The sequence below is a fragment of the Enoplosus armatus genome, chromosome 13 (assembly GCF_043641665.1).
Source record: "Enoplosus armatus isolate fEnoArm2 chromosome 13, fEnoArm2.hap1, whole genome shotgun sequence".
NCBI classification, from domain to species: domain Eukaryota; kingdom Metazoa; phylum Chordata; class Actinopteri; order Centrarchiformes; family Enoplosidae; genus Enoplosus; species Enoplosus armatus.
This window is the reverse complement of record NC_092192.1, coordinates 18,578,641-18,786,906: the sequence shown is the minus strand read 5'-3', so window position 1 is coordinate 18,786,906 and position 208,266 is coordinate 18,578,641. Positions and strand designations below refer to the sequence as shown.

The following is a 208,266-nucleotide window of genomic DNA, read 5'->3' as shown; positions in this document are numbered from 1 at the left end:
GTGATCTTTTACCACACCGTCCTGCGCTTCTGACATCTTCCACTTCCTTTTCTTCTTCTTCTTCAGCCCATCATTAGATTCCACAAAACCTCCAGCGATTTCTGCTGACTCTGTCTCAAAATCACGAGCGTTGACAACAGGTTTTTCTGCACCCCAGACATGAGCAGCCTGAGACGGAGAGTTTTGTTCCTCGTGTGTCTGAGCATCGTTTTCTTCTGCATCAGCAACGAGGAAGGATGAGATCCTCTTCTTTTCCTTTTTGCGCACAGACACTGAATCATCGCTTTGTGCCACATTGTCTTCGGAGATATTCCTGCAAGACGTTTCACCCATTTTCTTCTTCTTCTTCTTTTTCTTAGTCACCACTTCAGCATTTTGGTCTTCAAGGCCCTCCGTTGTTATCTGGGTATCTTCTACATTTTCAACCTTTTCATTTTCTTCAGGAGTGTGAGAGACATCGGAGTTAGTTTTCTTCTTCGTCTTCTTTTTCAGTGGTATCCCTGTACTTTTAGCCAAGGTTACAGCATCATCAGAAAAGCTCACATTTTCACCCTCTTCTCCATCTCGTGTGGCCTCATTGGAGGATGACTCTTGCTTCTTTTTATGCTTTTTTCTTTTGACATAACTGGATTCAAATGTTTCTTGAGAAGCTGCAGTGTTTTCTAAACAACTCTCTGATTTCTCTAACAGTCCCGTTGACAATGGTGGCAAATCTGAAGTCCGATTCGATGCTTCCTCTTCTTCACATTCCTGTGTAATTACAACCCGCTCCTTTTTCCTCTTTTTCTTTTTCTTCTGCACCTCAGCATCATCAATTAGAGGTTCAGCAACTGCGCTGGACTGTAACTCCTCACCGTCCTCAACACTTCTTTTCCTCTTTTTCTTCCTCTGCTTGCCACAAGTTCCCACATCACAGCTCACTGAGAAAACAGAATCCGATTCTAGGTTTCCATCCACTTCCTGGCTAACATTTTCTGCTGCAGACGTATCCTTTTTCTTCTGTTTTGACTCGGGAATGTCTCTCTGCTCCTGTCTCAGTGCGTTATCATCATGAGAGTTCTCCATCTCCATCCAATTCTTTTCATTAAATTCCAGCACATCACTAACCTGGGATGCTGGAGGCTCTGCACTATTATCCTCAGACAGGCTGGGAGTCTCTTCTACCTCCACATTCACAGATGTTGCAGCATCCAGACCCGTGGGCTCTTCCTGACTCTGGCCCTTTTCTTCTTCTACAATTTCATGATCTCCTTTGCCTTTTTTCTTCTTTTTCGTCTCACTGCATACCCTGTTATCATTAGTGTCACTTATATGGTCTGCGAGACTGTGGTGGAGATTTTGGCTCTCAGGTTCGTCCTCTGCCTGTCCTGTCTGAGGTAGATCGTCTGTGTGGAAAACATCAGTTTGAGGCTCTGTTATAGTTGTGGATGCTTGCCTGTCCCTGTGTGTGTGTAGCCTTAGACCTCTCCGTAGCGTATGTGGTTCATCATCCCTCTCCCTCTCCGCCAGAGCGCTACAAGACAACTCTCCATCATCAGAGCTGTCTGTATCCAAACATGATGCTCTAACCCTTGATATGGATGCCTTCGCTGGTAATTTATGTGAAGTCTTCCATTGTCTTCCTCCTCTTTCTTGTCTGGCATTGCTAGCTTTCTTCCCCCTCTGTTGTTTTGACTGGCTGCACCAGGTTTGTCGGCTCTTTGCTTTTGAAGGCACCACAAAACATTTCCTTTCCTGTAAGATGACACACAGATTACAGCCAAGTTCAAAAACAAAAAAGGTGCTATGAGATGCAAGAGTCCTTGTTGAAACAGCCTGCTTACCACCACTCTGATGTCCTCATCTTCTGACCTTCCTTCTTCTTCCTCTCTATAACAGAATAGATGTGTTTTATTACCAATCAATCAACCAAACTTTATTTGTACAGCACCTTTCGTACAGGTTAGTACGACTCAAAGTGCTTTACAGGTGATGACAACCTGATAATAAGACAGTACAAATGTAAACAGTAAAACCAGAGAGAAACTAAATTATTTCTAAAGTATTTCTAAACTGTTTAATTGTATGTAGACCAGTTTCTCTAAAACTATTCTTGCAAATGGAAGATGAGAGATTAGCTTATGGCTACTGCTTGTGGATGGATCTAGGCTACTTTTCTTTTTCTTATACATGTAACTTGAAATAAACTTACTCTGACAGTGGAGATATGCAATCCCCATCCATGTCAACTGTTGGTAAAGACGACTCCTGATCGTCTCCTCTGCGATAGCTCTGCCACAGCTCCGCGACACATTTAAAGAAGCCTCCCATCGCAACACTCTGTTAAAAAGAGAGACTTTGGCGCTAAATAACATGTGCAAGCATTTGTAAAAGTTAGACAACAGCAGCCAGCAAACGAATATGTATTTAAGTACTGGTTATACTTACATGAAGGCTTGTGTTCTGGTGGGCAGATAACTGCGTGCTTCTTGGCTTCGAGCTCCTCTCTGGAAGGAAAGGGAAACTGTATTTGGGCAGTCTGAATTCCTTCCTTCTCCTCTCTTTGTCAGTTTTGGATTTTCCATGGGAAGAGGACAATGAGCCGTCATCGTCAGTTTCTTCCAGGTCTCTGGGAGATGTGGGGTCTGACTGCAAGCTGAAGCGATGTCTTCTTGCTGATCTCACAGGCTCGGGTCCCGGCTTCTGAGTTATGAACAGGCTGTCTCCTGAATCACTGCACAGACACAACTACACGTTTAGAACCTTTCCAGGCTGCTGTATCATCACTGTGATGTGCGAGAGACATCCTTACCTTTCTGCTTCGTAAGGTTCATCAGACACTTTACCCTGTCTGCTCTGTCTCTCAAGATACCGCGATATTTTCTCCACATAGTCTGGAGGGGACGTTGCCAGGACAATGTGGCACGACTCCGCCGCTACAACTTCAGCAAGGGCATCAGATTGAGTCCAAGATAGAGAATCCTGCACTCCTGCCATTGTGCGTCTTAGCAAAAGATAGCGAGCAAACTAGTGCGGCCAAGAAATAGTACGAGATTAGATCCCCTCCAAAGATGCTCGAAACGTGTCAGCTGTGCTCGATTAGAGTTTCCGCTGTGGCTGCATAATGATGATTGTTAACTAAACATCTCGCTAAAGTCGGACAGCAACGCGTGGCTGCACCAAAAACAAGTAAAAACAGAGCTGGCGCGACACAACACGTGTGTCCGGGTCAAACAGGAAGTATCTACGGGTCTTCAACGTGACGAGTAATCATCTGACCAATCACCAAAGAGGAGGTGAAAGTCACAATGACACAAGAGGTTTCACTCTTTCTACTTCCGTTTTCGGCTGCACCGATTCTCTCTCTCTCTCTCTCTCTCTCTCTCTCTCTCTCTCTCTCTCTCTCTCTCTCTCTCTCTCTCTCTCTCACACACACACACACACACACACACACATTTGAGTTGTTCTTCACCAATTTTTCCACCTAAACCAGTGAACGCGACATAAGTATACACAGAAACCAGCACTGCTCATGAAGACCGTGAGATGAAGTTGATAGCTCCAGTATACGCTAGTAAGTCGACAGCGAGTTCGTTTTTTTTTTTCTTGACAAACATTGGAATCATGTTTTCAACTAAATATTTTCATATGAACCGAAAATAACCTGTCCATTAATACACAACACAGCAGGTGAATATTGTGGAAGTTGAAACAACTGTGTAAATCATTTAGTTGAATTTAATATGAATATAATTCCTTACCCTCCCATACCACACGACGCGTGATTTTCAATTATTTATTATTCACATAGAGTTTAATCAACCCAGCAACTCAACACGTTTTACGTTTCTAGGTCTGTCTACTTTACGTCCTAAAAACTGATTCATTACAATGAAGGAAACCTATTTATTTCAATGCAGGCAGTTATACTAATGCACTGGGTGCACAGGCGAGGAAAGACTATCTAGGAAACGAACTATCTTGTTAGAATATACTCTTTGGTTGTACTTCACCCGTATAGCGCCGTTTCAACAATCGACTTTCCCTGCGAACAAACAAACAAACACACTGTGTGCTGGTACATTTCCCTTCAAGCAGCCTGCAGTCATGGCCGACATCAGCAGAACTGAGAAGGTCCAGCTGCACGCGCCAGATTTAGAGGAACTGCGTGATGGTAAGGACGTCATCTTTGACAAACAGGCAAAGTGGCACAGACATGCTCATGAAATATGACGTTCACACGGAGAGAGTAATAAAGACATTGTTGCTGGTTCAGTGTTGCAAGCAGGGCTGCAAGACAACTTTGCTGAAGTCCAGGTGAGTGTTGTGGAGTGCCCAGATCTCACCAAAGAGCCCTTCCAGTTTCCTGTCAAAGGTAAGAGCCTGCACATTCCACAGTTTCCACAGGTCTAAAAAAAACTACACACAGTATACATCTAGAAGGCTGAATCTCATTACAGGCGTGAACATCAACTCTCTCATGCACGATTTGACACTTGGTTAACCCTTTACAGTCCCAGGCCAAAAACTTCTTTGATGTTGCATTTTATGTTAAGTTTAATGATGGATTATACGCACAATACACGTAGAATTTAGTTTAGCCTAGAAAAGGCATTCAAACATTCTTCAAAAACTTTGGGATATATTACAGAAAGACGAATGGATAAAAACAATCATTACACGGAAAAGCCAAGAGTAATATTCAAAAGAGGAAATAATGTCAGGGACAAGTTGCTACATTCTGAATACGCCCCCCCCCCCAACAAAAACAAAATTCTTTACACACTGTAATCACAGCAATCCCTGATGGAAACAATGTAACAACACAGCTAGTCAAACCTGGTTCAGCCGCCCACATACAGGTAAAAAAGTATAAATCAGAGGAGCAATACACCTGTCCTCGTGGAAGAGGATATGTAGGAAAAACATCAAGACAACTAAAACAAAGAATAGTGACACATCAGAGTACCATAATATGCAAAAACGAGATCTGTCCAGTTGGAGCACTTTTCATGGAAATGAATGAAGTTGTCAAATATGATCGCTCATGACAGAGCAGCAATCCAACTAATCAGTGAAATCTGTGAGGTAAAACTGACAGCGCACTTACTGCAGCTTCCTAAAGTTAAAGGATTTGTTAGATTTTACTCAGGTTTTTACTTAAATCAAACCATGACACTAACCTTTCTGATGTCATAGGGGTCAGGGGTAACAGAGGCAACTATTCAGCAAGCTCTTAACAGCGTCTTCCCCCATTAAGCAGAGTGGAGCACAACCTAACTTTGATGCTCACATGTCGATTGGATAACACGCAAGGAAGCAAGCATGTTCGCTCATTTGGCTTATCAGGACCAGGCCTATTGATATGTTGATTGGCAGTGAGATAGACCAATCGGTTAGTTTGCAAGCATCACTTAAACAGTGGGCGCGGCACTGGTATTCCACTGGGACTGATATGGGACCTGTATTTGAAGTGTAGTTGAACTTACTTATGGTCTGAAACATTGAACCTGATTTGTGTCGTGTTTCTCTTAATGTCACCTCTGTCCTCATACTGTAGGCTTGTGTGGAAGCCCTCGCATCACTGATGTTGGTGGTGTACCCTACCTCGTCCCCTTGGTTCAGAAGCACAAGGTAGTTTTTTTTATGAAAATATTACATGGGCAATGACCTGTGGTGAATGGGAGCATTATATATTTCTCTCCTCCTCCCAGGAATACAACATGAACACCATATCGAAGGAGCTGGAGCTGCCAGGAGCCTTCATCCTCGGTGCAGCAGGGGCTCCCTCCAGAATAGTTGGAATGAATGCAGAGGTGAATCATTTCTCCCCCCCCATCACGCCATAGATCCTGACTAAAATATCTCCACTCAGGGCACTTTAGAGCTGCTTATGTCTTGCTTTCTGAAGGGGCAGCTCTCCAACATGCAAAGCAGTGATCTGTTAAAGCAGTAGCCTGTCAGATGGTTTCCTCTTACCAGCATGTCAGACTACAGAGTAAATATTGGATTGAAAAAGACAAACTTTGGGTGCGGTTGTTTTCTGGAGTTTGGACTGAAAGCTGCTCATCTGGCAAGCAAGGGACAAGTTGCTCTGCAGTGAAGCAACTGACTTCATTCACTTGAGTCACTGGCTGCGTTAAATGGTGGAGAGTAAAAAGTGGATTTCCCCACAGTAAAGTATCATGTTGTCATTACAAACCTGGAGAGCTGTTTTGTAACACAGAAGCTGATGGACCAGATGTTCTCGTCCACAGCTGATGCCTCTGGTTCTGACCGAAGTGGAGGGAAGACCTGCCGTGAACAGCAGCTACTTCTCCTCCATCAATCCAGCCGATGGCCAGTGTCTGCAAGAAAAATACAGTGACAAATTCTCTGACTGCAACTTCGGACTGCTGGGCAACCTGTATGCTTGTGAAGGGAAGTCTGGCAAGGTATCAGTCTTATCAGTCTAATCTGATCACACAAGATCTGCAGCTTTTTGCCTCTGAGAATGACTGATGGTGCATGCACCGGAATTCCTTCAAAGCTGCATTTCCATTTTTGCTGTTGGCAAATAATGAACATCTCTGGTTATATATGAACTTCAACACAAGTATCTGCAAGTTAATAAGCCTGCTAATGCTGTTTTGCGTGAACTTCAGCCCCATCATGTGTTTTTTCAACATTTGAAAGGATAAACATTAACAAAAGGAAAGTGACTGTTGGAGCTGAGTTGTTATGCCCTCCTGACCCGTGTGCCTCTCCAGGTCATAGAGGTGCGGGCCAAGAGGAGAACAGGAGGCCACAGTCTTGTGACGGCCTTGAGGAGCACCCTTGAAGGTCACTATCCTGATAAAAGCCTGGCTCTGGGAGGCACGTTCATCATCCAGAAAGGGAAAGCTAAAATCCACATCATGGTAACTAAATATTGGACGTGACACAGAAGGCATGATTGATAGTTACTCTCAGTTACATGCATTGATTTATTTCCTTGTGTCTGCTCATCGATAGCCAAGAGAGTTCTCAGTCTGCCCCCTCAACACCAATGATGACGTCAACAACTGGCTCAAGCACTTTGAGGTCAGCGCCCCACTCATCTGCCAGTCGGTGCTGGTTTCCAGAGACCCTGTAAGTAAAGCAAACACGCTCTCATCTCAATGACACAAGGGAGAGAAGAGGAGTTTGTGGTTTTAGCACCTATCAGCAGTAATTTGTTTGTTGTATCCAGGGGTTGGACCTGCGTGTGGAGCACACCCACTGCTTCAGCCATCACGGAGAGGGTGGCCACTACTACATAGACACCACACCTGACAGTGTGGAGTACCTGGGCTACTTCATGCCTGCAGAGTTTGTCTACCGCATCGACAGGCCCCAAGAGACCCACGGAGTTGGACGAGATTGAAAAATTAATAAATTAGTCAATCACATTTGCAGCACAGCATCTCTTGGTAATCTAAATGAATCAAGCAGTATGCAATTATGTCCGAGTGTATTATAAAACCTCATAGAAACTTACATTTTACAATGAAAATGATTAGTTTGCACCATTTCTATGAATCTTAAATCACTTTTATTCTACATTTCATGTAATAAAAACGATGTTGAATTTCTCTGAAGTGATTTGTATTGTATTGTCTGTTTATTTACTTAATGCAGGAATAGCTGGCAACATTCATTACCTCTAAAAGAATAGTACATTTGGAACCTTGAAATACATCGGTGCCTGCCAACTCCATCATGATAAAAAAAATTTATCAGTTGGAGTAATGTCCACAAACTAACCATAACCCAGAGGGGAAATATGGTTTGTTGAAGCAGCATTATGAAGCAAAGCATTATAATAAGAGGTATCAAAAACTAAAGCAAAAATAGAAACTATATGAGAGCAAATTAAATACAAAATTCTAAGGCAAAAGTGACAGTGATGTGAAGTAATTAGTTAACAGCAAAGTTTTAGTGTTTGTGTAAACAGGTACACCTGAATCATATATAGTATGATTAAGTAATAATATGTAATGTAATTTGTCTGTATTAATATAGAAATATGATATAGTATGTAATGTAATAAAGCAGTATAATATTAACATAATATAGTACAATTTAGTATAGTATGGCTATAAGACATAGTATAAGGAAAAAAGTTGTATAGTACAGCAATATAACATGGAATGGAGTATCAAATATAATATCAGATATTATTACTATAATATACTATATGATAAAAAATACATATATTATCATATATTACAGAAATACTAGATATAATTGGGTTAGCAGCGGTAATATTACATTTTGTTGTACTGTTATGATGATTTGTCGATTTAGATTTGTGAGCATGGTAATTTGCCAATATAATGATAAAATCAATTAAATAAATGTATTCTTTAACCTGTTAATTAAATTGCAGAAACCACATTATATTACAAAATGATTTGACTGTAAATCTCTAGCCTTTTCCGTATAGAAACACCGCCCTCTTCTGACCAGTGCAGGTAACACATCATTTCCCACAATGCTGCTGCCGCACCAGCCCGGAAGTAAGACGTTTATTGACAATATGGCCGCGGAACTGGGTTTGGATTTGGAGAAAATTGTAATTTGACAGCGCTCACCGGGGCTGCGATAGTAACCCGTTTCCACCTCAGGAGTGTACAGAACCGATGCATTTGAATGAAGGGACCCGCGAATCCACGGGATGGTGTCACTGAGCTGAGGAAACGTTCAGAGTGTGAAACCCGTCATGTCGTTTTTCAAGAGGAAAGGTGAGGAAGCTCCCTCTGAGGGCTGCAACGTCAAAGGTGGCTAGCAAAGAAAGTCCGGCTGAGGAGAGAGTCTTCCCCGATAAGTTGTAGCTAATGTAGTCGAGACTGCGGCCGCATGGAAATTAGCCAAGGACACCGGGGTGTTTGTGGATATGAGTTTTCCTGCTGCCGCTGCTCACTGCAGCAACACGGTTAGCTTAGCGATGGCCTCTCTCTCCTCCCTGCCTTATCTAACCCAATATTAGCCAGGGTGGCGATAAATCCACCGCAGAGTCCTGTCCGCAGTATGACACCTAGACACGTCAGTATGATAATGTATTCATAAAGTAGTGCTTGCAAATGTTAAAACCTCTCAATGAGCTCTATGATGTGTGACAGCCATCACTTGACACAAGTGTCGAGCTGTGCTATGGCAGCTAGCTAGCTCTATCAGGGCATTTCCATACTGCTTTAACCAGCAAGAATTATGAAAGAAAATAGGTAGTAATAGCCCGTTGTAGCTGAATCATTGTTGTTAGTTGTCATAACAAAAATGTGTGTAATTAGTGACATTGAGAAACGATTGACCGCAAGGGTAGCTAACGTTAGCATCATCCAGCGTTAAGTAGAAGGGACTGATTGAATTGGACCTGACTTTAAGCTTATTTTAAGAGTTGCTTATAAACCACAACATGAGCAGACATCGTTTCAGGCTAATCCCTCATAGTTAAGGCTACCAAGTAAAAAAAAATCACTGCATGACATAAAAAGCGTGTCTTTTACAAAGGAAATTGTTTACCAGCTTAATATTATATGTCCTAAGCTGATCAGTACTGAACTGCTGCAACTCAGGTGGGCTGGTGGTGCAAAATACATACTGGTTAAAATGTACTGTTACACTTCTTTGTTAGTTTATTAGTTGCACCAAGTTACAACTAATGCAGTCTAATATCTCAGCCGTGTAATAACTCCTATCTTCATGATGTTCCATTTTTGTTGAAACTGCTTTAAAGACATTGATTTACCTTCATGGTTGTTTTGAAGGCTGCAGTGTTATTTATTGACAGGCGCATCTTATATTTGGTCCACGCCATTTATATCAAGTTGAATAGGATAAATACGAGAAAGACACCTCTCAGTGTAACGCAGGTTAACGGCAACACAGCCGAATCTGAGTATTATAACTTTCATGAAGGTAGGATTCTCATAAAAAGTGTATCTCGTGGCTTCGATAGAAAGTACACAATGTGATGAGTGGAGAGGCAGTGATTGTGAAATGGATTTCAACTGAAGTCTTCTTGTGTTTACTCTGGAAATCAGCACAGTAGCTTCACTGTCTCAACTGGCCCACAGTTGCTCATCTTCAAGAGTGAGATTAGTGGTTTTTCCTCATAGGCTACCATGGTCAAAGCAGCTGACACGGCAGGTCTCCAAAATGAGGAAATATTAGAGAGAGTGCACTTACAATGGCGCTTCACTGACAGGAAATAAGTTAGTTCCTTGGTATCGGCGTGGTGAAAATGTACAGGCAAAGTTTTTACTGAAGTGGAGGTTCTCCAAAGAAATTGTAGCGCTAATGTTCAATTATAATGAGCTGTGTGGAACAGTAGAGCAGTCCAATCCATTTGCCTCTATTAAACATAATAACACAATGTTCTCAGTATTGATATCTTTATGTTGTTGCACTTTGTTCATTCAGGGGTCATTGTTGTTTCCTTTTCATTATTTATCACACAAGTTTCATTTTTTTCAGTTTTGTTCACTTGTGTGTTAAGTTTGTTAAGTTCATATCGAGCACACACAACATTTCTCCCCATCTGTCCTTAACATTTCATAACATTTCCAATACTATCTTCGCAGCATGCGTGCACTCATTCACTTGGACAAATCTTTATACTTTGCTGTCACCAGCGCACCTTTAGAGGCCATCTTAAGAGGGTCTTTATGGTGCTGTTTTAACTTTTTTTGAAATACATTTTCATGTCCAAAAGTGTAGTATGTGCTGCTAATGATACGTTTTGTGTTTTTTTATTTATTTATTTATTTAAAGCTGCTGTTGGTTTGTCTATGTTTTTTTTTAACCAGGACATCCATCACGCTCCTGTGAATACTTATTTAGTGCAAAGACATCTGGTGTTATTTGTACCGCGTTTCAGTTCAGTACAGCAAAGGTTGTTGGAGCTCAGACTTTTTAAAAGTCTCGGCTCTTAGCTGCGTCAGACATCCTGTCAGTGCCAACGACAGGGTCTTGGCCGACTCATGCATTCAGAAAACAGTTCTGTCCAAAGTGTCTCGCTGAAAGAGCATCTTCTGTACCATTTGGCCTCTCAGTCCATTTTATATTGTCAGTGCTTGAAATTGATACTTAGCCGGACCGCTCTTTGCAGCAACAGCCTAATCTGAAGATATGACTGGTGAGTCACTCTGATGAGTGCTTGCCGCCTTGTCTGCCACTGTGCACTCATTCCACTGCATTCCACTTTTTTATTTGACAGCTGCAGAGCTCAGGAGTGGCGTCAGATATGTGTAGTGTTAATAGTTTTGCATTAGGCCGTGTAAATTAATTTTAGCTCATCCACCAAGTTGTCTTTTTTTTTTATGGACGATCAGCAACTCTTACAGGGCTTCAGGTGTAAGCTCAGCTGTCCACTCCAAATCAGTCCAGAACCTGCTGGGACCCAACAGAGCTGATAGACTCAAGGTCACAAATATTAGGAAGGACTCTTCATGCTGACATCCAGAATGAATGCCCTCTCAGTCCTGCTTACTATATAATGAGCAGGACTGAGAGGGCTTTCATATATCAGGACACAGCTTCCCTATTATCTCCTCATCTGTCAGCAGCAGCAAAGGAAGCCGGTCTGCAGTAAATCATTTGTTGTTGTTGTTGTGGCGTAATGTAGTTATTCACAGTTGCTTTTCTACTGTATCATTTTCCTCACTATGTAATTATGGGACTAGATAGTGTGTTCCAGTCTTTCCGGTGACACCACACCAACCCCTTTACCTAACCTCAATGAATCTCATGTATGATTTCTTTGCTGGCTGGCCTCGCCCTGTATTGTGAATGAAACGCTTCTTTAGTTACAACCCCGCTCTCATCTTTCTCCCCACAGCCAAAAGCAAAGAACCTGAGAGAGTGACAGACGCTAAAGTCAATAGAGGTGAGTTCATCATCACCTCTGCGGGGGTTATGAGATTGTCACACAATTGAAAATGTTTTTATGGTGTCATTTAAAATGACATGAAAACACTACAGACAAGGGTGTTTTTAATATTGATTGTTGTGGATATTTGTGATGCATTTGTTGACCCTTGGCCACTTTTAAGATGTATTATATATGTTTTTGCATATGTGTACTCTTAGAACAGATTTTTAAGGAACTGATTCAAACAGCTCTTGGCTTAAGTTGGCTCTTCCTATGTTTAATCGTTGCCGTTGGTATTGTCACAAGGACCAACATTTTGACCTCGAGCTACTAAGTGAAACACATACAGCTCACAGTCAAACAAACACTGAGCAGTCTGTCTCCTCAAACATCTCTCACACCCTGAGGCCTCTGTACACAAACTGTGAGCTCTTTCAATAACCTTCACTAAAAAGACCTTTTCATGCAAGTCACACTGACGTCATACATGCAGGCCACTCAGAACTTTGATATAATTAAACTCTCTTATTTATTTATTTATTTAGTTATTTTTTGCCTAATGCCTATTTTCTGTCCTCCATCCTCCACTCACAGCTCCTGTAAGTCCTCACTCTCCATCACTAGGACTGAGGAACCACCATGCCATCCAGGAAGCTGCGGGGCCCAGCCATGTGGCCATCAATGCCATCTCTGCCAACATGGACTCCTTTGCCCGCGGTCGCACCGCCATCCTCAAGAAGCAGCCAAGCCACATGGAGGCTGCACACTTTGGAGATCTTGGTACAGAGCCTGCATTCATGTGTCTGTGTATTGTTTTTATGACATATGAAGTCCCGACCAAACATTTGTTTTACCTCGATGGTTACAATTGTTTGTATTTACTATCAAAAATTATTAAGTATATAAGTAACATTATTCACTTAGATTTATTTGTTGTCTGATGTTGGTCTGTGACCTGTCAACCAATTTGGTTGTGATAGCAGGTTACTGTCTTGTTTTATGAATTAAAACCTTTCATTTACAGTAATGTGACTTAGATTTGGTTAAAATGAAAGTATGTTGTTGCAGTAGCAAATGTAAACAATACACAGAAAAGGAGTAGGGCTGCAAGTAACAATCATTTTCATTATAGATTAAGTTGCCGATTATTTTCTTTTTTCGTTTAGTCCAAGGTGACGTATTTAAATTCCTTGTTTTATCCCATCAACTGTCCAAAACCCAAAGATATGTGTGTTACTATCGTACAGTATGACAAAGAAAAGCAGCACAACCTGCTGATTAATTGTTTGCAGACTGATTCATTCATTGTCATGTCAGATTCACTGAAACCAAATATTTTAACAGGAAAAGGAGAGTAATATGAACGCAAAGTAAGTAAATATTTTAATTACAGCATGTTGGCAGGGTCACTAAATATCAAAAGTGCAACAAACTGACGCAAAAAAAGGAATAAAATGTGAACACGCAATAATATGAAAATGAACAAAAATATTAGGAATTATAAAGTTGCTTCATAAGCTCCTGTTTAACGTTATGGGGATAATTAGGTTTCTCGTAGTAATGTGCTGTAGCTACAGCATGCCTGAGTGTGACTCTTGCATCACAAAGATGGCTTAAAGAGCACACTGTCTTGTGCAAGTGGCAAACACTCCATCATTAATCCAGTGTGAGGCTGTCACATGACTTCATGCATCAGTTTTGACAAGCACCCAAACATTCCACAGCCTGTCCGTCTTCTCTGAGGTCACAGCTACTCTCTTTTTATCAGAAGTGCTCTAAAATTAGTGTGCACGCTAGATGCCATTTTGTGAGTAGGTGAACATGTAGTGTGACTGACATGTTGTTGATGGGAACTGCACGAGCAAGTCGTCCAGAGAATAGCTGGGATGAGTCAGACGGAGGAAGGTGGAGGAACCTGTGCCGCAGCCCGGACAACAAAATATGAATGAAACACAACCGCGCGCCAACGATTTGTGGGCTGCGGTTTTAGCAGAAAGGAAGAGAAAGGAAGGAAGTGAGGAAGGAGGATTCAAAGAGGCAAGATGAGTTCGTTTCAACGACAGCTTGTAGGCAGCCATGGCAGTTCAGCCTAGAGCTGGCAGGAGTTAGAAAGGGGTCTTTACAGGTCGGTGGCCTGCAGGAGTTGATTGGCTGTGAGAACCATAATGTTGAACATGATCGTACGATTTCCCCACTCTCTTTTGATAGCGGTCGAAAGAGTTTAGAGCAGGTGTAGCACATGTGAGCGGTCATGTGCCATTGGAACAGACTTTGACTGGCTCTGAAAGGATATGTAAATGAGGCAGCCGCTGTTTGATGATCAGGTGCCGACACAGATGCTGCACTGATTGTTGTGATTTTAAAAGCTCTCAGTATTAAGGTGGCCTTGACTGTGTGATCTTAAGGAATCTGAGGAGGCTGATTGACAAGCACCGCACACTGGGTGACACCTCTTGAAGCACTATGTTGTTTTCAAAGGGCGCAATACCACAAAGCCTCCGCCCACGCTTAAGTCTAACTACAGCTGATGTGCTCTGATTCGTAATCATAATTCATAAGCTCCCCTGTTTATTTTGTTTTCTGAGAGTGTGTGTGTGTGTTTGTGCTTGCAGTCCCCCAGGATGGTGGATGTTATTCAAACATTCTCTATTCAAGACATTGTAAAGTCAAATAATATGGCATCCCTACAGCCTCAGCTGAAGTTTGGAGACTGTCAAAGGTTGCTATGAGTGCCACAGTGGTCGCTGACCACTTCATACACGCATGAATGACAGGACGGACAGGACACACAGATGCTGTTGACGTTGTGATTCTGAAAAGTTTGTCTGGGTTAAATCATCTGTGAAATTGCATAGTCTAAGGCCACCTTGTGACAGACAGAGAGCTGGAAATTCACAAGGCTTCAAAACAAATATCCAGGAGTTTAAATTCAGCTCATGCCAGCCTTCAGCCTGGACCACATTTCAGTCGAAATGGGAGAGCTGAACTCAGAAAATCCACTTTTTATCTTTCACTTCATGTTGCAGCTCCCATCAATATATTGCACATTTTATCTTCCATCTCGTTTGAAGGTTGAAAGCTGTAAATAATAGAAAGTGTACTGCTGAGTGTGTCGAACACTTCAGGTTCTAATGTGCGCTTAAAGGCAGTGTAAATCATATTGTCATGTGAATGCAGGGAGTAGTGTCTGTAACACTGGTAGATCTGTTATTATGGACACTTTCATTACACGTAAGATGCAAGTAAATTTGTGTTTTGAAGTGCTTCAGCGGTCTCGGCCTTGCAAACATAAATTCCCACCAATCTAACCTTTTAAAAATACATAAAATATCTTGTAGAATTGAACATAAAGTCTGAAAAGTAAGTAAAATAATTTGTGTTTATTCCCAAGCTACCTTTTACTCAATTCAGAATTTTCCTGTTGACACAGTTGTTAATGTATTTGGTTAAAAAGTTGTACTTGAATGGAAGAAAATACTCTTCAAGTCTAAAGTGTGTCTTTTGAAGCTTATAGTTACCTCAGCTAAGTCAAGTCTGAATGGCGTGTACGCTTGTATGTTCCAGGTCATTCCAGTGTGAACTATCAGCCCCAAGAGACCCGCTCTCGGCTGTCCAAGACGGTTGACCATGTCCTTCGGGACAACGTGGCGATACCCCACTACATGCACTTCATGGAACTACGGGGCGCCGACCACCTGGTGCGGTTCTGGTTGGAGGCTGAGAGTTTCCGCTCCACCAGCTGGTCGCGGGTCCGAGCGCACAGCCTGAACTCTGTCAAACACAGCACGTTGGCCGAGCCCGTCCCCGCCTCCGCAGACGGCTCGGAGCTCCGGGAGCTCGCCCAACACACTCCCAATGCCCTCGCCCAGGACGGTAGCAGCGAAGGCCCTGCAGTGCAGTCAGAGCAGTGGGACTCCTCCGGCACAGACGCAGGCCTGAGACCCGGCACTCCTCGGGCAGACACCCCCAGCAAGCAGGCACCCTCCAGGACAGGGACTCCATACAAGGTGCAGCCAAACAGCACCCTGCGAGACCTCTCTGAGAAACTCATGAAAAGTGAGTCACCTTTAAACAACCTTTCCCTTTATTTTACATACTCAGTGGGCTACTGCTGCTGAATTCATTCAGCATGGTTAGAGAAGTGAAGGTTTTATTACACTGATGGTCAACACATCACCTTAGTTAATATACTGGAAAATGATTATGAAACATTGATAAATGCCATGTTTTCATCATGTTTTCGACTGTTTGAGGTTTGACTGGCGCTCTTTTGATGATGTAATCTCGTTGCGCCCTCTTGCAGTGGTTGTATGGCATCAGAGAGGAGAATTAGCGCCACCAACTGTTTGTCTCGATGCGCCCAATTCCTTGTTTGTTAATATTGTTTTAAGATGGCCTTGAAGAAATGTGAATCTGTCATCGCTATGTATCTCGTAGCATCACTGGATGATCAGCCATTTGTCTCTGTGTTTTTCAGGTATAGAGAAAGATGCAGTGACCATCTTCACAAAGTATATCTCTCCAGACGCTGTGAGGCCCATCCCCATCACAGAACAGATCAGAAACGACATAGTTGGTAAGATACAGACGTCGCAGATAGGAATTTAAAACCAAACAGTTTATTTTATGTGCTCTGGTTTCAGTCAAATGGTATTCTCTAGTGCAGTAATATTTCTGTCATACATTTCTGTCAGTAATATTATGTCTTTCCGCTGTGTAGCTAAGATATGTGGAGAGGATGGCATGGTGGACCCAAACTGCTTTGTCATAGCACAGTCGGTAGCCTTCACCATCTTGGAGCAACAGTGAGTTTCTGTCTATTCATTTTCTAGAGGAGTTAATACTCACTCGGGGAGGTTTCCCCATCGCTGTGTTTTGACATTAAGATTAAAGTGCAACTAGCGTCCTTTCCCACCTTGACATTGGCAGGGTAGCGGCTGTATTCATCTCCCACTTGCTGTTTCATTTCCAGGCACTTTATCGAATTCCTACGGAGCCATCATTTCTGTAAATACCAGATTGAAGTGTTGACGAGTGGCTCTGTGTTCCTGGCTGACATCTTGTTCTGTGAGTCCGCTCTCTTCTACTTCTCTGAGGTGAGTGGGCTCAGTGGTTCCCCAAACATGATTTATTTGTATTATATAATTACTAACACATTTTGACACCAATGCTATTAAGCCTTTTTTTGTTTGTTTCACACACAATCCGTGCCTCCTCTTGACTCCTAATTATACACTTATCCCCTCTTGCCACTACTGCAAAATAGGCTCTGTTAGTTTGTTTATTTATCTATTCTAGAGGGAAATTGTAGTGTCACAGCAGCCATAAACTGAGGACACAGTAAACATAAAAACCCTAGGGATGCTCCCTTTACAATCTCCCAACCTATTGATATGAGAAGTGACGATTAACACCAGAAAGTCAAAGTTTGTCAGAGGCAGCATATACAGAGGACATACAGTAAATCCTGAAACAAAGATATTGCAGAAACCCACAGTGACTTTCCGTTGAATCATTCTGCACTTTATGTCTCCTTCCCCGCAGTACATGGAAAAGGAGGAGGCGATGAATGTACTGCAGTTCTGGCTGGCGGCAGACAACTTCCAGAACCAGCTAGCAGCTAAGAAGGGCCAGTATGATGGCCAGGAGGCTCAGAATGATGCCATGATCCTCTACGACAAGTAGGTGTTCAGTCCGCTACGTTGCAATCCTCTTGTGCTCTGTGAAATTCCCACGACACTCTGAAACACCCAGTTATTTTTGTTAAAGGAATGGGTTTGACTTGATACTTGGAAGTCACCATTATGTTCAAAAGTGTAGTGAAAAGATTTATTTTGCCTCTGTGAAAATGTTGCCCCTTTCTGTTTTCAGTAGGCCCAGTTTCCTAATTTTACTAGTTTCAAATCATTAATTTCAGCCCACTGTTTCCGTTAATGCATTCATTTATCAGCCAGGTTACACAAATAACAACATAAGCTTGTAAGAAGTTTGTGCTTGACAAAGTGATGTTCTGTTGAAGGGCTTCAGCTCTGGTGTCTGTTCCACGAAGCGAGAATAGTGGGTTATCTAGCCATCTTTGGGCTTAATCATGGATCTGGCTCACTTTTCACATCAAAACCTGTAAACAGCCCGACCACTGACCAATCAGATCACTGAAAAAACAGAGTCATTGTTCCTACAGGATCCCGACATGGACAAAAGAGTGAAGTGATAAAGAGTGATCAATATTTTTATAGGTCAGTCAAATCACTTCTGCCGCTCCAGACTTTCCCTCTCCACTCTGCTTTTAAAACAGCACATGAAGGATAGTTCACTACACACTAAATACATAATGACGATTATAGCTGCATTTTAATTGCACAAAGATGATTTTATTCCCGACAGGATTCCTGAAAGTGTCTTTTACACTCTTGTTCCATCACTGCAGCTCAGAATAACTCGACGAAATAAAAACTAAACCCTCTGTTGTCTTTTATGGGAAAAGCAATCCACACGCTGTTAATTAGCTCCCATGATTATAAATGCAACATTTCAATCCGGTAGACCCCATCAGGCATTAACTTCTTTCCCTCTCCTCTCTGCTTTGGCAAAATGTGCGTCACATATTCTGATAGTCATCAGACAGAAAAAGGCAATAAATACTCACTTTATACAAAAGACATGCAGTAGTTATATAATAATTCCCACACATATTTACAGCCTTAGCCTTACTTTGAATATTTGGAAGTCACTTCTATTGTTTCTTCTTATGTTAGCTTCTCATTTTATTCTGGCTATGTGATTATATTGTTTATATTTCACCTTGTTGAACATCAGTTTTTGCCGTCACTACAGCCGAATCATCCCCCGGGTAACACCGTTTCATCTCATATCATATGAAGTACTTCACTCATGGTACTGATGTTGTTTCTTATAAATAACAACTCTGCCTCTTTCACATGAACACGCTCATAGCCGAGGCTTCATGATACCGGTTATCCAGGATCACTGATGTTAGGCTCAGTAAAGTCAGGTAACCCAAGGAGAGCCACACTAAGCTGGACTAAGCTGGCCCCTGCTGTGATACTGCATTTTTTGTGCCTTTTGTGACAGGAGGGCTTCTGCTTTATCAGTGATAGTGAAGACAGGTGTGGATCATTAGGTCCTCTTCAGCAGTGAGTGACTGGACAGAGTAGAACTGTTCTATAGTAAATGACATGTAGTCCATTTTATTCCCTGTATTTTACATATCGATCACATCGTAAACATAAAGTGAAGGTCGATTTCCGCATATGGTTTATTTCATTGACAATTGCAGTCCAGTTGTCCTTTGTGGGAGGATTTGTCTGCATCCATTGAGAAATCTTATTTTAACAAGTGTGTTTGTTATTCTGTTTTAAAGCTTTGTGTAAGTGTACCTGACCCTATGGTAACCTGAGCAGATGCTAGGTTTCAGATAGGTGAGGCCGAGAAGCTAAAGGCCAGTCACGGGTCTATAGTAATAGGGGAGTAGGTGGCAGCTTGTTTTGTGGCTACACCTCTTCTCTTCAATCTTAAGTTATCGTTTTGCACATAGTCCTGCCCACCGACCTGCTTCTTCAACAACCGCTTTGAACATTTTCCAGCGCCAAGCAACATCTTCTGCTCTTTATATGGGTGGCGGCCTACAGCCTCATTTTAAGATGCAACAACTTCACTAAAGTCCTCTGAATTGTATTGCCTTTTGGGTACTGATTAAAATCTTAATATAGGTGCCCTCATCTGAACTCCGTCATCCATTGCTGTATTTCCTCTCCAGGTATTTCTCACTCCAGGCCACCAACCCTCTGGGCTTTGGCGACTCGGTGCGGATGGAGATAGAGTCGAATATCTGCCGGGAGGGAGGGCCGCTCCCCGACTGTTTCACCACTCCCCTCAGACAGGCCTGGACAACCATGGAGAAGGTCAGATTCTCAAATAGCCACACACCAAGGGCTCATCATTATCAGTATGGGTCGTCCTTTATGTTCTTTTACTATGTAGGGAAAGTATGTAAAATAAATCACCCTAAAACATAGAAATATGAAACCTTCAAGTCATTTACGTTGCCCTTTTAAAACTGTGAATTATCATCTCCCCAGCCACCATTTTTAAAAAACGTCTGCTTGAACAATTTTCTTGGATTTAATAGGATCCTCCTAAAGGTTTTGTGTTGTAAGTCACTGACCAATTGTCCTATTACACCACTGACAAATGCCTCTGCCTTAAGTTAATGAAATGAAAGCCGAACACTGTTGTTAGCACATAAAGGTCAGTAACAAACCTTTGTACCTTTTTGTGCCCAGAAATGTATTGGTGGAGCTCATTATTCTGTAACAGAGTTCGCACTGTTTTGCATTTGTTCAGGTCTACATGCCAGGATTCCTGTCTAGCAACCTTTACTACAAATACCTGAGTGACCTCATCAACTCGGTGCGGGCAGATGAGTTTGTGAATGTCAGCACTCCAAGTCAGGGCGGGCCCGCGGACAACGACCGCTCAAGTTCAAATGCCAGCGAGGGCTCTCAGACACAGGTGACCACAGCGTTAACCCACATCTTCAGCCCCTGTGGGGACGCTCCCCCGCCTGCTGACATTTAGACCTGTTCCACCTCATTACATGAATAATGAAATGCCAAAGGGTTATGATCATTCCTGTTGTTTAGTTGTCTTCATATAAAAAAAAAAACCTGTAATGCTGGCAAACATTCAGTTCATGGTGTCGTCACTGCAGCAGGGGGCCAGAAAGGCAGCGATCAAGATCCTGAAAAACTTTGACGAGGCGATCACGGTGGACGTTGCCAGCCTGGACCCCGAGTCCTTGTACCAGCGGCCGTATGCTGGGTGAGTTTTGGGTGTCTGAAGTTCTTTTACTGTCAAATGGGTAAACAGACAGAAAATGGAACACCCCCCCCCCCAACATGTAGTAATGGACACTGATAGCTGCCTGAAAGATCAGAAATCAGTCTGCTGGGATACAGCATGTGATTTATATCTGATGTGTCAAACTACCAATTTGGCTTTAAGCTGACTAAATCTTTATCTCTTTAAATCCTCTCTTTAAACGCACAAATATTTGCTGTTATCTAATTTATCTTTTGATAATCTCCCTCAAGTTCCCTTGTTGTCTTTTACTGTCATGTTTCTCTCCTGTTTATGTTCCTTTGACGGCCCGCACTGCCGTTTGGATTTAATGCCTGTATCTGTTTTGCTTTTATTGACTTCCTCTTAAAGTGTTTTATGAGCGTGCTTTGAAAAAGTCCCGTACAAAGATAATTCAAGAGAATGATGTTATTGAAAGACAAAGCTGTAGTCTGTCAGATTTGTCCCCCCCCCCCTCATTGAAATTGCAGTTATTGAATGGATACACAGACACACGCCTGAGGCTCCGTTTTGTCCCATTTGCTCTGTCTGCTGTCTTCATCTGTCTCCTCACCTCTGTCCGCTCAGAAAGATGACGTTTGGGAAGGTGAATGAGCTGGGCCAGTTTATCAGGGAGGCAGAGCCGGAGCCGGACGTGAAGAAATCCAAAGGCATGATACACGCCCTCTCTCTCTCTCTTTCTTATACCTGTTAGGCTCTCTCTGTCTTATTATTTCCTTTGAGTCTTTGCCCTCACTCCGTCATATTTTACTTGACTCGGTGCCCATGAATATAAACCTCATCTAGTGGCAGCTCCCATTCTCCTCACAGCTCAATGCCTTCTGAAACATTCCCCCTCCACCACTCTTTAGATCTATCAACATGCTAAATCTTTATTTATCATGTCTAAGAGTGCTTTCTGTCGGACTAGAATAGAGTACCAGACTACAGAATAACTCATCCAAACATCGGCACTCATTTAAAACGGTTACCTGCCTGCTGATAAAGTATTATTCACATCCCATGAGCAGAGTCTAATGAAGCACTGAATGCTTAAACGTGTCAAGATTAACTCACCTTGAAAGAAGTCATGTTAGCCTGCGGTTTATTTGTTCAGATTCATTTAGGATTTGTGCTTACTGATGCAGTCCCTTTGTCTCACTCAGCCTTCCCTCTGCTCTCATTTAGGCTCCATGTTTTCTCAAGCCATGAAGAAATGGGTCCAAGGCAACTCAGATGAGGTGAGGCCACGAGATGTTCAAATATTCATAAATGATTCAGTGGTCTGAGGCACATAGCAAGGCTCTCCATGGCATGTAGTCAGATTCACTTTGTGACGTCAGTCCATGACACGTGATTTATTAAAGAACAGCATTAAAGGTCTGTAGTGCATTAAAGTTATTGTTTGCGCTGCGACTCTTTCCATCAAGGCCCAGGAGGAGATGGCATGGCAGATTGCCAAGATGATTGTCAACGACGTCGTCCACCAGTCAGGCCACGACAGCCCCGGCAAGGCCACCAAGGTACGGAACCTCACGTGGTCGTCTCGTTCCTGTGCGGTGATGTGTGGAATGAATGCAGTTCTCCTCTAAGTGTTTTCTTTTGTCTGTCTGCAGTTATGACCCCACTGAGGAACCAAAGGACTGTCTCTCCCTGCAGACGCTGGCCAAGCCAGTGACAAACTGTACACAGGGTTCACCCTACAATGAACTGCATTACTCTGAGAACGAACAAGGCATTTTTTTCATCTCCCCAGTGTGTGTGTGTGTGTGTGTGTGTGTGTGTGTGTATGTATGTTTGTGTGTGTGTGTGGCTGTGAGCTTGGGTGAGTGATTGTTCATGCGTGGGCTAATGGAAAAGTTGAAGTACATCATTGTTCTGATCTTCCAACTCCATAACACTATAAAGGTACACGTGTAGTCGCCAAAGGCAAAGCAAAGCAAAGCCAAGTGCTTGCATCAGACTGGAAGAAGTCACTCCTGATGAAGGAAACATTCAACATGACGGAAGAAGAAGAAGACAGCCGGCGCGAAGAAGCAGCGCGTCAGACAGGACCATCACCTCGATGCTGTAGCCATACTGTCTGTCTTATGTCGGACCTATGGAGGATGTGACAAAGACTGAATTGCCCTCACTCCCTCATGACACACCTCCCCACACCTTTTATAACCATTCCTTGTTTTTAGACGAAAGTCTCTCTTAAGGGTCCGCCACTTAAGGCTTAAGCAGATGAAAATCAGCGTTGTACAGTTTTTGCGTACGCTTCCCCCAGCCTGCCTGGAGTAGTTTTGTCTGCTGTTCACCGATGTGAGCTGTCCTACCTTGGCCATTTTACGTACTGTAGAACATCTGCAAATGTGACAATGAAAAAAAAGAAGACGAGCTGATTCAGTTCTTGGACAGGCTGGCCTCCTATATGAACCTCCTGGCACCTTTACAGAGCGTAGAAGAAGAAGAAATATTCCCCTAATGAACTCCAGTTGTGATGGAAAACTCCGAACTCCATGTCCTAATTGTTCTATATATATATTATATATATATATGTAGATTTCTGGTTTACCCCATATATTAATGTTAGTCCTTTTTTATGGTGATCGCTGTTTTTTTTTTTTTAAATGCATCACTGAAACAACCATCAGTGATGACCGGACTGTTCAACTGGAAAGTGTGCTCAGTGAATTAAAGCTTTTTTTTAAAATTAGTTTTGAGCCTTACCAAGATGGAAAAGAACCAGAAAAGACTCTTGGTACTATGTACCACTAATGTTTTCTGACATGTACGTGTACTTAATCTATAATATATTTAAATTGTGTTTGATTTAAATACATATATTATGAAATGTTTTTGTCTGTCCTCGTTTTTTTTCCTTTGACATATTTTAGCTGAAGTGTTTGTATAAAATTGCCGTTTCAGCACCCTGCTGGTTATTTTGATATAGAACAATGTCTTAAGTTGACAGGCAGATTTATTTGTTTCTTTTTATCATTTTCAAAGCAGTAAAATAGTGAAAATGTGGGAGAAATGAGGAGCCCAGTGCCAACAGCTTTAGGGTGGACTATTATCACCTCTGACCAGGTGGGGGCGATGTTGCCTGTGTTGCTATGTTAGGGTAAAACAGAAAAATTGATGACACAGTATATTATTTCTGACATAAGAATCACCATGACTGCTTCCTTACACAGGTCCACTTAAATCCACTAATTGTAAAGAACAGTTCAACCAAAGGGCTGAAAAGTCACCTTCAGTACAGAATAACGCGTTTAAGGTGTGATTTGATGTTCAGAGGTCTCAGTGTTGCTGCGTGAGTATTAATGACCGTAGTGCAGTATACTATCAGCTCTAGCTACCCTAGCAGTGTTCGGTTGTAGTGAATTTGATACAGTGGTGTGTATTTTAAAGATAAAGAGTAAAGCTAATAAGTGTGATAAATATTTTACACACTAATTAGCTGGTTAGCACGATGCTATTTCACAGCGTGTTGCTACATTCTGCTTGAAGCTCCGCGAGCTTATTGTGGTATCCAGACCGAGGCTACCTGCACGTGCGGGGGCAACGCCCACCTCAAAACAAACGGACTGTCCCTGTCCTGAGCTCTGATTGGCTGAGATGTTACAATAACTGACACAGACCTGTATCTGTGCAACCGTTAATACAACAATACTTTGCTGTACATGTGGATGCTGAGAACAACATTTCATTAAGATTAAAACACGTTTAATGAATAATTCCATATACTGTTTTTATTACAATGGTGTGTCGCTGTCTGTATGAAAGCCAATGCACTCAACACGGTGCGGTAACAAAGTGCAAGGTGTTTGGACAAGTACCTGCGGCCAGAGGTCTGTCCTGTCAAGTTACAAGGATACAATGTGCGAGAAACCGGAACAGTGGCCTTCAGAATAAAAGTAATTTTATGAAACAATGGGGGTCTCAACTGATTTCCTGCCACAGGCCTCTAACAGAAACATATTGTCTGCTAATGTCCCCGGCCAGACTTTTTCCTAACTGTGGACATACAGTTGCATTCCCCAAATTCACGAACAAGTCACTTTTGTGTTGAATCAGCAAAGGTTTGTCAACCTGGATACTGTTTACATCCACTCTTTCAAAAGTTCAACTTATTGTAACTATGTTGGTAGACTGGAATGTAAAACAGTCATACACCATACTACATCATTCATGTCATCCATGAAAAATGCATAGATTCAATTTTGACATACAAGTTTTATGTCTAAAAAAAAGTCTCACGCTCTGCCTTTATAGGCCTGTCCTGCTCATTCACATGGAACAGTTGTGGTGATCCAGCCAGGCTTTAGTGTGATCCTACGTTTCCCATAATGCAACCAATATGGCATAATTTGATGAAATCATCAGGGTTATTTTGTCAGACTTCAGAAAGCAACAGAGAACATTATATACACATTATATTTCACGGGCTGAGACTGATAGGTAGCCTTCTCCGCATAGAAAGAAACTTATATTTATGTGTAAAATCGGCGTAGCCCCCCTTTACTTATAATTATTCAGATGTGTTCCTTGTTTTGCTGTGGAGACTCAGGGATGCACGGAGCCTCAAAGTGCCGCGCCTCTTCTCGCAGGATTTCACTTTGAAAGCCACATCCGGAAGCACTCATTGTAACCGTGCTGAGCTTGACGTTGTCCAGACGCACTCTTTCTGAAACCCAAAGTGCGCTGTTGTCCTCGCTGAGGCAGAGCAAGTGCCTTGAGAGGAGCGGAGGGGTCCCGCGGCTCCGGGACATGACGGTGTTTGTGTTTGCGGCTCTGACTCAGACTGCCGCTCCTCCTGCGCTGGTATGACAACTGCGCATCCAGTTTTGGGTGTGACAAACATCTTGTGTCAGATTGTGGCATTCTTCCAGGCTGAGTGGAGGCGCGGATGACTTGACTTTGTTGTATCACCATCACTCCTCCTGCTGATGTGTTTTGGACGTTTTCGTAGTGGTTTGTGTGTCCAGACCAGATGTTCTGCGGACACACACGCGCGCGGACACACACACACACACACACACACACACACACACACAGACGGGGCTGCCGCTGCGGATGTCCACTGATTTGTTTGCTGATGTAGTGCCGGTCGGCGGGCTGAAGTTGAAGTCTTGCTCTTGAAGGCGTGAGCTCCAAATGCATTCGCTCCTGGTGGGCCGGGAGAAGAAAGAAGAAGAAGCCGGGTTTGGGATCGATCTGGGTCTGTCTCCGGGCTTTCTTCCCCACGCTGCCACCATGTTCAGCTGTGTGGGCTGCTTCTGGGTGCTCCTCTCCTCCGCTCTGGTCGCCGTCTGCAGTTTCAGCTTCATATCTCCTGCCTGGATTGTTAAGGACCAGCTGAGGAACAACCACCATCACCACCACCACCACCACCACCACAACAACAAGGACTCTGTGAGCTTCGGCTTGCTGTGGCACTGCTCGGAATCTCTGGATCACATGTACCGGTGCTACACCTTCGGGGGACTGGGCAAATTCGCAGAGATCCCCTCCAGCTCCTGGCAGGTAGTTTACCCATACACACCCATGTCCGTCACCATGTGGATGGATGATCGAGAGCATGTGGGGCATCAAGTGGGAAGGGCATGGCTTCATAGGATCCAGGGGAGAATGGGCAGCAGGGCAGCAATCTTTTAGGAGCAAAAATGAATACATTTGAGCAAATCATATCCCAGCCGAATTACAGCCCTAAATCAAGAAAATGACTCTTGATTTGAGACTTTTAATCAAACAAGTTGATTTTGCTTCCATAAGAAGTAATTTAACTTTTAAATGACTTGTTCTGCTGTTAATGTCACAACATCTACTCATTCATCAGTTGGCTCATGTTTTGGGACTCTGCCATAGCTCGGGGGTTCACTGACACCTCATGATGAAGCCCTGTAGTCGCTCACATGCACGCTGCACACGCCATATGTGTCACAGTAAACTGAATGACACAACAAGATAATGACCGTGGCGCTGGTGCTCCTCCTGAGTCAGTTTTCACCAAAACACGTTTGGGATGCTGCTGCGCGTTTCAGTCAGGAGAAATGATTCATTGATCTGGGGGTGTATCGTACAGAGCAGCATCTGCAGCACAGCACGCCAGACACACATCAAAGCTGCGAAAGTGGCACCGGGTTGGCAGGCTGCTCGCCGATCAGGGCTCCCCCCGCAAGCAGGAGTTTCAATTTCATCCCTCTTCGTCAAATTGAACTCGCTTAGCGAATGTGCGAGGGGCTGTCTCTGACCACTCTGCTTTCTCCCCACCTGTGGTGTGAACAGCTGTGCAATTATATCCAACAACAAACACACTCTCAGATGGGATTGTTTTCAGGGCGAACATGTGATCACATGGTGATCCAATGTGGATCTGTCCGCTGGGCCTTGACTTTAGGGAAGTTTGGAAATGACTGCTTTGTTGCTGAGGCCGAGGCTGTGGGGAATGTAAGCTTATTAGAGCAAAAACAATTGGCCTTGTTAGGAGTCTTGTATCTGGGACGTTTACTATTTATGCAACTTGTGGGATAATTTCATTTGTTATACTACATGCATGCTGTTTGGACCCCCCCCCCCCCCCCCCCACACACACACACACTAAAAATCTTTTAAAAAAACCCTGCTACACTATACCAGCCACCTCTGGAGTTATGATTTATGTATGAAGGGGAATTAGCATTTGAAAGGGAGATATTAATAAGTGGCTGCTTGTGTGATTGTAGCGCAAGTATCTGCAAAGAGGGGAAGAATGCAACGCCCGGGTTTCTGCTCACAGGTGCAGAGACAGACAGAAGCACAGAGCAGATCTCTGTGTGTGCAGTCTATGTCATTTATATTCAGACATCAACTACCGCACGTCCTTTACTGAACTTAGGTGTGGCCCACTGCGTTCAAGGCTCATTTGGCTAAAATCAGCAGTCATTTGGCTAGTTAGCCAGTTGTCAGTGAGTCAATTAGCGGGCCTTCCTCCCAGTTACGAGCTTCTCCTCCTGTGAGTCAGTGAGTGTGTAGCTGATGGAGCTGCCTTTTCCTTTGCAGAGCTACACGTGTTATTACGGCGGTGAACCCAGAGTGCACACGATTCGGCTCCCACAGCCATTAATAAAGGTGAAGGGGCCATTAAGTTTTCATCAGAGCCACTTTATTACTCCACCACTCCTCGCTGATGTGCACATCGTTTTGCTGATGCCTTCCATTTCCAACTTGTCAACAACCTGCACGCAGAAACACAAGCGTCTACAGTGCATACAGCGTGTGCTTAGGCAACAATATTGACACACACACTCACTCACACACACACAAGCAGCCATTAGTCCCACTCTATGTTTGTGTTGGCAGAAGAAGACAACTATCGCTGTATATCGAGCTCTGTGGTCTCCATCATTGTGGAGGAATGGACTACTGGCTCACTCTGTAAAGTCAAGCTGAGCCCTGTGGATGCTGTGGTGAATGAACCAGGAGGAGGAGGAGGAGGAGGACAGGACAGGACAGGGCAGGAGGAAGAGGAGGAGGCTCCCTGAGAGGCTGGCCTACTTGTGTCGTAGTTTCTGTGAGCTGTTTTCTGTTGTCTAGCCTCCTGTTGTCAAAAGCTTTTGCTTGGACCGTGCTGCCATCCAGTGCTGCGGGCCATCAGGCTGGCATGGCCGCTGCCACACACACACACACACACACACACACACACACACACACACAGAGGACCCTGTGAGATATAAAAGAGGGTAGCAAACAAACATGAGTCATCTGATACATAATGATCATGTCAAAAAAAAAAAAAAAGACAATATAACACTACATCCATTACTTTTGCATTTCATTTCTCTGAACAACAGACGCTAGCTGACATTTGTTTCACTATTCAGGCTCTTCTGTATCATTAAGTCAAACATGTCTGAACTTTACTGTAACTTGGCATTATCTATGAGCTATGAGAGGGTTTGTCCCCAGAGATTGCAGTTGATCAGTGCAGCCCCGCCCAGCACGCGTTAAGCTCATTGCTACAGGAAAGCTATTGAAAGCAGTCTCTTCTGCATAGTGGCTTTCCACATGAATTATTCCTTGTATTACTTCTGCTTGTTTCCGCAGGGTTGTGTGATTTTTTTTCCATCAGCGCAAGATGTAGAGCAGCTGGCAGCGTGTGAGCATGCTTGTGTACATGCGCACATTAGCGTAACATACAGTGCACAGTACGTGTGTGCAGCAGCCAGTGAGTGGAAGTGTGAAAGCGTGTGTGCTGCTGCTGCTGCTGCTGCTGCTGCTGCTGCTGGTGGTTGCCAGGTGGAACGTGTCAGTGGAGGAGGTGTACTGTGAGCTACTGCTAGGTAAAGTGTGAAGGAGGAGGAGGGCGCCTGCCAGAAAACATTTTCACCTTAACTTGTTAACAGCGTATGTGCTTCCAGCTGCTTCACAGCACTAAACACTGGAGCTGGATTAGCCTGGCCTCTGTAGTAACCAGCCAGCAGCCCAGACACATACAGCCGTGTGTGTGTGTGTGTGTGTGTGTGTGTGTGTGTGTGTGTGCACAGCAGGTGGTGTGTCTCTTGGATTGTACTGGATGTGTTTTGTGTTTCTCCTCATACAGTGCATGGCCACTGAATGTCAAGGTCGTCTCGTAGCTTAAACGAGTTGTGGCCGTGTTTCAGGAACGCTGATTGGAAAATGTCTGAGTTCGTCCCTCTTTGTCTTTTGTCTGTCTGTGCAGAAAATGGCAGCACGACAAGGCGGAGATTGTGGGCTGTCCACTGAAATCCTCTGACACACGAGACAAAACAATCGGCCCATGTTGTCTTTCCCACACGCCAAAGAGATGAATTATAGACGTTACTGGAGATGTTGTACCATGCCTAATTGCCAGCTACCTATGAGGAACACTTACTGGTGCATAGACCCTGCTAGATGCTCCAAATGTCATTTCACTACTCAGTGAGCCAGAACTAGTTTTAAGTAGATAGATAACTCATTTAATGAAATCCACTTCTGATTCCTTTGTCTGGCTGCTACTCAGCTTGGGTCTTTGCCCTCCTTCATTAAAGTCAATATCTTTAGAGGTTTCGCTGAGAAGAACAAGGATGTTACTGCCGTATTATTGGTGTATTGTTTGTGTGTGAGAATGTTATTTTACATAAAAATCTGTTTCACATAGTAAAATGATTTTAAAGCATCTTAAATGTCAGGGTGTAATCTGTAGCTAGAGGAATATTATACTGGCTGTACAGTAAAACCACACTGCTGGTGCTGCACTGTCTGCAGTGTAGAGCAGGTAATGAACCAAAACAGATTAAAGCTTCATTTTCTCTGTGAAATCAAATCAAATCATACTATGCAGAAACTGGAAGTAAGTTCCAAATACATCAAGTAAGGATAGACACTTGTTTTCATTTGAAAGCTACTATTATGAGACAAACATTTCAGCAACTATTTTATCTTTGCTCAAGTTGCATCCATTTTGAAGTATGTTTTAAAGTCTAAAATTTCACCTTTACCTATTGAAGTTCAATACAGTTGAAATCACACCTTAAAGAATCACATGTGTGTGTGAAAGTTGACAGTTCAACCGGTCAACCAATAAAGAACAAAACAGTAATCTGACTTTGTTCACTTTGTTGTCATTTCCAGTTATTCCAGATCAGGGACTGTTGGGGAAATTATTAGAGAGGCCAGAAAAGAGTATTTCTTTTAGAAAGAGAAAAGCCAAAATTGCCCGCGTCCAGCTTCTTAAATGAGAATATTTTCTGTTTTTCTTCTATGATAGTCAACTAAATATCTTCAGATTTTGGAGTGTTGGTTGGACAAAACAAGGCATTTGAAGATGTTACTTAGGATGGACATTTCTGACTTAAATAGATAATAGTATGCGCCCTCCCAAGCAGAACATGATGCCGTGCACTTGGTGGACAGCAGGTTCAGGGGGAGATTCACCAGTCCGTGTGCTGCCTCGTAACGGAGTGATGGACAGGGTCTGGCCTTTATTTCTCAGAACAACATGAGAGAGAAATGAAGGCTCTGCGCTCTGGGCCGGCCGCGGGGGCCAGAAGGTCCATTGACACACACACACACACACACACATACTCACGGACACACACATATTCCCAAGGGAGTCAATGTATTCCCTGACACTTACTGACAAATGCAGCGGCTCAACAGACTAGCAGAGGGCTCAACAGAAAGCCGTCATTTCGTCCTTGATGCAGACTGGAGTTGCTCCGTAGATTTACTGTAGCAGTAAAGCTCCTCTCTTCCCTCTCTGCCTCTTATGGCCTTTCTCCTTTAATGCTAATGGGGAACCTCTGTGGTGAAAGCTATTTGTGTGGAAGTGTGTCTGCCTGTTATAAATGATGTTATGGGGTCTAATGCACATGTTGTATTCCTGCCTCCCCCGTGGGGAGCCCACTGCCCAGTTTGCATGAGAGACAAAAAGGCGGACTTGTCTGGCTGCTTTTCCCTGCCGACCTCATTCTGTTTAGAGCTTCATGTACAGTGCCTTCCACAGAGGCACGTTCACCACACACGCAAGCATGATTAGACAACTCTGAGAGTGACGTGACGTACACACACATACACACACACACACACACACACACACACACACACACACACACACACACCACTTTTAGACATGCACACAGTGAGATGAAAAGAGGCAGAGTGATGCAGATGCACACACAAAAAAAGTCTCTCACCCGTCAGAGTGTGATCAAAAGAGACATTGATGTGATGTGCAGTGGCTGTCCATGTCAGCACTGATGCAGTAATTAGGGGTTCAGGGAGGGAATGCCGAGGGACATTAGAAGAGAAGAGAAAGAAGTAGACCCAGTGAGCTATTTCAATAAAAAAGGCCCTCCAAAAAACCAGCTATAACAGATTTTCAAGGCTACAATAAGGCCGCATCCACTCAAAACCAGCGGCCCAGCAAAACCACCACCATCCCCAGCACAAAGCAGCCATCATCTGCTTACTGCACTGAACTCTGGTTCAGGGAAAAGGAATTCCACCTGTAATGCAGCTCTGCTCCCCCTGACCTTTAGCCCAGCCTCTTGTGCACTTACCTGAGAGCAAAGGGAAAGAAAAGAGCAAAGAGCGCAGCACGCATGGGAGGAGAGAGCGGAGAACAGGGGAGGTCAAGAGTCGTGTTTTACTACCACCTCTTCCTTCCAGTTGTTTTTCAGGCGGCTGCACATCATCTTTCTGCTGGTGACACAGCCGCTGCTTTATGAGACAAACACATCCTTGGCCCCCCCAGGCTCAGCCCAATATAAATTAGCGGCGTTTTGTATTTGGTTGTCTGTTCACCTTGACTTATACCAGGTACATGAATAGACTCATTGCAAAAAACACTACAGTGTAGAGCAGGAGACGGGGCTGGAGCGAGAGATAGATGTTTGCTCCTTTGACAGCAAGTCTTGCGTGAAATGTGGTGTGCCGACTTATTATCATACAGCGCATGTTTACTTCAAGGCCACCGTCTGACTGGTGGAAAAATTAATGGTAGGCAGTGTGTATACAGAGGAGAGTTTTACTGTGATAGATTTGGGGATGAATGGGCCATTTGGATGGCGTCCAGATTCACAAGTTTAAACTGAAGACCGCTCTAAACCTCCAGTATGTTTACTGTTATGTGATGCAATTTGACTACAATATCTGTTGAAATGGGTTAAAAGTGTATAATGGCATGCTGATGTGTCACGCTGGTATTTACCTGTTATTTCAGATTGTGCCAGACGGTGTTGTCTGCCTCCGATGCGAGCAGTTTGTAGAACTTGTCAATACTCTGCAGGTCGTCTATGGGAGGCACTTAAAGGATCATAGTAGTGGCTCTGCATTCATTATCCCATTAACCATGCAGGCAGCTACTGGTTTCATTTCATCATGACCTGAGACTTGAGAAAGGCCTTTATTTATTCATTTTGGAAATAAGTGTCAATGCTCTCCATGCTGGTGCCTTCAAAGATGCTCTGACATCTGAGACTTCGGAGTCGGCTGCTCATCAGAGGCTTTTTTTAATCCACGAAACAACCAAATTCCATTTCCACACGTGCATTTTTTGTCCTCTGGATTTAAATTGAAATGACCAATTTGAATATGTTTGGTTTCAGTAGAGAGCTAGATGAAGACCCCCATGTCAGGAGCATTATGGTCATCATCTTGCTCAAGGACACTTTGACATGTGGAGGCGGAGACTGACCCACCAACCCTACAATAATGGCTGAACCGCTGTACCTCCTGAGCTGCAGCCTCCCACTAAATGTTTCAGAGGTTTCCCCACATGATTACAAAACAGAATTCTGGGAAAACTTACATATTAATTATTATGTTTTAGGGTCCACCTCTGCTCTGTCTTGAGGTAGGGTGTGTCCTTCATCGAGGCAATCCAATCCAACTAGATTTTGTCACAAACTCCTGGATGTAAGATTTTGTGGGAGTGTGTGTCGACAGGCGGAGCTGGGGCAAGAGGTCAGTGCTGTGCACGGGGGAGGAATTGAAAGTGCAGAGGAACAGCTGTCCAGATGATGGATAGAACAGGTGGCTTAGAGGAAGATGAGGAGGAGAGAGAGAGGGGAACATGTTGATCTGCATTCTATACCCATCTTGGTGAAGCAGAGAAGACATCAGTCTGGCTGAGGAGGAGAAGGATTTATGATCTCATCAGCCTTGATGGATGGACGTTACCTGCAGTGTATTATCATTTTCGGCTGCTTTTTATATCTGATATTTGATGCTCTCACAGCAGCGGGCACGGCAAAACACTTGCTGTGATGAAAGCCACCGCTGGTCAAAAAGATGTGATGTACTCTACCAGCAGGCAGGAAATGTTTCTTCAAATATTGGCTGAATTCCCAGCAGCGGCAGACGCGTCGGCACCGCGAGCGCTTATCTTTCTTATGAATTATACTCTTTGCTTTGGTGATATTTAAGAGCCTCTGATCAGCAGTTCCCAGGTAGACACAGCGAGCCGTCTGACTGATAGGCGAGGGGGAGGGATGGGGCAGCGCTGTTTCCAGGGTGGGTGGGTGGGTGGGTGCTGAGTCAGCGGGCCCCAGGAGGCCGCCACCCATTTGTTAAGCGGCCTGTCACTTCCACTGCCTCCGCTGTGGATCCTGCGGGTAGTTTATGTATTGATTTAACAGGGAGCCTTTATCCATTTTTTAACATAAATGATGGCTCACTTGGCTTGATGCACTGAAGCCAGTTGTAGCCGTGTGAGTCGGCCTCCATCGGTACTCAAAGCACAGGGGTTGCAGGTGAAAGAGCTCAGGGTAACAGGAAAAAACATGTTAGTACAGTAAATCCACCTCCTCTTCACATCTTAAAGCCAGCGTTCTGTAGAGGAGGAGATGCTAGTGACAGTTCTTTAAGAGGAGCCTGATGGAATCAACTATGTTTTTGTGATATTTCACTGCGTCTGGATATAGTTTTACTGCTCCACTTTTTTGCTTCTCTCGCAAATCCTGCAACATCAAAACATAAAGCTCCTGGGATCCAGCCAAGCTCCCAAACATAACTTCTCTCCTCTGAATCCCAGAACGCGTCGTGCAGCTTCAGAGAGGAAAATCCACACGTCCCATGTGTGAAGGCTTATTCAGTGCTATATAAAGGGAGATGTCACTAAACCTCAGCCTTGAAACGTCTTACTCTTATAAACTAAGACATGTTCAGACATGTCAGCCATAAGAAACATTAGCCGTTGGTCGGGACACGAATTGTCAGAGTTCCCCTCAAATGTTTAGTTTTGGGGGTCTGAAGGGAATCGCAGCATCTGATCAGATTTTCTGATCTTGCTGTGGGGAGTTGACTGTCTTACTAGTAGAAGCAAAGACTTTCTCCCTCTCTCCCTGAAACTATGTAGATAGGAGCAGCCTGTATGTGGGACTCACTCACTCACATTGGAGTTTTAATATATTAATGGCCATGTGTTTTAATTTCGTAGTAGCATTCTCTCTTTTTACCTTGACGTAATGTACATTTAATATATATATATATATATACATCTGTTTAAGGCCATGGTGATAGATGTGTCTTGTCTTTTAGTTTTATAAATAGACAACAGCAGGTATTGATAACATCTGATGCTATTGTTTTAGTTGATACAACCATTTCTTGCCCACTAAAAGCAGCTCAGGGGGGAAAAATATTCTTCAATAAAAATCGAGTTTCCGGCTCTGCTACAGTGAAGAGTCTGATGCTGCTGTGCTAATGTGCGGCTCCACAGAGAGAACTGAATGAAGAAAAGATGAATATGGCAGCACCCAGTAGGACACGGGTAAAAGGAAGACGTTTAATAAAGTCATTTGGATCCATGTCAATTTGTACACCAGTGTAACATCTCAGATTTAAACCTTTCTTATTCTTCTGGCCTTGGAGAGCTTGCGTTTATGAGCACAAACCATCTTAACATGGAAACTCTCCAAGGTCAGAAGAGTAAGATTCCTGCACTTTGTGTTTATTCCATTAGTGGGTCGGTAAGTAATGGCTTTAATAAACACGGTAGCTCCTAGCTGACCATTATTGCTGTTAAACTCCACTGTGCTTCCATTCTGAAACAGGAACAACTCAGTTACTTTGTGACTGTATGTTTATACAGTAATTTACACAGTTTAGTAAAAGAAAGCACAATTAATGGTTGAACACAAGCTGAACTCACTTATCGTTTATCAGCGTTTGCCCAGCGAGCAGCAATGATTTACAAAACTGAGCTTAATTAGTGACCTGGTGTGTAACGATAAACCGTCATCGTGTAAGATGAAGCAGCTCAGCCGCTTGTTGTTGTCCAGTTACATCACTCTCTTCCAGAGCCTCTGTAGGGCGGACTCAGGGCTCCTTAATGTCCAACAGATGCTCTTTCTGCCATGAGGATGACACTTAATCAGACTGATGCAACTGCGATCCAGACCTGGCAACACACTTGATTTATTAGCCCTGCGGAGATCCACTTTCTGTTTGATTTGTGTGGAAAAAGAAGATTCCTGACTTATTTAACAGCAATAAGGTTCGCTGCTGCATCCTGAGGTAAAACTGTAGAGGTGTGGTTTGAGATATTAATTTTGTTATTTGGAACTTTTCTAAATATCGCGCTGTAGCTACATGTTCATTTTTGGGATGGTCAGGAGGGTTTGCTGTAATCTGAGTGTAACATGCACCAGACTGCTGACTTGCTGATGAAATGAGGCAGAGTGGTGGAGGCAGATATAGTAGCATTTCCAGTTGCTACAGTACAGTATGTATGAATTATGAAATGTGCACTTGGGAGCAGCGGTAGTGCAGATCATACATAAATGCAGGAGCAAGCTGGGCTGTGTGAGGTTTGGAGTGTGTGAGTGTGTTGAAGGGCAGCCTCCGCTGAAGCCCACACGCTCTCTTAAACTTCTCTATTACAGGTGGAGGAGGCTGGGCCACGTGGACCCTCTTCGAGTCCTCTATCTGTTAGGATTGAACCACATACAAACAGATTGCTTTAAACTGCAGAGAAGGTCTGTACTAGAACTGGTAATCTGCATGAGCTATAAATATTACATCCAAATTCGGACAAAAATCTAGAGTAAATTACCTCTTTTTTCTTCAGTCGTCTGGGAATAGTCATCCGGTTCAAACTGGATTGTTGAAAGCAGCTCGCTCGTTAGAAGATGCTCTCCTCTACAAATCACTGATTAAATCATTTTCACACACTAATTAATTTCTAGGCTCTTCAACTCATCTCTGTCTTTTAAACAACATGTGGTGATACAGTTTATTAGTCCCAACATTTCCATAATGTAATAAAATGTTGTGTTTTTGCTGGCTAACAGGTAAACATGCGTGTAGCTATGGGATGTCGGACAGCCCTGTTGTTCGAGTGTGACTTAACTATGCCAGGCTAACATGCTGTTATCAGATCTAAAGTGTTAATCCTCATGCAGTTCATTTGGGTCTTTGAACGCAGTCTGAGGATTGATTTGTTCATCTTGAATGAATTAACATGCTTCTATACTCTTTAATCTCTATACTATATACTCTTTATACTTTTGAAGAGTGCGCTCTTACTTTGAATTACAGGCAACATGAGTACAGAGTCAAAACCGTGATCAGCACTCGTATCACTGGCTGCGTGCGGATCATGTGATTGCATTTACATGACGCAGGTGTGTAGGAAAGCCTCCCAGCATGCACTGGTGCAACAGACTCATAGACATGAGTCTAATTTTATGTGTTGTTGAGTTGTAACTGCTGTTATTATGGTTTGCATTGTGCTCCATGGTGTTTCCACTGTTTTCACACTTCCATTACTGTTTAACAATTAGGTGTAGTACATACTGTGTGAATGTGGTACAGTGGGTGATGCTGGGTGCTCAATTGATGAGGTCCTCCCAAGTGGGAGTACAAGAGACTTTGAAGTGATAATCAGAAGCCTGCTGCTACTAATAATTCTCATGTATGCTGTGAACTCTTATCACAAACACATTTGGACTATTAAATTAAAGCTGGCTAATATATTTCAAAAAGAAGTAGTAGTAGTAGGAAAGTTCGATATTTTGGGATATAGGCTTATTACGGTAAGAACTATGCCACTCTTCATATTTACCAGTGGTATCTTCTCGTCTAGCTCCCGGTAAGAAAGCGAGTAAGTCTATTTTGCAAAATGTTGATCCATTGCTTTAATGGCGTGGATAATTTTCAGCTCAGTCAGTCATTGAAATGACACTAATATGTCAATCTGAATGTCTTTTATTTGGGTTTATGTCCCAAACTAAATTTTGATTGTTTCTTTTTTAAGTGTTATCATGTCTATGTTTTCTTTATTATGAAAATTAAATTACACCATCATATTGGTTTAGTAATGAACTGCATGTTCTCGTCTAATATCCTAGTCACAACATGTTTTCATCATAATGCAATTTGTATCTGAAAGTGGGTCCATGTATGAGGTTCAGCTAACTGTGAATAAACTGCATGTTTGCAGGTTTGGGTTTAAGGACTTGTTGCTCTGACAACAGTTCCAGATACATTATACAGAAAAATCCAGATTTACGTTCAGTCGTCAGCTTTCTAATCTGAATATCTCAGTTATCCACATACAAAGAACGGGGCTACAAGCAGAACATTGTCCCAATTCTGTACTACATACGATTTACAGTACAGAATGTAAAAGTGACCATTAGTCCATTAAGTCCATTAAGATATTTTACTTTTCACCTCAGTCGTGGCAGTTTGAGCAGGTGGGCTGATGCTTTTTATTATTAAGACTTGGGTCATATGTTTTCTTTACCTACAAGCAGCTTCAGCGTGGATACACAGCTACTGGGTGGATATGACGTCGACAGATGGAGTCTCACTGTATGTGGGCTGGAGTGTTATTATGCCAACGTGAGAGAGTACAATATTCCTTTTTCACTTTGAAGAGGCAAAGTGCTCCTCCCTCCCTCTCCCTCACATTTTCTCAACATTTCTCTCACACTCCCCCGTCCTCTCATCTCGTACTCTCCCCTCAGCTCTCTCTCTCTCTCTCTCTCTCTCTCTCTCTCTCTCTCTCTCTCCTCCAGTGATGTGTTTTTTGATGTAAAAAGATCAACCATAATGTCTGGATTGGGCCTCGTTGTGCACCAATTACGCTCTGCTGTTTGTTGGGATGCCAAACATACGTTTATTCTAATGAGCAAATGTGCTGATTAACAGTTATTGCGCCCCCCCCCCCCCCCCCCCCCCCACTGAATTTATTAACTTCGTTCCAAATTTTAACAGTACGCTTTTCATCCATCTCTTGTTAGCATCTGCTTTCAAAGCCAAGGGACAAAACAAGACAAATTCCATGTCTGGTGTCTTTTGAAGAGACTCTGGGGGGAGGAAGGAGTGGAGGGGTAGGAGGGGAGGCTGCACACAAAAGTATCAGTTGCACTATAATTCAATTACACCATCTATTGAAAGAGAGGAGAAAGGAGAAACTTTGCCTGAGGTTTCTCTCTTTTGACTACCCATCAGCCCCCACCACCAGCAGCCTATTATAAGAGCTGAATAAAAACCTCTGGCTCAACTCTGAGGATGTCATCATTAAACCAGGCTGTGAGGGATCCCATACATTTCAAACCAGCTATTTGATCCTCCTGTCTGATCTGATCCGCTTTTGTGATCTATTATGAACGAGGGCGCGATGAAGAGGAGAGAGGAGAGGCAGTATTAAGAAGTTTCTGGTTAGATGCAGTTTATTTTCACCTCAACCTGTACACCCCCTCCATCCCTTCCCCTCCTTTCTGGGACATCAGCAACCATTTAATCAAGAGCAGACAGAGATAAAGGGAAAAGAAGCAAGAGAAGAGGCTTTTTTTGTTGTTGCTGCTGCATATGATCACAGTCATCATATACCCCCTCCCCTCCCCTGGGTATATGATGACTGATCTGATGCTATAGTTTGGAGGCACATGGCGGCAGGAGGAGGTATGTAATGAGGAGAGGAGCTCGTATGTACAGAATCTCTGCAAGCGCTCTGCTTTGGTCAGGGCGGTGCATATGAGTGAGCTGTGTATGAGGCTGCTGCTCTGATCTCTGCACTGTTGGGAAAACAGTGGGAATCAGCCATGTAGTGCTGCTGTGTGTGTGTGTGTGTGTGTGTGTGTGTGTGTGTGTGTGTGTGTGTGTGTGTGTGTGTGTGTGTGTGTGTGTGTGTGTGTGTGTGTGTGTGTGTGTGTGTGTGTGTGGCAGGTGGTGCTCAGCACTGCCAGATGGCCACTTGATCACTTGTCATACAATTCTTGATTAACCTATAAAGGGGACTCATTGTATGAGCCCTCATCATCATCGTCATCGTCATCAGTGAATCAAGTCTCTTAAAGTTTCTTCAGCTTTTGTTTTTTTCTCATGTGGATCAGTGGGAGTGCAGGGCTGCAGTGCTCCATGTAGTTTTGAGAGGGAGGTATTTTTCACAGAACAATGTGCCTGAAATAGAAGCTTTTCTCTGCGTCCTATAGCCCTCCATAACAGTCTCCTACATATGACTCATTGTCTGTGCTGCTCTACCTGAGGGTTTCATAAAGATGATTCTCCTCTGGGACGATAGCAGCATCTATTTCCTCTTCCTGCACCGCAGCTGATGTGTAACTAGAGCTGTGGTTTATGTCTTTCTCCTGCAGTTCTGGGACCAGAGCCTCACTGAAGTTTTTTTGGCAGGCTGGCAGGTACCTGAGGCAGTTTATATTCATACAACTTCTATTCACAGAGAGAAATAAATCTTTTTCTAAACATCTTTTTGAAAATGGAAAACACGATAGAACATAATGGCTTTTTACTGTGCAAAAAAAAGCTCCGGTAATTTCTCTCTGGAGTAATTGCTCGTCTCATTTTGGCTTTTTGTTGGTGTGGAACTGTTTTGGCTTGAACATCGCTGACGAGCAGCCCATCACGTATAATGTTTCAGCATGTGCCTCCGACCACTGTATTAGTATTATTGGCTGCACAGTTCATTTAGTTAAAAGCTTAGAAGGTGTGAAACAAACTTTAATGAGTCCTGTGGGGAAATTGCTGCATTGCAAAAGCTTAATCTATGTTGAAAATCACAATAGCAACAAACTGAGAGTAGACTGCTGAAGCTGCACAACAATGGGAAATTATAAATAGTAAAAAGCTGCTAAGAATCTAGCAGTTCCAGATATTAACAGTTACACAGTCTGCACATAAGTCCTGATTGAGACGTGTAGTCATCAGCTGTCACCATTCAGACTCACATATAACTGGAATACATATATAGCAGACATTGCACTGGCTGCTGTCAGTGTGAACACACTTAGTGAATAGTTCATAGTGACAGGTCATAGTGCAGCTTTGGCTCATTGATCAACAATAATTTGGGTTTATTCATCACCCCAGAGCCCAGAAGTGAAGTGCCTTTGGTCTCCAGGTGGTGCAGCAGGTGGCAGGCAGTGTCTACAGCTCTGGACAAACTGGAACCAGGCCAGTGACACTGGAGCGCTGTGGCCATGACTGAGATATTCCAAGTTCATCAGTGCTGCAAACTGCATTCTTATTTCAACAAAATAATGATAATTAAATAAATGGATTAAAAAAATCTAAATCAGAAAATAAGACTACTAACCCCTGCATGTCTGGGGTGTGATCACACACCTAAAATACACACAGATTCAAAAACCTAAGAAATAGGTAGGCAGATACCTACTGGGATTAATGGGAAGGCAAGCGGTGCAACACATTAAAATGGGTTATAAAGGGCTGCCATGTGAGAAAAAAATAGCTGACTGATTGTGAGCAGTTCTTGGTGGCGTAGGAGTCCTCTGGGGTACCTGTAACATCTCTCAGTGCTAAGATGCTTTATGGATTACTCTTAGACCAGAAATGTAGTCTAAAGGACTAAAGGACTGACACACCCCTTCTTTTTTTAAAGTTTATCTAGTTCTGACAGTAGCCTTTGGATGTTTTGTGAATTCAACCCAAGGGCCACAAGATTACGTAAGATGAAGGACCCATCTTAGCTGATGTTGTAAAATGTGCAATTAATCCATGTGGTAATCCATCCTTGGCTTTGGGTGTAGAGGAGAGAGGCCTTGAAGATTGTACGTCAGTGTGTTCACTCACAGCGGGGTTTCTGTTTCACTTACAAACACACACAGTCCACTGTGCTTGGTAGGTAATTACAGTCCATTAGACAGAAGTTGGAGTAAGAACAGAAGTGACTGGTTGCGGTGGCGTTCCTGCAGACTCTGGTGACTCTGAACCAACTTCCTGCCCCGAACTGTGATCCAAATCAAACATCCCTGCACACCACACGAGTACATCCCTCGCAAAGCTCAGTATCATAAAGGTGTGTGTGTGTTGCCCTGTCTCTGATGTGTTTCAAGGGCTGTTTCCTGCTCCCTGTTCATTCAACTGTGTGTGTGTGTGTGTGTGTGTGTGTGTGTGTGTGTGTGTGTGTGTGTGTGAAAGCGACACTCTCGACTGTAGGAACGATTTCCCACCGTGTTTTCATTTAACATGACACCGAAGGCTCAACACCACATTAAAGCATTGCTTTGCAGCAGGGGGCGTCCTGTGTGGGTCCCTGGAAGAAAACACTGGATGTCTGATGACAATGAGGGGCTGTCTGCTGTTACTGTGTTTCTTGGCTATTATTGAGCAAATATTTGAGATATTGTCACTGATGCTATGAAGGAGTAGTGGCACCAATCATTATAAATGTCACAATTCATGGCCCAAACACAATGGGAGTCTTTTATGAAGACCGAAGCAAAAATATTTGAACTATTCCTTGTAGGAGTAGAATGTGTACACCTTATGTGACATTTTTATTAATTAATGAAGAAAGTTGGCTTTTTCAGACTCTGGTTAAAAAGTGTGCTGAAATGCAAAAACCAGTCCCTTAGAGCATAGTCTTTAAATTATTTATGTATTACATTTTTAAATTATTCATTTTAATGTCATTACTTTGATAGAAATTCTTCACATCTCTCACTACATAATGACATTAAAGCTGGCACTTGACCTTATGTACCTCACCATCACATAGTTTGATAGAGTCACAGCTGGAGTTTTCCCATAAGTTTTCTAAAGTTTGCAACAGAGCTAAGAAGATAGAAGATGGGAAAACTTCAGTGACGCTCACCAGCAAACAAATGCTAACATCTACGTACAAGAGGCCTGTCACAGTCACAGGAATAAGTTTAAGGGAGACGAGGGACCGCTGGGTTTTTGTACTTGGCACGTCTTCTTGATGCCCTGAAATACATCTGTGTGTCAGACACCACAATGGGGCGACAAATTGGTGAAATGGCAGAGGAAAGAAGAGGAGCTGGACTTTTCCATTCAACATACTGAGACCACACAGCTACTAGAAAAGATGTGTTGCTGCTGGTGTTAGTCGGCCCATGTAACGTTGTGAAAGGATGTGTGAGGAGTGTCTTTCGAGCAAACCGCTGCTAGGATACACATTATGGACACCAAAATGTCTTTTTCTATTTGGAAAAACGTATCTCTGTGAGAGTGGATCCTCTTATGTTCCTGGAGAACAAATTACAGAGGCCGGCCTCAGGCAGAAAATGATATAAGATTGTGTCTGAGAACTAGTGTCAAAGAAAAAGCAGAGCAGGTCGGCGGCTCAGCGCACTTGTGTTCCATAATGTTTTGGTGGTGGCACACACGTATAACCTGCTCTGAAACCACACAGACCCCTTTATTTATGTCTTTCCACTTTTATTACATTCACAATACACTTAGTTATTTATTATTCTCCAACAAGCTGACTTGTGATCATGCCAGCAAGACAGAATAAGGATTAATGAGTGATTTTTACCAGCTCTGACAGTTAGTAGCCTTTACTCTCCATCTGAAGGCTGCAGGTATCTGTTCCTCTTCCATCTGCAGTTTTTAACTGTGTCTGTCGAGACACAATTACGCACAGCAGATTTTCTGGTCAAATCACCAGCATCAGACTGCTGCAAAATAACCACAGAAACCTCCGTGCTGATGTGCTCAAATCAAACTTGTCTGATAAGGAATTATTCTGCTCAGTTTCTGCTGTAGATCAACAGGCGTGTTGGAGATAGACGCATTAAAAACAGTTTGTAAAACTTCTCTCTCTCCGCTAATAACTCCCTCAGGTCAGTTCTCCCCTGGCGACTCTGGGTAACCGGGGCAACGACTGTGCACGCCAAAGTGTCGCCTGAGCTCCACATGTTTAATTACAATACAAGTAGACTGTGATGAGCAACAGCATGTGATGGAGATTGTTCCTGTTAAATTAAATCACCAGGATCACGATTATGTTGCAACATGAAGATTAAAGCTTCATTATTTTAGCATGTAAACTGAATGAAACTTTTAAAAGAATTTCATCGATAAATAGACATAAAACATGCAAAAAGCACAGTAGTGACAATATGGACTACAGCATGTCCAGGAACATGAACTCATCTTATTCATATACATTCATATTTGCTGTGCTGGTCCCAGACACCAATAAGTTTCCTCTCAGGAAAACGCTCCTCAGGGCTTCTTGAGTCTTGAGAGCTTTGTGTTTAATGGGGATGAAAGCAGCAAATGTGCTTGGCCATGATTGTCCCAGCCTCTAACACGCCCACCTATATGGTGGTAATGTATTCTTTCTGGTGCCACCCTGTATCCTAGTGTGAAAACTAAAAAAAGGTGCACACCCCTGACACACCGGGCAGGGTGCACCCTGGGCAGGGTTCAGGTTCAGGCCCTTAGTCTTGTTACAACCTGGAACTGATTTTAGTAGTTTTGGCCATCATTCCCACCAAGTCATTTACTGATATCTGAGGACTTCTGAAGAGCTCCTGCAGAGTGTTTTTGTGCCTGATAATACATCTTAGTATCGTACTCGGTGTGAGGTTTTATAATATTGTGTCACAATCCTTATACCCTTTCTATCGACAGTCACAGGAACATGTGTTAGTATGCTAACATGAGTGACTCTGTATGTGCGTCCCTGCGTGTGTGTGTTCGAGAGGGAACAGCGAGCGCTCCCATGTCCTCCTAAGTGCTCCTGAATGTCACATCCTATCTGCAGCCTGTCCCCGAGGCACAAATGGACACTCCATCCACTTGTCAGGTGATTAATCTCCGCTCCCCTCTCTCCCCTCATCTCCTCTCCATCTCGTATTCACTCTGTACACACACACAGCTTTGTCAGCCATTCAGAGGACCGTCACACACACACACACACACACACACACACACACACACTTATCCTTACTTCACTCCCTCTCCCAGTCTCCTCCCAGTGAAGATCAATGAGCAAGACAGATGCATTATTCAGCACATTAATTTAGAGAAAGCTTTTTCATATTAGTGCTCTGGCAGGTTTACTCGGACTCCTCTGAAAGATGATGAAGTTACATGACAAGCAAAAAGAGAAAAGGTACAGGGGAAGGGAAACAGTTTACAGAGAGAGGTCTGGGCAGGCGAAATCTCAGCTGATTCCTTGTGTGAGGCGGACGGAGCAGAAACACCTCTGGTGGCTGGGAGATGTTCTGGGAAGCTGTGTTCGGTGCTAATGGGCTTCTAGAGGCAGAACATGTCAGGGCTGATGCTTTAGTGTGACCGCTGGGCTCTCACGCTGCTGCATGCTGATTAGTGATGGGAGGACAGAGACAGGCTCACGGAGGATGAGACAGCAGTTGCGTGCGGCTGGCATACCTGTACACATTAACAATGTACACTAAAGCACACACACACACACACACACACACACACACACACACACACACACACACACACACACACAGAAAGAGCCGTGTAGCAATATGGCACACTCGTCACGTCTGCTTATCGGTGGATCCGCAGTGCTCTCGCTTCACCTCTTGTCCTCCATAAAGGCGAGGCATTGGATAGTAAAGTGGTGGGGGTTATTTCTGTCAAGGGCCGACGCTGAGCATTAACTGTCTGCTCTCCCTGGCACTTCTGAAGAGCACGAAACCCTCCCTTTTTCCACAGCCCTGTGCTGAAACATTTAGCCACTGAGTCCAGGCTTGGAGAGGCAAAGTGCGTTTAATGAGACATGCCTTGCCATCTCCATCTTGTAACTCCCAATTGAGGAGACAATGAAATTTCATTGGCCCGTTCAGTGTAAACCCCGACTACCTTAATGTAATTGGAAATCAAAGAGTCCCCTTCAGACTGTCCCTTTATTACTCAAAGCAGCTGGATGGAGGTTTTTTGTATCAGTGCGGTTATTGGTCTCCAACAGGCTCAGGATGTGGACCATTTATTGTGGGAAACCAATAAAGTGTCTTTATGACGGAGCCAGGTAGTCTTACATGTGTATCAGTGCCTGTAGCTCTCAGATTTATCAGCGCTGTAACACTTGTATGGATCTATTAACGGCTGCTCCAGGCTGGTTACTAGTATTGTGGGATTAGATGGTGCTCGTGGGTCAAATGATGTAAAAGTTGTGTCCTTGTGCCTCAGCACACCTTAAGCCACAATAACCTGAGATGGCTACCTTCCAAATCAAGTTTTCAGACTGCAGCAAAGCAAAAGACAAAGAGATTAAGACAAGTCTGCCTGTCTCACTCTGTCTTCTGCCAAATGAAAACTTTTATTTCTTCCCTCCACAATTTTCCACTCTTTCAACCTCCCCGCTTTCCTTTCTGGCTCCAGCTGTTGCAGTGTCTCGTGCAGTTATTAACACATAATTACAATCTATTTAGGAAGCATCACTGAGAGGACCAGTGCTAGCAGCTCATTTTCTACTAAATTAACTTGTGCTCAGAGAGAGTCCATTCGAGGAAAGAGGCTTCCAATTTTTTTTTTCTGTATTGTCTGTAAGTAAAAGTGGTAATGATTATGAGTTTGTGTCATCAGAACAGACGCAGTGTTGGGAGCTGATTAATTGGGGAACCATTAATTTAAATTTTGGTCGTTTTCTGTAAAAATAGCTGTGTAGCTGTGACAGCCTTTATTAGTCTCTCGGGCTGTGTTTAAATGGCACACAGAAAATGTCATGTGTATAAATCTATTAGTGCTTGCAGATAATTAGGACAGAATACACACAAAGCAGCTGGATTTACAGCTTACATATCGAAATATTTAGATTTACAACCGTTTACAGCAGTGTTTTTGTCATGCATTTCTATGCTTATCTTTATTATGGGACTTAATTCAGCTGACTGCAACACCATGACGTGTCTTTTATTGTTAAGTGTGTTTAGAGTGTACCTTTATATACCTGAACATGGCCGTCCTCCCCCTCTCAAACTCCACTCATGCTGTATGAGACATGATGTACCTTTAATGTGTCACAGTGAATTGAGAACAGCAGGATGGGAGGTAGGCTGCACACTGGGAGCCCACAAGGCACGCCAAGATCAAGCAATAGAGAGAAGGGAGACATTCCTCTGCATACATGAATATCATTCCAGTGAGAGAGGAAGAAGAACAAAGAACACTGAAGTTAATGACTTTTCTGTATCTTCAATTGTGCTGCTGCGTCGTCGCTGTCCTCTTGTAGTCACCAGGTTCAAAACAAGAAAAACAAGTAGCTGTGGCTGGAGTGCCAGAGATAAGAGCTCTTAATGGCAACACGTTGTTTTCTTTGCTTCTTATGTCCCTGTTACGGAATATTAAAGCAGCTTTGATAACTATTTTTATATTAACAATGGATCACATGACTGCTTGTGTGTATGTGAAGGGCATTGCTCATACTGATCAACCCTGAGAATTACCACCCAAGCCTGCAGCTCTTCTCAGCTCTAAGGAGACTAATTGTGTCTTTTAGGTCATTGTTTTGGTTTTACGGCCGGCAACTTTACTGTTTTGGTCCACTCTCAACGCTCTCATACTGTCATCTGATTTCAGTCTCTAAAACCCACTGTATGCTGGCAGCACAGCACCTAACGGCAGTTCGATGAATTTAGCAGCTAGCTAGTGAACATAGTGTACAGCATTTAAGCTAGCAGCTAAAGAGCCAGATATTTCCCTCAAAAGTTGGTGAGGAAGCTAAAAGGTGAGTGAATATTGGACTCGCATTCATCACGTGGCCAGACACACAAATGTATGCTAATGTTGTTATGTATCTGCTATGGAGAAACAGAACGACCAAATTAGGTAAACAGAGTGTAAATATACATGAAGAACATGGCTACAGGAAGCCCAAGTTGGCAGTGTTAATACCTGTACTCACTATGAAAGTAGGGACTAAATGGTAACGTCAACTTGCTAACATGCTCACAATAACAATGCTAGCATGCTGATGTACAGCAGTTATGTTACGGTACCATGTACAGTCTTAGTGTAGTGTGTTAGCATGCTAACAGTTCCTATTTAGTACTTAACACAAAGTACTGCTGAGTCTGATGGGAAGTTCGTTTTGCAGGTATTTGGTCATAAACCAAAGCATCAGTCTAATTAACATTTTGACCTGGAAGTCAGTAGGATTTGTCCTCTGGGGACCATGAATATCTGTACAAAATTTAAATTGGAGAATTCATCTGTCTGTTGTCTCCTGGCTAATATTAAAGCTTCCATTAGTTAATATCCCAGCGGCCATCACAAAGGAAAACAGACTGACTGTACTGCTAGAGGACTGAGAAATCATCACTGTGCTGAATAGTGATGACCTTTGAATGATAAATCAAATTAAACTTACAATCTTTCTCAAAATGATTTGCAGTAAAAATCACTTTCCAGAGGGAGTTATTCTTAGTCCAGACATGCTCTTCCTTTGCTTCACTGCTATGGTCAAGGTGCCCTTTTGCAAGGCACTTACCTCCCAGCTGTTCCCAAGGAGCTGATGTGTGACCCAGATGTGAATGTGTGTGTCTGTGTGAATGTACTGTTTGTGTATGCGTGGCATTGGTGAAGAAGAACACACATGTTCAACAAACCTGGACAAATAAAGGTCAAAAGAATAATCATTATCATTACCACCAACATCACAGCACTTTAATATTTCCCTGCTCCCCTCGCTGCCTTTCTGCCAAACACCCAGAACAAGCTAATTAAATATTCTGTCAAGCGTGGAAATCACTCTGCTTTCATCCTTCCTCCATTCACGTCAGTCACATCAGGGACATGCATAATGACACATGTTTTAGGGCTGTAATTCCCTCGTGCATGTTAGACATTTCTCTCCGATTGCCCCCGCCTGCATGCTAATCACTAATGTGGCGCTGTTTTCTGACTCTGTTAGTGTGTCGCACTGGTCCAAGAAGGACAGGTTTTAAAAGGAGGATGTGTGGCAGCTCTACTTAAGCTGGAGTGTCAGTTTGAGAGGTTATGCAGATCAAACAGCACTACGAAGACACACAGGTTGTGGGAAACACACACACACACACACACACACACACACACACACACACACACACACACACACTCCCCCAGGGCTAACATACTGTACTGTATGGCTTTAAACGGAGCTCCTACTTGTCCAGGAACACACACTTTCCCAGGAGTCTCTCTGAGAGCAGAGCAAGAGGACAGTTTGGCACATTTATCAGTGAAAAGCCGGTCAAAACACTGACAGGATATTGTACAACTTCCTCACAACTGGGAAATTAAGTACGCTGGCTGCTTGTACAAATTTACCAGAATGAATACAGTTATTTGGTAATAGCCCATCTGAAAAGTTGTGAATGAATCTGTCGTTTGTGTGTGTGTGTGTGTGTGTAATACTGCTTCCTGCCTCCGTTTTGCTCCTCTTGTGCGGCATGTGTGTGTGATTAAGCAAAGATGTAATGAATAGGGACAGTGCCCTGTTGTTTGGCCATGGAGAGCTGTTTTCCAGCTGAGAAAGCCATTAACCTGTTTGAGTGTGAGATGCACACAATCTGACCTGACCAAAACACAGTCTTTTGGCTTTGGGAAGTGTTTTCAAATGTAGCAATGAATCATAACTCTTTGACAGGAAGGTAAACATGTACACATTTGTTTGTGGCTACATGACAGAAGCAGCTTTCCGCAGAAGAAGAATTTGCTCCCTTGTGAATTTGTGCAACTCTATGAGTGTCAATCATACGTGTTGGGTCTACTTTCATTACATAATTGCAGCAAAAATGAAATTGTTCTGTGTTTGTTTTTCCTCAGACCAGTGCGGTGCTCTGTTCAGGAGGTTGTGCTCTGCTGGCCGTCAGCTCCCTGTTGGCCATCATCACCATCTTCCTGCCCAGTGGAGGATGTGAGAGGAGGATCTGCACCCTGGCTGGATACATGCAGATGGCTGCAGGTCGGTACAGATATGAACACAGCACACTCATGCTAGATACAGACAGAGATAGAGGACGCCCTTCTCACAAATAGCTAATAAAAAATGTTACATTTTTGAACTTGTAGAGGTCCTGCATCTGTGTAAAATCCATAATTTCAGTATTGCATTCTCCCTGTGCCTCTCAAGTAGAAGACATCCTTCACTATCTCATCTTTCACCATTAAAGCCACTCTGCAACAAGCACTGATAGCGCTGTTTATTGCTAGAACTATAAAAAAGGAGCTGACTTTGTTGCCCATCAGTCAAAAACACAAAAGAAACAACTCGAGGACAGCTGCTGCTAGGCAACCAGAGTCTGCATGGCACTTGTAGGGGTGAACCGGCGAAGGGAAGGCGAGGATAGATTTAGAGCCTGCTGTAAAAAGACAATTATGCCTCCTTAACACAGGTCATTGGTTCAGGGCTACATGTGACTTATCAGGCTGCCGCTTTTCACTCAAACAGAGAAGGAGTCTCATAAACAAAGCGCGGTCTTGTCAGCGCTTGGGCTTTAAAAACCCATAATACAGCACGGCTCATGTCACTGCTCAGTGCCGGCCTTCACACTCTCGCCTTGCGCATCGGACCATTTTAATGGCGGTTGGCGTTGTTAAATGAGGGGATCCAGCTCCTGTGTGCTTTATAAAGATAAATATGCTACAACAAAATGTTTTCTTGTATGTGTTGCACATTCACATACTGCAAAAGCGGACACTTATTGTGCTCCGACTGCCTGTTTGCACTGTTTACGATATGACATAATGTAGTGTACAAACTGTTTTTTGTCATTTGACAAAGTGAACAGCAAGCCTCTTTCACAAATGAATCCAAATATATTTTTTAGGGGCTAAATACTTAAAAAACTAGCAACTCGTGAAAAACTAGTCCCCTCAGCTTTACTTTGTGTTCAGTGCTAATTAGCAAATATTAGCATTCTAACACGCCAAAGTAAGACGGTGAACATGGTAAATGTTGTACCTGCTAAACATCAGCCTGTTAGCGGTGTCATTGTGTGCATGCTAGCATACTGACGTTAGCATTTAGCTCAAAGCATCACTGTGCCTAAGTACAGCCTTGCAGAGCCGCTAGCGTACCTGTAGGCTCTATTTTCTGCCTTTGCTGAAGCTTACTTCATCTACCCACTCTGCTCTTCAGGCCGACTGATCCACAAACCCTTAATCGTTATTTTTTTCCCTTCTCCCATTTATTTAGCATCAGCAGCAATTACGTAGCCTCTATCCTTGAGAATATTGAGTAGCTAATTTAAATCCCTGCATGTGGCATTTAACTGAGCGTAATTAGAGGCTGAATTAATTTGGCAGGTTAAATCTTTACTGACAAAACAGGAACTTTCTTGGGGCATAGTTAATGGTGTGTTTAAAGTGGCGCTTATTGCTTACAGCCAGACTCTCATACCTCTCTGTCTGACTCCAGAATCAGATCAATGTTGCCTTGGGAAGATGAGAAGGAGTCTGTGGCAAAGCAAGAGTGCTGAGCCCCCTGTGGATGCGTGTGTGTGTACGCAAACATCTTTGTGTGTTATCCCGTTCTGTGCAGTAGAGCTGTGTGTGTGTGTGTGTGTGTGTGTGTGTGTGTGTGTGTGAGTCGTAGCGACAGACTTTGCTAAACGACAATGCAAAGCAAGGATCCGGGCCTTTGTTCTATTTCCAGGTCGACTCTTGTCTAGATAGACGGAGGTTTCACTGAGAGCCCACAAAGCCCCGAGGAGGGCAGATCAGAAGAGTGTTTGTTTTCCCAGCGTTGCAAGTGTGTGTGTGTGTGTGTGCTTGTGCGTGTGCATTGAGAGCGTGCCACCAAAGAGGGCTGATAAACTGTAACATGTAGATTAAGAACAATGGTTTTCTTTGTGGCGTGCATATTATCAGTGTTGTTTTTGAAGGTGTGTGTTTTCTAGCAGATTGGGAGAAATGAACTGCTGAGAGATGCCGCTTGTCTACTTTCCCTTTGCAGATAAAAGTGATGCCTGTTTTGATCCCCGTGTTTTCGACAGGCAAAAGAGATGTCAGAGTGTGTGTGTGAGAGTTACTCCACGTATGACAGCTGAAAGTCATTAGGAGGACAAAAATAAAGAGAGAAATCCTACAAAGTGAGGACATTTTGTTGATCCTAACTTCTTTCAGGGGTTAGGATTAAGTTTAAGATTAGCATGAGGTAGGAATATGTTTAGATGAGGGTAAAGGCTAGGGTCAATTTGAAGCAGTGTTTTGAGAGGTTATTATTTCCTGTTGGAACAGACTTCTGAAGCAAGATATAATGCAAGGCGGGGTTGTTCAAAAGTGTAAATCAGTGAAATATCAGATAAGAAGGGAAGGGCCAGTGTGCTTGGACCTGGAATGTCACAGTTTTACTGGGTAGAAAGTTTGTATCATCACCTGTATTATCACATGTAAAACTGGCAATAGGTGAATCTAGATCTGATCTAGATACATTCAAGAGTGAAATTATGACACTGACACTGAGTACTTTTATTTTACTAAATATTTCATTATCCACTGTCATCATTCAGCCCTAATTAAGGGTAAAAGTCACAGCACCTTCAAATGTGCTGGCTGCCAATAACTGCAGAGATAGAGCAGGATTTTTCAAGTACCTGAGCCTTTTTCTCAGCCATCTGCAAACCCCTTTCTACCAAAACGTGGACATTATTCAGACTGATGAATATAAACACAAGGAGTCTGCACTCATAACCAAGCTGCAAGACAGCACGAACTAGAGGCTGAATCATTTTCTCTTCTGAACTGTGGTCATGTACAGCCCACCTCCAGAACAGACACTTTCATCTACAACATCTGCTGTATCACTGCTGCTGTTACACAGCTAGAAGGTGGAGGTTCAACCCATGAATGTTTGTACGTTCTTTTCAAAGTAGAAGCTCAGAGCCTCGTGAACAATTTTGTCATGTCTTGCTCTATAAACACACACTTGCAACACACACGAGGGCTGTGCTGAACCAGGAAAAACCTTTTTCGAGGTGAAACTGCCCGGCTCTTTCTCAGCCTCGTGGTCCCACGGGTGAAGTCCAGAATTAGATGTGAACTTGCTAACCCTCCGCTGGTTCAGCTCGGCTCTCCATCCAGCGGTTCAGCTGCTGCGCCGCCGAGCACTGCCTCCATCAATGTTTTACGCTCTGAGAGAGAGGGAGCCAGAACATTTCTGTGTGCTAAGGCGGTGAGCTTTTTCTCCCGTCATGCATATTTCATCGGCCTGTTCTTCTTAGTGGTCAGGATCCATTGGATTGGACGGCTCTTTGGTCGGGCGGTGTGTGTGTGTGGAGAGAGTGAACAGACCGGAAGACGTGCACAGACACACACTTTACAGGGTAAATAAATACATACAAGCATTACTGCACATTAAAGACACACAAACGTAGCATTTTATTTCAGTTTCTACGCAGCACAGATCTGAGTAACGGTAACTTTACATTTCATTCTCGCAGTCATTCAGCTCATTTTACTCTGACGGAAGCAGCTGAACACTACATTGGGGTTTCGTCGTGGTACAACGCTCAGGCAGATTCTCGCAGAGCAGTTATCTGTTCAGGGCTGAAGACATGTCACACTCGGCTGAGTGTACAAGCACTCGCTGCACATACAAGCTTAATCTCAGCTGTTCTCCTGCAGGGTTATAGCCGTATTAACATATGGAGATTATCTACATTATGTGCTTACATAAAATGTGCTGGAGATTTTATTTGCTGCATCGATTGCCTGTTGTTTTCTCTTTTTATTGATTCGGCTACCACTGAGTAGTATTCCAGTTCAAAAACATTTTTTTTAGTGTGAAAATTGTTCTCGAATTGCTCGGGTTGAGGATTGAAAGGGATACGCCTGAAGCTGTGTGTTTCTGCTCTTGAAAGTAACGTGAACCACAGTGTATTTCTTTTTTACCTGTGCACTCGCCGATGTTTGTGTTGTGGTTTTTCATTGTTACATGGAGAGATAAAAGGAGGGAAATGGCACTCAGCAATAAATGCGGAACCACTTTCCCCTTTTTTACTAGCTCATTAATTATTCTCAACCCCCATGTTGGCAACCTCTGATTTAGAGCAGTATTTGATGAGTGTGTGGAGAGACAGGTTAAATTGCACTTGGGAAACCAACCTCTTTGTTTTACAACGTCAGCAACAGCTAGATTATTCTTCTGATATCTGCAGATATCACAGGGCTTTGTTTGCGCTACAGGACGGTATTTAAATCAAAACCGTGACACTTTGGCTGCCCTTGGCACTGAATGAACGGATTTTGCAGTCGCAGCACACTGAATGAAAATGACGCTGTGAAGGAATGTTATCATCTGCTCAGTGGACAAACTTTTGGCTGAAAAAGGTTTCTAATTTGCAGCTAAACTCCATCCAACCCCAGCTGTACCTGGTGAATATTTCCCTTTGAAGATTCCCTCCGTGCAGCCCTCTGAAACTGTGCCTTCCTGTTGCATCCCCATCACAGAGAGTCCCTCAGTGTTCTTTTCCCCCGACCCTGGCTGCTTGGGAAAGGAAAGGCGATGTGTATTCCAGTGTGTTCCCCCACGCATGCACACACTCTCACATCCAGTTTCATTGTGCTGATGCTGAGGAAGCCCGGCCTGCTGTGTCAGCGTTCCCTTGGGCAAAGCAGCTATGCAGATGTCCTCTGAAGCACGGTGATGAAAATAGGAAGTTGCTTTGATCAAAGCACCTGCTGTGTTATTTCAGTGCTGCTGTCGCTGGAGCCCATATGGTACCTGTGCCAGCTGTCAATCACCTCTCAGATACAGATGAATACATTTTCCATATCAGGCTGGATTAGAGTGGCAGACTCTATTAGCAGAATGTGTCCCTCCAACAATTAAATTACACTTAGTGAGTTTTTCTTTCATCACCGCGTGAGGAAGGATGATTGGACCATCACTCATGTCACCATTAGTATTCTGAATCGTTGGAGAAAGTCTCAGACTGAGTGAGAGAACTTTCTTTTTTAGAGAGCAAACATCACTGAAGCATTGTTTGATTATCTCAGCCATCTTTGAACTCCTTCCAGCTGCCTCCAGGCACAAAATGTAGCCGTTCCTCTCCAGTTTTCCACATTTCTGTGTGATGGGAGCAACTCTGGGTCAAGCGCCTTGCTCAAGGATTCCTCGCCAGCCGTTGATTTGGAGTGTTTCATTTCTGCTCCGCCCTCCAGGCTGCTTCCTTCTCATTTAATATGCTGTGTGTCTGAGAGAGTGTGTGTGTGTGTGTGTGTGTGTGTGTGTGTGTGTGGAATAAATCCATGCTCCATTTTTTCTGACCTGTCACTCCTCCAACTTCCATCCAATTTTTTCTTTCATCCTTTTAGCTCCTCTCCTCTCGCAGAGTATTCCCTGTAAGCACGTCTTTATCACAATCAGCACCCCGAACCTCTTTTTACTTGTTTGCTGTCGATAACTGATATTTCATGCTGTTTCATCATGAGTCGGCCGGCTCGAGGCACTCGCACACCTCAAAAGTACGTTCTTGCAGGGAGAACTCGTTCACCACCGAATCCCACCAATCGGCCAAAGAAATCAGACACAGAAAAGTCAATTTAGCTTCTACACACAAGCGCCTACTCTGTTTTGTGTGTCTTTGTGTGTGTGTGTGCTGACAGGATGTGACCCAGTTTAGATGCAGTGTGGTGCTGACATTGTAACCTCTTCACCTGTGACTCACGGCACGCCGACAATAGACATTAATCATAGATGTGCATCTCGTCAGTCAGTGTTTGTGTGTGAGTGAGTCACTTTTTTGTCTAATCAGAGCTGCATTTTGCTCTTGTTGTTGACAGTAATGTGATTGGTCACATGTCACCATTGCTGCCTCATGCCCCCCCCCCTGCCCCCCGCCCCCTGCCCACACACATGCAGCAATCCGAACATTTTCTTCTTTGGTTTGTGCTCCAGTTGAACAAATCTCATTAATTAAACAGGGCAGGAGCAGATTTACACAGAAATCATTAATATTTACTGGAGAAACACTACACAGCCGCTCCATCTGCAAACTTGACAAAGCATTTACAAACATGCGACATGTTTGATTCATTCATTAATACGTCTGGCTGCTGTATCGCAGCATTTCTCATCACTGCAAATGTACCCTAATGGATAAACTAGGCCTAATGTCTACTTATGAATCAAAGCTGCTGTGTGAGTGTGTATTTGTGTATGCTAAGCTCACTCATTGGTCAAATCTGATGTCTTCTGTAATTATGAGGTGGCACGGCTCGGCTCGCTCGCTGCTACATTACCCACAAAAACCACAGTAATTGCCCCAACAGTCAATTAGTCAGACTGTAATTAAGACTGAACTTTCATCCCGTCCAATTCATCTATTTTGTTTTAATTCACCGGAGAGCGCTCCTATAGACTTTGTGTTGAGGCAGCCGTCTGAGATCAACAGTTTTTTTAATCTATCTTTAATGTTGCCTTTTGAAAGCACGCCTGAGCTTTGATATTTTTCCTCCTCATCAAATGTGAAGAGGCAAGAATACCAGTGTGTTTCAGAGATTTTCCCTCCGATACTAATGTTCTTTACAATATTAATTAACCTTCCCTATCTTCTGTGCATGCTGGAAACCCTTTGATTATCTCTGCTTCTGCACACACACACACACACACACTGAAACTGTCCTAGCATGTGGTTACGCCTTCCTGAGTTGTGTCATGGTAGCGAGCGACAAATGACATGTTGACAGAGGAGAGCAGCAAGATGAACGGAGGCAGATTGGGGAGAGAGGTGGAGGAATTGCACTTTATTTTTGTACTTTTTCGCATTTGTTCTGGTGGACCGACTCGGTCCTTTCACTTCTGTCAGATGGAGAAGAACCGTCGCAGGGTCCAAAACACGCTCGGCTGTTTCTTATACCTTTCCTGTCTCCTTTCTCTTCCTGCTCCTCTGTCATCCTGCCATGAAAGCCCCGTCAAACACACACACACACACACACACACACACACACACACACACATATATACACGCTCACACTCACACACAAACACACTCAAAGAACTAGTGGCTATGCATATTACATGAGTCCTCCACCTCTGAAGGCCTCTTTGCTTTTTTCATTTTGCAACTTAGAGCAGAGATGATGAGGTGGAAGCCAGATCCTGCACTTGAGGGCTGTTTCCTTTCTTTACTGTGGAAACCAAAAGCTGCTGTTTATGGGAAACCTGTGACTTAAAGATGCTGCGTGCTGCAGTTTAAAACACCTATGTGTTGTTCAGTAATATCCTGGTGTATTGACTGTAAACACCTGAGACCAGGAAATTAAGGAAATCCATTGCCTGCCACTGATGTGCTGGTTTTCCTCTGTTGCTTTCTTCTCCCCTCTCTTCACGTTGCTCTGCATGTCTTCTCCTCGGCTTTACAGAAGACGTTACACATGTTGGTGGGAATATTTCAACAGCAAGCTTTTCCTTTTTTGTGCCTTAAATCATTTTTGACAAAACAATATCTCAAGTTCACTTAGATCCAACAAACTGGACATTTTTGCAAAGGCAACACAATTGTTAGCTGGAGGTGTGTGCGCCATGGTAACGCTGGTTTCTGCAGTGAGGAACAGGAAGCACCTGTGCTGACTCTCTATGTGTGTGCTATGGATGTTTGACTAGTTTTTACTCAATCTAAGTAGATCTCGACGGTCGCTGGTTACAGTCACGCTAGCAGACTGGCTCAGTCATGGTCCCAGTAATACAACTCGTATGTGCGCGCGCGCACGTCTCCAAGGAATTCCCACTAGCGCCTGTTGGATGCGTACAACAGCCAGGATGACTCATTGTTGTGTCTGTGGCTGTTGGATTGCAGCTGCTTTATTCCTCCACACCGGGCCCTCAGCCGTAAACACACGCACACACACTTGGATGAGCATTTATGTGTGTGTGTGTGTGCGCGCGCATGTTTATACGTGCTCTCCTTTCAGTTTCATTTCTCTTATGTCGTTTTATCCTCTTCCCTCTCATGCAGTGATTGATCCTCTGCTCAGAGGCTTCTCTTGAGTGCGCAGTGATGAGTGAGAGCTTGTGCCGCGTTGTCGTGTTTTTGTTTGTGCCATCTGTGTTGTTGGGAATTAGTTTTTGTAGGCAATATGAAGGGTTGAGACCGCTGGTGCCTGTCACACACACGCGCACATACACCATGATTGATTAGGCAATGCTGCTCAATTGCCATAGCTTTGCTTGTGTTTATGACTTTCTCATTTGCATGAGGTAAATAAATGTGTTAGCTCTGCTAAGTGAATTAAAAATGCTGCATCTGAGGGTTGTGTATAGGTGTGTGTATGCTTACCAACCTATTGTGAATTCCTGTGCATGCTGTATGAAATAAAGAACAAAGAGATTTCAGCTCTTGTCATTCACAGTTAAGCAATGGGAAAACAAAGTCAAAAATCATTCTCTGTTAATGGAATAGTTTGACATTTGGGAAATATGCTTATTCTCTTTCTTGCCGACTGTTAGATGAGAAGGTTGATACCACTCTCAAATCTGTCCATCAGATCAGAAAAAGTAGTGAAGCATAAAGACTGGAAAGAGAGGGAAACAGTTAGCCTGGCTCTGTCTAAAGGTAACAAAGTCTATCAGAACATCCAAAGCTCACTAATTAACATGTAATATCTCATTTGTTTAATCTCTTCGTGAATCGACTATGCCAGGCTAGCTAGTTGCTAAGTTATCTAACTGCTGGTCGTAGCTTGATATTCATCCCTCAAACATGAGGGTACAGAATAGTGAGAAAATATTTGCTTAAATGTAGCAATTACTGGTAATGCTGTGCACACGGCTGATAAAATGTACACAAAATCAGAAGAAAAAATAATATACTGCTCTGAACTAGCAGGGACTATTTTCACTGTATGTACAGTTGCTGGTCTGCACAGATGAAAAGGGAAGAACAGGAAGAACAGTAGCGATGGAGGACATGTTTGTGCTTTCAAGTGTCTGCAGCAAAGGCAGAGAGAACAGCAGAGGGAATATTTTCTCACAAGGACATCAGTAGCAGCAGAAGGGCGGCTGGGGACTGACTGCACATTCACAGTCAGCTGGATAAGAGCAGATATCAGGTAGATCCTGTGAGGATGTTGACGAGCGAGTGGGCAGAGTGACCTGCTTTCGCAGGTTTATTGACCTTTTCACTCTGGACATTTAACGAATCCCACCAGTGTGATCTTTGAACTGTGAACATCTGTTTTATATTACATATACTATAGCAAATATAACATACATAACTATGCTATGCTATACTAAACTATGCCATGCTATGCTATACTATGCTATGCTATAATAAACTATACTATGCTATGGTATGCTATGCTATTATATATTCAAAGTCTGTGAGATAATCATGTACATTGATGCAGATGATCAGAGGTAGAGCTTTTTTAAGAGCAAGAAGAAGACAGGACTGACGGGAAATCTTTAGTCTCAAACACAAACTAAGTCTGTCCCCTGAGGACAGTAATGAATCACTTTGGTCTCTATAAAAAAGATTTTGCACTCAGTGGATGTTTGTTAGTTTATTGCTGTGGTTATTTTTAATTTGATGCTGATGTTGCTGTGTCAATAATAAATGCAATGAAGCTACACCCGGTCCAGTCCTGATCCATCGCATGTATGCTGCTGCAACACTGGATGCATTTGCAGCAGCATGATGGATCTCAAACACACACTGGAATGTTTTTATTTATGCATTACTTCTGTTTATCCATGCATCTGCACCTCTGGAGTTTGATCCTACAAATGCTGCACTTTGTGTTGTGCAGCATTTGTATTCATCCACAAATCACAGAATTTACATGATAACAAAAAATGGCCGACATACAATGTGAAGAATAGCGTTAGTTCAGGCACTGAGGTCGCACTTGTATTACCGAAGACAATTGGCATCAGTTGTTTCATTCATGCTTCACAATCACCTGACTCATAACGTCCAATCATATTAATGGTAGAACCTTTTCTGCCAAATCTAACTGTATAACCACTTGCTATTGATTGTTAGTTCCTGAAAGCATGTGTATCTGACTGAAGTAAATAACAGTTTCTTTACTATGTTTAAGTAGGATAGCTTCATCTGTTGCTTGCTCAGTCAGAAAGGAGCTTATAATGCACCACTCCTTCTCCGATGTGGAGCTGATGTGATGGACACACAGCTGCTCTCAGTGCTTTCACATGTTCAGTATGTGAAAGTGAGACACGTCTGTCTGTCCACTCAGACTACAGACTACAATATATTACACCAATGAAAGACGGCTGGCATGTGTTGAGATTATGGAAGCGAACTGACCTGGGAAAGTGTGTGTGTGTGTGTGTGTGTGTGTATTTTGAGGTGCTCCTTTGGGCCGTGATTCAGTTTCTAACATACCACTCCATCTTTGTAAAAAAAAGATGGTACCCACAGGTGCATGCTTCCCCCCTTGACACACACTGCATACCTAAAGGTAGAGAGAGAGGACTCCACATTCCTGTCTTGACCCCCCCGGGCCCCTCATACAGTTGGCATCGTGCCTCCTTAAATCAAGCACACACTCTTTCACTGCCCTCTTCCTCACACAAAAAGGCAGGTAGACCTATGGGTGAGCTTACACACATACACAAGCAATGTTCGCACTCTGTCAGGATTATATATCACACACACACATATGCACAGACACACACGCGCGCATACATATGCCTTTGTTGTCGGACCTGAAGATGTGTATCTCTGGCTTTGCGGAGGAAGAGGATATGATATGTGCATCGCTCTCTGAGGTTATTTGTAAGCAGCTATCATAGCTCACCATGAAGGTGGAGATCGGATCAGTATTCTGGGACACACACACATGCGCACACAAACGCACTCATAGGTGTCGTAAAAGCAGTCAGTTGTGGACAGTTCTTTCTCTCTACATCAGGTCCAGACTCTCATATTATTCTGGACCTGTCTACATGTACACACAACCACCCACCCACACACACACACACACAATCTATTGATTTCATCGATCATTTTTGTAATGAAATCTGTCCTCGTGTTTTTCCCCCGCTGATCTACTTGTCCCATGCCATCGATCTGGAGTTCTAGGTGCGCGTGAAGATGTTTAACTTATATGAAACTGACATGCGGCCTGCAGTATGGATTAGGAAGCAGATCATGCCTCATGTCTACTATATTAAATTGGAAAATAGCTTTATTTTCTTGTGACAGCTACATATGTTCAAAATTTACAGTAATTTTTAGTAGTGCTATGATAGTAGCTTAATCAAATTGTCGTGACAAAAAATAAATAGATTTTTGGATATTGATTAATTGTTAGTCATTTATCTTTTTAAAAGTACCACATATTTGCTAGTTCCAGCTTCTCAAATGTGAGGATTTCACATATTTTCTCAGTTTTATATAATTGTAAATTGAATATATTTGGGGATTGGACTTTTACTTGGACAAAGCAGCTTTTTGGGCTCTGAGAACTTGTGATAAGCATTTTTTTAAGCAATTAATTTAGATAAATAATTCAGAATGAAAATAATAATTATTTGCAGTCCTATTGTGAAAATGACAAATGGTTTCTTTTTTGTGGTGTTTCTTTTAATCTGTCCACCTCCCCTGCAGGTGACCTCTTAAACTTTCAGTTCAAGTAAGATACGGAAGATGTGTTTGCTTTCCACGATAGCAGCCTTTTATGAAACGTAATCAGGTTTGTGCAATCACGTAAAAAACACACACCCAACACACACACACACAGTTCCCTCCTAACTGATATATCCTGTGTGTGCTGGACTGCTCACGCGGCTCACTTTGATTGATCTGCTGATGGGATGGATGCTCTGAAGCTTGTGATCTAATCTGTTACAGCAAAGGAAGTATACACACCGAAGATAGAGAGGATGAGAGAGAGAGAGAGAGAGAGAGAGATCTCTGTCTTTCCTCTTGGCTCTCTCTGCCCCAACGCATCCCTCACCTCACTCGCCTCTCTGATTACAGTTTAAAGAGGGCAACTCATAGGAGCAGACAGACGGACAGGGAGGAAGACGGATGGGGCGAGCAGCCAGTCCGGGACCAAACAGATTAAAGCTCCCCCACCAGCCTCTCTTGTTCATGACACTTCTTTCTCCGTGGGGTCAAGACGAGGCTGCTGGGCAGGAAGCATGAATAAAATGGGATCACCCTGACAGCCGCGTCGCTCAGCCACACCCTTTATTGTCTGCTTAACTGTCTTTGTTTTTGTACTGGACACTGGCTCAGTTGTTACTGGGAAACTTGAGGGTTGCTGTGAATGTTCATGAAATGCCACTTTGACAAAACACTGTCCAGTGTTTGGTCATGATATTATCTGCTAAACATACCTCTCTTCAACGTCCTGAGGTCAGGTTGCTGCAACCACAACCCATGTTGATTGCGTCTAAGAGGATAATTCTAATTCATTACAACTTGGGTTTTGTTTTCCATCATTTTTCTTGTAATAAAAAGGTCCATGAACATGACGACATCGCTACATTGAAGTCAGAGCAAGTAACACGAGCTTTCACACGATTGTACAGGTTGTAAACAAACCCACAGGGTAGCCAGACATTTAGAAGAAAAACATTAATGTGTTCAGTAAAATGACTGTTATAAACATCATAGTTTACCCACAGGCTCTACTTTAACCTACTGTGCTTGTTGTATTGTGCGTGCACACAATTTTCCTGTGCAGTGAGGGATTATTACTGTCATTTTCAGGCGCACTCATTTTCAGTTTTACCTCCAAATAAAGTGGTTTAGATAATGTGGCTGAACTGCTGACTTATCACCCTGAAAATAGATTATTTACAGTTAATGTTTAAGTGCTTACTTTATTTATTTATCTCATTTGTAATAATGCTTTTGGATGCATTATTCTGTTGTAGTTCAAGCATGAAAAACAATTGGATAAACGTGTATACTGCATCATGTTGTGAGCGCAGCTAAACGTTTATGGGAGCTGCCAAACAGGAGCAAACAAAGTTGGCCATTGCAAAGTAATGGCACAAATATGAAGCATATTTCTCCACTTTAAATAATCCAGCAACAAGCACAACGAAAGGACACACGTTGACCAGTGAGAGTGAGGCTGCATGTCATCTGTACATCCCTGAGTTTAAACTGGTCTGCGTGCTGACAGTTAATCTTGGTGTCCTCATGTGACTCAGAGCGGCAACTAACCCAATAATGGCTTGGGCTGGAAGATGACGCTCTTGTGTCGGGTGACTCAGAGGGCAGACAAATGAGACAATGTCGGGGTGAACCTCGACAGTATCTGAAGCAGGACACACCAATAATAACATGTTCAGTAAAACACCACATAGCAATCAGCCCTTATGGCTGTTTTAACCAAGTCAGCAACTAAAATCCTTCATCATATCGATCATATTGATCATCCTAAACTGCTGTCATTATGTTTAGAGAATGTGATTCTGCATCTGTCACTGTTTTATTGTTGTTCTAAACTTTTGTTTTTCAGATTTCACTGACTACTGTGTTGAGTACAACATTATTGAAACCGATAGACACGATGACCAACACCACAAAAATAAAATAAAATTGTAATAAATCAGAATTTTCCTTTTAAAGAGGATAAGTGTAAAATAATAATAATAATGATTAATACTTTTTGTGATGAGGTGTTAGAGGCTCTGAGCGTTTATTAATCACAGTTCTTGTTGTCAAGACGGCACGGCCTAATCTCATAATCCGTCCAGCTATTTTCCCCATTATCCCTTCTCACTGACAGGCCGATACAAACAACCTCAGTGGGGGCTAATACCATGTCAGCGGGGCTGAATCACCCATCCATGGATGCGATGCTCGCCATCTGCTGTGTTTACACTTTCAAACTCTCAGACTGTATTCTTTCGACAGCCTTTGATGCATTAATGATTTCCCTTGTCTCTCGGGTCTCTTGGTTCGGTTGAGCCCTGTTTACTCTGGAGTTAGCTGCACTCTTTTATCATGGCTGGAATCCCCCTGGTTCTCAACTTCTAACCAAAGCATGTCAGAGAGATGGGAAGTGCAGAGAGAGAGTATATTTTTGGCAGAAACGCAGGGTGTCATTGTCTTCTCATCAGTCTAATGCTGTCGAGCAGTGCTCATCTTCTCAGCCTTTTAAAGATCATTTTTGTGGAATTTCGGCTTCGTTAGACGGAGTAAAAACAGAGCTCATGATCTGGGTTTTAACCTGTGAGTTTCCAGGATTGTGTGAATCTTAACCTGCTGATGCTACAAGATGCAAAAGCAGGGGATGAATTACTGCTGTGCAGTTATAGAATGATTGCTGATTCAGGAACTAACTGCAAGAGTAAAACATGCAGAGAAAGATTAGTTATTCAGATCTACACTGTAGCATTTCTTACAGAATGTACATGTTGTCAGAAACTGCAGTTGCCGACAAGTCTTGTACCTTTTTAGCGCGTCCTGTGATGAGATATGAGGTGTGGAGGCTGGCTGCAAATTGCTCCTCTTTCTCTCTGTCACACAAAAGCAATTTAATGCCGGGGAGCAAAGCTTCTCAGGCAGGAGACATCTACGCAGTACAAGTGGTCTCCTGTGAGAAGACAAATGAGAAAGACAAACGAGAGAAACTAAACCACACAGAAAGAGAGGAAAGAGGGTCAGTGTAACATTTTGGAAACCAGTGCCACCTCCTTTTTTCTCGTTGCCGGGGGCAGAGCGGGCCGTATCTGAGAGTGCCACTCGCATTCAGCACCAGCAACAGGAGCAAGATGGGTCCCCAGAGTCTCCCAGCACCCTCAATCTGTCACCACACATTCGCACACAGAGCGGGGAGCACACACACAGAGCTAACACACATCTGCGTGGACACACAGTATTCTCCTTAACCACACCAGAGAGAAGTCTCTGATGAGAGTCATCCAGTCTGTTTTTGGCAATTTTTGGAAGTTTTTACATTCAGCCACCAACAAACACTGATGGTGAATATAGTGGCAGCCTAAAAATAATACATTTACTCTGAACAAAGAGATGCTCTTTGCTGTGCTGGTGGCATTCATAGTCCCCAGAGGATTAATCCTTCTAACTTTCCCTCTGGCGCCACCATGAGGTCTCAACATCTATTGGACGCATTTCCATAAAACTTGTTACAGAAATTCATGTCACTTTCAGGATGACTTGTAATTCTAACTTTGGTGATCCCTTAACATTTCATCTAGCACCTGCAAAACTAATGACATCCCCATCAGCCTCAGCTGTACTGTGCTTCGATTAATTTGCAACTGTTAGCATGCTAACGTTAGTGTTTAGCTCAAATCACCGCTGTGCAGTGCAGCCTCAACGCTGCTAGCATGGCTGTAGACTTATAAGTCTTGTTAATATGAACAAGACTGAATGAAACGTTCAATTTTCATTAATCTTACATTTCTTAATGTATATGGTAACATTTCTCACTTATTTTCTAAAGGGAACAGTGCGTCCTTTTCATGCCTTTTTAAATTTTATTCATGTTTTCTTTATTTGTAAAGTTTAGAAACTGAAAATAGAATCCAGCAGAGTACTCATATGCACAGAAGTATCTTGCCTTCTTTGCAAGAGAAGAAGATCTTTAGTGTTCCCTGAAGGGAAGCAGACAAAGAATAGTCATATAAGTTGGTGTTTTATTAATAAATCACATGAATAAAACAGTAATAAAGGATATAATGCAAAATAAAATAGATTAAAACTAGGGCATCGACATTACAGTCATAAAATATAGCCCTACATTGACTACAATAAAATTGGCACCATGATGGTTTTTGACAGATTTACAGGTTTGATGTCAGAATTATATACAACTAGTCGTCAGTCTGGAAACACAGAGGTCTCTGTGGTGGAGATAAGACTTTTAATGGGAAGCAGAAGTGACACTGAGGCCCTCATCCCTCTATCACCTCGGCTTTGCCTTTTATAGCCCGGCTGTTTAACACAGTCTGTGTATGCAGAGGCCAGAAGAAGTCAACGACCCTCATGGGAGGTCACAAGGACAATCAGCACTTTGTATGACCGAGGAGAGACACGGCATTCATCTAAACCTGAGAGAAATACTAAAATAAGAAACAAATATTCAACTGCTGCCGAACGCCGCGCAGCACTTTGAGATTTTTCTGTCCTAAAGCAGAATTACAGCCTGTCAGAAGCTCTGTGAGGAACAAACAGCCTCCGTCGACTGAAAGGCCTTCAGCAATAGGAGAGGGATGTTTTCTCTGTCAGAGGATCTGATGGTGATTTCTGCCCCGTCTTCACGGCAGCAGGCCCGCACTCAATGGCTGCATGTCGGCCGCTACTTCAGAAGAAGACGGAGAGGAAGAGAAATGGCGACGAGGAGACGTTCCGGCATGCATCAAGAGGGGACTGGAAGCCTCCTGACAGCTGGAGCGTGGATGCAATTATCCCCACAATGCCTTGCTCCATTGTGCCTTAAAGAGAGATGTAACAAGAAAATGATACACGCATGCAATTTTTCTCAAGAATGTTCCCCTCTCACCTTCTGTGCTTTAGATCTTCCTTTCAGCTCTTTCTTTTGTTCCTTCCTCCTCTGACTTCACTCCCCCCTGCATCACCTTTTCATCTCGCCTCCAACCCCCTCCCGTCCTCACCTCGTACCCACGAGAATCTTTGAAATCCTCTGAAATTGAAATGTGTCTGGTGTCCTGCCCTGCACCGAAGACCCAGGACAGCGTCAACTGACGACTATAGATATTTACTTTTTGTTGCACAATGTCTCGTCCTCGTACAAGCGTGTTACAGCAGTCAGCTCCCATGCTTGTGTTTTCCCTGCCGTCCCTCCATGCGTTTGCATTATACAAACACTATGTAAGTGCAATAAGAGGAGTGCCATTAATCTCTGTGTCCCGTGAGAACTGTGTTGTTTGCGTGAGTAATGAGCTCTGTACGTCCACGCTGTGTCTCTGTTGTCATTAATTGGTGCAGCGTGACTCTATTAGAGGGATCCAGTGTAATTAACGTCTTCTCTAGGAATCCAGCCTCACTGCTGCATACGCCTGACTTGTTTTAGCTGTTTTAATTGCTCATCAGGCCTCTGATCAGTGATTGATACCAGTGAAGTGACTCTAAGTGAAAGATTTTGCTGAAAAGCTTGACGCGACAGCCACTCTGTGCGTCAGGCCCTCATGTGTTTTTGTCCCCGGCCACTGCAGAAGTTTTCCTGTGTAGGAATGTGTTTGCTCTTTGTTTTCACACTCTACGCTACATGTGTGTATGCCTGCAGCGCTGTTATACGTGAACCCAGGTGTGTGAGACAAGCCATAAGGAGCTGATAAATAATAATGATACTCCCGTCTGTCCCCGCCTGCAGCTTTTCAATCAGTGCTTTCCACAGCCACCTCTCCGTTTATTTGCTCGTCTACGCACAGTCGGGTTGCCAATGAAAGCACATCACAAAGTGTTCAAAGCAGTGTAGTTGTTCAGCATCCATTTTGTGGTGCAGCTATGAGAGCCTGATGGTAGATGGCTGCTGCTGACCAACACTGAGTTTGTTTTTGGTCGTGCTGATTCAGACTGAAATATCTCAACTATCAGGTGGATCCACATTCATGGTTCCCAGAGGGTGAATCATACTGAGACAGCAGGTCCAAGTTTTCACTTGTCCAGTGATACATCTGAACATCTGCACGTACTAGATGGATTTGTTGAGATTTCAATTTTGTACAGACATTCATGATTCTCCCAGATGATCCTGCTGGCTTTGGTGATCCCTTGACTTTTCATCTAGGGCCATCAGATCAAAATGAAACACGGTAAACAATACCTGCTAAATCTTAATGCTAGCATGCTGATGTTAGCACCTAGCTCAAAGCACAGCTGTGCCTAAGTATACCTGCCAAGAGCCACTAGCGTGACTGTATGAACATACTTGAAGACATACGACTACATACATACTATTTTGCTTTGTTTGCCTAAATCATGAATTGGGGCCGCAACAGAGAAAGTAAACGTAACGATTTGAAATGTAATTAAAGCCTCGTGGATCCCATCCTAAGGCTGAAAAAATGCAGCCCTCTCATTCATTTGAATGGAGCCAGTCCGTCAGCACAGCTGGCTTTGGCAAAAACAACCAGCAAAAATATTTTACCTGGCTCAACTTTTGCTGCAATGTCGTCTGGCAAGGCGCACGTTGGCCAATACATGCAAGCACACATAATATGTAACGTGAACTGAGTATTTGTGCTGGAGATCCTGTCTGTGAGTATTACAAACCGTGGCTCAGTGTTGTGGCGTCTGATAGGCCTTTAAACGCGTTAATTTGTTACTCTGACTGGACTTCTTTCTGGATAGTGTTTCATTGTCTCACTGGTACCTTAAACATCATGCGCCCATCAACGCAGCCTCCTGTGCTGTCTGTAATTTGAATTGAAGGCGGCCCTGTGTTTGTGGCTCTGACTGGTTAAAGGCTAATCTACAGCCACTGATGACCCCCTGACTTCTGTCTGATTTGTGGGCTGCGAGGCTACTATCCACCACGGCTGTTGTTATCTTACAGGATTAGTGGATAATAAAGTCTCTAAAATTATTCAAACAGTTATGCTGGGTTACAAATGTGTAACTGTTAATATGTTTCTCCTTCGGCTTTTTGTCTACAAGTCCAGTCCAGTTTTCTGAATGAAATAAATAGATGAGTCACACTTTGAGTCTTTGGGGATTATTTTGGATCTGTGTGTGTGTGTGTATGTGTGTGTGTGTGTGTGTGTGTGTGTGTGTGTGTGTGTACACAGTATCCATGTGCAGTGTGATGACGCCCTGATATGTGATCTCCTTCCTGATCAAGGTGACTTGGATGGGTTGTGGATTTTGGGTGAGGCGGGCAGGCAGCCCGGATAAAGATGTCAGGCATCGCTGGGAGGTTTGGGACTGCTGTGCTCCCTGTGATATGACTGGCAAACACACTCCCTTGCTGAGCCATGCATCACACACACACACACACACACACACACACACACACACACACACACACACACGCACTGCTAGTTCAAATAGTCTTAGTCCCTCTGTTTGCATTCGTGTTTGTTTTTGTGTTAGTGTTCGTGCATGGAGGATCTGTGTGTCACCAGTGTGTCGCCAGTATCCTTTCACTCTCTCTCTCTCTGATGATCTGAGGCACAGTAGGCTTGGCACAGCCTTGATGTCACTGTCATGCCAGCAATCTGAAATCTGAACCTCCCTGTTGCCCATACCAGCCCGAGGAGGGAGGGATGGCTGGGTAGGAACTAAATAGAGAGCAACAAAGAAATTGAGACAGGGAGGAGAGGACGGAGAGACAAAAGAGAAGGAGGGATAAGTGCTTCACCTCCTAGATCTGATTCCTAGATAGGAGTGTGTGCAGATCAGCTCGCTCCTCCTGCCACTCTGCTCTCAGTTATTTCTCCATCCAGGTGACGACGGTTCACTACAGAGGATGAATGGCGAGGGATAATCCCCCAGCTCACAGATAATCAACTTACACCCTCTCACTGCCTGTCAGCTCGCTCCCCGTGTCCGGCCCCGCTCGTTGTTATTGATCAAAAAGCTTTATTCTTGTTTATTCTACTTCGGTGCTTCACTCAACCTCATTTTGATTCTTTTCTCGCACACACGAGATCTGCACGTCGTTCTCGACCTGTCGGCAGGTTTCATTGGGATTTCTCTCCGAGCGTCTTTTCTGCCTGTGAGGGCCTCCATTAAGCGTCAGGTTGTGGTTGAGTGTAAATAATAGGACCTGATATGTGGTTTGTGGGTTCTCTGTATGTGTGTGTGTGTGTGTGTGTGTGTGTGTGTGTGTGTGTGTGTGTGTGTGTGTGTGTATGTGAGGGAGGGAGAGAGAGAGAGAGAGAGAGAGATTGTGTGTGTCTGTGTGGTTGCTGTGTTTCAGATTCCTCCTTAAAGGGGTAATGAGGTGAGAAGATTTAGGGTTGTGTAACTGCATCCTCAGTTTTGCTCTAACCTTTGCCTCCTCCACACACACACACACACACACACACACACACACACACACACACACACACAACTATATGTATGTCAAGTAAGTCTCAAATGTACAAGTAAAAGCTGCTTCTGAATAAAGATCTAGTAAAATACTGCACTATAATGGTAAATTCAACATAATAGAATAAAGGTCTGCCTCTTGTATCAGCTGGTTTAAAGCTTCTGCTCGACTCTGCTGTTGAGGTAAATAAACACTCTGGTCACTATCTGAGAATTTACGCCTTCTACGTCGCCATTTGAATGAGCATACAAGCAAACGCCGACACCTGTGCTCATTCAACATGACACACTCACCCATGGCTACTTGTCACATTCACTTCATGTAAAATCTTTCGCTCCTCATGCACACACACACACACACACACACGCACGCACACACACACACACACACACACACACACACACACACGTGTCCTATCTCCACCCTGTGACGGCAGTGACGCCAATTCTCTTTGTCATGTACAGTCAAAGCCAGTCACACATAGTCCCTGTCAAACAGTGCCAAGGCTATGAACCACGTAACAACAACCGTATTAGTGTGTGTGTGTGTGTGTGTGTGTGTGTGTGTGTGTGTGTGTGTGTGTTTGAATGACTGTGACTGTTCCATTGTGAACTCATTGTGCAGCGGTGGAGTGTCTATAAAGCAAAGATGGATAAACAACTCTCCTTTGTTTGGCCGCTAGCGTTGGCTGCACACAATCCATCCAGCAAGTCAGTACAAACCCACACACACACACTTGCACACGCATACACATACACTTATACACACACATACATGTTTGTTGTCTATGTTCAGTTACCGTTTCTGTGATGATGGCCCTATTTTCCCCTCAACTCAGCATGGCCTACACTTGGCTTCAGAAACATCCCATTTACTACTTGCCAATTACAGATCGCACGGCCACACACACACACACACACACACACACACACACTCAGACAATACAGGTGGATTTGTTCGCACTAACAAGACAAGGGAAAAGACTTACAAAGAAAAACAATAAAGAAAAGGAAACTTGACTTTGTGTCGCTGGAGAACAAGTGTCATAGTCACCTTTATTTTTTTAGCCCAGATTTATTGAAGATAAATTGTTTTGTTTTTTTAAAGTGCGGCTATACTCTTGTGTATTTCTACTCTTTCACACGTGGAAGCTGCTGATGAAATAGCACCTTCACTGGCACAGAGACGTGAAACAGGAGGAGCTGCAGCAGCGCGATGCTACGATAGCCAGGAGCCACACGCGTGAGCGAGTGTGTGAGCGAGTGTGTGAGCGAGTGTGTGAGCTGTGGCAAACTCAAAACGCTTTGGGGTTGCGGTCGGGAACAAAACACTGCCGGAGTTGCCAAAGTAGTTCCAGAATCTGAAAATTAACTGATTGCTGAGTGTTTCATCAGATTTCAACGAAGCTTAGTCTTTCGCTCGGCATTAGACACACATTGAGAATTTTAGGGTCAGTGATTGGATGCTTCTCACTGAAATTAGTTGTAGTTAACTTCTCTCCTCATGTTGTGTTCACACAGGCTTGAAGTGTTGACTGCGGTTGCTCATCATTTGCACTGATGACTTAAGTGGGAGATTTTCACCCCCCCCCGAGTCATCTAACACTGTCCATGCCAAAAGTGAACGAGACTTCTGCAACACTATGTCCCTTTCTGCAGAAAGAACCATAAAGGTCAAGTTCATAACAATGTGGACTCCAAGAAGACCACTAAAGATTGAGTTCAGAAACCAGTCCATTGCCAGGACTGGGATCTTCTCTGCTATTGTTTCAACATGACCAACACCAACTGGAGGACAGATGGTAGCATGACTCAAGTTTACACGTCACACAGCATAGCTCATGCTAAAGCTGCTCTTCACGCACCATCGGCGGCTTTAGTGTCTGTTTGTGGATGTGAGAAAATGTGTGTGCCCACATTTGCTCGCCTCGTCGTGATGTATGCTCTCGAGTTTGTGTCTCAACCAGCCCACACATAAACAAAGTGTATACTTAGGGATTCTTTATGATTGCTGTCGCGGATCTAAAGGCTGCAGAGTCTTTGGAAGCGTCAGCGTCATCAGTATGCAAATACACAGCGAACAATAAAGCTTTTAAAGCAGTAAGACGTTACTGTCAAGACATCGGCTTCATATCATTGCTTCCCAACAAACACACTGATTAACCCTCTCTCCCTCAGTGTCTGGCAGAATGAAACAGACGGAGAGGGTCGCTGCCCTGGTATTTATCTGTATTTAAAATTACACACACACATGCGCGCACACACAGAATGGTATGTTAATCATGTGTGTTTTCCTCAGATCATCAGAGAACAGACTGAAGCTGCTTATTGAGATACAGAGCCGTATTAAGTCCAACTGGTAAAAACATGGACGCATATGCTTCAGAAATACAAATACCCTGAGGGTGTGTGCATGTGGGCGTGCATTTGTGTGAGGGCGTACAAGCATCTGTTGGTTCCTGCATGTGTGTGTGTTTGTGTGTTTCCATATCAGAATTATGCGTGTGTGTGTGTTAGTACTACGTTGTTTCCATGTATTTGTTTTTGCAAAGAAAATGCTGATGCTGGGGAAAGTTTGTTTTAGAAGTGCATGAATACATTTTTGAAAAAAGAGTGACGTAAGTAAGTCATAGAAAAATCTCTTTATATGCTTCAAAGACTAATTCCTGTTTTCACTTCCTGCACCAACAATAAAACATTCTGTAGAAGATAACCATTTTCTAATCAATCAAATTCCAGAAAGTAATAGCATGATTATTTTACATAAGCTACTGATTTCTTCAAATATTTCCTACCTCGATAATGTACCACATGATCCGAGATCCCTGGAGTATAATTTGGACCTGGTGCGACTTGGGTCCTGGATCGGGTCTCGGTTCCTCAGAATTGAGTGGACTGTATTTCGCCTGTGTTTACTGACCGGTGAAGACCTAGTGTAGAACTAATTTCTTACAATGATTATAATCATTTGTATAGTCTAAACTGTATACCTGTAATTTATGTGGTCAAATAACCGGCATGCTGGGGCTTTAAGCTCATTAGTCATTGGGAAAAAATGTGAACAGGAAGTGGTTCATTTCTTGGTTAAGTTTGAAATGATGCCAGGATGAAGTAGGCGGTAGACTTTTCAGTAGATAAGTCAAATCAATAAGTCAAATCACACTTTGAGCCTGTTTCTGTAACACAAGGGGATCCACTGCTGCATAACTTTACTGCTGCCCTCCATCCATAAGGTGGCTATCATCTCTCTGATCTGCATTCCCAATGGCTGTAATCTATCATCCCCACCTCCTTCTTTCTCGCTCCTGTGCTCGGACTCTACCTTGGTTCAGGTGGTGGTGAAAGCTGGGAGGTTGGATCAGAGGAGGCAGGTTAGCCCCTGCGATAAGAGCAGGTCCAGAGGTGAAGAGCAGACTTAGGATCCCTGTCAGCGCTGGCTGTGGCTGGCCGTTTGTATTTGGCCACACTGAGGGAGGGAGCTGGGAAATTGGATTCGGGCGTCCTCGCCGTGCTCCTCGAGATGTCTTACTTTCTGCTTGTTAGTGTCGGCGCCGCACTGGCACTGCGGTGGGCGAGTGTGTCAGCGTGCGATTGGTGGCAATTACGGTGAAGGAGAGGGTGTGTGCATCTGTGCTCGAGAGTGTTTGTGTGTCGTATTTACACAACAGCTCTTTTCCTTTGATAACTGCCCTTAAGTCACTGATGCAATCTTTGCAAGCCTCTGTGAAAACACACTTTTTCTTCTGATGCAGCGCAGTCACAGCTCGCAGAGAGCTCAGAGATGCAAAGGAGAAATAAGCAAAACAACAGCACGCTACATGCCGCATCACATCCTCGACTACTGAAGGCAAGGGGAGGGGATGAAAGCAGGTGTGTGAGTGTGTGTGTGTGTGTGTGTGAGAGTATTTGTGTATATATATATGTGTGTATGTGTGTGTGTGTGTCGGGGGACAAAAGGGCTGTGGAACATCTGGATGCCGGTGATAGCTCTGCTCACACGCGTTACGAGCCAAATTAATCAAACCTGGTGGGGAGACTGTTGAGTGTGTATGTGTGTGTGTGATGTGTATTAAGAGTCGATCCACGTCCTGGACAACCCAGTGCCGACATATAGTCATCCAGGGAGGGTGGAGGGATGGAGAGAGGAGCGGAGACGCAGGGAGGAGAAAGTATAAATCAATGAGTTGACATCGGCAGGGTGAGCGCGCTCGATAGTGGAGTTGTTCCCGGTGAGAAGAGGAGCAGACACATTATGTTGTCACCTTCTGAAACTCTTTTTAGTCCCATCGGAGGCAAACACAACTCATCGTGAACACAACTCAAGCCCAGACTGTCTTCAGGATGGCTGCTGGGAGACTGATGGTCACAGATGTACCTTGGTTACGTGGACATACATTGACTGTAAAAATATGTTGTCATTGCCCCACATCCCCTGGAGATATTTAACCAGAGAGAATGTTTTTGAGGCACAATGCTGGGACTTAAGAATAACTTCAGTGAAACGTTTTGGCCCTAAAGATTCCACGGAGTCCAGACTGAATTATCTCTACAGTTACTGGACGGATTACCATGAAAATGGGCACTCACTTCCCCCAAATTATAATTCCTTTGTTGATCCTGTATGCCTTTTCATCCAGCACCATCACCTGCTAAACATCAGCATTGTCATTATGACCGTGTTAGCATGCTGACGTTAGTATTTAGCTCAAAGCAACGCTGTGTCTAAGTGCAGCCTCACGGGGCTGTTAGTGCGGCTGAGATTAGACTCTTAGTCCTGCTGAACACTGAACTCACTAATTTTGGACCCCTGGGTGCCCAAGACCTAAGTTCGCAAATCACTGAGGTGGAGGAACCATGAATGTGATTAAGCCAGAGGTGTTGCTCCCCTCCTCCCCCTCCCCCTCCTCTTCTTATTGTGATGGTATTGGGAAGGCAGCAGCAGCGGACCACCATCACTTATTTCCCGACTTGACTCGAGGGTCGATAAGAATTAGCATTCCACTCGAAAGGAAACCTTTGGGCATTTACAAGCCGCCATTCCAGTGGCCTGTCTCACTCGCAGCCATTTGCAACAAATAAACTCTCTATTCTGGTACAAACACGTAGTTTAAGTTAAACAAAACAGTTTAAATAGTTGCTACTTTCTGTTTGCTTTGATAAAGATTCAACCTACAGTTTACCCAATTCCCTTCTTTAACATTTTACACCTCTTATCCTTTAGTAAACAGGAAGTGAAATGTTTGAGGTTTGTATGGAATAAACAGAAGAAGAACTCGGCTGTTATCAAGGGTTTGACCTCCACTCTGTTCCTGTCTCTTTCACACGCTACCTACATGCTAACTATGAAGAGGGGGGGGGGGTGTTCCTCTGCGGCCTTGCTGTTCTGCCCCATGTTAATGTGAGTGTATTATATCAGCATTGATTTTCTCCCCTGCATCCCGCTATCGACACATTAATATATCACGTTAACTGCTGAAGCGCGCCGGGTCAGGGGTTTATGCACTGGTCAATGCGGCATCAGGAGGGAGATAAAGAAACTGTACAGACTCCATTCTGATTAGAGGAAGAAGAGTGTTTGGCTCACGGCTCTTTTACGTCTCTCTCTCTCTCTAAAAAAAAAATCTGTTTTTTTCCATGCTGAAACTCCTTCAGTGTTGTACATCTCAATCTTGAAGCCTTGTCTTCTTTAAAGCAAATCTCCTCATTGAGTTTGAGGTGAAGTTATCTCTTTGTTTCTTTGAAATCACGCTGCAAGAAATGTCACATTTTCTTTAACATCTTTAAACTTTGGATCAGAAGCATATGATTTCTTTTCACTCATCTTAAGAAAAACGACATTTTCAGACTCATCACCAGACAAAGTAGCCCTGATTTGTACCGTCGATAAGCGTTTTTCATGTTGGCAGCTCTCCTCAGATGGATAGTGTGTTTATTGTCATTATTTATCTCTCTCTCTTTCACCCGTTCCCTCCCTCGCATTCTCTGTCTGCTGATGAGGGCAGGTAGCGCTGACGGCTGTGAAATTGAATTAAGCGTGCCTCCCAGCCCCCTTTCCTCCTCCTCCTCCTCAACCTCCTCTGACATGCAAAGGTTTTAATGATCATGAAGCCGGGAAGCATTCCAAATGGCAAACGCCTAATTGAGAAAAATGAAAGGGACAGCGGCGCGATTCATTCATCTAAATAGAGGAGCGAGGGGTACGGAGGGTCGTCCCGTCTTCCATTTCTCATCTTTTTCCCCCTTCAGCCACTTGCTCAAGAGGGAATGTGGGAAAATTTCATTAGGTGAGGTGTGGGGTAAATCAACATGACGAATCTCTCTGCTCACCTTAATTGTGTTTCGCTCAGCAGAAAGTCAGAGCGGGCCGCTGCTGGATGTTGTGGATGCTTTTGGTCATTTTGGTGATGTAGCATGTCGGTGACTGTGCATGATGTTTGTTAAGAGTTAAAGAAATGTACCAGTATGAGAGTAGAGTTATATCAGAGCTTTATCAATAGCTTTCAAGCAAAGGTTATTCATAGCAGAGTGAAGAGTTAATATGGCCGGGTCCAAAGGGCTGACCTGGTAATGAACCTCTCATTAGTGACATCATTAGCTGCCGCCTCCTACGGTTTGAATCACACCTCAGGGACGAGCCAGCAGATCTGCTTAAATCACCTCAGTGCTCCGTTCTTCATCTCTACTCCACTCTTTGGCTGAGGCTGTGCAGGGTTAATGTGGGTGACCCCCCCCCCCCCCCCCCCCCCCCCAGACCTCCTCTCCTGCACAGCCCACCATCTTGGCTCAACCCATCACTCCCAGCCGACCCGGCCTAATCTGTGATTATGTGTCAAGCAGGAGGCCATTTATTCCAGATTAATTTATTCATCTTCCTAGTGTGGCTTCCGCTGCGGGGGATTGATGGCACAATATATCTGAGGAGAAGAGAGCGGGAGAGGAGAGAGAGATCATCCATTTCCATCCTCGGCCCTGAGCGGAGGGTGGATATCAGCTTGTTTTACAGCTAATGTCTCTCCCCTCCCGTTCACGGTAACCCCTCGTCAGGCCACGTGTGACAGACAATTAATCAGACAATTAACCAAAAACTCCAAGAATATAAGTAAGGTTCAATGGCTGACGTCTTCATCCGAGTTTTAATTGTGCCTCGCAGATGGGTCATGACTTACTTGATAGCTAGTGTTAATATTTCTCTCTAATAGGAAATAGGGAAGTGTCAGAGAATCAAAGTCTTAATCTGAGTCAGTCCTCAGCTCTTCCTCCTCTTCTGCACTCTCCTCTAAAGACATGCCCCGAGGTTTCGGAAAGTCAGCCCTTTGATCAACTTCATGTTGTCCAACGAGAACATTGGTAGCCTCTTCACGTCTCAGTGTTACATTTTCTAGCGCTATGCTGCACTTGAGATTATGTAAAAATAGTTGGTTGCTTCAGTTGCACCAAAATATGGCCATGCGCTGCAGACCAAGCCTGTAGAATTCATCCTGAAACCAGATAGTCCTGGTTCAAGCCCTTGTTTCAGTATGAAAGCATGCATTTACTGTATGTGTATAAACATGCTGTCTGTGTTTCTTATCCACCATGTCCATGAAAACATAATGAGTGCAGAGGGGGCTGAGGTGAATACTGAACGTCTGAGTATCCAATAAAGATGCTTATTCATTCATCATGGTGCTGATGAACGACATCAGGCCATATGTTTCGTTTTGAAGGGTACCTAGAGAGTGGCGGCAGTTTATTTTTATGGTTTTTCTCTCCTCACCGCAATCCACAACTCTCCCGGTCTCACTCTGTCTGCCTCTCCCTCTCATATCGCTGGTTTTCTGAGCTGCTTGGTTTAAAGGTGAAGTGGATCTCCAAGACTGTGATGGCTCATTACGGAGCTCTTCCTCTTCCCCTCAGACATGTCTTAGCTGGCTGATAGGCATGGTGGTGGGCTCTCAAAGAGGCACACACACGCACGCAAAGACATGCAAGCAGTTCACTCATTATTCCACCTTGTGGGCTGTTGAAGCATGTCTGTGTGTTTGCACTTGTGTCTTTAAACTCCAGTAGAACCTTGCAGAGATGTCTATTCGAGGCAGGCTTGCTCGCTCTTGCCATTGAGGGCCCTCAATGAAGGTGTTAAGACCGAGAGACAGACAGACAAGCGGCGGAGAGGAGAGGCAGAGAGGTGGGAGGCTGAGGAGACTTTTAAGGTTGCCCTCTGGCTGCCTGTTTGATGGAGCTCCCAGGATAACACTTGAAAGGGGGGATAGAGGAAGGCCTTGCCTTGAAGCTGTGCTTTTGTAGAGGGAGGGGAAATTGGTTATGAATCTGTTACACCTATTTAATCCCATCTAAACCTTAACTCCTTTATTTGTGTTCCGAGCAGCGGCATCCCAGCGGTTGCTTTCAAGAAGAACAACTTTTCCCCACTGAAAAATGCACCCCTTCCTCTCAGTGTAATTGCTCTGTGAAAATGTTCACACGATCTGATTCTTCTTCTGAGCTCTTGCTCTATTTCTTGCTGCAATGCACCCCGCTGCAAGATCTCTCCATGGTCACAGGCATATTTGTCAAGGCTATTGCACTTCTTGTGGTGTGATTCAATTTATACCCCGTCATACATGCATACCCACTTATTGTAGGTTGCGACGGGTAAATGCATTAGCAAAATGCCTCAAGTGTGCCATGTAGAAGTGAGGTCAGAGAGGGAAGCCTGTTGTCCAGGTTATAATGGGAGTGCGTCTAAGTGAAAGTGAACTTTTTTTGAGATGAATAAAAGTCATAGATGAAGAGGTTCTTACAGGTGAGAAAAGGACAAGAGGGTCTTAAAAATCAGTTGCTTCAGCCAGATGCTAGAATACAAGAGAGACGTCAAGTGATGATGGGAGAGGCTTATTGAAAGTCAAGTCAAACATACCTCCTCCGTCCCTTCCTCTCTCTCTCTCTCTCTCTCTCTCTCTCTGTCTGTCTACTTCTATCTCTTCTTCATCACTCCCTCTCAGAGCTGCTGTCTCCTCTCTGCTCCATCCTCCCAGATGTGCCACATTAATTCCACAGCTGCTGTCCCCATTAATGTTCACCGTCACAGCTTGCACACCCTCATTTTCAGCTTTTTCAGCCTCCTCACCACTGCATGTGTCTGTGTGTGAGTGTGCGCGTGTGAATGTGTGTGAGTGTGTGTTTGAGGGAGAAGTGCAGCAGCTGTTAGCCCTCCACTTCTCAGTAAAACTATAGTAGCAGTGGTGTGAGGAGGGGAAAAGCAGCAGATTTACTCATTCATGGAGATGTCATCAACGGCAGCGCTCATGCTTGTCCGTGACTCGTGCACACAGGGACACACACACACACACACACACACACACACACACACACACACAGCATCAGCACCACCACTCCCCTTCCTATTTAAAACAGCACTGCCTGAGAAGATTTCAATAATCCCCGCTCCACAGTAGGCTGTTTTTCCAACACATTGCCCAGGCCGGTCGAGCCCGATGGACGATATCTGTTCTTTACCCCCCAGACTCCCCCCTAGGGGCCACAATGCCAGCCCCTTTTGTTTGTGGTTGGGGGCTGCAAGGCCACCACTGCACTGTGAACTCAAAATGCAAATGCACACAAATAAAAAATAAGGTTAAAATACAGCATCCACTAATAGTGATACATTTTGAAGTTCTTTGTGCAAACATTCATTAATTATGAATTTGTTTACTTAATATCTCTGCCTCTCTTGTAATTATGAGCTGCTGCTTGATATATAAGTGGTTATATCCCGGGGTCATTAAAGCCTGCGGTAAGTATTAAGGCAGTAACATGATTTGTGTGTGATTTTGTTGTTTTTCATAGTTGTATCTCATTGAATGTGGAGGGGAGTAATTGAAGGTCACACCTTTGTGTTGGCTGCCTGGCTTAATGAAGGCTGAAACAGTCTCCAGGAGGAGTGCAATTCAGAAGAGGTGCAAACACACATTTTCAGCCAGTGATTGCTGTTAGAGGCAGTCATTTAGTGTCTTGTAGACAACGCAGACGTTATCTTTGTATTATGGAAGTTGCATCTGTTCTTCGTCATCGCTTCCATTCATTTTCATAGCCGTATAAGGAGGCAATGCGGTGCCTATTTAAAGGGGCGCTCCACCAATTTTACACATCGCAGTCAGTTTATGATTCATGGAAATACTGCGCCGGTGAAAACAGTTGCCAATGGTCCATCATATTACGTCCAGGTCCAGCATGCTAACATGCTAAACTAAGATGTGTTAGCATTTAGCTCAAAGCACTGCTGTGCCTAAGTACAGCCTCACAGAGCTGCTAGCATGGCTGTAGACTCTTAGTCTTGTTTTGCCTGTGTTCCTAGCATGATTAACACTATCAAGTTGCACTATGGGAATTGTAAGATATCTGCAAATAATATCATGTGACAGCCAAAATATCCCAAATTTCATTAGATAGGGAGATGAAGTCTTGCATACTCTCCGCTCCTTCTTGTCCAAATAGACATCTAATGTTTTAGAGGACTATATGGTCCCCTTATTGATAATGGCTGCCAGTTCTGTCACATTGCTTCCTTGCTGTTAAGTCTTATCTCTGAAGGAATATTGTGCTGACCAGGGGAATCCTTACACACACACACACACACACACACACACACACACACACACACACACACACACACACACACACACACACATGTGTTGGTCATGGGGAATACAGGACTAAGGGGACCCATTGTATCTGAAGCCACGACCCAGCCCTGCCTGCCTCAGATTACACTTGAACTGAAACACAGGGTTTCCTCTCTCACTCTGCTTTTTCCTCTCACAGAATGACTCTATCTTTCCCGCTGCCTATTTCACCTGCTTTCTCTGGGATTTACGTCTTCTCGCTGTCCCTGAAAGAATGAGAGAGGGAGGCAGGGGCAGAGAGGAAGTAGGAGTGGAAGAGAAGAGATGTAGGCAGACAAAAAAAGCGATGGATGGCTGTTGGGCGGAGTGATAAAGAACAGGAAACAGACAAATAGGGAATGAAAGGAGAGGAAAGTGAGACTGATGTGTATGGAATGAAACAGAGAGGCAGCGAGGCAGAGGATGGAGGTAAAGTGATGGCAAAGGGAAGAAATCGAGTCAGGAAAAAGACTCGAGGGAAAGCTCTGCACTCCCCCACACCTTCTTTAATTAGGAAATATAATATTGAGAGAGGATTGAGGTGGATCAAATGTGGGAGATAATGGTTTTATCTATGGCCAACTCAGAATTATGGATACAACCTCCAAAGACCTTTCCAGGTTGGTTACCTGGAGTGAGAAAAAGTGTGTGCGGAAAAGAAAAGCCTCAGGCTGTGATTTGCACAATTGAATTGAACAGAATTGTATGGAATACTCTTGCATTATTAAAGTCCCCATTAAAGACAAAAAAGGAAGAGTGTCTATTAACACAAAAGTGAATTTGGACCCTGAAGCGACAGCCAAACACAATGACAGAAATTAATCAAACCAAATGCAGATTTCACATTGACATTTATTGTTGAATTGATGTATATGGGTTTATCTGTTTGCATGAATTAGTGAGTGTGAGTGAAATAAAACAGGGCCGCAAGTAAGGATTATTTTCATTATTATTAGTTCTGATTAATTAATTAATTAATCAGGTAGTCTACTTTTGTAACACAGATTTACTTTTAAATATTTTAAGTCTCAAGCCCGATTCAAGATAACCCTGATGAATTAATTCTTTCAAATTTTGAATAGCACTCCTCATGATGTGTAAACTGACTTTTATGTGTAAAATCGGTGGAGTACTTTAGTTTTTTCAACAACAAAAAAAAGAAAAACAATTTCTTCAAAATTTAATTTCCAAGTTCCAAGATCTAAATGTTTCCCAATCTTCAAATTGCTTCTTTTGTCTGTCCAACAGTTCTAAACCTAAAGCTATTCATTTCACAATGGCACGGAAAAGACAGAAGCAGCAAATAGAATGACTTAAACGATTACTACATTATTTAAACAGTTGATTCATTTTGTGGTGATCGACTGAATGATTTATCAGCACTAAAATAAAGTCTTGGGCCCACTTCCCACGAGTCAGTCACACCCACATGACCCCCAGCCTCTTTGGGGTTAAAGGTCATGATTGTCAATGCTATGTGTGCTTCTGGTGAAAGGGCGGAGGACAGTCTAATGTTTGATCCTGGTGCTCCATCCAGGGAAATCTCTTTTACGACAGCTTTAAGTGTGTCCTGTGGAGCCTCCATGGTCTGTTCCAAAGTATCCTCCTCTCTGATTGAATCCTAAATGGATTTCTCACCCATAAACCCTCAACATTCACAATAACCTTGAGTATTACTATGGTGTGCACACCCTTTTTATATATACATATCACTCCCCAACCTTGCAAGACACCATTAAATACAGCAGTTAGTATTATGATAGCCTCCTTGGAAAGGACTATTTGAATTCCACTTTTGGACCTGAAGGAGGAGACGAGTGGAATGCACATCACGTTGTGATATTTTATAGGGAGCAAAACACAGAAAAACACTCTTTGTTTTTCCCCGAGTTCAGTGAGGGGAGTTGACCAGAGTGGCATATCGCCCAGATGGGCGCACACCATCTTGGGTTCATTTTGAGGCTTTAGCTGCTATTTTCATTCTCCTCCACACTCACAACTCATTTGCTTGTTCCTCATTGTTTTTTAGTCTGCTCCATTTCCATCAGTTTCTGTCCTCTGCCAAGTGGGAAGCTGTTGTCATCGTAACCACGAGCGTCTCTGGCTTTTTCTCTCTGGGTCTCTGTTTTCCTGTTTTGCTCAGCCTGCCTGTCTGTCCGCCCTTTTTCTCTTTCCTGTGATGTGATAAATATTTATTTCCACGCCACTCTAGAAGAGGGTGGGAGGTTTGGGCTTGAGTGGTTTTTAAGGAGCTAACGGAATTGGAATTGGTGACTGGTACCCTGGTACAAGGACAGAGCACACACACACACACACACACGCACACGCACACGCACACACACAATCGTGCATGGGCTGAATGGAAGGGAATTGATTGTGGCGGCAGCCTCATGCTTTTTTACAAACCTGTCTCATTCACTGAGGGAGGCCTCTGGCTGCTCGTCCTCCCAGGGGGGTCTTCAATATCTGTTATGGGTGGGTGTGGAGGCCTACACCATGTGCCAGTCAATTTTAATCATATAAAGCTGTCTCTGCCCCTCACTGAAGGCATGCCGGCTTTATATTCCACTCCTCCTCACTCTGCTGTTGAGCTTAAATAGCGTTTTGAATCCTGTGTGGAAGTTTTATGAGAAAAAAGGGGAAGTGCTCGAAGATTCAAACCTAAAAGTCCAATCAGAAATATTCAGAAGAAATAGCTTTCTCTTTATTGCACAACATTGGAACATACTTTCATTCTGGAGTAATGTACTGTGTGTTATTACATTCTTGAGAGACATTTTCATGAAAACAAAGTCTGGCAGCTCTTTCTTGAGTTGTGTACCATGGATTCTTGTTTTTCTTTGGCTTTCTATTTTAAACTGAATGCCACAAACTCCTCAGCCCTCCCATACCGCTCTCTCCAACCTTGTCTTTCCCACTGTTTCCTCAGTGGGCTACTATTGCAAATTCTCCTCCCACCATATGCGCCAAATCCTATAATAGCTCGAACTGAAAGAGGAGTGTTTGCTCACAGTCTTCGTTCCTCATTCGCACAAAAATTACACGCATTAGTAGCTGTGGGACAAAGCAGGGCTAAAGAGGGGGACCTCTTGTAGGCTGCGATGTGAGATGGTGCAGGGCTGGAGAAGAAGCTGCTGTTTTGCATGGCAATAGGCTGCTAGTGTGTATGGATGAAGTCATGGGGCTGGCCGGCCATCAAACAGAGGCTGAATGTGAAGGAGGCCGGGCCAGGACGCTCCATGGCTAATTGTGTTACCCAGAGAAAGCCCAGGCCGGCCTGTTCTCAGCCATTGAGCAGTGGAGGCGCGGGTTTAAAGCCTTTCAGGATAAGGTAGAATGGTCCCCCGGTCTCTGAATGGACCCTTCCAGAAACTGAGAATGGCTGAAAGACAAAACGAGAGGAGGAATGTGATTATTGGATTTCCCAGAGAGTAAACTGTGTTGGCAAACATACAGTTGAAAGAGTTCACTGGTGCTTTTCAGAAACTGATACTGTCTCGGCTGAATGTGTGGTGGTGCAACATCCACACTAAACAAACTGGCAAAAGAATGAAACAGTTCAGCGCTCCTCAGTGCTAACACTTCTTAGCCATGGTCACTATTAACTTCTGATTACCTTGTATTGATCCCTGATAGGAATCTGTGTGCACTGCTGTGCTTTCATGGCTCACTTAGCAACGTGGAGCCAGACTTACCATAGGGGACTTTAGTTAATGACCTCGCCATCTATTCTGCACATATCGAATTACCTCCTTTTATACAACTACTCAGGATACAGAGCACCTGGACACGATGGTATTTCATCCTCTCTGTTCCGTTGTCCTTTTCCTTTCTTTCTTTTTGTGGTCATAATTTACAATGACCATGAAAATACTGAAAAAAGGAAGATTTACATCCATCATATAAAAGTCTTTGTCTCCCGGACAGGTTGGTGGTGTTGCAGGATGAAGCACCAATAACCTGCCCCGCTCCCTGTATCATCTCCTCCACCTTGACTTTGCTGACCTTGGATGCTGAGATATTTAACCACAGATACCCTTGAGTCTTCCTATTTTTATGTCTTTCCTAACCTTTTAAAAAATGGTCTACTCGGCCAATACCTTACTTTATAATCTCCATCCATCTCTGTCGGCTGGCGAATGCACCCCGGAAAGACATAATCGGATTTGGGTGGCATTAAACAGCGAATAGCTGCTGTCATTGGACAACCTGCTGGTAACCAGGTTTAGAGGGGAACACCACATTTGTCAAGTGTCAGGGCTCAGGCACAAACACCAGATATGGACATGAACGGTACACTTGCTCTGTAGTCTCACAGGAATTCACACAAGCTGTTAGGATGAGGGGGGAGATGTCTCATTTCATTTTCTGTCAAGCTGGACGTATGAGTTAATAGGGTTCCTTAATCCGAAATGAAGATTTTAAATGTAAGGGGGTCAGGAAGGTAACCTCTCAGAGGGTGTGAGTGTTGCTACAAGTTCATGAGCGTTCACTGACAAGCAAAACTGACTCATTTTGTGTCAATATAGCACAGACGCAATGCTGGGTTAACATTGCCCAGTACCCGTGGGTTAAAAACCATTAGGTTACCAATCAAAACCAAGACAATGGGTCATTTTGAAAAGTCTGCAATTCATTATTTTTGATTAAACTGCCAATTATTTTCTCTATTAATCTATTGGTCTTTGATTCATCAGAAAACAGTGAAAAATCCCCTTCGCAATTTTCCAAAAGCCCAAGATGATGTCATCAAGTGTCTTATTTTTGTCAACCAACAGTTCAAAATCCAAAGATACGTATTTTATTATAATGTAAGACAAGGAAAAACAGCAAATTCACACAAGCTGGGACCGAAGAAAGTTAAATTCTTTTGCTTGATAAATGACTTAAACAATGAATAGATTATTTAAATAGGTGCCGGATCATTTTCTGTTGATTGACTAATAAATTAATTGACTTATCGTTACAGCCCTGATTTTGACCCAATGTTGGATACAACAAAGTTTGTGACCACGCCATATTTTAGGTTGGACAACGCATTGTCTTGGGTTTTATCGGTATCGAATGGTTTTCTACACATGGGTACTGGGTAAAGTTAATCCGTAACGCGTCAGTGATCTCGACCCAGTGACCTTTAGTGTGAGAGGGATGAGAGCAAGTGTTTCCTTATGTACAAATTGTCACCTTCCTCCTGCCTGCCAAGTGAGTTGTGTTGCCTGTGTTCCTTCAGCCGGCGATATTCATTTCAAATGTCTGCATTGTTTGTTCTGGAAATGAGAAATATGTATCAGGCGCCGGGCGATGTCTCATTCATCACTGGCTCCCACTGTCCGAGTACCTCTGCGCCGAAGACAGATAGATATGGCAGAGTAGTGTCTGTGGCTGACACTGTTGTCAGAAACGGTCATTGTGGATGTGAATGCATCTCATTCCCGGGACAGATAAAGCTGAGCCCTCTCTCTTGCCTCTGTAATTGTATTCTGCCTCCATGCACTGGAGATGTAAGTATCAGATGATATGAGTAATGAAAGTTGTGAAATGAGATGCTTTCCTTTTTCAAGTGTCACGCAAAAAAACTTATTTGTAGCGGGTTGAGAGGATGGATAGATTATTTGCGTGTATGTGTGTGTGTGTGTGTCTAAGGAGGGGGAAACAGTGATCGGTAATCATTTGGAAGGGAGAAATGAGGCGCCTCATCAATCACACGGTATTCGTTAAAGGTTACGTCGCCACATCTGAGGGAACGTATTCGGCCTTAGCAAGGGGAATAAAAAAGTAATTATCCTTTATCATCAGCCAGAGGAGACTTGACATAATTAGGTTTTTTTTTTTGTTTGAAGCTGATTTGGACTTCCTGTCCTTGGGGATTAAATATATCAGCCAATCATTCGACTGTTCACCTGCCATCAGGCCGTACAGTCGCTCGTCTCCTAACAGACCCTGAGACAGGAAGTGGTCCATGGCTCCGTCTTCCAGCCCAATTGTTGATCAGCCATGACGATCTGTGTTGCACCGCCGCTCCTGCAGCTTGTGTTGTGTCTTCAGGACCTGACATACAATGCCTCCGTCACGACAGTAGATTTTTTTGAATGGCAAGGAGAAAGAATTTCCCCTCAGGCATCAATAAAGTATCACATTGAACATTCATAAGGCGGTGTTATTATTGGCAAGGCCACATTACTGACCTCATTTTCCCAATGGCTCTTCTCTGTAATTGAATATTACATGTCCATTTTGAAATGGACATGTAATATGTCCTGATGTCTGCTGCTCTTAAACCCTGAGCCCTAAATCCTGACAAGATTACATCCTAAAAACTTATCTTCCAATGGAAATGCTGCTGTTTTTAAAAAGGGTTCAAGATAGCTTGCAGCTTCAATGCTTACTCAATACTGAGTTTCATTTTTTCACATTTGTCAGATGGTAAAGATCTCATTTTACACAGTTTCTATTGCTCCCTATGAATATGGAAATACTAATAAAGTATTACAGTGCATTAAATGCAGTCATTCAGTGCTTTTCTTTTTCTTTTTTTTTTAAAACAGTGACATATTATCACCTTTTAGATATCCTTGCTTTTAGTCCCTAGTATGGGTCAAGATCCAAAAATGCTGGATTTCTGGTAATGCAACTCAACAGCCTCATGCTTTCCCTGTCTCCAAAATGCCCTCTTCTTTCAAACTTCGACTATCCCAAGTCTCAAGCCTGGACAGAAATACTCCTGATGATCATCACCATCCTGAGGAGTAAACTGAACTCCATGTGTAACATTGGTGGAATGCCCCTTTAGAGGCGACTCATTTGGATTGTTTGACCCTTGCCATGAATTTGGACACAGAAAGGATTTATTACATTGACTGTTAGACTGCTTTGAAGGTATTTCGTTATGACAGGGTGCTCCATTGACACATATAATACATGTTTATACAGTATCCATGTAACTTTTCATCTTTGAAAGTTTCACATATTGAAAGATCAGCCCTAGGTATGTTATAAAAAGTCTTGTATTAGGCTTTTGGTTGCAGTGTTTTGCTCTTATTGTGGAGTATTTATATGTCACACTGTCATTACAAACTTTACTGTAGACTGTAACTTTACAGGCGACTACTACCTGAGGTGCTAACAGCAGTCCTCTGACATCCTGGCCACCGAGCGAGCTGTAATGATTTAGAATTAGAGGAGGACAAGGACGAGGTGGCTTCTCTTCCCACCATCATGAAGCTTCTAATTACCTGCCAGCTTCCTTTGTCTCGTGGACTCCATGCTGGGTTGCAAAGGCAGAGAGAAAGAGGTGGGAGAGAGGAAGAATTATAGAAAAGGGGGCAGAATGAAGGAAGGGGGGTTGAGAGACTGTAAGAGAAAGAGAGAGTGAAAGCCAAGTGAAAATCCATATACATGATTTATACCAGTGCGACTGTGCGCGGTAGGCAGGAGTTATCTTTTATTTATGAGGGCATCAGCGGCAAAGCGCCCAGATGTTAAGCTGTGCGGGGATCTCATCTACCCAGAGTCGCTTGCTGGCAATAAAGCTAGAAGGTAGGCTGTTCGGAGCTGGGCTGGGGGGGGGCAGCGTAAGGATGTGCGTGGAAGAGAGATGACGCTTTGTCTCCTTTGACATAAAGCTTCAGGCTAGGGCTGGGCGTTATAGCTTAGAAACGTATCACGATAAAAAGTTTTAAACCTTTAAAGACCTTTTTTCTTTTTTATAAAGACGTGTCTATTGCCGGTACATATCGCTATTGTTTTATCGCCCAGACCTACTGCAGGCCGGATAGTTGTGGCTGTAACTGGCAGCCTTAAAACCTTGGTTAGATTTGTAACAATTTGTTAGATGGGAAACCCAAGAAAAGAAAAGAAAAACTCAAGTGCTGATGGAGTCATTTACTGGACTGGCTCATTTTCCACTCTTCCATTATTTATCTGTGGAAGACAAGACACTTGTTGTTTTCTCCTCTGTCAACAGCTCATCAAAGGGGCGCTGAGGATTCATTATGGAAATGAAGCCCTCATTGTCAACCTCTACAAATCAGATGCAAGATCTCCACGCCGAGCATCATCATCATCATCAATCTAACCTCACATTAGCACGGCCGGGATATGAAAAACACGCCTTGCATTCCTAATAGCACTAATAAAGATGGTGGCTAATGTTATGCTGCAGCCACCCGAGGGTGGGGGTTGCTGACAGGGCAGCGCCTCGCTCTTTATATGTTTGCAGTAGAGCAAGCGTTTTCATAACATGGCAGCGTTGGTGACAAATGCCTAACAGCCCCGGGTGCAGAGAGATTTGTGAACTGTAACAGAAAGGGAAAGGTTACGCTCTGACCGGGTCACCAAAACCCTCCAGCAACTCAGCATGTCCAGCAGTTGTGGGGCTTCTTTACAGCTCCAACAGCTTAGGTTGGCAGAAAAGCCACATTTTAAGCATCATATAACCAGACTGTGTTCGTTTTTCTAAGGACGCACAAGTCCTCTCAACCCTAGTGCTGCTTTTAGGGCTCCTGTGCATGTTTAAAACATGTACTATGTGGCTCTGGATTAAGATCTCATCCACTGCCTATGATATAAAGTAATAATGGAAACTGTGTAAATGACCTTGAGGAGCTGCTGAAGACAAAATGAAAATGGTCAGCAACATCTCAGGAAAACAGGTTTGGTGTCTTTGCAGGGAGACTATGGGCTGTGATGGCGGCCGTTAACTTGCCCCTCCACCTCTGCTCCATTATCTCAATTGAAGCAGTTAGTTACAGTAAATGGACAATATTAACGGGACACTTCTTGGCTCCTGCAGCAGGTGCTTACGTTATAAAACGCATTCAATTTCAGTGCCGAGCTGCAGCTTCTTAATAGCTCGTTCCCTATTAGCAATTACTGAAAATGAAAAAGGTTTTGCCAAAGTGTTCTATACTGGCAGTTTGGGATTTCAGAGTATCTTACTCTACCTTAAAGAGATCAAAATGGGAATGAAGGGATCCCAAAACAGTTTTCCACCTGAGTAACCGGGGGCATCCTGACCGTTTCATGTTTGATAACAGAAATCCATAAAGCCTTCACATCAGCTTTGCGCTGCTGCTGATGAAAGGTGTAATATCAGTCACTGACAAACAGGGAGTCTACTGTCTGCAAGAGGAGCATTTCAGTGTGTGTGTGTGTGTGTGTGTGTGTGTGTGTGTGTGTGTGTAACACAGCAAGCTGAATGCAGGCAGACAGACAAAGAGCCACTCCCTACTGGTTGTTGAAGGCTGTTGTGTAGACGCACGTCACGTTGAAACACTGAGAAAGGGCTGCGTCTCCTAAAATAACATAATATTCCACAGCACAGGGGATGTAGAGTAATATATGATATTTTATTGTTTATCTTCTATCATGGGACTGTTTTTTTTATTTTATTTCAGAATCTGTGACGCACTATTTTCTAGTCTAAATTAACATGGACAAATCTGTCTCAGAACCACCAACAATGAAGGTTTCTGTTTGACTTCTCATTACTGTACCTCTGAAATTTGTCAAACCTAAACATATATTGTTACACACATAAATATCCAAAGGTCTACCAGTTATTAATGTCTCCCAGTCAAAACAACAGCCTGTTTTAAGAGCACATTTGAAAGCTCAGAACCAGGTCTCCACAAACTAGCCGTTTTGTTTAAGTTAACATTTACATCTAATCATCAGTGGACGTCTTCCCTCTGTCTTCAAATGCACGGTGCAATTATAAGATAATTGCACCGTGCATTTATACTACTTGTTAAACCACTGATTTTAAGTATCATGAACAAGACATAATTGGAATGAAAATTGAATGTACTTATCAGACACATTTACATACAAGTTTACGGGGGGGGGGGCGGTATGTGTTGGACTATTTATTGGCTGGGAGCAATGACTTCCTGGAGTCTCCACTGGTTGCCTGGCAACCTCACAGTGACGACACAAACATTTTTATAGAGAAAAGTGATTTATAAATATTAAATTGAATGATAATGGCGTTCAATTTCAATAGTCAAATGAAATTCCATTAAATTATTCAATCTTTCATTGGACCTAAATCAACAGTTCAGTATGTGCATGACAAATTCAAATGTGTGTAATGCATATAAAATCTGGCATTAATCTCTTTTCTTCGGTTTCCTACCTGTCCTCTTTTTGCTTCGCTTACTTCCAATAACAAATCAGTGGGAAAGACAAACCATGAGAGGCAAATACGCTGCTGAGGACATTAAATCTGATAAGAATGGAAGAAATGTTTAGATCAAGATGCAGCGAGCCAAGCCTGTAGTCAGACTGCTGTTATTGTGTCACCAGAGAGCACATCAGCCCGTATAGCATCTACTCCCCATAGAACCTCCATTATCATAATGTCCCTGGGCTTAGCACCTCGTCCCAAAGGCCAATGGGGTCTCCATTTCACCGCTCTAATAATGGAAAGTGCCTCAGAGCCTCACCAGACCTCATGGTTTAGCCTGCTTAGTGTTGGGCCATTAGGAATATTGTGAGGGAGTGTGATACATGTGCATATATGTTTTTAGTGTGTGTGTGTTTTTTTTGTTGTACATAAAGGCAGGGACGGATGTAATATGGGAATAATTCATTGGCAGTTAATGGGATTTCAGTAGGAGCCTGTGTTGTTGACAGTTTACTGTAGCCGCCTACCTCCAGTGTGAATTATTAAACGGCTGTGAATTCCTATTAGTGGCTGTGAGAATGGAGCAGGCCAGACAAAGAGACACACACACACACAAAAGACAGACAACAGAGGAGCGGCTACTCTTTCTCATAATCACACAAAATCTCATTTTTATTCACACAAGTTGAAAGAATTACAGGAGTGAAATAGGGCAAAACAAAATTTAAAGAAAAGCGTCCTCACAACCTACACACACACACACACACACACACACACACACACACACAGATGCACCAAAAACACATGCACACATATAACCAACAAGACTGAGGAAACAGTATTTCCCGAGTCACAGGGCGCCTTAATTTAATTTCCCAGTGTTTGCTTCGAGATGAGACACGGCCATTTGCATTTCCTCTCCGAGTATTTCTTTAAGCTGCTGCTCAGCCCACAAGCAGAGCAGAGACACACACAGGACAGGGGGGAAAGCACAAGAAAGCTTAGGCTTAAGTAAAAAAAAAAAAGCATTGTTTTGGTCTGTGAGTGTGTATGTGGCGACCGCTCGAGGTTGTCTGTGTCTGCGTGTTTGTCTGTCTCATTATGTAGATACACAAGGTTACAGTGGCTGCCTGCTGGGTGTCAGTGCGTGTTGGTTGCAGTGTTTTACTGTCTGTTCTCAGCTCTCCACATGGACATGGGCATCGCGGGCAGCGCTATTAAACGCCAAGGTGTGCTCTCAACCGAGCTGTCTGTCAGCATGATTGGTTGGCTGTTTGTAATCGATGAAGCCTGGCCCACAGGCCAGCCACCTAAATCCATACAGACGGCTGGGAAAGACGAGATGGCAGTGGGAACATAGGCTGCAAGAGGACTGTCACACACACACATGCAAACACACACAAACCCCCACTCCTTGTTTAAATGGCTCCCCGCTGTTTAAGACCCCATCGATCAGTTAGCGAGCGTGTGGCATTTTGACTTAAACCGTGCATGGATAATGGGCTTGGCAGGCACCATACTGATAGTGGGACGGCAGCCCAAAGAACAGGCAGAGGGGGGGCTCATTAATCCAGGGGCATGCCATGACATTGCCAACAGGCTGCAGCTGGATTGAGGAGCATCTGGAGCAACCCCACATCACCGGCCCACCCCTCTTTGGAGAAATGGTCTGGCCAGGTCTGGTGCAGTTGACTGCCAAGGCAGATGGTACATTGGGTGGGTACAGGCTGGGCAGGAGATGTGCATGAGCAGTGATGTGGGTGATGGAAGCACACAGACATGCTTTGGCTTGCACTGGGCACGCTGGTCATATTTACTTAGTGAGGGAGTGTAATGTAGGATTCATGGTCGTGCATTTTGGGGTGCATTTAGAGGGCTGGACATGGGGAGGCTGTGGGAATTGGTGGCTTGTAGAGACTGCATAAATCTGCCTGAATATGGACTGATCCAACAGATGATTTGCACTGAGCATAACAATTTGTCCTTTAGTCCTCTGTAGTGTGTCATAGACAACAGACTCTTCTTGAAAGACGCCCCATAAAGCCCACAGAGTAGCATGTCATGTGGACTTTTTTTGCCTTCTCTCACCTGGTTTGACAGCATCTACAATGTGCTGTGTGATGCTTCGGCTGCCGTGGTTGTCGACATTCCTGATCAAGTCGCGGCAGGACAATGATGAATCTGACATGGTGATCACATCGTAACTGTCGTGCAGTCTGATCATGTCATAAGATACATGCACCCTCAGAGCATGCAAAGCTTGGGATACTAATCTGTCCACAACTTTTAAAGCGAGACATTGTAACTTTTGAGACAACAAATGGCACTTTCTTCTTGACACTAATAAAAAGTTGAATTCATAAGCAATAAAATGCTCCGTTGCTCAGTTCAATACATTCAGGAGTTTGGCTGCTGCTGCCTCACTTGGTCTGCTTATGGTGGCTAGCATAATGTTTGCCATCTTAAAGCTAGATATTGCTATATAGCTGAAATCACTGCTTGCTGACTTTATGACTCTTTTGTACTTGTTTTACTAGTTTCTATTGTGTCACAGGTAACAATAGTTTCTTCACTAAAGTAAAACAAGAAGTTGGCACACTGTACCTCTCTAGGAGACACGCTTGTTGTTCCGTGCTTTCAGTCAAGTTGACTAACGATGATATCTTTAAAGCACCTGACTCAAGAGGATCTTTAAGAGGGTACCTGTACTCACCACAGTGTACGGTATGACTGAGCTCAGTTGGCGAAGAGTCCAGCCAGGCAGTTATTGGCTGGTCATTCACAGTGAGCGGCTTTACAGACTGTTTTATGGTAATATTTAGTTCACACATTCATCATGCTCTGCAGTCCAGATCTCTGAGTGCAGGTCTGCATATTCAGTTTGTCTTTGCTGTTCAATCAATGACAGAGTCTTTCACCTTTGATGAATCAGTCCTGCAGCACCTCTGTCTGGTTCTGCTCCTGCAAAATTACACCGTCATTACAGCCTAAACACACACTCAATGCTTTCCCAACTCAGACATCAATAAACTAATCACACACCCAGTAACAAGCCAAACGCCACGTCAATGCGCCACAATCGCAAATGTCAACGCTAATGAATGTAAATGTATTCAGTGTAAACCTACACACACCAGTTGAACCAATGGCAGAGGGCAGAGAGGTGCAACAGTGAGCAGGAAGATGTACTGTCCCTCAACCAGATGGCTCGGATTCAGTTTGACAATCACCCTCGCTGCTGAGGTGTCCTTGGTGCTCCAAGCCTGACCTTTGACCTCCCCGTGGATGTGGCAAGCAAATAAAGAGAACTTCTCTTTTGGGCTAACAATATTATTTTGACTCAGTAGTAGATTTGTGTTGTCTTTTCTAATTACACAGATTCATTTCTGCCCATACACAGTCTCAGCACATCACCTCTCATTAGCCAAGATGGGCACCAAATCGAGCCGCGTAATTAGCCCAAAACAGAGGAAGAAGAAAATTGCTAATGACAGGGAACACAATCCACATTAAAACAGAGCATGCGCACAAATGTTTGTGTGGGATTTTGTGTGTACAAATATATATATATATATCTGTGTGTTTAGCTGAAGCCCATCCCTCTGAATATTATGTGCTGATGAGCGTAAGCTGGACTACATATGGCTGCATTCTTGTAAACAGCAGACAGCTTCGCTCTAATTAACCCACAAAATTAGAGGAACAGGAGGCCTCAGTTTGTGTGTGGGCGTGCTGGACCAGAGTTATAAAAGAGAAACCTTATCACGGTCTCATTGCTGGGACCTGAACTGTGGAAGGAGACATCTGATAGGCTGACTGTTCTCCCCACAGTGAGGATCCTCCGAGCCTGTGCTGTATTGTATCAGCTCAGTGGGGGATTGTGGAGGAGAGACAGTGATGGTCTCATAGCTGCTTTTTAGTGCATGCTAATGGCTAATTAGGCATTTCATGACTAAAGCTGCATGGTTATTCTCATTACATGCTACTCAGTACTCCCAGAGTGCCATAGCATTATGCTGAGGACGGGGGAGAAGTCCTGCCTCGGTTTTCACTGTCTCCCTGTGAATTTTTTGTATTTTTTGTATTTTTTGTAACCTAAGCACTGCCTGTATTCGCTGGTTATTCATAGCTGTTGGATTTATTGGTATGATAATAGCAACACCCCCATCTCACTCTCCATAGATGTTTATTGGACTGTTCAAAGTCTTCCTCCCTGACATGATAGAGGCCCTATAGATGCCTCTGTCAGCTTAAGTCCTCACCCAGGCTCTCGGTCATTAAAATGCTGTCCGTCAAACACCCTCCGAATTAGACACAGCACCATTACATTTAAAGGGACAGTATGTGTGTGTGTGTGTGTGTGTGTGTGTGTGTTTGTCTCTTGGTGTTTGTGTGTAGGGGGTGGGGTTTTTCTGCTGTTGCTTAGTGATAAAGCAGTTGATAGAGTAGCCACTGAAGATGTTAACCAGTCTTTGTGTAGCGTGATGAACGCCCCAGTTATCATGATAATTTGACACAAGGGAACCCAGCACAGTGTTTATGTGGGTTGGGGATCATTGTGTGTGTATGTGTGTGTGTGTGTGTGTGTGTGTGGGTAGAGGGTCACAGGGGCCTGTAATAATAGAAATCTGCATCTTTCATGTTTTGCCGTGTCACCATCCTCAAATGGAGGGGTTTTCCAGACATGCATGAGATGCTTTTGGGATGAGGGAATGTTTGTACACAGAGAGGAGATAAGTGCTGATTTAAGGCCTTAATAACAAGGACTACGCCTTGTTATTAAAGTGTGACCAGTCAGTTTTGCACCTGGCTTTGTCTTCTGCCTATTCATTCTCCCACAGCCGAGTGGCTCTGCTCCTCCCTGTGGTTGAGCGTCGCTGCAGCTCCAAAATAAAGCAGAATGTTTAACAGCCTTCTGATAAATAAATCTTTAGACTGTTCAGTTTTCCTTCACAGAGAGGCTCGAGGGACTGTTTGAGCGGAGATGAAGCCGTGTTTGCCTGTGTTCACAAGATTTTTGAAATCCTAGATAGATGCATTTTAAAAGATCACTTATATCACAACTACAAACATATCACTTCATGACTGTGTTTTGAAATGTACACCAGAGAGTGTTTGCATGAGTGTCTCTATGTAGAAGAAAATCAAGTGGGGACACTTTGCCTTGTGTGTGTGTGTGTGTGTGTGTGTGTGTGTGTGCACTCACACAAACACATACTGTACCAGCCTCTGGAGATAACCGCTCTATTTATGCTGCCCTGCTTGCCTCACCATTCTCTTGTGATAACACTTAATAGTTGCTCACTAGTGCGCGAGCACCTCACAGTGTCAGTTGTGAGTGGCCAGCACCAGCAGCAACTGTAGTAAAATGTTGGCTGATTCAAACCAAACCTGGACTTGGAAGATAAGTAGGAATATGACTTGTTGAGTGTTGGAGGAGGTTGGAGTGATATTCTGCAGCCAAGCTGATGTGTTTGATTCTCAGTGTTGCACCCGGCGACCTCCCCACCAGACCCCCACCCCCCCGGTTCACCTCTCAGACCTCACCTCCCAGAGCGATGATGATGAGTTCCTCTCCTGCTCCTGACAAATTGCTCAGTGGGATAAGTGGAGGTGTGAACTGCAAAAATGGCATCCCTCTCCACACCAGATATGATATGATAGTGGTGGATGTATATACCTCAGTGTTTTGTCAAGATTTGTATTCTTGTCAGGTGGAAACTAAAATACAGACAAATAAAATAGTTTTATGGTTTGTTAAGAACTACTAATATCCCTAAAAAGCATTTGATCCCCTGTCATTGTACACTGACAACCTCTTTCTTGCACCTTGTTGTCACGATCACACAGCCATTACACCCTCCCATCCTCTCACAGTGAGTCCACTCCACCTATCAGCGTGTGGTGAGTGCTGTGATTGAAGGACAATCAACATGTCTGTGTGTGTTTGCAGGGGAGGTGGTGTTCACGTTGAGCTTTGAAACCATGCAGAGTGGTTGCATTTACAATTGGTGCTAGCAATTATACTGGACGTAAAACCTTGTGTGTGTGTGTGTGTGTGTGTGTGTGTGTGTGTGTGTGTGTGTGTGTGTGTGTGTGTGTGTGTGTGTGTGTGTGTGCATGTTGACATACAATCCTATAAATGATTCATGATGCCATTAAGTTCTGTGAAACACTTGAGAAGAATAAGCAAGGTGTCAGCAAAATTGCAGATCAGGATACTGAATCTGTAAACGGTGTTTCAATGTTCATAATAACACAACGGCAAACTTCAGCTATGTGGTCTATAAATAATAATAATCATAATATACAATCATGTATTTCAAGCTTTATCTCTGAATGAGCATTTCCTGAGTTGCCTCCATTTCTAGACACTTCCCCTCATGTCTTTCAGGCTGTCAGTTTTGCCATGATAGATGCTCAGAGGGTGAAACAATAAGTATGTGTGATTAAACCCCAGAGTCACGTCTGAATGACGAGAGGTCACCCTTTGACCCTGACCACTGACACCCTGCGTGTGTGTGTCACAGAGAGAGGACGAAGATAAAGGAGACTGAGGCACACTGTTGTTACCAAGCCTCTGCTCCCAAGAAGGGCCAAATGTTGCGCAGCCACACACAGGACAGTGTGTGTGTGTGTGTGTGTGTGTGTGTAGCTCAACTACCCCTACTCTGACTGCTTTCATGAAGGCTGCTGTAACCAAGGAAATGCTTTCACCGCATTAGCGCTCCTCTCCCTTGTGTCTCGGTGGTCTTCTTGATTACCTCTCTGGCCGTCCTTGTTACCTAAGCCTTCATTTACAGATCTGAAAGCATGTGATCGATTGAGGGAGAGACGGAAGCCATTTATCAGCATAGAGAGGCTGAAGGTAGATTTCTAATTGTCTCCTCGGATTAAAGAACAGATGTGAGTGATTAAAGAGCCCTCTTGCTTTGAGCAAGAAGCTTCAGATGTCCAATGAGATGACACAGGGTGAGTTTGAAGTCCCTTACTACTCCATTAGCATGGCCAGCGCTTTAAGAGATGTCATTAAGATGTGCATAGGCGTGTATTTGTTTGTGTGTGTGCACCTGTGTGTCACACTCGTGCTTGGCAGAGGGAGGAAGGGAGAAGCTCATTAAACATGTACGAGATGCAAGAGCAAAGTCTAGGAGTCTAGGCGAGACCACCTGGTGTATCACATGATGAGACCAGAAACCAAAATCATCGACATGATCCTGATAAATCATTGCAGTGCTCCATGCTAGCTATATATTACATACGTAACATGATGGAAGGGTAGTAGAATTGTCTCAAAGTGAAAGAAATTGGGACTTGAAGTAGCTCTAAAGATAGTAAATCATTTATAGATTGAATTTCCCATTTACAAACAATCAAGGCCACACTCACAATGTCATGTGATAGCTGTGATAGCTTATGTGTACATGTTCTGCGTTTCTAAAACTAACCAAAGTTAGCTCTAGAGGTAGTGAGCAATGAAGTGTGTGTGTCCCAAACCATCAACAGACAGCGCAGGTTAAAAGCATGCATATAGAAGGAGAACGGGGGGAGACGGGACCCTGTTCATTCCAGTGAAAGTTGCTCAGTGGCACATGAACCCAAAAAAGATAAACTTCCCGGATCTTCCGCATACCTTCCACATCATGCGGCTCAAAGAGCAAGTGCACTAGCGTCTCCTTTAACCCAACCGCTCGGTCTCAGGCTCCTCTCAAATGAATGGAGAAGGAATTAGCTGTGGATTCGGCTATTAGTGAATTTTACAACTTAATGACAATGATTGACAATGATTAAGGGCTATTTAAGTGTTGAAAAAAATGGCTTCAAAGCCCGGCGCACTTCCTACGGACTTGGCTAAGTCTCGTCCCCCTACACAAGTAATGTTAGCTTAAGAAACAGCGTGAGCGTTTCTTTCCCACCACCTTCTGTGTAAAAACATCCGACACCTTATTAAAATCCAAGACTCTAACCAGACTGCTAAATGCTAATAGCTAATTCTAGGTTAACAGGGAGGTTTACCTCTTGGGACTGAACCTTTTCCACCCTTTAGGTTTGGGATTTGTGCAGTTTATGACACAATAACCACTTATGTTGATTTCCCCATGAACTCTCAGTCAATCTGTTTTCCACTCTCTGCATGTGCACGCAGTGGGTAGAAAACTTAAGATTCTTACGACTTAAGATTCACACTAAATATATTCCTTGTTTCCATACCAAGTAAATGTGGTGAACTGTGTGCAACTGTGATAGTCCAAAATAACATTACTAACAATTTGGATATTGCTAGTCACCTGTTAACCAACTAGTCATTCTCCAATTCCTTCATTCAATCTTTAAAATAATAACAGGAAGAGGACAGGAGGAAAGGAAGACTAATGAAAAGATAAAGAAAGGAAGAGGGAAAGAAGCCCATCTTATCTACAGGGTTCATCTGTGGCCGGCTGCTGTGGTGCTTCATCTCTTGTAATGAACTTGATCCCAGAGATCTGCTGATCTGCTGATCTCCAGCCAGTGGCACTCCAATTTGAGACAGCAGCAGTGGAGCATGCAACGGCTACAGCTGACTCGTCCCCTCTGCAAAGGCAGCCCACGAAATATCATTTGTAGAGAATTAAGAGAAAGGCCCCCCTTTTGTTCTCGTTCCCCTGGGGTGCCGTGGATTTCTACACTTCTGAACAATGGCTTGTAGATGCAACTGAGAAACGTGATACAATGGACTGCAGTTGGAAACCAAGTGCACAAACACTCACACACGCGCACACGTCTGGAACGCATGGTCTGTTTACCCTGTTGGAAATCCACAACAGTGACACTCTATTCCTAATAAGATGCATTCAACCAAGGATGAGATTAGCGGGGGAGTACTGAGACACACGCGTGCACACAAAGCTGTTAAGATCCCTGGGCACTTTTACAGACTTCTGCTGGAATGTGTCTGAGAGGAAACATTCAGTCTTCTTGAAAACCCAGTCCTGTACGTCTGCCATGTTTGTGTGTGTCTGAAATCAAGTATGTTGAACCTAAAGTTGTTTGGATAGTTGTTAAGATACATTCTTCTCTTGGGCGTGTTTGGCGACTTTACATGGCACACACACAGACACCTGGGTTGGACTATACCCTGTCAATGTTGAGACGGACATATTCAGTAGGAGTCCTGTCTGCTCTGGATCCCCTGCTGTGCTCCATCTCTACTACCTCAACCTCATTCCCATTCCTAACAACCACACGCACACACACCTATGTCTGCTCCCGGTCCCCCACTTGGTAGGCTGTTGAGGTGAAGGCTGAAGGTAATGCTTTCCATTTTTCCTTAATGCCAGTAGGTCAGGGAGCGATGGCAGGGCAGAGCTTCATTACAGCAGCCCAGCAGGGCCCCATGTCTCCTGTTGGGATTCATTATGTTGCTGCCCCCCCTCCCCCTCTCTACACACTACATGCTGCACTCTTCATAAAGGTTTCTATATATTTTCAGATAATGATCCTCCAGGTTTGTACCACCGCAGGACGAGGCTGCAACATCCACTCCTCTCGCTTTTTGTTGCCATGAGGACCAATCTTACTTTTCCTCCAGAAAACATAACAAAGCGCACAATATTTGCAAACTGCCATGCCTAAAAGAAATTAACTCGGCAAGTCTGTACATACTGCTGAGTCCACAGCCAATATCAGATTGTGCTTTTCACTGTAAAAAGCCACAATTCAAGGTTTCCTCTGTCACTGTGCTTAGATGGTTCCATGTACAAAGAGCCTTTTTCAGCACCGTAAAAGTCCCTCAATACTGTATAAAACAGCCCAAATCAGTAGTGTTGAAAACAAATTTAGATTTTTTTTATTTTAACAAATCAAATGATTCTTTCACTAAATACAATATATCAACTACTGCACAAACTACAGAAGACTGTCTATCCTCTCTGCCCCAATTCAACACTACCACTAGAGAAATACACACACACACCAACACACACACATACACACACTCAGATAGAGATCAAGATTCATAAACAGGGACACGCATTTATTATTTTCAGACGTTCTGTGTGCAGACTACACAAGCAACACAAAGAGGCACATTTGCCACACACACACACACACACACACACACACACACACACACACAAACTGATTAATGGGAGCTCATATATAGTTACTTTGCCCAGGTGCAGGGCTCCTGTTCTTCTTTTGTGTGCAGCAGCCTTGTGCACAGCACATTCATACTGATCCACTTTCTCTCTTCCACTGCTTCATAAACAACACGCTGCCAAGGTGACACTTCTTAAAAACTGTCTATGGATGCAACATTAATTTGTACCACAAAGGTGAATTCCTGTAGCCGGGCTTTTCACATTTTCTCACTTGAGTTACAGGGTCGTCTATATGCTGAGTGAGCCCTGTAACCCCGGGACGTAGGAAACCCATTCAAAATACACTCTGCAATTTGAAAAATGTGTGGCAGTCAATTTGAAAATAAGTACCCTGTTCTTAACCCACCTCATGAATTCATGCATTTTGCACTTTTCATTATACCTGTGGTGTTCTCCAGTATATTGTATCAAACAACTGGCGCGGTTACTGTGTTTATGTATACGTGTATATTTATTCCACAAGATCAACTACACCCTCTGTAGTGTTTTCATGCATGTGTAAGTCGGGATGGGTTTAGAAACTTTTGAATGGGGGTGCGGACTGGGACACAGTTTTTAAGACTCCCAGTTTGAGAGCCCAGGTTCTTGGTAATAATAAACTCTACACTATTAATAGCCACATTTACATTTATTTAAATGTTTAACTTAAATATTCTAATGTGAAATAATGTCAGTTAATAGCTGCAGCGTTTGTAGCCTTTTTGCGTCTCTCTGTCAGTGTTTTGGGAATCTGTCTAGTCACTTTGTGTCTCTTTGTGTTTTTTTTGCGTCTCCCAACGCCTGGGGTTTAGAAAGATGTTTATTTAAAACATATTCCTTTTTATGAAAATTACTTTGTGGGGACAAATAAAGGGGAACCAGGTCCTCATGTAGTAGCTGCATAATACATACAAGACATGAAATCAGGGTTTGTATCACATTCATTGTGGCATGTTCTGCTCCACCTGAACTGTGATGCCACAGCACAGCTGGATATACAATGCACCTACCAGTGTCACCAGTGTCACCGACTTTCATGGCTGACCCTGTCTAGCTTAAGGGTTTAGCCTCAGGGCCAAAGGCTGTCAACACAATCACAGGGTTAATGTCAGACACACGGCTGTATACACACACACACACACACACACACACACACACACACACACACACACACAGACATCACCTTTAGCAGCACAGGGACAGACCTTCAGGTTTCATCTGATAAACCATTGTTTCCTCGTTGACTGTTTCCTCACAAGACACACCGTCGTCACGGTGAGCGCAACTTTTCACAGTTGATTGATGTCTTCAATCTAGTCGCAGCTCTCTTCCTTGTATTATTGTTATTTATTTTCCCATTCATTCATGTGAGGTAGTTTGTCTCTGGCGCTAATCCAATCTTCGAGGTGGGATGGATGGATTGAGCGACAGATTAGGTTTGGTTATGCTGTACACTGACACGTGTGTGCTGTGGGTTCCCTCACAAGGGATAAGGAAGTCAAGGACAAGCAATTTGTCTGAGGTGTAAATTAATTTGCAACATTAAAAAAAATAGATGGCGGTATGGAAATGGAAGTAATTAAGATGACAGATTGGATGCAGCGTGTGAGATTCATGTGTCATCGCTACCGTGCTCCCAGGATGGAGATTCACAGTCATAAGCATGAGTTCAGATGGCTCAGCATGCTCTGGGAGCTGAGAGACACACACTTGAAGTGGTCTTTGTTAGGAGGCAAAAATGGTGTCCAGCTAACTGCATGCTGTGCTGTGCATCTTTTTGTATTACTTTCATTCTTTTATTGTTTCTTTATTTTGCTTTCTTCTGTCCTCAATTGACATTTTGCATTTAGATGATCCTCTTGTTGAAATTCAGCAGCAATATCTTTGTCCCTTTCACTAAGGACATGTATTCTAGAGGTAAATTGGAATATATGATTATTTGTGAACTGGATGAACCAACCCTACCAAAGAAATAGTTCTACATTCTGGGATATACACTTATTTGCTTTCTCGAGAGTCAGATGAGAAGATTGATACTGCTCTTACACCTGTATGCTAGGGGCAGCCGCTTAGCTTAGCATAAATACAGCTGGCGTGGCTCTGTCCAAAGGTAAAAAAAAACAAAAAAATGCCTATCAGCACATCTAAAGCTCACTAATTAACACATTATATAAGTGTAAAAACATATGAGTTTCACAGAGGGAATCACTGCACCCCCGCCCAAGAAATGTCAAGCACATACCCCTTGTAAAACCATGCTGTTTTTACATTGTGTATTTTGCTTTGTTTAGTGAGCTTTAGAGGTGCTGGTAGGTGAATGTCCTTACCTTTGGACATAAGAGGCTGGCTGTTCCCCCCTGCATCCAGTCTTTGTGCTAAGCTAACCATTCATCTTCATATCTAATGGACAAATATGTTTTCCAAAAATGTTGAAGTATTCCTTTAAATGAATTTGTAATCTCTTTATAATGCCATCTTTATTTGTTTATCTGTTGAGAGCATTCACAATATGTTCTTATACGGTAACTGCTTGTCTTGTCTTATCTTCAATACTCTGTATTTGTTTTCGTCTTATCTGTATCATTGTATTTGTTGCTGCAGTGCCGTTCGGGGGAATCATTCAAGCTTTACTTAATTATCTGATATAATCTCCAAGATGCAAAAAGCTTGTACAAGTCAAAATCACTCAGAGTCTATGAGACTAAACAAAACATTTACATGCCCAAATGCACTCTGGACCAGGCTCTTTACCCACCTATGCAGTCCTCTGGATGAGCTTAGAGCCGTCTGAATGACTCTGTGATAAACAAACCTATTACTGAGCTCTGATTGACCAGTCCACGGGCTGGCCTGCTCACTCTAAAGATAGCAGAAGCTATTTTATTGCCCTGCTAATCTCTCCCAACTCCCTGTATTTTATTTCCTCATCGGCTTTCTCTTTCTCTCCCTTTCTTTGCTCTCTCACTCTTTTATCTCTTCTCGTACAGCGCTCAAGGTCAACAGGTTTCTGCCTCCATTGACAGTAGTGGACCATTTCCACTGAAAATGGTTTGATGTTCTCTTTAACAAGTCGCTTTCACATGGACTCCAACAAGTAACTCCCTCGTGGTTTCAGACCAGCTTTATGAGCATGCTGAGCACGCACTCATTGTCTCACCTCTGTGTGGTAACTGAAAAGCCGGCGTGGAACGAGTACTAGAGTACTTTACTCAAGTTTTACTCAAGTACAAGTGAAATTACTTGCGTAAAAATGTACCGATAAAGTTAGAAACAGGTCAGTTAAAATGTACTTTGGGTAAATGTTACTGAGTTACATGTGATGATGTTGTTATATGATAGACCTTTTAAATTAAAGAACACATTGGGCCTGCAAAATATAGCGCAGCATGTCAACGTCTACACGTCAGACCACTCTGGAGTTACAAGCCTCACAGCGAGTTTGTTGTGGCGCACACCGGTCTGAACAACGATCCGTGAGACTTGAGCACTGCGAAGTCCTCCACAGTCTGCTCTAGGTTCAACTTATTTGCTTGATCATTCTCAAAGCGCAATATGACCCGTCCGTTCAGCCTCTATGTCCCACTGCGCTTTGCAAAGTTTCCAGACATTTTGAGCTGAATGAGAGCTCTGCAGTAACAACAAGTGACAGGAATAACTGTCAAAGACAACAGAGAGACCTCACACACCTCACTGAAGGTAAAGCTTCCTGAGTGAACGCAGTTGGAAATGTCCTTTCCAGTTGGTCCGGCACCCTTTCATTTCCTCCCTCTGTTTTCTGTTTTCTTGATTCCTCTTTTGCACACACATAAGCAACTACAGGTCTATTTAACAAAGTGCTTCACTGAATCCTCCGTCCATTCTCTCTCCACGTTTCCTCTCTTCCTTAATCTTTTTCAGAAACATTTATTTGGGAGTCGTGTTTTAGTTGCTGCGTACGTGATCACCTTAAGCCACGCGTTTCGAGAAATGTAGGTAGTCGGAGGAGCGTCATTAGCATAATTTCCCAGAGGCGCACTGAGCTTAATTATCAACATGGCTGTGTGCAGACTAGAGCACAGCTCATCACATTAGGATGGAGTCCCTGCTGTTTATGCCCACGCTCCGCCAGGTCCCAGCTGACTACCTGGAGATTCATGGCTGGCACAGTTCAACTCCCAACAACTCCCAAAGTTTTATCTTCCCCGCTACGATTCCTCACCTTGAGCACACCGAGGGGTCGAAATAGTGGATCAAACTCAATGCACGTTTGGATACGTAATGCTGGAGAGCCTGTTGGACCCTCGGTTGTTGTCTGTGTACAGAGCTGTATGTTATTTCACTCATTTTCAAGGAAGATTGCTTTTTTAATACAGAGCAATCCATTGTGTCTTCTCAGTGAAGCTCCATTCCTCTGCTGTTCCTTTATCTGTCACGTCCGAGGTTTGGACGTCCCTCTGCTTCCCCAGACTGGAGGTCGAGGAAAAAGTGTGCGAGAAGCAGAAATTATCCATCCCCATCTCCATTCGCCTGTAGATAGAGGGGGAAATGGAAATACTCCTTGTGTGCGGCCAGTGAAAAGGCAATTTCCTAGAGACACACAACTGTTATGCCCTGCCCTTTGTTATGCTTTCATTATTGGACATGCACACACACAGTCACATTTCCAGCAAATACACACAGTGATTTAATTATGCAGTTTAGACCTTAATCTTTTGGATTTCTTTGTTAAACTGCCCTTGAGCCAGGTACTCACTCCCAGTTGTTGTAGAAGCAACTCTTTACCAGGACAGTCATGTATATATGTGTGTATACTATATGTGCCCATGTATATACACACTATAGCGGTGAGTGTATGTATGCGTATGTGGGTCACACTCTGTGTTTACTGCTCCAGGCTGTTGCTGTAAATCAGCACCTCATTTACATCAGCTCGCCTGATCACATCTGGGCTATTATAACCTACATGGGACGAGACAGAGATCAGATCACTGGCTCTCTTCATGGCAAATGCTCCCTTATAGTAAAAGAAAAGGGGAGACACAATGATGGAGAACATGGCGGCGGGAGACGCCATAGAAGAACAGCAGTTCTGATGTATAGCTTTGGGCCTGCATCTGTAATTAAGCAACATTTTTTAGCATATGTTTCCTGTCACTGTGTTTCATCAGTGAAAAACATGGCCGGCAATACAAACAAATGAGGTTTGTGTTGGCATATCAAGATTTATTAGATGAATTTTGTTCTTTTTGCAATTGCCTACAACTTTACCTGAAGAAGGCAGAGAGAAGAAAAAATATGTTTTTTCCCTCTCTGGCTTGCGCGTTGATGCCTTTGCTGTGCAAGGTAATGTGACATCAAACAGGTTTGTGGTAATGTAAGGCCACAGTCTAATGTGTGCGCTCTTTCATGAGTCTTTGAAGTGAATGGTAGCAGCAGATAATGTCCCTGAGTGGACAGCAGCCAGATAAGAAGTTTCTCTCAGGAGTGAGCAGTGGGTGCCCGTGACACAGGGGATATAAGTAACACCCAAGGGTGCACAGTGGTTCTGTGCTTCTCCTTTTTAATGTTTTTTGTATTTACACATCTGACTGCTCTCGCCCTGGTGGAGCTGGTGGTCTCCACCTGACTGTCTGTCTGGCTTGCAGGGCAGAGGAGATAAGCAGGGCGTTAGTCTATTTAAATATATTCTAGTCCCCTCTTGCTGGCTGCAAGGCTTGAATGTATATTGTATAACCTGCCCTGTCTTATTTTTCAGTGTCAGTGTCTTTCTCTTGCTGAATTCTCATTAGAAACACTTTGAAGTGCCCGTCCCCTATAGAAGAGCACACAAAGACAGCATGTTAGTGAACTATGCTGCCGTTCAACTGTGAATCTTCCCCTGAACCTTACAAAGGTTTAACAATACCATACTGTTTAGACAGCGAATCACTCTGCTTCAGCACATGGCCACTGCACACCGGGCTTTACTGCATGGTAGTCGCCTCTGCAGGCGTCTTTCTGTCTGCGCTGTGGTGACAATCAGTGCACTTAATATATTTCATGTAACTGTTTGCCAGAGGGAGAGAACAGACAAGATGACACAATGGCAGGGAAGGGAGCCACCCATTTCCTGCTTTGAGTGGAGTTCAACCCTTCCCATCGCTAGCAGAGTTATGACAATCAGCACAGGGTGGCAATAGAGATCCAAGGCAGAGGTCTTGGCATCGGAATGAAAGGTGCCTTGAAGCTAACAGAAGTGAGTTTTTTTTATTAGTAATATCTTGGGAAGAATAAATATTGAGGAATTCTAAAAAAGCAGATGCAAGAGTAGATTCCAGACTTCAGCAGATTTCTACAGCTGGACTCGGACGTCCACATGAGTAATCCTATGATTTGTGTGTTCCTAGACTTGTGTAATAAACTAAGCCAGTGATTTCTGTGTCAGAGGTCTGTGATGAAATTGATTCAGTGTCACGCTTGGACGGCAGGTTATCACACACCTTCCCGCCCCACAAACCCATTCAATTTCTTTCTCTCATTGCTGCTGCTGTGAAGCTGTTCTGCCGTCTCTGGGAGCAGCTTTCCATTCCTCGCTGCACCGCTGAGAAAGAGATTCAAGGTTAATTTAGTTCATTTAGCTGTTAAAAGCTGCACAGTCTTTGTATGGTAGTACAATGCTTTCTCCTCTGTTTCATTTAATTTTGCTTCTCTCCTCTACTACCCTTACCATGGATGTACACACACACACACACACACACACACACACACACACACACACACACACACACAAAAAGAGAAAAGCAAGCACATAAAGGTATTTGCCATTCATTAGCATCCATAAAGGCCTCAGCAGCCTTTCAGCTACCTGTGAAAACTACCTGAGTTGATGAACAACAAACTCTAGTGCTCCTGGACGCTTCTGGCTGTTTAGTGTTTCCAAATCGATATTTCACTCCTTCAGTCTGAAGTCTGTCTGCATCTCAAAGCTGCTGAAGCGTGCTTTCAAACAAGTTGTCAGTAAATAGAGAAACACAGCAAAGTAATCCACGGACATTTCTCAAGATAAAAAGGCTGTAAGTATGTTAAATGTCAAATATTGTGAGGGAAAAAGTCATTTAAGAAACTCAAAATCATGTAGAACGTTGGAACTATTGGTCAGAACTGCCTCTTCTGCTTGTAAGCACAAGCTCAGATTTGTCCCTTTAGGTTGAAATATGACACCTGACAAATTAATACACGTAAAACAAGGATGGGCAGTGAATTTACAGTCAATCTGAGAGGTGTAGGTTTGTTTTTGCCATCTTTCCCATGAATAAACACACACACCATAACCCCCTTCTTTGGCACTGTGTGTAAAATTTGCAGTAAAACTGGGACACATTATCAGCACACTCCAGGTCTCTCCATTATTCACTGTCTCGTCATCTCTGAGCCATTATGATCGCCTCGTGTACTCGGCGGCACTCATCTGATTGGGGCTGACACAGTCTCTCCGCACCTCTCCACTTTTATTCCTCTCTGTGGAAGAAGGTCTGGCCAAGCTCGACCGCCTTCCCTGTTTTGAGTTCTTATACATGCCGACCATTGATTGGAGGTTGGAAAGTTAGTAAACTGTGTGCTGCTTGGGTCTATTAGGAGGTAAATGATGGAAGCACTCGTAGCTTTTTACTGCCTGGTGGCAACTGAGGACAGCTCTTTAAAATCCCCATAAGGAACTGTACCAAAATGAACCATATATTTGTAATTTGCAAAAAGTAAGACCCTCCCCAGTGTCATTAATATTTTCTATTTTCTATGACCTAGAAAAAAAAAAAGCAATACCCTCCCACCCAATATCTCAAACAGTTATTACAGCCGCAGAATGAGTGAGCGGAGCAGTAGCATCAGATGGTGCTATAACCTGATATGTATGTCACCAGGTATCTGTTTATGCTATAAAACTCATAAGGAAGAAGGAAAGTGGGATGAGAAAAAATTAAGAGCCTCCCCTGCTCTCCCCAAAAACAAAGATCCCGTCCCCTTCTCTGACCCCCTCTCCCCTGCTAGTAATTTTCATACAGTCCCTAACTGTCAACTTTCTCAGTGGAAATTAGAATGCTTTGTCACAAAACATAGACGTCATTGATGCATCCCGTATAGTATGGCATACATGCAGTCAGGCATTAGGTCGTTAAAAGAGTCCTCCATCAGTTTAGCTTTGCACTCCTGTAACATTGTGAGGACAGTACAGTTCCACACATCGCTGCTCCTTGTCAAAACCGGGTGCCTACATTACCCAGTCATTCATCAGATCATTTATCATTTATTAGTGAGAGACATTTATCAGACTTCACACAGCTCCCTCTGGAGCCACAAAAGGCTTTAAACAACTTTTTTCCCCAAATTTGTTAGTGCTCCCCAAGACCTGTAAACAGCCTTTGATGTGTAAAATGGGAGTGGAGTCCCCCTCTAAGAGCAAATGCACTTTGGTTCAGTTTCGTCGCTCTCAGGTTTGAAGGATAAAATTGATCCATTTCGAGTTAGCCTCTGATATGAGAGGGTGATTTTACAGTTTTTTCGACGGACCTGCTCTCATTAAAGTCAGAGATCCAGTCAACCCGAGCTGGAGCTTATCTGATCCAGACACCGGCCCGCCCTGCATACCCTCCTGGTCTGATTGATAAAATCCAGCCCTCACCCTGCTCACCTCACACTTGTTAGAGACCGCTGCCTGGATTTCTTTCCTGTGTTGATTATTTGGGGGTTATGTTGTGTTGTTAATCATTTAATCATTCTAGTTTTGTGTCCAAGTTTGCTTTAAATGCCATCATTTCAGAGTAGTAGGGACATGGCCTTGGGTTGCGAGTGCACGCCTGTGTCTTTGTGTTTCTCCCACAAAAGCCGGTGATAGTTTGATAGAGAAGGTCATTAAAGTGTCATTAGGCAGTGAGCTTTGAGGCGCTGGGCCCCTGCAGATAAACATGCTTTGAGAGCTGGGAGGGCTGGGTCCAGGGTTGGAATACGCGAGGCTGAGAGGCAGACCCTCAATGAACTCCATAGAGAGCCACTACGGCAGGCTAGACACACCACACTTGAGAGATACCCATTCAGACCTCTGTCTCCCCCGTCATTCTGCCTCTGTCTTCCTAACAGTCAATCCCAAAGCCCCCAGTGTGCAACTAGAACATCAGTGAAAGCTTCCTACCTCCTCATCCCTGTTCCACTAACCCAGTCCTTCACTGCCCACACAAACCATTGATTTGATACAGCTATTGCACTGTAGCTCTCACACGAGCACTGTTTCTCACTGACCATGAAGCCGCTGCCCTTGAAAGTAGGAAAACAGACATCTCCTGAAATCAATACAGCGTAATAAAAGATATGTTTGTTGTGTTTTCTAGAGAGCTACTCACTATAACGAGTTCAAGCTTTTCCAGTAACTCTCTCTTTAGCTCTTCAAAGCTAAACAACTGTGACACCTGGCATTGTAATGGAAACCCAGCCGGCACTCAGAATGACTAAGAGCAGCAATGATAGCCAGTAGCGTAGTCGATAACTGCTTGGCAGCACGGACTGGGAGACTTGACTCAATTTGTAAAAGTGCGCCGCTCTTTGGCAGCATGGGCGCTGAGGACAGTGTCTGAGAAAGCTGATTCCTGCACAAACACAGGGGAGGGGTTGTTTTTACGAAGCCCCAGACTGGAATCATTTTGCATTAGAAGTTTCTGTCAATTCCAGTTAATCAGAGCTTTTGTCTCTGCCCTGCCAATGTTGGACTTCTAAAACTATCTAGGTCGCGATTTATTTTTATATATGTGACACAAGGCGACAAATCATAAGTCACAGTGCAAAATGGAAGTAATTCAGCACAGATGAAGTATCTAAAATACACCCTCAACTCTCAGTCACTGTTCTGTTTTCTGCTAAACCTCTACTGCCACCAAGTGGCTCTCAGTTGGCACACCACGCACAGTACACAGATCTGGCCATTGGGGTGTTGAACGGTTGGCCACACACCACTAGACAAAAGAGTTTGATATATTTTACTGTAACTAAAACAGAATAAACATGTAATTGTAGCTGTCCAGCTTGTGTTTTTGTGTTAAATCTTGCCTCTAACTTGCCGTCTAACCCACTCTGTCTTCTCTGCAGTGTTCATCATGGCTGCCGGACTGCTGGTCTACCCCTTTGGCCTGAACTCCTCACTGGTCAGGTCCTTCTGCGGGGACTCCGACATCTACTTCGCTGGCGAGTGCCAGATCGGCTGGGGCTACATGCTGGCTATCGTCGGAGTAATGCTCACCGTCTTCTTGCCCTTTTTTGCCAAATATGCACCGAAGGAGCAGCTGTCCCCCACCCCTTTGCCCACGCTGTTATAGTGCACTGATGCGATGTCTTGTTTCTTTCCCTCCTGACCACTCTCTCTAACCTGGGCGTGATGTCATGGAGAGACACCTGCATCCCGTTTTTTAAAGGCGATGCTGTTTGGGAAGCCTCACTCAGTGACAACTGAAGCTGACACTCAACAACAAACACTGTCTTCCTGCATCTGTTATGTAATTAATTCAAACTCAAGTTCATTTAAATGGAATGTTTTATGTTACAATAATACTCTGTAGTTATAATTTCTACCCTCAAATCCATCATGTGTTTTCTGCAGTTTGACTTCTGCTTTCTTCATGTTAGTTGTGGAGATGATGCAGTCGGAAAATTGGACTGATAACCTGATTTCACATGATTTAAGAAAATGACCTCAAACATAACTTGCTAAGAAGTACTTACAAACTAGTGTTTTATTTTCCCCCTTTATTTCGTGGGTAACAAGTCAACATGTAATAACATTCCAAAACAGGCTGCATAAAGAGAGTGGACGCATGAGACTGTGTGGCAGTATGACTCCAATCAAATAATGTTTCAGTAAGAGGTTTTGAAGAACGTTTGACTCAACGACAGAGCGCCCGAGAATATTCATGTATCCAGACCCATGCATCTCAACTCTTAAGGAGTTGCATCTAGTGACGATGTTTTGTGCTGAAGCATTTGGACTGTACATATGGTCTGGATTTAACAGAGCTGATGTTTGAGGTTTCAGAATACCACACTGAAAAGAGAACTCTTGACGCTTTGAAGGATTTTGGCTCCCCAGACTTTCTCTGCCTTACAGTCTTGTGACCAGGCAGTGAACCAGAGGGAGTCAAGAAGACGTTTCAGCTTTCAAAGACAGTGCATTTAATAACTGTGGCAGAGAGAAAGGACAATAGATACAGCATCAGACCTGCCGAGAGGACAAATGGAAATCTCTTCTCATAACAAGGAAGTGACTCATATTAATAAGTAGTGGTTTCAGAGCAGTGTTGTCAAAGATTTTGTGTTGATTTGTGTTTTGTTAACCTTTTCCCCAGAATTGTTTGTGTAATGTAACTTGCTTGTTAAACATACGCATTTTTTTCTGTCTAAAACACGCAACACTAAACACTCTAATTCAGGAAAAAAATGATTGCAAAAGGCAGGGAGATGTAGGAATTTTGTCAAAAATGCATGATAAGATGGGCTTTGTTAATGGTAGAACAATTGATCTAGATTTTAATTGTGATCTGACCAACTTGTGCCTTTTGACATAACCAAGACAAGTGTTTAATACAATTATCAGGTTATCATCTTTTCTGCTGAAAAACTGTGGGTCCTGTTGTGCGGTGTGCTTTTTTTTTCTATCATATTTTTTCCTCTCAGAGGTAAAGGGTTTCTCCTGTACTTGATGCAGTATGATCTCATTAACTTGAGAAAATGTTCTGGAGGATAAAAAAAGATGATGTCTTCTAATCCTTGGAGGTAATGGCAGAGAGAAGGGGGGGAAAAAAAAGAAAAGCAATGTACTTGTGTTCAATTATGCCCTGAGACATTTTTGCCAATTATCTAGAAGAGAGGTAACTTGAATTTCTACATTAAAAGGTTGTGACATGCAGCTAACAGATTAATTCCTGGCATCCTTGTCTTATGTGATTTAGAAATTGAGTGGTAGAGGAGGGAGCTGTACAAATTGAACTTCGCCTTTGGTTATCTGTGCTAAGCCGACACATTATTCACATTATGTGTAAAATGTGGCTTAAAATAATTAGCTCCTCAAATAAGCTAATGTGTTGCTGTGTTTTCGTCAACCCACTTCTCCTTTTAAGCGCTGGCACCATTCCTGTCATGTTCCAAGGACAAAATGTCTACTTCTCCACTTACTGTCCCTGTACACTGCCAATTTCATCAAGCTGGACTCCCTTTCCTAGTGGGTGTTTATGTGCGTATTAGTGTTAAATAATGGGTTGGATTTTGCTAATGGGTTAATCTTTAAATATTTCCCAAATTTGTGTTCCCATAATGACATGTCCTGACATTAAGAAAATTACTGTGATTATGTTGCCATATTTGGAAGAAGGTCAGGAGAGAAATGTTGGTATTGTATTGGACCTCATACTGTGCTTGACTGTGGGAATGACTAGCGTGACTGCACTGGATTGTTCCCAAATTTGTTGAACCATTGTGTGTAAAAGTCTCAGCACTGGTGAAACTGTTTTGGTAGAGTAGAATTATTGTTTTTTCCATTGTGATGTTTGACTGTAAATAAACTAACTGTACTTGATATCACGTTATTCTTAACTGCCCCATTTTTCAAAGATATATTTTGAGATATTACCTCATCGTGTTTGCTTTACCTGAATTAACCTCGAAACAATGTTTGCTGTTCTGTGAATTTTCTTTGTAATAAAAATATTTCAGAACTTACAAAAAGAGAGGCTTTACTTTCCGTTAAAGTTTTGGTGAACTTAAACAAGTCTTTATATATTTGTTTCACAAAGAAATACAAAAACAATACGTGCCAGAACATGCAAGTGAATTCAACTATTAAAGCTCAGTATAACAATTTCTTTGCATTCAACAAACTAAGCTCTTTACAGGTCAAAAACTGTAACAATACCTTAAATACACTTTTTAAAACTACAGAGACTTCTACCCATAACAAGGTTATCTATTACTATATATCACTAAGCTTGGCTTCATGTGCCCTCATCAAATACTGGTATACTTTCTTCCTATCAGTCTTGTACTGCTGAAGATAACTATTTGTGCTCAGACTTCACTGAGTAATTTGACGAGCGCCCTCATTTCTGCATCACAGGCTCTGACAGCCTCCTGAGCGTTCCTCAGCTCTGAGGGCAGGCCAGGTCTGACGGACACACACATCAGGACATCTCTACTGCGGTCATAGTTCCCCACACAGCGATGAACTTGACCACGGATGAGTCGGGGAAGTTCCTGCTCCTGTTGGACAAGAGGCGGAAATTAAGATTAAGTCAAATCAGACTACAGTGCTATTATAAGACAATACCTATATGAATATTTCCAAAATGCCAGTGTTGGGCCGCCACCCCCTACAAAGGGCAGACGATGTTGCAAGGGGAGGTTCAAGAAGCAGGTCAATAGGTCAGAACCAAACATCACACACACCCGTTTCAACAGACCATAATCCTGCTAAACAAAAATAAAGCAAACAAACAAGCGTGTGTTATTTATACACTGCGTGCACAATTGTTAGGCAAGTGAGTATCTTGACCTCATTGTCATTTTCATGCATATTTTCCAACTCCAAGCTATATAAACTTGAATGCTAATTGGATTTAAGCATTATCAGGTGATGTGTATTTGTGTAATGAGGGAGGGTGTGGCCTAAAGTGATCAACACCCTATATCAAGGTGTGCATAATTATTAGGCAGCTTCTTTACCTCAGACAAAATGGGCCAAAAAAGAGATTTAACAGACTTTAATTTAACAGATTGTAAAATGCCTTTCAGAGGGATGCAGCACTCTTGAAGTACCTAAGCTATTGAGGCCTGATCACTGAACAATCGAACGTTTTGTTGCAAATAGTCAACAGGGTCGCAAGAAAAGTGTGGAGAAAAAAAGATGCAAATTAACTGCTGAAGACTTGAGAAGAATTAAATGTGAAGCTACCAGGAACCCATTAACCTCCAGTGCTGCCATATTCCAGAAATGCAACCTACCTGGAGTGTCCAGAAGTACAAGGTGTTTGGTGCTCAGAGACATGGCCCAGGTAAGGAAGGCTGAAACACAACCACCACTGAACAAGACTCATAAGTTGAAACGTCAAGACTGGGCCAAGAGATATCTGAAGACAGATTTTTCAAAGGTATAAAACCTTTGAAAAATCTGTCTTGAAACAGACGGATGAAATGAGAGTGACTCTTGACGGACCAGATGGATGGGCCTGTGGCTGGATCACTAATGGGCACAGAGCTCCACTTCGAGTCAGACGCCAGCAAGGTGGAGGTGGAGGTGGGGTACTGGTATGGGCTGCTATTATTAAGGATGAGCTAGTTGGATCTTTTCGGGTTGAAGATGGACTTAAAATCAACTCCCGAACCTACTATCAGTTTTTAGAAGATACTTTCTTCAAGCAGTGGTACAGGAAAAAGTCTACATCATTCAAGAAGGCCATGATTTTTTGCAGGACAATGCTCCATCACAAGAAACCAAGTACTCCACTGCGTGGCTAGCCAGCAAGAGAGTAATGACATGGCCCCCTGCCTCACCTGACCTAAACCCTATTGAGAACTTGTGGGCCCTTCTTAAATGTGAGATTTACAGTGAGGGAAGACAATACACAAAAAGTTGATCATCAACAGATCAAGAAACTAACAGACTCCATGGATGGAAGGCTCATGACCGTTATTGAAAAGAAGGGTGGCTATGTTGGTCACTGAATATTTGTTGAAATGTCAGAAGTGTTTATTTGTTAATTTTGAGTTGTTTATTTGTTATTCTTACTCTAATAAATGAAAATAAACAAGTGAGATGGGATTCATTTAGTTGCCTAATAATTCTGCACACATAGATATTCTCCTGAGAAAGCCAAAACTCACTTTTCCTTTGTTAAATACTCAGGTTTGAGGTTTATTAACATTTTGGATTGACTGAGAGCACTGTACTTGCTCAAAAATAAAATGAATCCTCAGAAATACAACTTGCCTAATAATTGTGCAGGCAGTGTATAACCTGATTGATAATTTATCAGATTAACTAAATCATTGGATTGAAATCAATAATTTAACAGACAAAAAAAACCCCACTGTTAATGTTGGGGAACAGGGCCTAGTGAAAAGGAGGAAGAGCAACCTTTTCACAGCCAGTATCAAAATGATTAATTAATAATCAGTAATTCCTCAGGATTTTTTAGTTTGATTAGATGTGAAAACCTCAAAATTCAAACCAAGGATAATGATGATGGTAACATATTCATACATACTTGCATACATACATACTAACAGGTTTGTTTGCACAGTAAATATACAGTATAACCAAAATGTATCACAATCACAATTTATTAGCCCAATATCACAAATCCCAAATTTGCCTCAAGGACCTTTACAATCTGTAAAGTATTTAACACCCAGGTAAGGTAAAACTCCCCCAAAGAACCTTTTAACTGCCATTATTTTATCTGACTGAAGCTGAGGAGACTCAGGGCAAGTTAATGTGAGCAAAGTGACATTGTCCTCTGATAGACTCAAAGACACATTCATTCAATTTACTTTTTAAGAGGAAGATTTCTTTTTTTTTTCTTTTACCAAACTCACATTTTCATAGAAGAGACACTGCACAACCTCCTTCCCGTCTCTCATGAGGAAGTTCTTGGCACCGTAGCGACCCAGTGTGACCGCAGAGTCCAGAGTAGCTGAGGGAAGAGCACAGCTTTATGTCAGTTTATGGTGTTTAAAAAAAAAAAATTAACAATACACATCAGAGACAACAGCAATTCCTCGTCAACTGACCAAATATCTCAAATAAGTATGGGACTTTGTCTTTAAACTGGCTCCAGTGTCTCATGCCACCAACAACTGCAGTCAAGATTCTCAGTGAGTTCTCAATGGCTGGCTTCATTGGAAATGTTTCCTGCTGAGCACAAATACAGTTGCTGCACTGATCACTAACAATATCATGAAACATTAATGGCAAATTTTGAAATCTTCGTATTTCATTATATATTTTCCACATATTTTTCTACCTGAGTTTGAGTTTGCCGTGCACTCTGAGGTTGATTTGTGCTCCTGTTTCCCTCAGAAGGGGATCTCTGCGGCCCAAAGCTGTTAGTAAACTTCCAGGAGTTGTTTTGTGTCTGCGCTGCACGCGCAGAGGGCCTGCTGGGTGGTGGGACCAGAGCAGGTCTGGACTGCTGGGAATACTGATGTGAGGGATTGGGCGGTCTGTAAGATGACTGCTGACCCATCTGAGAGACCCCAGTGTTGGGTGTTGACTTGCCTTGTGCATTCTCACTGAAGCGGGGGGCTTGATATTCACTCTGTCTGGAGTTAACACTGGGGCTGGAATCCTGTTGTCTCACTGGGTTGCTGAGCTGTCCCATCTTGAAGCTGAAAATGCAAAAAATTCTCTGGTCATGAGCAAATCAAATTACAGTAAAGTCATGGCTCAGACAGACACCTAATTTGCTGCCCGTTGCAGCTAGGACCATCATACTAATGGTCAGAAAGTTGATGAAACATACCTTGTAACTCCAACTTTGTAAGGATGTGGTATGGGTGCATGGGTTCTCATAGCAGGGGCAGGTCCAGGAGCAGGTCTGTTGCTGCAATACTGCTGGGGTGGAGTAGATTGTGAGTAGATGCCCTGTCTCTTCCACTGGTGGCTTTGTGGAGCACAAGAGGACGGACCTGAGGCCTGGTAACATCCATGGGTACCTGAGGAGAGGTACATTCTCAGCATCTTATAGCAGCCTCCACTATTTGTAGCTGTGAATGATTATCTTAATCCATGGGAAGACGTTTTACAGTATTGTCCTTTGTTTTATGTAAAATGGTCTCAATTGTGTGATTCAGCAGATATGGTGATTTTGAGCAGTCAACATTCATCAGCAACAACTGAATTTTCAAAATATATTAAAATACCCTGTATAATTCACACTGCTGGGGGTCAATTAGAAAGATGACTTGCTATTTAAAGTGCATTTATATTATTATTTGGCTGTATTGCCACCTAGTGACTGAAATACAGTAGAAGCTTAAACAGCTGAAAAATTGAATGATTCACCTGATGTGCTGTGAGATGCAGCTGAACTGGTGCTTGCCATGTATTCACTATGGGAAAAGAATTCATTCTCAGAGGGAGAAGATGTCAAAGGCACTCTGTTTCTTTTCTTCTGGTTAAAGAGCGGCACAGACAGGCAGCCTGATGGAGACAGCAGAGGAAACACATCTGAACATGTCAGGCTGCTTAGTACATGAGACAGGACAGAAATTACTCCTTGACGATTCCATAAATTTACCAACATAATACTGTGTGTCTGTATGTACTATGTGCTTTTTCTTTGGATATGGTACCACACCACAAAAAAACTAATTAGAACCACTATTTTTTTGAAATATTATAAAACAAATCTAATTTTACTTTAATCTTTAAATTGTATATAAAATTACACTCGAGAACAAGCACAGCCCCATTTTGTTTTGGGGCGTTATACCACAAGACACTAATCACTGACCCTGGAAGAAATTAAATCAACATTTTAACATGAGGAATTGATTATAATAGTGTGCTAATTGTTAAATAATTCTCATTTACAAACCTGCTGTTGGCCTGGGTGGCTGGTTTTCCTGTCTCCTCATTGTGGCTGCTTAGACAACGCACCTCATCCAACAAGCGGTGCTATTGGCTCCACCAAGAGAGAGAAAAAAACGGAAAAGACCTGATAACTGCTGTCCCGGTTACTGTTGGTCACTCACTTGGTTCTAAAAATGTGAAAAAGGTGGTAGGTTAACTCAGTTGGACAGACTTAAAAGTTAAAAGCCAATTTATATTGCTTTGGCACTTTGTTCCTTTAGCAACAAGTGTACTGTTAGCTAGAAGTTAGCTAGGTTCATAGATATGGCTATCCAGTATTACATTTTTAGACAGCTCATCTAGCTAGATACCATTACAGCTGTAATGTACAGCTAACAGTTGTAACCGTTTTTGCTTTTACTAGCCCAAGTTGTTTTCTATGAACAGTGTATATTAAAAAATTACAAACTCTGTTTTGTTGGTGAAAGTTAACAAACGTTACAACAACATACGACAAAATGTCCTTTCCAGTTCAGCACCTTGGAAAGCGTCACGCGTTAAAACCTACTGCTGACGGATGTTGCCTTCGTGGACCCCAAGCAAGCTCGGAGGTCTTACATGCTACTCAGAGGGGATTCTTTTGGTCGAAAATAATGACAACAATGTTTTTGACTCACAGCGCTTGTTTGTGGGGAATTATTAGTATGAGGGGAATATATATATATATACATGTATATATATATTATTAGGCACATGTCACTGATGTTACTGTATGCCTCATAATGCATCAACTCCATCATTTGTTGACATAACTTCAATTTTCGTTTCCCCCTACAACTCCCAACTTCCCAACCTTTTTACCGCTTTGTTTAAGACGAAGAAAATGCAGGTTAGCAATTTTTATAATGTAAGAAGGTAATATCTGACCATCATCATCATTATGGAAAAACATATCCCTTACATAATACAACGGCATTTAATTTAACATAACCATAGGACCTGAATCCTGTTCAGTACAGTGAGAGCTGGCTTAGACTTTGACCAGCTGACCACCCAGGTCTCAGATCAAAATGATTGATGTGACCAACTCTGCTCATATGTGGACCTCACTTGACTCCTCGTGGTGTTTCAGGGGATGAATTAAAATAAATGGAAATGGGGGCATCTTGTTGGAGAGCCTATAAGGAAAGACAAGGGCAAAGGTTACAGACCTACTAGCTCTGCCCTTCATTTTGCACAGAGCCTGAGGCTAATTTCATCCTCAGTGGGTCTGTGACATCCTTGCTGAGAGTCCGAAGGCCATTCTTTGATCTTGACGCTTGCAGCTTTTCTATCTTGTGTTTCCGCTGCCTGTGAATCCATGGCAACAGCAGCATTTACGGTCTATTCAGGATGGCCTCCACTACATCATTTGCCTCTGAGAAACTATCAGCAAACAATGTGTGTAGTCAGTCAGCTGCTCCCTGCAACACTCTGAATCTCTTTCATCTCTGCTTTGGAGTCCCAAACCAATTATTCAGTTACTGAGTCATGATTACTGGAGCACCACTTATGTTATGATGTCAAAACTTTCTTTATACAGTGCCTGCTAAAATGAGGTCATGCTATTACAAAGAAAGTGTTCAGATGTGTAGCATCCTGCAGTTATAATGAGTTGGAGTAAGATAAGGGTGGTGAAACTCCTCAAAACCTGGTGATGGGGCCTACATCTGGTAAATGCTTGTATTTTCAGTAAATAAAACACATTTATTAACTTTCATAGTATACTGTATTTGTTCACACATAGTTTTGATTAGGACATTGTCCACATAACGTTCAAATTTGCAGAGTCTGCCAATGAGAGAGATAGATTTACAAACTCCAGAGACCACTGGCAGTTATGGGACTAAAAACAATGGGACACCCGGTTGTGATCCTCACTGGCCACCTGCACCCCATTTTGTAAGTGACCTTTCTGTACATTGAATGATGGAAATGTAACATCATGCTATGTAATATAATGATGGCATATAAATAAGGGTCATCTATTAATGATGACACCATATGATGACATCATACGACTTAATATATGTATATTTATATAGAAGTTTCCATAAAAGCCCACACACTTTACAATCTATAGGTTTTACTCATGAATGTATATTACCATGAGATTATTTGTTTACTTTCTACCAGGCAATGATTCATTTAAATGATCATAACTCTCAAATTAAGCATAAAAGACTTAACGGCTGACCTAAATATTATATTTTTTATTATTATTATATATTTTGTCTCCAAAGCATGATCAGCCATCCAAATCGCCCGCTCTGCACAGCTTGAAGAGCATTTAACACATCTTGTGTAACACATCCGTGGGTTTTTCCATCATCTTCTGGAAGTTTCAGTTTGTGGGCTATATATTGTCCCTCAGAATACCCCAACGGGTGAAACGTAAATCTCAACGTTGATTACGGATTTTCTACGTCCCAAATTGGCAACCTGCATGTTGTTCAGGGGGAGGCGCTAGTCCGCAGTAGTTTCTGGAAGGAACCTCATGCTTGCACCATGGAGAAAGTGAGTGTCCTGAAACTATCTTCATAATTATTTTCAAACCTACATATTTAAGAAATATCGATGTATTTCTCTGATTTACTTTAATTTGAAGTCTCTTTACAATAAGAATTCGTAGGTTAGTGTAGTTAACCACCTCTTTCCACTGGGACTTCACTGTTTGCTAATATCAGATAGCTAGCTAGCTTGTTAGCTTAGCTTCAATCCAATGTGTTGTAGCAGTTTGGCCGATGTTGTCTGATTGGCTTAATAATGTTATCCCCCACACATTTTGACAACGCTAGTCTGCAGTGTAACCTTCCTAAACTGAATTCCAATATGTGCAAACGTACATAGGTTTGTTCATTTGTGTATGGATGTGGCTAATTTGTGATTGCTCACGACAAGGTTAGCTAACGTTAATTGTTAAGCTAACATATATGACTTAGACTTGTCACAGCTGCTTTATCGTTGAAAAGATCACGGTAAGGTTTGCCTGCCACTGCATCCCAGGTCCGTGCCTCGATATAACAAAGCGGCTCGCTAAACCCTAGCATATCACCGGCAAGATACTCCTCAGTAACTCCCGAGTTAGCTAGCAAATCGCCGTTTAATGGCTAACTAACATTAGCTCACACCGTGAACGCTGTTATTAATAAGGTGACGGACACAGAAAGGCGTAATTTGGCCGGAAATCCCTTTGTTAAAATATTGTGTCAGAACTGCGGCATTCAGTCTGTAGCACATGCTGCAGGAGTATTTTTGGATCGGCTTCAGCGTTGTCCTCAGTAGCCTGCACTCAGACCGGAGGATCATTCTAGTTTGATGCACACGGCGCCGCTGTCATGGCTACAGCCGCATTTTGTCGTCAACTGTCGCGTTCTCTCGAATGTTCTGCAATTGGGCAGTTCAAGTGTATGGGGCATGGTTTGGGGTGATTAGTTCACTCTGAGACAGAACTTCCATATTTTACAGAAATATTATAATGCCTGAGTTGGCCAGTCATCATGACTTATCTGGCAACGCCACCAAACATCACAGGCATTACGTGTTGTGCACCTTACATGTCAAAGGAGGGCACGACATGGTTAGAATTGTACTGACTGAGGAATCCTATGTTTTACATGCTTATTTACTAAGTAATTCAATGAGAACAAACAGTCCTCCAGGTTGTTTCTTAACTTTTCACTGCCTCACTGTATCATGGTGGTTACCTCAACATTTTAACTTGTTTTAACTAATAATTACTGGTCACATAAATTATTTAAATGATCAAAATGGGGTAAGACTTTTTGCACACCTGTCTCCATCGCAGACATTTCTGCAACTGCTTTCTCTCATCAAAGCTATAGTGTACTGGCCTTACAGGTTTCATTTTCATTTTTGACAGTAGATCTATTGGTTTGTGGTTATGTGTTATGTGTGCATTTTGTGCATGCAGTTATCTGGCCTGTTAACAACGTTGACTTCTGTATGCAGTTGCTGGGCAAACTGTCTCTCAGTTTAAAATACCCCAAGCTACCAAATTACTGTTGTGGTCTGAACAAAAGACAGTGTTTATTTTCCGGAACTGACATTTTAAGGTGTAGGGTCATCTTAGGCAGATTCAAACCTTCTTGCTGTGAGGCTATAAGGCAACCACTGGGTCTTCTTATTTCCAGGCTAATAGAGTGGATTTCACCTGGAGGACTGTGAATGTGCATTAACAAAACAAAGACATATTAACTCTCTGCGTCACTGCTGCACTGGTCTGACATGAACAGCTGAGTGGTTGTCAATTGCTTTCTTCAGTTCTGCCAGTAGCAGCTGCGAAAGATATCTCCATTGTCAGATCTATATTGGGGATTGTGTGCAAGTACTTTTGTGTAAGAGTGATAGAGAGGTTAGAGGAGGAGAGCTGTAGTATTGTGAATTTGTCTCTTAATGCTTGATTTGATTATATCTTCCTGACTCATAGGTTTCAGCATTGAAAGACCAGGGAAACAAGGCGCTGAGTGCAGGAAACATTGATGAGGCTGTACGTTGCTACACCGAAGCTGTGGCCCTTGACCCTTCAAACCATGTCCTGTTCAGTAACCGCTCAGCTGCCTATGCCAAGAAAGGCAACTATGAGAATGCTCTCCAGGATGCCTGTCAGACCATCAAGATCAAGCCTGACTGGGGCAAGGTGAGATGTCATTTTTTTCTGCCATTATTCTGTTTATGTAGGAATTAAAATGGAGAAGGCAATTTACAATATTTCCCTTGTGATCAACCAGGGCTACTCCCGCAAAGCTGCAGCATTGGAATTTCTTGGAAGATTGGAGGATGCTAAAGCAACTTACCATGAGGGACTCCGGCAAGAGCCAAACAATCAGCAGCTAAAGGAGGGGTTACAGAACATTGAGGCCCGGCTTGCAGGTAGGATCTGTTTAATTTGTGGTGTCTTATATTCATTGTATGCCGAAAAAATGGCCTTATGATATGAAAATCCTGTGACTCAGTTTTCCCTCCTCGGTGGGTAGAGGATTTAGAGATGGCTGCTGAAAGCTCACTAAAGTAAAATCACATTGTGAATGCTCAAGTTTCAAAAGGAGAGTAGGCAGTCCACTTGAGTTTTGAGTGTTGTGATTCATTCAAACAATGGATAAGCACGGGTTACAGAGGAGAGAAGGCTCTGGTGAATTTTATCCAAGACCAGTGCAAGATGGGTGGGCATCCTGAGTGCTTCTTTGTCGCCATATAAATTGTAACATGAAGTTTTGCTTTCCCAGAGAAATCAATGATGAACCCCTTCGCCATGCCCAACTTGTATCAGAAGCTGGAGAATGATGCCCGGACCCGTGAGCTATTGACAGACCCCAGCTACAGAGAACTGCTGGAGCAGCTCAGGAACAAACCATCGGAGCTTGGCACGTATGTGCATTTTCAAAAATGTGTCACTCTTAATAACATTCACTGAATTAATACTAACCAATTATGTCTTGTGGCAGGGCTGAGAAACAAAAATATAGTTACTTTGGGTAGTTTGTGAATTGCACAAAAAGTCTGGGAAAGATTACATAGTGTTTGTAGGCCCATTGTCATTCCATATATTTGTTTGATATTGTGGAGTATCCTCTTCTGTGTTGTTACTCAATCATCATTAACATGCATAATAGTGAAAAGGGGCTTAAATCTACAAAATTCTAGTAAAACAGAATCAAAAAGAATTTAAGTTCTGAAAATGTGTAGCCCTGTAGCCCTGAATACTGTGGCATTAGAAATGCATTTGCTTGCCTGACTGTTTTGCAGGAAGCTGCAGGATCCCAGAGTGATGACGACACTCTCTGTGCTGCTGGGACTGAACCTCTCAGAGATGGAAGAAGAGGAGGAGCCCACTCCCCCTCCTCCCCCAAAACCCAAAGAGACTCAGCCACCTCCTCCCAAAGAGGAAGACCTTCCCGAAAACAAGAGAAAGGTAAATCAGTTCATCATACATTATACTGTTTTCAGCCATTTTGCCTCTTGTGATGAATTCTTATTCTGAGTGTTTTTTTTAAATCCTATAATTTCCATATTTTAACAGGCCTTGAAGGAAAAAGAACTTGGGAATGCTGCATATAAGAACAAGGACTTTGAAACAGCACTGAAACATTATGAAGAAGCAGTCAAACATGACCCCACCAACATGACCTACATCTCTAATCAAGCAGGTACATATTCTCACATGTTGGAAAAGAAATCACACGTTGGAGTCGACGGGCCCATATAGTGAATAAAACAAACAAATAATTCAGAATCTCATATAGAATTAATCTGGGTTGTCCACCAAGAAAAACATTCTCGGACAGAACCCCCCCCCCCTCCCCCAATCAGACTGTGATTACTGACTAAATCCTAAACTTGCAGAGAAAGAAAAGCATATGTTTACCAGCAACACAGTTTTTAAATGCACATTTAAATACATAGGCTGCTCCCAAATGTGGAATGCACTGAAATGTTGACCCAAAACTCACACCAGTTTAGCTTATTTCAACCAGAATTGAAAACTGACATGACTCTAACTTTTTTAATTTATGCTGTAATTGTTTCATCTGTACTTTTGTTTGTTTGTTATCCCTTCAGCTGTGTACTTCGAGAAGGGAGATTTAGAGAAGTGCCGAGAGCTGTGTGAGAAGGCCATTGATGTTGGCAGAGAGAACCGGGAAGACTACAGACAAATTGCAAAGTGAGTTAAGAAGACACACACTCTGTCCCTAAACTAGAGGGCAGGACTGGTATTTTGTGGGTCTTGCAGGACTCTGATACTTGATCTAATTTGGATGGGAAACAACATGCAGCTAACCAGCATTTGACAATAGACATTGTGTTGCACAAGAACCAATGGGTGGCAGTGTTGCTCTAACTTGCCACTACAAACTGGCCAAAGATGACGTAGTCATGTTGAATTGGGAAACAAAATATCTGTCTGTCCAGCTTGAGAATTTTCTGCACGAAGGTGGTTTGGTCCCATATTCTGAGTTGTTGGCGGTTTTTTTGTTGAGAAAACAAGAATTATGTCAGATCATTGCATTCTGATGTAATAACATGTTTATCTTCATCTGTCTCCTCCTCCTCTTTTTATAGGGCCTTGGCTAGAATTGGCAACTCATACTTCAAGCAGGAGAAATACAAAGAAGCAGTTCAGTATTTCAACAAGAGCTTGACGGAGCATCGTACTCCTGACGTGTTGAAGAAGTCTCAACAGGTGCAGTGCAAGCTGATGTTCCTAGTTTCCCACTGAAGGGAACTTTATTATTCTGACTCACATCGTTAGACAGTATTAATTTATCCAGACTTTTTACATTTGAAGTTGTCAGACCTGCATGTGTACAGGGAATGAAAAGTGCGCACTTCACTTATACCTTGATACTGTAATTGGTTCTGCAGGCAGAGAAGATATTGAAGGAGCAGGAAAAAATTGCCTACATTAACCCCGAATTAGCCCTGGAAGAGAAGAACAAGGGCAACGACGCCTTCCAGAAAGGTGTGTGTGTGTGATAGTTGTAGTGCTTGTTGGTTGATCATTGTCATTTGATTCTTCTTCTGAGAACTTGTAGAAAGATGAACTCCTCTTTTCCTTCCCACAGGAGACTACCCCTTAGCCATGAAACATTACAGTGAGGCCATCAAGAGAAACCCCAATGATGCTAAACTCTTCAGTAACAGAGCTGCCTGCTACACAAAGCTGTTGGAGTTTCAACTTGCCCTGAAGGTACCGTGCATCTTTACCATGTATCTCTGTGAGTCGGGATGTGATGTATGTGATTGTAACCTGACAAAGAAGTGCTTCTTGATTTTATTGCACGTTAAAAATGACCTCATGATAACATTGTAATCTTTTTTTATTTGTCAGGATTGTGAAGAGTGTATCAAACTTGAGCCCACCTTCAGTGAGTAGGAAACTTTGTATTTGTTACCATTTAATTAACATTTTGCTTGAATAACTTTAACAAAGTAGTGTTTTATATTCTTAACTGTAAAAGTTTAGATTCAGGACAAACCGTGACTGATTTAACACCTATTTTAAACACATCTGTCCACAGTAAAAGGCTACACGCGTAAAGGAGCTGCTTTGGAGGCCATGAAAGATTATTCAAAAGCCATGGATGCGTACCAAAAGGCTCTGGAGCTTGACTCTTCCTCAAAGGTATTTAACAGGCTACTACACAGTTCAGAAACGTCTGGAAAAACATCTTTGAACACTTTATATATAAGACAAAAGACTGAAAGAAAAATGGACATACACAAATGTATTTACATGATGTTACAGTTTACAGTAAGGCTTAACTGTGCCTGGTTTAGTACTTAATCTAGTTACCGCTCTAAATAATAGGTCGTTAACTGAATTCCATTTTTTTTAAACTTGACTCTGGTATTAAATGCAATTAATGTAAACGACTTAATGAAGGAAATGGTTCAGTTATGTCTCCTTTCTGAAAAGCAGTAACGTGGTAGATTTTTATTGTAGTTATTTGTAGTATCAGTAGGGGTAAGATGACAATCAAAGTAAAATCTGAGCTAATACTGAGCGCCAAAATCCATAAAACAAATCAAGAAGTCAGAAAAAATTTGACATTTTGAAATACTCTGTGTTGATGGTGTATTAAGTCATATTTTCTGGGTAATAATGGATTTACTTCTTTTTTTTCTCCATCTCCACATTCAGGAAGCCACAGAAGGCCTGCAGCGCTGTATGGTCAGTCAGGCCATGAGGAATGACAGTCCTGAGGATGTGAAGAAACGGGCCATGGCTGATCCCGAGGTGCAGCAGATTATGAGTGACCCAGCCATGCGCATGATCCTTGAGCAAATGCAGAAGGACCCTCAGGCGCTTAGCGAGTAAGTTTGACAACTTTTGTGTCACTCTGTGTCTCTGCATGAAGAATTTAATGATTATCAATGATATATATTTTTTTCGTTTGATCCTCAGCCACTTAAAGAATCCAGTTATTGCTCAGAAGATTCAGAAACTCATTGATGTCGGACTGATAGCCATTCGTTAATGAGTACCAAGATCCAGATGTGTGCAGAAACTCCCAAGACAACAGTGGAACAACATGCAAATCCCTCCAAAATATTACATCCTCTTTTCTTGCCTTCAAATTCAAAATTATATTGTCTTTAGTCTCACTGAGACTTTGTGTGTATGTTTTGTTTTTTTAAAATCAGTTTCACAACTTTTACAGTGTATTTAAGAAAGCAACTTGTATGTCATCTGGAACACCTCAGGACTCCAGAAAACTTCATCTGAAAAAACTGCAGTCATGTGTACAGATGCTTCAATACATCTTAAAGTAAACAGCACAATTCAGTGCACCAGCACGCTCTGTGTTCAAAGGGTAAATCCACCCTAAAGCAGTTCACATATTCCTATTGATCGATGGTTTAAGGAAGTGAAACAAAAAATAGAAGAATTTCGACACTCAAAAAATCAAGATTGTAATGTAAATCACAAATTGAAGTTGTCAACATTGGTCACTGTTCATCTGTAAGGCTTAACTAAACATGGCGCTTTAAAGTCGAGGTGTTGGGTTTGTGTTTTCTCTCTTTTGGTCTTCTCCCACACCTCAGGTGGAAAGCTGAATCTATCCTATCTACTGGCCACTTTTTAGCATGTTGGGTATTATTTTTGTATTTATCCAAAATATTTTAAATTAGTTTTTAGGCTCTGCTGTCTCTGGCTTAATGGTTGATATTATTTGTGTACAGCTAATATCAGGAAAGCGCTGAGCGTGTCCTTGATTGTGGTGGAGGGAGGTTGGAGCTAGACAACTTGTAGCTGGGACTGGAAGAATACTACTCAATGCCTTTAACACTCTAGGGATATTTTTCCATGATAAAAGATTGAAGATACTTAACGGTTTATTAAACAAGTTCATACAGAAATTAAGGCCGCCATGTTATCGTTTCCGTGTTGGTGAAAAATTAAAAACTTGGAGGTAAAGCTCTTGTGCCAGTTGAAATATCAGCAAGACTCTCAGTAAAAGTCACAAGAATTCTGTGGAAATGAGCTGCTCTGAACGGCACAGCAGTCCTCGCACAGTGTCATTATTTGGTGATCAGGTTTAAACTTTGTTCAGGCAACAGGAGGTGCGTCGATAATTGAAGTAAATGGGTTTGGCTGACCTCAAATTTTGGTTTCCCAGCCTGAAACTAGAGGGCTGCAGTACAAAATGTGACAACATGACTGGCTTGAAAATTTCAATATAATGTGAATAATGTGATCAGGGTGGATTTACCTTTTTAAGCTGGCAACTATTGGTTGAGTAATGGGGGTCACAATTATCTCACTTCATGATGCATCTTAAATGTTTGTTGGCTTGTCTTAGAGTACTGAAGCTCCAGTACAACCTGCCACTACTTCCTAATGTGTATTTCACCCAGCAAGGCAATTCTTTTGGTTAATTGTGCCAACATCCAACAGCGGCAGACTGCTCAGCTTGTGTTGTCAGAGAGGAAATACATATGATAAGTGTTAATATTGCTGTTGACCATTCTGCCACACGTGACTTCAGGTACCTCAGTCACCACATTGTCATAGTATCTCTGCTATGGTTTCCAAGTGGGACTCAAATATATTAGAAATGAACTGTGACACCTTTTTCACATTTCTGAATTCTCTATAACTCAGCAGAAATGGAGGTGTGGGCATTTTTACCATCAAAGTCCTGTTGTAATCATTAAGTACATGCAACAAGTGTGGCACTCTCACATGATGTAAAGGAAATTGTCCCAAGAAGTGTAATGTACTAATGAAAATCAGTTCTACTGTGAAATATACAGTATCTGAATGTATTTAGGAGGTCAGTGGTGGCTTTTTTTTGTTCTAGGAGACCAACGATGACTTTGACTTAATGCAGTAGTAGACCTACATTTTATAGTAGGGTCTTAATCACCTTACAGTACACACACCAATAAAAAGTACAATGGAGAGATTCTTCATACAAACACGTAAATATTTATGCTTGTTAATGTTTAAACACTTAAACACAAATACAAACAAATAAAGCGTTAAATAACATCTTCAACATAACTGTTAATACATATTTGTAGTATATATTGGCAAATATCCCCCTTCAGGGTGTAATGCAAGACAAAGTGTACATACACAGGCACATACAGTATGAATGTCAGCTTGTTGAAAGGTGCTGAAGGCCCACTTCTATTCTCTATGTGTTGCCCTAGACAGCCATTTGGACATTCATGTTGTTAAATTATTTAGTTATACATGGTGAAGAAATGTACACCTATTTTAATACGTATGGGAAAAAAAATCATCTGCCATTATTGAAACAGGATCTAATCTAACCTCATCTAGTTCTCTTGTCTCGAGCAGCGTCGCTCCGCCCACATCGAGAGTTCACGTGACTGACCGTCGCCCAGGTTGTGTCGAAAGCATCCTGGTATTAGCAGTTAGCTAGCCGCTGACAAAAAATATAAAGTGAAGAGTAAATATTTTTTATAATGGCCGAATTATTGACGTGGCTCTAGTGGAGACAAAGAAGATAAGGAACTATCCAAACTGGCCTTATCCAGCATGGTCTGATGGCTGATATCTGAAGAGGCCAGTTAACATAGCTAACTAAACATTAGCGTTAGCTAACGTTCAAACTTTGACTGGCAACAGCAGCAATTCGCTAGCTAACTGCTAGTTTGCCAATTTACTACTACTACATTCCAGCTAGCTAGGTAACATGTTTTGTTATTGTGGCAATTATGCTAACTAGCGTTGTAGGTGGTTACGCATTGATCAGTTGTGTATGTAAAATTGGCTTTAACGTTATTACTAAGTAACGTCAGCTAACTAATGAATAATGACTACTGTTAAGCAGCTAATGCTAACGTTAGCCACTTAAACTTTACTGTAACTAGCATACACAGTTACTCAATAGCCGTACTGATTTCTCATAGCGAATAACAGCTAGTAAACAGCTGTAATCTGAATAGCTACACGTCTGTGTTTTCTGACTGATTTCGACCAATCACATGAGATAAATAATGCGGAACACCAGGATGTCAATCGCATGGGGATTAACGTTAAGGCAGCAGTATTGTCTAGAAAACACAGCTGTCCGGTCATTTCGATAATCCTTGTATCTTCCAAAATGCAGCTACAGTAGACGTTTGTATTTTCTGAGCGTGAAGTGTAACATCTCGTAAATACGAAAACATTTGCCTACTCAGTTCATCTTAAACAGTCTCTATAGGCTATAGTCTACTTTTCTTTAAGTTATGCCTGGGGACGCATCCGATAGTAGTGATGAGTCCGATTCAAAAACAAATGAAAAGGCCTGCACCGTCAAGCATCAAATCACCAATGGTAAGTCCAGTGTACTGTTTGTAACCAGGCACGTTATATACACTGCCTAACCAGAAAAACAGAAACCCTTGCTCACTGTATTTCATCATTTAATTAATACAACATTATGATTTTTAATTGTTGACGCTTTGTCAGACAGGTGTTGATTCATTGCTGCAGATAAAAGTGACCACATGTGGTTATTTATGAGGCTAGAGCTTGTGGTGATGTTATATTGGATTATATTATATTGTAAAGTGTTTCTAACAATGCTTGCTTCTCCATATATAAATACTAAACATCAGAAACACTTCTCACTATGATGTAGTGCAATAAAACACCAAAATGTACCACTGAATTCAATTAACACACACACTTGTATTCTCAATAAAATAATCAAAAGTCAGCTGGTTTTTACTGTTGTTGTATTGTGTTGTATAACACCATACAGATGTTTCTATTTTTCCATAACTTTATGTATGTAGATCATGGATTTTATGTCCTTCAATTACATTCAAGTAATTTGTTAATTTGCCAAGCTTTCAAAGGATCTGTGTGTCTCACCCGAGGAGCTTGTTAACAATGGATCTTTGCACTCCCATCAGAAAGGAATCTTGACTCAGTTTGTTTTGTGCTGTGTTTACTCTTAATTTGGATCACTTGGTCTGGACTCTGGACCGAAGAAAAAAAAGACTTATTGTTGCCTTATAGTTGGTTTATGTATCCACACAGAATCACATAAAGCTCTGCCATACCATAATCAGTGGTGTCACTGCATGTTTTTCATCAGTTGTCACAATCTTTTAATTTATACTAAAGAGCAGTGCAGCAGGCAGCATTCCTATTAGTTGTAATACAGTAGCAGCTAAATAGTAAATATTGATAAGATAACCGAATACATATTTATATTACATGTAGTTTGTCTTTCACTGTTAATATACTTGTAAAAAGCTCTAAAAGTATTACTACTTTGTCATTACAGTTTTTTGTGTAGAATGCTGAAAGTCAAGCACACAGTTCATCATGTGTTGTGTTAAATTAACTTGCTCAAAATACAAATCTGGCTACTCTTAAAAGTTAGACAGCTGTTTCTGCGTATTTTAAGAGATGCTAATGGATGTTTGAAATGTGTCTGCCTGTCCTAAAACAAAAAAAAAGTCTGTCTTTGCAGGGTACAGAAATTGAGCATATATACTGTATGTTTTAATTGTGGTGTTTTCCTTCTACCACTAGCAAACCTCACAGGTCACACCGAGAGGGTTGGCATGGAGAACTTTGAGCTGCTCAAAGTCTTGGGCACTGGAGGTAAGTGTCTTCATGAAGCATGAAATATATGAAATACAGATACAGTTGCTGTCAAACCTGAACAACTTGAGTGAGATGTCAGTATGAGGTATATGCAAAGCAGACAGAATTTATTTTCCTGCCATGGTTAATATCTTGAGGGCAAAGTGTTTATAAATAATTTTCATTGCCTGTACGAGAGAGTGTCTCTGAGGACTTAAATGCTGTGGTAAAACATTTTTTTACATTCATATCCTGATTTGGGAGTTGCAAATCATCAAAACAGCACAAGTGGTATGTTAAGGTTTAGAAGGTCGACCATATGCTGTAGATGTCTCTGTTAATAGATTCCATACATAATGAATACCTTTGAGATGTCTGAGAGGCTGTTCCTGTCAGCAAAACTGATAAATTATGGTGTGCTGTAATGTTTTTTGCATATATTCCAGTTCACATTCACTTTTGTACTAGAAGTAATTTTGACTGGAGGAAATATTTGTTTGTCTTTGTCTAGCCTATGGAAAAGTGTTTTTGGTCAGGAAGAACACCGGTCACGATGTTGGCCAGCTATATGCTATGAAGGTGAGACTATTAGTTTGAAATTTTGAACTACATGTGATCACAAAACAGTTTGTTCAGTTTCTTTAGTTGCTGTTCACTGAAAGTGAGCAGAACTTTATCTGGTCTATAAAATGAATTCTATTCAGGACGTCTAGAATTTCCTGGTGTTGACTTAAGATACTTATGGAAAATCACAATTAGTCAAAAAATTTTGTTAAGTTTATTTTGATTACAACCCTAGGTGTTAAAGAAAGCAGCTATTGTTCAAAAGGCAAAGACAACAGAACACACTCGCACTGAGAGGCAGGTGCTGGAGCACATCCGCCAGTCTCCCTTCCTGGTCACGCTGCACTATGCCTTTCAGACGCAGAGCAAACTACATCTCATCCTGGGTGAGTGATGGGACTACAACCAAATATGTGACTCTGTGTAACTCTTGTCTCTTTGGTCTTGAAAGTACTGAATAGATGTTCTCTTTATGTTTCTGTCTATTACTGTACTGTTTGCTGGCATTTTGTGCATAATATGTGTTTGTGTAATGTTTGTACTATGTCTATTCAAGCTCCCTGTGTATTTGTCTGTGTGTGTGAGTACAGACTATGTGAGCGGCGGGGAGATGTTCACTCATTTGTACCAGCGGGATCACTTTCCTGAGGAGGCGGTGCGGATTTATATTGGGGAAATAATCCTGGCTCTGGAGCACCTGCACAAGGTGGGTGTCGCTCCTTCCAGCTCTATAACTTAAAGTTACATTTATTGATTTTCGGATACGTGGAGGCAGAAGAAAGACAGAGCAATCTTACAGAGACACAGCACCAACATATCTCCTTATACAGTATATTGTTATGGCTGACGTGTTGGCAAGCAGTTGCCTAAGTACACAACTTTAGCAGACACACAGCAACATTATCACCCTATTGGAGTCTTGTTTCTGGCCACCTGACAATAGAAGTCCCATTTTTTGTGATCTTTTTAGCTCTGGTTTGGTTGCCACCAGCTCCTTGGTTAAAGGTTGGACCTTTAACTTCACCAGATAGTTGCTAACTAATTGTTAGGTGCTGGACAGGAAGTCCCCTCTGGCGAGATGCTCCCTAGCTCACTAAAGTTACATAGTGATTACCTAATAATGTTTTCAAAACTGCTGTAGCTGTACATTTTGCTCTAAACCAGGGTAAGTAACTGTCACATTAAAAGATCCTTATGTCTTTTTAAAGGATGTGCACAAACCCCTCTATGGAAGGAATGTGTTCATTTACAAGGTAGTTTGGACAACATAACAAGTTTTTATTAATTAGAATGAATTAATCTGTAACTTTCTAAGTTGTGGCTTTCTGCAGGCAAACTAGATTCACTGGGCAGCATTTAAATAAATCAAAATGTTGACATTGGAAAACATTTTTTAGATAGAAGATTCTTGCAGGTTGTGGAAAAATCACCTTTCACACAAATTGTCCAAATTGTTGGAAAACCATAATATTGACTTTTATGAGTTGTTCCTTTGGATAACATCAGCACCTTTGGTGACTAGTTTCCTCATTTCCTGAGGTATTGTTGCAATTAATGGTTGTGCTTCAGTTTGTGTTTGCTCTTGTTTAGGTTTAGGGTTTATAACATTAGAAGATTAGAACTACTGAATGGGGTGATTACTGAAAATAACCAGTAGATAATAGGTCATTTTTGTCTTCTTTGCTTATAAAAATGTTTACTGTGTACTGCATGCCATTTCTGTTCACAAATTACTGCACTTACCATGAATGTAACTGGTTTTCACTGTGTTTTTGTACAGCTGGGGATTGTGTACCGAGACATCAAATTGGAAAACATTCTTCTAGACAGTGAAGGCCATGTGGTATTGACAGATTTTGGGCTCAGCAAGGAGTTTCTGGAAGAAGAGGTATATAAACACGATACCAAACTCAGTGATCTCACTCATAGCAATATTTTGTTCCTCATAAGATTTGTTTTTACGGTTGTACTTTATCTTCCCTTTCTCCTCATTACAGAAGGAAAGGACCTACTCTTTCTGTGGCACCATTGAGTACATGGCCCCTGAAATCATCAGGGGGAAAGCCGGGCATGGCAAGGTAAATACATGACAGTAACACAGAGAGCAATGATGTTCAGTTTTCATATTGTTTTGGTAATGTTTAAGATTTTAAGTAGTCACACATGTAAAGTAATTGTTCAAATGATCCAGTTTTTACATTCAGGTGTTGGATGACAGGGAGATGAACATTTAGATATTTGAATTGCAGTTAATGTAATTCACTTTACATTAGATCAAAGATAAAATTGACATTTTTGGTCATGGAAGGCAGTCAGTATCAAGACAGACAGCCCACGTTCCACTGACTAAATACATAGTGGGTGCCTTATCTTGCCTTATCTTGCCATATTTTGTTCACTTTTTATGCAATGTTTTTTTTAACCTGTCTTCTCCTTCAGTCGGTAGATTGGTGGAGCCTTGGGATCCTGATGTTTGAGCTTCTGACGGGAGCATCTCCTTTTACCTTGGAGGGAGAGAGGAACTCCCAGAGTGAGGTTTCAAAGTGAGTGCTGCTGACTACCATCTCCATAAAACATGTATTCAAATCTTAAACCAACCTTTCTTAATTTGAGTTATAAAAAAATGGCATTATTTGTTTCCTTGACCATCTTTTCCACACGTCTTCCATTAGACGTATTTTGCGCTGTGATCCACCGTTCCCTTCTATGATTGGACCCACTGCTCAGGACCTGCTGAGGAAGTTGTTGGTGAAAGATCCACACAGGAGGCTGGGCTCTGGACCGCGAGGGGCTGAAGACATCAAAGCACATTCCTTCTTCAAGGTCCTACTTACTTCTTCTGCTTACCTTCCCCTGTCACCTCTTGTCATTCATCCATAACTCTTCCCATATGCTTTTTGTTTTCTTACAGGGACTGAACTGGGCTGACCTGGCACAGAAGAAGCTGCCAAGTCCATTCAAGCCAGAGCTGAAGAGTGAACTCGACGTGGGGAACTTTGCTGAGGAGTTCACTGGGATGGATCCCGTCTACTCTCCAGCGAGCACGCCCCCAAGCACTGACCGCCTGTTCCAGGTTTGTCCACCACTGTCTCAACCTTATTAAAGCTGGATTTCCAAAATAAAATACCTGTAACCGCCATCTGGAAATATTAACATTCTGACAAAGTAAATGCTAGCCTAATAATAAGTCAGATTATGGTATATGGTGTTTAATGTCTTCTCTATTAATACTGCTGTGTGTTTGGGGTAGCCTGATGTTTTTTTAACTGTGTGATTTTAGGTATTCTGCTCTGTCTAACATTACTTTTCCTTTATTTTAGGGTTACTCTTTTATTGCTCCCTCCATCCTGTTCAATAAGAACGCGGTCATGGGAGACTTTGTAGAATCCCAGGTTCGTGCTGATCGACCAGGTTCAGCCTCTGTTCAACGCAGTGCAATGTTAGAGGTACGGATCTTGAAGCAGTGGAACGTGGCTTATAAAGCCATTTTTGGTTTAAAGTGATTTAGGCGTTAGTTGTTGTTCTTTACTTTATGGTAGAGAGGCAGTTTTGCTACAGTTTAATAGCATCTGAAAAAAGGCTCAGCAGTGTTTGTTAATTAGGACAAACAGCGAGGAAGAGAAACTAGTTCATTTATTATTATCAAGTTGGCTTGCCTTATTTCACTGTAGTATTGAAGAAATATAACAATTATCAGGAGATTTTGTTCTGATACCATTAAACAGTATTATAGTATCTGTTTAGGAATGGAAAATCTCAGGTCAGCTTGTCCAGTTGATGTTTATCACATTAGACTGCATGGTGTAAGGCTACATTGTTACAGAAATCAGAGATATCGGACCTAGACATTTCTTTGTATTGGTTATTTAACAAAACGTGTATCACAACTTGTTAGATAACAGAAAATCCCCCAGTATGATTACAATGAGATATAATAAAGAAGAGATGTTGATATACGGACCAGCACGGTTTCAGCCGAGTGTAAATGCAGATTGTATCTCTGTATATAACCAAGCATGTTCCTCTATAGCAAACCCTTATCTATGTGCAATGTATATAAAGTCAGATCCTTTTTACACTGCTGGAAGCTATGTCCTGTTGTACAAAAAAAAGCAATTGCAGCTCAATGTGACTCATACCATCCCTTCTTTCTTCAGGAATCCCAGTTTTTTCAGCACTATGAGCTGTGTCTTCACGGGCCACCCCTAGGTGAGGGTAGTTTCTCTGTGTGCAGGAAATGCAGACACAAGCAAAGTGACAACGAGTACGCCGTCAAGATCGTCAGCCGCAGGTGAGTGGATAGCTTTAAGTTTGTGTACCTAACTATGCTTTACAGCAGGGGTATTCAACTAAAGTTCGAAGAGGTCCAGTTAGAAGAAATGTCCTCAAGCAAAGGTCCGGAACATCATAATGTCTGACTTGCATTGTGATTTAGTGTGATATATATTGAAGTAGCCTAGTAGTTGTATCAACGTCTGCATGTAATCAATCAATGTAACAACTGACTGTCAAATCAAATAAAGAAAGTACAATTCAAAAACATTTTGACAATATTTATTGTCATTTAACGTTGAACTATATAGAAATATAATACTGTAGATATGTATAATGCTCTTCTCTCATTAAGTAAAAGAAGGGCTGCATTTAAAAATAAAAGACAAAATAAATAAAATAGCTTTAGAAAAATTGTGCATCTTAAAATAAAGTGCTTAATTTTAGAAAAACAAAATAAAGTGTAGCAGCAGCTTGAGTTTCCCTTTTTCTTTGTTAATTGTTTCACATCTTGACTTCACAGTCTCAACCAATTTCACAATAAATAATGTGTCTTCTCTCCCTGTATTGTTCACTCGCCTCTCACCTCTCTCGTCTGTCTGTATTCAGAGTCGCAATGTTTATTGCCTGGAATGCACAGATTTGATTGGCTGAGTAGCGTCACATGGGCTGGCGTAACTCGTATGCAATTGGTCAGTGAGTGTCTTGAGCCGCTAAACCAGCGCCGCAAAGACTAGAAAAGCTGTGCCGGCTAAAATAGGAGCGCCCCGTCAAAATTTAAAATCCCTTAATAATTTATTGATTATAGGTCTGGGTCCTTATAGGACGGCGTCTGGGTCCGGACTCGGACCGCGGTCTGCCTGTCAGTGACCCATGCTTTACAGTATCACTGTACCATCTGATGGAAGTCTCAGAATGTCCTTGTTAACATTGAATTGAATTGTTTCTTTTGACTGTGTCAGAATGGAGGCAAACACCCAGAGGGAGATCGCTGCTTTGAAGCAATGTGAGGCTCACCCAAACATCGTCAAGCTGCATGAAGTGTATACAGATCAGGTACAGTGGAGGAAACCCACATAGGATAACATGTACAATTAGTGACACAACATTAACACAACAAATAGTGACTATAATGTGTGTACTTTCAAGAATGGAAACTTTGTAATGCTGGATATTAAGCAATGTGCAACAACAGAAAATCATGGCATCAACTCCTCTCTCTCTCTGTCAGTACCACACATACTTGGTGATGGAGCTCCTGCGAGGTGGGGAGTTGCTGGAAAGGATCAAGAGGAAGAAACTCTTTGGCGAGGCTGAGGCCAGTCAGCTGTTGCAGAGCCTGGTCTCAGCTGTCAGCTTCATGCACGATGCCGGAGTCGTGCACAGAGACCTCAAACCAGAGGTGGGCTGGGCTTTGACAACTTGATTGACTCGACTCTGATGACACAATAGCGCAGAGCCTTTTGCACACACATGTATATATGATTCTGTTCACATGAAAACACCAGTCCAACATTATTACAACCATAATTCTACTGCATCAAATCATGTTGAAATTAAAAATGTATTTCAATAATTAGAAATTTCCCGAGAAGCTAGAAAGGAAGCCGTGGCGTGTGGAATTATTGGCCCGAGTAATGTGGTGAGAAAGAGAATTAGTGGGAACGAGAACAGTGAAGTTTTAATTGTCTCAGTATTTTTACACTGTGAACTGCATGTGTTCTGCGCGCCCCTCGGATGTCTCGCATAAACTGGCTGAATGCAGAGTTATAACCGCCCAGTTTAATGCGTGGGGATATTAGTGTGGTTATTTTGCAGCATCGTTTCTACATGATTTAATCGAGGTAAACACAGTGTGCAACAGTGCATAATCCCTCTGTGCTGCGGCGCGACGCTTTTCAAAATGAAGGCTGCAGATTTATCACGCACATATCCTGCCGTCTTCAGATGGCTGTGGGATTTAATTAACTGAAGGAGAAGGCTTTCATATAGCATAAAGCAGCTGTGAATGACAGATAGTGGTAAGCATCACCCATTAACTTTAAGTTCTGCACAGTGTTTTACTGAGACGCCCGTCATAATCGCATAAACTTCTATTTTTGATGCCAATCTAAATGCATCTACTGGTTGGAGAGTGTTTGATTAAAGCTGTTTATCTGCATTATTCCACTATTCCTCCACATTTTTCAAGAGTTAGCGATGAATCATGGTCAGATGAGTGATGTGGAAATACCTCTTGTCCTATGGGACCTAATCTAAAATAATCCGATTTTCACAAAAATATCAACAACTAATTTGGCGGTGCCTCATTTGAGTGAAACTCCCATCTGTTTGCCCTCTACTCCCACCTTTGCACCATATGTGCTGCACTGGCCACGAAAATACCATACACCCAGGCAAAGCATATATCAAGGTTAGGAACATACCATTTTAGTAGTCCTTGCCCTGTCAGGAAAATTAGTGTAAAAAGTGAAGAAAAATAAGAGCGAGTGATGATGGATTTTATTTGTTTATCTTACAGAACGTGCTGTTTTCAGATGAGGGGGAGGACTCAGTGCTGAAAGTAATAGATTTTGGATTTGCCCGTCTGTGCCCTGCAGGCAGCGCCCCCCTGCAGACTCCCTGCTTCACGCTGCAGTACGCTGCACCTGAACTTTTTGAGAGTGCAGGATACGACAAAGCCTGTGACCTCTGGAGTCTTGGGGTCATTCTGGTAATTTAATCTAAACCCGTTGATTCTGTCTCGTCAGGAAGGCTAACTGAAGTACTAATGACTCTCATTTACTATGTACTCATTTCCATCAGTACACCATGCTGTCAGGCCAGGTGCCGTTTCAGAGTGAGCAGCGTGGGATGACCTCATCACATGCTGCTGACATCATGCAAAAGATAAAAGAGGGCGATTTCTCATTGGATGGGGAGGCCTGGAAGGGTGTATCGGATGATGCCAAAGAGCTTGTTAAAGGTATGTGATATAGTACGTTTTTAGAGACCTGTTGGAGAGTGTGATGTTTTTTCCTTTGCAAGTCAGCTTGTTTTGTCTGCGTTATATCTAGTTCTCTCCTCTTTGTGTATCTTTGTCTGTTTTAACCCCTCCTGCTATGATTTAAGGTCTGCTCACAGTGGATCCAGAAAGTCGTCTCAAACTCTCTGATCTGAAAGAGAACAGCTGGCTGCAGGGCGGAGCATCCATGTCCACCACTCCTTTGTGCACTCCAGATGTGCTAGAGTCTAGTGGTCCTACTGTCCGCACCTATGTCAATGCCACCTACAAGGTAATACCACATTTCTTAAAGCTCTTAAAATAGATGTACTTAATGTGTTTCATCTTATGTGTCTCTTACTTTTCTCTCTCACCAGGCTTTCAACCGTGGTAAGAGAGAGGGCTTCTTTCTGAAAAGTGTCGACAATGCTCCCCTTGCAAAACGACGAAAGCTGAAGATGACAAGTACCGGTGTTGAGACCCGATGGAGTTCATCTTCTTCCTCCTCCTCGTCTTCTACTTCCTCCTCTGCGTCTGCAACAGCATCCAAAGCACAGCCAAAGCAAACTGTGACCCCAAAGCAGAGCTAGCCTGAATGGCAGGGTAGAGAACTGAAGGAAAATGAAGTGGTACGTACTTATACTGGCAACACCGTGTCCTCCAGTGGTGACCCATAGGGTCACCCAGTTCCAAAAAAACATACTGACAAACCAAAAGACTGGTTTAGGTTAGTGTTAAGTTTTCAATACAAAATTGAATTCCACTTTTTAACTGCAAAGCAGCTTCATTCATCCTGCCATGTTCTCCCCAAACCAAACATGTATTTCCCTTGTGTGGATAGAAGAAAAGATGGTAGAGGTCTAGTTTGGCACCTTTATTATGTACAGAAATCTGTGGCCTTCATAAAAAATAATGCTTATTCAGTATTCACTCACCATAATATGGTGATATCTCACACTAAAATTTAGAAATGAGACATTTACCTATTTTCACTGTGGGTAAGAAACAGTGCCTGGCTATATAGGGATAAAGGGAAAAAGGAGCCATAAATGAGCAGAAGCCATATATACAGCAAAGCAGTGAATTTATTAATTGAGCCGTTGGGAATCCACACAAATTTGCACATAGCAGATGAGTAGTCCTTCCAGGAATTAGCAGGATTAATCCTTTGAGTTATTTTTAACTTGTACTGATTTGCAAAAAACAGCAAACGTTTGGCCACAAGTGCTGTGCCAGATCTAGGCACTCTGCTCTGTAAAGATGGCAACTTTGTGGAAACTTACATTTTTTGCTTTTCTCAATTGTTTAGGTTGAGCAAAAATCTATCTGTTTGCACTATTTGGAGAGAATGTAAATGATCAAATGGTCCAAAAAAAAGGCTAATTGCTGGAAGGACTGAGCACAGAGGTAAATGCCTGTGATATGTATGTCCTTTGAGATTGCAGAGGAGGAATAATGCTCTAGTGGAAATCTTCTCTATTGGATGCATGCTGTTTTAACTGCCAGTCCTAACGGCACTGACTTTGCAGAGCAGCTGCACCTCCAATACACTACCAACTCTACAGATCCCATTGAACACAACGTGGAGCGCATATCTTGATTGATGGCTCTGATATTTTGACAAACAATCAGAGTTTGAAGTGGTCGCAGTACTGTGTCCAACAGTAGCACCTGTAAAAACCCATGAAGACACAGAAGCAGTCCTGAAATAGATTTTTCTTGTCATACTTGCTGTAAATTACCCGCATTATTGTGCTGGTCTGAAAATTTCTAGCATGCTAATCTGTTGTGATGATAAACTGTAAGAACCTTTTTCTATATTTTGTTATCTCGGGCTCTCTAAGGAAATGTCACCCAGAGTGTTTTTATGCTACCAAGTGCAGCTTAAGTGTTTGCATGTACAGTAGATTGGAGCAAAATCCATTTTGGTGATTTTGAGTGTGCGTCGCCTTGGGCTTGTGAATTTTAAAAGGGTATTACAGCCTTCTGTTGCCCTGTCAGACCAGCGCCATATATGGCTATCACAAATACAATCTGATTTCATACAGTGAAACATTTTTGCCCCTCAATTAAGCTCAGCTAGCTGTCACCTGAGCTGTAAGGATCTCTCAAATATGTCTTTTTACAAACAAGGTTTTAAAACATTGTATGGCTTTGGAATTCAAATGATGTTACAGAATGAGACACTGACTTCAATGTGGTTCCTGTGAGACCATCTGGTGAGATCTGTTGTGTATATATACTCACCCTTGATTTAGAGCAAAAAAAAAAGATGTATGTAATGATTTCAATTTCGACAATTGTTTTAATGGTGTATTCGTCTCCTGATGTAATTATGTTTTTATTGGACCTTTTCTTTTTTTACATGTTGCACAGTCAGTTGATCAATTAAACACATTTCAGCTTTAAAGGTGCTTTCACTGATATTTATTACCTGTAATTGATTTTAATGCTGTGGTAATGGGATTGATGAATAAATTGGCTCTTGTTGTGTACCAGAAATGTGTGTGTGTGTGTGTGTGTGTGTGAGAGAGAGAGAGAGAGCACGAGTGGCGCTGGGATGTTGGTTGTACTGATATTTCTCTACCAGATGAAGCATTATTGCAAGTTACTGTATTATTTTCTTGTTGTTTTTTGCCGCCTTTGTCTGTTTAAAGGTAACTGGTTGTTTGTGTTTGAACATTTTTACTTAAGAAACTGTGCTTTTATTGGAGTTGATATTCTTTTGTTGTAGTAAATGATAATTTTCTTTTCTTTCTTTTTTTTGAGCATTACTATTTTACTGAGATGCACTGTCACTGATGTCGTAACTGGGAATTTATCTTTTGCACCAATATTTTTTGGTTGGTGCAAAATAAACATTACTTTTAAATAGATGCTTGTGTGTTTTGTCTTTTGCGTGTTGTAATTGTTCTGTAAATGCTTGTGATCAGAGTCCTCATTAGTTGTCATTGTTAGCACCAACTACTCTGAGATTCATTAATACTGAATTATTGGAGCAAAGTGCAAACGCAATTAATTATACAGGAAGTTTGATAACCTTTCCATCTGACGAAAGCCATTTTAAAAATATACCTATTTCATAAGAGAAATAGGAGAGCTTTAATGTCAAAACAATATGAATAGTTATCAGTCAGCTCCTCCTGAAATGATGGTCTCACCGGCAGGATGAGACATTTTACCACAATAAGATAAGTTTATCTCCTAAATTGTGGAGCCACTGCCATCTATAACTTAAAATTTCAGTAGTAAACTAAAGTAGAGGAGTGGCGACAGACACAGGTCATAGAGGCTTAACATTTATAGTTACCTTTCTTCAGGCTCTTTTGTTTTTTTGCATATTGCACAAAAAGGACAGGACAAAATTAGGGGTCGAGTGGATCTCTGATCTTCAGCTGGGTTTTAGAAAAGCTCGTCTCTGGATGTGGCTGTCTTTCATCTTTAAACACTGCTGCTTTTAACAGCACTTAATATGCTATAATTACTTTACCAACCAACCAAAGACACGTTTGCGGCTGACAATGGTGGGGACATCACCAACACATTTTTCTGGAATTTTGAAATTCTTCTGTCGTCTTAATCATATTGTTTTCAGTATGGAATCAAGTCCCAGAGAAAAGGACTGCTTTATTGTACTTGTGTACAAGTACACAGGCCGATTATTACTTATGCATCTGTTATTTAATAGGCAGAGTAGCATGTTTGATCTTGATGTCCTCGTGACTGTTGAAACCTTTGTAGTGACAGCATGTTCGGTGGCATGAGCAGGGGAGTAAGTGGAGTGATTTCAACCTCTTTCAACACTAATAGTTTCTTCTCACACAATCCCTCTGTCCTGCAGTTGTTTCTGTTCCTACACAGCTTCCAGTGGTGGATGATCACTTCTGATTGTCCTATACTGCACTGTGCTGCTGCATATTTTGTTCTGTTGTATTTTCACTGTACATGGTATTAAACCAAAGATGATATCCTAACTGTCCTTGCACAATAAAGCTCCCTTCTGTTCTGTTTATCTTACTGAACAGCCACACATGCTGATGCTTATTTTATTTCCTTGTTAGCCTCTCTGTTGCTAGCATAGGGCTACAATATCCCATTCTGTGTAATGAGTTTATAGCACCATTAGGTGGCTGCTGTGTGCTGTCCTGTGTCCTCTGTGCCCTGTTTTATCTGTCCCTTCATCTCGTCCCATGTCAGGTGTTCCCTCCCTCGTTTGGTTTCTTCTGTGAAAGATATGAACATGTCACTGTGCTCAATAAAAATCAATTGTAAGATACTTTAAACATGTCGGATAAATGTTGGATAATATTGGATTACTTGATTTTTCTATGAGTCATCTAAATGATGGGAAGCATGACAGTCAGTGGCACTGGATTTATACTGTGCGGTGCTACGTTTCCCCCATTAGACCACATGAATGTTTGAAACATCGCTCAGGACAAGACAGCAATTAACAGCACAGGACACAAGAAACAGGACACAGCCGACACAGGGCATGACGGAAAAGGACACGGTGGCCACCTAATGATACAAGACCTTCATTACACAGGACAAGACACTAAATTACACCTTCTCACTAAACGACACCCTTTCTCATGTACCACCAAGCCAGGAGCCTGTGAAGGACATTGTACAGTAAAGGGTTTGTAGACCTAAAGACAAGCACTGATCAAAGAATCTGCCGACTTTCTGTTGGATATAGATCTTTTTCTTATTGGTACAAAATGTAATTGTTTAATGGAGGAGCGACTTATCCTTTCAATGAGACATGAACAATGGAAGTGGCTAGAGCCATGCTAGCAGCTGTGTGCTTTGTTGCTCATTGCTTTGAGCTAAATGCTCACGTCAGCATGATTTTTAGCAGGTATAACTTTTACAGTGTTCACCATCTTAGTTGCCAATTAGCACTGAACACACAGTACAGCTGAGGCTTTGTTTTGCAGGTATTTGGTCATAAACACGTGCCAGATGAAAAGTCAGGGGATCACCGGACATTAGGACTCATCCCCATGGGCACCATGAACATCTGCACCAGATTTCATGGCAATCCATCCAATAGTTGTTGAGATATTTCAGTCTGGACCAAAGTGTTGGAGCCACAGATCCACATTGCCATAGAGGCACAAAAGGTGATATTATATTGGTGGTGATGATGCATGTGATAACACAAAAGCAAGGAGAAACCAATAAAAGTGATTGGCATGCTTTGCAGCCCGCTCATTGATCGTTGGCAGCAGATGAATTCCCCGCTGAGCCTCTGGGCTAATCAAACTCTTCGCTTCACATATTCTACAGACTGTGTGTGCTGCAGCAAAGGCCGCTGTTATTGGCACCGCATCGCTTACAAACAGCTGCACTTTCTGAAGGGCAAGGCCTTTGTCTCTGCAGGAAGAAGCAAATGTTTACTCATAAAACTCACACTTTCATACGGAACAAGAATGAAAGCCAACAAACTGTTGGGGGGAAAAAACAGCTCTGTTGGCACGATAAATTGAAACTATGTTTAGATTTTGTGAGGAATAAAATATTAATTAGAGGGTAGAATTAAAATGTCATCTTAAGCATATTAACAATTGCGCCTTTGAAAGTGCTATAAAAGCTGTTATTAGCTTCCCAGTAACAATCTGCAGTGTACCAAAAAATAAAAGTCCTTCGAGATGTGATACATTTACAGTTGTGGACAACAACATTTTGTAATGGGTTACATTTCCTCGTGGTGTGAGACCTTGCAGCTTTATTGAGGCAATGAAATGTAATGTTGCACTAAAAACAGTTCTGTCCTGAACATGGGAGAGTGGCTGCTCTTCTGCAGCTGTCCAGTGTAGTCTTTATGTTAAAAACTGCACACTAAGTGTTTTAACTGATGAGAGTGCTTAATGAAATATTTAACAGGCTATTAAAATATGTGATTTGTGACAATACATATATATAATCACAAAATGTTGCCCACCCACGACCCACAATGCTCTATTAGTTCACTGATAAGTTTCATGAACTCTGACGCTGTCCATGGTCCTAAGCGCTGCACCATAAATCCCACACCACAGGGGGTCAGTAGGATGCTTGGCACTGACAGCACAAGAGCCAGTGAGCAGCCTGAGAAGCGATGGATAACATGAATATAATGTGTCATTGAGTCATTAATCAAATCAATCCCTGGGTGGAAGATTTACACGGAATAAATGTAATATATTGAGCATGACAAAGACGGATCTGAAAGGAGCGCTTGCTCAATATCATCAATTACAGTCCGTACGGCTTGGAAGTGACCCAAGAAAAGAGTGCACCTCCTTCAAGTCGGCAGCGTACACACTCACAAAAGAGGGAAACATTTACCAGCAGCACCATCGTGCTGTAGGAATTCTCTTATTGATGAGTCTCCAGAGCAGATCACACATACAGATGCGGTCTTAGATTCCAGTATTAAACAGCTCAGTAGTCACGAAATGTGTTGGGTTAGGGGTTAGTATATGGGTTCCATAGGGAAGCAAGACACTATGTTGACTAATGCCATATGATGTAAACTGTACAGTATTATTATTATTAATAGACTGGAGATCAAATGGATTAGAATAAAACGTTTGTGTGACAAGTACATTTAAAGTTTGACATATAGGTCAGTTTACTCATCCTCAGGAGTACTATTCAGCCTGTTAAACAGTTGTATAATGTCTTCTGTTTTCTAAAGCCTCAAGAAATTAACTCTGATGATGTCACAGTGATGTCATCAGGGTTGTCTTGAGTTGGGCTTCAGACTTCAAATACCGACAGAAAACCTGAGTTATAAACAGAGGACACTGGGTTTAAAAAACAGGGAAGGCCTAATGAAAACTACTATTGAGTTGCATTCTGGGAACTGTAGGAACAAGCCCTTTGACGTTTGACCAATACTAGTGACTAAAAGCATGGATTTCTCAACCTCTGCTGCACCAACTCTGACCATTTTTACTTTCACTCTTTCTCACAGAATCCCTCAAACTTTATGGATTTGCAATATTAAATTGGCAGAATACTTTAAACACAAAGTCATCCTTTTGCCCTACTTACACATGTGCCAATGTTTTGCATTTTTGTTTGAGTTTATGTCATTGCTTTGAAGAGGTTTCATTAACCCAAGGGTCAACACATTCTCATAGCATACAACTTCCCTTAATTTGAAGTTTATTAAAATTAAATGACGTTTGTAAATGAACAGCTGCATGTAAATGAATAGTTCTCAGCTAATGAGTGAATCCTCTTTCACTCTGTGTTGTGGGTGAAAGTGTTAGCTTACTTGTGCTTTATGAAATTGCTCCATGAGTTGCTGAGTGCATCACTGGCCTACAATCTTGTGCTGGAGGCTGAGCAGGAACGATCCTTTGTCATGTACGTCTGCTTCCTTCCTCTTACCTTTGTCCTCCTCTGACTCAGTGGCATTTACACAAGCAACTTTAATTTTGCAGTAGCTAACATCTGTGAATACATCTCAGAAAACTGACTCATGCAATGTGCACAGAGCTGCTTTCATTAAATCATGCAGGTCAACCCAAGAGATATTGGAAGGATAAAGGCACATATTTCTCCAGCAGCATGTTTCTCTGCTAAATTGGCTGGGATGGGAGCAATGTAGCTGACATGTTTTGAGTAAAGTTGAGATGCCTTATGAATATGTCGACGTAATGGGATTTCTGTTAGGAGTGTGTAAGAGGGTTAGATAGAAAGGTCTTTACTTTGCGTTTCCCTTCGCCCTACACCCTCTCACCTCTGTAGTAAAAGAGCCGTCACTAACCGACAGCTACTCGGAACAGAGAACTGTGTATTGATTCAGCGGCTATAAAGGCATTTTCAATTCACATACCATTTAAACAGCCTTCCCTGCACTTTTTACTCCACCATTTCCATTAACCTCACCCTTCCCTCTGGCACCCATCACCCCTCTCACTGTCTGTTAACCCCCATCCGCTTTATTCTCATCCCATCATTTCTGGTTCAGCTGAGATATGATCATTACCTTCCCGCACACGTCCATCTTTAGCCACGGTTGTGTAGCGACACAACCGCCAGTGAGTGTGTTGTAAAAATGTAAAATCCCCAGTGGTAATATCCACAGGATAGTTTCTCTGCCAGTGATCCACTTTAACAAGCCCTGTGCAGACTGTTATAGATTCAGTTGGCAGCGGTGATGCCATGTACAAACAAAATAATCCAAGTCTGTTAAAAAAAGGTAAACATTATTGCAGCATATAAAAAAAGGCACACCAGAGCTTCAGCGGGGCTAACCTGAAAAGATGATGAAGCAGCTTTAAAACATGTTGAATATGTCAAACTATGTTGCATGAAAAGAGCTTTCACAAAGAGGAGGAAGGAGCAGAGCAAAATAAAAAGGGGGAACAATCTTGGAGGGTGCACTGGTATGATTTCCTAAGCTTTTGTGCAATATAAATTATGAGGCATATCTATCTCTCCGGCATTGTTAAGTGCACCTCCTCTGTATCTGATCTGCAGGGCTGTGAGCAGTTTATTAAAAATGGAAGTCATTCTAAATGAGCCTGTAATGCTCAACCCTTTCAGGAAATCTTAATGGATCCCAGCCTATCTCTGACAAGGTTAAACGCTTGAGGAGACAGCAAGAAATGTTAACAGACTAGATTATGGAGAGAGATGAATACTAACCAGCACACAGATTCAGATGGAACATTAGACACCGGGTAAATTCAGTGAGTATGTTTTCATGCACTTATGTCACTGTTGAAACTTACAGGAAAGCCGCTCCTACAGTGGCCTTGAAAGCTCAACACACTAACTTACATGCAAATGGACAAAACATCCTCATCAGTCACATGCACAGCAAAAAAAAAAACGCTGCAAAGAGAGAAAACACAACCAAAAACAGAAACCTCTACCAAAAACAGAAACCTCTACCAAATACAGAAACCTCTACCAAAAACAGAAGCCTCTACCAAATACAGAAACCTCTACCAAAAACAGAAAACACAGCGTAAATTACAGAAATGCTGCAAGTCGCTCAGAGCACAACAGAAAACAACGGAAGTTTCCAGGGGACACTAAAGTGAACACACACTCTTTGTTGCCATGGTTTGTGGCACATGAAGTCACTGAAGTCGATCTTCGTTCCGTGGTGTTCGACAATGAGCAAACAATGTATGTTTTTTTGTTTTAACACCGTTTGCATGATTCAGATATGACTGCACATGTCTGCTGTTAATCTACTGCAGTGTTGCTCACCAGTGTTAATCTAGTGTCTGCTTGTGTTTTCTGTTTTTGCAGTGTTTTTTTTCCTTCTAAATGCCGTCATGTTTTATGCATTTGCTTGTGTTTTGTCTATTTGGATGTGTTACGATGCGCTGAGCTCTCAGGGCCACCGTACTTGCACTTTGAATGATTTCACGTTAGCAGCAACGCTTTCCTCTGCTCAGCATGCTCACTGTATCTTCAGGAAAGCTGAGGCGCTTTACAGCCTCCTGTGTTAGCTGCCCTTCAGGCCTGCCGTCACTGCTGGTGTTTCAACATTAATAACTGCACAAAATGAAAAGAAGTCAAATCCTGTTGACTAAAGATCATCAGAGCGGCCAAACTGTTGGATTAACGTTCCCGAGGTCACGTAGAGTTAAAAGTCGTGAACTACAAAATGCAAATGTTCCACCAGGATGAACTGTCACTTCCCCTCCACACGGAGTACGTGTCCTTCAGATGACACCACTCAGAGGATAAATTCAGCCTCATTAACTCTGAATAACTGAAAGCAGAGGAATTTGTGGTACAGTTTCACGACATGAGATTATTTGAATTATGCATTATCTTTGTTTGTTTGGTGGGGAGCACCCTTAAAGTCTTTGTGATAAGCTGTTCGTATGCATCTTTAATGTCACGCTGACATGTCCCCATGTATAATGAATAAATATAATCAGAATGTACTCGCAGATGCCATGGAAACTGTGCTTAAATTGACATCCCGCTATGTGAGCACATCCTCTGAGTATTTTTAGGGCTTCTTGTTACTGGAATAAGATCATGGCTGGGCTTTTTGTGAACGTTATGTTTACATGTCCAAAATCAAAGCTGCAAGTCTCCCACATTAAGGTGAGTGCTCAATCTGAGGACCTATATGACCTCTTGAACTCTGCTTTGTTTAAACCTAGTTTACTTTAAATTACATTAGGGATCTTAAAGTTTCCAATAAACCAAATATGTTCTGAATTGGAGGATAATATGTATAAAATGATACACAAGAATTACTTATTATTATTTTTTAATAAATAAATATTATTAAATAAATATTTCACTCAAAGTAGGCATCATATCATATCAATTACTCAATATATATGTGATTAAGTGTGGATTTGTTATTATAGATTTAAATATTGAGTCTATATGTAAAGTGTCATGAGATAACTTTTGCTGTGATTTGGCGCTTTGTAAATGAAATTGAATTGAATTGAAAATAATCATACGGTGACATTTAAAGGGAATCTCAGACGTTTGTAGCAGACTATTCGTCAGGGTATCAGACACGGAGGCTGTGAATGGCCAGTCTGCCTTTTAGGACACAGGGCTTTCAAAAGGACAACCTGTCATGCATTATCATGTCTATCTGTGATCTGGGTCAAGCCCTTGTAATGCATGAGTGCATTTACAGGCGCACACAAGGGCAACATACAGCACACGGGACCGCCATTTCGGAGGAAACACAATCAACTATTGTGGAGTCTGCTCTGCTTTTATTAACACTCACTAAATCGCTCTTAGCTGATGTGTGTATGTGTGTACAGCAGCTATCAGAGCGCCTGCAGCTATCGCTCGAGCCTCACAGCGACAGCGCATTCATGGGCCACATATACGTGCTGAAACTGGCACAAGCTGCTGGAGGAGACATGAAATGCATTCCTGCCCTTGTGCTCAAACAGCGAAGCATAATAATTACCAATGAGATGCTTCATGCGCTGGATGCAGGAGAATGTTATTGTGGTGGCAGTGTGTGTGTGTGTGTGTGTGTGTGTGTGTGTGTGTGTGTGTGTTTGTGTGTGTGGTGGGAGCAAGGAGGAGGCTGGGGGTGTGGGTTGATCATGCACGATGAAGGAAGAAATCTGTGTTGTGGAAGCTTCATTACTAATTTACTTCCTCCTCATGCGTAGACAGTGCAAACTGATACACACTCCTCATGTGTGGCGAACTTTCCCACATTGAGGATGAAGATGTATGTTTAGTATTCACTATGTCCTGATGCCTCTTTGCTTGACAAACTATCACACTCCAGCACTTTTATGCTATGATCATAATGGTTTGTCTGGTGATACTCTGTCTTTTTTATTGACAACAAATTCCAAGAAAAGCCTAATATATCTGGCGAGCTCCGTTGTTGTCCAGAAAACACATCAGTAAGCCACACTGACATGTTCCTTCACTACGATCAACATGGGCACTGTAGTTTAGTTTCAGTCAAGCAGCCATACCCACGTCCTGCTGCTGAAAATAGTCCCCAACAAATGCACTATTTACTCCTGTTTGAGTAAAAAACTACAGTCCCCAGCTGTTTTAGGAAATTACAGAGCCTTTAAATATATATATATATATATATATATATATATATATATATATATATATGTATCAGGAAGTCAGGAAGTACTGACAGAGATGCACTCATTGTTGGCATTTGTTGACAATATAAACAATATTGACCAACAGCAACCTCCTACTTTTAACACTGTGGGGATGATAGCCAACTTCTCTGACTTAAATTAAGCCATGCTTAATTTGTTTTAAAATGTCCAATTAGCAAAGCCAACACTGAGCTTAATTTCAGCTAAAGGTAATTTGAAAGGGAAAACATCTGTCCCTGATGACCTTTTTGACCCTGTTGAGGTTCTGGCAGATGTTGCACTGGGCAGGACAGATGAGAAAGGTGTGACAGAAAATCAACAACAGCAACATCCAGAGCTGTTCTCACAGTTTGGCATGAAGCCATTTACTGCACCAGGGAGCTGCTCTGACCTCCTTGCAAACTCTAAAGCTTTTCTGCCTCCTGCCATAAAACCATTTCATGTAGGTTAGTGAGGAGTAAAGGACTGTATTGCACTTGTGACTCCCTGCCCACATGCAGAGCGGATCACTGGATCGATAGCTGCCCTCAGTTTCTCTCCCCAGCGGCTCCTTCTTTCAGTGACACTGAAACTGTTCCCTCAAATAACACAGTTTTAAAGGTGCCTAACATTTCTGTCTCCTACAACCATTTCCATGGATAAATTACAGATAAGCATCTTGCTACACATGTACTCTCCCATTTCCGTCAGGTTAACTCATTATTTATCATCTGCTGTTCAGTTATTGCCAAATTCATACACAAATAGCCTGGATAGTTCCAGAGTAGGTACACAGAGGCTAATACACACTTACAGAACTGTTGCACAAACAAGTAGAAAAAAAAGCAAACATGTATTTATGTTATTTTGACAAAAACAAAATCTTAACTCAAGGTCCAATGACCTTGCTGAGCTTTTTTTCCCAGAGCTTTAATATACTGTAACAAGCTAAGCTGCTATATGTAAAGAGCCATGTTGTTAGTCAGAAGTTGTTTGTTGGACCATTGTCAGCTGGATTTAATAAGTAGGCTTCATAACAACCTATAACTCTAGAAATTAGGGGCATAAATAAAATTCAGTGTTCATTGTTGATTAAAAGTTCCTATTGAAATCCATCAATCATTACATGTACAAAATAACAAAAACTATAACAAACGTTAATCACATTGTTATGTTCCCTGCGCCGTTTGTCCTTTTTCCTCTTCTGTCCTCTCTAATCCAGCCCAGGTGTGCTTCATCTGATGCCTCAGTGAGGTGCACCAGGCCTGGGCATGATGTGCTTCAGAGCTCCTGTGCCAGCATCAGAAGAGAGGGGCTTCTGGTGTGGGGACTGCTGGTCTTGCTGCTTCTCAAACTGGGATTTTGTGTGGCTCCTGTGCTTTCGACTTTGTGCTTTTTGGTAGCCTTGATTCAGTGTCTTGGTTGCATGTCTAATCGCATGGCTTTGGTTGTTTTAAAGGTGTTTCTCTGTGGTTGATTGAGTCAGTATGGAGTGTTTGTTCACCCCATAGGGTCGCCTAAGGATGTGGCGTGACAACATCTGAGAGCCCAGAGTGACATCTGAGAAATTGATATCTTAGTCAACAGCCATCCATTACCATAACATATTCAGGTTTGAATGACACAAAACAGAAAAGCAGACAACTCTTTGCATCATTTGAATGTAGCTGTCAGCGCCTAATATTAGACTTAATGCTTAATTAATGCTCTGTTCACTAATCAGGTAAAAGATTTATGGTTTAAGCACTCCCACCAAAATATACTTCTGTTGGACAGAATAACTGCACCGACACACAAACTCTTTTTTCAGACCATGGCACCCATTCAAAGGAATTTCTTATATATTTTATTATAGGCACATTCTCAATCACTCAGAACAAAAACCAGCAGGTTTCTTTTCTTTCAGTCTCTTAAACATTAAAATTAGCAAGAACACACAAAACAAAACAAAACAGGTTGCAGGCAGTTTAATGGGACACATGAGCCTGCTGTTGAAGGGGAGGACGCAACCTGCAGGTCTGACTGCACTGACAGGCGCTTTCTTGTTTTCATGTGGATGATAGAGCCACATCACACATATATGATGCTAACACAGTGAACGCGCTGTCAGACAATGATGAATATCTGTCTTCCACAAACAGCCGAAAACCAGTCCGTTAAGCCGAGTGGTGTTGAGTCTGATTTGAGTTTTGTTGGTGGGCTGAGGTGTGTCAGTCCTGTCAGACTGAAATGTTTTCTTTAAGCTCTGTTTACCGTGTCAAGTCTTTCCATCGCTGCTCTGACCGTCACTATGACGGCTGAACTCCTGAAAAACTCCCGAGCTGTAAAGTGTGTTACTATGACAACTGGCGAACGTAAATTGTCAGGTCAGCTGCGGCATTACTGCATGATAAATTAGTTTTTTTAGTGCATTTTTCTTCTGTTTTGAAGTGTTTGAGAACATAACACGTAGCCCACTTAGTGTAACAACAATTACACACAATAAATGAACAATGATATGAAAGGCTACATCTCGCAGCACCCTTGGCCTGTCCTAAAGGCACCCCAGGGTGCCATGGAACCCACTTTGGTAACCACTGATGTAGAGGCGTCGGCCAACTGGAAGCTGCAAACTGGAGGCACTGGTTATAGCCCTGAACTGGGAGGAATACTTCAGTTGTTGTCTGTTTTTTAAAAGCCATTTGTGAAGAGAATTTTGTATTTTATGATGGTACAACTCTCTTTGCTGGGACACGGCGTGATACAGGCTACACAGGCTGCTGTATATTGTCCCTGTGAAGAAGGTACAGCACTGGTGATGTGTGAGGAGAGAGGATTTCCTTGTAACACTCACTCACACCCCCCAACAATATACAATATGCATTTGTGGTGATTTAGTCTCCCTTCCCTGCCTCCAATATTTCTGTCCCGTATGTTGTGGGACACACTAAGTCAGCTCAGTGATGTGGAAAATTAGATCATTAATTGGGAATCATCAACAAGGAGTCTTTGATAAGTAATTTAGTGAGTCTCCAGTGGTTGTGGGGGATGAGCTTTCTGCTGATAATAACTCACACTCTATAGTCTATTAAAGGACAAGGCTGGCAATATTCTATATTTTTGTTATTTGTCATTGATGTTTTGCAGTAGTTGTTACAGTGGAGCTCTGTGGCACAGAGGAATAAGATACATCAGGCTTTAGCCACACAAACAGTTGGGGTTAGTATTGTCAATTCATTGTTAGTTTTGGTCTTGTCATGGGATTTGTAGAAAACAGCCTTATTACCGCTGCTGACCGTCCAACATGTGGTGCTGCTGCGCCCACACACCTCCTTAACCCAGAGTTTGTCTCACTTTTCCTTTCACTTACTCTCTGCCTCGCTCGCCCCGCTGTGCCAGCCCACTCTGTGCCAAGAACGCTTCACATCTGCCTCTGCAGGGTACAAATGATGGCTGCAGTGTGGATTTAAGAATGTGTGCCTCTGTAAATATTTGGTTGTGCCTTGGTGAGTCCTGGGGGAGAAATGCCACTCTGTATGGCAAAAAAACAGGAGGGCTGACTCTTGACAGTATCCCCCCCCCCCCGCCTTCACCCCCACACTGCAATATGAAGGAGCCCAGCCTGACAAGTAACTCCTCTTCCCCCCGGCAACACCAGCAGGAAGAGGATCCCAGGAGTATTTAGTGAAGTAGGAGAAACAAGGACAGACGTAATAGATGAGACCAACATCACTTTTAAAGATATAATTAAATTACCCACAAGGACAAACAAAATATACAGAGCGTTTAGGATTTATTAGTTAGCAGGTCATGTCATTTAAGTTGAATCTGACAGCTGCTTCGGGTTTAGCTGAGTGGTCTGACTCAGTTCATCTAGTCAAAATCACGGTTATCACGCTGTAATAGATCACTACTCTTTGCAGTGCAGCTAGATGGTTTGTTGGTTGCATGAATAGGAGAAATAAACATTTTAACTGTTCCTTCCCTCCAGGCCTGTTTATCACCTGTTTTTTTTAAATCCAGCAATAAGGCTTATTTCTTCTTGCTCCTGTTTAAGTGCTGATTGACATGCTCTACCCATCTATTGCTTATTTTATGTGTCTCCACTGAACATAACGCAGGCAGATGAATGGTTTAAAGGAAGGATGAACATTGAAATGTCTATGTAAATGACAGAGAGGGAACGTGACTGTGTTCATAGTTTGAGGCCGCACAGAGAGGCGATATGGTTGGAAAGCACATTGTTATGGCTCTCACAAAACCCATTTGCGTTCACATGAATGTGAAATTTCCAGCGTTCATAAACAGTCCTTTGAACGTTACACGCTTTTCTCAGTTTTATCTCGCTGTTTAAAATTGGATGATGTGACAGGTAGGGAAATTTCAAACTTCAGTTCTTTAATCTTTATACTGTAGCAATTCTGAATATGTAAATGTGTTTAAGATGAAGAAGGCTTTGAGCCATTTATAGTAAAACTGGCTGTGAAACTGCCCACTGTAGCAAGCTTCACAGGCTGTACGCTAAATTTATTATCCACAAATTATTCTGTGATTGTGTTTTATGAGGTACTTGTATTGGGTCTTGAGGGTTTTTGTGGAAATGTACTGCAATGATTTATATGATTTTTTTTTTCAATTCTTAGGTTAATCTACAAGGGTGTAAGAAATATCAAGAAACACAGCGTCCAAAAACTTAATATGCCCAGTGTTTTCATCAGAGATTGATCTACTGTATCTCATCTGCTGTATCTAATGTTCCCATTCAAGACCAATATCACTCTCAAGAACCGACTGACTTCAGCCATGTAATTGAACTGAAGCATTCACAAGGTAATGACTCGGCACTGAAATGAGAAAGTAATGGCTGCAGTGTGTTTGTCCCATCAGATCTGATTTCTACATCAGGTGACAAATAGTGATTTAAATGGTCACATGCAACAATTCATTCAAATGGGCGGAAATATTTTGGTGACATAAGTCATGTTGTAGAAAATGTTGGAGGTGACGCAGAGGTTTTGTCATTGTCATCTGGGCTGTTGGAGATATTTATTTTCTCTGAAAGTTTTACAAGAAGACAGACTTGAAGGCCCCGAAAACCTATTTTCTCAATCAGCTTCTTACTATGAACAACGGGATCCTACATGAACTCAATATTTTCTGCCAAACAGCTCTGGTATTTTCACTTGTTCCTTTTTCTGTGCTCCTCTGAATGGTTTGAAGAGAGTGGGGCTTTTCTGATGACAGTTGTGGGTTGTATGCTTTGGTTGCCAGCACTGTCAATAAAATCTGTTCAAACCACACCCACACAGCCCTGATGAAGCAGATTAGCTAGTTTGTTTTTGAGTGTTAAACACCTAATGATATGTTTCTCCATACTTTAACTTTAACTTTAATTGTTACTTATTTCAAACCAGGTTTTCAGGGGCTTTAAGGCATGAAGATTATGAGGAGGAGGGATCAGGAAAAAGGGTGGGTATTGGAATCTTTCTTGGCTGAAGGAGGGTAGTCTTAATGTTTGGGGAGAGCAGAGGAAGGTTTTATATTTTTTCCTCACCCTGGATATATATATTTGCAGGCATGTGCCCAATTTTCAATTTCACTATTAATGTGCACATCAGTGATATAAAAGTGGAGTACTTTTAAGGTAGTGAGGTTTACAGTGAAGTGTAACATCTCACATTCTTTATGCTTTGCCTCTCATAGTAATTAATGGTTAAATACGTACACTTCTCATTTGTCCTTCTCTGCTCTCTCTTCAAAAAGAAGCTGACAGTCTACAAGTTTCCAGCCAGACTCGAACCAAGTCTCAGTTACATGTTGTGTGTTGACCACTGGCTCACAAGGACGACCCGGTGATATCATTTAGTCTGCTGTAATTACTGAAGAGTCTTGCCAGATGAGCCAGCTCTATGCCAATTTTGTGTGTTTTTCTTTTTACCGCTGACATGTGTGACCAGCGACAGATGCAGCTTATTTGCTGAAGTGCACATGATCATTTTGACGCACAGTCCAGGCTTGTTTGTGTGTCTGCTCTTTGGTTTGCTCTCGTTTCCCCGTGGCCGCAGAACTGTGGCTCCACCCAACGTCACATCAACCACTCATTCGCAGTTCATCCTTGGTGGAGTCGGCTTCATGTTCCCAGTCAACACAGCAATCAGTGTCTCTGTTTTCACCCAAAATATAATATCTTTCTGTCCATTTCTTCATTACAGTCCTCTCAGTCCACTCCTCGGTACGTGCTGTATCTTCTTCCTCCCTCTTGCACTCAAAATGCCTTGTTTCTGTAATTAGTGTTTCTCTGTTGAAAATGATCATTCTCGCCACACAGAAAGATTTGTTACATGCACTCTCAGGCCCCTGTGGCTTTGACTCTGGCACTCCTACTAATGGTCTTCTTAATGCTTCGCTGCAATGTTGGTTATCCAGGCATTTTAGCTTATTCTAGCATTACACTAAATGATGAGCTAAATGTGTGAATGTAAGTCAGGATCGTCCTATTTGGAGAAGCCTTTAAGTTCGTTTTTAAGTTTGTTTGCTTTCTGCATGATGATGTCAAATACAGTAGGAGAAGGAAGGAGAGGATACAGCCCAGGAAGTGGGCTCTATCAATGTAAAACACAGACTCATTTGATTTCTTTCTTGAGTATATCTTTAAGATTTCAATGACAGCTCTTAATGCAAGAGTTTGGTCCATGTTTCTTTTCAATCCTGACTTGTTCCTGCTTCAAATGGCCATCATTGCATCGATACAGCACTTTCATGCTGTGGACTGAGAGGCGTGTTTCCGCGCCAGCCACTACAGTTCAGCAGGTTGTTTTTCTTGGATATCTTGACATAAGTCTTTTGTGCGGTCATTAAGGTTTTGTACCTTGCCTCACAGAGTTTCCAAAAAGTCAATAAGAACCATTGTAGCTGTTGTGAGGCGGCAGTATGAATGTAATCAATGCCAGGTTTCTCGCCAGTGTTCGCAGCTTTAGAGGGGCTTACACGTTGAGAGAACACAGGAGTAAATGCACTTTGAAAAGACTCCCTGTTGGCGTTAAATCACACCCAAAACAGGCTGAAAACCTGTTTACAAGGAGAGAAAGGTAACACACTAGTAGGAGTGAATTATTACCCAATCACAGTGTTGATTACATGACAGTAAAGACAAACTAAACTACCCTTCACTCCTCTGTTTCACTACAGCCTGACAACACTGCAAACAGTTTTCAGCTAACAAAAAACACAGCCATGAACATCTTTTTTTGGTTGCTTTCCTTCCATTACAGAGCAAGCTAAAACCCACCACTGATTGGAGAAAAAAAACCCAATTTACAAACTTAAATGTGCAGTAAAACCAATGGCGATGGCTTTAACGTGTGTGCAAGCCTTGTAGAAGTCGTAGTCAACTGTATTCTGTAATTTAACATCCATATGCTCTGTCTCTCTCCCCCCTCGTGCTTACTATCTGCTTCTCTCGTTTTCCCACTGGGTGGAGGAGCTATAAATTAAAGTGGGGAATTACTGCTAACTGTTGGAATAAATTAAGGCGCTTTTGCGTCTGTAAACACCGTCTGACTGCGTAATTACACTCCCACTCCCACTGAGACGCCATGGAGAGGGAGGATAAGGAAGGAAATGCAGCATAGATGGAGAGCAGTGGCAGTGGAAGAGAGGAAAGATGAACAAAATGTCACAGGGGCGGTCAGACATTAGATTCACTCCTTCACTGAGTCCTGAATGCCGGCTGGGCACTCCTACAGATTAGGGGGGAAAGGTGACTTTGAACATCATGATCTCAATCACCATATTGGTCATTACGCCTTAATGGTATAAAGCAAAATACTACAAACTACCTCAAAATATTTCTCTAAGCTAGTGCAAACTGCAGTCTCCCTCTCAGCCCTGTTCAGGGATTCTTTGTTACGGATTTACAGATATGAGCCATCGGACCTTTTTCTTCATTCTCTTCTGCAGAAAACGTGTTGAACATCACGAAGCACTCAAGCTCTCACTCAATCTGCAGTCTAATTACAATATGGCCATGTTAATGGCAAATCACATTTAGCAGTACAATAGTTCACTGGATGGACTGAGAGCCACTTTATCACAAAAGGATCTTAACAGCTGGCAATAAACAAGAGCCAGATCTGCACGGCCTTCAAGCACAGCAACGTCATCAGCCTGAGCATATAAACCACAGAGTTGACCTGCATTACGGGAACCAGGTACATTTAATTAACACATCTGAGAATGTGCACGCTGTACACTGTACACTGTACACCCACGCCAACTGCTGACAGCGAGTCATGCTCTCAAACAAGGTTGTTGACATTAGCCAGTAGAACACAACTGGCATCTTCTCAGTGATTCAACAAGCTGCCCAGGACACCAAATGAATGAGGCACAGAGTCCATAAAGCTCCACTCACCTTGCTATGTGAAAGCATCTGTAAAAAATCAACAGTCAGCCTGCAGAGCCTCTGAAACCTCTGGACCTGCCAACATGACTCCTGCGGTGATTGGACCATCGATGGCCTGCGTGCTCATAAAGACAGATAGCTCCTGTGATGGTGGAGGATATTTTTCGAGTAGCACGTGTCTGAGGAGCGTGCACGTTCAGCTCAGCATCGGTGCCACACAGTTCGCCCGGGGCATGCACCTTTGATGAGCAACGCTGACAACTACAAAGGAGCCTGCATAAAGATCATCTGTCACGGCATTTTTATGAAATCACGGCAGCTTAATGAAAAGGCTGGAGTTCTGTGACTCCACAGAGCATATCATTCAGATTAGGATTATTAGACTGCACAGTCCCATGCATAGCGGATAGGCATCAAGCAAAGAGACAAGGCCTGTCAAAGAGCAGAGAGCCACACTTCTCAGACAGGTTTAGTTTGGGTTACAAGCCTCTTTGCCTTTCTGTCGAGTTTCTTCTCTCACTTGTAGGTTGCTCACTCCCAGCAGCTGGTCCCTCCTGCTCTCTGTTCAAAGGGCTGAGGATATCACCGCGCTGTAACGCTCTCAGGTGTTACAGTAATTGTGTCCCACAGTAACACTGACATAAATTTGATGCACACAAAATTACATCAAATGCGAGAGCGGGAGTGCATGGTGGCACAGAGAGCTATGAGTCGCTGCGTTTTTCATTTTTCAAGGTCCTCCTGAATCATTAATGTCATATGCTGATGCTCTGCATTGTAATTATAGGAGCCACTGATCTTTGCTTACAGTTTTGCCTTTTATGTAAAAAAAAATCTGCTCTTCTACTCAAATCACAAGCCTGGCTTTTAATGGGACATGATCGAGCAGCATAAAACACTATCAAAACCGAAGAGACAGCACATTTTGTACAGTGACGTGCACATTAAGGTAGGGAAAGAGAGGCTAAAGCTGTGCCACACCTAATCACACCATCTGATTCATGGAAATCTCTCAAGCTGACAAGTGTTGGTTTTCAATACACAACTGAAATGCAAGCAGCTGGTCTGAGCTCAGCCCCACCGGTGGGATACACAACACTCAGTCCTCACACCACGGCTCGCTGTGGGAGGAACCGAGCCGCAGTCCACATCACTCTGGGGACTGTAACAGATGTCCGACCAATTTGAGGACCACTTTGAAAACACTCGCTGTCAAGGCTCGGACTAACAGTGCCATGATTGGACAGAATCATAACCTGCAGATCAGAGTGGAGCTCTAATTAAACACACACACACACACACACACACACACACACACACACACACACACAAAAAAAAACAATAAAACCCAAAACATCCATCCATCAGTCTGACAAAGAGGGAGTGAGACCAGCCAGAGCAGAGTCTGTGGGGGACTGTTGTCAAAATGCAACTGTACACTGAGACTCCTGGAGAGGGTATTATTCATTCACAAGGATTGATTTCTAGACAAAGCACTGCAGATAGATGTCCAGGTAGACAGACAGACCGATAGATGGATGGATGGATGGATGATCTGCACTGCTTGCTTTGCACAACTTCCCAGTACAGTTAAAGAACAGCTGAGTGACAGAGAGAGGGAGATAAAGAGATTTGGGGAAATATGCACCGTGTCTCACTGTTATTCAAATGGCATATAGAGGAAAGGCTTTCACAAATGTGTTCCATCCTCCTCCTCCTCCTCCTCCTCCCTCTCCTTTAATCCTACTCCATCCTTTACGCCTCAGTCTCCCTCTCCTCTGCTCCTCTTCTCCAGCCTCAGCCGGCAGATTGGGGAGATATTTTTTTGTCTTTTCTCCTCTCTCTGTCAGAAAAAGAAGACACGTTTCGGCGTCTCGCGGGCAATTTATTCGGCGCAAACGGCGGACGCAGCTGCGAGGCGGCACATATTCCTTAGCGAAGGCGCACGGCTGAGCGAGCACAGGACCGGTCCGGACACTAATTGCCATAATAAGGCGCACAAGTTCGCCAGCGAGCCGGGCACGTTTTATTCCTCCGTTCTCACCGTGTAGCCGGTGCCGCAGCGGGGAGATAATCGGGCGGAGGGAGCAGTTACAGAGAGGAGACAGAGGGAGAGAGAGAGAGAGGGGGAGAGAGGAGCTGGCAGCACATGATCACACAGGCTATCCAGTCACTGATCAACTGGAGCATTCATAATTGCGCTGGCGACAACATATGGGAATACAACAAGGCGAGACTGTGGTCACACCTGCTTCTGGAGGACACCGGCGGACCCGTGCGGGGAGAAGGGCGGCCGAATCCGAGGGACTTTGCATCCACCGCGGCCGAGAGACAGAGACAGCGTGGCATCCGAAGCACCATCCGGTAGGTGAGCCTTGATTGATGTGCACGGACTGCCAATATGCCGTTCATCACCCGACCTGGCAAAATAACAGGGGGAAAAAAAATCACCTTACCTGTGTTTTATTGCGCGTCGCAGCCCAACAAGTATTTGGCACACATCTATCTGTCTCCCGTTTGTGGCACAGCCTAATAATCAGGTCTGTCTGTGGAAACAATACAATCGCCTCTTTGCAAATGCCAAACCACTTGACAGAGGGTACGTGTTTCAGCTAATAGCTGGCAGTCAGACAGGCTGTGTGAGCAGTGGATTGTGGTTCGGAGGCCCAGTCTGGATCTAAATTCAAACAAAGGAGAAGACACAACATATAAAAGCTACAGGGATTAGGCAGTGATTGGCGCAGGTCTTCGTGCAAGAAGAAGAAAAAAAACAACAACAACAGCATATTGAAGCAACAAAATCTAAGTAACGTGAATATGTGTGTACTATTTCCAGCACATTCGCAATTCAGTGGAGTAAAGGTCGGTATTTTAGGTGAAGAACACTCAATGCTTTCAAGAGGGAGTCTGAATCCTGTACAGCACAGCCCCTTGTTCTGGTTTGGGGTTGAATGAAGATTGCAAAGTTGGTGAGGTGAGCTCTGGGTAACCTGAAAGCCCACTTACCCCACCCCCACTGCCAGGTCTCTTATTGACTTATCTGACTTTGTGGACAGAATTACTGCATGTATCGCTCCTGCAGCAGTGCCCCCCCACCGTGTGTGCCCATTAAATCGACATTAAATTGGTAAAACACCGAAGGCTTAAGTCAACACAACATGCAGTGAATCTAAACATGCAAACTAGAAATAGTGTGGTTCAGGGGATCAGGCAGAGAAGTGCTCATGTGTCCATAGCTTGCTTCATGCACTGACTGAGCTGATCTCGACTAAAAATGGAAATAATGCAACCAATGATGAAAATGTGTCAAATTGTAATACTACTGCAGCATCTTGTTAAATGTCAGCACCACATAAATCAATCCTCTTTTGTGTGAATGTTCAATGCCAACTTCATGATAAAAGCTCCTTTAACAGCTCTGAGGAAACCAGGTTCATTAGTGTCTGATGACCAACCCACAGTACACGCAGTACATTCCAAACACATTTTCCAATGCAACTCATTTAATAATCCCGTGTGCTGAATGTCAGGGTGAAGGTAGATTCGGTGCGAGGAACCTCTGGCAAAAGCCCACAGAGGTGACACAAAAACAGGGCGAGGATGAGGACTCATATGAATAAGGAACTGCAAAGGCTTGAGACATGTCTCCTACAATAACTTGATCTAACCTGTGCACATGGCACATGGGCGATAGACAAACAGATGGCATCTCCAGAGGAATTCATCTTGCGAAAGTTGGAAGGGATATTCTTGGATGGGCTGCCCTCTGACTCGCTGGCACCCAGGTCTGCGTCTGGCAGTAACAACGGCTGTCATGGTGAATGGCCTCGCTGATTGTTCAGTCTTATGACTTACCCATACCTTTTTACAAAAAAAATAAAAATCCCTCTTGTTGCACTGTAACTGCGATGCTGATGCTGCAGAGTGTTGCCCTGAATTGATTTGCATGGCTTAATAATACATCAATAAATATGCAAGCAATTCAGATTTGCAATTGGATGACTAGCTCGGACACAATGCATCCTCCTCCAGTGCTATTAGACGCTGGGTCATTAACATGGTTATTGAATATTGTGTCTTTGTAATTCATTCGTTTGTAGATAGAGCAGGCACATTATAGTGCAAGGTATTTGTAGTGTAAGGGTCTTTGTGTGTTATCTTTTTATATTTGTTATTTTGAAGTTATCCGTAGTCACTGCAAAACCCAGATTAGAGCACGGCGATGCTGATTTATCTGGCGAGCACAATACTTTTTATTGCATGTCAGAGACTTTAGAGCAGGATTTGTTTATGTTGCTGTCCGGGTCTTTTTTACAGTGTAGCCATGGATGCTAGTTACAAACGTTTCTATGGCGGCAGTACTGAGCTGCTTTGTAAATCACTTCATTGAATTAAAGAAAAAAACCCATTTAAAATCAGTATATTGTGTCATATGATTAATGTCTTTGGTAAGCAGCTATGTAATAAGCAGGGTAATGTATAGGGAGCCATTCATTATTGCATATCGCCTTGGTGCTTACTTTCAATAATGACCAGCTCGCTTTGAGTGTGCCTTACTTGGCAACCTGTAGCGATCAGAACTCCTGTTGTTGCTGCCAGTGATAAGTCAGTCCCAAATCATTACTGCCCCTTTCAATTGGCTGCGAATGCAAGGTAACATTACTTACTGACGTTTGACTCATTCATGCCATTGACGTTTGACTGATGTCCAGATGATTTCGTCCTGATCTCTGACAGATTAGTGTCGACACGTCGCACGACGTCAACTTAGCTGCATTCAAAACGGACAAGAGAAGACATACACACCTAAAGATCAGTTGGCTGATTATCTGCAACAGATTCAGATCCGCCTGAGACCTATTGTCTCATGACATCCCTCCGTCTTTTTACCATCACAGACTGCTCGGTGTTGCCACAGAACAAGCTCACAGAATCAGAGAGAAATGGTGCAATTTCAGCCCAGCCAAGCTAGCTGCCCCAGCTACAATACACCTCGCTCACACTGGGAATATGTGAACTTCCTGTCTATAAAACATAACAGCACAGCCATTATATTCATGACAGCACGGTCATTATAGGAATGACAGCCGTCCCGCTACCCATTGTTGCCATTACAGCTGAAAAATTGATGGTTTGCAGTGTCTGTGGTGGGCAGTAGGTGGAAACTTGTCAGAACAGACTGGAGGTGGACTGAGAAACAGGATTAAAACAGCTCTTAAAAATAAGTTCAGATTGATTTTGACGGAAAGCACCTATACTCACTATTGACTCTGTGATGCTGTTAATTGCAAGGTAAGTCATTCCAAGAATCCCACCGTGTTATTTTCAATGCCAAAGTGGTAAAACAACGCAGATTAAGGAGATGCATAAGTACCAATTAGTGCTACTTTGTAACAAAATGGAAAACGCATGAGCATGTATTTGTCAGGAAGTAGAGCACACCTACATTTATCTGGTGGTGAAACAAGTGCTGTTACAATTGCATAGCAGGGAAAGTTGGCGAGATCTAAAATAGGGTTTGAAAAAGAACGTTGTAGTTGTAGTTTTTCAGCAACCTTTCAGCCTCTCTTAGAGATGTTATTTCTGCAAAATGTCTGTGGGCAGTTTTTAAGGAATTTGTCGTACTCTAAATGCATTTTGTATCCAATTGTTTTTGCTGTTTTAATGAAAGCCGTTCTCAGCCACTTGCCATTTGCAGCAGCGGGAACAGAAACACAGTCCCTCTCTTCTTCAGTGAAAGCATTAGAGGGGAGGAAGGAAAGGAAAGGGAGGGCTTTCTGGAACCAGCAGGGTGTTGGTACCCTTGCCACAGGCCTGCGCTGAGCTGGACAGCCTCTATCTTTGGCCATGACCACAGATTAATTAGTTGTACATTTGATGGGTAAACGGCACTCTGAACTACTGCTGACGAAACTGAGGTTCATTGCATCGGTGTTAGTCAGCTGGCTGGGAGACCAAAGAGGGGCTGCTTGTGACAGGATGTGTCGCTGCATCTCCATAGTCCTACATCCATCTATCTCCTTTTCCTGTTGTAAATTCTTTTGTTCTGATGATAAATACCTATTAACTTAATTTATATGTAAATTAAGGTATTGCATCGTCCTCTTTGTGTGACTTTTTGAGCAGCCATTAGTGTATTTCATTGGAGAAGAGTTGGCAACACTGTCTTTTGTGGATTTATCCAGACATTTATTGTAAACTTCCTGCCATCCCGTGCCACAGACGCCTGAGTTTTATGAGTGCTATTTATTTGGCAGAGTGGGAATGGCGATATCAGCACACGCACTCCAAACCGAAATCCTTCCAAGGCAAATAAAATATAAACCGACATGAAAACATTTCCAATTGTTCCCTAATTGCTGTTGATTGTTGTGATGATGATTGCAAATTAGCATGAAATATAATATACTAATGAATCAATGTGAACCACCAGAAAGTTATAAATACTTTCAGCAGTATGTGGTCTTCACTGTAAGACTCATTTTTCGTGCGAGATGATTCACGTTCAAACATTTCCAAGAATCAAAACTCGATCAAAAAAGAGGTCGAGCACTGAAAGCATGAAAATAGACCATAATGTACATACGTTATTACACCTATTACCCAATGCAAAGGAGATCTTTAGTGCTCCTTTAAGTCCGTCTGGTTTGACATGAAAAGATAGCAGGTACGCGGACAGATTCACAAGCACCCCTATAGATCCTGCTTATCAGATCACAGGCTTTGGTAAATATGCAAAAGAAGTTGTGAGGTTTGAGCTCCCATCCTCAAATTGAATCTAAGCAAGTGCAGGTGCAAATATGAGACACTGACAATTTCATGATATGACTAAAAAGACCAGACAGGAACTGCTCTCCCTCCCCTGCTATGCTTCAGTCTTGCTGTGTGTGCAGTGCATATCTCTCCCTGATTACATCAGCTGGGATGCTGATATAACCATTTACTGTGGTTTGAGGCTAAAGAAACATAGCTTCCTGCATTCATTTAGTCTTTCTGCCTATTTTGAATGTCTGCCATTTTTACAGAAGAAAAGAAAACCTCTTGATGCCGCAGCCTTTTTAAAGCAGAACGCTGGTGAGTAACTGAGTTGCTTTACTTCGGCTGTGCATGCAGAGTGACCAGTTCATCCAAAGATGGAAGCGCCGTGCAGATAAAAGCTGTGTGAGGATGCGAGGGTCGTCGTTGCATTGACGTTGTCCAATATGTGGCTTTACTTGTTAAAAGTGGTATCCTGGAGTCCCTGAATTGAATGTCAAATAACAATAGTTGTGGGAAGAGACATCAGTAGCTCGAAGCTGCTTGCGAGAGTGTACTGAGCTGGAGTGAAATCACAATTCTTCTGTCTCAAAAGAGCCTGTGTTGCTCCACCACAGGCAATATCATTTCCTCCTTCATACATTACACTGCCATGTTGAGAGACTGACAAAGCAAACTCTGTCCTTCATTTTCAGAGCAGGCTCTGTGTACATAGATGCAGATATAACGTGGATCATATTCAATGCAGTAATAAAAAAACCCAAACCTTCCGCCTGCTTGTTGGAGCTCAGTGTTCCCATTGGAAATATGTTCTTCTGGCATATGAACTTAATTTGCTCTATCCTACGCATTCTTGGAGCTTTTTACCCTAAAAAACACCTGCTGAGCCCACAGTGACATGTTTGAAGCTCATAACCGCTTCAATACAACATGGAACACAACTACTGTAGGTAAAAACACTGTTCTGTATCTGAGTATAATAACAACATCCCTATGACAATGCAGTCTCATGCAGCCTTGAAGAAATGTTTCATTTAAGCTTGTACATGTACACGCCGGCTGGATTTGTGAAATCAAGTTAATGCGGTGTTGCTGTAATAAATCTTATTGTGTAACACCGCTGGGGTTTGAGGCCTAAAGTGGGGTGAACACTCTGATAATTATTATTTGCATGAGTGATTTGGAAAATCACAATTGTCATTTTAATTTCAAAACAGAGATGTTTAGAAAGCGGAGACATTTGAAGTCTAAAATGCAAAACAGCGGTTTTTCCTCCTTTTATGTTGAGGCTGTAAATGAGACATGGAGGAGGCTTCCTGAGGCCCAATAGTATTGACATTTGTAGACACTAAAGCGTTTAAATCCAGCAGAAGTCACAGAATGTGTCTTCTAATGATTTAGTGATCTGCTTAACCCCCCTGTACTCTGTAAATCACAGAAATCAGTGTCTTATGAAAAGCTGAAGCATTCATGCTCAGTTCTGTATGTTAGCAATAGAGCTGTATCTGTTGACAAAATACGCACACTAATTCAAAAGTTGTCAGAATCACCCTAGCTGCAGAGTGCTGCTCAGTTGTGAACTATTGTATGAGCCAAAGGTATTAAATATTAATGTTTCCCATGAGGTGGAATACGAGCAAGTTGTCTCTGCATGTGTCATGCCCAGTCGTATAACATGAAAGGCTTCAGGAAATCTATTAATCTGTAAATCTGCTGCAGCAGCGCGAAGAATATCAAGTAACTTCATGTCAAATCCAATGTACCATTTCCAATGTAGCATTTTCAACCCAAACTCCACACAGCACACACACTGCTGACACTTTTCTTTCATAGTAACTAAGAAGAAAGTCTCTCTGTGCTGTGACTGTGGGTTGATTGATGGTCCCAAAGTCATGACATCAGATTTTGTACAGTGTGTTGTTAATGCGGCAGGCTCCATTTGGGGTTCACAACAGCCTTCATTCATCATACAAGAGTACGAAACAAGCTTTTCTTAAAAACTGACTGCTCGTTTCTCTGCTGTTTACTAGTGGTTGTAGTTTCCTTGCAGTTGGATTGTAATGGGGGCATTCCACCTCTACAAACCGCAATGACTTGCTCACAAACCAACATGCAGCTTGTGTACTTAACTGGAGTGCAATGCCAAATGTGGCATCAAGAGGAGACCTTTCACATTACGCGTTTCACTCGTATTGATGTTGTGTTTTCATGCACAGTGTGCATAAAAGCATGCATAACATACCACCGTGTTGTATATGGTTATTGTCATGGTAAACCCCAGGGTGCACTCATCTGGACTAATGCATTAAGAATCACCATGCTGTGGCCTGGCACTCAGTAATTTAGCCATAAACATGAAAAATGGTTTGTCATTCCGTTCCATATCCCGCTCGCCCTCCCTTTCTTTTCCCTCCGCATTGTTTTGTCCTTTTTTTTTTCTCTCTGATGTCGACCTCTCTTCTTCGGCGCTGCCATGTTTTTTTGTTATCATCAGAGAGACAAATGAGAAACAAGAGAGAAAGAAAGCCTCGGGGCTCGTGTCCTCACATCATCACCACTCCCTTTACCCCCCCCCCTCTCGTTCTCTATCCTCCATCTTTCTGTCTTCCTGAGTGACAGCTGGCAGCCAGTAGGGTACAGTGGGCATGCCAACCCAAGTACAGATATTTGCCAATTGACTTGAGAAAATACACATTTGAACGTGACTGACTCATGCGTGCTGTGGCTCTGTATCTCCTATCGCTGCTCTTTTTTGGATTGCTCAAACACATGCGGCACACATTACACTCCCCTGCTGCCCACAGAGCTTTGTGGCCATTAAAACACGCAACAGTACGTTCACATAAGGCCTGTAAATGAATCCAGTGGGACGGACTCGAGGCAGAGGCCACACAGACGGCTGCCATAAAATCAGCCTTTCAAAGCAGCAGCACTTGGAGAATTGATTAGAAAAAAACAATTACATGTGGACTGATTTTACATTTTATGAATATATAAATGAAGGTAGATTGACATCCTAAAATCCATCCCTTATATGTTGACATAATATGATGAAGATGCTTGTGTTCATTGCTTCTTTAAGGCTACTATGATGTGTTTCTTTTATGGTTTGACTGGAGCGATAATTAAGCTCCGCTTTGTTGCTCATGTGGCTTTTTTTCCTCCCTTTTTCTTTCTCCTAAAAATAAGAGGCTGGTGCTTTGCCTTTAAATTCAGGAGCTTTATAGCACACAGCAAAAGGAAGATGTCTCCTGTAATGACTCTGCAATATGCAAACAGCACCTTTTATTATACAAACAGCGAGTGCCGTCCCGCTCCCCCCTGTGCGAAAACACTCACACATACATAAACGTTCAGCTTCGCACTACATACAGCACAGCTGATACTGAGCTGAGTCCTGAAGATGTGACATTCTGACTGATCCGTGGTGTTGAAAACAGGAGGAGCAGGCATGACGGAGGAGCAGCAGTTGCCATGATCATTCTTTCAGAATCTCCACAATTTGTTCATTTTCAAGAATTCCCCAACGGCAGACAGCCTTTTCTTTTCATTCCTCCTCTGTAAATGGGAAGCAACATTTGGGTCAGTTTCTCTGGTTGATGTAGACTGAGCAGCAGCTCTGGAAATCCAAGACCTGATTAGTGTTTTGTGGGGGCTGGATTGCAGAATTCTTTCAACAATGATTGCGAAGAGGAAATCACCAGACACGCGATTGCATAAAACACACATAGAGAGTAAAAGAAAACAAGATGTGTGCCATATGACAGCATACACACAGATGCACACTCAATATCTACGTGTAATCTGGGATTATTCTAGTACAGATGGAGGGCATGTCCAGCACTTCATGCCATGCAGAAATACACAAGACAGAAAAAAGAAATAGACAAAACAGAAGGCTCAGGCTTGAACCTGAAGGGATAAAGCAAGACAGGCGGTAATGAAAAATCAGGGATACAGGGATTTGTTGTTTTGCTTTGATGGAGGAGACAGACAGAGAGAGAATCACAGTCTGAGACAGAAACACCAGCAACAATAATCTCCTGGAGACACTTCACAGGCGTTTCTATATAGATCTGATATCTGTGTAAATGCCTCTCTTGCTATTAGCGCCTGTTAAAGGTGTTAAACATCCAGCATTCTAACGCTGATTATTACCATTAATACAATGACAGCTGAGACATTTGTATCATTACCAAAACAAACAAGGCAGCCACCAAAAAAGCCTTTACTCATTACATTATGTATCTGGAGGAGGAATGGCACAAAAATGACCTCTGGCATCTTTATTAGAGCTGCTGTGGTTGTTGATTAGTCGATTGTCAGAAAATGAACTGGCAACCATTTTGATTGTAGATGAATAGTTTAGTCATTGTTCAAGCAAAAGTGGCTAAATTAACAGTTTCATGTGTGAATATTTTCTGGTTTTCTTTGTCTTCTATGATAGTAAACTGTGTATCTTTGGGTTGTGGGAAGTGAATTCATCACAATTTGCTGATATTTTATTGACCAATCCATTAATAATTTAAACAAGAAAATAATTAGTAGATTAATAAGTAATGAAAATAATTACTAGCTGCAGCCCTATGAAATGTGTCGGGAGAATTCACAGTGTACAGACATCCTGTTTTCATCCTAGTTTTAGTTAACCCCCCCCCGCCCTAGCTAATATCCACCACATGTATGTTTTTTACAAGGGAAGTAACGCAGCGGTTGAGCACGTCTGCCTGCTGCTCCGCCCTTCAGTCATTTAAGTCACACTTAGGTTTCGGTGGTCATTGGGATTCCTTTTTACGAGCCCAATGATCAATCAATCCCGTAATTCAATCCCCCGGTCAACCATGTTTAAATGAATAATTCACAGACCACCACAGAAAGCTCAGTGAAATCGCTCACAGGCAGGGCAGTGCTCTTATGCTGCAAGGAGACCGAAATGGAATCCGTCCAATATCAAACTGGATACGATCAAAATGTAGGAAACAAAAGGGAATGTTTGTGAGTCACTGTGCCGTGTTCACACATGATCAACGTGTTACCAGAAATCGGCCAACGTGAGCAGCTACAAACAACTGGTCAACAGCCCAGCTGATCTGAATAATAATAATTCTCATTTAGCACTGGAACAAACGTGATCATTCGAGTCACTGTAGTAAAGTCTCAAAGTCAAACTTTCATAATTGCCATGCTGCTTGACTAACTAACATGGTAGATACAGTATAATACATGTATATAATTGGCCTGTATTATATACATATACATGGTAAACAACTTTGCCTGTAGGAGCCACAAGCTTCACCTGTTCAGTATTTTATAAAAGTGAACATTTCTGCTCACAGCTTTATTGTTCCTGTGACATTTTCACTTTATAGTTTCAGATGAATGCGTCCCCCTAGTGCAGTCAGCTATGGTAATTGCTATGGTAAAGCGGCAAAAACATAATTTTCCTTTTCTAAACTTTGTAGCTGCACGAGTCCAGAACATAGAAGCAATCAGGGCAATCTGTTGCACCGCCCACACCGGGTCAGATTACAGCGACACATCAGCCGCTCACAGTGTGGACGCCCTGTCAGGGTGCAATAACCAGCAGCCCACACAGACGGGGCCCAGATGGACAGGTTTACTGTTTCTGATTTCATTCCCTCCTCCTGCCACCGAGCCGTCCTCTCTCTGTGCTTCAGGCTTTGTGCTTTGTGAAATGAAGTGCGATGATCAATTGCGCTGAAAATTTCTCCGAAGGTTTAAAATGGAGTTCTGTGGCCCCGGTCTGCCTCCTGAATTTTTTAACTTTTCTCTGTGCTGAAAGACAAATGGCTGCCCTTTATGGAACAGCCCTAAGCAGTTTGATTGTTAATACTGTAGGTGTGTAATATTACAGGAGAGAGTTGTTAAATATATAAACACGTTATAGTACACTGTATGATTTATGAGCTTTTTAGAAAATTGCATCATTCCCTTTTTATACAAGTATGTGGTTTCTCTATTTTCAAACTAATAAACGGAAGCTTTTGACCTCTCTGGGAGTCCTTCATGTGTACTTTTACAGTGTCACAGTTTTCAGTGTCACAGTCACAATCAGTCATATGGCCATGGATCTCTTCCAAGCGCACACACTCTCCGAGAATAAAGGAAGAAATTGCTGATAAAAAAAAAAGAAATGCCAGGAAAACATAAAATTTCTTGACTTTGAGGTTATTGGCTTTGTGACTGGAGAGAAGGTTTATGGCAGGGAGCTTTTCAGAGGCTAAAAGGAGACAAAGGAAGCTAATCTCACTTAGAACGGTAAAATCTGCTATATAGCTAATGAAGTATTATACTGTGGTCAATGAGGTAGAGGCACTGCAGAGAGCCCACGCAGTGTGTGTGTGTGTGTGTGTGTGTGTGTGTGTGTGTGTGCTGTATGAGTGGGGGTTTGTTTGTCAGGAGGTTGCAGTGATAATGCTGCCATCAAGGAAGTGGAGTCTTTCAAGGGAGAATGAGCACATACGCCAGGAGGAGAGGGAGAGAGAGGTGAGATTCCTTTCTTAGTTTAGTGTGGTAGCATGCTAACATGTGGTAGCATGTTAGCATTTGCTAATTAGCATGAAAAACAAAGTTCAGCTGAGGCCATAACCAAACCAATGTATCAAAAATCTGACCTGATGATGGCACTAGATGAAACGTTAGGGGGTCATAATAGTTCTTACAATTTATCCTGAGGGAGGCATGAATGTCGAAACCCAATTTTATGACAATCCATCTAATAGGGCCAAAGTGGTGACCGAAATTGCCATCCACAGAGCCGTCCCACTTGCATGGCTACAAATCAATTAGCGGACTCTTGAGACTTGCTTGAGTTGTGAAATTCGTCAGAGAAACTTCAATTGTATTATGTTTGTCTGAACTGCTGCATAGTGATGCAGTTTAAGTTTGTTTAGAAAAGTCTGCACTGTGTTGCCTCACAACAATCATATAAAATGAATGCATACTTAAAGCGGCTATAATCAGTATTTTTATATCATGTGACTGCTTGCATGTGAAAACCCACAGAGATGTACGTGCGACTCTGCAGTTCCCCCCGACTCTATGGTGCTATTTAGCGTCTGTCAGCTCGTTGTTTTGGTTTTTCAGCCCGCAACTTTACTGTTTAGTTCACTCTCGTCGCACTCATAGCGCTGTTTTACTGTTAGCCACAGCAGGCATCTGTTCAGTAAAAAAAGCTCTATAAACCCACTGTACACTAACTGCCAAGCACCAAACAGCAGGCAGACACAGTTAGAGACTAGCTGGGGAACATTTAGCAGCTAAAGAGCCAGATATACAGAGAGAGCAAACCGAGCTGAAAGGACATTCAGCTTAAAAGGTGATAATATGTCAGTGTCATGTTCACAGCTTGTTTCTGCTGCCTTCAAGTGGCCAAAAAGAATCAGTTATTGCAGATTTAGTGTTCACTTTCATGGATTACACAACTAAAGCAGGTTTTAGGAATCATGCCATTTGATTTTCATAACATACAGGAATCAATGCAAACCCATTTCCAGGTTGCCTGGAAGGTGGAAATACTGGTACAGTGTAGTATACAGTAGTATAGTGGTTTGCAGTACAGCATATCAGCAGTTGTTTAATTAAATTTGAGATGAAGTGACTAAAGTGACTTGTTGAAACATGCACCATTCAGGCTGTTGTAGTTTGAAGTTGATGGCACTAAAAACAAGAATCAGTGTAAGACATTGAGTATGACTTGGCTGCTTGGTTTTGTATTAAGTATTCTTAACTTTAACTTTGCTGAAGCGATTCATTTTGTGAATGTTTGTTTAGTTGTGTAAAACGCTGTCAATGTGATGTCCGGACACAAGTCAAGGTTGAGCTGTAGGCTGAGTCAAGGGCATGCAGTTTGAAAGATCTCAACTATATTTTCCTCAGCAGGAGGGCAAATGTCATCGGCCCTGAAAATATGGCTGAGCAGCAGTGCTGTGGTCAAAGATCATGAGAGACGGTGTTCACGCTTTTTTTCCCCCCAGAAAGGTAATAATGGTTATCTGGAGGCCAACAGGTTTAATGATAGAGATAAAAAACCTGGTTGACCTGCCATGGGGGGACCTGGGGCAAAAACATAGAATCCTCCTGTTTCACTGCCGCTGTAGCTGCAGATGATTGGCATCATCCACTCTATAGATTGTGCGGGTACACTGACCCCTTCAAGAACTCACTATGTACAGTACAAATCCTACCATCCAAATCATGCAAACTGCTCAAACCACTAAAACAACACAGTTTTATTTTGTTGCACGTTTATTTTGAATTTAATTTACATTTTGCCCTGCATGGGCACATAAAACTGTGTTTGGTTGTCAGGCTCTTGATGATCTGGGTCCCCCGGAGCCATCTGAGGATACTCTAGAGGCTTTTTCCATCAAGAATGGAGGAAGCTTCAAGAAAGCGAAGAAAACCGAACCTCCTGTTCTTTTCCTTGTGTTCTTGGTTTGCTCTCCATTTGTCAAGTCCTCCTGTATCATTTTATGCTTGACTCTCTTTTCCTATTACCTCACGTACAGACTGTATGGCAGCCCATGGGATGTGTCAACATGCGGACCCATTTAATTATTAGAGCTTGTTTATTATGAACTCTGTAGCGTACCCAACTGGCTGCAGCTGTTTAATATTCATGCAGCATGACTGTTCCCAACTGATTCTAACAGGACCAAGTGGGATCAGATTAATGCAGTCACACATATGTGCAGAATAAGACAAGCAAGTACACATTTTGACATGTAGCTGTTTAATAATTGGTGTTGTGGGTCGGCATATAGATGCACACGATGTACTCATACATCTTTCTAACGGTCAAAAGATAGAGTCTGTTGTTCCGTGCTGCAGCCTGGTCAGATTGACGTGGCCTGTTGGATCAGCTTGGGCTATTTCTGTCTTTTTTGGTCCGAGCTCGCTGCGGGCAGGAGAGGCTGGAACACTGTCCGCTCGGCTGAGTGGTCGAAGGAGGACGACCCATCACACAAACAGGGAAGGCTTTCTGGAGGAAACATTTTGGGAGGTGAAAGCGCTCAGTGAACTGCACCGCCTGCGAGCAGCAGGCCTCTGAATGACATGAATGAATAGGCGTAGTGGTCAAAGCAGCAAACACAGAAAATGGTTAAAAATTGTGGTGTGGTTGGTGATAACACGGTCTGTTGCTCTCTCTCATGGGGTTGTAAATTTGTCATTAAAAGGCCATCCAGACATGAGTCATCTGTGAGATTAGTCTTTGTTTTCTGCATGCCCTCTGTCCCTCTCTATTCTTATCCTGCCTAATTTCCTCTCCGTCTCACACTTTTCCCCCCAGCATGTTGACCTTGTCCCTTACTCCACCTTGTTCGATTGTCAGATAGTCCACAGTGTATGTGTGGCTGTGTGTGTGTGTGAGGGGACAAAGAGGAAACATAGAGGTGGGAGAGAGAGCAGTGGAGAGAGAAGGATAGAGAGAGAGAGAGCAGTGAGGTGTCCAGCACTTAAATTGCCTGTTTATTTCCAGTCATTGCATCAATTACACTGATACAGCCTACAAACGAGCACACTGAGTGTGTTTGTGTGTGTGTGTGTGTGTGTGTGTGTGTGTGTGAGATGGGGGTGGAATAGAGAAACGATTAAGAATGATAGATATGGAAATGTTTTGTGCTGTAGTATGCACTTTCTGTCTTCCTGCGAGTCACAAAAAACACACGGGGCAGAAAAAAGGATTTTTTTTGTTCTGTTACCAGGGAGAGAAGCAGAGGAAACTCAGCTGTATTTTGATTGTGATCCGCTTGACAATCAGTGAAATCGTGCATAAAGAACGCACGTCTGAGCGCGTGGAGGGGGCTGCATGGGTGTGTCCGTAAAGTGTGTGTTTTGCGGGGTCGGCCAGTGGCTGCCCTGAGATCAGCAGCGTGATCGTCGGCTCTCTGGGGAAGAGGGGCGTGTCTGTGACAGGCTGCAGTGATTAGTGGAGCTCAGCGGGCAGAATTTATCAGACTCAGCCGAGGCCATGAACCATTTCGGCCTGCAACTCTGCAATTTGTCTCCTACTTCGCGTCATATAACAGCCTCAATGCGGCTTGCTTGTGCACATTTGCAATATGCACGATTGTCTGGCCTTGTGCATATTGTGTGCCCCCCATGGTGAGGTACATTTCACTTCATGAATGGTGAGATGTTAGAAAGTCACATGTTTGCACGACGAGGCCTTTTACAGTAGGAAGATATACAGTATCGCTGTGTGTGTACACTTTGATTTGTGCTTACTTCAGTTATTCTGTGATTTTGCTTTAAATGCATGTTGCATTGAAAGCTTGTTAGAGGAAAAAAGAATCAGGAGATCTGAGTCTCCAGCAGAGACATCATGAAGAAGTGCTGAAACGAATAGTCGATCTAATCAAATCCTGACAACCGAAGAATGTTTGCTTTAAAAAATACTAAAATAATTCAAATATTTTCTGTGAGTTGACTAATCGATGAATCCACTAATTGTTGCAGATCTTTATCAAGTGACCGAAGACTTATCTGCAACAATTAATCAATGACAGTCATTTACCGTTAAGTAAAAAAACTGTTTCACTGGCTCCAAAAATGACCAAATATTTTGGGGTTTTATGCTGTCGGTCGAAACAAACAAGCAATTTGAAATTCTAACTTAAAATTGAAATTAATTGAAAGGAAATGTTTGTTTGTTTGTCTGCTACGGTACACATATCTGATGGTGTCCCCTATTTTTGCATTAATCTGTTGGAATACGTTTAGGTATATGTCTATGTAGATGGAGAACGTCAGTGTTCAGTCATATGCAGACAGAGACACTGACTGACTGACAGCCAGACAGCAGCCTGCTGCACAACACAAGAGCCGTAGCCACATTAGCTTTCCTGCTAAAGTCTCCTTCTTATCTAACGTACATAATATCACACACGTCTTGTCATGAACTCAGGATGAACATTCTCTGTAGGTTATAAGCTATAAGCGTCCCCTTTCATATTGTCACATTATTTTCACATTGTCATTCAATATCGGCTACAGCTGCTTCAGCACGTCACATTGGGCTCTGGAACCTGTGATGGGCATTTTTTAACATCTCAAAGATGAAACGATCAATTTATTAATCAAAACAACAGCTGAGAGATGACTTACTCATGAAAATGATTATTACTTTCGCCACTGTTATGGAGCCATTAGGATTCCTGCGCGAGAAATGTCAAAGTAAATCCATGTATTAGAAGAAACTACTTTTAATCAGCTGCTGAACAGCCAATCATACGGGCCCGGCTCATTACTGTCAAAAGCAGAGAGCATGAAAAACATGGATGACAGATTTAGTGGCCTGCCTCCATCCCTCTGGGATGCGTATACAGTTTTTATGGTAAGGGACACAATTCATCACAGGGCAATTCGTCAGTGGATAACTTTTAATTAACGTTCAAACGTGTGGACCTTTAAAACGGCAACCTCAGCTCGCTCCTTCTCTCTCGGGTGTCCGCTCTGTTTGTTTCCTTCTCCCAATGTCCACACCTCTTCTTCTTCTTTTTCCTCTTTGTCCTTTAAAGTGTGGTGGGTCTGTTTACTCATCCGCTTTCACTTCAACACTGTCCCACTCTATTTTCACTGCTCCTCTTTTCCTCTCCACTCTATATTCCCTCCATGTTTACATTAGTTGCACTGGCAAGTCCTTGCGGCTCAGTCCCTGCCAATATTTGTGTTGTGGTGAATGCTGCCCCCCCCCCTATTTCCAGCATTTTATCATCTTAATATCTCTCTCAACCAGCTCATTTATTTTATATCGGGGTTTTTTTTTTATTCTCCTTGTCTCCCCTTTCTCCCCTCTCCTCTGCCCTGAATTAGCGACATCAAGGCTGAGAATGAAAAGAAATGGCCGTTCAGAGAGCGCAGTGGAAGAGGAAACTATTGGAAAGGCTCAAAATGGAGCCGGCACGAGCAAATTGGACAGTCATAAGCACGGTGTAGATGTAGAAAAGTCCACATAATAGGGGAAAAAAGAGCCGGACAGATTGATTCTGAATGAAATTAAAGAGGACGAGGGGGGAGAGCGAGATGAGTAAATTGAGCATTACATACTGCATTACAGTGTCTCTTAATTAACCGTGTAAAAGCTTTCTTATTAGGACTGATGCACTCCTCGGTTAACGAGGGAAGAGAGAATGCTCTTTCAGTTGTCATTGAGATGGGCCTCAAAGGAAAAAGTGAAATAGCAACGCACTGAATAGGAAAGGGCGAGAACAACTTCGGGACAATGATAAAGAAAGGTCCGAGCTAACTGTTCACATGAAATCATCTCACTTAGTGCATTTTTGTCTCAATTATTTGTCATCTTTGTCATCCCGGTCCATGCTGCTCTCCACCACCTCCCTGTCAGTGAATAGACTTTATGCGCAGCTGCGTTGAAAGTCTGATCACATCGCGGGGTATCTGTGTGTGAGAGTAGTGTGTGTGTGTGTGTGTGTGTGTGTGTGTGTGTGTGTGTGAAATCATTGCAGTTTCAGGTTCTGCACCTTTGCTGTCTATCACTATTAAAGCACAGTGAGGAATAAACTATTTAAAATACACACACACTCATTGAATCAATGAGTCTTTTATTTATATACACATGGAAACAGTAACTTAAGGATGCACTATAGCAGCAGAGATATGTAACTAAGATATGTAAAAGATATGTGGTCATCAGATCTTTCCTTACAGATTTTGACTTTAATGAATAGTTAATGTTTGGGGAAATACAATACATACGCTTGTTGGCTTTCTTTCTGAAAGTAAACTGAGAGGATTAATATAAATTCCATGTCATGCGTGTTAGAGGTTGGATTTCTTGCTGAATCTATCCTTACAAGATATAAGGGCAGAAATTCAGAGGAAAAAGTCAGCACTTTTGAGCAGTACCCTTAAAAAAAGCCTCTTTTTTTCACATTTTGTCAGATGACATCACATAAAGGAGTCTGTGAGCTGAGTTTTACGACATGGTGACTTATTGTGTTTGTGCAGGTTGCACAAATTCCAGCCTGTCTCTACAAAGAATCGGTACATGTTTTGTCAAGCTGTGAGAAATAGCTCCAAAGCCTTCTCCTTAAAATCACAAATTGTCCTTTTTACATTTCTGTTCACGTATGGGTTAAAGAAAGAAGATATGTAAATAAAACTCTAACCTAAAAACACTTTTATATGTGTTGGTGTGTATATTTAACTTCAGACCTTCCCCCTTGCTTCCAGTCTTTATGCTAAGCTAAGCTAAACACGTCCCGGCTCCAGCTCTGTACTTAACACACAGACATGAGAGTGGTATCGATATTATGTAAAATATTTAACTAATAACAATAATTTTCTTTGCTCATGAGCTACAGCCAGGAAACACACAGCACAAAGACTGGAAATTGGGTAAAACTGTTTAAACACAAGTTAAAAATAAGTTTGCCAACACCTCTAAAACATATTTACATGATTATGGATAAAGCAAACAAGATACAATGTGTTACCTAGTGAGCTTTAGAGGTGCTGGTAGGCTGGTTCTGTTACCTTCGATCAGAGCCAGGGTTAGGGTTAGTTGTTTCACTCAGCTTCCAGCCTTTATGCTAAGCTAAGCTAACTGGCTGCTGGCTGTAGCTAACTAAACTAAAAACTAAAAACTAGTAGGGAAATACTATTGAATTTACACAGATGCCTTTTAATTACATTTTATACATGGCTGTTAGATTTCTTTTGATTCTTCATTTGAGAAATATTATTCCAAAGCGTCCCTTATAAGTTTGAGATGTGTAATGTTGTGTAAATATGTCGGCAGCACATCAACAATCTCTTCAGTAATGTCTTCAAGGACTTTTAAAGTATCTCAAATGAGGCCTGCATGCAGTGTATTACACGTTTTATTACAGTAATAGGAAACAAGCCCGAGTACATTTTGAAGTTTAGTTTGACAACTGTCTTGTTGCAGTTATTTTCAGGTTGCTCAGCCAGATCGGAGCTGCAGCAGTCCAGATGGGAGACAAAGAGTGTTTGCACAAGCAACCGCGTCTGAGTCAGCAGATTTTACACACAGCAAATCTGCAATAGCAGCTGTAGCAGTCGGTTGTTCAAACCAAACGTTCGTCTGGGCAGGAGCGACTGTGCGGGTGTCATTGTGATTGACGGCTCTTGTTAAGGGCAGGGTTTCTGAGAGGGGAACAGCGGCTCAGTCTTGTCAAGGTCAATCGGGAGGTGTTTGGCAGGAATCCAATTCGAGATTTCAGCTAGAAAATTGGAGATATGCAACCCAACCTGTGTGTCAGAGCGGGGACACAAAAGGTCAGTTAAGTGTCATAGCAATGATAGGAGGAATTGTGGGATGTGTTGACAGAGCCAAGGGGTTTAGTGTAGCTAAGGATGATGGTTTGGCCCTGTTGGAGGAAGACGCGGACTCTTTTCATGACACATTACCTGTAACACAATGTTTTCTAAAAGCACCGACCATTGGCTGGATAAGCGGTGGCTGACTTCACAGGCAGCAACTCTTTCAACAATAATTCTTGCTTTCAATCAGTTCTCTTGAATCGATTTATGTATTATTGTTAGATGTGTAAAGTTGCTCTTTTCTCCGATATAGAAGTTTAACATCCATGCTAGCCAGGCCCTCGTATTGCCCCTGTGTGTCAGTTTGATTTGACTCAGCATGCTGTTTAATCATAACTCAACCGTGTAACTGATGGTATGCTGGAATGAAATCATGGGCAAGGTGGGCTGCCTGCCCAACACACACTGTAGATATATGGTAACTGTTACACTTGTTTCACTTTCAGTTTAGTGGCAAGAGTACATTTGTAGTTCCAAGTACAGGTTTTCATCCACATCAGTATTTATCTACATCAAACTGTGTGGGAGAGTTGGGGGGGGGCATGAGAGACATGAGGCATAGATACTGCGTGAGATGAAAGGGACAGGTGTTCTAAAAACAATGGGAAGTTAGTAAGTGTAGTTTGGCCCGCTGATTTGGCCCAATCACCAACACAATCAGCAGTGAGGCTGTCATCATCAGGCTGTGACACACATGAACACAATTAAGGTACTTCAAAACCCTTAGCACCCTCAGTCAAACGAACTTGCCTGAGAATCACCCCGATTTGAAGGTTTCTTCAGTGTCAGAGTAATCCAGTGATAGCTGTCTGTACATCCATGGATATGCTGCAGTCAGCAACTGTTGATAACTAAATTGGCACGCCAAATTGAGCAGGGGTGCAGTTGTCGTGATTTTGTCTGGGGGGGTCCACGGTGTTAGACTTTGAAAACCCCTAATCTGCATGAATAGCTTCTGCAGCTAACTTGTTTACATTACTCAACAATTAAGACATGTACTGTATTTTGAGCCATGGCTTCAGAAAATGTGACATAAAAAGACACAAGTTCCCTTGTTAGTTTGTGTGTTCTGGAAAAGATTTTTAGAGCGCTTGTTGGAGGCAGCATGTTCAAGAATTTAAGAAGAGTAAATATTAAAGGAGCAATACTGCTCTGTAGTTTTAGATGTCTGATCAAATGAGGTTGGGTTTCATGACAAGGGGAGTAAGTTGAACTGACTCGAAGGAAGATGGCGTGCTGTCTCATGTCACAAAGCAGTCGATGTTAGCTGTGAGAAAGAGACCCGATCAGCATCGATGTGAAGGAAAGTGAGATCAGAGTGGAGGGGGCTGCTGGCAGAGTTTCAAGGCCTCGTCTGGGAAAACAAGAGAGATGGTTGGAGGTGGTTGGTAGTTGGGAGATTCAGATGTCATTAACCATTTTCTCTTCCAAGTAAGTGACAAAATCCTCAAAGGGGCGGTGTGAGGGAGTCTGAATAGAGAGGAGAGAGTAGGACAGTAGCTTTTTGAGGTTAGAGGCAACTTGATGCCATTCTTTGAACTGGTCCTTTGAACTTGATTTAACAACCTTATGACTATCATGGTGATGCAATCATCAACTTAGCAGAAAAGAGCACAGCATTATATTTGATGGAAAATGAGGTGGAAAGTAATGGGGTTTGCTGACTCCATACTTTTAGAATTGCAGTTAAAACCATTAGAAAAGCACGTGCAGTCATTTTTTTAAATTTTTCGGGTGTTTTTGTTGATTGATTATTGCAAATGCACATCTGATTGGAATAAACGTAATGAAAGTTTGGTAAATGAAGAATAAATCACTCAATCCTCTTACCAAGATTAGATTAAGAAAAGTATCCAAAATAGAAACTGGAATACTGTACACAGGCCGACATATAATAACAACACACATGCAGAAAGAGCTGTAATGCCATTACAGTTTCATCAGAAAACGTGACATCTGGACATTTGATTGGCATTGATGGTCAGCTGTGATCCCTCATGCTTTTTCTGTCACTCTCTTTCTCCACAGAGAACAGATCTGAAGCCAGTGGTGACAACTCATCAACATCAAAGCTGAACATTAAAAACACGGAACAAAGAGTTGTTCCTGAAAGTGAGAACACACCCCTACGCACCACCTCCTGCATCAGAGTTTAAGGACTACATGTCGAGAAACGCTGGAGAAACACTTTGCAGACTCTGAAGGAATTGTGTTGTGAAGAAGAGCGCAAATGGTGCTGCAGCACCTCCTTCCCTGGCAGCCCCACTTCAAAAAGTAAGCATATTATTATTCTTATTATTCTTGATTTAGGAGTAGTAGTAGTCTTGAAATATTTAAGCAGTTTATACCTTTTGCTCTGTGTTACTATGTGATCAAACAATAGTATAATCAAAGTATTTTCTTCTGTATTTGAATGTGTGACTGACTAATGCTCACCTGTACTGTATGTGTCCTCAACCCTATAGTCCCATGTATTACATTACATTATTACATTATTTTCATCCTGATAGTTAGAGGAGTCTGGATTCTGGAAATACCTTCAATGTTAAGTGTTGTCTTCCAACCTTCTGGGTTTTTCATTTTATATTTATCCAAAGCGATAAGATCATTCAACCTCATGGATACAACCCAAAAAAATGTCAATATAATTTTAAAAAAGTCCACTCTGGTTCAGGTTATGAGACCATAAAGCTTTAGCAAACAGACACCAAGCCAGAGGAGCACCTTGACTGTACCTCTCTCTCAAATGGTGGCAGTAATTAAATAAGAGATAAATGAAGCCATTAAACAAACTAACACTTATCAACGGTTAAACAGTGAGCAATAAAGCTCGATTATCCCCCTCATTTTCTCCTTTTGGGCAGGAGGCCAAAAAAAGCAATCAGTAAAGGTTGCGCTAAAAGCCAGCGCCCATTAATGAAATATACTAACTTGCTGCTATCGGTCAATGCTTTGAGGTGGACTGTATCTCGTGACACCATGACTGCCTCAATTTGTCCTTCACTTCCAAAGCCAGCGCATATTGGTTGGTTCACAGGGGCAGGATTTGAGTTTTTTTCCCTCCGTCTTTACTCGTTTCTAAACATAAGCCACGATTCTGTTTGAAAGGTGAGCTTACATTTATCATCAAATCAGCAAAAATACAATATGTTCTGTGTTTTGAACCCAGTCTGACCAGATTTCAGGGGTGATGGTGAGATCACGTGGAGTCATAAGAAAGTGAAGAGTTTTGAACGACTGTGTGGGGCGTTTGGGATTCAAAGCAACTTTAGCTTAAGATCTGAACACTCCTACAGCTGGTATTTCATGCAGGAGAAACCCACACACTCACACACACACACACACACACACACACACACTGAGCAGTCAAAGTTAAGTGTACACTGCACAGGATCTTTTCTGAGCCCCGGAGGCGGCCTGCTTCTATTTATCCACTGTGATTTCTTATATGGTGAAAGACAAACGTATACAGCTCCAAGAGCACAAGATCATATTTGCTTCATTAGTAACAAAAGCCTGCATGTATACACACACTGGTGCCTTTCAAACCACAGCTAATTCTCACAAGGAAACGTCTCCTTCACTTAAATTAGATTCATGTAACGGTTCTGTAATTAACTTTGCATTGCTGCTGAGGTTTTCCTTTGGACGAGATTTTATCAGACAAAACTGGATTTTAAGAGGGTGGCATTTGCCAACATTTGTTATTTCAATCAGTCAAAGGATCGCCTTTAGATTTTTGTTTGGACGATATTATGACTGCTTAAAATGGGATTAAGCAAACGTTGCATAAAGAGAGAGAGAGTGATGTAGAGGAAAAGAGAGCGAGAGAAGCTGCTACAGATTGAAAGCTAAGGAATCAAATTTGCAGACGGTAAGATGAAAACATTATGAAATTCAGTCAACGTAGACAACATTTTTGACATTTGTAAATGCAACACAAACAGGAGACAAGGCCAGACAAAAGCGAAAGGAAGATTGTGAAGGGAGGTGTGATGATGAAGCAAAAGAAAACTCAGTTAGCCACCTCATCGTTTCCATAAGCCACATGCATGAGTGGAGAAACTGTGACAGGGAGAGCGAGGAGAAGATGTTTGTCCTCTAACTGCAAAACAGAACTGCTTTCGTTAAATCAACGCAGACTGAAATATCAGGCTGTGTGTATGAAGACGTGCACGAACATGTTTTGATTTTGGAAAGTACAGTGTAGGATTTGATGTGTAAATTGTGGTGTGGAGGGTGTAGATGAGAATATGAAGACCCAAGTAGCTGACAGGGAGATGAGTAATACAGTAGACCGGGGGCAACCGGCTGAGATCACGGCACCAACATGTGATGGAAACTGGCCTATGATCAGTCCAACCAAACGGAAATAATAGAGTTATTCATCAGAGTTTCTGCTTGTACTTTCTATTTTGGTGGATTTGGGGTAGGATGTGAATTTGGTTTTGAAATGTTGTTGTGGCTGAGGACAAATTGAACTGTATCCATGAATATTCACAGGGTGAAAAACTATATTATGCTGGAAGAATATGAGCTGCTGTACAGCAAAGATAAACCTGAGAGGTTAAACCGAATTTATACTTGACACAAGAGATTAAGGGGAGTAACACTGTAGATGCAGTGGTAGATACACTGTAGATTACTGTGTAATGGTGACATTATTTCTAAATGATCTCAGACCTAGTTTGGAATCTTTGTACTGCAGTTTCTTGTTACTTAGCGGCCAACATACACACCGTTAGTGATATATCTGCAATTAGCTAATATGGGCTGATATATCAGTCTAGTTCTATACACACCAACATAAATCAAGCTTCACTTTGAAAATCTGTACGTTCAACTTCCACTTTCCTGGAAAGATAACCATTATATGTTAAAACAAAAAAAAAAACAACAACATTTGTTTATTGTTCATTGTGATTACAATGCCAACACTGTGACAGCTGCCTGCCAGAAACCAAAGTCAGGACATAAATGCAAACCAAATAACACTGTCTGGTTCCTCAAATGGGAAAAAGTGCAAAGAATATAAACTTTCATTGTGATGTGAACATGTCCATCACTTTCATTCAGATGCAGAAAACTAAAACAGCCCTGACGTCAACCTCAACTATAAAGTTAACTTTATTTTCTAATAAATAAATAAAAGGGCTACTGCAACATCTGATTACATAAGGCTGAATAAGAACAGACACAAATGATTCAAGAATACAAAAAACATTAAAAATGACATTAAAAACAAAGAAAAAGATGAAAGATGCATTTAATCTTTTAAAGTCGCAGTGTAACTCAACTAGCAGCTGCCGCCGATGTTGATGTGTGTTTACTGCATGACAGGGATGGTTAGCAGCAGTCAAGTGATCAGTTTACACTCAAAAGCACGTATATGTTTCACATCATTTTAGCAGTGGTGAGATGATTGGCGTTCACGGTTTTTCATAGCCGTTGGCCCTCCAGTATGGCTGCCAGACACAAGCTGACAGCCCTGTAAAGGTGTCAGGGATGCAGAGAGGATTTTCATTGATGTTATTGTTTTCTTTTTCCTCTGTTGTTTTCCTGATGTGTCGTTTAATTTTCACCCTGAAAGCACAGCGTTGTCATGTGACTCAGCTGCCTTGGCCTCCCACAGCCTTGTATTTATATTGCAACTTGTCAGGGTTGAATTCAAATTTAACCAATTAAGCTAACCAACCTCCCTCTCTCCTTTGCTCACAAATAAGAAAAAATCCAATCAGAGTCCCAGCTGAAGCGTGACAACCACAGCCTGACTCCTTGACTTAAAGGCAGAAGATAAATTTGCCTTTATAAGTCCCGTTTAAAATGATCAAGTATCTGTTTCCTCAAAATGGCGAGGCTAGACTCTTCTTGAGAATAAACTGTTTCCTCGATTTTATGTAGCACCGCCATTAGTGTGGAAACCAGCAACATTAAAAGCAATGCAAGTGATTTCAGAAGCCAGTGAGGCACTGATCAAAGACTGTATTATGACCACTGACACAGACTGACACTTCTGAAGTTTATTTGCAAGCTAGTCTGCCAAGCTCGTGCTATCTCACTGTATCATGCACCAACGTGGCAGAACAGCAAATCTCCCATTAAATACACCATCAAGACCTTTAATTGAAATTGCTTCATGGATGAAACCCAGAGGCATGTACAGTGGTTGTTTTTTTTGTTAATTGGCACACTAATGCAGGGAACACTTGCTTGAGAATATTAAAGTCATTTGATATCAGAAAGGCTTTTGTTTATATATTTCAGTGGAAAATAGATTAATACAAGCATTAGCATGGCTAAAAAAATGAATGGTTTGGTGGATGCCATTTATTGACAATTATTAAGCCCAACATATTTTTGCAAAACTTGACAAGAAAACTGTCCATCTCAGTTCAGTTAAGGCGACTATTACTGTAATACCATTGAGAAACTCACTGGATTACACTACTGATACCCCCCCTCTCCAAAACCCTTTCAGCATGTAAGATTCATTCTTACCTTTGCACACAATCCAGCTGCGTATTGCTGCAAGGAGCTGCGGTCCTTTTTGTTAATGCTGAAAGGATTTACCTGTAATCTGACTGTCTGGAGGACGAAACACTGAGCCAAAAGAATTGAGGGGCAGCTGCAGCTGCAGTGGAGAGGACGGGGAATTGGACTGGTGGCACGACAGAACATATTATAGCGCTATAAAGATAAAACATGTTATAGTGCTGTCGAGCTATATATCAAGTCACTTCAGGGCCTGTGAGCTGCATACCCACCCGAAAACAACCCCTCATCCCACCCCCTCAAGATGAAGGTACATCCCCTTCTGTGAATTATGTGAAGCGCTCTGTCGCTGCTGTACTATCTCTACTACTTTGCTACAAGGTATTTTCAAAGCAATATTTAGTAAAGTACACAAAAGGAACTGTTAATTTGTAGGTCCAATATATATCCAAATTTGTATTGTGCTCTTTGTTTGTTTTCTTTCATATTTATATGGCAGTTGAGTTTCTGAAAGTGCTTGCATTGTCATAAATATACAGTTAAATATATGTATTGAATGTATTGGCTCACTTTCAGTTAAATATCTTGAATCCAGATCCAAATTTACATGCGTAATATGTAATTTATTAGAAACAGAATTTAATCTTTGGTTTGTTTGTATGTGTAATTGAAGAATTTAAGCTCTTTTTCCCCTTCTTCTTTTTTTTTTTACTTAATCCGTTTTAGCACAACAGAATATACAGGTCTTGAGTGTTAATATAGAGTGTATGACAAAAACAAGAAAACTATTTTCATCCGGAAACACAAATCTTTATATATGTCACACACCCTGGGTCTTTGTGTCAGCAGCTCAGATGAGAAACTGCTGAGTGCAAATCCAATCGCTCCTTCATGCCAGGAAATTGGTGCATAAACCAACAAAAAAAATGAGTTAGTGTGGGGGGGAAGAATCCATTACTTATTAAGCCTTTAACATGTTATTCAGCATGCCTCTATAGCATATTCACATGGCATGTTTACAAAGAAGAGAAGATGCCAAAGACTTCAAAGAATTGTAATGAGTTGGTACTGTACATCAAATCATTCATGATTAGAATTTATTATGAGCCACAAATGCAGGGACTCGTGTGGTTTGACAATATGTGAGGCAATGAATATAGATGGCTTTTTTCAAACACATAATTTGTGATGATGACAGTATTGTCACAAAGACGACTTTAAAAGATTAAGTGCATCTTTCATCTTTTTCTTTGTTTTTAATGTCATTTTTTATGTTTTTTAACTTAAAAGTGACACTGAAGATCATGATTTTGAATATTTTTGAAAGAAGCAAATTGTGGAGAGTAACATATTTCTGTTTTTTTCTACGTATTTGTGCCTTGTTTACTTCTTTTGGGGATTAAAGTCCATTTTTTATCTCCATGTTTTAATAGCTTGAAGATTATGGTGCATTATTGCAAAGACATGTCTCTTAGCTAGAGTATTACAAGAAATATTAGACACACACACACAAATAAAACCCAACAACCTCCACGATTAACCAAAATGAATAGTCCATGCTTTTCTGGCCTCTCTTATTTTTTTTCTATCTCAGATCCCTCGATTTATTTCTGTCATTACCATAACCGTCATGTTTTGCGTCATCCTTTCCCCTTTTCCACATGTCTAATCAGTAAATCTAAAATGCGATCCATGGACATAGCATGTAAGATAAGCTGTGGGCCACTATTATCTTTTCCCTGCCATCAGTAAAGTGGATTCCCTGATACATCAGCGGCCCCTTCGGTCATCCAAAATCCGGTTTTCCAGATTTCCCAAGTCCTATCCCTCTGTGGGGGTCTTAATGGGGAGATGGGGTTCAAAGGTCTTGCTCAAAGCTGCTTTCTGTCACTCTCTCTCCCTCTCTGTTTTTTATGTAAATTGATCCAGTTTTGGGTTCCAGTATTATATTGGGGGTTGTTGTGTGTACTGTACTCTGCCTGAGGCGGCTGGCTGTCTGGCTAACACATTACCCCACATCCCTGCTTGACTCCCCTCCACAGATAACTGAAATGTAGACTGCGACCATATAGATTGTTCCCATATGGGTTAATGTTTGCAATTTGATCGTGCATGGATAGACAAACACACTGTACTTTCGAAGCAGAAACATTCACACACACAAACACAAAGAGCAGCCAGGTACTCTTTATGCTTTTACATCGTTCTTAAATAGAGGAAGAAAAATGAGCAACCTATAAGGCAAAAAAAAAAATCCTGAACTGACTGTCTGCCATTCTTTGTAGCACCTGCTTAATCCAGAGAATCGCAGCTCAATATGCTCTATTAATCCTCTCTGGCTCTCTGCACCGCTTCAATCTCACACCACATCTATCTTGTTTTTAAAGGGCTGACCCAAATACTCCAGTGTTCAAGAGACTCACTGCTGAAGCTCCTGGGATTCAAAAGTCATCCATTCTTTAGCACTACTCAGCCTCACACACACACACACACACAAACACACACACCGAAACCTTGTGAGCATTTACAGCTTCTTAGTCATAAAATGAATTAATATCAAGCTGCACAAAGTGTATACACAATATTTTATTTTACTCTTTGGGCTCAAAGCTTATAGTGCACTGACACCACTTCACGGTGTCAAGAGCAGTGAAGTGCAAACAAAAATGGAGTTTTATGATGCGCGAGCACTGAGTTTGGAGATGTTTTAGCTCATGGTGACAGACATAAATCTAACAACTGAAGCAAGAAATATAAAGTAGGGCATGAACTTGGAAAATAAAGCAGTGAAAGAAGCACAAAACGCTTTGAAGCTCCCAAAATGATATGTCTCTTACAAATGTGTTGTTATACTACACTGAAGACAACTGAACTAAAAGACAGTTTGTCATAAGCTTGATTTTTCCTTTCTTAAAACTTTACACTTTAAAGAGGACATTTTTGTCTGTGTTATTGTCCAGTACTGAGTAGAGAAGGGTGTAAGGGTGAAGGTAAAATCGAACGACACATTCTGCTGCTACAACCTTGATCTCAGACATCCATTTTCCCATGTATAATGCCAACTTGCCTTACAAATATTGTTTTCTGACTTTGTCACCTTCTTCCATACTTGTCAGTTTTATTATGATTCAAATTGGTATTAAGAGCATTGTGTGTATTAAGTGTGTAGTCTACACAGTGGAAGTACCTGATGGTCATGACCAACGTTTTGTCCGACCACGTAGGAAGTGTTCATAATTGTTCCAAACAGCCACCCTCGAAGGGTTGAAAATAGGGTTATACAGAGGTTGGCAACACGATAACAGTATATGTATGGGGATAACAACACACATTTTCGCACAGTCTCTCCTTGAAGGCATTCATAGTGTTGCACTAGGTTGTTCACATGAAAAGTGACAGAAATAGTTGTCAAAAATGAAAAAAAGAGAGCTAGAGAGAGAAGTTCAAACCCTGGCTCCTTTCTCACCTACACACAGCTTGCCAATCACTGCGCAAAATGGGGTGAATGTAAGATTGATGGTTTCCAAAAGTTACACAAATTGTCAGAAGCATACTGGCAGCTTAAAAGTGTCCAGATAGGTTTGATAGAGAGACCCTGAAGTCTAACATAATGGTAAATAAGATGGTCATAAAATCAAATCTCAGTGGAGAAAAAGTGCAGTCCTCCTTTTGTAAGAAGAATTGTTGTTGAAGCCACAGCTGAACAACTGTTGGAGTGTTTGGTGCTGTTTATTGTGATTCATTACACTTGAAAATGAGTGTCAACAGAAAGTTTGTCATAATTTTCAATATTTTGGTAATGAATAAGCACATACAGATTAATGCTTACAAATGTATATCCAGAAAAGTCAACTCCCAGCAGAGTTGTCATTTATTTGGTTAATTATCATGCTGTCTAACTTGCACTCCTGGGAATCCTGTAATCTGCATGAGAGCCGACTGGCTCTGGCAGATCACCTCGGATTTGTGAGAAAATCAATACTACAGCCTGACTATGTTTGCTGCTGTGTGGGCCTTAATGGTTTGACTAATGGCCCTGGTTATTGAAGACCGCGATGGGCTCAAGTTGTCACTGTGTTGCAATTTACCAGTTTCCAAATCTCTGTAGTCAATAATGTACTTAATGTTATGGCATCTCTCGCTTAATCAGTAACAACAACAAATCGTGATACCAATCAAGTTCTGACTACAGCTCATGTAGACTCCCACAGCACTGCATAGTTATTTAATTGTCACATCATCTGCATTCAGCTACAGTTATTTTATCTTTCCATTACATTTTTATTGTACCTAATTTATTCGATACAACTTCATTAAGAAGACATGATCTGTCTAGAAGGTTTTATGGAGTTGTATAGTGCCCAGTGCCATCTTGACTGCCTGAATTTAGCTCTTGAAGACGATGGCTCTGAGCTGAAACATGTTGTTCCTTCTTGATAATGAAAAGTATCTTCAGCTCTGTCTAGATAATGCAGCCATCTGCTGGCTGCTCCTAATGGAGTTATGGACCCTCTCTCAGGGTCTCTTAAATAATTTAGAAGTGAAGAATATTCTCAAGACTTCATATCTATGCACAAGGCTTAATTCTAAATCTAGGATTGGATTAGTCCATTCCAGAGTTGCTTTTCCTAAGACTAAATATTCACACTGCTTTACGCATTCAGTACAGGACATATTAAAGTTTAGTATTAAACTGTCGGTAATCTTGGATTACTGTTGCTAATTCAACATAATGATTCTTGGCTGTGCAGTTATATTTGTGTCTTATTGGCTTTGAATTGATGGCAGAAGGTTGTGAGAGGCTGTGATGGGAATCCTCACAGATCCATCCATGTGTGCACATCTCCCTGAGGATATTATTATTAATTCTGAAAAAACAATTTTGAATGCAAGATGTCTCTGTAGCTTCTATTTAAATATGATAATTGTATCATGTTCCTAGATTATAATATTGCTTAGACATAAGAGAATGAAAGTTTAGTGAGAAGCTGAGCTCATGAAATTTAACGGAAATCACCTTAGTTGTCTCGTCACCTGTGACCATTAACTAATTCATTTGTGCATCAGTGCTGACTGTAATTTCTCTTTCTCCCTCAGGGTGGAGGTCACAGGATTCCAGCTCACCGCAGCAATTTGAGGATTAACAACAGACCTGGAAAAGATAGACAGTGCTTATGTTCACCATAATGGCACCTGTAGGTGTGGCTAAACTGCAGGCTCGCCTCTTCCTGCTGTTTCTTTGCTTGACACTACGTGCCGGCATGCTTCAGTTTGCTACAGCCACGATACAAGGGTACATTGGAGACAGGGACATGATATGCCCATCTGTATGCAGGTGCGATGAGGACTTTATCTACTGTAATGACCGTGGCCTGAGCTCCATCCCGTCACTGCCTCCTTCAGCATCCGTCCTCTACCTTCAGAACAACCACATAAACAACCCGGGCTTGCCCACCTCCTTGGAGCACCATCTTGCCGTCCGTGTGGTCTACCTCTATGATAATGAACTGGATGAATTCCCCCTGCATCTGCCGCCATCCGTCCGTGAACTGCATTTGCAGGACAACAACATACGCACTATTCCTCGTAGTACGCTGGCTCGGATGCCCTTGCTAGAGAAGCTCCACTTGGATGACAACTCTATTTCCACTGTCAGCATTGAGGACCAAGCCTTTGCTGACAACCCGCGGTTGCGCCTACTTTTCCTTTCACGCAACCACCTGTCTAGTATCCCCTCAGGACTGCCTGCCTCTCTAGAAGAACTCCGTCTGGATGACAACCGAATCTCCACTATCCCAACCCATGCCTTCCGAGGCCTCACCTCACTTAGATGTCTTGTCCTGGATGGGAACCTTTTGGCAAACCAGCGCATTGCCGATGACACATTCTCCCGCCTTTCCAACTTGACTGAGTTGTCCCTTGTCCGTAACTCCCTCCAGACCCCACCTGTCAACCTGCCCAGTGCCCATCTGCAGCGCCTGTCTCTACAGGACAATGCCCTGACTCATATGCCACGTGGTTCCTTGGATGGCATGCACAGGCTGCAGAGGCTGGACTTGTCAGGAAACAACCTGACCACCTTGCCGAGGGGATTGTTCAAAGACCTGGACAGCCTGGGTCAGCTCCTGGTGCGAGGTAATCCTTGGCACTGTGGCTGCAACCTGCGCTGGCTATATGACTGGCTACATGCCCGTGGTAACTCCATCACTGTCAGAGGCCTCACTTGCCATGGGCCTGACCGGGTGCGAGACATGGCCTTGACAGACCTGACCAACGAGATGGAGGAATGTGAGGTGGTGAGGACAGCAGGCACCAGAGACAGAGTGGGCGGAGGTGGGGTTGATAGCTCTACCACTCTCACCCCTCCCCAGGGCTCTCTCTTCACCCTCCGCTCAAAGCGACCTGGCCTGGGGCTTCCTGACTCTGGCTTGGACTATACTCTTAGCAGCAGCGGTGTGGGAAAGAGCCTGGCCCTCAACGTCAAGCCTCTCTCTCACAACAGCGTTCGTGTTACCTGGAGCGTGGCCCAGCCCAGCTCCTCCTTCAGGCTGAGCTGGCTCCGACTGGGTACTGGGAACGCCATGGGATCAATCACAGAGACTCTGGTTCGGGGTGACCGTCGAGAGTACCTGCTTACTTCCCTGCAACCACGCTCCAGCTACATCATCTGCATGGTGCCCCTCTCTGCCAGTTCAGAAGGCAAAGGGGCAATTTCTGGAGATGCTGACTCTGATGAAGCTCTGGTGTGTGCAAAAGCTGAGACATCAGACCTCAGCCCATTGGAGGAGGAGGAGGATGAAGACTCACAACAGATGACAGTGCTGCCCCTTGCAGGGATTATTGGTGGGGCTACTGCCATTGTATCTTTGGCTCTTATTTTTGGCGTCTTCTGTTGGTATGGACATAGGACTGGGCATTTGTGTCCTCGTGACCACTATACTCGCAACAGCTCCCGAAAAAACAAGACCTATGATGATTACATTGAGTCAGGCACCAAGAAGGACAACACCATCTTGGAGATCCGTGGTCCAGGGTTCCAGATGACGCCTATGGCGGCTTGCCAGCCAATGCAGCCTAAACCCCTACGAGAGGATTACATCATTCATACCATATATCCCTCCAATGGCACTGGCCTGTACAAAGGTGCCAACCATGTTTCTAATGCAGCACATGGCACCAACCGCGGCTATAGAGAAGGAGGAATCCCAGATATAGACTACTGTTACACATGATGTACTGTACCAGATCCTGTTCACAGTGTTATTGGTAAACTGTATAGATGCACAATTTCCCTTCGCATGGACACTTCTGAAGCACCCCTCTGTGCCTTCTTCTTCTGGTCTCCCATTCCAAATTACCTGCTGTTCACTGCACTGAAAGTACTGTATGTGATTAACTGGAACTAAAACCATATGGGAACAGTTCACTGCAGGAAGCAGCAGCCAGTGCCCCAGGTGTAAATGCACAGCTGACTGTTTCTACACCATCTTAGTAATGGCCTGTGTATGTTTTCTTTTCTGCTCTTTCCCTGTGACATGTAAGCAAAGAATGTATACACTGTGGAAAGGTCAAACTTAGCATAGGTCCAGGTAGAGTTCCTCTTTCACACACAGGAGCCACAGCAGTCAGCTCAAAATGAATTAAGAAATGATGAGAAACTGACAGTTTTGGTACTCTTTTCCTGCTCACTGGTCATACACAGTATGTAGTCTTATCAATTCATTGTTCCAAATGCCTCAACTATATTGATGTGCCCTACCAGCTATCCAAGGAAAGGGCTTTGTAAAGCTGTGAATTGTTCTATTTCAAACGACCCAATAACCACGTGTCTTAAAGTAGGCTTGTTATTACCCTATTCAGTAGTTGGCAGGGTGAAGATCTTATCAGGGCTGGTCAGCCTTGGTTATACCTCTCGAGATCATTCACCTAAGATCAGCATTGTAGTGTTGCATCAGATGAGATACAACACAAGCGTGTAGATAATTTACTTAGATACCGACTGGGCTGTGTTTGAAAAATGCTTCGCTATTTTTGTCAGTGGTTTGTTTAGTAATCAAATCCTGCACAGCTCTCTTTATTTATTTATTTTGTTACTCATGTGATGGTTTTTGTCTCTGCTAAAATAGCTTTTTTTAATTTTCACCCATGTTTGTCATTACTGATGAAACCCAGCTTTGATGAAGACAGTGGATTTGTTTCATCCAAACAACAAAATACGGGAAGTGAAGAAAATATCCTGATGTGAATTCTTCTTTATAATATGTAATTTGAAAATTAGACCCCACCCAAAGACTAGCATGTCAGTCCACTGAGATGATAGAGATCAACCTCAATCCCTCTTTTCCCATGTATTGCCTGTGTGCTTAACCTGTGACTTCAGTTGGTAACTTTTGGTTACAAGATGTTTCCTCCACATTCTTAAAGGGATGATGACAGAGAATCCAGACTGGACAAAATACTATGTGGAGCCTCCTGTGTGAGGCAGACTCTTGTGAGTGAACCTCGAAATGAGGGCGAGAACTGTAAGTGAAGCTGAGGAGACTCAAACCGCAACACTGTTGACCTGCACTGTGGAGCAGCGGCCAAGCTGTGGGTGGGTGGAAGGACTGGTGGGGGGACTCCTCAGTGAGGTGAGTTCATTGATGTTTGTTTTAGCAGTGGTAAAAGGCCTCCACTCATTCCACCTCTTTTATTACTGAGCAGCACTAAAAATGTAAATGTATTAGCACTTAGCAGAGAGCAGGGATAGATGTAATGACAGGCGCGGGGAGATGGAGGGTAAAGAAACATCTCTAGGCACTGAGAAAGATGCAGAATTGATGGCTTTGGTGCAGTGGAGTTCACTCATGCATAAATCTGTTTGTCATACTCAGCTTCTCCCCTTGGGTTTAATATTGTCCATCAGTTGTTTACCACTGTGTTGCTTCCAAAGGGGAAACCAATTGTGCTTCCTTGACTGTTCTGTCCACTAGAGTCTTACACTGGTGTCAGACAATATGTCAGTGGAATGTATATTTTCTCGTGCACCCGAAATCACTGGCTTAAACAAATAACATCTTACTGGCCTGGCTAAGTCTGTTTTGGGGAATGTTGATATAGTGTAATTGCTATTTTACAGTGGATCTATTCAAGACACGTACTTCCTCATCATTTGTATAAATAAAACCATGGCCACAGCCACATGAATATTTTTTCTGGTGAAATTATAGAAAGTAATGGTGCCATAACTTTGCGTAAAAAAAAACTATGTGAACCTGAGATATATGTGGAATTTGCTTTATAAATTCATCTTCAGAGGGGATCAATAAAAAAGTTTTATAATCTTGTTATTACTGCAACCTGTCATTTCATCTCATGCCTGAGGAGACAGACGATCAAATTCCACCACAAGACGTGGGCTTTCATGCAAAAATTAGGCCTACATATTGTTTTCATTTGATGAAGGCCCTGAGTAGCACTGGGATAAAACAGTGCCAATGCAACCTGAGGCCAGACACTTGGAACCAGCTGAGATTTTAAAATAGAGCTTGAAAGAGTCAACAGGCAGCTGCCCTCTGTGACTTTGCGTAGATGTGCAGGCTGAACAAACCCAACTCCATATGAACAACTTCCTCAAAACACTTCAGATGAAATCAACCTCTACTCGGTTGACATTTCAGTTCAGTTGAAGGACAGCTGGATATCTTTCTCTTACCTCTGAATTTCATCTGCCTATGACAAAGCCACTTGCTAATGTTGTAAAGTTGTTTCATTTACGAGTACAAATCAGTTAATTAAAGACTGAATGATGCTGGCTTTTAAGAGTAACTCACAGTAACACCAGGCTGAAAAGCAGTGTTTCACTGCCCTCTCTGGCTGAAAGTCTCAAGTATGTGTTACCTCTGTCCACATCCAGCGTCCACATGTGCTCTGTTGCACCTGTAACCACACCCAGCAACCCAACCCAACTGCAGCAAGGTGAGAAGTTAAACCACTGGTCAGAAACAAAACAGGGTTTTGATGCTGTGTTAAGCTAGTCTTTAAGAGATGTGTTCGAAAAAATAGACTCACCCACTAATGTGTTGTGAAAGTGGTACTGGCACAATTTATTTTCTGCTATTGTGCATGACAAAAAGCGAAACATTTGTCAGTTACATTATTGTAAGCTGTAGACACAGAAGCAACGGCTCACATTTGCTTGTAAACAGTGAACACTGATTGAGTGAAAATTTAGAATCCATTGGCAGCCTTTGTGTACCCACAGTCGTGTTGTGTTTGGCTGAAAAGGCACAAGAGAACCACCAACTGTTAACCTGAGGTAGAAAATATTGAATCTCCAAAGGAAATCAGCCTCCTTTTCTTACTTCACCGCCATAGTCTTGTATTGTTTCATTTTCCTTCTTCACTGCAACTTGAATTTCTTCCCATCACACATTTGATTGCCACAGACCTGCAATGTGCTGCCAATTTTACTGTCTATGCCCATGGGAGTGTGGTAGGTCTGTGAGAGATTTAATAAGTATCACCACGGATCAACAATGTAACTGCTGTTGCAAAGCCTTGTGAACAGTTTGCAATGGCAGTTGAATTCCCCATGCAGAGCAACAGAAGTTGATTGGATTATCCCCTCCTCAACATGCTGGATCTGTGAGGCAACCCAACACAAGTTAATTAATTTCAAGGGTGATAGCAATAAATAAAGTTTATACATACCTCACAGACTCCGAATGACAAGCCAAGAGTGAACAAAACATCTGAAAGCACCTCGTCACATCTTTACTATTCCAGCTATTGGCTTCGACCAGTTATGGTTGAAGTAAATGAAAAAACACATGAATGCTTTCACAATCTGCAGGTATCAACTCCTATATGACCAGTTTGTCAACGGAGTTTACTCATCAAAGTCTGTTTGCAGGTAGGAGTACTACTTCATATGTGAAAAAGTTAAATAAAACCTTTTTCTGGAGCTGCGTGAAGTCTGATAAATGTCCTCAAGTGATGTCACTTGAGTCAACAAGTTTGAAAATGAAAAAAATCTGGGGGTATGGAGTGATGTATTAATTTACCAGACCTCAGTAGCCCGCTCCTAATCTCTACTCGAGAGCAGCGCCTCAAGGCTGTGTTGGCCGATTCTAGCATTACTCACCCAAGTCTCCAACCAAACTGTGGGCAATAGACGGTATTAGGGTGCATGGTGGGTAATGTAGGCGCAAGGGTAGTTATAGTTGTCTCATTAAAAGAGACCAATTTATTGATGAAGTGAAAAAAATTGAGAAAATTGCTTATGTAGAGCAACGTCACGCTTCAGAAATCAGTGGCATTACAGCCATCAGCGTGGAGAGTATTCAAACTGGGATTGCATCAAGAAAGATGGTTCAGAAAGATCCTTCTTTGCCCACTGAAGCTTTTGTCTAAAGGAAAGCCCTCTCTGGCCTCACGGTCACCAAGGAAGACTTCACTGCCAGCAGTACATATGTCTCTGATGGTCTCGGACAGCGCTCTCCCCCTCTCGAGCACCTTTTGTGCTCACAGAGATGAAAGAGTATCCTATTGTCATGGTCTGCTGGATCACAACTCAAATAACTGTGACCTGAAGGTTGAGCAGTAACCTATTTCTTGCCTCACTCCTGGACAATTTAACACCGTCCCCTGTAAATCTCATTGTGCAGCGAGATAAAAGGTGAGGGGAGTGAAATATGAGAAATACGATATTAGAAATGAGGCCAAAGGGTTGATATTGTAGAGAAAGAGATCATGTTGCCGATGGGAGTCGTTGAGGAGTCTCATAGCAGATGGTTTAATAATGTTTTTCCAAGATTTCAACAGTTAAGGATTGATAAGATGGCAGTCTGATCATCTTGGATAAGTGTAATTTAATACTGCATGGGTTTTGGAAGGAACGCCTTGTCTGAGCCCTTGAGGAGGAGACTGCAGTGACTACACTCACAGCATAATTGCTAAAAGTAGAGAGACACTGTATTGGTGGCTCTCTGCAGGGTAAGCAACATAGTCATCCCTAACTCAGTATGACGTTTTCCTTTTTGAGAAGACACAATAGCAATCCTGGACCTCAAAGAAGTCACTGCAACTCAATACCAAAGATCAGTTAAAGACCTTTCTCTTGTCGCTTCATCTGCAATCACAAAACCTAATCTAAGAACTCAGAAAACAGTCCAAGGTCTCAAAAATACCCTCTGTTGTATCCCTGGAGGTGATTGCACAAACAGATACATGAGAGATAGAAATACAAAGGTGAATAACATTCAGTACTCTCTGCATCAGAAGGAACCAGGATTGTGTTGCTGTGCAGAAGGAAAGACCAGTTTTGACTATGGCACTAGAAAGCCTGAAATGTTATTCTCTTAGACTGCCATTTCCCTCTTGACACTAACCATGCACCAACGGCCTTGGGAAGTGCAAACAAATAGTCAATTGCAGATTGGCAGCCGGACATAATCCCTGTCCCCGAGAGACGCAGCTGAGCTTGTTAGCTGGAGCTTACTTGTTTGACTGTGGCATGAAGTGGACTTCAATGCTATATACTGGAATTACAGTATATGCTCTCTTAAAAACAGTTCCGCTTACAGTTTTAAAGGTCTTACAGTCTGTATTTGTATTTATCTATGTTAGCCTGTGACTTTACCTTCTTTAAGTGATACCTCAACATTTATCTGCCAGGATTTCTTGCCTTCAGACATTTCATTTCTGCACAATGATCTTACAGTAACACTATATCAGCCCACTCCTCTTATTCTTAGAAATATGCTCAGCTTTAACCTGCAGATGTACCGCATTGTTTTCTTGATTTGATACTATTAAGCTTGCATTCTTTTAATTAGTTAATGTAGGAGAGACTTAATGCTTGTGTGTGGGTGTGAGAGATTTTCTCCAAGAGTGGATGGAAGCAGAGTATTACCCAAGACAAATTTGTTGCAGCACAAAACTACTGTAGGTAGCCGGACATCTGTATGAAGTGTGCTATTTATTCTGAAGTGGTAGTAATCACCGTGATGTGGCTCAAATTACTGAGGTGGTGCTCCAGACTGGAATAAAATTACATTTTGTAAACCAATTTAGCCTAGCTATTTTACAATTAGATCAAGGGGATATTACTGACGCAGTTGTTCTGGATGGGCTCAGACAGTAAATACATTCTACAGGAGTCACTTAATAAAACTAATACCCTTAAGAAAAAGCTTATGTGCATGCTGGCAGAATCTGTGCAACGTGGCCACTTGAAGTTCTTAGTATTTCTGTCTAAAACATCTGCTGTTACAATCGCAGGGACTGGACCAGCAGTTAGCAGGTGTGGACTGGTGGTGGTGATCTGTGTGTGTGTGTGTGTGTGTGTGTATGTATAAAAATATCTATAAAAATATAATAAAGAGCACAAATGAACCATGCTGCTGAATCTGTTTTTTTAATATTCTGCCAAGATTTCCAGGAAAGCTGTGCTAATCAGTGTTATCATCACATCTTCCCACTGCCAAACCGCCATGTGAGTTTTTATTTCAGTTTTTAGTCAGACAGCTTTTCAAACAGGATTATCTGTTTTTCTTCAAATTAAGAAAAAAAAAGGCTCGCCTACTTGAATGTTATCAGAAGACAGAATTATTTTGTCTTTCTTGTCTAATCATATTTCATATGTGTATTTTTGTAAATGACTGCCTCTGAATGATCACACTCGTCCTTTGTTGGACACTGAGGGGGAAAAATAAATATTTTGTAGAAAGGATGTCTCATCGCTGTTATTAAATATGAGCTTTGGGACAGAAGGAACACTTTGGTTCCTTCACGGGATGTTTTTTGTTTTTTTTCAAAACAACATCACGATTGTAAAAAGTGACTTGAAATTCAGCACTCAAAGGTGAGCACTGATGAAATTCAACACATACAAAAGCTAAACTAAGATGGTGAACATGGTAAACATTGTACCTGCTAAACATCAGCATGTTAGCATTGTCATTATGAGCATGTTAGTATACTGGTGTTAGCATTTAGAGCTCACACTGATGGAGCTACTAGCATGTCTGTAGACTTGTTTAGTCTTGTTCAATGGATATTTGATTCTGTGTATTATCATACAGTAATATATGCTCAAAATAGCAACCTGTAGTTTTCTAAGTATTGCTTCATGATCGTGTTCTTACGTTCTCTTAGGCTGCAGTGAATGCATTGTGCCATTTAGGATGTTTCCTGAAAAGAAACCATTGATTTCCACTGCTATAGTCTCCCCATGGCCTTCCCTCTGACAGACATTTACTCACAAGCCCAGCTGCTGACGTCATTCAAACTCTCTTAACCCCTCCACCACCACACTCACATGGAAGTACCCTCTCATCCTCCTGTCTTGTTACATTCATAATGTGCTATACACATTTATACATTTATACATATTTATACATACATATCAGACATATCAGATTGTCTCTAACCAGAGCAATTCAATCTCAACAATGGAAGGAGTGGCTGCTGAAAAATGTTGGCCGTAGGCGTTTGTTAGGCAGCAAAAAGAATAATAGCCTCATAAGATGAAGAGCAAGCTGTGTTGTTCTGTTTTTAAGCTTTTCACATCTGGTCCTGGAGGAAATAACATCTCTCATCACTGACACTGACACTGCTGGACATCCAAAAGAGGGCACCACTTTCTGCCATTTGTTTGAATTTGCAAATTTATAACAACAACTGGCCCACTTTGTGCAATCCAAATCTGGCGTGTCTCTTTCAACTGTTTCATTTTTTTTAAATCTCAGTGGGTAAACGGATGACAGGCCACGAGTCAGAAAAATAGTTATGACAAATTCACAGTGACCACTCGTCTTTATATCAAGAGTTATTTTCTCTCCACGACGGATCCAGTGGAGTGTTCACTTTTAATCATCTGAGGCTTCAGCGGTGCTCTGATGTTGTCAACAAAACCATTGTGATCAAACACCTCAAAAGTAGGTGGTACTGACACATCACTTTAATGGTTCATCTCCCTCCGCTCCGACTGAACATGTCCATTACACTGATCAAATCATTGTCACCAGCTGCACTAAAAACCACTGTATCCCTTTGGTTTTGGCTCCCACCCTTTTCTCTCTACACTTTCCATGAGGGAGCAGACGGTGTGGTGGACACACAGTATCTAAACAAATAAACAGGGTTTTAACATGACAGATCCTTTGGTGTTTACTGTACTTTGACATTGAACGGTCAAGTGCAATTTAAGCTCAGTTAAACAGGGCCTAACAGAGCCACTGGGTGAGGCGAGTCACAGATGGCTCACTAACTCTCAGACAGCTGCTGGACATTACATCAAACCAGACAGTTCACAGATCAGAGCCAGCAAAGCTGTGCATTCTTCCCCTGTTCCATGTAGGAAGGGGCACAACAGAGCTATCAGTGTAATAACCATGGATCGATAGGATCTACCACTGTTCTGATCGTCACTGTGGTGAGGGATCTGCTAAACTTGACTCAAACTGTTTGTGTAAACTGCTCTTTTTGCTGCCTTAGTTAATGATTTCAGAAGCAGAAACAACCAGGATCTGATTTTATCAAGCACACAGGTTTCCAGAGAGCGAGTCGGCACGCATCTTGAACAACAGCCATGTCTGTCTTATTCTGTCTCAGTGAAAATGTTGACTGTCTCAACACAAAGTAAGGATAGCTAAACAAAACAACAAAACAAAAGATTTGGAGGCCAGTTTGCCAGGAGGTCAGTGCTCAGCAGTGAGATACAGAGGTGCTAAATGTGACTCGTCTGGCTTAATTAACGCTAACACAGCAGCAAATAGAAACCTAGTGTTCTTGCTGGTGAACTTCAGCACATCCTGTGTGCTTTCCAGACATAAACATGTGAAACACTGAAAATCAAGCAGTCAATGGAAGCCTAAGTATCAGTTCCTGCAGTGTAACAACATGAATCAAACAATACTTCAGGAGACTTCATGTTGTCATGATTGTCACAAAGACTGATTGCCGATAGACTGATGAAGATGGCACTGTTTCTTCAACTATTTTTTTCTTTGTAGCCATGCTATAAATGTCAGTCTGTCTATTAATATTAAATATTTGTACTGACATTCATGGTCCCCAGAGGAGGAATCCTACTGACTTTGGTGATCCCCCAACTTTTCCCCAAGTGCCACCATGTGGTTCACCTTTGTGGCTTTGAGTGAAATGTCTCAACGACTATCGGACGGATTGCCATGACATTGTTTGCGCACATTCATGAGATGGTGATCCCCTGACTTTTCATCCAGTGCCATCATCAGGTAAAACATTTATTTGTTTATGACCAAAAACCTGCAAAACGACTGAGATTCTCAGCAGCCTCAGCTGCTAGCGTGGCTTGTTATAATAACCTCAATGACCAGATGACAATGTCCAGTGATTCCCTGATGGTACCGTCCACCAGATCAAAGTGTCTCACCCAACTGCTCTTATTGTGTTTTATTTGGGTTCTATTCAGTTAGCAGCCGATCACAGTTGGGGGAGGACACCCTAATCAAGGTTTCTAACACTTCTTTGTCCATCATGAGATCTTCAGTGGAGCTTTATCTCACTGAGGATCTCACATTGGGGAGTGTCGATTTAATTTACTGTCTCATAAAGTGTGGGGCCCTCTGAGACTTAAACGGTGATTGCAGGCCATCCAGAGAACCAATAACAGCTGAGTGCTGGGATGGGGCGGGTACCTTCCTCCTCTGCACACATTCACTACCAGAGCACTTGATCCTTGCATGCATGCTCTCTGTCTTCTTGGGTGAAGCGCCAATATAAACACCAGGCGCTGCTTCGTCTGCTATTGTGGTGTCCCTGGTCTTGATGTCACAGAAAGGACAAGGGCAAAATGTCTCTATTTTTACCTGCAGAGCTGCATCTTCACTTTCAGTCTGTCATTTCAAGAAGTCTGGACAACGTTGGGTCGATCTGCTTGTTATGCTCCTTGGATTTGAATAAAGTCATGCTGGGGCTTCTTCCTGATTGGCTGAAGATTTTTTTTTCAGTCTTGAACGGCAGGAGGTACCAATAATAAGGCTGAGAGGGGCTGAATCCTAGGTGGAATATAAAATCTTTGTGGAATTCTCCGCTGGGAAAATGCACTGCTCAGAGCATACAGCAGGCATCTGTCAAAGAAATTATTCTTTAGAAAATGTGGGTGTCTTTTCTCTGTCAGCCTATCTGTCAGTGGGAGAGGGTGTCTGGCAGTCAGAGAAAAAGCACCTAACCACCAACCATTCATATTTAGTCTTTGTTATTAATTGTTTTGTGTGAAAATGCAGCTCTGTCTATTTGCTAAACCAAATGAATCACAAGGAAATACAAAATGCACAAACACACTTTACATGCACATTATATGCACGGCCTGAGGACGTCAAATGTCATTTGTGCGGCAGTGATGTTTTATGTTTTATCTCCCACTTCCCTCACAGAGCTCAGTGAGGAGGACTGTCTAAGTGCTCCAGACCTCTCAGTCTTTTATAGGATTACAGGCTCCAAAATTAAATAGAGGCATGTGCAAAGGTTGGAAGGCCAGGGAGGGGTCAGACAGGGCCGAGGTAATGTCACTGTGTTTGTGATCTTTATTGGGAGCGACACAGACAAAACCTCCCTCCCTCCAAACAAGCGCACGCACACACACACACACACACACACACACACACACACACACACACACACACATACACACACACACATACACACACACACACACACACACACACACACACACACGTGCATTTCCCTGTATTGATTAGTTTCGAAAAAAGGGTTGAGGTCAGCAGGCATATGTCTGAATTTCTTTCTCTCTGTCTCTCACACTCCATTTATCTCTGTCTGATTCAATACTCTCCTTGCCCCATCAGGGGGCCATGCTTCATCCATATATCTGCGACTCCCCTCCCCTGACCCGCTCCCACACTCCGTGGTTTCTTTTTGTCCGTCTCTTTGCCCTTCACTTGACACACATAAATCAATCAGTCAATCCAATTTCATTCAGAGCAAGGCCTGATGGATTTGCTCCTGAGCCACCGTCCTGATAAAGTAACAGTATCCACAGTGTAATTACATTCCAAATGAAATGATGTGGTTATGACCATGAATTTGATTTTGCTTCATTTTCAGTGATCACGCGCAAAAGTATCAACAAAACACATACAAACGAAGACAATCAGAAAGAAAAGCACTTCTTAGCTGAAGCTCACTGTGAAATGGGGCAAACACAGTAGTTTTCATCCTGGAGACTGGGACCCCCAGAGGGGCACTAGATTGTTTCAGGTACTCGAGATGATTATTGAACATGAATAAAAAGCATATTTCTACAATATAAATGTATTGTACATGTTATTGTTTTCAGATTTTTCCTCTCAGATAAATGCTGATTGTTGTGTTGTTCAAAACTCTTCACACAACAGGACTATGTGGACCAAACAATGAATGAATTTTTTCATTGCTTTGACTCTAAAATGCATTCATCTCATTCAAATGCGCAACAATATTCAAAAAATCAAATACAAAGATACTGAAAACTTTTCAATTTCATGTCCATGTATAAAAAGGGACATTTATTATTCATTTTTATTTGCTATATGCAGCATGTTCATGATTTGTTCTTGTTTCATATACGTATTCCACACACTGAAGATGTGCCATTGTGTTTTGTCATGGAAAGTCTGTTGAAAGACGCAAGACGTGATCTGTGCGATTTTAATGCTATCAACAATGAAATCTTCATTCATCATGGTAACTGGAGTGCAAAGCTGGTGTAGTCGGCAGTAACAAACGGTTTGGAAACAAGAATTGCTTATAAAATTAAAATTTAACACATTTAACAGAAACCTCAGTGTTGAACAAATCATATACCACGTTGTATGTTGTATTGATATGTTATGCCCAATTTAAGATCCAACCATTTCTAGCAACGAGAAATGAAACAGCATGCGGTGCATCTGTGTATAAGACGGATGTGCAGCAGGAGTAGAGTGAAAATCATCAGCTGATGTGCAAGACTTAATTAAGACGTAATTAAGGTTATATTTGTTAACATGACACGACATGATATGTAGACAATCCGGAAACTACTACAAAGCTTGACCTCGGGGGATTGAAGCTTCTCTCCCATGTAACAGACCTGGATCATCCAAGCACAAAATTAAACTGCAGGTTGTTGGTACCAGCCTGTGATTTTGAACACTGTTTAAAGTTCTTACTGTCTTCTTTTTCAGTACTGTAAATGCAACATGTTATGAAGGTATTTCACAGCAAAATGTCATAAGTCAAGTAAGCAACAGCCACTACAGACTATCTGGACTTTCAGCACCCCTCTGATTTAGCGGCCAATCCCTTTACAGTAACATCAGGGAACTGATTCATTATACTAGCCATGCCTGAATCTTAACGCTTTCCCTCACAGATAGAGCTGATAGCTGATCAATAGTTGCCAGACTAAATCAATCAACGAGGCCCCCCCACCCATGCCCAACCCAGCAACCTCTCCGGTCACTTCAGGCCCAGCTGCCTCAGCTCCAGGGCTGATTTGTCCTCCATTGCCTGTGTCATTTGTCTTTAGACTTCCCTTTCATCTGATAGCTCCAGTGCTTTTCAAATGCCCTTTCCACACGTCCTTCCCCCCTGTCAGTGATTTATATGTGTCCCTGGTCAGCACTGAGGACATGCTACAAGTTCATGCTCATTTGCACAAAGTCATTTTAGTCTCATATTTATGTTTTATCTTCACAGAAGAACAATTTGCCACTGAGGGTGAGATGATCCCACATGTATCCAAAGTTGTTTAAGTATGCTGTTTCAAGCATTGCCGATACACACAAATGTCTTGTAACAAGTGTGGATGAGACTGATTTGCTCCGACACTGATACAAGCTACTTAATTGTTAAATTTAACTATATTAAAAGAATTACAGCAAGTTGATTCATTTGTTAATGTCATTTTTTATCGCTGTAAGATTTGAGGGATTTTAACGTCACTCAATGCTGCATTAAACAACTTTTTATTTCATGCAGCATAATTAGATTCTGTGCTTTAGACCCTGTAAGATGTACAGAGCATCTCTGACTCCTTCCTTTGCACTTCTTGGACTGCAGCTGTTTTTTCTTTTTCTTTTTCATTTTCTCATTTTACCCTTATCGCTTCCCTCCACAGGCAATTCACATTTGCAGTGAACCGTGAAGGAAAAGATTTGTACCTTCATTCTCAAATACATGCATGGTCATTTACACACACAAGCATACATGCATACTGTAAAGACAAAAAAAGTCATTATTATGCATGAACAGGCAACATCATGCACATGTCAATGTCATTACCATGCATTTAAAAATCGTTTGTCACAGCAGAGCTATCCTGGCTGCCATGAGTCCTAACTTTTTAAATTACTGTTGATGTCTATCAGGGATGGCCAAGGTTTTTATGACAGTTGTTTCCTACATTTACATTCGCATACTTATCTCTTTACCTCAATTTGCATTTATGACATTTGGCAGACATTCAGCGCCAGACCGACTAAGAACGATGCTCATTAAGACAACACCGTCAGATCAAATGAAGACGCACATTTTCCTGTGTGCAAGAAAAACTACACTACCCCTCATCTGCTGTTATTCTTTCTTCTTTTACGACTTTTGATTAAGTCATTGCAGTCATTCACAAGCTTACGACCACAGGCCCCTACAATCATTGATCATCTCTTTAAAAGATTCACACGCACACACACAGAAGATCAATATGCTATATCTGCAATAACTACATTTTGGGGTCTGCTCTGCTGATGAAAGGTTGATATCTTTATCTGCACAGCCATTGCTGACTGGTGAATGATTGAACCCAGTATTCTGTGTACTTTTGGTGATAGCCAATACTTCATTGGCTATCAGTTTGTACACCATCTGCTGACTAAACACGCTAACTGCAATCTGACACAAACCTGCCAAGTACAAAAAGGCAAAAGCCCAGCAAAACAGGGAGCCTGTTTTTGCTGCTGTCTCGCATGGAAAAAATGTGAATGTGTGACACTGAACGAAAAACCAAAAAGCACGACAGTATTATCACTTTGATGCCTCTCCTCCACATTACTGCAGACATGTATTACTATATCTTCATGTATATAGCTTATAAATTTAAAGGTATTCTAGTTTTGAAAGCTACTTCTCTTTCATCTGTTCTTGTACTTCCTTTTGCGCCTGTGCGATCGGTTAAGTTAATTTGATAATTTTTTTCAAAATCTGCCATTAAAATAAGAGAAATTAAAATTATTAAATCCAGCTTTGCTGAAACTTCACAGCAATAAGAGCGCCAGGGGGGCAGATATACAAAGTAGCGTTATGGAGTCAAATTCAAAGAAAAGTCAACTGTCTAACTACTTTTAATATCAGTGTTGAATGGATGGATTAGAATTTAATTATAGTCTCTTAATTATATCTCTATGTTTACAGTTGTCAAATGTGCTAAAACTCTAGATGTAAAGTATGTGTTATGCAAAGTAATGAACATTTAAATGTGTGTAAATCACTAGAATCATGAAGT

General features: G+C 42.4%; 7 protein-coding genes across 10 annotated transcripts; 6 read left to right on the top strand and 1 right to left on the bottom strand.

The window, feature by feature from the left end:
- Positions 1-4,018: 4,018 nt before the first annotated feature.
- Positions 4,019-7,509, top strand: c13h11orf54 (chromosome 13 C11orf54 homolog). Its single transcript, XM_070917453.1, has 8 exons — positions 4,019-4,153; positions 4,256-4,354; positions 5,540-5,613; positions 5,694-5,795; positions 6,237-6,413; positions 6,729-6,878; positions 6,973-7,089; positions 7,190-7,509. Exons 1-8 carry the CDS (start codon positions 4,087-4,089, stop codon positions 7,361-7,363), a joined length of 960 nt encoding a protein of 319 aa, XP_070773554.1. The 5' UTR covers positions 4,019-4,086; the 3' UTR covers positions 7,364-7,509.
- A 1,177-nt stretch (positions 7,510-8,686) lies between these two features.
- Positions 8,687-22,524, top strand: akap10 (A kinase (PRKA) anchor protein 10). The gene is made up of 15 exons (XM_070917731.1): positions 8,687-8,723; positions 11,819-11,866; positions 12,446-12,631; positions 15,416-15,907; positions 16,329-16,427; positions 16,572-16,656; positions 16,824-16,947; positions 17,396-17,532; positions 19,629-19,773; positions 20,216-20,383; positions 20,583-20,692; positions 21,299-21,381; positions 21,899-21,951; positions 22,141-22,233; positions 22,327-22,524. The coding sequence occupies exons 1-15, from the start codon at positions 8,702-8,704 to the stop codon at positions 22,330-22,332; spliced, it is 1,851 nt and encodes a 616-aa protein (XP_070773832.1). The 5' UTR covers positions 8,687-8,701; the 3' UTR covers positions 22,333-22,524.
- A 3,331-nt stretch (positions 22,525-25,855) lies between these two features.
- Positions 25,856-110,539, top strand: LOC139295840 (LHFPL tetraspan subfamily member 7 protein). The gene is made up of 3 exons (XM_070918103.1): positions 25,856-26,224; positions 49,208-49,346; positions 110,313-110,539. Exons 1-3 carry the CDS (start codon positions 25,856-25,858, stop codon positions 110,537-110,539), a joined length of 735 nt encoding a protein of 244 aa, XP_070774204.1.
- A 2,737-nt stretch (positions 110,540-113,276) lies between these two features.
- Positions 113,277-117,845, bottom strand: LOC139295810 (spermatogenesis-associated protein 22). The gene is made up of 7 exons (XM_070918069.1): positions 117,806-117,845; positions 117,271-117,408; positions 116,729-116,921; positions 116,231-116,594; positions 115,998-116,121; positions 115,803-115,900; positions 113,277-113,468 (listed from the first exon to the last, which is right to left on the bottom strand). The coding sequence occupies exons 1-7, from the start codon at positions 117,843-117,845 to the stop codon at positions 113,277-113,279; spliced, it is 1,149 nt and encodes a 382-aa protein (XP_070774170.1).
- Positions 117,846-120,306: 2,461 nt separating this feature from the next.
- stip1 (stress-induced phosphoprotein 1) lies at positions 120,307-128,610 on the top strand. 2 transcript variants are annotated; one of them, XM_070917563.1, is made up of 14 exons: positions 120,307-120,336; positions 122,270-122,479; positions 122,643-122,712; positions 123,066-123,207; positions 123,586-123,751; positions 123,860-123,986; positions 124,399-124,501; positions 124,900-125,020; positions 125,203-125,299; positions 125,403-125,527; positions 125,669-125,705; positions 125,859-125,962; positions 126,482-126,654; positions 126,746-128,610. In XM_070917563.1, exons 1-14 carry the CDS (start codon positions 120,328-120,330, stop codon positions 126,816-126,818), a joined length of 1,557 nt encoding a protein of 518 aa, XP_070773664.1. In that variant the 5' UTR covers positions 120,307-120,327; the 3' UTR covers positions 126,819-128,610. The 2 variants fall into 2 exon arrangements, with proteins under 2 accessions (XP_070773664.1, XP_070773663.1); XM_070917562.1 differs by having other exon boundaries at positions 122,571-122,712.
- A 1,395-nt stretch (positions 128,611-130,005) lies between these two features.
- Positions 130,006-142,043, top strand: rps6ka4 (ribosomal protein S6 kinase, polypeptide 4). 3 transcript variants are annotated; one of them, XM_070918008.1, is made up of 18 exons: positions 130,006-130,135; positions 131,348-131,419; positions 131,913-131,980; positions 132,201-132,351; positions 132,556-132,671; positions 133,746-133,853; positions 133,966-134,043; positions 134,405-134,508; positions 134,638-134,788; positions 134,877-135,038; positions 135,286-135,411; positions 136,123-136,256; positions 137,200-137,293; positions 137,469-137,639; positions 138,759-138,950; positions 139,043-139,202; positions 139,349-139,512; positions 139,598-142,043. In XM_070918008.1, exons 1-18 carry the CDS (start codon positions 130,048-130,050, stop codon positions 139,808-139,810), a joined length of 2,352 nt encoding a protein of 783 aa, XP_070774109.1. In that variant the 5' UTR covers positions 130,006-130,047; the 3' UTR covers positions 139,811-142,043. The 3 variants fall into 3 exon arrangements, with proteins under 3 accessions (XP_070774109.1, XP_070774110.1, XP_070774108.1); XM_070918009.1 differs by having other exon boundaries at positions 133,963-134,043; positions 136,141-136,256; XM_070918007.1 differs by having other exon boundaries at positions 133,963-134,043.
- Positions 142,044-191,932: 49,889 nt separating this feature from the next.
- flrt1a (fibronectin leucine rich transmembrane protein 1a) lies at positions 191,933-193,990 on the top strand. The gene has a single exon (XM_070917767.1). The coding sequence runs from the start codon at positions 191,933-191,935 to the stop codon at positions 193,988-193,990; it is 2,058 nt and encodes a 685-aa protein (XP_070773868.1).
- Positions 193,991-208,266: the final 14,276 nt, after the last annotated feature.

Bases quoted from the DNA above. Each gene is read 5' to 3' on its own strand.
- c13h11orf54 (XM_070917453.1), top strand. From the start codon at position 4,087: ATGGCCGACATCAGCAGAACTGAGAAGGTCCAGCTGCACGCGCCAGAT. The intron at 5,614-5,693 runs GTAGTTTTTTTT...TCCTCCTCCCAG, and splicing joins CCTTGGTTCAGAAGCACAAG to GAATACAACATGAACACCAT. The intron at 5,796-6,236 runs GTGAATCATTTC...TCTCGTCCACAG, and splicing joins TAGTTGGAATGAATGCAGAG to CTGATGCCTCTGGTTCTGAC.
- akap10 (XM_070917731.1), top strand. From the start codon at position 8,702: ATGTCGTTTTTCAAGAGGAAAG. The intron at 12,632-15,415 runs GTACAGAGCCTG...TGTATGTTCCAG, and splicing joins TGCACACTTTGGAGATCTTG to GTCATTCCAGTGTGAACTAT. The intron at 16,948-17,395 runs GTGAGTGGGCTC...CCTTCCCCGCAG, and splicing joins CTCTCTTCTACTTCTCTGAG to TACATGGAAAAGGAGGAGGC.
- LOC139295840 (XM_070918103.1), top strand. From the start codon at position 25,856: ATGCATTCGCTCCTGGTGGGCCGGGAGAAGAAAGAAGAAGAAGCCGGG. The intron at 26,225-49,207 runs GTAGTTTACCCA...GTTTTTCCTCAG, and splicing joins TCCCCTCCAGCTCCTGGCAG to ACCAGTGCGGTGCTCTGTTC. The intron at 49,347-110,312 runs GTCGGTACAGAT...TCTTCTCTGCAG, and splicing joins ATACATGCAGATGGCTGCAG to TGTTCATCATGGCTGCCGGA.
- LOC139295810 (XM_070918069.1), bottom strand. From the start codon at position 117,845: ATGAGGAGACAGGAAAACCAGCCACCCAGGCCAACAGCAG. The intron at 116,922-117,270 runs GTGAATCATTCA...ACCTCTCCTCAG, and splicing joins TGCATCTCACAGCACATCAG to GTACCCATGGATGTTACCAG. The intron at 116,595-116,728 runs GTATGTTTCATC...TTGCATTTTCAG, and splicing joins TACAAAGTTGGAGTTACAAG to CTTCAAGATGGGACAGCTCA.
- stip1 (XM_070917562.1), top strand. The intron at 122,480-122,570 runs GTGAGATGTCAT...GTGATCAACCAG, and splicing joins TCAAGCCTGACTGGGGCAAG to GGCTACTCCCGCAAAGCTGC. The intron at 124,502-124,899 runs GTGAGTTAAGAA...CTCTTTTTATAG, and splicing joins GACTACAGACAAATTGCAAA to GGCCTTGGCTAGAATTGGCA.
- rps6ka4 (XM_070918007.1), top strand. From the start codon at position 130,048: ATGCCTGGGGACGCATCCGATAGTAGTGATGAGTCCGATTCAAAAACA. The intron at 134,789-134,876 runs GTCCTACTTACT...GTTTTCTTACAG, and splicing joins AAGCACATTCCTTCTTCAAG to GGACTGAACTGGGCTGACCT. The intron at 135,412-136,122 runs GTACGGATCTTG...TTCTTTCTTCAG, and splicing joins AACGCAGTGCAATGTTAGAG to GAATCCCAGTTTTTTCAGCA.
- flrt1a (XM_070917767.1), top strand. From the start codon at position 191,933: ATGTTCACCATAATGGCACCTGTAGGTGTGGCTAAACTGCAGGCTCGC.